Source organism: Dermacentor albipictus, chromosome 1, assembly GCF_038994185.2.
Source record: "Dermacentor albipictus isolate Rhodes 1998 colony chromosome 1, USDA_Dalb.pri_finalv2, whole genome shotgun sequence".
Taxonomy (NCBI): Eukaryota; Metazoa; Arthropoda; class Arachnida; order Ixodida; family Ixodidae; genus Dermacentor; species Dermacentor albipictus.
In genome coordinates this window covers 124,834,262-125,122,619 of record NC_091821.1, presented here as the reverse complement: position 1 = coordinate 125,122,619, position 288,358 = coordinate 124,834,262, and the positions used below count along the sequence as shown (strand labels likewise).

General features: G+C 45.6%; 6 protein-coding genes and 2 long non-coding RNA genes across 9 annotated transcripts; 5 read left to right on the top strand and 3 right to left on the bottom strand.

The window, feature by feature from the left end:
* The first annotated feature begins 22,469 nt into the window (after positions 1-22,469).
* On the top strand, positions 22,470-30,677 carry LOC139049721 (uncharacterized). The gene is made up of 3 exons (XR_011508514.1): positions 22,470-22,767; positions 24,275-24,411; positions 29,460-30,677. It is a non-coding gene; the product is annotated as an uncharacterized lncRNA (long non-coding RNA).
* Positions 30,678-65,584: 34,907 nt separating this feature from the next.
* Positions 65,585-149,381, bottom strand: LOC139049717 (dnaJ homolog subfamily B member 14). The gene is made up of 8 exons (XM_070525468.1): positions 149,169-149,381; positions 139,660-139,870; positions 133,233-133,507; positions 122,652-122,705; positions 86,658-86,740; positions 81,532-81,641; positions 78,080-78,243; positions 65,585-67,503 (listed from the first exon to the last, which is right to left on the bottom strand). The coding sequence occupies exons 1-8, from the start codon at positions 149,299-149,301 to the stop codon at positions 67,385-67,387; spliced, it is 1,149 nt and encodes a 382-aa protein (XP_070381569.1). The 5' UTR covers positions 149,302-149,381; the 3' UTR covers positions 65,585-67,384.
* Positions 149,382-149,710: 329 nt separating this feature from the next.
* On the top strand, positions 149,711-152,334 carry His2Av (Histone H2A variant). Its single transcript, XM_070525465.1, has 4 exons — positions 149,711-149,865; positions 150,010-150,087; positions 151,507-151,620; positions 151,890-152,334. The coding sequence occupies exons 1-4, from the start codon at positions 149,863-149,865 to the stop codon at positions 152,079-152,081; spliced, it is 387 nt and encodes a 128-aa protein (XP_070381566.1). The 5' UTR covers positions 149,711-149,862; the 3' UTR covers positions 152,082-152,334.
* Positions 152,335-157,643: 5,309 nt separating this feature from the next.
* On the top strand, positions 157,644-160,613 carry LOC135921129 (uncharacterized). Its single transcript, XM_065455453.2, has 4 exons — positions 157,644-157,969; positions 158,559-158,705; positions 158,973-159,047; positions 159,312-160,613. The coding sequence occupies exons 1-4, from the start codon at positions 157,768-157,770 to the stop codon at positions 160,421-160,423; spliced, it is 1,536 nt and encodes a 511-aa protein (XP_065311525.2). The 5' UTR covers positions 157,644-157,767; the 3' UTR covers positions 160,424-160,613.
* Positions 160,614-167,251: 6,638 nt separating this feature from the next.
* LOC135921130 (uncharacterized) lies at positions 167,252-173,524 on the bottom strand. 2 transcript variants are annotated; one of them, XM_070533279.1, is made up of 5 exons: positions 173,085-173,524; positions 172,112-172,227; positions 171,477-171,679; positions 169,268-169,382; positions 167,252-168,125 (listed from the first exon to the last, which is right to left on the bottom strand). In XM_070533279.1, the coding sequence occupies exons 1-5, from the start codon at positions 173,426-173,428 to the stop codon at positions 167,263-167,265; spliced, it is 1,641 nt and encodes a 546-aa protein (XP_070389380.1). In that variant the 5' UTR covers positions 173,429-173,524; the 3' UTR covers positions 167,252-167,262. The 2 variants fall into 2 exon arrangements, with proteins under 2 accessions (XP_070389380.1, XP_070389384.1); XM_070533283.1 differs by having other exon boundaries at positions 167,879-168,125; positions 169,276-169,382.
* A 201-nt stretch (positions 173,525-173,725) lies between these two features.
* On the top strand, positions 173,726-179,417 carry LOC139049711 (uncharacterized). Its single transcript, XM_070525453.1, has 2 exons — positions 173,726-174,000; positions 175,579-179,417. Exon 2 carries the CDS (start codon positions 176,208-176,210, stop codon positions 177,150-177,152), a length of 945 nt encoding a protein of 314 aa, XP_070381554.1. The 5' UTR covers positions 173,726-174,000; positions 175,579-176,207; the 3' UTR covers positions 177,153-179,417.
* A 14,422-nt stretch (positions 179,418-193,839) lies between these two features.
* On the bottom strand, positions 193,840-199,156 carry LOC139049706 (uncharacterized). The gene is made up of 4 exons (XR_011508511.1): positions 198,722-199,156; positions 198,484-198,652; positions 195,670-195,872; positions 193,840-193,880 (listed from the first exon to the last, which is right to left on the bottom strand). It is a non-coding gene; the product is annotated as an uncharacterized lncRNA (long non-coding RNA).
* A 28,005-nt stretch (positions 199,157-227,161) lies between these two features.
* Positions 227,162-272,782, top strand: Tim23 (translocase of inner mitochondrial membrane 23). The gene is made up of 8 exons (XM_065435784.2): positions 227,162-227,377; positions 228,585-228,643; positions 238,991-239,084; positions 240,071-240,158; positions 248,338-248,396; positions 262,140-262,250; positions 266,920-267,075; positions 272,498-272,782. Exons 1-7 carry the CDS (start codon positions 227,308-227,310, stop codon positions 267,033-267,035), a joined length of 597 nt encoding a protein of 198 aa, XP_065291856.1. The 5' UTR covers positions 227,162-227,307; the 3' UTR covers positions 267,036-267,075; positions 272,498-272,782.
* The last annotated feature ends 15,576 nt before the right edge of the window (positions 272,783-288,358 follow it).

Below are 288,358 nucleotides of genomic sequence, written 5' to 3'. Positions count from 1 at the left end.
TCTCCTGCGAAGGTGGCACTTCGAGAGGCAGGCATCCAGCTTCTGCTACAGTTCCTGAACGGGACGACCCCTTCGGACGGCCAAGACATACACGAAGGCAGTTGTTTCGTGCTGCCTCAAGTTTTCTCTTGCTTGTGGGAGGCAGTTTGTGCAGGATCGGTAGGTAATATCGTATTGTTCCGTCGACGTAGGCCTTGTGGAGGAGCACCATTGATCGACAGTTGCTGCCCCACTGTGATCCGGCTAAAAATCGGTATACGTGCGACGCCGAGGAAATCTTCTCACTCAGTTTTTTCACTTGGGGCGACCATGTGAGGTTCCTATCGACCGTCACTCCAAGAAACCTTCGCGTCTTGACGTATGGAAGGGCACGAGCACCCAACCCTAGTGGGTACTTTTCCATACACCTCCGCGTGAAAGCCATAGCAACGCTTTTGTCGGGGGACAATTTCAGACCCCTTGGATTTAAGTAGGCCGATATATTTGCTAGTGCTCTCTGGAGACGTTGTTGGGTGGTACCGCGGGCACGCGCCGCACTCCAAATGCAGATGTCGTCCATATACAGTGTGATTTTGACGCCGCGGGGCAGGTTTCTTCTCAGATGGATGAGGACTAAATTAAATAATACCAGGCTTAACACAGCTTCTTGTGGCACTCCCTTCTCGACGGCATAAAGCGCCGTGAGGCCATCCGGGGTACACATGAAAAGTTGGCATCTTTGAAGATAGTCTTCAATTCATGCGTAAAGGCGTCCTCCAAGACCAAGGGTTTCCAAAGCGTCAAGTATTGCTTTATGATAGACCGAATCATATGCTGCCTTAATGTCTAAAAATAATGCAGTAGGTATGTTTCCAGAGACCAATTCCTCTTCAATTGATGAGACCAAGGCAATGACATTATCAATTGCCGACCTATTTTGCCGGAAGCCATTCATTTTCTCCAGGTAAACTTTTGTAGTTTCCAAGAACCAATTTAGTCGTTTGTAGAGCATTTTTTTTCGAACAGTTTCCCTACGCAGCTAAGCAGAGATGTTGGTCTGAAGGAGGCGTAATTTGTTAGCTGCTTCCCCGGCTTCAATATAGGAATAACTATCGCAAGCTTCCATTCCGTAGGAACCTCCCCAGGCCAACCTGGGTTGCACATGACACCGCTGGCGAGTGTTCTTTTCTCACCACCCGCTACTAACTGAGCCAACCAGGGCAAATATGTCATGACAAATATGGTATAAATGACGTGGTGCAGTCGTTTCTTTTTGTTTAACTCGATATACACGTACAACGCGTCCTAAATATCATGCACCAAGATTTAAAGATATTCAAATGCGCTACGTAGCTGGACAGAACCAAAGTAATGTTGTTTGCCGTCGCTTGAAAATGTCAATTATAAAATTATTGAGCAACATGGAAGTGTTAACAGAGCGTGAAAGAAGCCCGCAAATACACGCAAAGTGCCTCGAGCGGCCAGTCGCGCGGCAATTTTGCGTGTAGTCTCGGTCTTCTTTCACGCTCCGAACAAAAATTTTATGTAGCACGTATTGAGCAACAGCAAGATGTATCGGGAGTTTTTCATGTTGCTCGGCAATTTTCTCATTGACACAGGCTTTAACACTAGGTTACTCCAGCTCGTGGCATACCCTAACACCGCACTGTTACACAGAAACTATCCAGAGATACAATCGACCAATATTTGCGAGCTATGCTCAGACGTAGCTAACTTGGAACACATGCTCTGGCGGTGCCCCGCGTTACGCGACGGCGGCGGGGTCACGTGGCCCAAATGGGAGGCTGCCCTAAGCAGCCCCGATCTTGAAGCGCAGCTATGGGGCCCGCAACGCAGCAGAGAGTCTCGGCCTTTCTGTCCCGACGTGGGAGCGGCCCGCTACGTGCTGACGCGCGTTCCGAATGACCAGAATAAAGTTTTACCATACCATACCATACTTTTCATCTGATTATACTATTTCAGAAGTTGATTAAATAATTAAGATTAATTATTTAGTTAGACGGAACGCAATACAGTAATATTTATGAATACTCATATTCTATGAGTATCTCCAAGCGACGGCAAACAGTATTACCTTGGTTCTGTCCAGCTACGTGGCATTTGCATATTCTTAAATCTTGGTGCATGATAGTTGGGACACCCTGTATATACTCCATAGTTAATTTCCCTGATGCTTTTCTTAGCTTCATTGTCGGTTGTTTTATATGGTCATGATGAACAAAATCGAGCCCCTCGGTTTCCATTCTCCTCTCGTGTGTGCGTATATATATATATATATATATATATATATATATATATATATATATATATATATATATATATATATATATATATATATATATATATATATATATCCGTGAAGCATTGAATCACAGGATACGGCAGTGAACTAGTTCAAAGAATAGGAGCACGTAGTAAAAAACGCGACTTTACCGACATTTCGAGCCACGCGACCGGCCTTCGTCGGAGTGATGTACCCACACTACGGCGGCGATATTACAAGGTAACAATGACGTATTACAGCACTGTGGCTGGCTTAAAAACAAATGGATAAAGACGCGTATGTAAGCAGGGCACGTGAAATGACAAAAACGCGCGACAACAGGAAATGCCTATGTAAGGAAAGAAAGCATGTGAACACGACACCTGATATCTCAACAAACATGCATGACAACAGCAAATAGGCGTGCACGCGTTCCGACACAAAAAAAAAAGGGGGGGGGGGGGGGGGGTAGCGGAGGCGGCAATGGACATGCGGCACCAGCAAAAAGAAATATCAAAATAAAAGAGAAAAGTAGGGAAAACATGCGACAGCAAGATATGCACGTGCGCACATTTTGACATCATACCGACCAAAAGTGATAGGGAAAAAATTTATATGTACAATAATAATAAGGCTCGACGAAAGTCACGAGGAGTTAGCCCACTACACGGGTAAAAAGGAAAGTTAGCGAGCACTTTCATTGATTCCACAAGTTACCGTTGTAAATTTATCACTCAGATACGATTCTCGAAGCTCTCTTTCGTGGTGGGAACGAAAAACAGATGTTAAGGCCATGCGTGTCATAATATGGCAATAATAAATAACCTTGTCATTCTTGTCATGTAATGCACGTCGTCACGCATATTCTGATACGTATCCGGTTAAAGAAACGACCACACACCATCACCTCATGTCATTTATGTCATACATGACAATTACGTCATGGCATGCATGTCATGTGATTCATGTGATGCACGTCATTTCATTTATGTCATGGGTATCCTGACAGATAACTTGTTCAAAATTCGTCTGACATGGATGGCAGTCATGTCATGACATAGATGGCATGCAGGTCATAACGTGAATTTCATAAATGAGGTGACATGATGTATATGGAATCAATGACATGATATGCATTTATTTAACTGGATATATTCTGGATATGCATGTCATGACATACAGGCATATGCACTCATGGCATTCATGCCAATCATGTTACGCCATGATATGTCATTCATATCACGTGTCATTATCTCACCCATGACACGAATGACAAATTTATGACATGCATGCATGGCACGACATTTTACCATAACGAGAACGCATGTCAACCCAATGAACCAAGCCTCCTTTTAACTTGAGCCGGCGGCTACATGCTCGTGCTCGCGATGCCATGGTGGTCGTTGCATCGTCATTAGAGCTCCGTAATCCGACTCTCGTTTCTGACTGTTGCGTGCTACGTACGCTAGAGCCAGGTGGCACACCAGCAAGAAAATCCAAGCATCTCGGTAGCAGAACACCAGGTGGTGCTTGCCTCTGTTCAAACAGCGATTCAAGAGCAAGTTACCCACGAACGTTCATCTTCGAACGCCGGGCAGCAACACGCCACGTCCTCGTTCCTCTCTAAGTTCGTACCGGACTTCCACGGCCTTTCTCGTCTTAATTAAACATCGAGGCCTGCTCTTTCCTGGTGCACCGAATTCCACTATGACGGTGTCACCACGGCTCGGCAAAGGCGAGCCGTGCGCCACGCCACTCATCCATTGGCTATTGAAGGGACACGGGCTTCAAGGTTGGGCTACAGTTTTGCCATCAGGTCTCCCGTCTGTGTCCTCCAAGTGACATTACGTACTGCCGTCAGCAAGCATTTACATTTCTACGTTTCTCACACATGTCGCACTTCCATGCCGCTCGTGCACTCTCCTGTTAATGCCAATTCACTGTACTCGCGTCACACACACAAATACTGGATTTACGTAAACACATTGGTCAACCTGATAACGCTTTGGGGAACCCCAAAGGATGCAGCATAGCCAACTGCCTGGAAAACGCTTCGCATAACGTCGATTCCCAAATTGCGTGGGATGGACACAATTTTCTATGTGAAAGCATCAAATGGCTCATTGAGTGAAAAGGCCGGCGTCTGTCACCTGGACAAGCGAAAAATGGCACCTAAGTTCCCATTGGCTGCGACGCCACGGAGAATGTAACGCCAAGAGTCTTGTGCTCAGTTAAAAGCTCAATTTTCTTGTCACAGTAATAAATATTATTTACAAGTATAAAATGCTTTATTTATCGCGCGGAACAGTACATCTTTTGGTTTTGTTGGAGTACTTTTAAGGCGGTTTTTCTGTGACCAGTTGTTTAAAATAAGAATTCATTGCAAGGTAATAATAATATAAATAATTAGCATCACTATTTGAAAAGAGCACGCTGTGGTTGTCAGCACAGACGACGAATTTCGCTTGAGGGTCCAGACTTACTAAGTTCATATATATATATATATATATATATATATATATAATGAATAAGGGGGGTCCTAACAAGCTTCCTTGCGGTACACGACGGGAAAGTGCCCTAACCGGGAAGATCAATGAACTCCTAAACAAATCCACTGTCTTCTGCGAAATATTGACAGCGAATACCATAGCATGAGAGTTCGTGAACGAGCATACTGCAGTCTAGTAAATCGAAAGCTTTTGTACAATATATAAAGAGACCTAATGTAAACAAGCTTTTAGATGAAGCTTTCGTAGGCCCTTCATGGTACTTTCGATGTATACGTATATGGAACCGCTGTCGACTACCTAGGCGCACACCGACGTCAAAGCCGTCACATATATATATATATATATATATATATATATATATATATATATATATATATATATATATATATATATATATATATATATATATATATATATATATATATATATATAAGGAAATGGGGCGTTCACTTTTGCTGGTTGGTTTCGAACCCGGCTCCACCAGCAGAAGAGAATGCCCGGTGCCTTAATAAATTGGCCACATACGCTTGCCTAAGAATGCGGAATAAACACCATTACGAACGAATTTTCCTTGTGCAAGCCAGCGCTTTGAGTTGGATGACGCGTTAAGGCACATTCACACTAGGCCAACACGACACCGATTTCGAGCTCCCGACTGTCGGTAGACCGAAATCGGTGTCGTTTTGGCCTATAGTGTGAATGAGCCTTCAGCCGCGTCGCAGGGCGACTACTTATAAAATGTGAGCGCGCGCATCTTCTAATTGGCAAGATACAAGCTACGGGACGCGTTCGTCGCCGAAATTCACTGTGCGTCTCTCATGGCACTGCGGTGGCGCGTTTCTACAAGGTCAAGCACGCCGTGTTTTGTGACTCAGCAGGTTTTAATGCGATATAAAACTTGTGCTTGCTCTGCAAGGTTCGCGATGGTGCCTGAGCGACGCGGTAGTCACTGAAATCTGCAGAGCGTCTCTTGTGATGCGCCATTTTGTCTTGCTCGCTCATGAAAGCTTCACGTACACCGATTCCTACAGTGCGTTGGATCTGCATAATTTTGTGAATGTTAGCTAATATACTCGCTTAAATCTAGTAATGGCTGCTTCAGTAGACTTTTTCTCTTCTTTTTGAAGCCGTACTGTGAATTGTTTAGAGCATTTGTTTGGTCAATAAACGTCATAAGCCGAGAGCATGCTATTTTTCTACTCCTTTCGAATGTACTGGTAGCCGAGAAATTGGCCGATAATTTGAATCCATATTTGTTGTCACTACCCTTGTACACCACAGAGATTCCAGCTTTTTTCCATTCTATCTGGAAACGTACCTGATTGAACAACTAAATTGAGTACATGCTCTAGCACCGGGGCTATCTACTCCATAACATATTTTGTTATGCTTGTTTGTGAGTTATCTATGTCAACTGCTTTGTCATTGGTTAAGTTTGTGGGGATTTGGGGAATTCGACGCGCCATGGCGCAGGCGCATTTCACCCATGTCTGCAATCCTAAGCCATGCCGTTCTTGCTCCGAACCAGTTTTAGCGGTGGCGCTCCACTCGCCGTGGTTCGTGGGTGAGGGCGGAGCTAGTGACGTCACGGGAGTGGTCCCTGGTGGCTACTGCCGTGACGGTACGGGCTCTCTTCTCCTTTGGGACAGCACCCGGTACGTACGATGCTCTCTCTCGTTCGCCGACACCTTTGTGACTAGGATTGAGCTCACGCACGGCGCCTTTGCCCGTGCGGGGAGCGCGTACCTCGTGTTGTTTCCTATCCCGACGCTAAGCCGAAGAACGGGTGCCTAGTGCTCGCGCGAGGTCGTACCACGCCGAGCCGCACTTATCGGAGGCCCAAGCCGAAGGAGATTGCCCGAGCTCTCGCGAGTTGGCCCATTGGTTATCGCCAGAGCTAGTAGCATAGCCGCCGGGACTTTTCCTAGCGGCGCGTCCCAGCTTGAGCCTGTGCTCTCGCAGCGACGTGCTACAGGCGCCCCTAGCTGTATTTTTCGCCCTTGGTGCGGGACCCCTTTGGTTCCCCGCCGTCCCGGGACCGGGCGTTTGTGCAGTGTTGGGTGCCGTTGGAAACAATAAACGGTTTCCTTCATTTTAGGGCAATACTGTGTTTTTGCGTGCGTCGCTCGGTAGCCCCTCGTGGCCTGAGCTCGCGCGCAGCGGCGCTAGAGGCTGACGGCTGACGCGGCCCTGTGGCTCGCTAAGCTCGAACCCGCGGTGGTCGGTACTCCTGTGAGACCCGAAGACCCCACACTGGCGCCCAACGCGGATTCAAAGGCTCATTAAGCCTTTGTCTGTGCTTAGCCGAGTTAGTACGCCTTTGCATATTATACTTGCCGCGTTATGTCTGCTAGGCCGAGTGACCTTTGTCATTTGTTAGGGGACTTTTGCCCTTTGTTACCGCGAGCAGACGCCGCGTTGCTCGATAACGGGGCCAGTGCTCCCCTTGAGCAGCGAACTTATGCACCCTCACCTGTCGCAGCCCCCTGTGGGGACGACAACACGAGGCGCTACGTATCAGCTCCCAGTGGAGCAGTAGCGTTGTTTGGGAACGGGGCCAGAGCCCTCCCCGAACAGTGCACACCAGCACATTCGTCTGCCACAGCTCCCTTTGGAATGCAAGGCAGTGCGATGTCGCAGCGCTCTCGATCGGCTCCCTGTGGAGTTTACGGAGCGCGGCACGGAAACGGGGCCTTAGCCCTCTCCGACGTTTGCCCGATGGCTGCTACTCAAATGAGCAGCCAAAACCAGTGGTCTGCCACGGCCCCCTGTGGGGATTACAATGCCGCAGCCACGAATTTCGCTCATTCGGCTCCCTTTGGAGTACATTCGGTTGTGCCCAGTGGCGCAACCTTCGAGCGCGCACCTGTTTTGTCGACGCTGGCTGCAAGCGGCCTAAGCAATTCACGTATAGCTGCCTCAAGTGGCGGCTGTGAACGACAGCAGGCGCACCCCGCTAGGAGCCCGTTTTGCTCTGGGGCTGGTGGCACCGCGGCCGGTATCCCTGTGGAAACCGCGCCGCTGATCGAGCTGGAGGACTGTTCACCCTTGCTCGACCACGCTGCTAACGCGCCAACGGTTCCCTTTGGAGCAGGCGCACAGACGCTGTTGCAAAACGCCGCCGAAATGATTCAGTCACTCTCGGGGGCAGTTAAGGCGCTTTCGGCTGTCCCGAAATGCGCGCACCCCGCTGTACGGTTGGCAGTCCCGACTTACAGCGGATACGGTGACCTGCTCAGTGCCAGGGATTATTGTGACTCCCTGGTACGCTACCAGATGGCAAATCGTTTGGAGGATCAGGAGGTGCTGGAACGCGTCGTTCCCGTAGCACTTACTGACACGGCGGCTAGGTGGTACCGGCTTTCCGGATACCGTGCAACAACCCTCGAGGAGTTCCGCGTGGCATTCCTGCGCGAATTCCTACCCGCTGACTACCAGAGTAGGCTGCGGCGAGAGCTTGAGCTACGTACACAAGCTCCTGACGAGTCGCTTCAGGAGTACGTACGCGCGATGCAAGACCTTTTCTTAATCGCCGAGCCCAATGCTTCGAACGAGGAACGCGTCGAACGGGTGATCAGGCAGGCACATCCGACCTTTTCGGCGTACCTGCGCGGCGGCCGCTTCCGAGATCTGGAAGATTTGGCCGCAGAGGCAAAGCGCATTCAAGGCGACATTCTCGCCGCGCGAGCCTATCGCCCACCGCCGCCCGCCAGTGAGGCCCTTGAGCCACGCTGCGCGTGGGGAGGGCCTGTGCCCCTCCCCCAACGGCAACAACCCGGCGAAGCTGCCTTTGCGGCTACAAGCGGGTGTGTTTGGGAGCTGAGCGCGCGCGCTCTAGATCCCTGCACGTACGGGAGGCGGGCAGCCTGTGCTGCACCACCGCCCGAAATGCATGCGCAGGGACGCACTTCGACCCAGCGTATCGCAGAGGTGGACGCTCGTGATAACCGGCCCTTTGGTCAAGCAGCGAGTCGACCCCGGCAGCGAGCTGAGGCCGCTCCGCCTCGGGAAAGGTACCGAGAAGGAGTGCGCTGTTTTCGCTGCCAACAACGAGGGCATATAGCAAGGGACTGCACCGCGCCCAGGCCTCCTGCGAGGTCGGGAAACGGAAGCGCGGGTCGCTCGTGAAGGCACGAGTGACCGAAACCTTGCTTGTCCCCTCGGCGTATCGCGCAGGTTGTGTTGCTGGGGCGCACGCGCCCTTCATTCCGGTGACCATTGTCGGCCGCGAATTTCCTGCGCTGTTGGACACGGGCGCAAGCGCTTCGTTGTTCGGCGAACAGGTGTTATCCCACTTGCAGAAGCACTCAGTGCGCTTGCGGGATTGCCGAACGACATTCAATCTTGCGAAAGGCGTGGCCCATTCGGCGGGCGCCGCAAGGCTGACTGTCAGGTGGGGAGAGCGAATGAGACGCACGCGTTTCGTTCACCTCCCCGGGCTCAGTGTTCCTGTGATCCTCGGAAGGGACTTTCTCCTTAAAACAGGAATCGTTGTGGACATTGCGAATGGCGGCTATCGCGACGGACCGTTTACGTTGCTAAAGCCGTTCATCAGCCCGCCGGCGTCCGATCTTGCCTGTGCAGATGGGGCGTCGGAAACGTGCCGCGCGCCAAGTTCGGGGGCAAGCCCTCGAGCTGTGCGCTCGCCTGCTGCGACTCCCCTTTGGGAACGAGAGGCACGGCACGAACCGCGTCGCGCGCAGAATTCGGGGGCAGGCCCTCGAGCTGTGCGCTCGTCCGGTTGCACCAACGTGGTAGCTGACGCGCTATCCCGTGCCCCATTGTGCACCAAGAGCATTCCTCCAGGTGTTACAGCCACTGCTGGTGCCTTTGCGCCAGCAAGCGTCGGGGGCGAAACGAGCGCAGAGAGAGGCGAGTCCGCAAGCGGGCAAACCTGTCATTCCGCTCTCCAGGCAAGCAGCGCGCCGCAAAACGAGCGAGCGGGGGAGCTTCTCGAAAGCGAACCTACAACGCCGTTGGCTGCAGTCCTGAGTGGGGACGAGACCAGACTCCCCTTTGGGAGAATTGGAATCGCATTCAGCAGGCAAGAGCTACTGAAGGCCCAGCAAATTGATTCGTTTTGTCGCGTAGTGAGCGACGGTCTCAGGGAGACGGAGCGCCGAGACGCTGCTGGTAGTGCGGCGGGCGCAGGGGGGCCGGAACCAGCGTGTGTCGCTGGGTCCCCCGCGGATTCATATTTGCTGGATCACGATGGGCTCCTGCTGAAATACATAGCTACCGATGACGAGGCTGTGGACCCGTTTAAGGTGGTTATCCCCAAGAGTCTGAGAAGCGCACTGTTGCGATCATCTCATGACGAACCCTTGGCCGGTCATTTGAGTGGCTCCAAAGTTTTTGCGAAACTAAGCCAAACTGTGACCTGGCCTGGCATAAAGCGTGACGTTTTTCGCTATTGCCGTTCCTGCCATGTCTGTCAAACGGTGAAATCAAGGGGTGGCAAGCCGCCCGGGTTGATGAAACCAATTGACAGTGAGCGTCCGTGGCAAGTGGCCACCTGCGATCTTATGGGGCCTTTCCCCAGGAGTAAGCAGGGGTTCACACACCTGATGGTAGTCGTCGATCATTTTTCGAAGTGGGTGGAGTTGTTTCCGCTTCGAAAAGTGACCGCGCGAGCGGTGCTGGAGAGGCTACAGGAAGTTTTTTGTCGGTTCGGCTTTCCGAAAAGACTAATTACGGACAACGCGTCTTATTTCACCGCTCGGGTGTTTGGTGCTACGTGCCGTTCCCTGGGAATTAATCACTCCACCACGTCACCCTACCATCCCCAGTCCAATTTGACGGAGAGGGTCAATAGAACCCTCAAACCAATGTTGGCGGCCTTTGCCGTGAGTCAAAAGGATTGGGCAGACCACTTGAGTGAGCTCGCGTTCGCAATCCGAACCGCCGAGAATCGCTCGACTGGTTTCTCTCCCGCTTTCCTCAATTTTGGAAGGGAGCTGGCAAATCCGGTGACCAGTGTCATTCAATGTCAGCTCGGGGATGAGGAGGCGCCGGCAGACTGCTCTGCGTATGCTTCAGCACTTCGGGACAGGCTTTGTCGGGCTCTCTGTAGAGCAAGGCAGAGTTTGACTTCGGCCAGGGCCCAGCAGAAGGCTCAATACGACCGGAAACATCGCTATCTTTCATTTAAGGTAGGTGATTTAGTCCTGAAGCGCAACCACGCTCTTAGCGACGCGAGCAAGGGGTTCTCAGCCTCGCTCGCTCCTAAGTGGCTTGGTCCGTACCGAGTAGAGAAAGTTTGGTCTCCGCTCGCGTACTTGCTGAAGGATTCTCCTTCGGGAAAACTCAGCCGTGCCCATATCGCCGACCTGAAAGCCTTTGCGTCGCGGTCCGACAAGCTCGCGCCGGTGCCCAGTGGCACCACCCGCAAGCAACAGGGCACACCCGGGGCGAAGGACCGCATTCGGACCACGCACCGGTACAACCTGAGGAGACGGTCACCTGTGTGATATCGCGCCTGACGGCGGACTTTTTCCGCCACCGAAGGCCCTCAGTAACATTGCTTAGCCTCAGTGGGTTAGCTTCTTTGCGGCCAGTGCACGAAAAGAAGCTGGCCCCAGCCCAGCTGTAGCCTTGTTGACATTGTGTTGTGCAGTGTGCATTTTTTTTTTATTTTTGGGTACGCATGCTGAGTGTAATTATTGTTTTAATGTTTTAAGTGTACAGTTGTGTAGTTCATTTTTTGTTACTTGTACATAGATTTTGACCGTTCTTGTTTTCCTCTCTTTGTGTTTTTTTCTTCTCGTTTTCGTTTTTTTTTTGCCTTGCCTTTTTTTTGCCAAGAGGGGGGTCGGTGACTGGCGTGTCCTGCAGCGCGGGGGGGTGACAGTGGTCCCCTTGACTGGTTGGTGCGGGAGAGAGGGACGCTTCGCGCCTGGATCGGCGCGGCGCGTTGTGGCCAACGGGCGGCATGGCGGACGGCGAGGAGCGCGGTGCCACGAGGAGTGTGCGCGTGTGTGTGTGCGTGCGTGCGTGGGGGCTGTTGCTCGTTGAAGCAAGCTGAAGCAGCCGCGCCAACTCCATCGGATCGCCGCGGATACCGTTGGTGGACGGGACCCTATGACATCACGCCAGGAGCTCGGCTCTGCAGTCGCCGACGCCGTGCGAACGCCCTGCAGCCGCCGCTGTGGCTGCCCATCCATCCTGCGTACGGCGGCGTGGCCAGCTGACCTGGCAGTGTCCTGCCCCGTCCACCTGGAGTTCGGGACCACCACCACCACGAAAGCGACACTCCTCGGTTTCGCCGGCAACTCCGATAGAACAACGGTGAGCCCGTTCCTGCGTTAACTGGCCTGCTATCAAGCCCACGATCGCAACTCCCGCGACTTCGGCCACCGCCCTAGCCACAGAACTTTACGCGCCGCGTTCTCTTCGCACCCCCGGACATTGTCCCGCGCTAGCAGCAGACTCTTTTGTTAATATTTCTTTCCCCCTTTGCGGCGTCATTTTCTTATATTTTAGAGTGTATTTTTTGATTATTTTTCCATTATCATTGTATGTATGTTTTCTTGTACGCATAGTGCTTGCTGGGCTGAGGTAGCAATTAGCTAGTGCATGAATGGCTCAGTTGTCTTTGGTGCATTAGCCCCTACCAGCTTCTTCGCCAGACTGGTAGGGGGGCAATTAAGGAGAGGAGGATGTGGGGATTTGGGGAATTCGACGCGCCATGGCGCAGGCGCATTTCACCCATGTCTGCAATCCTAAGCCATGCCGTTCTTGCTCCGAACCAGTTTTAGCGGTGGCGCTCCACTCGCCGTGGTTCGTGGGTGAGGGCGGAGCTAGTGACGTCACGGGAGTGGTCCCTGGTGGCTACTGCCGTGACGGTACGGGCTCTCTTCTCCTTTGGGACAGCACCCGGTACGTACGATGCTCTCTCTCGTTCGCCGACACCTTTGTGACTAGGATTGAGCTCACGCACGGCGCCTTTGCCCGTGCGGGGAGCGCGTACCTCGTGTTGTTTCCTATCCCGACGCTAAGCCGAAGAACGGGTGCCTAGTGCTCGCGCGAGGTCGTACCACGCCGAGCCGCACTTATCGGAGGCCCAAGCCGAAGGAGATTGCCCGAGCTCTCGCGAGTTGGCCCATTGGTTATCGCCAGAGCTAGTAGCATAGCCGCCGGGACTTTTCCTAGCGGCGCGTCCCAGCTTGAGCCTGTGCTCTCGCAGCGACGTGCTACAGGCGCCCCTAGCTGTATTTTTCGCCCTTGGTGCGGGACCCCTTTGGTTCCCCGCCGTCCCGGGACCGGGCGTTTGTGCAGTGTTGGGTGCCGTTGGAAACAATAAACGGTTTCCTTCATTTTAGGGCAATACTGTGTTTTTGCGTGCGTCGCTCGGTAGCCCCTTGTGGCCTGAGCTCGCGCGCAGCGGCGCTAGAGGCTGACGGCTGACGCGGCCCTGTGGCTCGCTAAGCTCGAACCCGCGGTGGTCGGTACTCCTGTGAGACCCGAAGACCCCACAAGTTCGTAAAAGTTCTAAATACTTCCACCTAATCAGCCGGCTTGAGAAAGTTGCTTGGACTACAGCGATGGAATGAGGTCAATAAGGGGAATTCTTTCAGGACGTTGGTTTAGGTGACAAGCTCTAGCCTATTTGCATCCAACACTATCGCATTTGTCTCGCCTGTACACACCATGATCATATATTTTCTTGCCATTTCTTGCATTTTTGTCCTTTTGCCGCCCTTCTTCCGGGACCTTTGTCCAGAGACAGTACGTAGGCACCTATAGATGCGCCACCAAATTTTCTGCACTTAATTAAAGAACTCTCTCTCTCTCTCTCAATTGCGGCACTAAAGTACCGTGGTTAAAAGAATATGGCTAAATTAACGCCATGTACGCATTACATTTGACATTTACAAAGCGCCATTACCCTAATAAATGTCAGATAAGCAGAGGAGCCTATTTTGATAAAGCTGAGTTTCTGTAAAATGTGTCAAGTAAAAGTGCTGCTCATTAGAGCTTTCTATTTTTTAATCGTTATTTAGGGTAAAGGCGAAGAGCAACAAATAAATAAATACGATAAAATATTTATGTTCGCTTTTGGCAACTATGCCATCAGCAATGACATGTAAAATTTGCGAGATGTAAGGAGGCTTCTATCTTAAAACCGTAGTTTCTTGGGTCCCTCGACGTCTTTGACAAAATCGTGCAGCGTGATTTGGCACACCTGCCTGGCTGCAGGAGATGGCAGTGCCCTTTCTTCGAAGCTCGTTGGTTTGTGCGGGAGATTGGACGGCGGACACGAATCGGCAGCGCGCCTTTGCATGGGTTTGGCAGTCCCATGCGATGTGGGCCGTTGTAACGACGACGGCAAATGTACGGTAGGCGCGAAGCTCCTCAACGCTTGTCAAAACACGTTGTAAAAGCGCGCTTGTCAAGGCATCTACCAATGCTTGTGTGGCAGTGGAATATTCACTTCATACGAGCATCACTTCCAAGGTTCTTCGCAGTCCCAGAATACCTTGTAGGGGCATATCTTTTCACCACACTCTTCTCGATTAGCAGGCATGTTTGCCGTGCCGTTTCCGAACCGCTTCTCGCTTTTTCTTGTCACCCAAGGCGTCTATGCTGCCGGGCACGACAGACAGCTCTCGGCAGTGGGGAATGCCCATAGCGCGTCGCCTGCGGCTGCGTGTACGTCTTCTCGGAGCCATTGCACCTTTGCGAAAAGAAGCAAAATCAGACCGTGGTGCCGCGGAGGCGCGCGCGAAATGTGCCGATCGCAGGCGCCAAAGAGGTCTGCCCAATATCCTGAATCGCGAGGCATCAATGGACGGCACGCTTTGCCGCCTCCACACAATGAGGGAAGCAATGGCCGGAGGCCCCTATCCCGCCAGCCCCGCTGAAAAAGCCACCGACCCAGATAAGGCATGGTTGGTCTGCCCCGTCCAGCTCGCTGGCCCCTTCGACGGCACAGCCAGTGCACCGTGACTGACGGTGAAACGCTCGGAAAGGTACGTAAAGCTGCTGCGCCCTGTAGCTATCCGGATCGGTACGGCCGCAACAGCTATGCCGCCCTCCTCCCTTTATGGACGACTGCTTCACTGGCAGCTCGCGCGAGCTTCTTTTTCACTTCCTCCACGATCCCAAAAACAGGCCTGTGCTGATCGCCGCCGAATGCGCGCTGTCAGGTGCGTTGCCGGCGGCTGTGCTGCCCCGCGTCTCTGCCAAATAAGCGGAGCATTTCCATGCCGCCTTACAACACTCTTACCTCGACTCGTTTATGTGTAGAGCTTCCTTATGTGTACCTTTTGTTTTGTTTTTTTCGGACTGCGAAAGTATGGAAGAGGCTGTGCTAGTGATACTATTTTCTTCCTCGACTCTCCGAGAACGACGAATAGGTCAATCCATTCCACGTCGCCAGCGTGTCGGGGAAGCGCACTTCGCAGGCTTCGCTTGGCGTCGCTACTGCATTTTGTAATACTCGTATGAGGAGAGAAATCACGCATTTATAAAGGTGAATGAATTCGATTTGCATTTATCTTTTATGGTTCATTGATATTGATTATTGCTTCTGCTCTTTGGTGCTGTTTTTATGTCGCGTTCATACACAGTGTACATACATATGTACCGCACATATGTGCGTGCGCGCGCGCGTTTGTGTGTGTGTGTGTGTGTGTGTGTGTGTGTGTGTGTGTGTGTGTGTGTGTGTGTGTGTGTGTGTGTGTGTGTGTGTGTGTGTGTGTGTGTGTGTGTGTGGTGTGTGTGTGTGTGTGTGTTTTGTTTTAGGGTCGCCTGCTTGGCCACCGTTGGTCTACGGGTAAATATATTGTAAGTATACTTGTGAATCAGCTACACCTGTAAAGGGGGTTTATTCGAGTCGTATAGCAGCAGTGACAAACGCAGCACCAGTAGGTTGGGCGCAGCCAGAGAGCGAACTGGGTATGAGCCATGCGATGTCAACGGGGCTTTTCAGCCTGCCGATCTTCTTCGTCACAATCACTCCCGGAATTGAAAAGTAGCCACACTGGCGACCTAGGAAGAGGTGAGCGGATCGTAATGCGGTTTCAGCCAGTCCATGTGCACAGTTTCTCGCCCCCGACGACGCAGATCGGGAGATGGCGATACGGGTTCAACCACATAATTAACTGGTGATGGTTGCGCAACCACGCGGTAGGGCCTGTGGTACTTCGGAAGGAGCTTAGACGAAAGGCCAGGAGCAGCAACAGGCGGGACCCAAAGCCACACTAGTGAGTCGATGGGGAAGAGTTGAGGGGGGGGGGGGGTGGACTTAGGTCATGACGCTGTTTTTGGTGGCACTGTTGAACAGACGTCAAAGAACGGGCCAGTTGTCGGCATTTCTCGGTGTATGCGACCGCAGAAACAGGTGAGCATTCAGCAGGGTCCGGTCGTTATGGGAGAACCGTATCAATGGTGCTGGAGGGATGGCGGCCGTAAAGCCGAAAGAATGGTGAGAATCCGGTAGTGGGGGCTTGAGAGGCCGTGTTATATGCGTATGTGACGAATGGAAGGACAAGATCCCAGTTGGAGTGGTCAGACGCAAGATACATTGAGAGCACGTCACCAAGAGTTCTGTTGAATCGTTCTGTTAAGCCATTGGTTTGTGGGTGATAAGCAGTAGTAGTGCGGTGAATAATTTAGCATTCAGATAGGAGTGACTGCCGGACGTCCAAGAGGAATACGCGACCCCGATCGCTCAGCAGTTCACGAGGTGTGCCATGGCGGAGAACAAAGTTGTTTAGAATGAACGAGGCGATGTCATTTGCTGATGCGCCAGGCAAGGTGGCGGTTTCAGCATATCGTGTCAAATGATCTACGGCGACAACAATCCATCGGTTGCCAGAGCCAGTAGATGGTAGACGCCCGTAGAAATCAAGGCCGACACAGTCAAATGGCTGAGCTGGGCAGGGAAGTGGTTGGAGAGGTGCGGTGGAGAGATGCGGGACACATTTGCGTCGTTGGCAGACAATGCAGGAGCGTACGTATTTGTGGACGAAGTTGTACATCCCTCGCCAATAATATCGTAGGCGAAGCCATGTGTAGGTCTTTGACACTGCGCCGTGACCACACTGCTGGTCAGAGTGAAAAGCGGAGCATAAACCTTTTCGAAGGTGGCGGGGCTCTACTAAGAGCTATGTGCGGCCGTCATTGTGGTAGTTGCGGCGGTATAAAAGTCCGTCGTGGATGGTGAAATGCTGCGCCTGTCGGCGTAACGCTCGAGGTGCCGAAGCTGCCGGAGCATTTGACAAAAAGTCGAATATCATGACGACCCATGGGTCTTTTCGCTGTTTCGAGGCCATGTCCAGGATGTCAACTGGTGAGATGTGATGTCTGTAGGTAATAGTACTGCTGTCTGAAGTACCTGGGAAGCGCGAGAGGGCATCGGCGTCAGAGTGTCTGCGTCCAGAGCGATAGACGACACGGATATCACATTCCTGGATTCGGAGGGCCCACCGAGCGAGGCGGCCCGACGTGTCTTCTAGGTTAGACAACCAGCAAAGAGGGTGATGATCTGCCACCATGTCAAAGCGTCGACCGTAGAGATATGGGCGAAATTTTTGAAGAGCCCATACGATAGCCAGGCACTCTTTTTTTGTTACTGAGTAATTGGCCTCAGGTTTCGTGAGGGCACGACTGGCATAAGCGTCCACGTATTCGGCATTAGTGTTCTTACGTTGTGTGAGCACGGCACCAAGGCCGACACCACTGGCGTCAGTGTGAAGTTCTGTTGGTGCGCTTGGATCGAAATGGCGCAAGATTGGCGGAGACGTGACTAGGCGACGAAGAGTCGTAAAGGCATCATCAGAGGCTTCCGACAAAGCAGAAAGTTCATTGTCGCCTTGGAGAAGTTGGTTTAGTGGTAGCGAAATTGCGAACGAAACGTCGAAAATAGGAGCATATGCCAATTAAGCTGCGTGGTGCTTTCAAGTTAGTGGGCTTCGGGAATTCGGATACGGCGCGAAGTTTAGCAGGATCAGGAAGAATGCCTTCTTTGGAGACAACATGGCCTATAGTCAGTTTTCGAGCTCTAAATAGAAACTTTTTAAAGTTATATATAAGCTGGAGACCAGCATTCCGGAGACAGGTCAAAATTTGATGTAAACGGCGAAGATGGGTCGGAAAATCAGGGGAGAAGACGACAACATGGTCAAGGTAGCAGAGACAAGTATGTCACTTCAGGGCGCATAGGATGCCGTCCATCATGCGTTCAAAGGTGGCGGGCGCGTTGCACAGACCGAACGGCATTAAAGTGAATTCATACAAGCCGTCTGGTGCTACAAACGCGGTTTTAGAACAGTGAGCGTCAGCCATGGGCACCTGCCAGTAGCCAGACCGGAGGTCTAAGGAGGAAAAAAACTCCGCTTCTTGCAAACAGTCAAGTGCGTCGTCGATACGTGGCAACGGGTATACATCCTTTCGGGTAATCTTGTTAAGCCTTCGATAATCAACGCAAAATCGTATGGTGCCGTCTTTTTTTTTTTTAACTAGGACGACTGGTGATGCCCAGGGACTACTAGAAGGCTGGAAGACACCGCGTTTGAGCATATCATTCACCTGGTCATTGGCAACGCGTCTTTCAGTCGCCGATACTCGGTAGGGACGCTGTCGAATTAGTGCATGGCTCCCAGTGTCGATAGTGTGCGAAACAGTCGTTGTGCGGCCGAGTGATGTTGCTTGGCAGTCAAAAGAGGAAGAGAAGCCTTGGAGAAAGCGAAGAAGTTCGTCGCGCTGCGTCGTCGTAAGGACACTGGCAATAGCTTGCGTAAAAGAACGCGGCAATGACGGAGGTGGCGATGCCTGGAAAGCGGCAAGATAAGTAGAGTCGTCCGTCGTGTCAAATATTGAAGATGAGGTCAGTGGCTCTGCTCTGCCAAGGCTTTCACGGCGGCGTAAAGTAATTGGTTCGGCAGATGGGTTTGACACGCACATGAGAGAGGCGCCAGTTTTGAACTCGAGGACGGCGAACGGCAGTGGTAGTGAACGGCGGCGAACTAAGAGCTCAGACGGAGCGAATAGTACTGTGCCGTCATCTACAGAGTCACAAGAGATACTGACAAGAGCGGAAGACCAGGCAGGTATAACGGTGTCTTCTGAAACAGCGATTTTGCTGCAACGGTTCTTCTGGTCAGTGATAATGTCGGTCGAAAACTGAAACAGCTCGATTTCGGCGCGGGCGCAGTCAATGATCGCATGATGTGTGGAGAGAAAGTCCCAACCTAATATGACGTCGTGTGAACATGATGGCAACACGATGAATTCTATGATATAAAGGACCTCCTGAATGATGACCCGAGCGGTGCAAGCGCCAGATGGCTCCACGTGCTGCGCGTTGGCCGTCCAAAGGGACAGTTCAGAAAGCGGCGTCGTCACTTTTCCTATCTTGCGGAAAATACGGGCATCTATCGCTGAAACTGCAGCTCCGGTGTCCACAAGTGCTAGCGTCAATGTTCCTTCTATTGCGAATTCAAAAATGTTTTTCGGGGAAGTGTGAGGCCTTATACATTTCGCTGGCACCGCAGTTCTCGCCTCCTGAACTGCGATTTTTAGTTTTCCTGGTGCAGAGGGCTCCGCCGACGGCACATGGGGGAAAGGGAGCGGCGGCGAGGAGAAGGTGAACGGCGAGCGGAGAATGCGATCTCGACGGCAGGAGAAGATTCAAAGGTGTCTGAAGAGTTGCGGCGTTGTTGGAAACGTAGCGCATATGGGTGCACATTGCTGGGGACATTCGGTGCAAGTACACTCTAAAAATTTTCACACCCTTATGGGTGTAATGCGGGTGTATTCATCTTTTCACCCTTGTAAACACCCTTGAAACACCCTTTTTTAACGGAAAAGGGCGTTCAACAAGAAAACACCCTTGGAACACCCCAGTCTTTCTAATTTACACCCTAATTATAAGGGCGTAAGTGAACAAGCTTACAGTATATGATAAATGAACATTGCCAGTTAAGGCGTTGATATTGGCTATACATGAAACGCGCGCTACCTGCGCTTGAATCAGGTAGTTGGAATGATTAGATCGGGGCACCTAGGCAGCAGCGCACTGGCTCCGAACAGTGGTCAAAAATGAAGTTTCCCACGAATGTTGATATCGAACGGATGACACTAACGCGCAGACTTTGCATAGCCAGATATCTGCAAAAGGCTTCATATGATCAATGGCAAAATATTTACAATGCTATCACTGAATACTTAAAGGTGTGCAACCAGTTAGACTGGGAATGGTTAGGAGTGAAGGCTAACGGTAAATAGCTCACCAACTTACGGTTTGTATATGACATTGGCATACTCAGCAACGCTGCAGCCTATTTGCAATAAACGTTTGAGGAACTTGTCGAAGAAAGTGTAAGTCTGATTGAGAGTTAGTATGCAGAAGAGAAAAGTAATGTTCCGCAGCCTGGCGAGAGAACGAACGTCATGGCTGGCAGTCAGCCTCTAGAATCTGCGCAGAAATACGTTTATTGAGGGTAATTACTGGCAGGGGCCTCTGATCAAGGAATTTAACAAAAATAAAACATTAGCTGGAGAGCTTACGGTAGGCTTTACTAAATCATGACCAGGGAGCTTACTGCTAACCATTGCTTTCTACCGTTACTAACGTATAGGGCCGAAACTTGGAAGTTACCAAAGAAGCTTGGGAAGACGTTGAGGACCGCGCAACGAGCGATGGAATGAAAATTATTAGGCATGATGACAATAGACTAGAAGACAGCGATGTGTATTAGAGAGCAAACGGGGATAGCTGATATTCTGGTTGACATTAAGAGGAAGAAGTCGTGCTGGGCAGACATTGCAATGCGTAAGGGAGAGAACTGCTGGTCTATTGGAGTTGCAGAATGGGTGCTAAGGGAAGGGAAGCACAGCCGAGGACGGCAGAAAATAATGTGGACGTGATGGAATCGGGAAACTTGAAGACACGTGGAACCCGTTAGCACAAGACAGGGGTATTGGAGATCACTGGAGAAGCTTTCGTCCTGCGATGGACGTCAAGATAAGCTGATGATGATGATGATGTGACGACATCCATTTCATTTTTTTCGACATTTCATATTATGTCATGCATGCTTGTCATGCACGTTCTGATAGCTCGATTTGCGTCTATTGCGGAGGGGGGGGAGGCTAGTAGCGGCGTAGCCAAGTGGGGCACGCCGGGCACTTGTAACGCTCACTAACAGTAAAATTTTCGCTGCTATGGCAATGGCCCCGCTCCTTTGCCCTCCACGGTCAATTGGGACCCCCCCCCCCCCTCACACGAAAAAATTTTCTGGTTACGCCACTGTGGGCAGGGGGGTGTAAGATTGCTCTAGACCCCCCCCCCCCCCTCCCTAACTTGTCCACGGAAACGGGGGACGGGAGGACAGCTGCCGCCGGGCAGCAAACCTTAGGCAGCCCAATTACCGGCTGCATTTCCCTTTGGACGTGAATACTGCTCTAATGCCATTACACTGCAGGATTTGTGGCGGTTCGAGGGCATGCAACAATAAAAAAAAACACATACAGCCATCAGCAAGTCTTAGCTTGAGCAGATCTTTGGGAGCTGGGCAAGACTCTCACAAAAAAAAAAAGCTTGGTACCCCTCTTACAGGCATTGTCAACTCTTGGTCCTACCGCTGACTGTACATTTCCGGTAAAAAAAATCACACAGGAACTCCTCTCGGATTTGTCTAAGTGTGCGTAAGCATTGTGACTCTTCCTCATCGACACGCAGTCCATGTCGTCATCAATGTTATGAGACTTGATCCGACAAGTATAAGCGACAGCGCTGCGGCGACACGAGCTGCTCTGGTCGGCGGCGCAAGCGAATTACTGCAGGTGGCGGGGCCAGGCGCGCTGGTGACGTTCCGTTCGTTTTGAGCCGTTATCGCTCTTTAGCCCTCCTCGTCCGCGACGAACCATTATCAACCGTTCTCCGGCGGCGGCTGCTTGTGGCACGGCCGCGCGAACCGTATCTTGAAAGCGAACTGCATTGTGGACAGAGTGTGCCCACTGCTGAAAACTTCACGCGCTGTGTTCTCACCGTTTACTTCGCTTTGAAAACAGACGCGCGTACACCTATCTTGTAAGTGATCTACGAAAAGCGCATAGTGCGGCAAAAGCTGAAAGCTTCGTGAGCGCAGTGTTCCCGCCGCTTCGGTCGCGTTGAAGCGAGAGCTAGCACGAAGGTGAATTCACTCGCTGCTGCGGGTTCTATTTCGAAAGATATCGTGCGGTACGGACTGACGGGCGGATGGTTTTTCTTGTTGGGGAAGTATAGCAATGCTTCCGTTATAAAAAAATATCGCAGGGTTCGCGAATTTCGCGATAAGAACCATCACCAATCTACTCCCCCGCCCCCCGCTGAGCGATGCCGTCTTGATCGCCCCCCTCCCAACCCCGGGAAAAGGGACACTACCTTTCTATCTCAGTTGAAGAAAAGATGATGAAACGTCAACAACGACAATAACGGCATTTGCTAACGAGTTGTCTTGTCTAACGAGTGGCCTCAGAGATTTGCGCGCGAAGCTGGCGCGCGCGAACCTGAGAGGCCATAATTGGCCGCTTAATAGCATAAAAAGACAAAGATAATGCCAAACAACACAGCTAAAAATTCAAACAAAGAACTGAGCTATACTGATTGGGGAAAAGAAATAAAAAAAATTAGACAACCGCAACACACGCCACTAAAGCCACCACCGCCAGCATAACGCGGAAGCAACAGTTGGCAACATTCACTCGCGCCTCATTGCTTCGTTCGCTTCGTCTCCGCAACGACAGCCGCCATCTTCTCGCGCCTAACGTTTTGTATGGTTTTGTTCTCTGCAATCCGCGCACACAGCTCATCGGTGGCTGCACGTCTGCTCGGCGTCGCAATGCGGCCTGCGTAATTTTCTGGTGCTCGCGCAATCGGTGTGAAACATGTCGCATGTGAAATGTTTGATAGAAGTGCCTCACGTCCAAGTCAAGCCGCCGTACGGGTGTATGGCTGTGCGCCCCGTTCTCGGAAGCGTCGACGGGTTTCCGGCATGCGGATTTCAGGTACGTGCAAATGCTTTTCGCCCTCCTATTGAGCTCCGGAGCAAAGCGTGCAGTATTTCATGTGAAAGATGCAGTGCCCGTCATGATGGTGTGAATTTCGAGCGGCAAACGAGAACTTTGGCACTTAGAGCACACCGCGGCTGCTGAGTCAGCGTGGAAATTGTTTTACGTTACCGTGATATGTTGCTGTCAGTCTAATCTGCGGCTTGTGGACAGCTATCCCACTGAATTTTGCTTGTGGCAGCGATAGGTATATAAATGGAAGCGGTATTAATTTTCGAGAGCAGAGAGTATTTTCGCTCGATGTTTGGTCGTGTTCATGGCGTTATGAAAGCTAGAAAACTAACTGGCTTGATCGTGCTTAGTTCCAACTCCAAGGGGCGTAACGTTGGCGCTGTATATGTTTGTTTTCGGTGTCATATGAGTACCACTTTCATGCTTTTGTTGCATGAGAGTGGTTGCTGCTACATGCCTTCTGGGCAGAACACAATAAAAGCAATTTCCTCACTCATACGTATGCAAGGTGACGTAACAAAATTTTCAGCGTTTTATTCGGAGCGTAAATATCCAGTATAGTTTGGTAAGAAACTCAAATTCTGTCTTAGCTTAGTAGGCGTGAAACAAGTGAAACTCTCATTCCTTTTCGAATTATTCGCCCGAACCGCACCGCCCGCAGATGCGTCATCGGGTAATTGACAGTAGCTTCGCTACGTGAGTTGTTTTATGCGCCAATATTGCCCGGTTAATTATCCTGTTAATTTATGCCGACGCTCGTTCGTCTTGATTTTAAGCGGTTACTATCCCCGAGTACCGAACGATGCCAAACTTGTGAGGTGTAGCAAACGCGGGAAATTCAACGTGGCGTGGCTGCAAGTTCCTGTTTTTACGTTTCTTGCATTCAACGCCAACAGACACAGTATCACTGATTTATTTTTCATTTCTGCTGTACTTGATCAATCTAATGTGACAACTGCATCTGCTCTTTAATGTTCTCCATTTACTGTGTATTCAGCTTGGCTGCCACCTTCTCTTCAGAGGATGCCGCTGTGATAGCTCTTTCGTATAGCACATGCCTCTAGGCCCTTGTGTTTCAAGGGCTCTGGCGAGGCAGCAGTGCTCCAAGTAATTTTACCATCCTATATATTTTCTATTTTGCATCATTCTTCCACGATGGATTTTAATGTTCATAGTATTCGTCATTTGTCATCACCATAATTTTATAGCACGTAGATTTTACGCACTTTACAGCAACAATTTTTAGGCCAGTTCACAGCCAAGTCACATCTTCCATAATACATCGTCAACATTACCACTTGTCACGGCGCTCTTTGGTCAAACCTGGCCCTTGCGCCATAAAACACCACGCATCATCATCATCAGCTTGGCTGCCAGAAAATGCTTGAATTTCTTTCAGTATCAAAGTGACGAAATATTTCACTGACGGCCGTGTGTGAAACACGCAAGATGACAAAACTGATAGCAAAATGATGAGATATTTCTTTTATAGCGTTTGGACTCGTCTTTTGGTGAGGATGTCGATCGACCTTGGGCCTGGTGACAGCACACCCGACATCGCCAAAGTGCAGCCTATCAGTTGAGTGCCCCCGAATGGACCATCAACATCGGAAAATGAAGCAGAGCCAGGTAGGGGCAATTTTTACTTTGGAACAGAATACTGACAGCTGCCTGTTTTTTTAAGAATTAAATAACATATTTACAAACCAATCCTTTTTCTTTGTGCAGCCTATATAGAATTGTGTTTTGCTTGTTATACAGACCTTCAGAAAGCAGTTCTTCTGAACCCTTTTTACATGCACAAATAAATAAAGAGGAGTGCGCTTTCTGAAGAAATTGATGCTCTGAAATGTGCGTTCGACACACAGTGAGATGTAAAATAACCAACTTTAAAGCGGTAAAAAAAAAGTTTGAAACATGTTCTAACATCATAACCCGCCTTGGCATACGGATCTAAATATAACAGCAACAGAAGTGCATGCAGAGAAGTGTTTGTAAATGTTTGCAAGATATGTACATTGTCTAAGAAATTGTTTTTATTTACTTGGAGCATGGTGCCATGGCAGTGCAGTAAAAGCTCAAAATGATGCCCCTGCGCCTAATAAAGCACCTTTAAATTTTAAAATTAAATTATGGGCTTTTACATTACAAAACCTAAAGTTTTGGGAACCTGGCTTCTTTAATATACACCTGAATCTAAGTGCATAAGCGTTATTGCATTTTACCCTCATTGGAGGGCAGCTGTCATGGCCTAGATTGAAGCTGGGACCAGCATGACTGAGCAGCATGGCATCATAGTAAGTGGGCTATAACACCAGGTCAAAATGAGAAATACCGCTTAGAACTACCAACTTCTTGGCTCACAAGCACTTTGCACTAAGTTAGAGGAGTATGGAGTACTGACAGCGACCGTTTATGTACCAATTTCTTTTTAGGCTGACTCCATTATTAGGGTGCGAAGCTTCAATTAGTCAAAACTAGCCTAAATTACAGAACCAGCTCAAAACACGCACCATGTATAGCTGGATTTGGATGGAGTCAATTCATGTTGCCGAAAATGGAAGTGGCAGTCACACTATTTCATGCATTTTGCCTAAAACATAGTCAATAATAATTAATCAATTTCTAAAATATTCTTTTCAAAAAGTTTTTTTCAAGCACGAAAGGAGGAGCCAAATGGTGTTCAGGTGCAGGAACGGTTAGTTGCACGGCACTTCTTGCATGTGTTCACTGGCTTCTTTCAAGCTTGAAAAAAAAAATTTGTTGCACCTACTGAGCAGTAGAAAGCTGGATTGGGAATTTTTCAGAATGCTCTACAATTTTCGCACTGACACTTTTGCTTTGAATAAAATATTTGAGCAGTTAAATAATTGTTAATAACTAATTACCTAATTAGAAAAAATGCAAGAATTGGTTTCACTTCCTCAAAACCATGGCAAACGACATTACCTTGGTGCTGTCCAGCTACGTGGCACTTGTACATATTTAAAGCTTGCACATGTCATACAGACAACCTGGTAATTACAAGGCATATATAGAAGTGGCTAAGTTGTGTGAGCCAGCCATGTCTAGCGAATCATCAGAAACAGCCATGTTTCTTTGACTTAAGGGCATGATAAGATTTACATGCTCGACACCTTGTATCAGTGTGCTCTAGGCCTGTTCGTAGTTCTGCTGATACATAAACAATATTTCTCCACGTGTAAGCTCATATGCATCTTTCAAGTATATTGCCTCATGTGTCCAAAATAAACCATCTTCGCGCTTCCTTCATTATATCTTCATATGTTGCTGTGCTAAATTTTTAACATGCAACTGCACAAATTTTCATCTAGTTTTCATATTTCCTCGTTGTTTGGCGGCTTTATTTCTGAACAAGTTGTTTTCGTTAAACCCTCTTGCACACAGCAGTACTCAGCATTTCAGCTTAGAGTAGGTTTTTTTTTTCAGATTGACATTAATACACCTTGCCTGGGCAATGTAAGGCATTCTACATAACACGGCCCTGCAATAATGTTTTATAATGCATTCCAGCATCATGCAAAACTGTTTACTTACCAGATTCGAATATTTATAAGTGTTGGAAGTAACACAACTGGAAGAAGCCAGCAGATAATGAGGCCAAGGAAAGCATACAGGAACATGTTTTAAGTTTTTTTATATGAAGTATAGAAATGATAAATTCTAGGTAAGTGAAAGTGAATTAAAAGATATCCACCTGTGGGTGGGGAACGGACCCGTAACCTTCACATACGCATGTGATATACTAACCACTGTGGTACTACGGCCGTGTTCGAGCGTCGACAATCTGAGGGGCCATTCTGGACGGTTGAATGCTGCCTCGGTGGCACAGTGGTTAGTGCATCGCATGCCTAATGCAAAGGCTGTAGGTTCGTTCTCCCCCCATGCCTGGTTGTTTTTTTTACCATTTTCATTTCCCTTTATCATTTCTACATTTAAATAGAAAATTACAAATAAGTTTCCACGTGCCTTCCCTGGCATCTTCCAGCTGTGATTCAGAAAAATTTTGACCCTCAGTATCCTTTCTTCTCGTTTGGAAGAACAGGAGCTTCATTTTAAAAATAATGAATTCACCTTGTTCAGTATCTTAATGTGGTCTCAAATCTTATCACAGCATGTGTATTACTAAGTGAAGTTTTTGGTAAGGTGATGATATAGCATGGGACCGAATTAGTAGCGTTTGTGTACAGATATATGACTAGTCTAATAAATAGGAGGATTTTATGAAGCACTTCTAACATGGTCTGAGCATGTGTTTAAAAAAACTAATCTAGCATGATTTCAGGCATAACTGTTGCCCCTGAAAAATATTTGGATCATCTGCATTGGCATTGTTTTCAGAGAGCTCCAATACTGCTTTGATAGAAGTAGCCTCGTGGAACATGAAGCATCGCTTCTTGCTGAGTCAAGGAAATATTATCTGCATATCTGAGGTGCATGTGTCATATGCTCGAATGCTGTGTAAAGGCTGCTAATAAGAAAATTACTTAACTTGCCTTCCAGAGACTTCTTCGGTACTCTATGCTACTCGATCATAAACAATTTACCATAGTGAACATTCATCACAGTTGGCTTTGCAATGTTTATGAAAAATACCACAATTGCCTACTAGACATGTGACTGCACTAAAACTTGGAATTAATGAGCAGTAAGATTTATAGGACAGCAAAACTTAGTTTATTACTCCTGTTTCTGCCATAGTTTCTTACAGTAATTACTAGAGGGAACTCTGGTGCTGGAGTCGTACCACCATGGGAATGATGGGAAGCACATGAATTTGTCTGATATTCGTGCTTGTGAATTCAGACGTTCTTTTGGCTTCGTATATTATACGCTGTATAAATCTTATTGTCGTAAATTTCAGCGCAGTCTGTACTCTTCGAAGTGCAGAAGACGGCGCCAACACGCACAATTGCTATTAATTGCAACGATTGAGCTTGTCCACGTGGCCAAATCGAAAGGCGCCAAGCGTCTCTAGGCACTGGTATGCCCGCGATAAATTTATCATGGCGTTGCACTCGCTTGTCGTTACATGCCTCCGTGGCTTAATGGTTTCAATATCAGACTTCTGTTCTAGAGTTCCTGTGTTTGAATCCTGTCGTCGGACGATTTTAATGTTTATTTATTTATTACACAGTTTATTGTTGAAAATGACTAGTTTACAAAGTCACAAAGCCGTTTGAAGCCAAACAGACGAAGTTTAGGCAAATCCATGTACTTCCCATATTTTCCATGCTGGTACAGCCGTTCTTGTTTGATCTCCTGTGGACACTAACGTCAGAGTTCCCTCTAGTAATTATTGTATGAAACTCTTATTTCTCCACTTCACTCGTGTAGAAGCGGCACCACACCTGCTGCGTAAACATGCACTACCTTTTGGCCAAGTGCAGGGAATGCTGTGAACTCGCCCTGTACAAAGCCTGCACTAAGTAAAACAAATCACAACATGCAGTTGCTGCCACGTTGAACTGGTGGAATGAGTAGTGAAATGCAGCACCTCCTGAACTAGTTCAGAAAGTGCAGGTTAATCAAGTGGAGATTATATAGTAACAGAAGGTGGTTGATTCTGCATTACATTCACGAAATATACTTCATGATACTTTTCCATTTATTTCCTCAGTTATTAAGAATCCCTTTTGCATTGTTGGACAAAACTACAGAATGCCAACATATTTTCTAGCATTGACTGGTAGCAAACACGTCAAAACTTGTTCTAGTTTCTGGATTGGCTCTTTAGCCGTTAACCCCCAAGTTAATTCCGGAAGAATGTACCAAATTTTTTACGTACTCAATTTTTCGGTGTCATTCTCATTCTAAAAATATATTACTTCATTGGTCTCTGGTTAGAAATAACACAAAAATAAGAGCTGCCCTTGAGGGTAGCTTTCCCTCAATGCCGACTGTAACTCATCTTTGACAATAAGAGCAGCATATCATCGGGCAGAAAGAGTGCGACTCGTCATTGGCGATATTGGTACGACCTCCAGTCACTAGTACAGCTTGGGCTCAATGGTTAAAGGTTGCGACTTTGTTGCTGCCTAATTTTAATTCTGCAGCTGTTACACTTGGGTGTAGCGTGTGTATGTACGTGTGCATGCATTAAAATGACTTCACGCTAGAGCAAAGCAACTGCAGTGCAGAGAGGCATTAGTCATCTTTATATATTTGCTTTGTAAAGATGCACTAAGTTTATCTTTTGCAGTATAGACTTGGCGCTCATTGGCCAAAGATGCCCTTGTGCTACTAAAACCTATCAATTATTTCGCTTTCGGTCTGTGAGTTTTAATTTGTTTTTCTTGAACTGTGCAATTCCCACTCACAGGAGTGCATGTCATCTGAGGTGTTCCTTTTTCAATCAAGAATGTTTAGGTTGTGTTTGTGAAACTTGATTTCTTGCCTCAAACGAGCTTGTGCAAACTGACCAAGCTGATAATTCTACCTGCTTATATATTAAATATGTTGCAGTTATGAACCCTCATAATGAATGACACATAGTATAAAAATTTTATCTAATAAAACAATTTAACGAAATTTTTCATGTTTTTCGTGTTCATGTTCACTTCTCTACTCTAGTGTCCTGTCTGCATGCCTCACTTCGTTTTTTTTGCATATTAAATATCGTATAAACGTAACCATGCTTTTTTACCACAATGCAGGGGGAAAAGGTTCCGGTAACACCATGCATTCAGTATGGTGGCCCAGATGTGTATGCAAGCAACCTCCTTCATCTGGACCAAGAACTACTCTGTAGTGTCTCGCAGACTTCCATGCGAAGCCCTCAACATTCTCGTCTCAGTGGAATGGCTGCTCATCTGTCTGCGTGTCCATCACCAAGACGGCCAGTTGTAAAGCTCCTGTACCCGTTTAAGAAAGCTTAATGATTTTTTTATTTAGTTTTCATGGTTGGCCGTAGAATCTTAACATTTTTGATGTTTCTAACATTTTTACCTGGCACAAAGTGGTGCAATAACTTTAAACCAGTGTAATGTATTTAAGTGATGCTCACTCTAATGCCTATCTGGTTTTGTTTGTGTTTACGAAATTTGAATGTCTAATAAGGTAACGGCATTTGAATTTGTCATCATGGCTCGTTTCAGTGAGCTGCTAGGAAATAAGACGCAAAGATTATCACACGCCAGTTGTAGCATTTTTGTTTTCATGAGTAAAGTATACACGTTTCATTAGATGGAAAGTGAGGAAAAAGCCTCAAGAACATAATCAACCTAGGATTGTCATGTCCTTAAAACTCTGCAATGACTAATGCCTCATACATCTTGGGAGCACATTGGTCGCAATGCCTACAGGTATACTTGATAAGAGAATAGCTTGCACTCAGATTTGCCACGCAGTTGATGGCTGATGGCTTTTGTTTGTTGTCGTCATGTTACTACTATGTATTGAATATTCATTTAGATGTGCTGCGGTTTTTTGCAGTCACCTATATATATGTTCTTCGTTTCAATAAACATTTAGTTGAGAGTTAGCGCTCATCCTCTCTGCTTCTAGTCTGTGTCCGTGTCACTTCGCGCTACAATCCAAGATCATGTTACTGTACCAACTCGCCCAACTTTCTATCCTTGTGTTAAAGACAGACTCAGACTTGTTCTTACTTATGTGACCGGTTATTTTTGTGCTTTATAATAAGATGCAGTGCTTTTCGAATGAAAACATGTAATAGTTCGTAATCAGGTTAATTAAAAAAACTGTTCTGCTTAAAATTTAATTGAGCAAGCCTGTGCCATTATTCGGTGCTTATGTCTTTGTATTGGTATGGTTTTACTCCTTATTTTCCTTCTTACACTTAAAATGTGCAAACATTATTATGTAACCATTTCTCTTTAATGAAATAAATACTTCTGCCATTTCGTCACAAATTATACAATGATTTTGTTCAATTACATAACCTTAGACTAGCTGATTGTTATTCTGGTAGCTTAACTTACAATGCCTGTGGAATATTCTATGCAAGCACATGGTGAAAAATAAACTAAATTATTGGGTATAAGCAGGTCACTGGCAGTAAATGGAGCATACATATATTTCAGGAAATAGTGCATGCTTATATATTGAGCAGCATGCACAGCTACACATGCTGTTTTGTTCGTAAATGCTGAAACATTATTCGGCGTGGAAGCACTTTGTTCTTTGGCTTTCAGTGCTACCTTTAAGTCATATGTGTGAAAGTACTAGTAGAAGCATCCCGTGGAGATAAATGACAACTTCGATGAATAGAGGTATAACATGTGTGCTTAAAACGCCAAAAAACTTCTTGACAGGCAAACGTATGCTTCTCTAGTACTGCACTTGTTACCGTCGCCAATCCATGCATTGCTTGCGCTCTATTGCATTCAATATGAGCTACAACAACGAGCTGTGTTCTCTTTCCCTCCTGGTCGAGCTGGTGTTGCGAAAATTTTTGACCAAGAAAAGTGGAGGTTTTTAATTATTTCTGAAATGCATGTAACCATGCTTTTGGCTGTGTGCTGTTTCCACGGGGTTATAAGTACTGGTGCACCAAGGTGCGGGAGATCCTGTGTCCTTAGTGCAGCGCGCATTGTTATTGCGCTCTGCATCCTGCCGGCAGTATACTATTACTGCAGAGGAAGATTACGAAAAGCATGGCCTGTGTGCCTTGCTGCAATGGCGAAACCTTAAATTGTTTGCCTGAAAGGGTCGCACGTTATGCTACCACATGACGGACCAGAAGCGCAATATGAGGACGCCTCACAGATTCTGGCTCATACTGAACAAGGTAGTACCATAGCTAAGGCTAGGCAGCGTTCACAACAGCTAGTCTGCCCATTAACTACATGGCTGTAGTGAACGCTAAAATACTTGCAGGGATAACACCCTTTTGGAAGGGTGTTGTCCATGCTACACCCATATTGAAAGGGGTGTGTCTGTGTTACACCCCATATAGAAAGGGTGTTTGTTTGTTTTACACCCATAGGCGAGGTGACGTCATATTAACACCCCTTCTTTTGTGGGGTGTTAATTTGCATCCCGTTGCTTGGGGTGTAGCAATACACCCAAAAAGGGTGTCACCCATGGGACAAGTCATTTACACCCTTAAGGGTGTTAGAATTTTTAGAGTGTAGGCGACAGTGACGTGCCACGTGTCCAGCACGGCCACAATAAAAACAAATCGGACGATTTTCTTCCGTGTGCCCATGGTCTTGAGGTCATGTATACTGTTCCACTGGCCGGGCTGAAGGGGATAAGTGCGGGCGCAAACGCGGGCGAAGGGGACCGTATGTCTGTGGTGCAGGCCTCGTAGCGACTTCAGCGTACGTCAGGGGAGCGGCAGTCGGAGTCAGGGAAGTCGGCAGTCAGGGGAGCTGGTCGGCTGCTGCTTGATGACATATTGGAGAGCGGGCGCCAACGGAGAACTCGACTGGCCGTGTGTAAGTGGAATCATAGAAAGCTGACGAGCCACCTCTTCATGGACGAACCCCTTGATCTGTAGCAGCAGCGAAGTGTTATCCGGGGCAACAGCCAAGCTCGACATGGAAGTGGCCTGGGGAGGAGATTGGCAGGTGGCTATGCGTTGTTTGCGTAGTTCGTCGAACCTTTGACAGAGACCGACGAGTTAAGAGACTCGCCAGATTTTTCGCCTACAGCATCTGGAAGGCATCGTCTTTAATGCCTTTTAAAATACGGTGAATCTTCTCGGCATCAGCCATTGTGACGTGAACGCGGTTACAGAGGTGAACAGCGTCTTCTATATCACTGGTAAATGTCTCCCCGCACTGTTGCGCACGGCCACGCAAACCTTGCTCGGCGCGAAGCTTGCGAATGGCGGGGCGCCCGAATACCTCCGTCACGTTAGTTTAGAAGGCCGTCCACGTCGTGAGATCACGTTCGTGGTTGCGGTGCCACACGCTGGCGACACCGCTCAAAGAAAACGACACGTAATTCAGTTTCTTGGTGTCGTTCCAGTAGCTGTCGATGCTCACCCGGTCGTATCTAGTCAGCGAGCCAGTCTTCTACATCATGGTCTTCGGTACCGCTAAAGATGGGTGGGTCCCGTTGCCGGGGCAGACCACGGTAGTCACCGGGGCAGCGGGTTGTGGTTGCGGTGGTCCTTCTTCCGGCATAATGAAGACGGGCTGCAGTGTCCGATTGCGAAGTTCCAGATCTCCTGCTGTACCCAGAAGCTCCACCAATTGTAAAGGGGTTTATGGGGGTCGTAGAGCAGCAGCGACAAACGCGGCACCATCAGGTAGGGCGCAACCAGAGAGCGAACTGGGTACGAGCCACGCGATGGCAACAGGGCTTCTCATCCTGCCGATCTTCGTCACACACCTAACATAATTTGGTGGAAGTGCAGGGTCTGCCTGTCGAATTTAATTGTGTAATCATCATCATCATCATCAGCCTGGTTACGCCCAGTGCAGGGCAAAGGCCTCTCCCATACTTCTCCAACTACCTCGGTCATGTACTAATTGTGGCCATGTCGTCCCTGCAAACTTCTTAATCTCATCCCCCCACATAACTTTCTGCCGCCCCCTGCTACGCTTCCCTTCCCTTGGAATCCAGTCCGTAACCCTTAATGACCATCGGTTATCTTCCCTCCTCATTACATGTCCTGCCCATGCCCATTTCTTTTTCTTGATTTCAACTAAGATGTCATTAACTCGCGTTTGTTCCCTCACCCAATCTGCTCTTTTCTTATCCCTTAACGTTACACCTATTATTCTTCTTTCCATAGCTCGTTGCGTCGTCCTCAATTTAAGTAGAACCCTTTTCGTAAGCCTCCAGGTTTCTGCCCCGTAGATGAGTACTGGTAAGACACAGCTGTTATATACTTTTCTCTTGAGGGATAATGGTAACCTGCTGTTCATGATTTGAGAATGCCTGCCAAACGCACCCCAGCCCATTCTTATTCTGATTATTTTAGTCTCATGATCCGGATCCGCGGTCACTACCTGCCCTAAGTAGGTGTATTTCCTTACCACTTCCAGTGCCTCGCTACCTATCGTAAATTGCTGTTGTCTTCCGAGACTGTTAAACATTACTTTAGTTTTCTGCAGATTAATTTTTAGACCCACTCTTCTGCTTTGCCTCTCCAGGTCAGTGAGCATGTATTGCAATTGGTCCCCTGAGTTACTAAGCAAGGCAATAACATCAGCGAATCGCAAGTTACTAGGGTATTCTCTATTAACTCTTATCCCCAATTCTTCCCAATCCAGGTCTCTGAATACCTCCTGTAAACACGCTATGAATAGCATTGGAGAGATCGTATCTCCCTGCCTGACGCCTTTCTTTATAGGGATTTTGTTGCTTTCTTTATGGAGGACTACGGTGGCTGTGGAGCCGCTGTAGATATCGTTCAGTATTTTTACATACGGCTCGTCTACACCCTGATTCCGCAATGCCTCCATGACTGCTGAGGTTTCGACTGAATCAAACGCTTTCTCGTAATCAATGAAAGCTATATACAAGGGTTGGTTATATTCCGCACATTTCTCTATACCTGATTGATAGTGTGAATATGGTCTGTTGTTGAGTAGCCTTTACGGAATCCTGCCTGGTCCTTTGCTTGACAGAAGTCTAAGGTGTTCCTGATTTAATTTGCGATTGCCTTAGTAACTACTTTGTAGGCAACGGACAGTAAGCTGATCGGTCTATAATTTTTCAAGTCTTTGGCGTCCCCTTTCTTATAGATTAGGATTATGTTAGCGTTTTTACAAGATTCCGGTACGCTCGAGGTCATGAGGCATTGCGTATAGAGGGTGGCCAGTTTCTCTAGAACAATCTTCCCACCATCCTTCACCAAATCTGCTTTTACCTGATCCTCCCCAGCTGCCTTCCCCCTTTGCATAGCTCCCAAGGCTTTCTTTACTTCTTCCGGCGTTACTTGTGGGATTTCGTATTCCTCTAGACTATTCTCTCTTCCATTATAATTGTGGGTGCCACTGGTACTGTATAAATCTCTACAGAACTCCTCAGCCACTTGAACTATCTCATCCATATTAGTAATGACATTGCCGGATTTGTCTCTTAACGCATACATCTGATTGTCGCCAACTCCTAGTTTCTTCTTCACTGCTTTTAGGCTTCCTCCGTTCCTTAGAGCATGTTCAATTTTATCCATATTATACTTCCTTATGTCAGTTGTCTTACGCTTGTTGATTAACTTCGAAAGTTCTGCCAGTTCTATTTTAACTATAGGGTTTGAGGCTTTCATACATTGGCGTTTCTTCATCAGATCCTTCGTCACGTCAGGATCCTTCGTCACGTCAGGATCCTGTGTAATCACGAGTTATCATAGATATGTTGGTAAGAACGAACTGGTCGAATTAGCGGAAGCATTCTAATACCATTGCAGCACTGACCTAAGCTTTTCTATCGGTATGATGTGTTCTGACGTTGTCTCTCCATTTCATTTTCAGGCTGTTTCTATAGAGAGTTACGCTAGCGCATGTTCCGTGGCAGGAGCATTAACAGCAAGGATTTCATATTTCGAGAAAAATAAGGGTTTTTGCTTTGGGCGATGCAGACGGAAAGTTAGGACTTTGTAAGTTGCTTATGTGCTTTGAATATAATTACTTAATAAATACTCGCTCTCTCCGAGTTCTTATGTGTTATACAAGGCACTTGGTTGCTTTTCCCGGTTTTTTCTGTAAACAATACGCGAAGCACGGTGTTTATAGTTCGTTGAAGTTGAAAGCATGCTCTGTGTGACGAGTGAAAAAATTTCATTCTATGTAGTTACGTTATAACGTTTGAAGAAAGTTGCTTATTTAAGCTTTCCGAGGTGTCACACTGCGGTTCCTCAAAATGTTTTGCATACTCCTAAAACAACTGCACCAGACAAGATCTTCAAGTTCGCTGCGAAACATTCAGGTTCCTGCTTTAAATGAAAGCGTCGCAGATTATTACCCACCCCCCGCTTTCCCTATTTCCGTGTGCCATTATGGAGCTCGTACATTATTTCTCCGGCACCTCTGGCAAACTATAATCTAGGCACCGTGTTCATAGGTGGGGAAAATTGGGAGCACGGTAATGGCAATGTGTAGGAAACGTCTAAACAGATAGGTTAAACGGGTATTTTTCTATACATTACGTATGAAAATGGTACGGAGCATTATTAGTGTGTTTTACGAGAGGTGTAAAACTGCCCCGGCATAAAGAGAACGAGAACCGAGGTCAAATTTTGCTAACATAGGGGAACCGCAACGCCAAATTTGTGTGCAATGTTAACCCATTGAGGGTCGATGCCGTAAATATACGGCGCCGCGAACAGGTCCAAAAATGGTCGATGCCGTATATTTACGGCGCCGTCTGTACGTTTAAAACGCGCGCTAATTTCCTAAATTTTTCTTGCCTGGCATGTGGTGCTACTATGTGGGAATACATGAAATTTTTTTCTCGCGTCTCTCTCTTTCAGTTTTCGTTGTATAGTGTTTTTCTTGCCCCGGCGCGTGTGCTACCGCTCACGCATTGGCGCGCTCGCGGGCGCGCGGCGGTTAGTTTCGGTTTTGTTCCGCACGCGGTTTCGGCTTCTTTTGCTCGCAAAACTGATGGCTATCTCGTTCTTGTCACACAAAGGGTGACCGCCTGTTACCCGCTCGGTTGTTGCTCACAGGGGTCCGCATACGAAGGATGCCGCCGTACATGCGTTTTCTTTTTTGGCACTTTATTCCGAAGTTGCCTCCCACGTCTGCTCAGGGAAGCAGTACCCAGAGGAGGTGCCATGTCTGCGCCAACACCACTCGGCAGCAAAAATATCGCGAGGACACAAGGTACATGTGCGCTGAGTGCAACAAACCACTTTGCGCGGAGCCATGCTTCAAGAACTACCACACGCTGAAGAAGTATTAGTGCAAAAGGAACATTTGAGACTTGCAAAAAATTTTCGTGTGCGCATTCTTCTTGCGTATTTTTCTCGTGTGCACATTGTGTATAACAATGCGCCAATTTTTTAAAAATCTTATAACTTTATTTGCTATTTTTTATTGTTTTTCATGAATAAACAGTCCATATATGCCAACGCCAAACATTTTTTTCTCACTTTACGGTCACCCTAGAAAAATTACAGTAATTTTTTTTCGAAATAGCTCCCTCTGAAAAATTTAAATGTGCAATAAAAAAAATCGACCCTGAGTGGTCGCATGTGGCGAAAAAAATCGACCCTCAAAGGGTTAAATAAATGTTGATCAAATACATCTTCCGAAAAAAAAAAAAAGTTCTTAAGGAAGTGTTCGAAAGGGTCGAGTTGCCGTTATCAGCTATGTTTCCCGACTTTCTAAGAGAACTCTGCGTTTCAGAAACTTTATACTTGGAAGAAATGGGCGCATCTGAAACGCAATGTGTCGCGAAGTTTTACCGTTTCCGGTTTATAAAGAAGCGTTACAAATAACTATTGAACCATCGCATTATTTTTTCATGCTCGATCTATTGGGTTCGCCTGGAGTCCTCAATGAACTAATCTAGACAGCATCCGTGTGCAAGCATCAGTGGAGTGGCATAGGAGCAGCGTCGCTCGACCCATTCGTCATGACGGCAGGCCATCTGCTGTCGGTGAAATAGTTGTACTGAAGGGCTTGAGTGCGTGTTTGTTGGACTATACATTTTGTGCACGTTTTACTTTGTCGACACGTACAGCCAAGGCTAAAGTAAAGAAAAATAGACACAGCCGTGATGTTTTATCAAATTTCAAGAGCAATGACACCAAAAGGATGCACGCACATAGTTTCTTGTTGCGTTTTGATGCACTATTACTAAGATATCGTACTGAAGAAGGTTGAAGCTCTCAACTTTATCGGAATTTTGAAGCGTAGACGGTACCATACGCTCAGTTACCTTGCTTTAGGCTCAGCTTCTGTGTGTGAAAGTTTTTGAACACCTGTATTATAGACGAGGCCCAATGTTATTAGTTTTTCCGGCGAAATGCATTTAATAATACCAGTCCTACCAGTATAGAGTATTTATTGTTAATTAAGTACGAACTGGCAATCCCTCTTGCGATGAAGAGTGCTATTAAGTTTCTTTTTTTATGAATGGTTGGTTCCTTGCCTTGCTGTTGTGTCAAAATAGCATCTTAATACTCGCAGTGCTTTTCTATATATATGAATATGACGCAAAGTATGACGACAGGCAGATTATATGCGCTTGTACGCGCTATAGAAATATGCTCCCTCACACGGCATGTAGTTCAAATAATAAGAGCAATTATAGGCTACTTCCTGTTCATGCAGATGCATGTAGCCAGTATAAGGTTCTGTGGGTTCTCACTTCTCATACTGTCAATGAAATACACGTAATATACTCTACCTTCTTTCTGTAAGCCACGAAATGTGTCGCCGTCATGACATACGTGATAGTCAAGTTCTTTGTGACCAGCCCGTGATGGTTAATCTTCTTATTGGTTTGGATCTTAAGGAATCTATGTTCGGTCATTATGTACAAAGATCAGTTGTGAATGAAAATTGCTTCTTCAGATTGACACTTTTGCACTGTGCGAAGGTCAATCTTTTTTCCATTACGGAATGTGCGAATAAAAACAAAAACATTCAACTTTTACTTGTGTTGGGTTTTGGCTAACTGAGAAATCAGCCAGCTTTAGTTGATCCACTTCACAACACAAGAACAAAATTAAGGATTGATGGTTCCAGGAAGTTATTTTCTTTATATATACTACCTCACCACTATATGTGTGGACTAGTTGAACTGTAGCCCTAAATTTAACCACAAGCTAGGAATTTCAAAGCGACTACTTTCACGAAATGACGAAACGTAATGTATTATCTGCGAATATTGGTAGTTAACGACGGTTTCCTAATAAATATTTTTCATTATGATTGCTTGGCACTCCTGTGCACGAGCGCTGTCTCAGTGCTTTAAAAAATGAATAGAAGCTTCCAAGGTAAATGCGGCAGAAAAAAAGCGCTTCGTATAAGCACGGCACACTTCAGCGGGTTCAGATTTGGCCAATGTCGCTTTATCGCTTCGGCAACGCTCGGCCAGCAGCACACATTTCCGCCGTCATGCGATAAAAGCCGCATGCCCAGATACCTACACCAGACATAACGACCTGTCGCGGGCCAGTCTCGCTGCAGCCGACCTTGTTCACCCATCGCATGCTTGAGAGGCCACACGTACGGCTCGTGTAGCAGGCGTGAGAACCTTCCTCAGTCGACGACGGAGGTTACAACTCAATATGGATACCTGGGCTCCAGTATCTATCAACGCCGTCAAAGGGACACCGTCGACGTGAACATCAAGTGAGTTCTGGTTCGTTGGGAGCGTTAATGGAGGATTTCGACACGACGAAGATAATGCAGCACTACCCCCAGGAGCTGCATGGTCTAGTTTTCCGTCTGGGATGGTCCATAAGTGGTCGGCGACGGATAACGGCGTGGCTGGGGCGACGGGGACCGACGGCGCTGAGGTGACGGCGAGGAGGCATACGGAGGCATACGGCGAGGCGAGTAACGGCGCGGGTCTGCATATGGGCGAGGAGACGGGTAAAAGAAGCTCGCATACAGCGATGTCCAGGAGGTGCTGCAGTGGCGAGCGACGTGGCCAATGCTGAGGCAACGGAAGCAAATGGGCTTGTCGTCCGAAGTTCTCCACTCGGCAGGGTTGCGGTATCTGGAAGGGGAATGCAGATCGCTGTGAGGCGTAGCTGTTGGCACCGGTCGGGCGTCAGGTCGGGAGACGGAGCAGGCAGCAGGAAAACCTAGGTTTGCAAATTCTTGCCGCACAAGTGCCTGAATGAGAGAGATCGCTGGGGCTGATTCGTCAATGGTGGGGTAAAGTGGGCGTGGATGGAACGGCACACGACTTGTAGCCTCGAGCTCGCGGCGAACGACACCTGTGACGTGCTCATTTAAGGGTGGTGAAGTGTTAAGGTCGACGCAAGACGACGTCGCAGCCGTGCTAGGGAGAACTGCGGAATGACGCGGTGGCTTTTGGCGAGCTCGAAGCGGCGGCATTCCTTGGCAGTGACGTCCATCGTGGACACATTGTTGAAGACCAACAAGTTTAACGCGTCGTCCGCGATCCCTTTGAGTACGTGGCCGACTTTGTCAACCTCGGCCATTTTCTCGTCAACTTTCCGTCAAAGAGCGAGCACGTCTTGTATGTACGAGACACGATTATGTAGAAGACTGAACTCAACTCGGGACGGCGAACGGTCTCTGGCTCTCGAGCTGTCGGCTGAACTGGACAGCACTGCAGTTATCCTTCGTAAATATACGTTGTAAATAGTCTCCAGTTCTTAATCCTTCGTTCGCGTAACAATATATACATATATATATATATATATATATATATATATATATATATATATATATATATATATATATATATATATATATATATATATAAAACCTTTAAGAACAATTGCACTCGAAGAAACTTCGTGTGACCTCGGAGAATTGTTTACTGAAGGAACGGCCTTATATGAGCATTTACAACACCTCATAGTAGTAGGCAGTTCAATTTCACAGCCTTAGTCTTCTCGCACCACCAAGAATCTGGCGTCTCTCCTTCTGTTCTTCCTTCCTTCGTGTAATTGTTGTATACTTCGATATCGCTAATATCGCTTCGCCTTTCCGGAGCAATTGCAGCATCTCTCTCTCTCCTTTTTTCCGTGAGTCCGAGTATAAATGCTGCTGCGCATGACTGCTGTTGATTTCGATTTCGAGTGAATCCGGCTTGGCCTCATTTCGGTTACCGAGTGAATTATACAGGGCCTCCCAACTATCATTCAAAATTAAATTATGGGGTTTTAATTACGAGCCAAAACCACTTTCTGATTATGAGGCCCGACGATGTAGTGGAGGACTCCGGAAATTTTGACCACCTGGGGTCCTTTAACGTGCACCTAAACCTAAACACACGGGTGTTTTCGCACTTCTGATGCAACTAGCCGAGCACCAAGTTTTATTGAAGTATATTTTTAGTCCAGTGAGCCCATCTTTTTTGGGGGGGTTTTCTCCTTCGGCGTCTCACGTCACGTCACCCTCGTTCAAATCCGTCCTTTTCAGCGCTACCATCAGTTTTAAAGAATGCTTCACCAACTAGCCCAGCACCAAGTTTTATTGAAGTATAGTTCTAGTGCATATCGTTTCCAGTAAAGTGGAGTAGCCGCCAGTAATTTTTTCGTTACTGAGATTTAATTAGGTGATTATAGTTATCTAACTCGAGAAGTATTGCCGTAATTATTAAAGTGTCAATAAGGCATTTGGAGGCATCCCCAAATGAAGTCTAACTGCGGTGTTTTCAGCGACGTACTAATTGTTTACAATTTTTTCGGACTGCTAAAAAAACAACACGAAAAATGAAAAATACCACGTATTTGAAAATACCACGTAAATGGCGTTTAATTTTACCAGTAGTTTAGAATTAATCACAGAGTCAAAAGCTTTAGAGAAGTCAATAAAAATGGCATCCACCTGATTACCTATGTCTAGATTAGAAGCGATATCATGAACAAAATCGACTAATTGCGTTACAGTGCTACAACTACGACGGAAACCATGCAGGGCAGATGTTAAAACATCATTAGAGCTAAGGAATTCGATTATATGTTTGTGAATAATGCGCTCTAACATCTTGCATGACAGAGGCGTGAGTAATCGGCCTGTAGTTAGAAGTTGTTTATCACCTGATTTATACAAAGGCACGACTTCAGCTGTTTTCCCATTTAATTGGTACTTCACCAGTCTCAGGATTTCTGGAAGATTACAGTAAGGTACTGAGCTGTCCATAGGGAGTATCTTACAAGGAAAGAATTCGGGATACCATCTGATCCGGTACACTTTTTAGTGTCGAGATTCAAGATTAGGTTTAAGATACCATCAGGACTTATTACGATATCGCCTAATTAAGTAGATTTTGCATCGTAACTAAACTTTGGAACTACATGGTTGTCGAGGGTGAAAACATACTGCAAGTACGAGTTAAAAGCACTCGAAAGTACGGTTGGTTCGTTAGTAATAGCGTCATTAATCTTGAAAGAGGTGCTGCACGTTGCAGTAGGTAAAATTGATGTCCAGAACCTGCGAGGATTTAAGTAGCAAATGGAGCTGCACTGAAAAATATAAACCTTTAGCATTTTTAGTACGAGTACGAAGTTCCTCTTTGACTTTTCCAAAAGGAACGCGAAGCGCAGGATTAGAAGCCTTTGATTTGCGTAGTCTACCTACATGGCGTGACAGGTGCAGGATATCCCGGTTAATCCTAGGAAGTTTATTATTTATCTTTTTTTTGCTTTAATGGAACGTAGTTACTGATGCAAGATTTCACTAACGACTCAAAACAATCAACAAGACTGTCAACATGACATTCGGTACTGAGTGACAAAAAATGGTCAAAGTTATCTGCCAGACTATCAGTGAGAGACGTATCGTCAGCCTTGTTGAAATCGTGAAATGTGTAATAACTAAAGCGTTCATGTGGGATAGGACAGTTAATGTGTACGAGAACTGCGTTATGATCCGAGATTCCTTCCAGGATCTCATAGTTAAAACCCAAATGACCAAGACTGCCACTAATAAACACTAAGTCAAGTATGCAGTTCTGCCGCGTATTCTTATCAACTAATCGTATCAGGTTATGGGACAAAGAAAACGTAATTAAGTCTCTACAAATAGAGGCACTCATGCAGGAATATGTAAGGGAAGGCCGGTGAATGCCGGGAACGTTAAAGCCACCAAGAACGATTAGGTTAGAACTGTACGTCGAGGCTATGGTCATATCTAGAATGCGAAATATTACCGAACAAGTCATTAAGGCTTTCGGGGGGCGATAAAGACCACAAATTGTTAAATTCTGCTTATGCACTCGTAACTTGCACCAAACCGATTCTACATTGGGGGGACCTGGTAGAGCCTTAACGTTAAAATCTGAACGTAAAAGCAGAGCAACGCTCCCGCTTTTCTTATTCTGACGGTCGTAGCGGACAGCCAGGAGGCGTGAATTCTGTGTCGTTAACAGCTTCATGACATCATGTTTCTGTGATGCATATAACATGAGGAGAACATGAAGAAACTGGCGAAAGAAATTGTGGAAATTTATTAGTTATTCTTCTGGCATTAACATTCAAAAGCACACGATCTGTGGCAGGGTGATGAGATTGTCAACCTGATGATGAAACATTCGGAAATTTTGTGCTAGAATGGAATGGAATGGAAAAACTTTATTGCTCTATATCTCAGAGAGATTGGCGGCGGGCCGGTGTCTTCATGTCTTGAGTCCTGGCCGCTTCACAAGGTCGGCGCCCCTATTCCAAGGCACCGCTGAGTCTTGCCTCGCAGGCGTGCTGCACAATTGCCCGTTGGGCTGCGAGCTCGCTGCTGGTGAGCAGACCCTCCCATTGTTCCGCCCTTGGGTTATTTACTTTAGGGAATGCGAAATTACGCTTGCATTCCCACGTGATGTGGTATAACGTGAGGGTTGCCCTGCACCATGGACATGTATCCCTGTACTGGATAGGGAACGTTTTGTGTAGTGTGTGCAGGTTGAAGAACGTACCTGCTTGCAGTCTTCGCCAGCTGAGTGCTTCGTGTTGTGTGAGCGATGTGTGGGGTGGAGGGTATTTAAGTCTCCTTCCTCTGTAGTAGTTAAGTATTTCTGCATACATCGGCTCCACCGTTAAGGGGGCCTCTAGGGTTTCCGACTGCCCTGCTCGGTGCGTGAATTCGCGAACTTGGCTGTCCACCCTTGAGTTGCCTTCTATCCCGGTGTGTGCCGGTATCCAGAAGATCCTATGTTTTATGTTTTTGTTAGGATGCTCTGTTTCGCGGAGGATTCTTAGTACTTCCTTACTAACTCTGCCTTGTATATAGTTCCTGCATGTTGCTTTGGAGTCTGTTAGAATTATCAGAGATTTGCTCCTGCGGTAACATTCAGCCGCCGCTAGAGCTATATACGGCGACTTCTTCCCCCTCCGTTACCGTGCAGTTTCTCGGGGGTCGCGCAGCTAATTGGTTCTCCCGTGTGGTCTACCACTGCTGCCGCGACTCTAGAGATTCTAGTGTTGCGGTCCCATGGGTATACGGCCGCGTCTGTGTATACTGTGTTTTCTAGTGTGGCTAGGTTTCGTTCCACGTAATCTGCTCGTGCCTGCCTTCTGGCGGCGTGGAGATTCGGGTGCATGTTTCTCGGTATAGGGGGCTAATCTCCAGTGTCTGGCGAACGCTGCCTGGGATGTGCTAGAATCAAAACCAGGAGCGCTTACTAAACTATTTGAGGTACCGTCCCAGTTGTAACGAACGTTATCTGTAAGCAAATGATCGAACCTCATTTTAATAACCTAGCCGTTATTCCGCAGCTCAAGCGAAGCGTCCCATAGCTTTTTACGTACTGCACACACTCTGGACGAAAAATCTTCGGTAAGTTTCATGCCGGAATTTTGCAGCTTATAAGCGTTTTTCAGCATCGCTAGCTTATCATTGAAATCAAGCAATTTTAAAATGATAGGGCGAGAATGCCCAGGGCGCATTCTGCCTAGCCTATGGAAGCGTTCAATACACGGACAGTCATGGGAAAGCCTGTTGAAAACGTTCGCAACCTTGGAGTGCAACAGTCACGATTCTCGATAATATCTTCTGGTACGCCATGAAGGATTATGGTATTTCTTCGTGAACGGTTTTGAAGATCGTAATATTTGGCAGTTAGTTCGGCAATAGTGCGCTTTAGGCAAGCCGCCTCAGAACGAAACTGATCAGTCTCGATCAGACAGTGCCTTTGAACAAGAGATCTGAAGTGAAGGCGCTAACACACACACACACACACACACACACACACACACACACACACACACACACACACACACACACACACACACACACACACACACACACACACGCACACGCACACGCACACACCACACATACACACACACACACACACACACCACACACACACACACACACACACACGCACACGCACACACCACACACATACACACACACACACACACACCACACACACACACACACACACACACACACAGGGCGTGTGTGTGTTCTTTCTTCGTCCACCGTCGTTTTAGCGCCTTCACTTCAGATCATGCTTAACCAACACGCCCAACTATCCATCCTAACCTCGAACAAAAGGTTTCGAGAGCCGCCACACGCAATTCCAAGTCATTGAAACGTGTATTCACAGCATTTTTGATTACAGATATGTCTTGCGCATAGTTTTTTGACAAGCAACTAAATCGGAAAGAACCTTCACAGGAGAATGGTTATCGCAACAAGACATTATCAGCTCGGCCGACGTCTCAAGAGCGTTAAGAACGCTTTCCTAGGATTCGTCTGGTTTGCTAGTTGTAGACGCCGGTCTCCTGGGCCGGGCTTAAGCTCAACGTCACCGCTCAGGATAAGACGACTAAGGTAAAAATAAAAAATAAATTATGGAGTTTTACGTGCCAAAACCACTTTCTGATTATGAGGCACGCCGTAGTGGAGGACTCCGAAAATTTCGACCACCTGGAGTTCTTTAACGTGCACCTAAATCTAAGCACAGGGGTGTTTTCGCCCCCATCGAAATGCGGCCGCCGTGGCCGGGATTCGATCCCGCGACCTCGTGCTCAGCAGCCCAACACCATAGCCTCTGAGCAACCACGGCGGGTAAGACGACTAAGGTAATCGACAACATAAATGTTGCACATGAGTCTACCAATAACTGTGTGGGCAACACAGCACCAGCAGAAATCTATTATCGGATCGCATACAGTACGAGTAGTCCAAGTAACGTACCTGTGCAAGCAAGAAGCGTTCAGACAACATGTTGAAGCTGCTGCATTGCCCACTGCCGGGGTGCTGGAGCAACGGCGCTTTTATACTGACGAAGCTTGACGTCACCGATCTGATGGCGTCACCTGTCGGAGTTTCCACCGTTGCCACGCCAGGAGCATCCACGGGAGTGCGCAGAATCACCAGAGAAGGAAGAACGTGGGCAGGAAATTCACGCCGATCATACGCCTGGACGATAGGGCTGAACCATGTCGAATTGCCGGTAATCACCACGTGTCCAACCGGTGCACGGTCAGCCATGCCCCGGGGACGAACGGCATGACCAACGAAGAAATCGATGGAGCTGTGCAAGCAAGAAGCAGCGTTTAGGCAACATGCTGAATCTGCTGCATTACCCGCTTTTCATTTCATGGTTTATGCGACAGATGGCGCTGATCGTCTCCTTGCAACTAAAGTCACTGCTCGCACATTCACTGCATTCGTTCTCCGCGTCATTACTTAACGGCAGCCTGTCATTGCTTCACGTGAATGTCTACCTGGACTGCATCGCCCATACAAATATGTCGTCAATGTAGCGCAGACAGGTATGATTTTATCAGGTTTGCTTTAAGCTGTCCCATGAAAATACTGGCATATGTGGGAGCGAGAGAGAAAGGGGGGAGAAAACTTAATTCAAAGTCCTTGCTGGGGTCAAGGTAGGCGGGGGGCCGGGAATCTAGCCCCACCGGAGCCTCGCTTCCTCAGGCGGCGGCCAGACCTTAAGTCTTGGCGGCGGCGTCGGCCACCCGGACAACCAAGATTTGATCCTCCGGGCATTCAGCACGGTCTCTCACTGCTCGGGCGTGGTGATTCTGAATGTAGCATTGGTGCTGTGTTTGATGGTGTGTGGCGCTGTGGGGCATGTCCAAATAATGCATTTGGTCGAGATCTGCGCGTGGCATGTTTTGCAGCTCGGTGTGAAGGCATCGGGTAAATGTGATGATACAGGGACGGTGTAGGAAAGGTGCGCAACTGTAAGAGTTGCCACGTGGTCGATTGATGCTTGTTGAGAGACTTGTCGGGAAAGGGGGGGGGGGGGGTATTCGAGGCGGGCCTTACGGTAGTACGTGAGGATCTCGCCATAGGTGATCATACGCTCGCGCGTGCGGCTACGCCAAGAGGCTACGGCCTCGTGATCAGGTGCTTGCGGATGGTGAGGCCGTCCGGAAAACTGCTGGACTGTGGACGCTTGCACGGGCAGCATCATGTGCGGCTTTGTTTTCGGTGAGACCTGCGTGTCTCGGGACCCAGATCAGGTGGACGCTGCGGCGACGGGAGGGGTTTGTGCCGGTGAGAATGCGGTGCACTTGGGACGACATGAGTCCTCTGGTATAGTTACATATGGCCGTCTTGGAATCAGTGATGATGCACGATGCAGTAGCCGATGGACAGGCGAGAGCTATAGAAGCCTCTTCGCCTTCTTCAGGATGACTGCTGCCTATGGAGTTGGTTATTGTGATATCCAGTTTCGAGCCCGTGACCACGGCTAGCGTCATGGCCGAGTGGGTCGGGTAGTCCGCGCGTCGACACAAGCCAAGTGCGAAGCACCCTCATACCTATTGCCGAGTCGCTGAGCACTTGCGGTACGACGTGCTGTGTTGTAGTTGGTATGCATGTTCTTCGAGAGGAGGGATCAGGAAAGTGTCGCGAACGTCCGGCGCTATGGGGAGCTTGACTCCAGCCTGCGTGAGGAAAGGGATGCTCACCTTACTGAGCACTTGGCGTCCTGTCGCGGTGTGGGAGAGGCGTTCGTAGTGAGCTGGGCGCTGAGCCCCGATGAGCTCGTCGACAGTATTTTATGGAGCCCCAACTCAGCCAGCTTTACATTGGCGATGTTGGGTGGAAGGTGGAGTGCTTGTTTGTATGCTTTCTTGATGATGATATCAATCTTGTGCAGCATGTGAGAGAGATTGAAAGGGCGCAACATATACGATGCGACTGATGATGAAGGCCTGGACTAGCTGAAGAATGATGTCCTCTTGCATACCACTATATGTCGGGTAGCGATACGTTAGATAAACCAACCTACTTGTGCAGCGTGGTTGCTGTGATGGTGTAGAGTTGCAGTATTCTTGCGGTTTTGCTGTATGCGGAGCCCGAGAACTTGGAGGAAAGGATAGGATAAGAATTTGACGCTTAAATGATGATTATATATAAATGAGCCCACGGCGCACCTCTCCCTCACGTGGGAGCGAATGGTGTTCCCATGATTGAGTCGTAAGTGTGCAGGTAGTGAACAGAATTTGATTTTAGCATCAAATTCTTAAAGAACTCGCGGAAAGAAAGGATATTGTAGTAAAACCAGCAGGCGGCATCGTAATCTGGCCTATAGAAAAGTACGAAAATGAGACATCTAAACAACTGAGCAACCACACCCATGACAGAAAACTCGACGCTAATCCAACTACAGACTACAGCAACCATTCATATTCAAAGCACAATAGCGGATTCCTGTCCAGGGAACTATTCGCCCACCCTGAATATCGTTTCATGATGTCCAAGAACAAAGAAGTAGTCCACTTTTATCTTCTTCCTAAAATACACAGGGTTCCCGTACTAGAAATATTTACAGCAGAAATCCCACGTCGGCCTATGGCGTCTAATAACAACACACCTACTGAGTCACTATCTAAATTCTTAAATCACCACTTGTCAAACATCCCGACCATCCTCCCATCTTTTGTTCAAGACACGTCCCCTTTCCTTCGAATTCGCGACTGCATTAACGCCAACCAAATCCTTTCCGACCGCGCTATATTCTCGTCAGTTTAGAGGTTTCTCCCCTTTACACTTGCGCTAGGCGGCGCGAAGAGGTAGAAGCCGTGGCCACGGTTTATTTAGGCCGGCCAGGCGTGGTGCAGCGGGATCTCGGGAGCGGCAGACACAGCGGCCGCTCAGGTCGAGCGCGCTAGTGTTCTATTCTCTAAAGCCTATATACCTGCATGCGAGCCCTCTTCTTCTTCGCCGGCTTTGGAGGCGATAGTCGCGCCGCTACACCGGGAGCTATATATTTCAATCGCACCTCCTAGTGCGAGGTGCGATTGAAATAAAGTACAATGGTAAAGTTCGAGTTAAAGAGTCCAGGTAAGGTGTGCAGATGGTGTCGTCGTTGGTAGTGTCGGGTCGCGAAATCGCGACCTGCCGCAGGTTCTCGTAGATGCCCTGGCCTGTAGAAGTCGAAGCTCCAAAAGTAGACCAACTGGCAGCTCGGGACTTGCCTGGAGATAGCGCAAGTGTTGGTCACTGACGATGCAGACGTAGAAGTGATGCGCGAGCTGAAGAAACCAGACGGCAGAGCTGGCTCCTGCAAAAATTCGGTACAGAATTCGGCACAGAACATCGGAAGGTTCGACTGCTGCTGTTTGCGGTGAAACTTCGAATGCCGATAGTATCAGGGTTGCGGTGGTCGCTGAATGCACCGCAAAAATTGTGCTTGTGAAGTGGCCGTGCCTACGAGAGTGAAATTTGCGCCTAGTGGAGCCGGTGGGAGTAAGTTGGGAGAGCCTCTTAACGATGATAAGTGAGGTGCCTCCGAATGGAAAGTGGACAGCCTGCGGGAACGTCCAAGGAAGGAGAGCGGCGGGCCGTAGAATAGCCGAAAGCGCTTACGTTTGGCCCAGTGAATTCCTTGGAAAGCGTCGTCGCGCAGCTTACTTTAAGCTGGGAAGGAGGCTCAATAACTGAGTTCAGGTCTGATGCTGGGGCCGGCGACGCAGGCAATGTGGGACGACAAGACGCGGAATAACGCGATGGTTCAAATGGCGAGAGCTGTTATGGGTGAGCGCTCGAGGTGACATATTGAGCAAAGACTGCTGCCCGCAAGTCATCGTAAAAGTCGGGGCCGGGGGGTGGCAATTGGAGTGTGGAACGCATCCGGAGCCTGGAACCTTGTTGAGAAGGAAGTGGCTGTCCAGCTGGATGAACCAGATGTCCGATACGTCGATGTAGAATTTCCGGTTACATTAGAACGACGGGACATCTCCCGCACCACGTGAGGCCACGTCGCTCACGCTTTGGTACAGTCGGTGGGCTGACGCTGGCATGGCTGCGCTCGGTTGTCCAGGTCACCACTTCGTGGGTTGACGCTGGCATGCCTAGGCTCGGTCGTTCGAGTCACCAATTTGTGGGAGGCAGTGCGAAGAGGTAGAAGCCATGGCTATGGTTTATTTAGGCCGGTCAGCCATGGTGCAGCGGGATCTCGGGAGCGGCCGACCCCGTGGCCGCTGAGATCGAGCGCGATAGCGTGTTCTATTCTCGCGCAACCTGCACGCGAGCCCTCTTCGTAGGCTTTCGAGGCGATATATAGTCGCGCCGCTACACACTATGTACCATAACCAGATAAAATCATACCCTTTAAAACTCCACACCTATATGCGCTACATTGACGACATATCTATAGTTGGGAACTGTTGCGTCTTCCAGGGTAGCGTACCCCACCGCTGCCGACAGTTGTTGCGTCGCTCGTTTCTTCAACCTCGACCGACGTTACTGTTAGGTAGCGTGGCGTTGTCGGCAGGCTGCAGGCGTCCGGTAGACCATGGCGATCAGGCCCGGACGACACAACTTTTCTAGTGCGAAACTTGCACGGTTTATTCAATGGTTGGTGAAAGATAAGAAGAGAATGAAGTGTAAAAGTACATTGCGGAACCCTTTTAAATAGGCTCACTGAAATCGTAGGCGGGATCTTGCTCACGTCAACGTCACGTGACAGTGAATGAGTGAGTGAGTGAGTGAGTGAGTGAGTGAGTGAGTGAGTGAGTGAGTGAGTGAGTGAGTGAGTGAGTGAGTGAGTGAGTGAGTGAGTGAGTGAGTGAGTGAGTGAGTGAGTGAGTGAGTGAGTGAGTGAGTGAGTGAGTGAGTGAGTGAGTGAGTGAGTGAGTGAGTGAGGAAACTTTATTGCAGGTCCGGCGAGTACGCGAACCCGTCGCGCACCCGGCTAGTCCCACGTCGGGACCGGCAGGTCTAGCCCACCGGCCCGGTCGCGGGCACTCCGGACAGCCAGGATTTGCTTGTCCAGAGCGGAGCTACGAAGAAGCGAGTCCCACTCCTCCTTGATGAACTGTGCGCTACAGTGGAGGTCTGCCCGCAGGACGGGCAGGCGTCGTAGCGATATACGTCGGGGTAAGCCTCGTGGAGAACGCGTACGAACAGACGCGGATATGTGCTGGTCTGTAGAAGTCTAAGCGAAACGGCTTGCGCCCTATTCAACTTGGTGTGAGGGGGTGGAAAGACCCTTCTAGACATGTAGAAAAATTTAATAATCTCGTTGTGAGTAACGGGAGCGTCCCTGTGGCCGTAGAGAGGAGGGGAGTCAGCGCTCCTTATAGAGGAAGTGCGGTCGGTGAGGTCACGCGCAGCCTCGTGAGCAAACTCATTGAGGTTTCGGGGAGCACCCTCTACCGACCCTACGTGAGCGGGAAATCAGTGAATTGAATGATGTGTGAGAGCATATGGACTCGAGCCGCTAAGAAGACGAGCAGCTTGTTTGGCGATGCAATCCTTCTGAAAAGCCCTAACTGCCGTTTTGGAATCACTATAGATCTCGGACGCACGACCGTTTAGCCGGGCGAGGGCGATGGCGGCTTGCTCGGCGATTACAGGGTATGAAGTGCGAATTGAGGCGCTATTGGAAATCTTGCCGCTGGAGTCGACCACAACGACGGCAAAGGTCTTCCCGTCGCTGTACTCCGCGGCGTCGACGAAGCTTGCTCTAATGTGTCGCTTGATCTGTTTGAGAATGGCTGCTGCTCTGGCCTTGCGTCTGCCCTCGTTGTGTACGGGATGGACGTTTCGGGGCGCAGGGGCCACTTCGAACTTGTCTCGAACGCACCTAGAGATCTGGGTACCATAGGGAATCCCGCAGGGTGGTAACCCAGCCCTTCGAGGATGCGTTTACCTGCCGCTATGGTGGTCAGGCGAGTAAGTTGCGCGCGTTCTTGGGCTTCGGCAATCTCCTCGGCGGTGTTATGTACCCCCAGCTTCAGGAGATCCTCGGTATGGGTCCTGATGGGTAGCCCGAGAGCCCTCTTGACTACTATGCGGAGGAGAGCGTTGAGCTTGTCTCGCTCCGCTCTAAGCCAGTTGTGCATAGAAATTGTGTACGTGAGGTGGCATAGTACGAATCCATTGATCAGCCTGAGGAGATTGTTTTCCTTCATGCCTCGGTGCCGGTCTGCGATTCTGCGAACGAGGCGGAAAGCGTTGTCCGTCTTTGCGATGATCTTGCGGAGAGCCGTTCCGTTCCTGCCGTTAAATTCGACAAACATGCCCAGGACCCGAATAACGTCGACCCTGGGTACCCTGGACCGCCCCGTCACAAGTGCGAAGACTAATGCTGCTTTCAGAGAGTGGCTTCCAATCTTTGGGTCTGCCTCCCTTCTCTTCTGTAAAGCAGAAGCTCCGACTTGGCGGGAGAGCATCGAAGTCCGGTGGGGCGGAGATACTCCTCGATCACGTCGTTCGCCTCCTGCATGGCTTCTTCAACTCTGCCCTCGCAGCCGCCGGAGCACCCACCATATGGTGATGTCATCGGCGTAGATGGTGTGCTTGACGTCCTCGACACGTGCCAACCTCTCGGAAAGACCAATCATACAGATGTTAAACAGTGTGGGGGAGATGACGGCTCCCTGAGGAGTGCCCCGCCCTCTGAGGGGCACATCTTCGGAGCGGAAGACTCCAATGCGAAGCTTGGCCTTCCTGTCAGTTAGAAAAGAGCTGACGTAACTGCGGAATCTAGAACCGGGACCCATGTCTGAAATGGTCTTGACGATGAAGGTGTGGAGCACGTTGTCGAAAGCCTTCTCGAGGTCCAGACCGAGCAGAGCCTTGCCGTCTCTGGAACAGCCATCCACAATCTGATGCTTGATTAGTTTCATGGCATCGTGCGTCGAGAGTCCGGCGAGAAAGACGATCATGTTGTACGTGTAAACCTCGTTGTCAGGCACTGAGTCTGGTTGTGGATGGGCGGCTCCCACTTTCGGTGAGCCTGTACGGGCCCGCATCCGCAGGTGGCACTCAGCAGGCGGCGTTGTAAGTCCTCGTCGTGGCTTTGCAGGTGCTCTCACTTTCGGTGAGCCTGTACGTCCGGGATGAGCGGCTTGATCCTTCCTTCTAGGCGACGTTGGTTCGCGGAAGTTCTCCTGTAGAGCTTGACAGTTCGTGGAAAGGGTCCCTCTTTGAGTCGCACAGTTTGTGAAAAGGGTTCTCACGCACACACACAAAGAGGCCTGTGAACACTGCGGGGCGCCAGCGAGAACGGCAACCCCTCGAGACAACCATAGCAAATTAGGTATCCATCCTCCGTTCCGCTTAGGCATGCACACACACGAAGGGGCCTGTAAGCACTGCGGAGCACCTGCCAGACCGGTCATCCACTCAAGACAATCATGGCAAATTAGGAATCCATCCTTCGTTCCGGTTGAGCAGGGTCCTTCGAGCGTCCTTTTTTCCCGGGGTGTTACATGCCAACCGTAACAGAACATGGCACAAGCGCGCTTACCGACCAAATTAGCCATTTCAACCACTTTCATCCGAGTATTAAATTTAGTGTTCACCACTCCCAGTCAAATCAACTTCCTCGACACGACGGTCTACATAGAAAGTGGAAAACTGAGAACGACACTTTACCGGAAGCTTGCGGATAGCCAGCAATATTCAGACTACACCAGTTATCACCCGCGACACTGCAAGCGCGGAATTTTTGTCGGGCAAGCGAAACGAATAAGAAGAATCTGTATCGAAGACAACGATTATATCCCTCACCTAAATGACCTTAAAGCAACGCTAGCAGAAAGAAACTATCCACAAGTTCTTCTCAACAAGGCTTATAACATAGCCTCGAGATTGGAGAGGCAGTTGGAACTAGCTAAGAAACAGCCTACACCAGGATCTGAAAGACATCCAGCCTTTATAACAAAATATTCTAATGCCACAGTGGAAGGCTACAGCGCGGGAACCGACGGAAACAAACGAGGCACACAAAGTACACAAACACAGCGCTGGCTTTCAACAAAAATGTTTATTTTGTCGGTGCGCAACTAGTTTTAAAGTGAACACTTGGCAAAAAACAAGATCACACGTGTGCGCAACCTGCTCGTACCGCTATCACACTCTGGCATTTGAGTCAAGGTAGGTAAGTTCTTTTTCCCACAAGGCTATTGAGGGACAACTGACACAGTTATTTCCCGCACGTGAAATTGACAGCCTCGATAATTTCTCTAGTAAGGCTCGATTTTCTCCTAGATATAATCTTGCATTTGTCGAGGACAGGTTTGCACCCACAGCCGCGACAGTACCACGCCTAGATCACATTGAGTAGTGTGCAATGTGATCAATAGTGATCAATGAATAGTGATCAATGTGTTCAATAGTGTCCCGGTGTAGACGTTACCACATGAGATAGGTATCTCATATACGACCCACTGGGCACACTGTGTGAAGCGCTATGTATGATTAGTTTTACCCTGGGCCTTCTCTTGGAAGACAGCGCAAGTTTGCTTGCTCAGTGACGCCAGTTTTCTAGACGAGGAAAAAAACATCAACATTTGCACTCCGGCCAACCTTCTGAAGGTTGTGCGAGATTCCATGAAAAATATGGAAGAACTGCCTTCTTTACGTTGTCACGACTTTGTCCTTCTGTGAACTGTGTCCTTGCGCGACCAGCTCTTTTAAATTTCTTAAGTATACCTTTCGCGACACTAACCTGCAAACATACAGCATATCCAGCTGCGCTGGGGCGGGATACCTGTGACCGAAAGCTTTATTCCGCCTTGTGCACACAGGATTTTTTCAAGGCATTTGAAAGGCAAGAGACAACAATACTTCTTTTCACGAGTTTAGAGTGTGCAGGCCCAAATGGAAGTAAAGGCTTGTTCACCCTTGGCTCAAAACATTCAGCCCACGTGTTGTGTCAAAAACTGAAGGCGCACGTCTAAAAATCAAATGTTATTTTCTTTTCTTACTTTTCTCGGGTCCTGCGCTATTGCCTTCCACTATGTTCAACCAACAGACCCAACTAGTTACGCTGCTCAAATTCTAATGCCCTCTCCCACCTCCAAACATAAACAAGATCGTACGAAAATACCACCCAATATTATGAAGTAACGAGCGTCTGAGAAAAGCATTCCCGGTGGTTTCAAGGTTGACCTATCGCTGCAACAGAAACTTCAGAGACATGGTAGTGCATGCGAAAGTCAGCCAACCTAATTCACCCGTAATAAAAGCATGTTCTCGCCCTAGGTGCAAAACCTGCAGGTACCTTCAAAGTGACATTTTCATTAGAAGCACCGCAAATAGCTATGCACACGAAGTAAAAACTAGCTTTACTTGCACTAGTTCCGATGTAATTTATATGCTTGACTGTTCCTTCTGTAAAAAACAACATATCGGTGAAACGGGACAATCAATGAACGTCTGGTTAAACGGACATCGCGCGGACACAGCTAAAAAGCTGCCCAAAGCCGTCGTCAAGCATTTCAATGAACCAGGTCATAACTTTGACGAACTTAAACTCCACATCCTACCGTCACATTTCCGTTCTGAACGAGCAAGAAAATAAGAGAGAGTCATACCTCATCCATAAGTTCAAGACATTGCAACCAATAGACATAAACGTTTCAAATTGAGCTTTGAGATCTATTTGCTATGCTAGATTTCAAACTATAGGCAATAGCATTGAGTTATTTTTCAATGGGTTGCGTAGTTTTCTTTTTTCTTTACTTCCCCTTTCTTTTATTCTTTTGTTTCTATATTTATTCCACTTTTTTCCCCACGAGCATCATTCTCTCTCATCTGCCGCTTCTTGTATTCTCTCTTGCAGAGGGACAGTGGTTCACTGAACTCCATCGGGACAGATAACACCCCGCCCTACCTCTCCCTCCTCCCCGGTCCAGTCCCCTTTCACGAAAAAAAGGAACCTACAGTGACACGCATCAACAGGCTGACACACGGCGCTACCTCGCATTCCTCCACCGACGTTGAATAGCACACCTTTCATTTCATTTCTACACTCTCGCCGCTAACACACCCTGGTCGCTTTCCTCGCCCACCCGCCCTACCCCCTCTCCACTTTAGAAGAACCCTTATGGCGCCTTGAATAAGACAAGTCCACTTGTCGAAACGTTGGTTTCTGCTTTTACCTTGTTCTCGCTTTGCTCGTCGTCTTCCATTTCCATCTCCCGTCGTCCCCGTGCTTTCCCAACAAAATACCGGGTGTTTCAGCGAACACTGTCAAATAAAGAAAAAATGTCAGTGGCAGACAGCGCAATTCTAATCCATGAGCTGATCTACTTGAAGAAGCGGACATTACTTGTAAAAAAAAAATGCATAGCCAACTAAATAACAAAAAAATACTAATTAAGTTTTTAACTAATTACCCTATGGCACATATTGCGATTTACAAATTCTAACCGGGGAGTTCGCAAGGCGGATCCACTAGGAAATAATTCTGCGTATGACACCAGTTTCGAAATATTAATTTCCGAAGTTGGCGGAGAAATGCGCTGGCGTTCCACTCTTGTGCTGAAGTGGAAGTGGAACGGCACTGCATTTTTACCGCAAGTTTGACGGCGCAAATGTCGTAAGTGATCTCATCCGCACAATTCATTTCAAGTGGATACGCCTTGCCGTCTCACCCATTGGAATTTGTAAATTGTAATGTGTGTTATAAGGTAATTCGTTAAAACTTTAATTAAAAGTTTAATTAGTGATTTCTTGTTAATTAGTCGATTACGTATTTTAGTTTTTTTTTGTGTGTGTGTGTGAAAGTAATGCACGCCTCTTCGAGTAGACCAGCTCACGGACTATAAGTTTGCTATCTGCCACAGGCAATTAAACTTTTTTTTTTTAGCGTTCGCTGAAACCCCCTGTATACCAACACAGATGTTCGCCCACCGGTCCGTAACTCGGCGTCCTCTTGTCCTTCTATTGAGAACGCGCCATAACGCAGACTACAAAAGCTTATGTCTCCAACCATCGAGCAATGCGAATCCTTTCCGCACAAAGAGCATAATACAGCTGCGAAAAAGCACATTTGTTCAACTTTTGGTTTTTCTTCATAGCGTTTTGTAGCCCCACTTGTTCTCTGTTAAGTGCCATTCCCTGCAGCGTTAAATTAATAGATTTCTTTTTAACTTTGTGCCACGGTATGCACGTGCAAATTCTAAAAATCGCCTAGGTACCTATATATCCGCGATAATTAGTTTGCTACGAATAATATCAACATGTCATGGGACGGAGATAGTATTCATGTGAGTAGTGAGGACGGGCTGAAATGTAACCAGCTTGCGCCGTAAACATTTACCAAAAGTGACAGTAGCAAGCGAGCGTCATCAAATGAGCGCCTGCAGCGGAGATTAGGAGGACGGACGGATGCGGGCTGGAGTCGTTAAACTTGATCTAATCAACACCCTTGATCTAATCCTTACAACTAGACCTGACCTTGTTTCTAGAATTTCTTATTTACTAGGTATAAGCGACCACTCGTTACTTTCCTTTTCTGTTGATGCGCACGTTCCAAAAACCAGCAAAATACGCAAAACAATTCGTGACTATGCTAGAGCTAATTTCGAGGCAATAAACAATGAATTAGCGGATTTCACTAACACATTTCTGACTAATTTTGATGAACGTTCTATTCAATATAACTGGCACATGTTTCCAAAAAAATTTTTAAAATTAATTGAAAAATACATCCCTGTTTGTATTATCACGTCCAATCCTCGAACACCATGGTATAACTCCCATATCAACGGCTTTCTAATCGAAAGAAACTGTCTGTATCGCTTGGCCGAATTATCATCCTCAAACTCGCGCTGGACGGCCTATAAATCCGCATCTGATACTTACATTGCAGCATTAAAGGAAGCTAAAGATAACTTCATGTCGAATACTTTACCCCAACTTCTGAATTCTAATGTTCGAAAGTTTTGGCGTATGATTAACCCTTGTCTTGATAACTACATCGCCTTGGTAGACACAGCTGGCAACCCCGTTCCACCTAACCAATGTGCTACTATCCTTAATGACACTTTCTCAAGAAATTTCTCCGTAGTTACAAATACTAATCTTCCAGACATTCTTCATTACAGTTACCCATTCATGCCTGCCATTATTATTGACACGGCTGGAAGTACTAAACTCATCAATAACTTAGAGCACCATTCCTCCCCTGGTTATGATTCTATTGATTGCAAATTTCTCAAAAATACTTGTGTCTACAGTTCAATCATACTAACAAAAATATTTCAGCAATCACTTGACACATCAACTCTTCCAACCCAATAGAAAATTGGGAAGGTGATTCCAATCTTCAAATCGGGCAATAACAGTTCACCATGTAATTATCGACCCATTTCCATTACTAGCACATGCTGCAAACTCTTAGAACATATTATATACTCGAACCTCGTCGCCTTTCTTGAATCTAACTCCTTTTTCTCACCCGCTCAACATGGCTTCCGGAAATCATTTTCGTGTGAAATGCAGCTCATATCATTTACTCATAAGCTGCACCGCATTCTTGATCGTTCTTCGTTAGCTGACTGTATTTACTTAGATTTTTCTAAAGCATTCGACAAGGTCTCCCACATACTTCTTTTTCATAAACTTAGTCAACTTAATGTTGATAGTAGTCTTTATTTGTGGATCATAGATTTCCTTTCAAATCGTTCCAAATTTGTTGTAGCCAACGAACTTTCCTCTAACCAATCAATGTCCTGTTCAATCTGGAGTCCCACAAGGATCCGTATTAGGCCCCCTTCTCTTTCTCATTTTCATTAACGACCTTCCCTCTTTAGTTTCTTCTAATATTCATCTTTTCGCTGACGACTGCGTTATTTTCCGTGAAATAGTTACTGATAACGATGCTAACATTCTCCAGTCAGATTTAAATTCTATATCTAACTGGTGCAATACTTGGCTAATGGAATTAAATATTAACAAGTTTAAAGTTATGCGTATCTCTCGCGCATCCAGTAGTCCTGTTCCGTATTACCTAAACAACTCTCCCTTAGCCGCGGTTTCCTCCTATAAGCATTTAGGCATTCATATACCCGCCGTGGTTGCTCAGTGGCTATGGTGTTAGGCTCCTGAGCACGAGGTCGCGGGATCGAATCCCGGCCATGGCGGCCGCATTTCGATGGGGGCGAAATCAGAAAACACCCGTGTACTTAGATTTAGGTGCACGTTAAAGAACCCCAGGTGGTCGAATTTTCCGGAGTCCAACACTACGGCGTGCCTCATAATCAGAAAGTGGTTTTGGCACATAAACCCCATAATTTTTTTTTTTAGGCATTCATATCACTTCTAATCTAAGTTGGTCTCTGCATATTGAGAAGATAATTCACAACGCTAACCGCACGTTAGGTTACTTACGCCGTAACTTTTCTGCAGCCCCTTCGTCTTTAAAGCTCTTATTATATAAAACACTCATTCGATCTAAATTAGTATGGTGCAGGATCGCTCTACGCGCTTCATCTGTTCCTGTTATAACCGCACTGCTATATAACTCCTACGAAATCTGATATAATTCTTCCATCTCTAGCATCCCGCCGAAAAAATTTTCGATTGAACTTTTTCCATCGGCTTTACTATCACCCTACCCTCCGTGACGAATTCATTCTTCAGCCACATTATATATCTAACCGTGTTGACCATCGCTTTAAGGTTGGTATCGAGCCATGTTATACTACAACCTTTCTTACTCTTTTTTACCTCGAACTTCACAAGATTGGAATCACCTTTCTTCCAACATTGTTTCCATTGATGATAATACCCGATTTAAATACGCCTTAGCTAACATTGTATAATTAGGATTTACCATACTTTACCATGCTTTGTGATATGTTTATTATGTTCATTATTACTTTGTTATTATTATGTTACTATGTGCTGAGTTTATTCTCGACCCACTCCCCTCTGTAATGCTACGGCCCTGAGGGTAAATAAATAAATAAATAAACTACATTTAAGAGAGCGCTTTAGCTCGGGCCTAACTCCGCGCGGCCTATTCAAATACATGTAAAACGCAAAAAAACCGCTTTTCCGAGATAACCACTGAACCGATTTTAATGAAACTTGTTTGTTGCATTTGAGAGAGAAAATAAAATTCTAGTGACTGTTTGAAACGGAATTTTGATTTAGTGCCTCGATTTCGTGAAAAGAATTGTCAAAAATTCGAGAACAGTGGGCGCACGAAGTTTATAAGTAGCTCTGCATCAAGAACATATATCGCGGTTCCGTAAACGGCATCCATTATATCATTGAAAGCGGACAAATTCGATATGTCAATTTATATCTTACATGAATTTTTTACGTTGTATACAAGGGTTCTGCAAAAGCTGTATTTCCATATTAGATTTTTTTTTTTTAGATTCACGTGTAACTTATCAATTTTGTGTGCTTTAGATGTACTATCAGATGCAATTCACAGAAATGCGGTATATTTCCTTGCAGAGTTAGAGAGTTGTAAATTTATAGTTTCGTGCTCTGAAATTATATAATTTTTGTCCATCTTTAATAAAAATTGACGATATAAAAAAAATTTCAAACCAACAGTCACTAGATTTTAAGTTTTCCTTTTAAATGCAACGAACCTCGTCAAATTTGGTGCAGTCGTTGCCGAGAAAAGCGACTGCTCCTTTTACGCGTATTTATATAGAAGCACCCGAGCTAAAGCTTCCTCTTAAACGTGGCGACTACACGTGGTGACACAGCAGCGAAAGAAACTTGAAGCTAGCGGCTGTGGCGCAGTACCTAGGAGTGTCACCATCTGTGCAAGTGGCGAAGCAGCCCGAAGCGAATTCATGAAGGGAACACTGATATCAGGTCGGTCGGCTCTCCGTATATTTTACCCGCTATCTCAACACGCTAAGCCGTGGGGTAAAGGGAAAAGTCAGTCGTTGCTTGTTTTCGCCAGCCCATAGCGGCAGCGCAGCTGTTGTCAGCTTCGTTCAGCTTGCAAACGGTGTGCCACACCGTTTGCAAGCTGCCAAGACATGCCCACATTGTGACGCAGCAAGCTACGTCACAATGTGGGCATGTCTTTCTCTATGAGGTGGCCTTGACGTTGTGTCGAGACCCATGCCCCTGAGTGGCCGAAATGAACTTCTTGAGTTTAAAATTGTATATCTCGGAACAGAAGCGCTCCAGGAGAATCAAAGTGAACTAGCCTTCAAATAAGATAAACATATACCACATTTGCGACGGCAAGTAAATCAATGTTTTTGTTAATTGTCTTTGGCGACTAATTTGCCTCGGAAATTGTGTCAATCAAAGCGCATACACCACCTGTGCACGCAGATCTTGCGTAGCTAGCACGGCGTTTTTATGCAATTACTGTTTTATTGAGATAGCAATTATATGGACTCTCCAGGGGCATTTCTGTCGTCGCCGTCGCCGTGAGGTTCTGTATAAAACAGGAGACGCACGGTACGATTTGACGTCCGATACGACGAGCGGCGCTGCATGCTCCGGCATCGGCATATGACGATTCGGGGCACACGGTACGTGCTTCCGAACGCGCGAGCGGAGGGTAAACTCCGCCCAGATCCAGCGCCCAAACTTTTATACGCTCAGAAGACTCATATCCACGTCGAGAAACGCAATATAAACAACTTTGCGCAACACTGCTTCATTTTACGCGAACACTGTCAATAAAACTATAAATCTGCGAGTGAAAAAAAAATGGCTGTGGCTTAGGTAAGGTTAAGCCCAGGATGCGAAGCATACTAGCCTTTATTTTAGTTGTTGAACCACTGTTTAGCCTGGTGAACTGCTGTTGCTTGGCTATATTTGGTTCGGCTAGACGAAGAAACAACTCATGCATTACTTCTTCGCCTTCAAGAGTGGAACGCGACAGCGTTCCCGTCGACCCGCCAAGGGGTGTAAGACAATGGGCTACAGGGCAGCGACTACGCGCCCCGCATTGGACGCGGTGAGCGTCGAGCAAAGCAGCGTTCGGCGCGGCAACGAAATGTGCGCCTGAGCAAGAGACGCACGCCTTAGAAACAGCGCGTTTCTAAGGCAACACCGCATTCACTAGAGGCGCTTTTGTACCGCTTTGAAGCGTTGTACTCGTGGCTCAGTGGTAGCGTCTCCGTCCCACACTCCGGAGACCCTGGTTCGATTCCCACCCAGCCCGTCTTGCAAGAGTTGAGCCAAAGCCACTTCTCCTCTGTCGTGACGTCACGGTGTCACGTGATTTCATGGTCACCGCCGCGCCTGAGGAGCTGGGTTGAGCCCTCGTAATATGCTTCGCATAAAAACACAACGGCGCGTTGTCCAGATTGTTCCGCTGACGGGCAGGCCGGTCACGACTGGCTGGTCATGGGGCCGGTAGGCCTAGCACGGCTAACGGCGCTTGCGATCCAGCCCGAGCTCGCCGAAGAGCGCTTATTTTTGCCAAAACTATGAACACTGTACGCAATCGTTGCGAAAGGCAAACATGTAAGCCAAGCAAGCAGCCTCGCTCAGACGGTCGGCGTGTGCTGTCTGCCTGCGCCCGCATCGCGGCTCCCGATCTCGCCAGTAAGCTTAGTACTAGTGTGCTAGCCGCCGCTTTACAGAGCAGGCACGCGTTCGAGATAATTTTGCTTAACTGGTAACTACCTCGTGTCGGAAACTAACTGTAGTCGACAAGAAAAAAAAAAAAAAAAAGACTGCGAGAAGTCGGCCCGCCGGCGCCGCCTCTGCGGGGGGAACGTCAGAGAACGTCACATGCCAGTCTTTGGCTGCGGCCAAACGATGCTGCGGTTGTCGGATGCGTCGGAGGATGAAAATCTGCCCGGTTTGTCGCACGCCGTGCGTCCGATCCGGCGCGGCAAAACCTCGATTCAGGCTGTCGTTGCGGCGCGTCGGACGCCGAAGCGGACCGTATGTTCCGAAGGTGGTAAAACCGTCGCCGCGAGCCGTATGCGTTTAAGTGCGAGTGAAAGCGTGCGAGGGTGAGCCGGCGATCGCAGCTTATCTAGCGTTCTACTCCGCGCGGGACGAACGGCCGCGCGCGCCCGCCCCTGTATCTCGAAAGCCATCTGCAACAGGGACAGGGCGTGCCCGTGCGCTGTTTTCACGGCTTAGTTTGCGTTCATGCGGGACGCAGTACGAAGGTCAATTCGCTCGCTGCTGCTGCCTCGCTTCCTCCAGCGTTTTGACAGCGAGTTTATGCCCACGGTCACCCAGCGAGATGCATTAACGTTTGCTTGTGCGTGCGTGACACTAAGCTCGTTTAGCAAGTATACATATGTTTACAACTTTATACGGCCGATAAAACTACTATCCTTATTTCGTATATCTGTCCACTAATTTAATATCTCAATCGATGCTTCCGACTTTTGGGCGAAACTGCGATGTTTTAAAAATTTTTGAAGACTGTACGTCTATACGCAGGCTGTCACGTAACCAGTGCCAAAATTGGAAAATGTGCGATTGCCGCGTAGCTGGCCGGAACCAAGGTAATGTTTGCCATCGCTTGAATCAAGTCAGACTATTTTTGTATTTTTCCTATTAACATAATTTAACTTCTTAAATATCGTGAGAGCAAAATTGTCAATAAGAAAATCGTAGGCAATCATAAAAAAATTTCCAATCCATCTTTCTGCTGATCATACATGCTGCATAAAAGTTTTTTTTCCCACGCCATCTGGTCGTACCGAGGCAGTGATGGTCAAGTGGAATCAGGCCTCCACAAACGGCGATTGACACGGTTGAAGCCTATCTCCAAGGGACTGGACTGCACTGTTCGCCGGCTAAATCGGAGCTTCTGCTATACAAGCCCATTCAGCGGGGTCGCCCTCCCAAACACCAGTCTGATCACCGACCCTGTGACGCCATCACCCTACAACTTCAAGATGGCAGTCCTATCCCACACGTCCCTAGTATCCGGGTTCTCGGTCTCACCATCTCTACCAACGGCTCCAACGCCTTGGCTCTCAACAAGATCTGTGCCCAATCTCAAAACACCCTACGACTTCTTAAACGTATATTTAACCGACGAGGAGGACTCAAAGAAGAAAGCCTTCTCCGACTCGTCCAATCCTTTGTCATATGCCACATTACCTACGTTGCTGCGTACCTCAACTGGTACCGGGCTGAGCAGAACAAGCTCGACACCCTCATACGAGGGGTCTACAAGCAAGCACTTGGGCTCCCGCATTGCACCAGCACTGAACTCTTCAACCAACTGGGAGTTCACAACAACCTATCCGAACTCATTGAAGCCCAACAACGCTCTCAGCTTGAACGGCTCACCCATACTGAAACGGGGCACTTTATTCTGTCCACGCTTGGCTTCACCTACCATCCGCAACAGGGCCCCAAACAACCGATCCCGACAGACATCCGTAGCTGGATCTACATAGACCCTATCCCTAGAAATATGCACCCTGAATATAACAGGGCCCGGCGCCAAGCTCGGGCCGGAGCTATCATAAAAGCCCTTGCCAACGTACCTGGCGTCACATTTGTTGATGCAGCCCAATACTCCCATGGCACACGATTTGTGGCCGTCGCCACACGCGATGGCGCCCTACACCATGCCTGCAACGTCACTACCCCCACTGCAGAGACGGCTGAAGAAGTGGCCATCGCCCTGGCCACTTTAGATCCCACCTGTCACACCATAGTGTGTGACTCTCGCTCAGCCGTTACTAACTTCAGCAAAGGGCGTATTTCTCCCCAAGCTCTTCGCATCCTCTGCCAGGCACCACACTCTAAAGACAGCATAATCTCCCTAACATGGATCCCGTCCCATGCGGGCCCTGTCCAACCACACCTCCCCAATCTCAACGAGGTCACCCACTCCATTGCGCGAGGCCTAGTCAACCGCGCCTGAGTCACTGGAGATGAGTTGGACACCAGGGACAGTCTGACAACTTATAACGATCTCGTTAAGGCCTTTTACCTGAGTCGCCGAATCTTCCCCCCGCCTCACCCAAAGTTCAGCCGGGCGCAGGCTACCACCCTGCGTCTACTACAAACAAACACGTACCCTTCACCCGCCCGCCTCCACCTTATATTTCCGGACGTCTACACTACCCCCAACTGCCGGTGCTGTGGAATTCACCCGGCTATGCTTCCGCATATGCTATGGGAGTGCCCAGCACAGTACGCACAGACTAACACCACGACTCTCTCGTCGAGGTTGCATGAGGCTCTGCAGAGCTCCGCCCTCGACGACCAAACCTGGGCGACCCAGCACGCCCGCGAGGCGGCGGCGAGGCAAGCCCTCGACGTCCCTTCGTGGGAGGCCTAGGCCCGGCCATCATAAAGTGCTGGTTCTACAATAAAAGTTTATTCCTCCTCCCTCCTCCATGCCTGAAAACAGAAAAAGAAACTGCAAGAAGAATGAAGTTCCACACTAGACAATGCAGCATTTTTTTGCTTTGCTGGCTCTCTTGCTCCAAACGAGGACATTTCTCTAATCGTCACATGCAGCAAGTCGGATACGACATGCCATACAACGGATCACACATAAAAGCACACAATGCGTCTCTCGCTTCACAAGGAACCCCACAGACTTCACCCAGGTCTCATTGGTGCCCAGCGAACAGTGAGGGAGGAAGTGTCCGCCGTCCACTTGCTCCATTTTCCCACGCGTAGGAAATCATTTGCGTATTATTGCTGCAGACACTGCGGCCACCCATACTCCAGCCTTTAGGTGGGAATACCTTCATGACATTTACAAATAGCTGGCCTGCTCAAAGTACCGTTTATGTTGCGAATGTAGTAAATTCTTTCCCTTTTTGCAGGCTATGGTCGGTCATTGTATCCTTGATCCAGAACGCGGTTGTCCAGCAGGCGTGCGGCAACCGCGGTATCGCTGTTGCCATCCCCGTATCCCTACAACCTGCAGAAGATTCACCATGCTACCCGATGTTGCATGCGGCTCCTTTTTATTTTAGAGGTCCTTTTTTGATGCAGCACTCAGAAGTTCGGTAGCGCACATTTGTAGCAGCATGCAGCCGCTTTAATGGGACACATTGATGACACATTGGCCTGCATCTAGTTCATCAAGAAGACAAACAAACAAAAAGTAAACCTTCTTCGTATGTTTATTGATCAAAAATGTGCTCGCATGCTTAACTCCTCTCAACCTATCTTCTTTTTTTTCACAAAAAGCAGGGCTTATGCTGCACATCAACTGCCGAAAAAGAAAAATACTAGAGTCAGTATCTACTCAACGCATGGCAAAGTGTGCGGTGCTGACCACTTGCCCCACTCCCTGATCAATAAAAGGAGCAAAAATGGGAAAGGGAAAAGTCAGGACAATGAGCAACTAACCAAAGGCAAATAATGGCTCTTTTGCAGTCTTTACAGCCTTAAACTTATTTCACGGTTGACTCCAAAATTTCCTCTATTTACACGCAATGCATTCTTCACAAGCTCAACAACAGCACACTTTATAAACAGTGCACCTTCTTAGCAGGATAAGAAGCTATGTCTTCCGACAATGCAGTACAAAAGGCTGCATGCAATTGCATCCACAAGCAGATTGAACATTCCAACTGCACATAAAAAGGACGAGACGGCAGTCTCCAGATAATACCACGTCAATGTTGTGGGACATTGCAGGCACGCAATTCCGCTCACTGACAATGCCGTATCTGCTCTTCGTTATCATGAGATGCAAAGTTGTACCCTCCTGATCCTCACTGGTGCCCTCCCCACAACCACGCACACACACCACTGTTTTCCACACACGGTCAAGCCAGCACAGGGTGTGGTTGAAGCAGTCATGCCTTGTGTCGTTGAGCCCTTCCATGCGACACCCCAGCACTGCACTTGGCTATGTTGCACACACTAAAAATACACTGCAAGTGGTGCAGATCTACAGTGGCACCCAGCATGTCTGAAAGTGTGGTGAGAGCAACTGCTACTACATCACATCTAAAACCAACACATTGAAAACACTAGAACAACTGCTTTTTACCAGCTTTCCCCTTCAATTTTTCTTAAAAAGGAAGAAAAGTATACTTAAATGCTCAAATAGGCAAGAAAGTCCTCTATAGAAAAAGAAGGGAGGAAGATAAAGAATGGTCAAAATGATACGCATCCAGAACTGCAAGGCTGCAGCAACACACTACTTTCATGCCTGTAAACTATGGCAGCTGCACAGTCAATGATGAAACACGAGATCATTGAATGTCCTGCTCAAGCAATCTCATGTTCTCCTCATACTAACTGATAGTGTGCCCTTGAGACCAAAGTCAAATGCCTTATTGACAAGGGTAGCACAGATCACTCAATGCACACAGCGATCGTGCACCATATAAAATTAGCAACAATCGACCTGATCAACTGTGCCACATTTGAAAACCGTCACCAAATAGGTTACAAGATAAAAACCTTGACGTAGTTGTCAATGTACACAAGCCTGCACAGTGCTCTCGGTGCAGCGAACAAAGTATGCACCTGGACAGAAGACTTACACAAGGCTCCAGCTACAGAGACAGATTGCCCTTTGCACTGTGTGCCAGCTGACGGCAAGAGAATCACAGAAAAGATGCAGGCAATCCCAAACTTAACATATTCACAAAAGTTATCTTGCAATACTCTCACCATAATCAATTTCACTATTTATGTATAGTAATGTACAGCCAGCAGTCCCCTCAAACTCCATGAACCCTTGCCGCACATCCAGCAGGGATAAAAAGGCAATGAAACAGAAACAAAAGACAAGACAATCTCTGTATGTACACAAACAAGCGTGTAGGAGGAAAAGGAACAGCTGGAGATGTAAGGTGACATAACAGAATCGTGGCGACTGCTTCTGTGTATTCCCGGGGGCCAACACAGGGAGGACCTGGCTTAGGAGTGCACCCACTGCAGCAGGGTCAGACACGCATGCGTGACAATTGGGCCAGCCGGTCACATGATGGCATCTGGTATTCCAGAGCCCGCTCCTCCAAGCTGGTATCTCGTAGGCTCTTGGCTCGCCAAAGCAGGCTCTCTTCTGCAAGCAAGGGCCAGAAACAAGACTTCAAAAAGCTTTCCATTCCAACACTGCCGTCTTCATGCTAGAACCTATGAATCGAAGGCATTCCACAGCATAATATACAGTCTAAAGCCTCTGCAACAAAGTGAAGCTAAAATGGTGGACTAGTGCTCCAAAATGCTCAAAGCATTAATGTACCCGGAACAGAGATTTTTCTAATGAAGTGTGGCTCTGTCTGACCCTCACCAACGATCAAGACATGCATCTATTGAATAGGCGTCGATTCATTCTATTGCAAGAAAGTAGAAGCCAATCAACTGCACTTTGCAGTGGCCAGGTAGCCTTTACCAAGTAGCAATAGGGCATACATATTAAGCAGACCCCTTACAGATTCTGCAAACTAATTTCCGGACAAATACACTTGGCATATAACGGGCCATCATTTTCAAGTTTTCAGGAATTTTTAGAAATTCCCTTTTGTAGATATCACAATTCTAGTTCTTGGGCTGGATATTACTTGCAAAAGAAATTGAAACATATATTCAATAATAATAATATTTGGGGTTTTACGTGCCAAAACCACTTTCTGATTATGAGGCACGCCGTAGTGGAGGACTCCGGAAATTTTGACCACCTGGGGTTCTTTAACGTGCACCTAAATCTAAGCACACGGGTGTTTTCGCATTTCGCCCCCATCGAAATGCGGCCGCCGTGGCCGGGAGAAACATATATTCAACTAATTAAAAAGAAACACGAATAAACTTCTTAAATAATTACTTTGTGCTACATATTTCAATTTACAAATTGTTGCTGGTGAGTTTGCAAGGCATATCCAGAATGACTTAAGTTTGGAGATATGCACCAGCAAACTCACTGAAAAAATGCGCTGTTGTTCCACTCGCTTTTTAAACAAAACACTTTATTCACTGAAGCACAAAAGTAACTAGAATGCCCATGCATTTCATCCGGCACATTGGAATATGATATCTTGAAACTGGTGTCATCCTGGAGATTCATTTCAAGTGAATACATTCTGCAATCTCACTGGCCACAATTTGTAAATTGCAATATGTGCTGTAAAGCAATTAATGAAGTTAACTAGTAAATTTTGGTTAATTAGTTGAATATGCGTTTAGATTTCTCATGCTAGTAAGTAATGTCTGCCTCTTCGAATAATCTAGCTAAAGGACAAGAATTATGCTTTCTGTCACAGACAATTAAAAAAAAATTCCTGAAAATTTAAACACACAATTACGGCTGTGTATTTTTTCCCTGTATTTAGTGCTCGCAGACTGTTAATGCTCCCGAACAGCGTGAAACAATTATTTTTCCTTGCAGACGTCATGAACTCAGTTTAAGGCCAGCAGCGAAGTGCTTGTATTTTTTTTATTCTTGCACAGACCGCAATGTTAGAGATAGCCGCAAGATCAATTAGGCAGGTGCTAAGAATGGCAACATGCAACAAATACAGATTCTTGAAGCCTACTTTCTCAATGAATTTGTGAAGCTGCCAATCAAGGGCATATGCCCAGGATCTCATTTTGTGATAGAACAAAAATAATGAAGCTATCGTGGAAGGAGGTTAAGCCTGTGCAAATATAAAACTGCTTTCGGAAACCTTGTATTTCATTCTGCTCAGTTGATATCTACAAAGTGTGGGATGTCATCAGCCTTGTGGACACAAGGCGCCAAACTCATGCCGACTGCGGGCAGAGTTAGTATGACTTACTGCTGATGATGTAGACATCTCAACGGACATCTCTGAAGAACTTTATTTATTTTGACCCCCTCTCTGGGGTTTCAAAGGTATGAGATCTAGATATTGTAAACGCTTCGCTTGATCTAAATGACACCTGTCGTGAACACGCCGAAGGAAACGTAACAAGTGTCTTGGGCACATTCACGCCAGGCGTCAGTTAGATCAAGTCAAGCATGGGCTTCAAGTTTAAATGCATTTCTGAATACGGGGGTGACTGTCTTGTGTTGCATAGCCTTGCTCAAACATCTTGGATATGGAAGCGGCTTGACTTACAACTACGTCCACAGCTTGTGAAACTTGAGAGTGCCATTATCAGGTTGACACTATTGAACGAGGCCTCAATCACCAATTTCTGCCAGTATAAGCACAGAGCACATTATTTTGGGGAGTAAAGCACCTCTTCTATACCTTGTTCTGTTCTTTGATGGTAGCTTTTGAGGGAAAGTCAATTGATAACGAATTTCTGATATGGCAAACACATTTTGCGCTACAAAGGTCCTGATTACATGGAAAAAGTAAGCACACAATGTGTACCTTGGTGGGAACACTTCATTTTCACGTCTCTTACGATTCTCTACAACCCCCTAATTGACATCTTGAGAATTAGAACAATTAAAAAGTTAGCCAACTGCCTTTATTTACTAATTCAATGACACCGATTAAAAATTACTCAACAACACATTAAACATACACTTGATGTTATACACATAAAATACAGCTAACATCAGATTTTTCAATCTCCCAGGGACCGCGAGAACGTCCAAAAGAACGAATATGTGCATTTAACTGTCCACAAGGGCTCGAACTGCCACAAGCATGTGGTATCCTGTGTTGGCTTCTGGTTTCGGTTTTGGGTCGTTTACGTCAGGGCGCCACTCGGCGCCAAACGCTGTAAGTTGCCTGCTGCATTTCCCCTCGCAGAAATAAAATCATTCTTTGCCTGGTCCTCGACTTGAGTAGTCTGGCTCCTTTCTTGCGGCACTGCGCGCCCCTGCCGATTAGGCCTCATGCCGTGGGTCCTCCATCCGGCCGCCCCGTCGAAGTTACAACAAACTGGTGATGAGGTAAACCGTTTACTCTTTTCCTACGTGCTCTGGCCGTTTTACTGCTGCTCTTATCCTGCTTCGGACATGCAAGATGCTACATCTACTTCTGCTCCATCCACCTCGACTGCCCTGCCTTTGTTCTTGGTACCCAGCATGGCGTTCGCAACCCCCATGCCACCTTGCCTTGCATTACCCGGTATTCCTTCGGTACCCTGGCTCACGTGGAAACATTATCTTTATTTTTTTATTTTTATCACGTTTCTCCAGGCGACCGGATGCGAAGCACTACAAGACAGGAAGAAAGCCATTTTACTAAGTAACTTGGGCTTCGAGGGGAAGCGTCTCTACTACGACCTCGAGTCGCAAACGGACCAGACAGCTACTACTTTCGAAGACATTCTTCACATTTTCGACCAGCATTACGAAGAAAGCACCAATCCCCTGGTGCATCGCATTATCTTCCGGGACAGGAAGCAACTACCCGGGGAAACCTTTCAGGACTTTGTCACCGCGCTACAAAGGCTGGCACCTGTTTGTGTGTTCGGCGCTTGGCACGACGAGTCCCTTCGCGACCAAATTCTGCAAGGCGTCGCATCAGCAAGAATACAAGAAAGGCTACTCTACGAAGAATCGTCCCTAATGCTCAATAAAGCCGAGCAAGTCGGACAAAGCATACAGCAAGTTGACAAGGAACTTCAAGTCTTCAACAGCTTGTCTGTTCAGCGCGTCTCGACACAATGCCAAGATGGCGTCACCAGCCATCACCATCACCGACTTCCTCACCCGGGCGCGCAAGATAGCGGTTCTTGCCACCCTTCTCCCTGGACCCGGCACCTTCAACGTGGCGCTCAACGGCATGGCAGACAGTCGCATCCGCGGGAGGCCGGCCAACGTGACGCTTGGCCCGAACTCCGCGAAGCTAGTCGAGCCATCGCAGTCCATTGCTACCAATGTGGTTCACCTCACCACATCGCATCCAATCCAACCTGTCCGGCAAAGCATGTTACCTGCCGTGCGTACATTACGCTTTGATTTGCCGTTCGAGGAACCGAACGCAGCGACAGTCTCCTGCTCAAACGCAGCTTGTTTTCGTTACCGCTGATACAGACTCGGCCACTACAGTCCCGTTTGCGCTTACAATTCAAGCACCGAATTTCCGTCCGGCAACAATTCACGCTGAAGTCCTCATTGCGAATACTACCCTCAAGTTGCTCGTGCACACAGGAGCTACGGTGTCGCTGATGAACAGCTCCTTATACGAAGAATATTTCAAGGTTTTTCCATTATCTCCTTCGAGTCTTCGACTCCAGAATTATTCGCAGCAAGAAATTCTGCATTCAGGACATTTCTCAGTGCTCGTCAAGTACCACAACAAGGCTGCACTAGTGACATTTCACGTCACGAACCAAGGCACTTTTCTTCTGGGCTTAGACGCCATTCAAGCTTTGGGCATTGACATTCAAGGGTCTTCACTCACATGTCAGCAAGTATCAGGACTTCCAGCTGACCCAAGCATCCAGCTTCCGTCTCTTCCTCACAACGCTCCAGGAGAGTTCGCCTATCTGTTCTCAGGACAATTGGGACTTGTACAGGGCTTCGTCCACGACGTTTGTCTCCGAGCTTGCAGTGCAACCAGTCTCTGCAAAACTGTGTCCTCTACCTCTAGTTCTCCGGGAGCAAGTCTCCGCCGAGCTGCAACACCTGGAATCAGCTGATGTCATCGAACGTCACTGCGTCCAAGTGGATTTCTCCGCTCATCGTCCTTCCGAAGAAGGACAATTCCATTTGACTTTGCGTCGATCTTCGAGACCCCAACAAGGCTATCATCATCGATGCCTTTCCGCTACCAAGGGCTGACGAACTGTTGCATCGACTCGCTGGTGCTACAGTCTTTAGTAAGTTGGACTTGAAGTCCGCCACTTATCATCAAGTTTTATTGTCAGAGAAAAGCCGCGAGCTTACTACTTTTATCACTCATGACGGTCTTTTTCGCTTCAAGTGTGTGCGTTTTGGTTTGGCATCTACGCCATCCGCTTTCCAGCAGATCACGTAATCTGTTTTAAAAGACTGTCCAGGCACCTTGTGTTACCTTGACGATGTTCTTGTATGGGGTGGTCACACTCAACGTGACCACGACAGAAATTCGCAAACTGTGCTGTCTAGAATAAGTAATGAAGGCATGCAGCTTAACCACAAGTGCGTATTCAGTGTCCCAGAATTAACTTTCTTAGGACATAAAATTTCTGCAAGCGGCATTTCGCCGATGGATAGCAAAATTCAGACAATCATGGAGGCACCACAGCCTAAGGACAAAAAGGCTCTACATCCATTTCTGGGCCTCACGGGATATTATGCTAAATTCATCCCGCAGTATGCCGACATAGTGGAACCGCTAAGGAAACTCCTAAGGCAAGGACAAGCCTTTGTCTGGGATCGGGATACTGATTACAGCTTTCAGGCGATTAAAAACGTACTTGCATCACGCCCGGTGGTACGCATGTTTCATCCGCATCTTCCTATTGTTGTGACAGTTGATGCTTCCGACGTTGGCATAGGAGACGTCCTACAGCAAAAATGCGGAAATGAGCTCTTTACAGTAGCTTTTGCTTCTCGTACATTATATTCCGCAGAACGACGATACTCCATAGGCGAACGGGAAGCATTGGCATGTCTGTTTGCATGTGAACACTGGCATGCTTACTTGTGGGGTCCACAGTTCACTCTACGAACTGATCACCAAGCCTTAGTCGCATTGCTATCTTCAAAGGGTCCTGGACAGCGACCATTAAGAATTGCAAGGTGGAATGCAAGATTGCTATATTACAATTTCACCATTGAGTACTGTAAAGGTGACCAAAATGTCATTGCGGACGCATTGTCACGCTACCTGTCCTTCCTGAATGTGAACCAGCACTAGATGAGGAAATAGTGTCTTTAGTTTCATCTTGTATTACAAAGGAGGAATTCCAAGCAGCCACACAAGCAGATCCAGTATGCGAAGCATTAAAAGACAAAATAGTAAAAGGATGGAGAACTGTGGCGGACCTTCCACCAGAGTTACAGGCATATGCTGCTGTACAGTCTGAATTGTCCTACATGGATAATCTGCTTCTCCGATGTGAACATATCGTTCCTCCTGCTTCCCAGCGTCAGACACTTTTGTCTATTGCTCATGAAGGTCACTTAGGCATCACGAAAACCAAGCTCAGATTGAGAGGCATCTACTGGTGGCCTCACATGGATAGGCAAGTTGATGAACTTGTGAGAAACTGCTTTATGTGCCAACAAGCAGATAAATCTGCCAAACCATCTTTTGCGCCATTAAAACCTGTCGAATGGCCATTAAGACCATAGAAGTTAGCCATAAGACATAATAGGCCCTCTTGATCATGCTCCACAGTATGCACGCTTTGCATTGGTCATGGTTGACTATCATTCCAAGTGGCCCGAAGTTGCTTCCGTCACATCCGAAGCCATCATGCGCAGTCTCATGTCCATATTCAGTAGAGAAGGATTTCCTGATGCTATAGTGTCCGACAATGGACCACAGTTTGTTTCTGCATAGTTCGAAAATTTTCTGAAGGAAAGAGGCATTAAGCATTTTTTGTCTTCTCTTTACTACCCACAGGCCAATGGCCATGTAGAAAGATTTAACCGTGTCCTTAAAGAGTTCATACAGATTGCTATTTTGGAAGAGCGAGACCTCAGGCTTGCGGTCTTAGAATACTTAAAATTTTACAGGTTTATTCCACGTATGACTACCAGTGTGTCTCCAGCTATGCTGCTCCATAGTTGACGAACTCATCTGGACGTCACAAACATGCCTCCAATTCATCCTGAATTTGCTTCTCCAAAGTTGCGCCAGGAAGTGCAGAGTAGAGTACGTGAAAAACAGGAAAATACTAAGAAATATGTGGATCGTCATCGCGCAACCAATGTCCTCAGTTTCAGCCAGGCGATTTGGTCAGGGTACGTACTTCACGGAAATCTGGTCCTAAATACTCCGGTCCGTTCAAGACTTATTGCAAAGTAGGTCGCAGTACCTTCCAGCTAGAAAATGGCAAGCGTTGGAATGTGTCTAAACTGGTGAAGTACTCGGTACGTCAGGGTGAAACAACAAATGAAAGGAGTCATTTCAATGGCGACACATCCTTTGATGATAGTTTTCCACCTTCCAGTTCCTAATGGTACCCGTTTTCCTGAGGCAGCCACATCTTTGCAACCGCCTGTTTCACCACTGCCATCGGGTTCACCCCGTGCAGAGAAGTCTCCTGAATGTCCGTACAACACTCCACCCCAAGACACTGCTCCTGAAAACACCTTCCAGTCCCTGTATGAGTAACACTTCCACTGTTCCTCCTCTACAACCTGAACCAGTCCTTTGCAGATCTACACGTCATAGACAACCTCCAGTACGGTTTAAGAATTATGTTTCCAAGTAGTTTTCTGCCTTGGTTTATTGTCTGCAGAGGTTTCAACCCTCCCATGCGAATTCGGCTCTTTACGCCAAAAGTTTTCCTTACATGTTTGTTAGGTAAATAGTACCCAAGTAGTATCCTTCAAATGGGGGGATTTATGGCAGCATAGAGGGTGCAATGCGCACGCTGTACTTACTGCTATACTGCAGATTTATCGGTGGGTCCTAGTGGTAGGAACACTTCTCTTGATTTCTTAGCACCTCCTAAGAGGGCATACCATACATTTCTTGTACGTTACATTTCTCGCAGCATAAGCATGTAGTATGCACATATTCACTACGGTAATAGCTGCCATACGAATTTGTCTTTCACGCCAAAAAGTTTTTGAACATTACTTAAGTCGTTAGCATCCTTATGGGGGGACTATCCCAACTTCTTGGGAGTGTAAAGTGCTGTATACGCACAATCTCCAATCCACGACAGCCACAGAGCTGTCTCGAGTCAGGCTTAGGGCAAATGAGCCACCCATCAGTGCTGTCTCAGGGGGCACACAGATGTTTGCACTGTCTACTTTTGTACTCTGTGAACTCTTTTTCATGTGTGATCTGTGTGTGCAATTCTGCATCTCATCGTCTTCCCAAGACGGGTACTGAAACTCTTCAGGACTGTAGTGCAATCGTGTTCATTTTCTGTTTTCATGTTGTATGTTTTTCTTACAATGGGGAAGTCAAAGACGTCATTTTCTATTGTATAAAGATGTCATCACCAAACACGTGTGTTACAGTGCTAACATGTATTCTTCTGTAACTCATGACTTGCTTTTGCTGCGAGGAGAGCGAGCAGCGCATTTTCCTCTCAAGGGAGAGGTGATGTGGTATCCTGTGTTGGCTTCTGGTTTCGGTTTTGGGTCGTTTACGTCAGGACGCCACTCAGCGCCAAACGCTGTAAGTTGCCTGCTGCATTTCCCCTCGCGGAAATAAAATCATTCTTTGCCTGGACCCTTGCTGCACGAGCCATTCATATCTTCAGACACGCACCTTGCTCATTTTTCCTCCATGGCATGTACTGCCCTTCAGATTCAATGCCTTGTTTGACAGCATCTGCCAAAACCGTGCCGCTTCATTGGCATGAATATTTCCAATGATGCGAGAAGTGATGGCATCCCATTAGGAGAAGCGCACTTGCCTTGGGTGTATCAAGCTGCAACATGCTCTCTAATAACTCTATGCAGCTTGAGGCAGCCAGGACACATTGATGCACAGAAATAAGCAGGTTCACAAGTACAAAGCCTAGCTATATTTTGCAATCAATCCTTGACATATCAAACCAGGGCATATCGAACAGTTATAACACCCCTTCAGAAATACCATGAAAAAGTATAGCACTGCACTAAGCACACATCGAACTCGAGGTAAGGCACAAGAAAGCATGCAGGATGACAGAGGAGACAAAGACACGGTGCTGTGTCTTTGTCTTCTCTGTCGTCTTGCGTGCTCTTTTGCGCTTACTGCAACTTATGCAGTACCAACTAGCCCACCAGACTGTTCTTTTGTATATCGAACTCCTGTTCACTGCCACATTCGAGATACAGTCGAACCCACTTGTAACGATACCGGTTTTAACAATATATCGGTCATAACAATGAGAAGCTGCTGCACAGTCAACTTTTGTATGTTTTCCATGGTGAGATAACCCACTTACTACAATGCCCCGATACAGCATTATCTGTTATAACGAGGAAGTCTAGCTGCTGGGTGTCAGTGCCAAAAGGTAGTGAAATGCGAAATCCTTGAGAAGAAAAAAAAAGAAAGACAAATTTCAGCAGCTGCACGATGGGCCGCTGCTCCAATAGCCGCCGCACGCTCATTTTCCAGCCAACTCTGCGTGCCTCTCTGCTGTCACCGTTCCACCCCTCCGAACACGAATGGGATGTGCCAACTGCGCTGCTCGCAGATTGCTCGCATGTTGCTCGCTTTCTTTTCATTCAGTGCAGTTCTGCTAACAGCTTAATCGCTCACGTACGTTATTTGTTGCTTGTGTCGAAATCGTTCCTGGCCAAGCCGTTTCACAGCCTCATTTGACAACAGCTGGTTCGAATCACCGTCGAAATGGAAGATGGCTTATGTGCCCGCTGATCATAGGCAGTGCACGACGTTGCCAATGAAAAGAAAGTGCACGGCTATACATTTGAAAACTAAGTGCTTCTAGCCGATGAGGCGATCGTTGTGAACATCCTTGCATCGGATAGCGACGGTGACGATGGTAGCAATGACGTGGATGGGCAGGCTGCCTCAACGTTATTCTCACAGGAGGCCCGGCACATGATTCGGTTTCTCCGGGGCTTTGTTTTCATGAGGAACCTTCCACAGCACTACAAGGAGCCCCTGGATGCTTTGGATAAGAATGTCGGCAAGCTTTGTGTAAAACATGCAAGGCTGAAGGACATAGGCTTTTCTCGTGCAAGCCAGTGAGAATTACATGGCGAGATGCTTGTGGCGATCTCGCCTCATCGTTTCTTCTGGATTTCTGAAGCTGACAAGCTGCCGTAGCAGCCTTTTCACAATGTTTAAAAGGCCCTTTTTGGGGCCACCAAAGTGATGCCATCCCCCCATTTTGATTTTTTCACGCAACCCGGTTATAACAATTATCGGTTATAACAATGGAATTTTCGTGGCACTTGAATATTGTTATAAGTGGTTTCAACTGTATTGAACGCTGCGCTATGGCCCTGCAAGTGTGCTTCTCCTAATGGTATCGACTGTACATTACATGGTGAGCTTTTACGATACTTCTGAGACTATATAATTCAGCTCGTCAATGTGCCCTGGCTTCCTCAAACTACGCGGAGGTATCAGAGAGCATGTTGCACCTAGATACATTTGAGGCATGTGACAAGACAAGCCATGAAGCCATGTGCGCTTATGAAAGCAATAGCATAGGAGGTATGCACAAAGTTTTTAGAATGGCACCCCTAAGAAAATATGTTAGTCGAAAAGAGTGCCGAGGACAGCACACACAGCAGTAGAACAGGTAGCTAAGCATGCATTCAATGTGAAACTGTTCTGGCACTAGAGAATTTGAAGTGCCTTGTGACTCAGTGCACAAAATTTTGAATGTTTTTGAAGTAATTCACAAGCATTTGAAGTGCCTTGTGATTCAGTGCAGAAAATTTTGAACGTAATTGAAGTAATTCACAAGCATTTGATATAAGTTATTATTCCATATATATCACTGTTCTATAGAACATGGTTAAATAGTAGGAAGTATTGGTAAAGGTTCCGCATTTCTTGTTCAAGAAGTGCAATCTACCAATCCAACTTAACATAGCATTTTCCTTAGTGCCCCTTCAAAGACAAAGGAAGAAAACTGACTGTAGTTCTTCTCCCGGAAACAGGAGCTCCGTAGATTCGCTATGTGGTCAGCTTCCACGTCCATCTCTATTCGGTAGATGTTGCTCTTGTGCTCTGCCATGAAGTTCTCTTTCACGTAGTAAGACAGTTGCAAATTCATAGTTTTTCGCTCGTACTGGTGTTTCCTGCACACATATAAAAGAAAAAAGAAAAATGGCTTGTGCAATCCAGAAGGGTGTATGCCACTATACGCAAAACCAAAATGTAGGACAGAAAAAGACTAACCACAATTCTGTAAACTTAACATTCAGAGCACTGTTTTAGCCAAACCTCAAACAGTTTTCAAAGAAAACACAAACACAATGTGATGGAACTTTCAGAAGGACTAGTAAAACCTTGACAATTATACAGCAGAATCTCAGTGATATGATCCCGCCTGATACAAATTTTTCAAAAGTCCCGACCCCAGTCCAGTAGCTTACAATGTTCAATACATATTTCTAATGTTGCGAAGCACTTTTCACGCCGCAGTGGATGATAAAAGCAATAGATGATAAAAGCAATAGAACAGTGGCACGATACCCAGCATGCTGCTAGCGGGATACCCGGCGCGCCAGTAGCACGAGACACTACAGAGTTCTAGTATGTCCTACATTCTAATTTGCGTCAGCTAATAGGAACGCTCCCTGCATGTCACTTGACTACAGTAATAAATTTCGATGCTAGTTCTCGCCGTTTCGTGTTTGCTTTTGTTGGGCTTTATTTCTGCATGGAGAAATACCACACTACAGCTATCTGAATCCCCAACCTCTCATGTTTATGGCGATACCAAGATGGCAGCACTACGTCAATGGAAAGCCGTACCTATCCGATCAGTGGTGCGATAGCATCTCCTGAATCCAGATTTTCTTCCCAATTTCGAAGACAACACAATAAAAAAATTCAATTTTTTCAAATTCTGCTGTGTTTCCAAATATTTGTTATAAAGGAAGGTCTCAGGATCACAAAAAAAAATTAACATAGAAAAATTTCAGCGAGTCGCCCATTTTATCTGCGTGCCCCCCTATTTTCTAGATCTTTTTAAACGTTTTTCAGTGATACGAATTTCGGGTAATGCGAATTTTTGTGTCGTCCTCAGATTCGTATCATCAAGAATCTTCTGTAGTTGCACTTGATATTGTTCCTATATTTCTGCATGTAGCATCAAAGGAACCAAATAAACCAGATTCAGTTGATGTCCTTAACACATCTTGAACGCTATACAATGCTTTAAAAGTATACTCATGTAGCAAGTTGGACTACTGATAAGTCAATGCCAATAACTCCATCTTGCTCAGTGTATTATGTCTCAATGGGTGCTAAGTAACCATTTACTTCATAGGAGCAAGAGTGTGAACAGTCTTTGAAGTCTTTGTGGAGACATGGAGGTATCGAGTATGGTTGTTCCCAATAAATTTGAAGCCACTTTGATAATGACAAGCAGGCCTTCTTGGCAATATCTCCTGGTGCTACAGGAATTCAAAAGAATGTCAAGGACTCATTTACATGGTTTAATACCTCTGTGATGTGCTGGACAGACCGTAAGCCAAGTAAACACCAGAAAATTACCGTACTTTTCCACGTATAACCTGCCACTGCGTATACACCGTAAATACAATTACAACAGCCCGAAAAGAAAAAAGAAAAATCTGCAAGAATAACCCAGAGAAGCAAGTGCGTACAACAATTCTAAAATCCTTGCAAAATGGCTCCGTTCACAAATACATGACTTGTCCACATTGTATCTTCGGCCAGCGGCTCTGCCACCTCCCACCCCCTCCCCATTCTTAAGCAATGCCGGTGAAGCTAGTTTCCCACAACGGACATGACCGCAGACGAATAATTCACACGACATGAATTGGATCACTTCGCAACTAACATTCGCACTATAGTGTACACTATAATTTGCACAACAAAGGATGGTAGCGCAGACGGAGCAGCCCTCGCATGGGCAACAGCGAAGGGAGCAAGTGCGACCGAGCTGTATCACGAAGCACTTCATGCAGACCGAGGGAGCACCGCGGGCACGGGTGACATACGTTTGACATGTGATACAAAACATGCAAGTCGCAATTTGCTCCGTCGTAAGAAAGCTTTAAAATCAGCTTCTGCTGCGCTAGGATGGCCGTTGAAAGCAGCTCATTGTGATCCATGTTCTATTTCACCAGCACCGTCCATGCACTATTCACTAACTACTAAACACAAAATGGCGATCTGTAAAGAGGAGGATGGGTGACAATGGAGGAGAGAGGGGAGCTTCAACACGCAAGGGTGGGGGAAGGGTGGGGCTCCCTAGGAGATAGAGATAATAAAACAGAATGGCAAAGAACCTGGCCTTCAGGTGTGAGTTCAAGGGAGCACTGCACGCGCTGCCGTGAAGCCACGTTTCAAAGTGAACTTCACAAATAACCCGCACCCCTAATTTACTGTCAATTTTTTTGCAATTCTGTTGCGGGTTATACGCACAAAAATATGGTAACTGCATTCCACCAATTTATTCATGGGAGCACATCACGTGCATGCTCAGTGCAAGCACTTGCGCACTGAAACACAAGATGGCAAGTGGAACATGTACAGCAGTGAAGAAAATTAGAAGAGGCCAAGTTGGCAAGGGCTGACAGAGTCGAGAAGAGGAGCAGAGAAGCAGTGTTGGTTGGGCATAAACTTTCAGGCGGCCAACAGGTGTCACAAACACCCCACCGTGCATCCACACCCAGAGGGGACTTCGAGGTGACTTGTCTTCCGCTCCAGTAACTCAGCAGGTGCAGTAGTCTACTAGAGCCTGCTTGCCTTCTCACCTTCAACAATCCAAGCAACACAGCCCTGCCAGCTTTGTGGAACAATGGATCACCATGAGTGCACTTTGCTATAATGCTTTATAGAGAGATTTGCCTGCCAAAGTGCTGTTTTCTCGTAGTATGTTAATTTTTTCTGCGAATATATGTTTGTGTGCTGTGTCAGCCTCCATTTTCCATTGTTCTCAGTGGCATTTGTGACAGACACCTTTAAGCCTGCTCACCAAACCAAACCATAACAGTCTTCTAAAAAGCTACAACTTATTAGGAGTATAGTGGGGCAATCAATCAATTTTGAACACTTCAGGTTTTTTAACATGCATTCAATAACTACAGCATAAGATTGCTAATTCAAACCTCATTAATCTAAAAATAGAATAATTAGAGCGTGCTCTTTGCTGTGGCAGATATATGCATTATTTTTTGGCATTAAGCACTCATTGATTTGCACACAGTTGGTTATGCGCTGTAATCCTTACAGGCGGTACAGCATATGTGGTATTGTCACAAGTGGATTACACACTACGACTACATCAATCAAGTGAAGTTGGCCAGTTTTTACACTCATGCAGGGGACAGCACAGTTGCATGGCAAAATTTAGCGAGAGAAACAAAAGAAAAAGGAAAGACAAGACTAACGCTGTTCTGACGAGGCTGTAAGGGGGGTCCTGGACAAGGAAGCTGGACATGAGAGACATTCCCACCAACACTATGATGGGCATCATCTGCAGTAGCACACTGTAACTGCTCTGTAAAGAAATAACCACATGAATTCCAATGTTATCATTTCCACCCTTCCACAATCAAAATTACAGGCTTACCCATAGTAAGCTTATGAGGAGGGCAAAAATCAATAATTGAGGCCGGCTTTTTCATCTGACACAGTACCAATTAATGTTGCTGCACAATGTCAGAATGCACTTGCTATGCACATACACTTTAGGAAGCATGTCCAGAAACCACCTCTGTTGAGCTTGGCAACTCTCCACCATCTTGGTCCAATTAGGTAGGGGTTTCACAACACACATTCTGAAGACTGGCCGATCAATCCTAGAAACATTGATGGCGATAGCAATTATAGGCACACTCTAGGTGAATTTCCTATGCTGCTGTCGTCTTCACCATGATGCTATAATGCCCTCGTGCGATAAGATCCTATTACACCTCGCGGTCCCACATGTTGTAGGTGTGAAGGAAAGTGCGAAAAGGTGAGCCGAGGAGTATTGTGGCTTGATGCACGCCGTCTTCCCGCTCGCCCAGTGTCATGCGTGAGAGGCTTGATACTGGGGGAGGGGGGAGCGAGCTCTAAGAGAGGGAGGGGAAAGAGAGGGTGGGGAGCATGTCACCAATTTAATCATGGCTGTTGCTGCACGTGGCGTAGCTGAGCATGACCGTGTGCCATATTTTGGAGGTAATCTGCAGTAGGCATAAAGGTTACACGTGCCGAGATGGTTTGTGGCTCCACGTGTGCCATGTTCTAGCACGCCCAGCATTGGAGGTTTTGGAGACCCATTACAAGACAGAGGCAGCCAAAAGCATCCGCTCATTATTGCTTCTGCTCTTCTTCATGCCAGCAATCTGACAGCAAGTGTCCAGAGTCATCGAGCAAGATCTGTTCATGTTTGCCTGTGCAGGCATGAGACCATGCTTGTGAATTTAGTTAGTAAGCGAATGTTTACTGCAATTTACACAGCCGATAAAACTACTAACCTTAATTCACACAGCTGTCCAATAATTTGCTACCGCAATCAATGTTTTGCCTTTCAGGCGAGACTGACTTTTTTCAGAAAGGTTCTTGTGGGATTTTGTGGAACCCTTCAAATGGACCTCATGTTGCTTAGTAAGGATTAAAAACTGTCTTATCTCTTAAAATATGACTTTCTACAGAAGTTCTAGATTTATTTGCAGCTGTTCTTTTGGTGTTTCAGTAGCGATTTCAGCCAAATGTCTTGATCAAAAAGTTGTCATTGACACGTTTCAGAACATGGCACTTGTATTCCTTATCTAAAACCAGAACAATTTATGGTAGTTCTCAGAGGAGATACATCACCTTCTGTGTTAGCTGGTATCCCCTGCAAATGAAGCTTGCAGAAAATTACACAGCAGGAGTATATGAGGAGTTTTTTTTCGAAATGAGCCAAATCCACATACCGAAACTAGGTCAGATAAAACGGTAGTGACAAGAAAAACTAGGCAACTTTCTCATAGAAAACCCCTTGCAACGAAATGGGTCAAATAACGCCAGGCGAACGTGTTCGCAGATCGTATTTCGTATCGAAATTGAGCCAGATCCAGCTGTTGCACGGATCAAAATGAGCCAAATCCATTTGCCCAATAGGAGACGACTTTTGGCGTGACGTCATGTAGCCATGGCAGCCTCCTTGTCAGTTCCCGCCAAGGCATTGGTTCCCGCCTGACAGCTAAGAGTGTTTCGTTCGTGTTTTCGCGAGTTCTTCGCTTTTCTGATATCGTTGTTCATGGATTCGGATGGCAATGAAGAGATCGGCGAAAATCTATCCCTAGACGTCGACGACAAAGTGAAAAGAAGCCGCATCACCACCGTAAAAGCAAGAATGCGCCGTTGCCAATTAGAGACTTTTGAGCACCACCTACTAGAATGCCGGCGTTTCTCCACCATGAGGAAAATGAGTTTAGAAATTACAGTGCGACAGCTTGGCCTGCCATTGAACACTCCGGTACTACCGTCTTTCGGAGAGTCTAAGCTTGGGCACTCACACAGGAATGTGTGCTTCGCCTTAGAAAAATTTATTATTGAATCAAACCAATTTCATTGATGACCGTATTATTCTATTCATTCCTCCTCTATTGCCTCATTGATATATTATAGACAATTATTTTTTTCCTCTACGTAGCATGACAATCTACTGAACCGTTTCGATTTTTCCTCGCCTAAATTCATGTAACAAAATTTTAGATTTTTACCTCTATTTTCTGAACACATAAGCAAAGTCTGCCCGACTCTTGGCCAATCCCCGCGAGTGGGTAAGCGCCACACTCATCAAGGACATCATCATCATCTTCATCATTATCATCAAATGCAAAATGCAGTGCCCTGCTGCCAATGTTATTATAGCTTTTCTGTCAAGATTACATGATGCCATTCTCGAAAGCCAATTTTAATAAAGTTTTCATAGCAATACTGCCTAAAATCCAGCGTTTCAATTCAATACGAGCCAAATCCAAAGTTCTCACCCTAATATTGGGCATATTTGCAGCGTAATTTTTCATTACTTGTGGTCGTAAACTTGCCCTAGCTGACATGTAAAGCATATCATATTATAGCTTTGATAGCGTTGCATTTAGGTCCGGTAACAAATTCTTGCTTTTTTCTCAACTTCTGTTTACGTGGATTTGACCCATTTCGAAAAAAAACTCCTCATATATGTGCATAAGCCCCTGTTCACTTCTATTTCTTCTATTGTACTGGCCTACATACAGAAAGTAAGCTGTGAACTGGAGAATGCTTTATTTGATATTTTACTAATGAATACAAATCTTTACCATAGCAGCAAACAAAATTCAAAAACTTCCCTCATAAATGGTTGCCAGACTACAACTAAATGCAGTCCCTGAACAGTGTATACAAATGTTAGTTAAAAATGTTAGTTACCCCACACTAGAGCATAAAATACCCTTGCACAATGGTAAGATTAACAGCCAGTACAACAGCAGGGAGCCGGCTGGCTGGCTCCCCAGTGATACAAACACTAACTACTGTTTTTCATACAAAACAGTGGTCAGTGAATTAAATGTCTTACTTTTCATCTTTTGCGACAAGCGACAACTGCTGTCAAACCTGTAGTACGAGCGAACGGTGCGGTACAAGGCAAGTTCAACGGGGTGCTCGCATCTGGCCGCCACTGCACTGCATGCGAGATGGCTCGACCACATCGTGCGCTTTGCTCTCAAGACGCCGCAAATAGCAACTAATCGTCTTTTCTGTGCAAATAGGTGCGATGAGCAATAAAGCGTTATCAAAACAATGCATTTCGCAACCGTCAGTGGTTTTTCTTGAAGCATATGCTATGGTTTTGAAGCTACGCTGGTTAGGCCTAGTGGCGCCCCTGGAGCTTGCCCGTCTTTGAGTTAACAGCAGTGGGCGGCGGCGAGTCGAGCCGAAAACTCTTTGTTGAGCATTGCACGACAGACTATTGTGGGAAGCTTGCTGTTAGCATGTTTCTTCCTTCACAATAAGTGCATTTTCGCACATTCCGTTAGTAGCCGGAAATAGTTGCATCTATGTAGTGCACTGCCACATGCAAGCATCGCCTCAGCAAAATAACCTGTACTTATACCATCTAGACAAAATGCACCCAAAAATTTGTCAGATGCACCGGATAGTCTGTTACATATGGGTCCATTAAAGTGGAATTTGGTGTAGTGATCGTACAGCAAAACTTCGTTAATATGTGACAAGACCAAAAAATATGTTCGAATTAATCGAATGTCAAATTATCGAAGGTATCAGGAAAACAATAAACAAATGCTCAATACATCAACACGCTTTTATTTATTGAATGAAGCAGTAAATCCCATTTCTATTTTGCGAAAAAGCAAAAGTGGAAGCTGCAATTCTCGTCATCTCATGACTGATTAGCACTCGCAGTGCAGCCACGGTGCACATCTTTATCTAAGACATGCTTTTCACTACTATGCACTCATCAAAACTAAACTACTGTTTACCCAAATCACTGTGGACGAAACCGCAGCTGCTATCGAAACAATCATGGATGGCAACCTTGCAGTCCTGAAGGCACACAGCCGACACATGCACTGAGTCAAAGCAGAAGTGCCGTTTGCTGCAACAGCTGTCGACAAAACCACGGTCGCTATCGACGCGATCATGGATGGTGACTGCAGTTTTGAAGGCATGTGGCTGACACACGCACCAAACCAACATGAAACTACTGTTTGCTGCAACTGCTGCAGACAAAACCGTGGTCGTTATCGATGTGATCATGGATGACGACTACGCAGCCATGAAGGCACGCAGCCGACGAGGGTGTTATGTGCGGCGATAAATGCTAGAAAAGGCTTTAAAGGCACAAGTATGGACAAAGCATTTTGGCGTTCCTTTCATCCACATACGATTTCCGCTGATGACTATGGTGACGCGAACTCTACCACTTCGTTTTGGTTGGCCGCTAGTGCTGTCTTTGCTCTTTAGCATCATACATTTGCGGTGCTTCGCGCTCGCTGAGCTCCGAGAGTTGTCCAAATTCACTGATGTATGGCCAAATACATCTAAATTAACGAGTTTGATTGAATTAATGTATACGCCTGCCGGGACCAGGGGACGAGTCCACATTATCTGATCTTCCAAATTAATGAGGGTCGTATTAACGAAGTTCTACTGCGTACACAGACCAAGCCAAGTGAGAAGAGTCATCTGTTATATCCAAAAGTACTTGTAACAGGCACAGACAGTACTGAATGAAATGGGTGATCCCATGATTATTTGTTTCCAAAAAAACCTTTATATGATACAGGAAATTGTCTGATGAGAAACGTCAACCAATCAACTAGTTTTGAGGGATATGAGGTAGCTTTCCGGGATTAAAAAGTACATCGCCTTAAGTGGAAAGTTGTGTTTCTGCAACGAAACAATTGAAATACTCATGCTATCAGTCTGGGAAGTCGAATTAGAGCAATGTCAACAACCACTGTCAAAACAGAAAGACCAAATAAAAAAAGAGCAGGTGATGAACCCTCACATCATGATGATACCTTAAAAAAAAACTTACATCTGCATGTGCCTCTGCTGATGCATGACCATGCTGCTGCCTCTGATGCTGAAATCGTGGACCTCTTCTTACGTAGACATTGCCTGTGTGGAGAAAGAACATATTAAGAATAACTTTTAAGTGGGTGAAGGGGACGGCAACTAACACAGGATGAAATAAAAATGCACGGCCAGATAGAACTCCTATTAAACATAGTTCTTCGTACAAGCAAGGGAATGAACATGATAGTGAAAACTGCAATAAAGCCATGAATGTTACACTATTAATATAGCACAGTTCAAGGTGACCAGCCGTACTTTGAATCACAAAACTGACCAACTGGCTGATTGGGATAAATTTCCCAGAGCAACTTTTGTGCAGAGAAAGCCGCTATAGTAGATGGCTACAGGTTTTGCCAACAGTGTTGTTCTTGAACATTCACCTAAACCTAAGCATGCAGTTTTTGCATTGTATCTCCAAGGAATCTGGCCACTATAGCTAGGAATCAAACCCATGTCACGCCTTCGCAGCGGAACTGCATAGTCGCTGAGCCACCATAGCAAGTGACCACAAGCCACAAAAGCTTCCACTGCAAATTGAAATTTAACTTCTGGTGCAACAGCACCACTTCATATAGCTAAAGTGATACAGCTTCATTCTGGCTAATAAACAAATGGAAACTAAGATAGAAATTTAAAAATCACTGGACTCCATTTGTGGAGTAATTTTGGCAACAGGTTCGTATTATCAGAAAGGCACTGAGAGAAACTGAAGAGAGGTTCCCAAAATGTCTAGCTTTTAAGAAATTTCACTTTAAAGGGTTCCCATTAAGGGTCCCTGAAACAATATTTGTCATACCTTCAGAGAATCATTTTGACAGGACACTGTAATAAAAGAGCTACATGTGGTTAAAAATTACCCTCCTGTCAATCCACAGCACTTCCCCTCAACTCGTCTTCCACACAGCTATGACTATATGTCCTGTCTGCTTGGGTACTACCTGAGCCTTTCTAAGACCAACTTGTTCCAACACTTTGTTCCTCATTATTATAGAGATGGTGATGGCCTCGAGTAAAGATTAAGTGCAGCACTCAAGTTTTCTACAACATGCGCTCCCTACAGTGCACTCCCTGCATGCTGCCATTGAACAGAAAGGGGAATGCTGGCAGGCGAGTGCCCTTGAAGCATGGATAAGGGTACATTTCTGCAAGACATGGTGCAGCAGGTGCACATGAGGGGCAGGCAGCTTCCACCATCACCTCAGATAATATTACAATACCCATTTCTACCCTCAAGAATTGATGCACAGCTTAATGCGAGATAACCCCCTACATGCCTTATCCATAGCTGTAGTCGCGACACTATTCTTAAATTTTGTTGAATTCTTTAACACCCTTTCCCCTAGATAAATAATTTTAACAGAGGTCAGCTTTTCTCTAACATTTTTCATCACTTCTCTGGTCACATACACACAGCAGCTACAGAAGACTGTCCACATTCTCAAGCTAGAAAAAGCACTGAATTGTTCCCATTTATTCCCTTTTCCTGAGGTAGACAAATTACTGTGTAAGCACAAACATGTATTAAGATTTGTGCAACATGCTGGAAGAATCCACAAAGCCATATGGCAAGCTAAGTAAGGCAGGGGTAAGAGAAACCATGAGAAGATACATAGCTTTGTGAAGTTATTATATTTCTAAAGGTCAGTTGTGACAAATACATATCAAGTGCTATTGCAAGTTCTAAAGTTACAAGTACTGCCAGGAGGTCCTCCTATCCTAAAGTGTGCACAACGCAACACATACAGGAGTCAGTGGCGAGCTGGTAATAGCAAATAGTACAAGCATGACAGTGCTGAATGAACTTTAAAAGAATTACACAACAGCTAAACTGCCAACAATGCACAATGTAGTTATGATGCATAAAAAATAAGATAAGATACTATTATTAAATACAAATTATGCTACGAGTGACACAGCCAATATTTTGAGTAGATAGACTTTTAGGCTACTCTTAAATAGTACAAGGAGAATGTGATACTTTTCCTTCCGTGGGTATTGTGCACCAAAATGATATAATCACGAACACAATGGTGAATTTTCACAATTAGTGCTTGCTTTAGGAAGAAAGGGATTTGGTTCACTGTGAATCTTCGGCTCTTGTTATTGATAAATGTGTAACAAATTCCATTAATGAATAAGTCTCAGCAATAGAGCCTGCAAATATAATCAGTGATAGTTTCGTTCAAGGCATATTCTATGTACTATCAGCAAAAACTGAAATGCAAATAGTGGAACATGTGCTCAAAGCATAACTGAATGTACAGTGCACACTGTCAGCCAATCATCACCATACAGGCATGCACATTTGTAGAGGGTGGGAGGGGGGGGGGGGGCGGAGATATTTTGTAAGTGTCCACCTTGTAGACATGTCCATTTCATCTGCTGCTGAAGTGCTGAATGGCTGGGAGCGCCTGTCTCCTTCTGATGTGTACCCCAGCCCAGTCAATCAGAAATTCAGCAGCAGACGAAATGGACATGTCCATTAGGTGGACACTTACAGAATACTCTCCCTGGTTTGCTTGCAGAATGTGAGGATGCTTGCGCTACTACGATAGTTTTGCTACTATTTTCTTTGATTTGAAAGATTCGAATTGAAACACAGAGCGGCAGAACACTGAAACACCAGGGTGAACACAAAATGAGCTTTGCCCCAGGCCACCTATTGCTTCGTGTGGAAATGGAACCGGCAGTTATCGTCGAATGGGAAACAGAGGTGCACAGTGCATTTCTGCTATGTCAACTGTGTAATACCACTGCAGCCAGGAATTTTGCATCGGTCTTTCTCCTTTGACCATCTCTCAAAAGAAAGGGAGTGACGCACCACACTTCATCTTCCTTGTCCTCTGTTCCTGCTTTAATTCAACAAATGATGCCTGCTGCTTATAATTCTGAGTTGGCCGAAGACATTAAGCCAAAAACTCCACATTTAAAAAACAGAAACTTGTCAAGAAAAAAATTATTATTTTGCTACCTGCAGGCAACACTTCTTCATAAAAAGTTAAACACGATTTCTTCTATGGTAATTGTAAATATTACTCAATTGTAGCACAAATGTCCTCAGTAATGCACCACTTCCCCTCGAACTCAAGCTTGCAACTCCAAATATCTGAACTCAAATTTCTGAAAGCAGCCCTGCCTGTGTTTAGGCAATTGATGTTTCCAGAATGGGCCATGAATAACTGCATGATAACCCACGCTTTGCAAAACGTAGATACTTCACCTCTACTTCACAACAGATTACTTGTACAGCAGAAGATACCACTCATTCTTGACATAGGAAAGCTACCCTCCTGCCAAAGGGTCTCAAACACATGGCTCAGAAACCCTTGTGAACAATCATTGCGTGGCCTTGCCAATTTCTCAACCCAAGACTTAATGAACACTTTCCTACTCCAAGAGAATGCGAAGGTACAAACTGCAGAGAACCATGTGGTTGTATGCAGACTAGTACAATCAACTTCTGGTGATCAGACCCTGGTGGGACCAACAAAATTGATCAAATTATCAGGTGGGTCGAATTAAACCAGATGGAAAAAACAAGTGCTGATTCTTTTGGCATTATTTGCCCAATTCTAACATGCCCCAAAAACAATTGGGCACCAACATTTTGTATGTCCAAAGTAGAAAACTCGCATAGAAATGACATTAAAGCTCTTAAACAAGTATAAATCTAACACGCAACTATTCTTTAGCAACAAAAAGGGGTGAGGGTCTAATATGTGTTGTACAATGGCTCTCTAAAGTCATCTTTGCCTCACCCTGTTTTTGAAGTCAGCTTCGCCGCAATACATTCATGTGGAGCGGTAAAACATACAAATGCCACGAAGGCAGTTTTGGTTTTGTATCTGACTGCACCGTGGAAGCAATTTCTGGCACAATCTTCTTGCAAAAAAAAAGTAAAGAAAAAAGATGCGTTCGAATCAGCTAAATACCATAATAAGACAATGTAAGTTACGATTATTGCTTGAAAATCTTCCTTAGGCAGGTAGAAAATAGGCATTTTCAACAGGAGATGACGTGTGTTAAACGCAGTCACTGTCCCCCTAAAGCTCTGCCAAAATACACACAGCCACTATAGGGGTCAGGCATGTGCATGCTGACTGACAAGTTTGAATTATCTGGTGAAGGGCAATTTTAGGATTGAAATAATGAAAGTTTGTGCCCACAGAAATGCATAGGCACTGGTCAAGACCATCAGTCAGGGAAGAATTAATAAAAAAATTGACGTAACGACCAGACTTTAATTCAAAACCCCTACTATAACAAGTTACCCTTTTATGCATCAGAACAGCCTCTTCCTTGACCAGACCAGGTGCTTTCTAGAAGACCTTTGCAGAATTTTCACTCCCAAAACCATCCCAATGTTCATGTTTAGAAATAAGCTACACAAATGAGAAACAGCCATGACAGGCTTAAACACAAAGTCATTGGCGGGATACTCACTCCATCAATGCTAATAGCACTGCAGACATATCATTACAGTCAAAACATTTAGCATAATTTATTAAAGCTACTTAAAGCGTGCCTGCTTTTCTCTAAATTCCAATTGTTCTCGACTTTTTATAGGCAACTGTAAGGATCTACGAGTGAGTCTACGCATTAGGTCCTAAAATAAGTGCTGATGAGCTGCTCCAACTTTTCTTGTGATGAATGCCACATTCAACAAACATCATTAATACATCAGAAATGAGATAAATTTTGTCTGCACAACAGTGTTAGAGAATTTGCAAGACTACTTTAAAGGCACCCTGGTTACTTCTCTCATGAAGGCTGGCAGTAACAGCAACACAGCTTAAAAAGATATGCCACAATAAGCAAAATAGTTCTGGAGGCTACTGCATAAAAAAGCAAGTGTATTTTTTATATATATAACGTGGAAGTAAAGATAAACCTTGATTAATCTACTATTGTTTTAAAAAAATTGCCCCCCCCCCCAATGTATTTGTCTTTTCATTTCCTAATCTTGGTTCCATTGAAAACCACTTTTTTATTATTATTATTTGGCAGAATAATATTGGTTGGCAGTCTTGATTTAGCGGTCCATGTTTATCCCATGCATGTACCTGGAAGTTTTATGACTAGCAAAAGAAAATTATAATACTGCCTGACACAGAATTCATCACTCGCATACGTCTTTTCAGGTACACACGTGGTCAGCAAACAGTGAAAAACCTTGAGCATCAAGCAAACCATTAAAAGCACCCCTGCACTACATGTTAGTATGGAAATCATCACTAGGAATACTCATGTATAGGCTCCCAAACGCATCAGTGGCCAGTTGAAACATGAAACAACCATAAGTATGCATATGAGCACCTAAACAAAATTATTACATTCCGGAGTTTTAAGAGCCGAAACTGATTATGAGGTAGGCCATAGTACGGCTTAATCTAGATTAATTCTGACCACCTGGCCTTCTTTAACGTGCACCTAAATCCAAGTAAATGAGCGCTTTTTGATTATTGCCCCCATCGCTGCCTTTATCACCCATTTCTCCCTCTTGCCTCCAAAAAGGCGGCCACGGTGGCCGGGATCGAACCCGCAACCTCAAGCTCGGCACTGCAACACCATAGCCATTAAGCTACCGTGGCGTGTTATGTCGGCGCCTTCAGCAACAACAAAAAAGAGTGAATTTTCTCTGGGCCACATTGTCATCGTCACTGTTACCATGAGTGAATAGTGCAAACAGCATTGCAGCGACTATGGTCTTGCAAAACCTTACCCAACTGTAAACAAACCAAATGGCTGCCAAGGAGGTCATGATGATGACCTCCTACTAGTTTGCACGGCACAACCTGACAACAGCTGCTAGCATGAGGTACAGCCCGTGCTAAAACTTTGTTTTCAATGCAATCTCTTCTGCATATACTAGTGCTTTTCATCTCATCTCGTAATTATTGCTAGACTTGTTCATAAATGCTTCTATGACAATGCTGTCCACAAGGACTGTTCTAAGAAACTTAATTTTATTTATTTTTATTTGTAAAATACCTTATAAGGCCCCTACATGGCACATTGAGTAACGGGGGCATAGAACCAAGCAAGCACATAAAAGTGGCAATCTCATGACAATATGAAGATAGAAAGAAAAAAAGCACCACTCAGGCGCACAGCCTAAAAATTACAGAAACACATTACCAACATACAGCTGTGTATCAGAACAATAAAACACAACTCGATAATTTGTGACAAACGTATTACAGCGCAAGGAAAAAGTAGAAAAATAAAACCAAACAGGAAGTATGATAGCATGGGTTGAAGGGGGTAAAGCGAGTTGGATGAGTGCCTAAATTTTTCACGGTCAGTTTCTGCAACTATGTTGTCGGGGAGGCTGTTCCAGAGACGAATGGCACATGGAATTGCAGACTGCAACTGCTGAATTGTAACTGCTGAGCCATAGAAAGGTTGGCTTAATGAAATTTGCAAGTTAAAGTTTCTTGCTACATGTATGACTGGTATATCCTACTTCAACTGTTTACGAACTCAAGCAAAACCTCATTCTTGTTGACCACAAAACTGAAGCCACATGCACAGCTTTGGTGCTGTCTTGCCAGTTCCTAAGGCAGCAGAACATTAAACTTCTACGAGGTTACCCTGATTTCCAGGGGCAGCAAGAAACCAATTTAAATAAAATTCAATTTAGGTTCAATGCTGCTGTGTGAATGGCTCGAAGAAGTGTCAGATGTGCCAGGAGCATTAATATTTAGCACACTTCTTGCTGCATTTGGAAGGGCTGCCTGGCCATTTTACTAAAATAATATAATTGACGTACAACCCAGTGACTGTATGTTACATATGACTGTTCATCAAAACTGCTAGCCAACGACCTCCAGCTCCTGAAAAATCAAACTTACATGCGTAACATTCTCTCTGTGCTGGCTTCACATTCCTTGTCCTTAACTTCACACACCTACTATGCTACAGCAATTTTTCCTGGTTGCCATCCAGAAGTGTTACAGCACAAAAGAAGCAGTCTGCTTACGTCATACAGTTTATAAGCTGTCAGGCATTCTTGAATCTGCAATGAATTTTTGTGTTCAAGGAATAAACTCAGATATAAAATTTTTAAAATGCATAACTTCACAGCTTACTCTTACAGGGTGTACAAGCACATGACGCACACAAAAGTTTACTGTCTCAGGAATGGCTAGACAACCTTTTTCAATGAGGTCCAGCTGGCTAACGGACATTGTGATGTCTTATAAAAAAAAAAACTCGAAAGCTTTAGGATACAGCACACAGCCTTCTGAGCACCGTGACAACACATCGCCAAATGACATCTCTGCATTTGTCAACATTATTTAGCCATCACCAGAGTGGGTGTGAAGTTAATTACATGACATGCCTGGGGCCCCGAGGCATGTACTTGATTTTCATGGTGCCACAGGGATAAATTAAATGGCATTACTGATGAATTACACAATTCATTGGCCTTAACTGACATGCTGTTGAATCTGCATATTATAGTACTTGAAATATTGGTCACATGATAAGTAAGTGGCATTTTCAGGGTGTCTACCAAGTGGACATTTCCAAATTCCCCGAGTTTTCCAGGTTTTCCCCGAGTGCACTTGCAAATTTCCCTGAGCGACGCAGAACTATGTTTTATGTCAAAACGGGCTGAAACCACGTCGCCCCATGCTGTCACTCTCTAGTAAGCATATGAAAAAAAATTTTAAAACGCAACTTAATTCAGTTTGAATACTAAGGAGTAGTGTTTATGTTATTCGAGAAGAGAATAGAAAGGGGGGGGGGGGGTGTAAGTAAAATGCACAGCAAATAAAATGCCTTCGAAAAAGACAGCAAATCAAGTCGGACATCCTCAAATACAAATAAAAAGGAGAGGCATACAGAAGCAAATATTTTCGAATATGAGCTATTTCTATGAATTGATAGCAAGTTCAGTGGCATGAGGCCCGAACTTTGTCACAATTGAGATTCTCTCTCAACAGCTTGTAAGTCAACCTCAACTGTCCTGACATACTCTCAGCCCGCGCACGACGCCTCATTGGTGTGTTTCACTGCTTCAAAGAGTTTATTTTGGTTTCAATGAGGGACACCTGGTTCTCGACATCAGCCAACACTTTTTTTTTTAGCTCAAGCTGCTTCAAAATGGCGGCAGCAAGCTTCCTTTCCTGCTCATTCCTCAATACCTAGGTTCTTTCTGTGCTTCCGCCACTCCTTCGCCCCGCGGACCATTTGAAGCATCTTCTTGGTTAGTTTCACAGTCCCAAGTCCGATTTTTCAAACTCCCTAGGGGCCGCAAAAACGTCCCAAAATCAGCCATGGAGTTGGAAAAAATAAATGCATGTCATTTACTGCCTTTAAGGGCTCAAACCGCCACAGGCACATTCGAAAACGCTCTGAAGGCCTGTCAGTACACGTATTAGGCATATCGGTGCTCGTACTGTAACAGGAGATACCGGATGCACGCATGTATAACTGAGGAATACATACTGTGTCCCGTGGCAATAGCCCCTTCCCACTCTTATTATGCTTCACCAAGTAACATTTCTGTAAAGAGGCGAAGCTGACTTTCAGAAACCGGCATTATACAATGCACCATGCTTTCCAAGCTTCTAAGCCAATCAAGAGGACCACAAAGGTGCAGTCGGTACCATTGCCGACAGCAGCGAATTCTTTCAATGAAAAACATGGCATCCAATGGCAAGAAGCTTAACAGCGAACGTCGAAGCAGCTAAGCTTCGCATTGCCGCGGTGGTGGCTACAGCTGCCAGCGGATCTGGGTGCGAGAGCGCCGGTTCGAGGCGGCGAGGTAATCAAAACGGCAGTGGTGGTGGCTTTGATTAATGCCGTTTCAGACCTGCATCACGGCAAAAAGTCCGGAAAATCGGATGACGAAGGGTTTTTGCGTCCGAAATTTCAGACGTTCTGATACATTGACTCTATGGGGTACATGGTGGTGCCGCGAAGCCGTTCAAATTATCGGGCATACGGAAAGTCAGTCGTTGACTGTACGCTGGCAACTCCTCCAGCCGACGACAGGGCATCAAAGACGATTCATTACGATTCCTGTCTGTTACTCGAGCCAGAATTACTGCGACTTTCAACCCTTTCAACAAAATTACCGTTAATTTTCCCTGATTGAGGCACGAATTTCCTGAGTCGCTAATTTTCCCTGATAAAGGCACAAATTCCCCGAGTTTTCCAGGTTTTCCTGGTTGGTAGACACCCTGATTTTGTTCTTTAATAAGAACAAAAATATAACATAAAAAAATTCTATTTTCATAAGCGAATGTCTCCTAGCATCTTGGGCCTTGATCACACAGCTACTTTCTGCTCTGTCCTACGACAAACACTGGAGATAATTTTCCAGTTGCTTCGTTCCAGAAAACTGGCTTCCAGTGATGCAAGCCATTGCTCTACATTTCCGCCGCTATGCCACTGAAAAAGCACTGTCCCATTAGAAACGAACCAGTCAGAAATCTTCCGCGCACTGCTGTGTGCCTCCACGAGCTCTTGCCTTACCCTTGCCCGCTTCTGACTGTAAAGTTTTTTACAATATTGCCTAGCGGGAACTCTGGCACCACCAACTACACGGGTTTCCTAACAAGCACTGTGCTGCCTCTGGAATTGCAGTATAGGATGTGCGAGGCTTTGTCTAGAAAGGGGCTCAGCCTAACAAATGGTCATGGCTGCATAAAGCTTTATGAAAATAAAATCTTTATAGAAGGATTTCATTCATCTATATTAGACCTTTCAACAAAGTTCACTAATCTACAATGTATAAGCAAATGAAAAACAAATACAGGTAACAAACTGTCGCACATCGAGCACTGACGTCATAAGTTGTGTAAGTTTAGCAGCCTGCCAGTACTTCTTACATTCATATAATTGTGAATCGAAGCGCAAGTCTATGACTGAATAAAAGATTATTGTGCGTGTATATATGTTCAAGAAACTACAGCTCTTTCCATGCTGCTTTAGCAAGGAATGAACCACTGTGACAGACGAAGTGGTGTTAGCTAGGTATAGCTTCAAGGTGTCTGGCTCTCAGATGCCCATTCGAAGCCACCACATACGGCCATTCCCATGCATACAGCAGCATCACAGTGACAGTTTTCCCTTTAGCTAATACTGCAAGAAACTATGCTTCCGACGCCTTGTGCAGACAAGCCACCAGTCAACGGTAAGTGTATTTCCAATTCAAAAATTGAAAGCTTTAGTGGCCCATTTATTCTACTAAAGTACCCATCGGCACATTCCCAAGAATGATTATTTCGACTGTGTGCTAACAAGTACGCTAAACTGATTTGGTTTCAGTTAAAAGGAGATTCAGTCAATCAACACTAAAAGCTCATTGGCTACTGGTGCAGCACAGTTGCCTAGTTAAGGACTTTTCCACTGAGTTACCAGGCATGTTTCTTTTTACCATAATGGCGACAGGATGAGTCCCAGCTGTGTGAATGAGGCCTTAAAGAGGCTCTGCAACACATTCTTTAAGGCCACCATTTTTGCTCTAGACCTTTCCTATCATGTGAAAAAAAATAAAAGCAAACGTAATCATGATAATTAAAGCGTAAAAACCAAAATCATCAGTCCATGAAACATTAAGATAGAAGCAAAACGAGAACAATCCTCAACTTAAGTTTTCACTGCTCTGGATGCGGCATTTCATTCTCCCAGAACACCATAGTGTGGCGCCCAACAGGCGTAGAGCATTGATGTTTCATTAAGGAAGTTGGCACACCATGGTCACCAAGTGTGCTCCGGTAGGTGATGGCATTCTCATGGCCTCTGCAATCGCATGCGCACAGTCCTATCTTGGAGGCCGTGGCGTCACTCCAATGGTTACAAGAGCTTCTGCCAGGCGGCTGTCGGCGCGCCATATGCTCAACATGTTGAGGCATCGTTCCCATGGTTGCAACCTTGCTCATGGCTGTGATAATTAGGCGACACTTAAAATGGTTGCAAAACGTAATGCCGTAGTTTCTTTTTGCAGTACTTGCAATATTGTGTGAACATAAACTACATGTTACATTTCTGACCAATGATCATAGTGCCACACATCGAAGCCACATTTGTTGCACAAAGAGCACGAAATTGCTGCATTGTGTTGCTGCTATTGATGCTGCCCAACAAGCTTTCTCTGGAGTGTTTGTTGGGTCCCTTAAGGAGGGACCCAGCTCCAAAAACTAAGGAAAGCAGAATTTTTCAAAGAAGACATTTCTGTATTCTTTATTCCTCAAGATATACATTCGGTAAATTTTATAAATGTTCTGACACAGGAAATGGCACTTAAATATTGTACAAAAATGTCCTGAATTTATTACCTCTGAGCAGGACTAATGTGTGCTCAGCATGGTTCCCTTAGCCATTTCAGAAAGCTGCAGAGGCTACCACCAGTGAAAAGATACGTTGCCATGTTCTCGCATTTCATTAAATTTTATGGAATGCAATCAGATGCTGGTTTGGTGACCAGCATGCATAATGTGAGCAGGTGCCACAATTTGCTATGCCATGTACTTCATCCCTCAAGCAATGACACTGCATATTATAATAGTAGAGTTTTGGAACTTGGGACCCAAGAAAACAGTGGGCTACCAGTGTACATGCACAGATCTCAAAGCAACTTGTAGCTTTTGGGTTCGTGTCAAACCAAGACCCAAAAATCGAGAATTAGTAGGAGCTCCAAGGCCACTTAGGGTCACCCCAAAAGCTTAGTGTAAACAAACATAGCAGCACCCATGCAAGCGACAGCCCTCGCCTAGCGCCAAATGCGACACTATTTCAGAGTAACTCATAGTGTTTGCAAGAAACAAATGATGCAGGCTATGACTTTCCCTCATCTCATGTCAAATAAGCAATAAATCACTGCTCTAAAGCGGGAAGGTTTTGCCTGGCATACCTTAACCTGCATAGCCTTAGCTGCTAACAGTAAAAAAAATCTCTACTTAAAAACTCGAAATGTTTGCTAGAAACCAAAGTATGAGTTTCGAAGGCTTCCCTTGTTTGTGCAGAATTGATTAAGACAACAAGCTATTCAAAGTGAAGTGCATGCCACAAACACATTTGAGGACGCTGTACAGTGGTCCTTGCTCGTGAAGAACCTCCTGGACTGCATGGGGATAAGTTATTTAATATGTGCTACACATGACTAATATGACTTATAACTTGGCAGACTTGACCATAACATGTAAGGAAGCCCTCAATCACGACATCATTGACACGACAACTTTAATTACACATGAATTCTACAAGCTGCTTCACTTCTGCCTAAGAAACATATTTTTCCTAAGGTTTTAAGATATAATGGCAGAAGCAGGGAACCAGGGGTCTGCTATAGGTACTTTGATATTAGTAAAGACTGACACTCAAGATGGAAGCCCTGGAGCAAAAAGCAGGGGCAAACTTCATGGCTGCACTCAAAGTGTTTATATGTTATGCGGATGGCTGCTTTTGCCTTCTACATAAGGACGACATAGAATTCTGCAGAGCCCCAAGGCAGTCAAGCTGGCAATACAGTTTACTGTCAGCGTGGATAAACAACTGCTCTTCCTTAATGTACTCATGTACCAATCTAATGGAGCCTCTGTTTTTCCAATTATAGAAAGAAAACACTCACCGGCCATTACCTTAACTCTGTGTTTAACAACATATGTTGTATTGACAGTGGTAACAGGAGCAATGCGCATATGCTCTGACTAAGGCGAACTTTAAGGGGAGCTACGGATGGTACGCAAAGAACTTTCAGCAAATGGTTACCCCAGTGCTTTCGTTTTGAAGATCAAAAAAGAGTATCCTCAATTCCTAAATGACAAAGAAGAGGGTATACAGGAAAGGCACTGGTATCCTATACATAACCCTGCATGGACACCCTAAAATTCTCTGCACAGACAGCAGGTACGTGAAACCAGCCAATTCTCCAGAATAAAAAAGCAAAAGTGTGACGTTGATAAGAACTATCCTCTGTCCAATGAACTGACAAAGCATGCACACAAGTGCAACCATGTCATTGACAGGTGCAACGCATAAGTGATCGCCAAAGAAAGAAATGTAACAAAGAAGCTACTGCATTTCTTGGCATATAACTCGCCACTGTGTATAACCTTCACTCCCAATTACAACCTGAAAAGAAAAAAAAATCTGCATGTATAACACACGGAAACAACTGCATACAACACCTTAATTTCTGCAAAAACAGTCTCCATCCACGGATGCACGACTCATCCATGTCGTATGTTTGGACAGCAGCTGTTTCCCCCCTCTTCAGCAATGCTGATGAAGCTGGATACACAGGATGGATGTGATCGCAGAGGAATGAGTCACGTAACAAGTGGCACGAATAGGTTCCCTTAGCAGCTAGCATTTACACAACAGAGGATAACAGGATGGACGGAGCAACCTTCGCATGGGCAACGGCGACGGAGCAACGCAACCAAGGCAAAAATCCCAACATTGATTTGGCGCTCCACCATATCGCAAAGCACTTGGTGCTGACCAAGGGAGCTCCGCAGGAATGGCCGACGTATGATAACATGATACGCAATCTACATGCTCAGATCGTGATTTGCTTTGGGTGCACTATTCGCTAACTACTAAACTTAAAATGGCACCCCGTAAAGAGGAGGAGGATGGGCAACTATGGAGGGGAGGAAGCAGCTTCAACAAGTAGGGGCAGGAAGAGGGCGAGGTTCCCTAGGAGATAACGAAACTGAATGGCTGAGAGCCTTACCTTAAGGTGTGGCTTCTCGGTAATGCATGCCATGCCGCCACGAAGCCACAGCTCAAGGCGGAATTAGCATATAACCAGCACCCCAACTTCTCTGTTATATTTTTGGTGCAGGTTATATGCGCAAAAATATGGTATTACTTGAATCTTTAAACAAGGCCAACACAGGATACCATAAACTGGACCAATGGCACCTTGCCTCATGTTTACCATAAAGACCTGAATACTAGGGGTTTCTTACGAACACGAAATGGGGAAAAAAATTCATGCAGAAACTCCTCTGGCAGTTGTCTAAGTATGCGTAAGCATTGTGCCACTTGCTCAACTCCATGCACCCAGTGTCATTATCAGTGTTATGAAACTCTATCCAGCCGGCACAAACAACAGCACTGCAGCGACATGAACTGGTGCAGACGGCAACGCCAGCTGCGCTGATGACATTCAGATCATCATAAGCCATTATCGCTCTTTAGATCCTTATCCATCGATGTCGGACTATTACCAACTGCGATCAAAGGTACTCCAGTGGCTGCAAGGACCGATCAAATGTACTCTGGCACAGCAGCGCGGCCTGCACCTTGAAAGCAATCTGCAATCCAGACAGAGTGGCGACTGCTCATAGCTCTGCGTGCTGCGTTTTCGCCGCTTTGCGTCGAAGAGAAACGCGCGGGCCCATATCTTGAAAGCAATCTGCGAAAAGGGCAGGGTATGGTGGGTGCCGAGACCATCATGAGCACTGTGTTTTTGCTGCTTCGTTGGCAGTGAAGTGACAGGCAGCACGAAGGCAGAACTGCTCATTGATGCGGGCTCTACCTTGAAAGCGATTGTCTCACGTCACAGACAAACAGGCTGTTTTTCTTGTTGGATAAACATACAACTGCTTACGCATTTGAAAAGTTTTATCCACATCTAATATGTACCATGAACATTTACCTGACTGACAATACTGCTTTATTAAAGCCGTGCTGCTTGCTCGTTAGTGCACACCTTCCTTATACAACACTTGCTGCAGAGGTCCCTGGAGGTATCCTTGTTGTAATACTTAAGCATTGTTGTCGTTGATGATCCGTACGGAAGGCACTACCGTATGATGTATAACCTGTCGTTCATTCTTCAACTTAGTTATACAAGTAAGAGCACTTCCTTTAACCTGTTTATATCTCGTCAGAGGTGCCATTATACAATGCTTGCACATCAGCTCCTCCAAGTTGTCCTGCCTCCATCCACTCTTCCAGCTTTCCACTGCACAGCCTCTTCCCCAAGACGTCCCTCCCAGCAAGCCCAACCAAAGTAGTCTTTTTGAGGAGAGTCTCGGGGTACGGGTAAGCCGTCAGCGGAGGGAAGAGTCCTTCCGTTCTTCGGGCAAAGCATCTGGAGTATCTCAATTCACGATACAAAGGGAGGAACCAAACAAAACAAAAGGACACCAGAGAGTACAAATGTCTCAACATTGCACTGTCGAATGAGCTCACTCATTCTATGGTTCACAAATCTCCAGCAGGTACAAATGCTCAACTGGGCGCCTCAAAAGTTTGCCGTGCGGCATCCTGACAACACGAGCACACATTCCCGTCTCGTCCGGGAAAAAGACAGCAAATGACCCCGCGCTTCCATAGATGGCGCAGAATATTTTCCTGTATCAAGACTACGCCTCCGATTCTGAGCCCCTCAGTTCTAGTTTGTTTAGACGCATAGGCCGAGCACAGCTGTCATAGATACTCATGTTTCCAGGCTTGCCAGAACGCATGAAGCATCTGTTTTCACTTCTTCCAAAACATTCGAAGGGAAGGAGCATTCAGTGCCTCAGGGTGCCGCAGGAGTTTCCAAAGAAGTGCAAGCTCCTTTGAAGTGCGGTTAAACGTAAGTACAGTCGAACCCACTTATAATGATATCGGTTTTAACAATATATTGGTTAATGAGAAGCTGCTGCACTGTCAACTTTTATGTTTTCCATGGTGAAATAACCCACTTACTACAATGCCCTGATGCCGCATTATCAGTAATAACAATCAATTCAGGATACTGGGTGGCCGTGCTGAAAGGTAGTGAAATGCGAAATCCTTGAAAAGAAAAAAAAAAGAGAAATTCAAGTCACTGAACGATGGCCTGCTGCCGCAACAGCTACTGCAAGCTCATTTTCAAGCCTTCTAAGTGCGCACCTCTCCCGTTGCCTTTCCACCCCTCCAAACACCAATAGGCTGCGCCCATAGCTCTACACCGCCCCACCCTCCGAAACAAAAATGGACCACGCCAATTGCGCTGCTCCCAGATTGCTGGCTGGCTCCCCCTTAAGCACAGTTCTGCAAACAGCTTAATCGCTTGCGTTCGTCTTTGTTGGTTGCGTCAAAATTGTTCCTGGCCATGTGTTTTCTCAGTCTCGTTTGACTTGCTGCCGAAACGGAAGATGGCTGATCCACCCGCTGGTCAGCAATGCACAACGTTGCCAGTGAAAAGAAAGCACACGGCTTTTTTTGGAAACTAAGTGCTTCTAACCGATGAGCCAATTGTGAACGTGCTTGCATCGGATAGCGACCACGACGACGGCAGCGATGGCGCGGTAGGGCAGGCTGCCTCAACGCTGTCCTCGCAGGAGGCCTGGCAGATGATTCAGGCACTCTGGTGCTTCGTTTTCACGAGGAACCTTCTGCTGCAGCACTCCATGGAGCACCTGGGATACCTTGGAGAAGTATGTCGGCAAGCTTTGCATGAAGCATTCAAGGCTGACGGACACACGGTTTTCTCATGCAAGCCAGTGAGAAGTATGTGGCGATATGCTTGTTGCAATCTCGCCTCACCGTTTCTTCTGGATTTCTCACGCTGACAGGCTGCTGTGGCAGCCTTCTCGTAATTTTTAAAAGGCCCCTTTTGGGGGCACCAAAGCGATGCCTCGCCGGTGCTCGCATATCGCTTTCCACCCATGACCCCTCTTTGCAGTTGTTATAGCAATGCCGTTCTTTAACGCCGACAGCTGTGGCTTGTTACACGTGATCGGAGCACCCAGGAAGCAGTTTAAACGAGTGAACACAATCAGCAGATGGATGGAGGAAGGTAATAGGAGAGGGGCACTGGCCTTCCCGCCATTACAGTTTTCTCACTACAGCTCTGCCATCCCCCTATTTTGAGTTTTTCATGCAACCCCATTGTAACAATTATCTGTTATACCAATGAAATTTTCGTGGCACTTGAATATTGTTATAAGTGGGTCCAACTGTACGTTCTCCAAGGAAATGATTTTGCCCAACCCCCTATGTGACACAGAACGACCGAAGGTCTGCAAGAAGTTCTCAGTAGTCATGTCATTATCGAGTTTGAGATGCACTGCCCTTGTTACTGCGCACGTAAAATGTACAATTTACGATTTCGCTTGCATGCTTTTCTCCTTTACAAAAAGGGCATCGGTGAGTCAATACCAACCACCTCAAAAAGGTCCACCTCGGTGGTCCAATCAGGTGGGAGCAGTCCTGTCACAGCATGAATACTCTTGGCACTGATACGCTTACACACCACATATGACTGCACAAAACTTTTCACCAACTAGCATCCACTCACAATCCAGTACTTTCTGCACAATTGCACGTGTGTGTCTCTGGCACCAGCATGGAGTTGTTGGTGGGTCCACTGCACAAGTAGCACAGTGTACCGACGTTGCTTGGGCAGTACAACAGGGTGTTGCTCGTTGTGTGTCAAATTCGATGAACAAAAACATCCTATGTGAAGGAGGCCATTGTCGTCAGTCCAAAGCATGAAATCCCTAAGCGTGGAGTCACCTGGTAACTTGTTTCCACTTGTAGTGTGTTCGAGCTCCACAGAGGATGAGCTTTGCGATTTTTTTAGCCAAAGGACGTGGGCATGTCTGATCTCTGCCACAGTTAACAGACCAGACCTCTTGACATATCCACGGAGGTTGTTCACGAATCGGAGAATTCATGCAGTAACCCAATCTGCCCTGGAAGCAGAACTAAATCTGGCAAGGTCGAACAGTTCGCTTCCATCGTCCACATTATTGTGCAGTACCTTTATCTCCCTTTTATGTTCCAATTGGTCTGATGTGAAGTCCCCATGTTGCTGCTCGATAGGCTATCTCTCTTCTGCCTGCATCATCTCCATTGGCCCATTCCACCAGAACTGGCTTGACTTATGATGGTTTGCTGTCACGTCCCCCCCCCCCCCCACCCCCAAGTCATGAGGTCTGCCGGATTCATTTTTCCAGAGAAGTGTTGCCTTGCCAGACTCCCCTGGGACATTCAAGTACTTGCCTGATGATGAAAGCACTCATCAGTTAAATTCTGCCACTAGTATTCAACCACTCGTTGCAAAAAACGTCCTTGTATTGTATTATAAGACAAAATAAAATGCTACTTGTCCAGTTCTATTTCGATTTTAGAAAACAAAACTCATTGAAATTACCCTTGACAACGACATGGGCAGTCGAAGGGTTTCGTTTTCGCTTGACTCTGCGCCACCCATGCTTTCGCGTTTCAGTAATTTTGTTATCGCCTAGTGCTGCACTGGTTTTGCTGGCTCACGAAACTCACACAAATTGCAAGTAGCAGAGAATTCAACTTCCATGTGATGTTGCGAGATGGCCGAATGGTCTACGCCATTTGACCAAAAAGCAGCTGTAGCGGCGAATCCACCTCTCCGACTTAGCTCGGTGCCGCCGTCTGTTGAGCGCCGTCTTACTCACCGACATGGATGCTCAACGACGGCAGCAAAAAGTGGTGATGGCGTATGCAACCTCACCACTCCTTTGGTTGGGTGGGGGGAGATAGGAATTTTGAAAAAGGTATTCGAACCCTCCAGATGCAATTTTCTTGCAAACTAAGTCTTTTCTTGGCACGAAACAAGCGTTGCGAGGTTTCTGGAATGGTATCTGACCAGTCCACATCACCTAAGTATTTGCCTTTAGTGTCCCTTTAATGCGTCCCCTTAGATCCAGCTTAGTGCAATCACACAGTGCAAATTCAAATTCAACTGCACAAATTGGTGGAGTCTGGAAGCTAGCAACGCTGCCATCAGCTCCAGTCTAGCAAGTGTGATCATTTTCAGCGGCGCTACACGACATTTAGCCAGGGCAAGCATTGAGCGGTGTACCAGTTTCAAGTCTCTGTGCAGAGATAGACCACAGCACCGAAGTTTTGGGGCTGGCGTCAGCAAATATATGTAACATTTGACGCACCTGTTTCCCTTCAGCGCCAGCGTCGTATGTCCTAAAGACCTCGATTTCACGAAGACAGGTGAGCTCTTCACACCATTTGATCCAGTCGTTTTGGAGGTGGTCTGGTAGCAGCTAGTCTCACGACAAATTTTCTTTCCATATTTCTTGGAAAAGAGCCTTGGCTCTCACCATATATAGGGACCCTCGGCTAACCCCTTTCATCTCGTTCATATATGGGGAAAGGAGTCCCAGAGGGTCATACAGAGGCACAGTCTTCTGTAGAACAAAACATTTCGTGTTCACTTGTGCCTTAGCAAAGCTGATCAGTGTGTCCGAAAAAATGGTTAAAGAATCCGCTCTCAGGTCCCATGCAAGGCCAAGCATCCTTGGCAGGTTTGCCGCTTGGCTTAAAGGGCCCCTCACCAGGCCCCATAGCAAATCTTGGTTATACGCTGGAAGTTGTTATGTGTCCTCTAGGGAGCGTTCTGCTGGAAACATTTTTTAAATCGGCTCATTAATAGCCGAAATAGAAATATTTCAGTTACGCAAACCCATGATTTCAGCAGGCGGGCTCCACTGCATAGTGAGACTGCCTCTCCACTCGCCCCATCTAGCCTTCGCAAGCGAAATTCCTTCCCTGCGTTCTTCCATGCCAGACCTCGAGATCACGTGACACATACGTCACGGACCCCACCTTCATTTTGTTTTTCTTTTTCTCTTCTTTCTTTTTTTTTCTTTCGGCGATGCGCACTTTGGCTGGTTTATCCGCTGCCGGCGTTGAGCGCGAGCCGTTATCATTTCACGTAGAGCATGATTTTGCGCACTGTGCACAAGGAAACATGACTAGCAGTATAATTCAGTGCTACACAAATACCGAGGCAGAACAAGCGGATCGCAGAGCATGATCACGCGCTGAAACACAGTAAAATAAGGCAAAGTTTTGATACCTGCGCACGTGACTGCACGACCGCGGGAACAAGCAGACGAAATTGAAGTACATCGCTCTTGCTTTGATGCAAAGTAAAACAAAAACCTTCAGACATTCCGTTTGTGTGTTTTATTATTTCTCTAAACCTCAATTCGTCAATTCAAGCAACAGATCACACAAATAACAGATGTTGCCTTGCATAATTCTTGATGTCACGTGTCACCACGAGCTACGTCACACTGCGGACACAATTACGTAGGCGCAGGAGCCCTACTACGTTACCGTCCCTCTCTGGGCGGATTCGCTACGCGTAAAGAGGGAAACGGCCTTCCGATTGAAATTTCAGGCCTTTCTGCGGCACGTAGCAATGTAATTCTTCGCAAACACAATCGTTGGCGCGCATTGTATGCTCTGCACTTGTCAGCTCAAAATGGCCAGACCTGGTAAGGGGCGCTTTTAACGACTCCCCATCAGGGTTTTCACGAGCTAACAGCTTTCTCATTTTATCACTACTTGACCCCCATTTGTGGAGGCGCGTCAACGCTGCTTCAAAGATGCAATTGGCCTCTTCGTAGATTTTCGTCGCCTCTTCTTCGTTAGCGGCGCCGCAAAGCAAGTCGTCTACATAGATGCACTGTTGCAAAATGATAAGTGTTGCTGCCAGAAGAAAAGTCCTCGATGTGGTTCCAAATGGGACTCTTGCCATCCTAAAGACTGCGAGCTCAGAAAGTGGCCTGCCATTATCAGGTGTTTCCGCAATTTACAGCAACCTCAGTGCATCTCAGTCCTCATGCTGAATGCCAATCTGAAGAAATGCCTCTTTCACATAGCTAATGAGTGCCACTTTATGACGTCTGGATTTAGGTTAGGTCCATTGTCCAGATTTTCATTAAGGGGCTTGGCACCTGCGCCATGTGACGACGGACCAAAAATGATGCGCAGCTTGGTCGTTTTCCTGCTCTCACGGTGTACTGGCTGATGAGGCACGGAATAAATGTGATGGCATTCAGATGGGTACTGTCAAGTGCACTTTTGGCTACACTGTCAGTCAATAATCGCCTCGTTTTGTTATTGTATTCGTGCAGTAGGTTCGACGGTCTCAACAGCCACTTGGTCAATTGGTGGAACCGTTTCCCTGCAACAATGCAGTTGTCTGCAAGTTCGAATTCTTTTTTCTACGGTAGTCTGACTTCATAGCGCTCGTTCAAACTTTTGATGTTGTCGAAGAATTGCTTGACTGAGTGCTAATCAGAGTTGGTTTCCAACGAGTGGCGGAGAGAGAGAGAGAGAACCCTTTAATGAAAAGCAGAGATTTTAGCCGGCGTATAGACATCGTTGACGTGCTACTTAAAATCGGCGCCATTTCTCGGTCTGCAACAGTCGTCCTCCAAACAAATGCATCGCTGCAGTTAATTTGTAAGCATCTGCTAAAGGCTTTTCCTTGAACTGTCAGTCCAAACCCAGTCTCCAGTGCTGTCAAAGCGCTGTTTGGCCTCTTTACTTTCCTCATTAGGAAATCCCAAAAATGATCTGATCTAACTAACACCAAGGGACGTATTCTGAAACGTTCGCCGCGGCGAACTTTTCGCACTGGCCACGCCTCCGCCGTTGCGGCGCGCGCTGAATGGCTGCTTTGACAAAACCGGAAATTCACTTGCGCCACCTGAATTTCCGGTTTTGTCAAAGCAGCCATTCAGCGCGCGCCGCTACGGCGGAGGCGTGGCCAGTGCGAAAAGTTCGCCGCGGCGAACGTTTCAGAATACGTCCCCAACTAACACCTCAGTACTGGGACACTCGCCCTGAGGGGAGTCGTCACCTCGAGGTAGCAAAAGCTCAAGAAGGCTTGCCTTGATTTCTTCAGGAGGACAAGGAATGACCTGCTCGCATATCGAAGATGTTTCTAGCACCTTGATCTTTTGCACTTTGTCACTGTCTGCACTGACAAGGCATACTTCAACCTCACGGAACCTTCATTGGCTGTATGTTCTGCCAAGAACTCCAATTGACAGTGCTTCAGTGCCGACTAATTTGCATTCGAGCGTTCTGGAGTGTGCTTCGGTTATGAACGTCCGTTGGCTACCGCTGTGGACCAGTATCCTTGAAACCTCTTTTTTATTCATTCCTTTGGCCACTGCCGTGATGGTTGGCATCAGGACTGTTCAAGTTGAGGGATTTTCCTCAGTTTCCAAGGCATGCAAAGTGACCTGTTCTGCGTTCTTTTCTATGGTGACTTGTGCCTGTGCGGCACCGCTGAAAGCAGGATTGCACATTGTAGTTGAATGTCTCCGTTGAAATTTCTCACAGATAGCCTTGACTCCGCAAGCCTTTGAAAGATGACCATGCTTTGTGCAGTGAAAACAACTTTCCTTTTCCGTAAGAATGGCTTTTTTTCTCCTTTAAATCTAATTTAGCATTGCAAGCTTGGCTTGTGCGGGCCTTTGAGTCACAGAGATTGCACTCCATGCCTGATGCAGTGCCATGCAATGCAGCTGTAGACGAGGTGCGGGCATTCCCTTGTTGTGGCATTTTCATGTTATATTTGGAAGGTGGCTTACCACTGGTGTCGTCCGGCCGGTCCTCCAGGGTTCGTTCTCGGCTCTCCAGCTCCAGCTCGAAGAACCAGAGTAGATGAAGTGGCACTCGCCGAGATGATTTTGACAAATATGAAGTCATTAACAAAGCGGCGCCATTCTCGACCAAGGTCTCGCGCTGTTCCTGTTTTTTCTCTGCCCGTGATCAATGGTAGTTCAACATAACTCTTGTGAAAGTGCGCGGAGTAGCACAGGGTACAGCATTTCTTCGTAGGATTCCTCTCTAACGCCCAGAGCTTGCAGACATCTCACGTGCACTTGTATGCAATAGAATGTACACCACAGAGAGCACATATTTGTTGCAGAAGTGACAGGTTTTATGTTGATCAGACGTTGCATGTGCCCTGTATCAAAGCGGAAGGAAGCATTTCTGGAGGAGGTCGATGGCATCAGCGTAGCACTCTAATGTCGCCTGTAGTCCAGCAATCACTGCAGCAGCTTCTCCAGTGAGCAGCAATCTTAATTAGTTGAATCTGTCAATGCAGCTCAGCTCCAAGTTCTTATGAATAGCGACTGCAAACTGCTCCCAGAAAGGTTGACAGTTCTTTCTTCTTCTGTCACACTTTAGTAGCTCCAACTTCTGGAGTTTCGTTCTTTGAATTCGTGTGGCTGGAACCTCTTGGATCATTGGTTCGTTTTGACTGGCACTTTTCGTTTCCATGTGTTGGAAGGACAACTTCATTATATATTCTAGTTTGCCTATATGAGTTGTGATCTTGTCACTATATTCTAAAAGGGTTTCTGATTTACTTTCTGCATCCTCCTCTCTCAGATGAGGCTCTATCGCTGTGTCTACATCCTTTAGTTGCTGCTCAACAAGCTGTAAACGTTTTATAAGAGCACTCACCTCTTACAAGCTGACAGCAGCAGTGGCACACAGAAGTGTGTCCACTCCTTTCACAAAGCGTGTGACCTGAGCTCAAATGACTTTGCTTTTTTTTTTTTCTGTATATGCATCCACGATCAGTGAATTATTGTCGGGTCCAGTCGATGGTTCTCTATGGCCTTGTTTAATACGTTCCCAAGGTTTCGGCACCAATAATTTTGTTGTAATACTTAATCGTTGTTGTCGTTGATGATCATTCAGGAAGGCACTGCCGTTTGATGTTTATTCTTCAAGTTACAGTCATACAAGAGCACTTCCTTTAACATATTAAGATCTCCTCAAAGCAGCCGTTATAAGATGCACACCGGCTCCTCAGTCATTCTGCCTCCGTCCACTCTTCCAGCTACCCACTGCTCCGCCTCCTCCCTGAGAAAGGAAAGGAAACTGAGGGGCCCAATTTTTATTAGTTATATCATAAGAAGCCAACAAACAGTGACACTAAGGACAGTATAGGGGCAATTATTTGCAGTTCTCAAATGAAAAAAAGAAATGATAAATAAATGGAAATGAAAGTAAAAAAAACAATTGGCCACAGGTGGGATACGAGCCCACATCTTCACATTACGCATGCGTTGCTCTTACCAATTGAGCTACCATGGCGCCGTTTTCCCATCCATTTCCTGGGGGGTCTATGCTTTATCAACTATAGGTAACCCTGGGTGTGTTAGCCAGCACCACCACTCGCGGCTTTGGTGGCTGATGTGGAACATCCTTTCTGCCACAGGCATCACAGCTACGTGAACTTTTTGGGTGAAGGCAACTGGTCAATAAGCCCACATATGCTACCTGAAGGCATCAAAGGTGCCGGATTCAAGACCCTCACTATGTGGTAAATGAGAAGAAAGGGAAACGAAGGGCCAGATTTTAATTAGTCACATCATAAGAAGCCAAGAAACAAGGACGCCAAGGAGAGCACAGTGGTAATTAACTGCAGTTTTTATATGAAAATAAAGAAATGATAAATAAAAGGAAATGAAGGTGGATGAAAAACAACTGGCCGCAGGTGGCATATGAGCCAATGTCTTTGCATTATGCGTGCAATGCTCTTACCATAGGGTTTCCTACAATAATAACTAGAGGGAACTCTGGTGCTAGTGTCTATGCGAGCTGCAATGGGGGCGGTTCAGCCAGTTGGGAATTATGGGAAGTACAGGGATTTGCCTAAACTTCGTCCTTCTAGCTTCAAACGGTTTCATGACTTTGTAAACTCATCATTTTCAAGAAAGTGTTGCATAATAAATAACTAAAGAAACGTTATTAAAATTGTCCAACACCACGATTCGAACACGGGACCTCTAGCACCGAAGTCCGACCCTGAAACCATTGTCACGGATGCACGCGTGGGCAAGCAACATAAAACATGCTTACGTAATTTATAACAGGCAAGCCAGTGCCTTGAGAGGCTTGGCACGTTTCGATTTGGTCACCTCGACAAGATGAACAGTTGCACTCAGTAGCAATTGTGCGTGTTCACAGCATCTTCTGCACTTTGAAAAAGTATATATTGCTCTGAAATTTACGACAACGAAGGCATTTAATGCATAATAAACAAAGCCAGAAGAACGTCTGAATCCATGAGCACAAAGATTAAATCCATCATTCCCATGGTGGCTGAACAATTACAGTGCTTGAGTTCCCTCTAGTAATTATTGTAGGAACTCTACGGCTCTTACCAACTGAGCTACCATGGCGCTGTTTTCCCATCCAATTTCTGGGGTATTTATGTGTTATCTACTAGAACTAACCCTAGGTGTGCTAGCCAGTGCCATTACACACACACACACACACACACACACACACACACACACACACACACACACACACACACACACACACACACATTTTTGCAATGCTAAGCACTGCACCTCCACCCCTATTTCCATAAAAAATTTTGGAAAGTTTGCATGTGAATCTAAGCACCGCCTTTTTAGCAAGGAAGAGCACGTAGCAAGGTTGCCAAGTGCGCTTTCTCACGCTGTCGTACAGCAGGAGCCACTGGAGAGCCATGGTAACGGAAGACTACCTGCTGTGGGATACTGAGAGCGGCAGCTCAAGCGGGGCGACGGACTCGAATGGCAGTGAGCGTGAGTATCAGGCAGAAGTGGCGAGTTCACCGTCCGCACCTAGGCATTTTTCTTTCGAATATTTGCCAAATAAAATGTTATTTCTCGTGCCCGTGTTGTCAAATATCGCCACAACAAGAAGGGGGAGGGGGGAGGTCATTTTAGATTTTTCAAATCTACGCACCTCCCCTCACTTTGGGTAGCACGATTGGGAAAAAAAGTGGGTACTCAGAATCGTGTACGCACTCTGAACTTGCTGCCGTGAAGTAGGAGACGCGGTACGATTCGGAGTCTGATATGGCGTCCTGCGGGTGCGATTGTGTCTGACGCGATGTCGGACGCCGAATCGTACCGTGTCTCCCACTTTTATTGCGATAGCAATTATATGGACGCTCCAGGCGCATTTTTGCCGCTGCCGCCGTTGCCACCGCACGCCGCATGGTGTAGTGAGTGAAAGCGCACGAGGGCAGCAGACAATCGCGGGCTCAATCTCGCATGTTGTCTTTCATCGCGCAAAAAGCCCGGAAGGGGGGGGGGGGGGGGGGGGTTGTACTATGGCAGCAACTGCGTATTGCACAACTGCGCCCTAGGGGTGCCGACGATCGCGGCTCAATCTCCCGCGTACAAGCAAGGAAAGCGGGATGGAAACATGCAGTCTTCCATCGCGCACGTGGCGCTGGGAGGGTGGGGAAGAAGGGAGTAGTTGGCTGGTGCGGCGTTTTACTCCAGCAACAACTGCGCATTGCGTGGCCATGGCGCGCCCTATCTTCAAAGCGATCTGTGTCAGATGCCGAGTTGATGGCGGCTCATACCTTTGTGCATTCTGAATTTTCGCCGCTCAGTTTGCGTTGAAGTGAATGTTCACAAGTTTATACGGCCGATGAAACTACTATCCATACTTCGTGTAGCTGTCTACATATTTGCTACCGCAATCGATGGTACGCATTTCGGGCGAAAGTGACTTTTTTAGAGGTGGCCGTGCAAAAAGGAAAACGCTCAAAATTTTACCCCGCACAATTTTACCCCCCACTTTGCACATATATTTCGAGAAAAAATAAGTGTGTTCATTATGCGAGTAAATACGGTATACATATGTATATATATAGAAGCTCTGTACTTTTGCAGTGTTATAATGCATTCCCAATCATTACATCACATTGCTGCTTGCTTAAAATGGATGAAAGCCTCATGTTTTTCAGGGGTGGGACTGCCCAAAGACAGATTGGAGCAATTTTTGGAGTAAGTTGAGTTATGGGACAGTTTCTAGCAGACAGAATTGTATTTTGGAGCAGCTTGAAGCCGACTAAATTTCATTTTGGAGCAATTTAGAGTAGAGAAAGTTTTATTTGGAAGTAGCTTGGAGCAGGCCAATCTCAATTTTGGCGGAGTAATGGAATAGGGTAGTGCACTTCGAAACAACGATGAGTGTTGTTTTGCGATTGTCTTAAGCAACGTCTTAAAGGGACCCTCACCAGGTCCCACAGAAAATTTTGGTTATACAATGGGAGTTGTTACGTGTCCTCTAGGGAGCGTTCCACCACAAAAATTTTTCAAATCAGCAGAGATAGAAATACAGTCAAACCTCGATATACCGAAAACAGATATATCGAATTATTGCATAAATCAAACACTTTCTATATCACCTGGAAAATTGGATGCATTTTAATTTTTTATTTCGAAAGGGGTCGGAGGTAAAATGGATATATCAAACTCCGCCACTTTGGACCACATGCGCTCGACAGGCAGTGAGCTTTCCTGCGACACTCTCGAAGATAGTGGTGGTGCCATGGGCGTTCTAGACTGCGGCGCACTATAGCTGCACACATCGAGGGCGCCATTTGAACGTAGCGGCGTACACACGCGGCGGCTTGGCTAGTTCGACGTCAACGACGCATTACATTTGGCGCACCGACTCCACCTTGGTGCTGCGCTGTGCGCCTGCCACGCCGCCTCGCGAGGACTGGTGGTTTGCATCCACAATGATGCGCAACAGCACGCGCTCACTGGGCTCACTTACAGACGCCTTGGCAGATGCCACTTAATACTTTAGTTATTGACAGTGTTTCAAGAGGCTTCGATTGACAGACGTGGCGATCGCAGCAGGAGTAGCGGCCAAACGAAGGCGCTGCCAAGGTTGATCCCGTAAGCGCTGGTGTTGCCCCTCTCCCGACTTCAACTGAGGCTGTAGCTGCTTTGGCCCTGCTACGCCGCTACTGCGGCGCAATAGAAGGCACCAGCCTATCGCTTGCGGATCGTTTAGACTATGTTGAGGACTCCGTGTTTAAACGCTGCTACCAATAAGAAGCAGGCTACACTGCAGCAGTATTTTCTGCCAAATAAATAAATACTTTGTGGGAAACTTCAAGTGAGTCTACTGCGCCACAAATGGGGCGCGATCGGAGAACGTTGTTCAGAGCGCGCATTCGGTTGCGCAGCGTACGATTGGCCTAGGCTGCGCCGACTTCGCATGGCTGACTAAGTCGGTGCGACCTAGGTTAACGCCTCCTATAGTTAGAGGAGGCATTGCCTAGGCTAATTGCTTGCGGCACGATCTACCACGCGCTCCCAGCTGACGAAGCCAGCGCGGCCTAGGCAACCAAACCCATGCTTCCAACAATGATCCCCGATTGCGCCCTTGGTTCATTGATTGATTTCCAGAAGTTTTTTGTGCGTTTTTTACGTGATTTTTTATATTGAATTCTGGCTATACCGAAATATTCCGCGGTCACTGCGCTGTTCGATATAGCGAGCATGGCGGCTGCAAGGGGATGGGAAAACGGCAATGGGTTTGGAATTTCAGATCTTTCCATGGCGTGCAGCGATGTAATACTTTGCAGGCACGACCATTATCCCACAATGTATGCTCTGCCCTTGTCAGCTCAAGATGGCCAGACATTGTGAGGGGCCCTTTAAGTTGAATTTTGAAGCAGATTGATACTCAAACCGTCTAGCACATGCAAATTTTGGTAATAGTGCCTGTGGATTTTGAATAGTGATGGCAATCACAAGAACATGCATTCTGCAATATTGAATTCAAAATTTCCAATAGTAACCCAAAACATTTTTTAAAAATGCATTTTTCTTTTGATGTCTCGACGGAGTCGGTGAAGTGCCTGGGAATGCAGTTCACCAAGAGACCATACAGAGAAACCAGAGTTATGAACAGCTGTGGTTTACTAAATGCCATTTCCAAATAGAAATAGTTTCGCCTTGCCGCAAGCCAATTAGAAAGCGGGGCGGTAGAAGCGCGCTTTGCAGCTGCAGCGTACCAGAATGTGGAAGAGTGGGTCGAACGGCGGCACGGTGCATGGTTTCCTGTAAAGCCGAAAACATCGGTGGCACTACATTCCAACTACATACCCCCGCGCTAACGCTCATGACGACACCGCAAAATGTTCTCAAATTATGCAATCCAGTTGACGCGATAACAATTTCTTGGTCACCCTGTGTCACCACAGACCAGCCGCAATCGACCCTGGGCTGGTATAACATACAACTATTCCAATCTGTTTGCATTCCAAATCCTCCATTAGCCCTTCAAGATAGGTTAAAATGGCTCAGGCCTCTCCCTTACGGGCCCAAAAACAGACTGGAATAGTTTTGCTTTATACCAGCCCTGGAGACGGAGATGCCCGCCTGCTGAACCCGCTGAGCGCACGCCTCGCTAACGCAGGATTCTTTCACATTCCATGAAATCAAAGCTTTGGCAAGCACTTCATCTACATAATGTAATTACTGCTACACCTTTGTATGTAAGCAGATGTATCATCACAAACAAATGAAATGCAAACAAAAAATCCTAAGTTAGAACACCTTTCTTAAGTAATAACTCACTAGCATGATCTCACACTGCGACTTATCTGGTTGACGACAAAGGTGGCATAGGGTACTAAGCTTGAAGCCAAAATTATGCCAACATAACATATCGGCAAAAACATGAAAGAAAGCATTGTAGTTAGCCCTAACTTGTTTAACTACTGTATAGCCACATACTTTATCATTCCCTTTCTAGGTATAGGTTTATGAGGTGGTTCCACTCTACACAGGAAATACTCACATGAAGGCACCATCAGCACAAATTCAAACAAACCATTCCAAGACTACTCCAATGCGTTAGTTCATTTCCAGTTTAGGTGACGCTGAGAATGTTTGTAACAATGGCTGAATTCAGACTTTGAAACGTAGACATCGTAATACTCCATGCTCAAAAACTAGCTAAAAGTCGTCCAATTTTTTCGGGCCCCCCTGGAAGCCGTGCAAACACTGAAAAAATGAATGCATGCACTTTACTGCCCCAAAAGCTTACAACGTCACAGGCACGCCCGAAATAGCTCTGAAGGCCTGCCAGTACACTTATTAGGCAGGCGCATTGTAGCTCGAACTTCAACAGAAGATGGCAGGTGCCAGGGTGTATAATTGAAGAATACATACCGAGTGCCTACCAACCAGGAAAACCGAAAATTCTCAGGGATTTTGAGTACTCTGGAAATACTCGGGGAAAGCTCGGGGAATCTGCGCTTCTATCAGGAAAAATTAACTAACTTCATTGAGAGGGAGCTAAAGCCATGGTAATGCTGGCACACGTAACAGAGAGGAATTGTAACGAATGGTCCTTGACACCGCGTCGTCAGCTGGAGGAGTTGCCAGTGTACAGTCAACGACAGACTTTCCGGACACTTTGTAAGAGCTTGAGTTTTTTTTTAACTTGTCTTTTTTTAATTATTTTTTAGCATGATTACTAGAGAGTGACAGCATCGGGCGACATGGTAACAGCCCGTCTTGACATAACACAAAGTTCTGTGTCACTCAGGGAATTTGGAAATGTCAACTTGGTAGACACCCTGACGTACCATGTCTCGCAACAGTTGCCCCTTTACACTCTTAGTATGCTTCACCGCAGTACATTGCGCATGCTTGACCGCGTAACACTGCTGTATTGCGGTGAAGCTGACTTTCGGAAATTGGCATTATGCGACATGGCATGCTTTCTGCGCTTCGAAGCCATCGGTCAGTATTACAAATGTGGAGTCGGTGCCATTGCGGACAGCGGCAAATTTTTAAAATGAAAATAAGGGCACCGAACAATGAAAAGCTTGGCAGCGAATGTCTGAAGCAGCTGGGCCTAGTGTTCCCACAGTGGTGGCTGCCAGCGAATCGGTGTGTGAGAGAGCCGGTTCGAGGCTGTGCTACAATACAAATAGGAGTGGCTTCGATTAATGCTGTTTCTGACCTGCAATCACAGCGAAAACGTCTGGTAAATCAGACGGCAAAAAGTTTTGCGTATGAAATTCCAGACGTTCTCACACATTTGACTCTCACGGCAGTTCCACGGGGGTCCGAATTATTGGGCATGTCCAAAAAATCAGTCGACTGTAATTACACAAAGAAGGTGTTCGTTATGGCACGCATTTCTATTCATGCCAATGGTACACGAGCAAAACTAGAGGGCACAGTGGCAACAAGAGTGGACGTGAGGGCAAAACAGTTAAAAAAAGGTTCTAGTTCATTCGCAGCGCACTCACGTCTACGTTTCTTTGTTTTGCGTCTCAGCTAGGGAGCACTACACCGCTCAGCCCACTCAACCGTATTCCAGCACACACAAAATACAGCTGCCCTGGCCATTCCGACAGCAGTGACGACAGCCGAAAGAGGCTAAGCACACGCCAGCCACTTGGTGGAAGTGTCGAAAGGTTGTGTTATAAGCGCAAAAATTACGAGAAACTGTGCAGGAAAAGCGCCATTGCGCAGTGTGCGGAATGTCAATGGCTGCACTCTTTTTCAGAGAACGAATTCGCTCACTATTCGCTGCCACTGCCGGAGCACACATGCCGAAGCCATTCTGGTGCAGTGTGGCATTATATCGGTCAATTTTCTATATATGGGGCAGTTTGGCGCACGAAATTGCATTTGTAAAGAAATGGCGCAATTGGTACAAGAGTCCCACCCCTGGTTTTTTTTCACTTTGAAGAAAGAACCCAAACGTCAACTTTCAACTTGGCCTGTGACTAAGAGCCTTTGTGTTTTTTATAGTATACTACCTAACCAGAAGAGTTTTTGTTGAACTCTTCACCATATCATAATGAGCAAACTGCTCCATCTGATCTCTCAATCACTTTCCTCAGTGCATAGCTTTAGCTGGTGCAAACATAGCCTTTTGCAGGCCTTCAAGGGCCCCTAAACCACCCCAAGCTCAAAAATTAAGTTACATAGTGGCTGACATATACTAGTCTGCAATGAACATAGAGCCGCAATAAATTTTTTGGAATGATGCAGTAATACGAAAGTTACAGGCGTCGGATGAACGAGTATGCATCTGCCACAGTTTCTCACTTTCCTTCGCTACCCTCCCCACTCGTGCCCTCTATTTGCCACATTCGCTCAAGAACTCCATGCAGTATAGCGAAAGCTACGGGTCACATCAGCACCCAAGAAAAAGGCTTGGCGGCGCACGACTGGCAAGCCCCTCTCCATTCCCGGAACACATAATCGTTTCTGTTCACACTGGTACTCTCGTCCCTCAACAACGGACCAATCGACAGCTTTTACCCTGCTAACGGCACTTGGAGCAAGTGCCCTCTTGACATCACAATGTGCGAAGGAGGCCCCAGAAATGCCAGGAAAGGAGCCCGAGACTATTTTTTTTTAATTTGTGGCGTTCCCGTGGCGTGTAGCACTACTATCTTCACCAAAGATGGTCACCCTATTCCCTACACAATATGCTTTGTTTGAAATGTGCAAAAAAAATTTTGAAGGTTGTTTACGGGCCCTTTCAGGAAGATGCAATTTTGTTGAAGCCCTTTGTAATGAACACTATTTTGTACGTACAGTAAAACCTCCTTAATTCGAATTTCACAGGACCGAAAAAGATGTCTGGAATAACCGAATGTCAAATTATCGAGGGTATCAAGAAAAACAAATGCTTACTATGACAACGCGCTTTTATTTGCTGAATGAATCAGCAAATCCTGTTTCTATTTGGCACAAGAGCAGTGCAGAACCTGTAATTCTCGTCATCTTGTGACTGATTAGTGCTTATAGTGGCAAAGGCCTTGCGACTTCCTTCAGAGCACGCGCCTGCATCTGAGACAGTTTTCAGCAGTGTTACCAAATTTCCGCCCATTGCGATGAAGGCGGTTCTCTTCATCCTCGACACCTTTGCACTGAGTAAAAACGAAACTACTGTTTGCCACAACCCCTGTGGAAAAAACCGCAGTCGCTGTCGGTGCGATCATGGACGGCTACCTTGCAGTTCTGAAGGCGTGCGGCCCAAGCACGCACCGAGTCGAAACAAAATTACAACAACTGTGGACGAAACGGCAGTAGCTATCGACACAATCATGGATGGCAACTACGCAGTTATGAAGGCACGCAGCCGATGAGCGTACCCATTTGAAACAAAACTGCTGTTTGCTGCAACCAGCTGTTGCGGACGAAACCATGGCCGCTATCAACGCGATCATGGACAATGACTACGCAGTCATGAAGGCATGCGGCCAACGCGGTGTTATGCATGGCACTAAACGCAACAATAAAGGCGTTAAAGGCACAAATAAGAATGAAGGATTCTGGCATTGCTGTCATTCACTTAAGATTTCCACTGATGACCATGGTGACTCGAATTCCACTGCTTCGTTTCGGTAGATGCTAACGCCGTTATTGCTCTTTTGCGTATTACGTTTGCTGCGCTCTGCACTTGCTGAGCTCCGCGAGTTGTCCGAATTAACCAATGTGTGGCCAAATACGTCCAAATTAACAAGAGTTTCGTTGCATACATCTGCCGGGACCAAAGGATGAGTCCGAATTATCAAGGTTTTACTGCACTACTGGTAAGGTTACACTTCCCCGCACCATAACAGAGGTTGTATTTTCTCTATTGCCCCTTTCAGCGATATCACTTTCAATGCACAGTGATTGGCTGTAATGGAAAGAGTGGATGTGATGAAAGGTATGGTACATTTCCCATTGGTGTTATTTTCACATTGCACAGTTCTCGAGCACATTGGCAAGATGCCTGTCATTCTAGTGAGGCATTTGAACACTGGACGTTAAATCACAGAAATGTGAAAATATTTCGGAGTGATCGAGAATACAACTTTTAATTTGTGTGTTATGTCTGATGCAGAGCTCAGCTGTTCGCAAACAATGAAGGCACATTTTTGCAGGCAATGTGCTATTCATGATGCCCTTGGCTGTGGCAACAACAACAAAAAAAGAGATGGCGCCACAGCAAGAGAAAGCGACAATGCCTGGCTTTGCATGAGGTTTTGAGCTCTTTGTACAAAGGGCACTACAGACAAGAGGACAGAGGGCGAGGTGTGGAAAAATTAAGGAAGTAGGAAAAGAAAAAAGACTGTTTGGCTGCTAATTTATTTGCCCATGTAGGCAACCTCTTCCTGTCGCACCTTCCTCTTCCTGTCGAATCATGTAGGCCTCGACTATCTCACGTGTGTGCTGGTCTTTATGTCAAAAAAGAAAAAAAAAGAGTCTGGCTAAACTAGGGGATGGCATCCACCAGAGCAACACTGTAAGGCATAGTTGCTGCTTTAGGTAGCCTTCAGGAAGCATGCGTGCTCCCCGAGAAGGGTCACTGAAGCACCGTTCCATCAGCTCTATGTATGAGTGATTGCAAGACAGTAGTTTCCGACACACCACTTTCATGCAGCACAGGACAAAAAACAGTCGCATGCGTCGCATCGCAGGCTACCTTGACCTTTCGCTCCCCTCCCTGCCCAGGTGTCCCAAATAGTGTGGTGCTAAGAAGACAATGGCGTGCTCCAACCTTTCCAGTGAATAGTTCAAACAAATGTAATGCCCTGTGAACACAAGGCCTCACAACAATACTGCTGTTATCCTTGTTCTCCTTGGGACTGTGGCCTCCACTTAGCAGGCACACGGTGAGTAGCTTTTCAGCAGCACGGTGCAGGATGTGGTTCGGAAAGCCTGGTGCCACCAAGCTCTGGACAAAGCTTGCCTAGATTTTGTGGCAACAAGACCTAAAGATCACATTCCCTAAGGCTGTAGCCACAATTCTCCACTTCACGAGCTTTGAGTGCAAGGATGTGCATGGAAGGAAGGCTTTTTGCACTTGAGAGGCAAAGTACGAACACAGACCCCCACTGCACCATCCCAGAAAACACACAAGCTTCGTCCATAAGTTAGTGGCATGGTTGCAACCCAAGCAGCAACTTTGCCTTACACTGTGGCCCTTTGAAAGTTCAGCAAGGCCCATTTTCCTTCTGGACACAAAGACCAGCCTACATGATTCAGTGCAAGATGAACATGTGATCGAGCAAACATTCGGTATTTTTTTTTCGCACGAACAAGTTACCCACATGGTCAATTAAATTAGCAAGAAAACAGCTTTTTGCTTTCCTACTTTATTCATTTTTCTGCCCTGCTTTTTGACCTTGTCTGTCACACCCTTTGTTTTGTGAACATTGTTTTTTTTGTTTTTTTTTTTTTGCTTGTTATCCTGTCATCCTTGGTCCTAACTGCCGATCTTTCTCTGTATATATTTTGATGCATGCAAAATAAATCTTCAGTTGCAAGTCAGCACTGTCTATCTTTCTTGTCTCGTTATTCGCACAGTTTCCATTCTAAAGACACTAAGAAAGCCTTCTCAGTTTACATATCCATTTTCATGCTATACCTATTTTGCTTTGCTTAAAAAAATTTTTACAGCCACTAACGGTAAGAAGCAAGGTTTATAACCATATTTATTCTAATGCAAGCTTTTTCCTTAACCTCATATTACTTATAAATCATGAACCCCAATGTCAAACCCCACCTCCTGTCTTATGTGAAAGGTTCGGTTATTACAATATGGCCAAAGCTGTGCCATATCTTCAGAGATCTAGTTTTGCATGACCACTGCAAGTCACAGCAATTAACTTTTGCAAATGGGAAAATATTGTTAAAACTGGCCAATACAAAGGGAATGCCTTTGATCACCATCATCAATGGGTCCTCAAGAGAATGAAGTGACTTGCCGACAGTTGGTGGAAAGAAGTTATGGAACGTGCCAGAAAGTAAACAATTCACCAAATATAATTTTAGTTTTAAATGTTTATTTTATATTTATTTTAGTTTTTAATTTTACGAGGCTTTTTTTTTAAGGTTAAGACACCTACATAGCAAGCCTGTATGGTTGATTACACCATTTGATACAACGGGATTACCTGAAGCCCTAAAGATCAAATGATTCAAAACAAGTTGAAATATATTTCCCTGCTGCTGGCAACTTAGCATGTCACAAGAGCAACAAATAAAATACTGAGGTATAAGAGACTAGTTCATGAATGTTGCCTCGATGTACATAATAAGAAGGTGCCTTTGTGCAGTTGCCTTCTTTCCGGAAATGCAACGAATGAACTAGACTTTCTGAGTCAGTTGTACCACCTTATATTACTGTTCATACTCCGTTTTCATTTATTGGAGTGCACCAACTACATGCTTGCTTTATAACTGTGCCTGCCTTATAATTGAATAAGTATTTTATATTGGGCAAGATACATTACAAATTTCAAAAGCAAATAGAGTTTGGATACCAATTACATGGTGTTACAGTTACAAAAATATCACAAAAGCAAAATAATCACTCACTCACAAAAAAACATCACAAAAAAATAACTCACTTGAAAAGGCATTTCCGAAGAACATGTTGAAAAGCTCCTCTGGAGATATGTCTCCTGGTAAGAAAATAAATACGCATGTAGTTAGCACTGCAGCAGTAGAAGCAATGATGGTTCATACAGAGCAACTTTTTCAATGTGAAAGAAAAAAAGACGTAGCTGCAGCCTCAAATACAAATTACATGGCCGACATTTTAACAAGACTGTAATATGTGAATAAAACTAACCTGCTGGCTTAATACATGCTAAGCCTGACAAAAAAATGGCATCCCAGGAAAAAAAAAGGAAATATATACATACCGTATTTTCTTGCGTATAACCTGCCACCGTGAATAACTCATATCCTCAATTACTACAGCCCAGAAGCAAAAAAAAAATTACAAAATAGGCACATATAATCTGTGGAAATAACCACATGTAACAACACTCCATCCAATCTTTGCAAAAACGGTCTCCATTCACGGAATGTGTAACTCATCCATGTCGTATTTTCAGCCAGCAGCTCTGTTCCTCCATTCTTCGGTGATGCTGACAAAGCTGGATTCACAGAATGGACGTTATTGGCAACTACAACTAATTGACTGCCCCCTAGCAACCATGCTGAGAAAGAGACCATCAAGGTTCAAGCTTGAAGCAAAAGAGCACCCCCAATCACGGCACACACCGAATGCCTCGTACTTCTAAGATCATCTTGATGCCGTCACATACAACCCCAAAAATGAAAATATATGGATGTAAATCAAATAAATTACGCGGTTTTACGCGCCAAAACCACTTTCTGATTCCGAGGCGCGCCGTAGTGGAGGACTCCAGAAATTTTGACCACCTGGGGTTCTTTAACGTGCACCTAAATCTAAGCACACGGGTGTTTTTCGCATTTCGCCCCCATCGATATGCGGCCGCCATGGCCGGGATTCGATCCCGCGACCTCGTGCTCAGCAGCCCAACACCATAGCCATTGAGCAACCACGGCGGGTAAAATACATGGATGTCAAAAGATTTGTTGTGTATCATTATGTGTGTCATCACAGTGGGAAGAGAGCAATGTATGATTTCATCTTTTCGTGAAAAAAGCAGACAATGCGCATTGGAGAGCAACTTGGATAAGAAACTTTGCATTGGGATAGGGTGATGACTGACACTACAGTCAAGCCCACTTATAACAATTTTCAAGTGCCACAAAAATTCCATCGTTATAACCGATAATTGTTATAACGGGGTTGCATGAAAACGCAAAATAGGGGGATGGCAGAGCTGTTATGAGAAAACTACAATGACAGGGAGGCCAGCGCCCCTCTTCACCGCGTTCCTCCATCCTGCTGCCGATTGTGTTCACTCTAACTGCTTCCTGGGTGCTCCAATCATGTATAAAGGGTCACGACTGTTGGCGTTAAAGAACGGCACTGCTTTACCAACTGCAAAGAGGGATCATGGGTGGCAAGCAATATGCAAGCACCGCCGAGGCATCACTTTGGTGGCCCCAAAAGGGGCCTTTTAAAAAATGCGAGAAGGTTGCCACAGCAGCCTGTCAGCTCGAGAAATCCATAAGAAACGCTGAGGCAAGATCGCCACAAGCATCTAGCCACGTACTTCACACTGGCTTGCATGAGAAAACCCTGTCCGTCAGCCTTGCACGCTTTACGTGAAGCTTGCCGACTTCCTCCTCCAAGGCATCTAGGCGCTCCCCGTAGTGCTGTCGCAGAAGGTTCCTCGTGACAACGAAGCCCCGAAGGGACTGAACGATCTGCCAGGCCTCCTGTGAGGGCAACGTTCAGGCAGCCTGCCCTACCAGATCATCGCTGCCATCGTCGCCGTCACTATCTGATGCAAGCACGTTCGCAACGATCGCCTCATCGGTTAGAAGCTCTTAGTTTCCAAACCTATAGCCGTGCACTTTCTTTTCACTGGCAACATCATGCATTGCCGATGATCAGCAGGCTGATCAGCCATCTTCCGTTTCGTCGGAGAGTCAAACGAGGCTGAAAAGCTGCATTGCCAGGTACCATTTCGACGCAACCAACAAAAACGAACGCAAATGATTCAGCTGTTTGTAGAACTGTGCTGAGTGAGGAGCCGGCAAAGCGACATGTGAGCAACCTGCGAGCAGCGCAGCTGGTGCAGTCCATTAGTGTTTAGGAGGGCGGGGCAGCGTAGAGCTATGGGCGCAGCCCATTCGTGTACAGAGGGGTGGAAGGGTGACAGGAGAGAGGCGCGCCAAGATGGCTGGAAAATGAGCATGCGGTGGCTGTTGGAGCAGCAGCCCATCGTGCAGTGGCTCGAATTTCTTGTTTTCGGTTTTTTTCTTTGCATGGATTTCACTTTTCCCTACCTTTTGGCTCGGACACCCAGCAGCTGAATTCATCCGATAATGCGGCACTGGGGCATTGTAACAAGCAGGTTATTTCACTATGGAAACCATAAAAAATTTACGGTGATTGACGGCACAGCAGCTTCTTACTGTTATAACTGACATATTGTTAAAACAAAGTGCAGTGGTGGCGTAGAGGTAGAGCATCCGCCTCACATGCAAGAGGACCGTGGTTTGAATCCTGGTGCCGCGCAATTTTCCACCGGATTCAAAAACGAAAAAATCCGCATGTTGATAAAATTGCACAAACAGGCCTGGAGTGCGGTCTGATCCCGGTGACAAGAACCGGTAACGCACTCCCTCACCAGAGCAGGATTGGCCACCCTGGTGCAGTACTTGGCCACAACCTCCCATATGAACACAACAATCAAACCCCGGCCCTCAGTCCCCAGCAGCTGCGAAGCAGCTGACCACGGCGGCGGTCAGACCTGCAACGCAGCAGAGGGTGCTAAGAATCCCTGGATCTGGACAGGCCGCCATTGGAATCAGAACCTGGCAACGTTTAACATTAGAATGTTATCTAGTGAGGCGAGTCTAGCTGTAGTAAATGTAGTAAATGTGATGTAGCTGTAGTAAATGTGATATATTAGCGCTCAGTGAGGATAGGAGGACAAAAGAAGCATATACAGTGCTAAAAAGCGGGCACGTCCTGTGCTATCGGGGCTTAGCGGAGAGGCGAGAACTAGGAGTCGGATTCCTGATTAATAAGAATATAGCTGGTAACGTACAGGAATTCTATAGCATTAACGAGAGGGTGGCAGGTCTTGTTGTGAAACTTAAGAGGTACAAATTGAAGGTCGTACAAGTGTACGCCCCTACATCCAGTCATGATGACCAGGAAGTCGAAAGCTTCTATGAAGACGTGGAAGCGGCGATGGGCAAAGTCAAAACAAAATACACTGTACTGATGGGCGACTTCAATGCCAAGGTAGGCAAGAAGCAGGCTGGAGACAAGGCAGTGGGGGAATATGGCATAGGCACTAGGAATAGTAGGGGAGAGTTATTAGTAGACTTTGCAGAACAGAATAATATGTGGATAATGAATACCTTCTTCTGCAAGCAGGATAGGTGAAAGTGGACGTGGAGGAGCCCGAATGACCAGACAAGAAATGAAATAGACCTTTTACTCTGCGCCAACCCTGGCATCATACAAGATGTGGACGTGCTCGGCAAGGCGCGCTGCAGTGACCATAGGATGGTAAGAACTCGAATTAGCCTAGACCTGAGGAGGGAACGGAAGAAACTGGTACATAAGAAGCCGATCAATGAGTTAGCGGTAAGAGGGCAAATAGAGGAATTCCAGATCAAGCTACAGAGCAGGTATTCGGCTTTGACACAGGAAGAGGACCTTAGTGTTGAAGCAATGAACGACAATCTTATGGGCATCATTAAGGAGTCTGCAATAGAAGTCGGTGGCAACTCTGTTAGACAGGTTACCAGTAAGCTATCGCAGGAGACAAAAGATATGATAAAGAAATGCCAATGTATGAAAACCTCTAACCTTACAGCTAGAATAGAACTGGCAGAACTTTCGAAGTTAATCAACAAGCGTAAGACAGCTGACATAAGGAAGTACAATATGGATAAAATTGAACATGCTCTCAGGAATGGAGGAAGCCTAAAAGCAGTGAAAAAGAAACTAGGAATAGGCAAAAATCAGATGTATGCATTAAGAGACAAAGCCAGCAATATCATTACTAATATGGGTGAGATCGTTCAAGTGGCTGAGGAGTTCTATAGAGATTTATACAGTACCAGTGGCACCCACAATGATAATGGTAGAGAGAATAATGTAGAGGAATTTGAAATCCCACAAGTAACGCCAGAAAAAGTAAAGAAAGCCTTGGGAGCTATGCAAAGGGGGAAGGCAGCTGGGAAGGATCAGGTAACAGCAGATTTGTTGAAGGATGGTGGGCAGATTGTTCTAGAAAACTGGCCACCCTGTATACGCAATGCCTCATGACTTCGAGCGTACCGGAATCTTGGAAAAACGCTAACATAATCCTAATCCATAAGAAAGGAGATGCCAAAGACTTGAAAAATTATAGACCGATCAGCTTACTGTCTGTTGCCTACAAAGTATTTACTAAGGTAATCGCAAATAGAATCAGGAACACCTTAGACTTCTGTCAACCAAAGGACCAGGCAGGATTCCGTAAAGGCTACTCAACAACAGACCATATTCACACTATCAATCAGGTGATAGAGAAATGTGCAGAATATAACTGACCCTTATTTATAGCTTTAATTGATTACGAGAAAGTGTTTGATTCAGTAGAAACCTCAGCAGTCATGGAGGCATTACGGAATCAGGGTGTAGATGAGCCGTATGTAAAATACTGAAAGATATCTATAGCGACTCCACAGCCACCATAGTCCTCCATAAAGAAAGCAACAAAATCCCAATAAAGGCGTCAGGCAGGGAGACACGAGCTCTCCAATGCTATTCACAGCGTGTTTACAGGAGGTATTTAGAGACCTGGATTGGGAAGAATTGGGGATAAGAATTAATGGAGAATACTTTAGTAACTTGCGATCTGCTGATGATATTGCCTTGCTCAATAACTCAGGGGAGCAATTGCAATGCATGCTCACTGACCTGGAGAGACAAAGCTGAAGGGTGGGTCTAAAAATTAATCTGCAGAATACTAAAGTAATGTTTAACAGTCTCGGAAGAGAACAGCAGTTTACGATAGGTAGCACGGCACTGGAAGTGGTAAGGGAATACATCTACTTAGGGCAGGTAGTGACCGCGAATCCGGATCATGAGACTGAAATAATCAGAAGAATAAGAATGGGCTGGGGTGCGTTTGGCAGGCATTCTCAGATCATGAACAGCAGGTTGCCATTATCCCTCAAGGTGAAAGTGTATAACAGCTGTGTCTTACCAGTACTCACGTACGTACGGGGCAGAAACCTGGAGGCTTACGAAAAGGGTTCTACTTAACACTTTCGAGACCGGCCCATAGGCCATCGATCATATATGATTGACGGTTTTGCGCGCACTGCCACGTTCAAATTTCCGCGCGCTTGGACATGTAGCTCCATCTAGGAGGTTGTCAGGAACTAGACTCTCGGTTTCGGCATAGTTTCTTTCGTTTTCCAGCAGGTGGCGATACGCGAGAGAGAATTTTCTAGATTGCGGCGGCGGCGGACGCAGTGGAAAATGGCGTCGTGCTCGCGTCCGGTCGCTCGAAAAGAACGCCGTCAATCGCGCGATTCCGCTGCTTCGGCAACGGATTTTTTTGATGAACCGAGCAGCGAAGAGTCTGAAGACGACTTCGGCAGCTCCGATTTTATTTCGGACTCCAATTCGGATGATGATGAGCCACGGACTTCATCTAGTAGCCGAAGGTGAGCATAGTTCCACATTCAGTTCTCTCTGGAGTAGGTGAACGGGCTCGCTATATGTTCTCATTATTTTATCTTTACATGATAGGGTCTCAACAAGCTACGGTAATGATCTGCTGCCGCCAGCGCAGAAGCGGATTCAGTTTTCGCCGAGACGGGAACCTGGCGTGTACTTGGACGCAGAAGTGGGCATGGCGCTCAGAAGCGGATCAAAGAAATTCTTGACTGCTCTGGACTTCTTCTTTTTTTCTCAATGAATGTGATCGAAACCATTTGTGACAACACGAACAAGTATGCTTGGACTCACATTTTGGAAAAACCAACGCATGCTTGTTCCGACGGATCTTGGGAAGAAGTCACCCCAAGTGAAATGCTAAAGTTTATCGGACTCGTAATTTACATGGGCGTTGTGAAGGTTCCTCGGCTGAAGCTGTATTGGAATGTAGGAGATCTGTACAGCGGTCTGCTCCCACCACAGATCATGCGGCGACGCCGGTTCATAGCTCTACTCGCAATGTTGCAAGTTGCAGACTTGGACAATGTCACTCAAAATTCAAGAGGAAAGCTCCGATACATGTGGTGGCTCCTGCAGCACATGAACGAAGTGTCAGCGAATCTTTTCCAGCCACATCGCGATCTTTCCGTGGATGAGCGCATGGTGAAATCGAAAGGGCGCTCAGGCATCCGACAGTATATCAAAGATAAACTAACAAAATGGGGCTACAAGCTGTGGGTCCTAGCTGACCCTGGCACCGGATATACTGTGCAGTTTAGTGTGTATACCGATAAGCGTGAGCAGCCAGTGCCCCATGGGTTGGCTTTCGACGTAGTTTGCCAGCTGTGTCACAGATATCTTGATCAGGGCTACAGGATCTATATGGACAATTTTTACACTTCTACAAGCCTGTTCAGTCATCTTCTCAGCCGAAAAACATTGGCTTGCAGAACCACATGCAAGGATCGCCGAGGATTTCCTGCCGAACTGAAGGATGCACGGTGGGAAAAAAAAAGCTCGACGTGGCGACATTCGATGGTTGCGCGATCAGAACATCCTGTACCTTCAGTGGAAAGACCGGCGTGTTGTCAACATGATGAGCACGATTCATACTGCAAATGCCACGGTCACCGCAAAAAGAAGGGAAAGAAGGCAAAACTCCTGGACTCGGATATCTGTAACAAAGCCTCTGCTGATCCATGATTATAATGCTGGCATGCTAGGCGTAGATAAATCGGATCAAATGATTGGATATTATAATGTTCTCATGAGAAGCGTACGGTGGTGGAAGACTCTGTTCTTCCGCTGCGTCAATATTGCATGTGTGAACAGTTTCATACTCTTCCAAGCTCACCACACATTGCACCCAGATTCCTGAGCTGGCACGCACTGCCAGGTTTGACCACCTAGCTTTTAGAGAAGAGCTCATTCGGCAGCTTCTGACTCTTGACGGTGCCAAGCAAGCACACACGCCTCCACCACCCGTCGCAAAACATGCACTCCACAAGCCGGAAAAAGTGGCAAAACGCAGAAACTGCAAGCTGTGCTATGAGCAGAAGAAAATCGAGCTCAAAACGAATGTCTTTTGCAGCACATGCCAAGTTCACTTGTGTTTTACGACTGCCCGGAACTGCTTCGTCGAGCGGCACAAGAACCGTGGGACCTGAGTGGCTGACCACTGGTGCAAGCTAGATTTCACACAAAAAAAAGACAGTTGTAGATACGCGTGCCAAATTTTCACAAGCAAGAAACGAGGCATTGTAGCACATTTTGTATATCTTGAATTTTTTTTATTATGTTTTTCCACTTGTATATCCATGACTTTTCCAACTTTTTTATGTTGTTCTTTCAGCAAATCTTGAATTTGAGATTTTTTAAAAAATATTATATATCACTTTTAAGTCTAACCTTTCTTTATGCATGAAAGACCATCTAATTAGCTACATTTTGATAAACATTACAGCAATATAGCGCAATGACTATTTGTAATAAAAAATAATTTTTGACACCCATCAGAATTGCCTGTTTTTTCCTCGGTCCCGAAAAAGTTAAATTGAGGACGCCGCAACGAGCAATGGAACGAATAACGATTGGTGTAACGTTAAGGGATAAGAAAAGAGCAGATTGGGTGAGGGAACAAACGCGAGTTAATGACATCTTAGTTGAAATCAAGAAAAAGAAATGGGCATGGGCAGGACATCTAATGAGGAGGCGAGATAACCGATGGTCATTAAGGGTTACGGACTGGATTCCAAGGGAAGGGAAGCGCAGCAGGGGGCGGCAGAAAGTTAGGTGGGCGGATGAGATTAAGAAGTTTGCAGGGATGGCATGGCCAGAATTAGTACATGATCGGAGTAGTTGGAGAAGTATGGGAGAAGCTTTTGCCCTGCAGTGGGCGTAACCAGGCTGATGATGAGGCTAAGCTTGTGGCGTACGTCGCTGATATGCACGATCAGTCCCTGCCAGTGAAGTGCGACATGGTCATGAAACAAGCCCGGATCTTCGCCTTTTAAGGACCTGCTCCGCCGTGAGTACAACGAGTGGCTGGCGGCAGAAGACTGGGAAATTACACCAACCGGACATGTCATAAGAGCCTCCCTGACGGCTGTGTGTGGTTGGGTGCATTCAGCGTGGGCTGCTGTTCCACAAGATGTCGTGGTGTGATCGTTTGCCAAATGTGAAATTTCGCTGGACAACGACGCGCTGTGGGACCGTAGCAACGATGATGATGGCAGCACCAGTGAAGACAAGTAGTCTAGTGACCATGTCAGCTACTAATAAAATTTCATTATCGAATGCGGCCTCGGCTATTCTCTCCTTTTTTCTTTTTTCCTGTCACGCGATATGCGGGGGTTGACTTACATACGAGTCGACTTACAGTCGTGTAAATACGGTGTCACTAATGCTTTTAGCAGCAGGAATATTCTTGCTAATGTACTTTTGTCTGCAGGCACGGTAGCAGGAATGATAACTGCCTCGGAAGGTCTGAAGTTGGCATGACACATGCCACGAGGCGACGTATTGTTTTCATAGCATGCTTTAGTTTAGCAGTGCAAGCAGAAGATGCTGTTACAGTCGAACCTGGCTATATCAAACTCGCAAAAAAACGCCTATCAGTTCGATATAGAGCATAATTCGATATAAGCCTGCTAAATAATTGGATGTCATAAAAGCACATACCATTTATGAAATCACTCTATTGATGAAACTAGCTTCGTTTCGCACGAAATAGTCCTGCATTTTCTTCTGCTTGGGCAATTTCGCTGCGTGCGAGGCACGCACTTCCCCACGTTGTCTAAGGAGTCGGAGCAGCTGAGGCCGCAACTAGTGCGAGCGCACCAATCACTTCGGAGGACGTGGGCCAAAGACGGTCGTTGCTTTCCTCGCTGTGGCCATTTTCACTTGTGCTAGGCACGATGTCGGCAATGTGGTCTTCGTTTCCGGGCTTTCCCGTGGTCGCCACACCATCATTTGCGCTCACAAACTCGTCCACCATTGATTCGTCAACAGCTTCCAGCTCGCTCCAAACTTCGGCAACAACAACAACGGCTTCGTCGCATTAATCAGAATTTACAGTCATCACCAAGCACGCGGAAGTCGGTACGGCTGAAGCTATTTTGGATGAACCACTCGCACATGGCCGTGCGTACGCATCGGGCACCACGGGCACTACGGGCACCGGGTCGAGAGTTAGGCCACTTTAGCCCTAATTTCCCCCTTCAAGATCGTGCCGAGAGTGCACCTCGGATCTTGTACGTTGCGGGGACATCCGATTTGTCACCACGTTCGACCCGGTTTATGATTTCGAGCTTCACGACGAAAAGCGAATTCTGCCATTTCATCACGCCAACACTGCGGGAGAATGCGCACACAATGAATCAGATAAGCAGCGGTCAAGCCACCGGCCAATAAACCCACACATGCTACCTGAAGGTAGCATGTGGGTTTATTGACTGGTTGCCTTCACGCGAAAAAGATCACATTCTCATAACGCCTGCGGTAGAAAGGATGTTCTACATCCGCCGCCAAGGTCTGTAAGTGGTGGCGCTGGCTAACACTCCCAAGGTTAGTTCTAGTAGCAACACAAATACCCAAGAAAGTGGATGGGGAAACAGTGCCGCGGTAGCTCAATTGGTAGAGCATCGCACGCGAAATGCGAAGGTTGTGGGATCACTCCCCACCTGCAGCAAGTTGTTTTTTTTATCCACTTTCATTTCCATTAATTTATAGCTTATCTCATTTATTAAGCATACATGATTTCCCCTATGTTGTCCTTGGTGTCAGTGTTTGTTGGCTTCTTGTGATATTACTAATAAAAAAATCGGGCCCCTCAGTTAACCCCCTTTCTTCTAGTTTATGCCTCTTTATCCAGATAGATGTACCTTTCACTACCATTTGCACCCTCCAATTATTTCATCACCAGTGTGATGTAGCAAGCGAGTTTGATGCAAGCACATCGGCAGCAGTTCTTTAGTCTCCTTATATCTGCCAGCAATGTGTCACACATTGCACACCTTGCACTGAATCGAAATTAAAACAAAATCTCTGCTTGTGACTGCCACACAAGCATAACGCCAACCCATTTCATGTGCAACGAACTAAAACGAAACAGTGCAAAACATTCCCACAATATTTATGTCTTTCAAGCTGGAGTGACGATTGTGGGGTTGCATACTCCGCTGCTGCTGCATGTCAACTGGACGCTAGCACCTCTCTCTCTTGCCTCATTGTGGCATTCTGGACTTGTCTGAATAAACTGATGCATACAGCCAACTACCAGAGCAGCTTACTCATACTTAATAAACAACTATTTTCTAGAGATGCAATGCAGGCTCAGAAACATTTAGTTGCTGATAGCCGAGATGCCTACCTTCAAAGCCCCGGCTGTAGTCATAGCTGTCACCAGTATAGCTCTGCTGCTGAGGTGGTCGGTTGCCATTCATGTCGTACAGCTTCCGCTTCTCAGGGTCACTGAGCACAGCATAGGCATTTCCAATCGCCTTAAAGGCATCTCCTGCTCCAGGAGCCTTGTTTTTGTCGGGGTGCACCTGTAGTGCCAGCTTACGGTACTGCTTCTTGAGCAACTCATCATCTGCATCCCGGTTCACACAGAGCACCTCGTAGTAGTCTTTGCACAACTTCGTTCTGCAAAAGTAAAACATCCAAGAACCTCAGGGAATAGGCTTACAAACAGGAGAGTTTGATGCATCACACCAGTTGAAGTTACTGCTACAAGCAGAAAAGCACTTCGAAATGAAAAGCGTACAAGCAGAACATGGCATATTAAATTAAATGGCATGTTTAATGCTGGGGTATTATGTGCCAAAATAACAATCTAATTATGAGGCACGTTGCAGTGAGGGACTCCAGATTATTTTGGCCACTTGAGGTTCTTTAATGTGCACCTGTATCTAAGTACACAAGCGTTTCTGCATTTCACTCTCACTAAGATGCAGCTGAAGCAGCTGGGATCAAACCCACGACCCCAGTAGTGCAACACCACAGCCAATGGGCTACTGTGGTGGGTCATTTCAGAATGATCTGATTAATGACACATATGTGATGTTTTGGTGAAGCCAGCACGTTCCCTGGGTTGACTGAATTCAAATGTTGCCAGATTCTATTCAAAAGTACCTTGGTCACAGCAGGACCATTAAAAGATACCACAAGAATGTGCAATGCTGTACAAAACAGAAAGCAGACTAAAAACTGACTAGAATATATAATTACTGCTTTCAGCAATCAGTTTGAAACAGGCAGATTAAAAACTAACAAGCATAAACACTGCCATATGATGAGGCTGTAGCATACATACAAATGTCGACCAATTTTCGAAAACCGAGGAGACAGCAAGAATGTCCATAAATTTGATGTCAAAAAAAAAAGGGGGGGGGGGGCAATGTCAACGCTTGCTAACAAGCAAACAGTTGACAGTTGCCGGCTGCTTGTTCACAGATACAAAAGCTGCCATCAGTGAGCTCGACTTCAAGTTCTGATCGTCATTGACGAAAGCACCAACCTTTTCACGGTGGCTTGATGCCCGCCATCACACCAGCCAGAGATTAATTCTGGTTATGATCACACTACATTGCTAGGTTAATAATGTGCATTCTTTTATCGGAAGTTGGCAACCAAAATTATGGTTTGGTACTGAGTCAATAAACCATCTTTTCACAGCAGCTAAACAGCATGCTAAAGGCAGAGAAATCTGCCTAATGACTAGCATAAGAGCAATAACTTGAATAGTGAAGAATTTGCTCCTGGCTACCATTCTTGTGATATCAAGTGTGCAGATCATGTCGCAAACATTTAGCGAAACACTCTACGGCTTCCGCAATTTCTATTACCCTTACACATGATTAGAGAGAGTAGGTGGCGGTGCTGCTGGGTTGCCCAAATAATTGAGCAGGTTGAAAAATCAGGTATTCAAAGGATCAGTCTGAGGGTAGTGATAATGCACAAATTCCATGGCAGCAATAATGAACAACACTAACATTTATCACTAAAGTGACAGACAAAATACAACACATAAATCAGTATGTACATAACTGCATTTATAAACATACATGTCAACTGCAACCCTTCAGCTTATAGATGGCAAGAAGAGATACAACGACAACATACTTTGCCACATCCTCCCGCTACCTGCACTGACTGCAGCTCCTCATGGTGCAGTTTCATTTGCAGCATAGCTGTAGCAATGAAATGGGCAGGCTGGCACTAAAGGCACAGCATTCCCGCTACTGTAAACTTTAATATTCTCCCCAGACATCTAGACTAATCTGGGAACTACAGGAAACCAGGATATTCGTACTAAATCTCTAAATGTGATTCAATGAGTAAAGAACCCGAAAGATTGCTAAATTAAACCTTGGTCAGAGCACAAGTTCTTGTATGCAACAGTAATTACCGTTAACTTATTATGACCAATCATAACACTGCCGGTGCAATTTTCATCAAAACTTGCAAATAATGAAACAATAAAACAAGTATCACATCTTCAAAAAATAGAGAAATATTTATTGGTTGTCCAGTTACAATGGTGTATTACATCTAGCACACTGGGCACATGGGGTTTCAATGGCCAAGGCACTTGTCGGTGCACTCCTAGCTCCTCGTACGAAATTTTTGAAAGCACCCTTTTTCAAGCCACAAAGTGGCCATGCATTGCTCTCATCTCCATGATGCTCGGCCGTGACAAAATCAGCATCACAGCTGCTTTCCGATTTTTTCGGGGTAGTGACCGTGACCATGCGCCGCGGGCGTCCAAACACATACAAAGATACTCAGCAAGCACGGTGACGACACGCCAACACCGCAAGTGTGGCTAAGGTGTCCTCAATAATATTGCGATGAAACCATTTTGGTGGAATATTGTTGCAGACTTTGCTAACCTACAATAACTGCAGACAATGCTCACGGCAAAAGAATCAGTGTTGCCGTCGCCTTCCTCCTCATACATTTTTTTCAGTTGGTTCAGCTATCACAATCACAATATCAATGTCCTCTTCTATGTTTTCTGCACTCACAACTGCATCCAAAGCATCGCGCAAGCGACAAAATGGCTTTCTTCTGAAGAAAAACTCTGCATTCGTGCGGAAACACAAGTGAAAAAGAAAGCACCGAATTGCCACTGCTAACACCCCAGTGTACTATGTAAAGTACACCAAACTTTAACTGTGTTTCATTCTTTGAAATAAAGCCATAGATTCGACCGTTTGTTTTTAACACTCTTAACATATGTACTGAACACCATAAAAACATAATGCAAATACATAAAGCAGGCGAGCAGAAATAAAAAGTGAGTACTCATCTCAATTCGTAGTAAGACCATAGTTATGCTGGAATTCACGCGAAATTATTACCTATGGATGAAACAGTAGATTCTACTTGGTGCTAAAGTGTGTGTGTACCCCCTGGGTACAAGAAACGGAAATAGCTAAAAGCAAATATTCAGCTGTTCAAGAGGTAGGGATGCAAAACCAAGTGTACTACCGTATTTACTCGCATAATGATCGCACTTTTTTGTCAGAAAAATTTACGCAAAATCAGAGGTGCGATCATTACGCGGGTTAAATTTCCCGCGAAAAGAACACAAATTTTTTTCATCCCGCGTTTTCTGCGGGACACCAAAACGAAAATGGCGGCCGCCGGAGCAAGCCGAATGCGATTTTTTTTTTCTTCTCGTGAGTACATTACGTGCATTGAAACAGTTTCTTCCGTATCAGTAATGAATAATATCGTTAATATCGGCAAGTTTACGGCAATAACGTAGCCATGTCAACTTTGAGGGGACAGAAAAAGATGGGCGCGCTTAGCTGCCAGTGACAGAAACACATGGCCGGCGTGCTGCGGAAACTGCGGCATCTGTCTTCACTACTATCCGAATACGGCACGTTTCCGCTAAGGGTGGGTCAATATCTTAGCTGTGTTACAAGAGTTGGCATATGAATAGGCTACACTTTTAACGTATCAGTGTAAACGTGGCTACTATCGTTGCCCCTCATGACTTGTTGCGTGCCCACATGTGCAGATGAGAAGAATCGAAAGGCGCCTTTTTTGTTGTTGTTGACCACAACCATTATAAAGCCTACACAAAATAAAGGCAAGTTTGGTTGCAGCTTTTTTTTAGTCATGGAAGTGCAGAAAGTGATGAAAGTAATGAAATGAGGCATCTACTTAAGAATATTTGGTGCGTGCAGACCGCTTGGTTTGTCTTGAAGGGTCGTTCGCGTAGCATTCGACAGATGGTAAGCACGATCATCATTAGCTAGACTTGGCACACGACATGTCACTGCGGCAAGTTCGGGGTGCGATCATTACACGGGAAATAAAAAAATTTGAATTTTGACGACAAAATTCAGGGATGCGATCATTACGTGAGTGCCATCATTATGCGAGTAAATACAGTAGTTCTATTACAGTGGGTGCTAATGGGTTAAGACACCAGCATACAGGTGTTCAGCACAAACACATCCTTTGTAATGTGGGAAGTATCAAAGAAACTTTCTTGTAACCAAAGCATATCCTATTATAATGAAATGAGCAGTGTGCTGCCAGCAAAAGCCATACAGCTCCTCTCAATGTCAGTCACACAGCTGAGTAAACAAAGCTATTTTTATTTGCCCTCACCCTGTGCGTACAGCTAAGTTGTTGGCACTGCACTAAAACCTGCTTTGCACAAGCATAATCAAACATACAGTACACAGTGAAGGCACTTCTTAAAGGGAAATTAAAGGCAAACACAAAATTAAGTTAAAGGGACAAATTTCAACTCTACCTACCATTATACTAACCAAAATTTTTCAACAGTCACTTGACACAGGTTCTAACACTGCGGAATGGAAGATAGAAAAGGTGATTCCACTTCATAAAACAGGTAGCAGGCACTCTCCACTTGACTATCGTACCATTTCGCTCATTAGTATCCCATGCAAACTTCTTGAGCATACCTTATTTTCTAATCTTGCAAACTTTCTCGAATCTAATTCCTTCTTCACGCACTCGCACCATGGCTTTCGCAAAACTTATTCACGTGAAACACAGCTAATATTGTTTACACATAAGTTGCACGCCATTCTTGATCATTCTCCTCTTGCGAACTGTATATTTTTAGATTTTTCAAAAGTGCTTAATAAAATATGTCATAATCTACTAATGCATAAATTGCATATGCTTAATCTTGATCCCCAAATACTTATTTGGCTTGAGTGTTTCCTGTCGAGTCGTTCTCAGTTCGTTTCTGCTAACAGCACTGACTCTCCCTCTAACCTGGTTTCCTCGAGCGTACCGCAAGGCTCTGTCCTTGGATCACTGCTATTTCTCATTTATATTAATGACTTACCTTCTTGTATAACATCTCATATTCAGCTCTTTGCTGACTGCGTAATATTTCAAGAAGTAACTACTAACCATGATACAGCCACTCTTCAATCTGATCTTGATGCTATCAGTGCATGGTGCAAAACATGGCGCATGGAATTAAACATAAGCAAATGTAAGTCAATGTGAGTATCCAGATGTAGTAACACTCCACCAGCCTATCACATCGTCAACATCCCACTCGATTGCATTTCATCCTATAGATACCTCGGTGTTCATGTCTCATTCGATCGTACCTGGAAGACACGTTCCACACGTAATAAGCAACGCTAATAGATCATTAGGTTACCTCCGACGCAATTTTCACGTGCGCCACAGTCTCTCAAACTAAACTCTATAATGATGCTCTATAAAACACTTATCCGGCCTAAACTCGAATATGCCGCCTCAGTTTGCGATCCTAGTCAAAATAACGTAATTTATTCAGTTGAAATGAGGCAGAACAATTCCACACTATACATATAATCCAACTATAACAGGACAGCCAGCATCACCACAATGAAGTCTAACTTACAATTAGCACCCTTAGCATTGCGGCGTAGACACTTGAGGCTCTCTCTCTTTCACAAGACATATCATCCCGCATTACAACACGAGCTTCTTTCGGCACCACATTACATATAATCTCAGTTTCATCACCAACACAAAGTTGGTATTCCATCTTGTAGATCCTCCTCTTCCTTACACTCATTTCTCCGGCACACAGCTGATGAGTGGTTTCACCTTCCTGTAACTGTTGCCTTCATAAGCGATGCTAACCATTTTAAAGAAACCTTACGCTACATTTCGTTTTGAGTATTCTTGTTTTCTCTGTGTTTATTATAACTATGGTTTGAATGCTCTTCTCACACTGAATTATGCACTCTGTTTATTAACGCCCCCTATGCACTTTGGTTTTTGTAAGCCATGTACGTTGACATATGTAGTTTGAATAATTAGAAACAATATTTATCTACTTTGGTTAACCACTAATATTGCATAATTATACTAGTGTATTTTCGTTGTTTGCTGATTTATGTTGAACTTATTCCCCACTCCTCTCTGTAATGCCATTGGCCCTGAGGGTATAATAAATAAATAAATAAACACCTGTATTTGTACAAGAAGACAACTGTAACCTGAAGATTGAGCTTGCTTTTTCAAATGCAACACCTACAACATAGTGATGTGTGAACTTACAAATTCCACATTTATCAAATTTGCAAAAGGAATGTACACATCTACATTTATTTTTTAATGTGAAACAATGCTCAAAAGGAACCAATGTGACTTGACCACATGTTGCCAAGACACATGCTGCAAGTCTGCAAATCTACTTTTGGCAATATTTCCTTTGTGTCTCTTCAAATGTTACTAACCTAGCAAGCTTCTCCTTGACAGGAAGCCTTCCAGTATGTCAAGAGTGGGTGACCCACCTTCGAACTGCCTCCAGCTGCTCCTTGGTATATTCTATTGCTCGACGCTCTTCAGAACTGTCACGTCCCACAGGCCGAGCTCGATGCCGTGCCCCTGGTGAACCAGGCGGCCCCTGAGGAGACGCACTGCGCGAATTGTGGTGGTTGTTTCCTTGTGTGCTGCTATCGCAGCTTGTTGTGCCGTTTAGCTTTTGGAGCTGTTCTATGAGGTCTGTTACAGAGGGACACAGAGGGAAAAAAGGGGGGAGGGGAAAACATTGTTTCAATCTGTTGCCAATCAGAGGAATGTAACAGGAGATATAACAGGAAAACTTGTTGCTCTATAATGACTTAGATACTAAACTGCATGCATTTCACTTTAAACTCTCTGCAAGTTTCATATGCATAATATTTCTGTCAAAGTATGTCCATGCATGCACACAGACTTTGCTCGGTTGGATTGGTATAACCTTCAAAGCACCATGTGGGCTACAAGGCCTGCCAAAGTGGAGGGCTTTCCATTAATTTCACCTGCCTGGAGTTTTTAAATGTGCACCTAAAGCACAGCACAACAGAGTTTTTCAATTCCACCCCAAATGAAATGCACCCACCATAGCTGGGAATCTGATATGCAACCTTGCGCATAGCAGCAGAATGCCATAGCCACTAAGCCATCACGATGGGTGCAGACATTCTTCATGGACACTGCTTATAAGCAATAAGCCAACTCGTAATTCTAAAATACCACATTAAACGATAAACACCGCCAGAATTTTCATCTTGCCTTTCATACTGGTATATGAATACGCAAGCACAAAGCTGCAGTTGCTAAAATTTTGAAGGTATTGGTACGTATTGGGAACACTAAGGCAGTTTCTCAATTTCGGATTATGAAATAGCAGCACTATTTGCACTAACTGCTGACAGCACAATTTTGCATTGAAAATCAAGGCACCTCATGTGCGTCAGCAAAATGTACCATATAGAGTTCACACTTTGTGCATGACATGATTTGACAGTGGCTAGATTAAAGGGACACTAAATCAGTTTAGACTGACGAAATATTCTTTAAAAACTCCCCTTTTCTTAATTTCGTGGTAAGATATCAGATGCTTGAAGAGAAAGTGAAGGCCAAACTTCCATTTTCTTAAATTTCATGCAAATATGCTAATGCTGGTGCATCAGCGACATCATGAATTCCAAAGCGTTTAGTCTTGTTTGAACTGTCTTGGTGCAGTGAAAATTCACGAAACTTGCCAAGTTCAATCTTTGGCCCCTTTAGAATACAACAAAGTTCATAACTTTATCAATAAGAAGTTAACTAGGCCCAAGCAAGCAACAAAATCCATGATGTCACAGTGTGCTGGTGTGGGAACTTCCAAGGCAGTGTCGCCAATTATCTTTTGTTTGTGTCTTTTCTGACTTACCAAAGATCTCCACATGGCAAGAGTGGATTTTCTGGTATTGTAAAAGGGTAATTTACTGATATGGCTGGACTTTATTAAACTGACAGGGTAACACTGAATTGTTTTAATAAAGCATGTGTGCATGCCGATCATAACATGGAAGGAGGTGTCAAGAACGTAAAATAGCATACATGCATAATATTTTGTGCAGTATGCGAGTCTTGGAAGACCAGCACAGTAGCATCAAAAAGCAGTACACACCCACAGTACAAACAGGGTGTTTCACAGAACTAAATTTAGAAACAAAAATAAAAAGGAAATTGTAGGAATTCAACCCATAGTGTTCACTGTATGAGCTACACAGAATATCTTTCCACTAGCCGTAGTTAATTCAAAAAAAAAAAATTGTGAGATTTAACATCCTGATAGTGCGCAAGGGGTTATGAGGGATGCTGTAATGGATAGTTGCAGATTAATTTTGACCACCTTGAGTTCTTTACCTGCATCTAAATCCAAGTACGAAAGCATTTTTGCATTACACCCCCATCAAAATGCCACCACCACGGCCTGAAATAGAACCCACGACCTTGTGCTCAGCAGCACATAGCAGCCACTGAGCCACCATGACAACTCTCCATTCAGGTCAATTATGCAAAGGTTAAAGCAAAGCTTTCTTTGCCTACTTTGCCAGGTTTGGCATGGCTGCTGCCAAGTCAGATGGTATATTGGGAGATATATTTGTTGATATATATAGATACGAATCTTAGCGCGCTGAATGCTAGTACCAGCAAACAGGATTATACAGCCCCTGTATGCTGACCCAACAAAGATGTGTAATTGCACCTCTTTTCAAAGTATTAAAAAAATTCCTACATAAAACCTGAACATATGTCAGCTGATAGGCACGTATAAAGCAGGCCAACCTCCTAATGGAAAAGTGCCTTATATTCAATTGATTCTTTGATTTAGCCATTTCGTATGTGCCACTCAGTGAGCCTATTCTTGGCCAATCCTCCAGAATGGATGTGTCACTGAAGCACAAGAGGTAGAGAATCCTTAAGTGTAGCAAGGCATGCATCGTACGTCTCTGTGTATACAACTGCCATCACTAATCTCCCCCCAACAATAATACATTTTCTTCATCCGCATGACATTGATGCACAGACGACTCACACTATGCATCCATCTGACTTGTTTTCATTTCAGCATAGTTTGAGAGCAGTGTAGTGCATAGTCAAATATTGCACGAGATTAAAGTGGTGACCTTTATGGCGGATAAACAAACATTTCATGAGGTTGCACGCTGCATAGGATGTAAGTAAACAGAACTGTACAAATTGTCATCAGTTGTGCAGTATTTAATTCACACCGCTTGAATGAAGTAAACAGAACTGTATATGTTGTCGTTAGTTGTATACTATTCAATACACACCGCTTGAATGAAGCTTCACTTCACGTAGATTTCTACTTCTGTGTTGGATCCACATAATCTTTTGAGTACTTGTAGTGCTTCATCGTATTTAAAGAGTTGTAGAGTATGTTCAAGAACCACCCATTTAGCTGTTTCCATGAGCTTATCTTAATTATGGTCCTTTTTTCCCAGCTCTGAAAAAAGCTATAATGGATATAGTGATGCCATTTGAGTTTTTATTAAGGCAGAATTTGTAAAAAGCCTGATTAAGCGAACTGGCCAGGACAAGGCAAGATTACGTTAAAAGGTGCATAAGTCTGGCAGCTGTTGTTGCAATGTACCCGGAAAAGCTGATGTAAGCACTGTCTCATGCAATGAACCACTGAGCCTAATTAATAGGTACAAGGCCCAAAATTTTAAATGAATTTGGGGCGTTTTACGTGGCAAATTTGATTATGAGGCACGTTGTAGTGGGGGACTCCAGATTAATTTTGACCACCAGGAGATCTTTTAAAGGGCCCGTCACCAGGTCTGGCCATTGTGAGCTGACAAGTGCAGAGCATACAATGCGCGATAACGATCGTGTCCGCGAAGTGTTAGATCGCTATGAGCTGCAGAAAGGACTGAAATTTCAAACCGAACGTCATTTTCCCTTCTTTTAGCTGCCGCTGCGCTCAAAGCCGGAATGTGACGTGCACGTGCTAGTGCGCCTATGTACACGTGTTTGTGCTGTGACGTCACTTGTGGCGACACGTGACATTGAGAATTATTCAAGGCAACATCTGTTATTTGTGTTAATATATTGCTAGAATAGACGAATTAAAGCATAGAGAAATAACAAAACACTCAAACCAAATGTCTGCATGTTTTTGTTTTACTTTGCACCGCAGCAAGAGATGTACTTCCATTTCGTCTGTCTGTCCCCACGTCGTGCAGTCGCACACGCAGACACCAAAACTGTCATTTTCTATCGTGTTCCAGCGCAGGATCATGTTCTGTGATCCACTTGAGTCTGCCTCAGTAGCAGAGACTTATACCACTAGTCAGGTGCCCTCCTGCACAGTGCGCAAGATCGTTCGCTGCGCGAAATGAGACAATCACGACAGCTTACGGGCGACGCCGTCAGCGGAAGTGCACTGCACCGTAAAAAAGTGAGGAGAAAAAAAAAAGTGAAGGCAGGGCCTGTGATGTATGCATCCTGCAATCGTCAAGGTCTGGTATGGGAGAACCCAGGGTAGGAATTTCGCTTGTGGAGCCTAGACAAGGCAAGTGGAGAGAGTGTCTCACTTGGCAGTGGTGCTTGCCTCCCGAAATCATGGGTTTGCGGCACTGAAATATTTATATCTCGGCTATTAATGAGCAGATTTGAAAAATTTCTGCGGCAGAACAGTTTCTAGAAGACACGTAACAATTTCCAGCATATAACCAAAGTTTGCTGTGTGGCCTGGTGAGGGGTCCTTTAATGTACCCCCAATGCACGGGCCACGGGCTTTTTTTGCATTTGACCCCCATCAAAATGCGGCCGCCGCAGCCAGGTTTGTGTGTGTTTTAACTTGCGGCAAAAACATGTCTTTTAGCAAGCACCAACTAGGCCTACAAGCAGTTCTGTTGCACTGCTCAGCTCTGGCCCGGATGACCAGCGACAGCTAGTGAACCGGGCTCAACGGAAGCCAAGGCAACAGGAGCCTTGGACTTAGGGGCCCTCCTGCTGGGAGAAGAGTCACTTCAATCACGTTAAATAAAGTTTATTTCTACTACTTCCCTCCTGCCATCAGTAGCATGCACAGTTCATGGGCAGGATGTGTCCAATGATACAAATATAATTACTATTGTGTTACGGTATAAGGCTGGGCTTAACACAGAGCAGTCTCATATTTTTCTGGATTTTAAAACTAAGGCATTAAGAAGTATAGCATGCACTCAAATCCACCCAAATACCTCTTCTTTATTTTATTTATAAATACTCCAACCCTGAGTTTTTTAGCAGAGTGGAATTACATTTGTTGGGTTTTGCAAATTGGCAAACAACTAACAATAAAAGAAATACACAGAAAGGAAGTATATAATTTGGCAATGTAAACACAATGACGTACCGGAACCAAGCACAAGAGCATATAAGCTTAGCGTGACATGCGAGACAAGTCACTGATGTAGGTGTACAGCAAGAAGGTTTAAGGATCGTTGTGAAAGGACTTCATCAGTAAGTTTATTCCATTCGGTTATTGTCCTAGGAAAAAACGAATACTTAAAAGTTATTTCGAGTGGAAAAGGGAGCTATGGTCAAGGCATGTCTGCCTTGTGGCACATCCTGTAGAAAAGAAAGTATCTCGCTATGTCTACCTTTTTATAACCTTTAACTGAAACAAACATTTCAAATGTGCAATTTTGTGCACACTCTTTCAATAAATGGAATGTTTTTACTCTTCACAAAGCGGTCTCTTGCAACTGGTTTAGTTTTTCAAAAGTACATTGAACAAAAACAAATCACACATCCTACTAATGCAAATTAAAATTAGCTTCTGCAATTAAATGTAATGAGACATTTATCAAAAAGATAGTCTAATGTGTGCTTTACGATTGCAAGCCATGATAAATCTCAGTGCTTCTACCACTTGAGAGTAACTGCTTCTCAGTGATTTTTTTTAAATTTTTTGTGTGCACAATAAACTAATATAGTACGAATTAGCGGAATTATAGTAAAATGTATATGTTACATTTAATTAAACACTTCCACTAGTTGGCACAGAATTCTGTGACTGAGCTGCAAGATCATGCTTAGGTAGCCACGAGATTGCAGATGGCTCCTTGGCCACAACAACAATGGCTTTACGGAAGGCATTTAAAGATAAGACCTTTGTTGGCCTAATAACTCCCGACTTTTATTATATATATATATATATATATATGGTGACCCAACTATTATGCACCAATATTTTAAAATATGCAAATGCCACATAGCTGGACAGAACCAAGGTAATGTTGTTTGCCGTCGCTTGGAGATACTCATTTCTTGCATTCCCTTGAACATATTTTTAATCTTCGTGCATGATTGTTGGGACACCCTGGGTGTGTGTATATGTGTCTGTCTCTCTGTCTGTGTGTGTGTAAACTAACTTTAGAGCATGATGCTACCCATGTTTGCATAGATAGCAGGAGCAAACAAATAAAAATTCGGCAATTCTCCATGCAATATAGCAGACAACATAGGCAAGTGTGCTTGCTGAAATTCCCGAAGCGCTACTTGCAGTGCCGCCATTGGTCATGCATGAGGTCAATAGCCTGTACATAGTTCAATCACAGGCGCTATGTATTACTCCAACTGCATGATTTAACGTACGCTGAAATTCCAGCCCATGAAAGCTGCCGCATTATGCCACCATGAAATTTAGCCACCAGGTGTGTGAATTCATCCCACTCGGCAATGAAATAAAAGCAGCTGTCAGCTAAAACAAGTACTAGCAAATATCCCCATTAGTGGATCAGAGCAACAGTTAGACCAGGCCCCAAACACTGAGGCCAGTTTTTCTGGTGCCACAATTGAAAACTGCCTTTCACATTTGCCACAAAGTGCACGTTTGGTTATATATATACTGCTGCCTACATCAAAAGCCCTATAAGTTTCTGTTGCAGCAATTTGAAACCAAATATGAAACAAAATAACCAGGCTCGTGCAGTTTAAGACGTAGGAAATTTCGATCCACATAAAGTGGTGGCTGCAAGCACAAAGAAGTCTCTGGCCAAGTCAGTTTTAGCTATGTTCTGGTTATGTGCAGTTTCGCATCCTCTTTTTTCGTTGTTTGAATACAAGGACTAAGTAGATGTGCCTTTCTCGTTCTTTTATAGCTTCACAAGAGGAATGCATGCAAAAGAAACGTTGCAGCTACTGCATATGCGACTGAATACAAGAGCATTTCACAGGAACATAAGATTGTGATCGTTCGAATCTGAAGTTGAGTAGCTTGCGAATTGTAGCATATTTTATTTTTTCAGTATCTACGCCACTACTGCATCTTAAAAAGAAAGTAATCATAAACAAGCACTTGTGATACGCTAATGGCTACAGCAATGCTTGTTTTATGCCGACATGCGTTAATATGCAACAACTGCTCCAAAACAGCAATTAACATGTAGAAAACACTCATATCAAAACATCTACACATACTTTCTCAATGGTATATGTGAACCATCATTAATGACATACAAAATGGTACCTACCATTAAAAAAAATTGTGGGGTTTTACATGCCAAAACCACTTTCTGATTATGAGGCACGCTGTAGTGGGGGACTTCGGAAATTTGGACCACCTGAGGTTCTTTAACGTGCACCTAAATCTAAGTACACGGGTGTTTTCACATTTCGCCCCCATCGAAATGCGGCCACCGTGGCCAGGATTCGATCCCGTGACCTCATGTTTAGCAGCCCAACACCATAGCCACTTAGCAACCACGGCGGGTAGGGGCCTGCCATTAGTGAAGGAACATATGTGCTCCAAATATTGCACGAAACGGCCATTATTTGACCTTCTGTATATTCAGCTTTTTCTGAACACATGTATAAATGAACCCTCATTTCAAATTCCCATGTAGGTGGACTCTGTTGCTTTATTTACATAAAATGCATATATAATTTTTTACACCACAACTTGTGCAACACTTCTGGCATTTGCATGACACATTTTGCTAAAATAACGAAACTAAATATGTGCGTGATGCCAGTATTCCACACTGCTGGTGCCTGTGCACAACCCCGTTGATTGTTGTTAGAGAATGTCAAATATAATTGTGACTATGCAAACCAAAGCCAAAGACAATTCTTTTTATATGGGCAAAACGTACTGTATCACAAGGCACCGGTAGGATTCAAAATATAACAGTGCGACTTTGGAAATAACACAAAGAGCAGACAAGGACAAGCGTGTGTCGTAGTCTGCTCTTCGTTTTATGTCCTCTTTGTCCCTGTTACACTTTAAATGAAGCAGAAGCAGCTAGCCCAATCAGTGATGTGTTACAAGAATGGGTAGCTTGGCCCAAGGAATGGTTGAAGTGTAACATGCATGTAGGTGTTTCACCACAAAACATATGTCAGTGTACCTCAAAAGTGAAACTAGAAGGAGGCCACCTACTGCAGCGATTGTGAATGCCACATCACGACTGCTGCACATTAGCACCCCACTCACATTGAACACCAGCTTTTAGTAGTAGTGTTCTGCATCCCTCACGAGCTTTACAGGAGTTTTCATTATTTGGTATAGCTATAGTGTTGCTTGTTTAGACACCTGACAATTCAGTGACTTGTCAAGGGAATTTCAGTGAGAAACATTACTGACAAGATGACTTTGTTGCAGCAAACTTGGGTGCTTCACTACAAACGAAAAGGGATTAGAGCTTGAAATAATGTAAGTGTGGGCATGTTGGTGTTTCATTACTGCATCTAGTGCACAACACAAGGACACTCGTCGGTTTTCACTCTGTCCTCGTCTTGAGTTGCGCACTAGATGCAGTAACAGATTAGAGCAGTAGAGGGACCTTCACGTCACTAGTACCAATTGTTTGTAGCGCAGTTTGCGGAGCAAACTAGTGCATTGTTGAAGCAGATGTGTCATTCTGTTGTTTCAGAAGTTATAAGAGTAGATTAAATGTAACAGGCACATGCATATCGATGTCAGCTTATTGCTTTCGACTAGCTTTTGTTTCCATTCTCTAGTCTTTACAGCCCATGTTCCAGTAAGCCAAATTGTTTCGCACTTGACACTACCGTGCATGCAACGACACTTCTAAGTCAATAATAGTTGATGATGACCACTGCAACGCCACATTAGATAGCAGATCATAATTCATTAAGCAGCCCTGCTCGCACATACGGTAAGATTAAAGCACACTAACTTTCAGTACCAAATAGAAAAACGTCCTTGGAACAAGGAAGCACGAACATGCAGGAAAGTAACTTCACTGTCGGTGTTGTCTGCACACCGGATGCTATCGCCAGGTCAGAAGATGCCACAGAACCCAAACCACAGTGCTCTCCAATGCCCGGCAGGCAGCTCGTTAGTCACCGTTTACTATACCACACACAAACGAAAGCGATTGGCAAGAACTGGTAACGTATAGTACAACTGGCCCTCCTCCAAAGCACTCCAGGCGATAACCTTGGTTTTGAAAGCCAGGTTTAAAAACCCTGTAGCACATAAACCGCCGAACTTGCTCCAAAGGCTACACCCACATGCAGACACGCCAGAGGAGACTAAAACGCTTAGCACTGCCGGTTTCACAAGCAAGGTATCCAAGACCTTCAAATTGTGTTCGTGAGCAAACGTAGCTCTTGCAGTTTTACGTGTCAATTAAAACACTTTTCACCGTGGCCCCAAGCGAACTGGCTTTGAACGAGTTGCGAGTGATCAGGCAGACCTTTGCAAGTGGATGTCTGGTGCTGTCAGTAGAGCAACGGAAACAACGTTTACTATTAGTTTCGGCAAGGTAATCGCTGGCACAAACCGCAGTAGGCCTATTCCGTTAGTCGTCCGCAGTGCTAATGTGAGTCACCTCACACAATCTAAACTAGACTCATCCCGAAACGAAAGAAACAACTGTGCACTGGTGGATATTTTGATAACGTTCTTTACGGGTCGGTAAGCGCGGCACGGACGTCTGAAATTACGTCCGGACCGTAGGCTTACGTGGATCCCAGTGTCTTGTTTACAGCAGCCATAGCTCACCTTTAGCGAGTTTTGATGGGTACAGGTGTTCTGCTTTTCGAAGAAACTTGAGCGCCTTTTCTTTGTGTCCCTGTGCAATGTACGTTTGTGCCAGTTGAATACAACGCTTGCTTTCTTCTTTATTTCCTTCCATAACGGAGCTGTATCCCCCCTACATACTTCGCCTGGTCGGCACAGATATGGCACACACAAGATCCCGTTGGCCGACGACGCAAGTACGCACTTTACGCATGTTTTACGCTACTACTCAGAAACATTCGAAACGTTTTGTTTTAACATTTTAGCTATATAACATTTTTTAGAAATGTAAATAATACATTTTTCGTGGTTATTTATTAACAAATAACGAGTTTCAGTTGGTATTATTTTGTTGTGATACGAAATTGAAACTTAGAAGCCATGCGTAATGTCCGTCACTTTTATTCTTAAAATGCAAAATAAACATTATTTGCAAAGCATTTATTGTTATACTTTACTGCATTCCATTTACAGTTTAAAATCACAAATTTCTTGCGAAACTTCTGGAAAATTACGTCCTCGTACTATTTGTGCTTCGATTGGTGCATTGTGGTCACGTGGGTTAAGTTTTGTATTGGCCGTTTCCAGCTCGTTTTTGGCGGGTAGTGATATTGGCGGTACGCTACGGTGTTCGTTGGTCGTTCGTTGTCTCTACGTCCGAGTTCTTCCGTTAAGAATGGTAAATCCGCGCAATCCTTTGTTACTTTCCAATCTTCTGCCTCGCATCTTGAGCTGCGTTCATCCTGAATGCATGATTATTGTTTCTTGGGGGATATTTCGTCGCTTAGTATTGGTATTCATTATATTTTTTCTCGATTTGTAGGCTGGCGGTAAAGCCGGGAAAGACTCTGGAAAGGCGAAAGCCAAAGCGGTCTCTAGGTCGGCCAGGGCTGGACTTCAGGCAAGTTTGAATGTGTATTGCCCTTGTAATGTTGTGTATAATTGCGTATGTAATGTTACTCGCTTGTCCGTTTTGCTATTTAGAACTCGAAAATCAGGCGCGTTGTTAGGCCTATCTGCAGAAACTTCACTGCTACGGAAACCACAGTTTGAGTTGTATTGCTTGCGCGTATTTTTGGCCAGTACGAGCAAGCAATGCAAGTCTAACATGCGTTTGTTTTGCGTCATGAAGTCGCAATTATGTCGTTTGTTTTGTTTGTGTTGTGTGTCGACCAACTCAATTTAGGCTGCGTCTGTTGGCGGGAGCGAGGGAGGGGGTTGCATTGTTGACTCGCGACATTGCGTTGGCGGGAGCCTGAGACGCGCTTGTGCAAGGACACTAAATGTAACTAATTTAGTGTTGCATATTAGTTTTTAGTGGTATTGACGTCACGTTGTGGTGATGCAGTAATTTGTATTGCAATAGATATAATATTGGCGTCTGTTTTTCTTGCCATGTTTCGCTGTGCATTCCTGCTTTTTCGTAGTCGATTGTGTGCTACTGCCTATATGGAATCGCTCTTCGACACCGTAGTGACATTTCGAAGAGTCTGGTCGAAGCGTTTGGTTTTAACGTGTGCCGGAACCGCCGAGTGATCCCCGCTGGTTCGTCGTCTGCTCCGTCCTTGAGCGTTGTATCATGCACCTCCTCACCCCTCCCGACATTTTATTTTATTTCGTTTCTTCAATGCTGTGTGACGCGCGATCAAACGCGAGTAAACTTAAGTGCATGTGCTTGCCAGTGTTGCATAACTAATCTGCGCCCTTTTTGACAGCGGCGGCAGTTCAGTTGCTCGTCTTGCATTGCTGTTAGCCAGGTTTATGTTATGCGAGCGGTTTTCCCTGCATTGATAAACGTTAAAACTTGTTGCGCTGACATTCATATTGTTCGGACGTTTACAGCAGCTGTCACATAAGGTAGCTACACGTTTTCTGTTCAAAGGGTCGTGGCAGTGCTTTACCGTTCCTAGAAGCATCGTACGCCTGCAGAGTTGCTTCTGCTACCTTATGTCCCTCTATAGCTTTGCATTACTGCAAGTGAATGTTAGAAGCGAGGTGATACCCGTCACGCTGGCTTAGCGGCCATGGTGTTGCGCTGCTGAACACGTCGCGGGATCAAATCCCGGCCGCATTTCGATGGGGGCGAAATGCAAAAACGCCCGTGTCTCGTGCATTTAAAATATGCCCTGGTGGTCCCAATCAATCCGGAGTCCCAGACTACGACCTGCATCAGTCAAATTGTGGTTTCGACACTTAAAACCCAGAATTCAAGCGAGTTGAGACGTGGTGTGCTTTTTCCAGTATGTTATTACTGGTTACAGCTCATCCTTGTGACTGGCATATTGTCGCCTTTTTATTCATTGCTTTTTTGTGGTTGCAGTTTCCTGTAGGACGTATCCATCGGCACCTGAAGAACCGTACTACCAGTCATGGTCGTGTGGGGGCCACTGCAGCTGTTTACAGTGCAGCCATTTTGGAGTACCTGACTGCTGAGGCACGTTTTATGCTCGTGTAGTATCCACTCTTCTGATGCTTTGCTGTGTTTTGTACTGCTTTGAACCAGTTCTTTAAGTTGAGCTGATCGTATACAGCTGTTAAATCCGAATTGGTTTACTTCAAACATCCTTACTCCATCTTTGGCCTGTGATCTTGGCTGGTTGCCTTTTAACGTATGCACGTGTTTGTAATGTTTGTGGTAGCGAACTTCGTATTTCTTATTTTATTTGTGCTGAAGCAGTGCTCACAAACTTTGGGGCCTTACAGGTGTTGGAGTTGGCTGGCAATGCTAGCAAGGACTTGAAGGTGAAGCGTATCACTCCTCGCCATCTTCAGCTAGCCATCCGTGGCGACGAGGAGCTTGACTCCCTCATCAAGGCAACCATCGCAGGTGGTGGTGTGATCCCTCACATCCACAAGTCGCTGATCGGCAAGAAGGGATCCCAGAAGACGCCTTAAGTCTATACGTCATTATGCGAGCACTCACACACAAAAAATAAGGCTGCAAGCATTGCTCCTTTTTCGACCAGGTGTCCACATTTCTTTCATATATATATTCAGCTCATTTGAATACTACATCCACATATATTTCGTGCAGTTTGGTATTAGTATGTGAAGTGTCACGTAGCATGACTTCACATGTCTGCAACACCACCATCATGTTGTGTATCATATGTTCTGCTTCGTTGTGAATAAAAGTTCTGTAAGGAAATTTGTTGAATGTTTGTTTCAACACTTGAATGCACAATTAAGAATTAGCACAAGGTCCCATTTGTAATGCCTGTTCAACTGGATTATATTAATTTATGCACCTTGTTGGAATAGTTCTGCTACAGAAGAGCTCGCTTCTGTGCATGTACTTGACATGTGACCATAGTAGATAAGCCTAGCCATATGGGCTTGTTGGTATGGCTTGGGTTTTTGTGCTGTCAGATAAACTGGCTTACAAAGGGAAATGGTTGTGTATAATGTGAATGCTTGTTGTATGATAGACTATAAAGATTGGAATGGGTTGGCTGAATGAACGCTATGAATGTCTCGTTCTTGTGCTGCAGAGGCCACATTTTTGTCATTGGCGCGAACATAGCACACGCACAGCTACGGTTGGTCGCGCCGCGATTCAGGGCAAATTGCGAAACAAATGCCAGTGTTGATGCGGTATTCGCAAGTGGATTGAATGCGTATGCCACTGAGCGCCATCCAGTAGGAATTTTCAGGTAGAGATGGCTTCAAGCATGGGATGAAGAATTTGCTATAATTGTGTACTCAGCTGACCCATGCTGTTGATTTCGAATAGCCTATTGACCTCGAGCTCCACCACTGGAAAAGCTGGCGCCACCGTCCGCGTGACGTCCTATTAGGGATCACGTGGACATAGCGGCCGCGTCGGCTGCTTCGGGAGCGTCGAAGCGAGCTGAAAACGAGAGTTTAAATTCCCTCGTACGCTGCGGTCCTAATTTAGTGGCGAGATTTTCCCGCTTAAAGTGTCTCCTTTACAACGCTTGAAAGCACTACAGTAGGTAGTGGCTGCCTTTGAAAGCGCGCAACATGGTAGACTACTGCTCGGTGCCGCAGTGCCGGACGTACGCAACGGAGCCCGGTGTCAGCCTTACTCACACGTAGCCGCAGGACAAGGTGCTGCGTGAAGCTTGGCTCGCAAACATAAAACCGACAAACAGTCGTCGGCTACAACTCATGCAGCAAGCACAGACGCGAGGAAGATTTCTGCTACGGCGCCGGGTCTGCGATGTTCGGAAAACGCGCATTGAGAAGCTCGCTGGAGTCCACTGCCCGACTAATGTCATGACGGTTCGGTCTATGAACTTGTCGATGCTATAGATACTAGCAAGTTCACTGGAGTGGAAAGGAAGCGGTAAGAAGCACATAAAAAAAAAGCATAACATATGGTCGTGTTTGTGTTACGAAATAATGCACTGGATTACAAAAAAGCAGCAGCGCGACATCGCACGCTGAGAACACCGATAAACATATAGTGCGACGCAACTCGAGAAATAATATTGAAGCGTCCAAGAATTTAGAAAAAAAAACAAAAGATTGAATCCTCGCGACGGCACATCACAGGCGTCGAAGTCTACAATGAAATTATTTTTGAACAGCTCTGGTAGCGCCCACGCAACATTGGTTGCTTGTATACTGTCAAATGCTCATATTCTGCGGCCTAAAGCTCATGGCACGGTGCGAAAACGCGCACGCGGCAAAAGCGAAACAGTGCGCGGACAATTAAGCATGCAGACGCGCAGTTGGTCGCTGCGAATCTGTGCGACCGCTGCAATGAGGCTTCATTCTATTACGCTCCATTTAGTTATACAAACACTATAAGAACGTATTTCACATAGTTTGCTCTCAGCGTTTACCTACCTTTCACGCAAGAAGCCGGTTCGGTAGACTCCATCGCGGCGACCGCGCGCAGTGGCGTTCACTGTACGTAATCGTTAAAGAGATAGCGTCTGTAAACGATTGTGTGCTTTCAGTTTGCCCAAGATTATTATTTAGACAATTTGAAAGTACGTACAGACAATTTTGAAAGTACGTACAGAAATGTCCGAGAGAGCTCGTGCGTGGTGTTTTCAGTGAGCGCTGACGGCAAATCTATGAGGAGCGCGCCACGTGATCCCTCATACTACGCCAGCGAGGCGCTTCCGATAGATGGCGACTCCGTAACTCCTCGCCGCCAATTGGCGGCGAGGAGTTAGTCAGTCAAAAATAATTTCATTTTAGAGACTTCGACGCTTACGGGAACTGTGATGTGCCGTCGCGACGATTCAATCTTTTTTTTTCTTCTAAATTCTTTGATCTTTCAATATTATTTGTCGAGTTGTGTCGCACTGAATGTTTATCGGTGTTCTCAGCGTGCGATTTCCCGCTGCTCCTTTTTTGTAATCCACTGCATTAATTCATAACATAAACATGACCATATGTCGTACTTTTTATAATGTTCTTCTTACCGCTCCCTTTCCACTCCAGTGAACTTGCCAGCGGACTCGGGCGAGCGTCTCAGTGCGCGTTTTCCTAAGATCGCAGACCTGGCGCCGTAGCAGACATCTTCCTCGCGTCTGTGCCTGCTGCATACCCGAGTTGTAGCCGATGTTTGCCGGTTTTATGTTTCGCGAGCCAAGCTTTAATTCACGCAGCTTGTCCTGCGGCTACGTGTGAATAAGGCCAGCTGACTCCGCGCTCCGTTGCGTACATCCGGCATTGCGGCACCGAGCAGTAGCCTACCATGTTGCGCGCGTTCAAAGGCAGCCACTACCTATTGTAGTGCTTTGAAACGTTGTGAAGAAGACACTCGAAGCGGGAAAATTTCGCCACTAAATGGGGACCGCAGCGTACGAGGGAATTGAAACTCGTTTTCAGCTCGCTTCGGCGCTCTCGAAGCAGCCGACGCGGCCGCTATGTTCACGTGATCCCTCCTATCACGTCACGCCGACGGTGGCGCCAGCTTTTCCAGTGGTGGAGCTCGAGGCCAATATAAAGCGAGGTCATTGTCACACATTTTGCGATATGTATTCCACGGAGATGCAGTTTTTCCTCCTGTATTCTGCCAATATGCCAAACAAGATACGAAAACTCACGTGTGACCTGTGTCCCAATTATTTGCAACTCGACCTGAGACAACACGAGCGCATCTTTACAGCGTGTTCATTGTACATGCCATTTCACGCGCCCGGTCAAGGGCTTTGTTTCGCGTTTACAACTTCATGTTTGACACACACAGGGGTTAGGAAATTGCTGTAATGCCTTACTCTACGTGAAACAATTGATGTGCCAACTCACTGTACCATTTGCGCTTGCTATTTGTTGAAGTAAGGAATGTTGTTGGGCTAGTCATTTCACAGGTTCAGCAAAATTCTAAACTTCGCGATGAAGACAGGATGTGGAAACACACGCACACTAAGCGCGTGCATCTGTTTCTGCTCGCGTCCTGTGTTCCTCGCGCAGTTAAAAAATTTTGCTGAATCTTTTTGCTGTACATGATGCGAACGTGGTTTTTGTTTGTCTAACGTAGTACATTACATGCAGGTAGTCAATACTGCGGGCAAAACGAGCAGAATGGGCCAACTTGTGTTTGCCTGCAACGAATCCTTAACGCGTTTCCCCATGTTGGTACGGGAAGACGTGTCTCCGGCTCGTTCTTTGTTATAGGTGCAGCATAAATGCACGCCGCAGCTTAAGAGAGAGGGAGATAAATCTTTATTATTGCACAGCCGGTTAATGAGCTGGTGGCCTCAGTCGAGTTCCTCAGAGAGCCTCCTCTGTTAGCTAAGATGTACGCTGCCAGGTAGTACGTGCTCTTGCTCGACGGCCAACACGGAACGTTTACCACACTAAGGGGCCCGCGACGCAGGTTAAGTATAATTTTTTTATTATTGGTGAAGTTTGAATCGTGGCAACGCCTAACTGGCCTAGTTGTCTACAAGTGGTCAGCAATGAGCTCGCTACAATAATCAGCAAGAGACGATTGGTGGGGAAAAGGCAGCGACGGGGTGGTCACAGACACAGTTAAATAGGCAGAATGCTACATTTTTATTATAAATATAACGCGCAGTCAGCTCCGGCAGGCTGGATGACTGTTTTAGGCAAGACAGGAACCACAACATTTCTGTAGGAAACGCTATGCCACCAACCATCATCATCGAGGCCAATGTTCGAAGCTAAATATACTGCCTTTGAAATCGAAAACGCCGCGTCGCAATTTCGGAGGCCATGCACGTTCAATGCCTTCTTGTGAGGTTGGACAGCGTTTGATAAAAAAATAATCATGAACAATTCCACTCTATGAAAGTGAATGATCAGCGAAGCTGTGTAGCACACGATAAAGAGGTGAGACGGAATTTTGAACAAAGGTGCGAACACATTTATTTTGATCGGTGGTCATCGTGATCGTGAAGATACGCACACACATTTTTTAATATGTCCGCGTTCATTCGTGTTTTCATTTCGCGATATATTGAGGCAAAGAATTTGACACCGAAATCACTGCACTGACTGGCAGCGGGCCAGTTCCGTGCGTACAGCGTCAGCGCCTTTGCAGAGGGAAGGCATCGAATAAAGAACCAAGGGGAAGGGCAGCTGCGGAAGAAGACGGACGCGCGAGATTAGCAGTGGCACGAGCCATTGCTGATGATGATAGTTTTTTCTCACACAGATCTGTTGACAGACATGAAAAATGCACGGAACTCTAGCCATAGACAGCTTCGCTGTAAAAATAATGCTTGGATATAATTTTATTACCTGGAGCAAGCAATGGCGTCCCACTGGCGTCAGCATATCCATCTGTCAGTCCATTCTCAATTGTAATAATAGCGTATGGATAACATATATATAGTGTTTCAAATGTGAGGCTAGGTGTGAGGGAGCAACATGCTGATAGCCGTTGCTGGGGTTATCAACATAGAGTTTCTAAATAAATATACTAATATGAAACTCTATGGTTATCAAGGACTATACTGGGATGATACTGGGGGAGCCAGGGCTGCGGGCTACAAAGAGAAAGGGTACACATGTGGAGAAGTACTTTAAAAGTGTACTATTCATAAAATATAAATAATTTTTAAGCTTTTATTTAGTTTTTTATGTCCTATAGTAATAAAAATGCGTGTCCATAAAGTTTCTCTATAAAGAAAAACTCTATGTTCGTGCCCTTGCAGAGATTCCATTTCATGGTGGGCTAGTGCAATCATAGTGAGATGCCTGCCACGTGAGCCGAGACGCTGGTTCCTGCCCCTCTCCTCTTTACTCTTCGCCACCCGGGTTAACCCGGGTCGGCTGCGAGTGCTAGCTGCGGTGGCCGCTGCAAACCTAAATCACGTAGCTTAGCCTCCGAGATTTCAGCGGCGTCTGTTGCGATTCCGGAAGCAGGACTCGCGGTCTCTCTTCAAGCGATTAGTCGAGCGCGAGCCAGACTCACTTTCCCCGCAACAGGACATTCGTTTCCCCGCAGGCCGGCTGAGGCCGGTGAACAATAGAAGGCAGCATCCACGTGACCCTGCGTTCCCGGATGTTGGTTCCCTAAGTTGGTTTGCTAGAGCAGACGGCGGACGGCCGGGGCATTCTCAGCTGCGCTATTCTCGCTGCCGCGCGCACGGCAGGCCTTCCTAACATATTGACATCGAAATTTGGCGCGATGCCAATGTCGTGTGTCGCGTACGGCTGCAGTTCACGTGACAGTCCCAGCAGGACAGTGCGGTTTTTCCGATTTCCGTCGGTAAAACGAGATCGACAGCGCCGTGAAGCCTGGATTAGGGCTGTGAAGCGGCAAGATGCGCAAGGGCGTCCATGGCAGCCGTCAGCAGCATCTCGACTCTGCGGGAAGCACTTTGTGACAGGTATGCATCCACATACGTAGTTCTCTGTTTTTGTCGTTACTGACTCATACGAATAATCTCGAGAAAGACGCAAATGTGTTTGAGCTAGCGAAACAAACGATCTCTTGCTCGCGCGAGCCGGCCGAGTGAAACGCGGTGCTTTATTTTTTTTTATTCTTTTTTGTCGTCATCTCTGTGCGGCCGCCGCGTTGTGCTTTACTTTGTTTTTTTGCTGTCACCTCTGTGCGGCCGCCGCTAGAACGCAGTCTTTAGCAACTTTACACCGTGCACACTTTTACTACTTCATAAGCGTTCAGCGAGTGCTCGTGATGTCGGCGTAGTTATCCGTTGGAGCCAAGCGCGCCTGCACTGCCGGGCAGATTTGGAAACGGCGTGCACTGTTTAAGTAGCTGATGGTGCTAGTTAGCAATCGCTGCTATTTGTCGTTTCATCATTCTTGTCGACACCGAGTATAGTAATATTTCTTGAAGAAAGCTTATGTTCGTTTAGCGAATAGCGATGTTGTACGGTTTGTACTATGGCTCATTTTCCCGTGCTGCGCTTTCTGGAGTCGAGTGGCGCGTCTTATTGTGTAACGGACACATTCCAGGGGCACCTTCACTGTCACCCAGACATCCGGACTTCATACCGACGCTGTTCGTGTATACAGACCAGTTCAGAAAGAAGGACGCGGTCGACCGCCATGTTCGTACCGCGGCGCGTTCCAAGAGGAAAAAAGGCGCTCCACCAACAGCAGGTATCACCGGTTCTGGGCATACTGGCCATTTTCTGGCATTTTTGTAGGTGTACATATACTTTATGTGGGTAAAACACGTATGCAAACTGACATTCTGTTGGCCTCCCCATTACCTGTGTATGTACGCCAAGCACTATGGCACACTATAAAGGAATATATGCAGTGGTGAAACGTGATATTTGCCCTAAGAACTACACTTCATGCCCTATCCGAGTCATGCGTTTTTGTGTGTACTCATACTATTTTATTACTCACTTTACGTCACAGGTACAGAGGTTTCAGGTCAAGGAGGAACTTGTAAAGGCCACAGTGATGGGGAACCAGACACGTCCTGTGTTCAGGGTGAGCAGTGGCTTTTGAACTAATGGCAAGCACACTGTCACATTATGCAGCTGGAAATGTTTTCTGAGGCTCACCTTATGTTGCTCATTGCGAGTCTTGCACGTTTGCGACATATGAATTATCCATAATTTGCTTTCAGGTGACCAGGTCATTAGAGTAGTGCACTCCGCACAAAGTGCGAATGCTCAGAGTAAATGTCAGTGTTCAATGAATTGTGTCTAAAGCAATAGCGTCACTTTATTGCATTTGTTGATGCAAATGCAGGTGCAGACTCTTCATTCGACGAGGAAGGAGCAGCTGATGCACTCTTGCTGCTTGCAACATCCCCAATGCTCACTGAGCCACAGGAGGTCCTAGAGCCAACGCCCTTAAGCAGAGAGGAGAACACTGACCACCTATTAACTGAAAATGTGGCATTACAACGGAAAGTCAGGGACCTAGAACTGCAATGCAGAAAGCTAAAACGCTGCACGTTTTCTGTGGATACTATTCACAAATCGTCTTTTAAGTTTTATACAGGACTGCAAAGTAAGGAACAGTTTGAAGCACTCTTTAAGCACATTGAAAAAAATGCAGAACGCATGGTTTATTGGGATGGAGGAAAAACACAAGCAAAGGAAAGACAGCTCTCCAAGCGCGAAGAACTTTTCATGGTGCTGTATAGGCTCAGGACTGGTGTTTGTGCCAAGGAAGTGGCTCGAATCTTTGGAATTTCTCAGTCATGCCTTAGTCGCATCTTTTGTACATGGGTAATTTTTCTTGATAAAGAGCTCTCAGCATTGACAAGGTTTCCCACATTAGCAGAGATCAAAAGGCACATGCCAATGGCATTCAGCGACTTCTCAAACACTAGAGTCATCCTTGATTGCACAGAGGTGAGAATCCAAAGACCTTCAAAACTACAGGCACAGAGGCATACTTTCTCCTCGTACAAGCATTATAACACGTTCAAAGCACTTGTTGGGGTAACACCAGATGGCTACGTTTCATTTGTGCCAGATTTGTGGGGTGGGCATGTTAGTGATAGCGAAGTTGTCGAAAAATCGGGCCTACTGGGTTTATTAGATGCGGGGGACGGTGTGATGGTCGACAAAGGCTTTAGGTTGGAGGGCGTTTTTCCACCATCTATTCAAATCCACATGCCACCATTTAAAATGGGGAACCAATTGTCAGCTAGTGACGTGATTGCCACCCGAAAAATAGCTGGCGCTAGGATCCATGTTGAGCGAGTCATAAGACGTATCAAAGAATTTCATTTTTTAGACAAACCACTGCCAATCAACATGCTCGACATTATTGACAGCATTTTTAGGACTTGCGCCTTTTTGTGCAATTTTCTACAGCCAATCATTTCAATCAATAATGAGAACAAGTAGCCAGCTCGCACATCTCTACTTCAAATGAGCCTCCTTTACCATGCTTATGACCAGAAGAGACCAGACTGTAACAACAGTGTACTCTCATACTATATCACGTGTACTTACGACGACACTGTCTACTGTGCTACCTTCTGAGGAAATTTGTATTTTCCATCTCTGAATAAATGATACTGCTTTTTCAGTTATCTTCCATGTACACTGCACATTTATTTTGTTATGTCTATAGACGTAACGGCTATAGTTATCACCAATGCTACACAATTTGCTTAGGCCATGCTATTTCTTTTCATTTTGCCATAGAAAACAAAATACTTCGAAACAGTTTAGCCGAGCTACGAGCCGAGTTTGAAGCTTTTAAGCGCACGGCAAACAACAGCACATCACAGCAACCCATACAAATTGCGGACCACACTTCCAAATCACCACCACAAACATCACACAAATTGCGGACCACACTTCCAAATCACCACCACAAACATCACTGCAACAAAGTACCGTCTCCAGCACTCATTCGTTAACGCTGCAACAGTTAGCACAAAACATGCAACTAATGTTCGCAGAGCTACACAAACTCAAACGAATGGTAGAAGATGTGCAAACAAAAGCCGCAGCCGTCCCCCGAAAGAGGGTCAGTCAAAGTCCGGGAGCTCCTACCAGGACTCCGAAAGCTATAGAGCACACTGATAGCGACAGTAATATCCATGGATAATATGGCAAGCAACACAAAGAGCGGACACATTGAAATCTGGCAATGGAATTGCTGCACGCTATGCACTAAATTGGCTAATTTCACGCACTACATAGAATCGGCGCCAATCCCTCCCGACGTTATCTGTATTCAGGAAATAGGGAAACAAAATCAAAAACTCAAAGGCTACGAGCTTTATGCTCACCCTGACTACCCTCAAGTAGCCACCTTTGCCAAGAAGGATGTCGCGATTAGCGTAAATTATTTTTTCCGGGAACCTATTCAGCACCAGATAATCACGATTTGGCCGCAGAAAAGGGGCAAACCTAAAACAATTATTGTCAGCGTTTATAGTTCTCCCAGAGAACAACAGGCGGATTTTGGAAACGTGGTGGCCACCCAGTGCGACTCGCTCAAGGTAGGGACAAATTAATATTGTTAGGCGACTTTAACGCGCTACGGACTTTTTCAGCTAACTCAACCGGATCTCTCAACGCGAATCGGGAACAGCGTGTCCCAGGACACTTCCCCCGACCTCACGTTCACCAACAACGAAAGTGAGACGCGATGGACGAACCTAGGTGAAAACCTAGGAAGTGATCACTATATCTTAAGCATATCGGTTAATGCAGCCAGGATTCGAAGAGCTATTGGCAAGGCAAGGCTATCCGACTGGACCAAATTTCGTGAAAAACAGAAAACAATCGGCAGCATAACAGACGTAGGAGAATGGGCCGAGCAGATCCGAGTTATTCACTCTAGGGTCACCAAAACAATTGAAACGACAACGGAGGCTCCAGCCGTGGATCATCACCTGTTGCATCTCTGGGAAGCCCGGAGAGGCCTCACAAAAAGGTGGAAAAGGCAGAAGCTTAATCGTAAACTCAGGATACGGATAGCTCAGCTAGCGCAGGAAGCTAACGAATACGCACAAAAGCTAAGCGACAGCAATTGGTGTCAGTTCAGCGACTCGCTTCGGGGCACGTTGACTACAAAGAAAACATGGCGCATTCTTCGAAGTATGATTGACCCGGGAGGAACAAAAACAGTCGCGAATCGCACACTTAAGCTGCTTGAAAACGAGTTTGAAGGTCGGGAAGCTGACATCATAGACAAAATTAAAGAGATATACGTAGGTACTGTACCGACCGGGCAATCCACCAAACCCGTTTACGAAGGTCAGGACCAACCGGAACTGGACGCCCCCGTAACCTTTGAAGGTTTACGCAGCGGCACACTCCTTCAAGAAAAACACAACCCCAGGGGTAGATCAGGTCACGAACGCAATGATTCGCAATCTAAGTGATGACACGCTAAAGAGCTTGACCAAATTCTTTAACGACACGGTCTGGACAGAGGACGGCGTCCTTCCAAAAGAATGGAAGGAAGCAAAAATTATTCTTATTCCACAACCAGGTAAGCCTCGTAACATCAACAACCTTCGACCCATCTCCCTAACGTCGTGCGCGGGGAAACTCTTTGAAAAGGTTGTGCAGGTCCGGCTCTCGAACCACATAGAGCTAAACAACATGTTCCCCTCCAACATGTTCGGTTTCCGAGCCCACGTGTCAGCACAGGACATTTTTCTACTACTAAAGCACGAGGTCCTGCACCCCAACAGAGGGTCGGAAGATAAATTTGTACTGGCATTGGACATCAAAAAGGCCTTCGACAGCATCTCCCACCACGCTATTCGCGGTGAACTGTGGATCGCGAATTTATAACTACGTGCGCTCGTTCCTCAGCCACCGCACGGCCACAATCGGATTAGGCTCCACGAGGTCCGACACCTTCAACTGTCCCGACAGAGGTCCCCCCAGGGAGCTATACTCTCTCCACTGCTATTCAATGTAGGGATGAGAAAGCTAGCCCTGGAGCTAGATAAGCACCCGAATCTCGGTTGTGCGATATATGCCGATGATATCACGTTCTGGGCTCACCAGGGGTCCTACGGGGACAAGCAAGAAACCCTTCAAAAGGCCATAGACGCAGTCGTGGAATACGCGAGGGCGGCGGACATGGCATGCGCACCCGAAAAATCGGAATTCATTCGGGTGCGTGCGAAGTACGCAAGAAAGAAGGACTGGGTGCCGCTCACTTTGACTCTCGACGGGGTGCCTATTCGTGAAGTGGAGACACTCAGAATATTGGGGATGTGGATACAGCAGAATGCTGGAACATCTCACACCCTACAAAAACTAAAGGCGGTCACAGGAAACGTGGCCAGAATGATAAGGAGAGTGGCAAGAAGCAGAGACGGCCTAACTAAGGGAGAGACCATCAGCCTGGTTCACGCATTCGTAATTAGCCGACTCACATACGCCCTTCCGTATCAGGCCATTGTTTTGTCCCACCTCCTTGACAATGACTTCATTCTCTTTGTGGTGTACATATTGTTACGTAGGAAGACACCGACGAAAAGCTATTTACAAGTATATTTACAAGGCAATACGCCGCAGTTGACCAAGAGGCAACAGCCCGCGCTAGCTTCCAATCGTCGTCTTCGTCTTCTTCCTGCGCGGCTCTTCGTCAGTGGGAATACTACCCCGTAGCATTACCCCCGGCGGCAAAAGCGCCGCCCCGGAGCGACTAAAGGCTGGACTCGGAAGCAGTGTAGTAGCTCTTGAGCCTACTGACGTGCACGACATCACTGGACGCCAGAGTAGATCACGAGGTTGAGCTCAGAGGAGCAATTTCATAAGTCACAGGCGTCACCTGGCGAAGCACGCGGTAGGGCCCTGTGTATCGCGAAAGGAGCTTTTCGGAAAGTCCAACGTGACGACAGGGCGACCACAGGAGCACGAGTGCACCAGGCGAAAACTGTACGTCACGGTGGCGGGCGTTGTACTGACGCTGCTGCGTGGTTTGCGAGTCCGTCAGTCGAGCACGGGCAAGCTGGCGTGCATGATCGGCGAGGGCGATGGCGTCGCGCGCATACTCGGTTGTTGAGGTCGCAGCAGGAGGAAGTACCGTGTCAAGGGGCAAGGTCGGTTCGCGACCGTAGAGTAGATAAAATGGAGAAAATCCGGCGGTGTCGTGCCGGGAAGAATTGTAAGCAAAGGTGACGTAAGGAAGGGCAACGTCCCAGTCGTGGTGGTCCTTCGAAACGTACTTGGACAGCATGTCGGTAAGGGTACGGTTTAAGCGCTCTGTCAGGCCATTGGTTTGAGGATGGTATGAGGTAGTCAGCTTGTGTTGAATAGAGCAGGAACGCACAATGTCGGCGACAACTTTCGAGAGGAAGTTACGACCGTGGTCAGTAAGCAGCTGTCGCGGGGCGCCATGCACTAAGATAATGTCAGGCAAGAGAAAGTCCGCGACGTCAGTGGCGCAACTGGTAGGTAGAGCTCGCGTGATAGCGTATCGGGTGGCGTAATCAGTTGCGACGGCTACCCATTTGTTCTCAGAGGATGACGTGGGAAAGGGACCGAGGAGGTCTAATCCAACACGAAAAAACGGTTCCGCAGGGACGGCGATCGGCTGGAGATGACCGGAAGGTAGCACCTGAGGCGTTTTCCGACGCTGGCAGGGATCACAGGCAGCAACATAGCGTCGGACGGAGCGAGCAAGACCAGGCCAATAGAAGCGGCGGCGGACGCGGTCGTACGTGCGGGTTACGCCAAGATGTCCTGCAGTGGGTGCGTCATGCATCTGAAAGAGCACAGTCTGTCGTAGATGTTGTGGCACGACAAGAAGAAGATCAGGGCCGTCAGGGAGGAAGCTCCTTCGGTACAGAATGCCGCCCTGGAGGACATATCGGCGAACGGATGCGTCGGTAGGTGCAGAGCGCAGACGCTCGATGAGTACTCGCAGCGATATGTCTCGGAGGCGGAGAGTACTGGCGGAGCAATCGATGAGAGCAGAATGTGCGGAGAGGAAGCCGAGGATGATGTCGTGGGGACAGTGAGCGATGACTGTGAATAGCACGGTAGTGGAGCGATCGGCGAAGGAGACTCGGGCGGCACACATACCAATTACGGGGGCTGTTCCGCCATCGGCGATACGGACAACAGGCGTCGTGGCGGGCGTGATTATTTTCCTCAGCCGGTTACGAAGATCCGCGCTCATTACCGACAAATGCGCCCCAGTGTCTATGAGAGCTGATACAGGAACACCGTCGACTTGCACGTCAAGAAGGTTCAGATGGGTGGGCAACGTCAGGAGAGGATTTGGCGGCGTAGGGAGCAATGCAGCGTCACCTCGAGGCGCTGCATCGTCTAGTTTTCCGGCTGGGAGCGGCGTCCGAAGAGAGTCGGCGAATAGGAACGACGGGGCTGGGGAGAGCGAGATTGTCGTCGTTGGGGCGAAGGCGAACGAGAATAGGGTCGGTTCGGCGCAGGAGAATCGGTGGCGGCATTATCTGAGCGGGCAGCATAGGGACGAGAAAGGCCACCTGAGGGGCGAGAGTAGGCAGTATATGTAGACTGAAGAAGTAAAACGAAGGACACCGACCAACATAGAAGTGCTAAAAAATGAAAAAATCTAAAAGACGTTTCGGCTTCGCTACGGAAGCCTTGTTCACAATGGTATGACGGAAGGTTCATGGAAGCTTATGTATGCTTTAGAACGTGACGTAAGCAGCGCGTGTATGACGGGGGGAGGGTCCCCTCATTTTGATTAAGCGTGTGACGTGTTTTTTGGCAACGGGCCACAATATCGACTGGGATCGCTCGAGAATTATCGGCCAAGAAAGAAACCACAAATCGCGTCTGTATCTGGAGTCACTGGAGATACAAAAAACACGTCACACGCTTAATCGAAATGAGGGGACCCTCCCCCCGTCATACACGCGCTGCTTACGTCACGTTCTAAAGCATACATAAGCTTCCATGAACCTTCCGTCATACCATTGTGAACAAGGCTTCCGTAGCAAAGCCGAAACGTCTTTTAGATTTTTTCATTTTTTAGCACTTCTATGTTGGTCGGTGTCCTTCGTTTTACTTCTTCAATGCTTCATCCCGACCAGACGGGCTTCCGTCGAACCCTCGATTTATATGTAGACTGGTTCAGGGAACTCCAGCGACTGCGGCAGTGCCGAGAAATGTGTCCAATTCGATGGCAGTGAAAACAAATTGGCTTGTCGTCTGCAGTGCGCCATTCAGAGGGGTTGCGGAAACGTGGAGGGTAAGAAGGTGCGGGACGGGGTGGAATCGAAGATGCCGGGTGGGGATCAGGGCGATGGGCCGAGCAGATTGTGTGAATACCCATGTTGGCGAACTCCTGGCGGACAACTGCCTGGATCAGGGAAACAGTGACTGCAGGTGCATTGGAGGGGCTGGAGTCGAACGCAGCCGGATAGGCGGCCTCGATCTCACGCCGGACAATCCTGGTAACATCGCCAGTGTTGTTGGGACGAGGAGCGTCGGCACAGGAAGATGTCGCTGGGGTGTTGGGCAGACGGGCAAACTGTTGGTCGATACGGCGGCTTTTAGCGAATTCCAGGCGGCGGCACTCTTTTATAACTGCATCCACCGTCGCGACGTTGTTAAACACGAGCAAGTTGAAGGCGTCATCGGCAATGCCTTTGAGGATGTGGGAGACCTTGTCTGACTCAGTCATGTGTGCGTCAACTTTGCGGCATAGAGCCAAGACGTCCTGAATGTACGTGACGTAGGGCTCCGTTGACGTCTGCACACGACCGGAAAGCGCCTTCTGCGCGGCAAGTTGGTGACCGTAGGGGTTGCCGAACAAGTCTCGAAGCTTTTGCTTAAGCGAATCCCAACTGGTCAGCTCATCTTCGTGCGTCCGATACCAAACTCGAGGTGTGCCACCGAGGTAAAAGACGACGTTGGCGAGCATGATAGTTGGGTCCCACCGGTTATTGCGGCTGACGTGCTCGTAAAGGCTGATCCAGTCCTCGACGTCTTCCCCATCTTTTGCCGAGAATACGCCAGGATCACGGGGAGCGGAGAGGGTGATGTAGGTCGTCGAAGTGGCAGCAGGTGTCGGAGCCGGTGGAGTCGGGTTGGCGTCGCCGGGAGCCATGAAGGTAGGCTCGACGGACCGTCCACTGCGAAGCTCCGTGACGAGGTACAGGGAACGTCCACCTCCACCAAATATGTTACGTAGGAAGACACCGACGAAAAGCTATTTACAAGTATATTTACAAGGCAATACGCCGCAGTTGACCAAGAGGCAACAGCCCGCGCTAGCTTCCAATCGTCGTCTTCGTCTTCTTCCTGCGCGGCTCTTCGTCAGTGGGAATACTACCCCGTAGCATTATTTTTGCAGTAGGGGGCTCCTGCTTTCTGCAGGTTTTCAGATTCCTTTTGGCAGTGCCAACATACCTGGCAGAACTATACAGGGGAAGCCCTCTTCTAATTCGCTGGGTCAGCTCCTCAGCTAGCACAGCATTCCTATAGAAATTCAGTAGTGCTGGCAATATTTCCTGAGACCACATGGCCTCATCAAAGAAAATCCTTTCGACGTGTAAGGAGGATGCAATGGATGCTGCATTAGTCCACACAACGAAGTCGCACCAGCTAAGTCCTGTCACTGCCATTTGGCCCTGCAACTGGTAATAGTATTCGTGCTCCCTTTTCAATGTAATTTCATTACCTGTTGCCCTACAACAAAACTTTGGAGAAGCTGCAGCTTCTTCGATACTTTTTCCTTTGAAAGAAAACGGGCATTTAACTTCTAGCAGCCCCATGTCACTGCCCTCAAATACCAGTCTATCTGGGGATGCAGCAATAAAGGGATGCTCAGCATGCACGTGCAGGCCTGTATATCCCACAGTTATGGACTTATCCATGCAGGCCATTAGCTGTTCATATGCCTGAACGGCATCTGGCTCGTGCACATTTCCATAGTGCATGGCTTCAGTTTTATAGCTCCGCGGGTAAAGTATTTCTTTAACAATGCTGTCAGGTTTCCGGCACCGCACAATTCTTTTAAACATTGAGGCAGTTAGCCGACCAATCCGCTCCATGTGCCAGGTTGGATTTGCAGCCTGTCCAATCGTCGACTCGAGAATAACTGCTCTGCTGTCCACCGAGAGGGCCTGTATAGCTGCAAAAAAAACAGTATTGTTAATTTATAGGTTTAGAATCCGTTTTACAAGTCGTACAGCAAGCATTACATTGTATTAAAGCAATGAGAAGTAGCATGACGTCAACAAAGCATCACTTGTCATGGCAATGTTGAGCTATTTGGTGGGGATTCATCGTGGAAGGAAGTAAGGGGTGCAAACATGGACACAAGAGAACCAGACAACACAAACGCTGCAGATAGGAGCTAAGTGTACTAGAAATGAAGCTTAAAATGAGAGAAAGTTCAGCTAGTTGGTAGCAAATCGCACTAAAAGAAAGTAACGCATGCAAACATGGATACAAGAGAACCAAACTAAGTAAATGCCATGTTGTCTAGTTCTCTTGTTGGTGTTTGCACGCCTTACTTTCTTTTATGTTGAATCACTTGTCAGAAACTTAATACCATTAGGTTAGCTCTTATTTACTCCTACAAAGAAACCCCTACAGGCCTACTCAAAGAGGCTAAAGTACTTAGGTTGTGTCAAATGACACAACTGCATATTGCAACGATTAAAATGTAGGTAGATACTAATCTCCTACAAAATTGTACAGCTTACTTTCACAGTGACATAAGAATTTTTCTGCAGCTTGTAACTTGCATGTGCTCATTATGTTTTATTTTTTTTTCGCTAATTATGCTGGTCAACATAGCTAAATCGTAGAGTTGGTTCAGTATTGCAAGTATTTAAACATGCCTAAAAACAAGAAGAGCAAGACAAATGTGCATGCTTTCAATTCCATGCTCGGCTAAAACACAGTCAACACATATATATGACAAATGCCGTGCATGAATCCAGGTGATGGACTCATGCTAAAGGAACATCCATTATACATTCACACAGTGCTTCACAAACATGCCATAGATGAAGCAGATATGTTTGAGGACCCTGTGGGTGCTCACACACATCGAGTTATGCGACAGCCCTGTAAAAGTTAAGAAATGACAAGACACTAAGTCTAAAACTGACTGCTGCATTATCTGCTGCTCAGTGGGATACTTGTGAAGGTGATGCCCAGAGACATAGGTGGGCATTCTTATATAAATGAGACAGCCTCAGAATGACACGTGCCAAGACAAAAAGTTGCGAAAAAAGTAATAAACAAGGAAGTGGACTTTCTTACCATCAAACCTCTCTTGTATGAGTCTTTGACAGGTCTCACTGTGGATGTCTTCAATGTCTGGGACCAGTGGAGTGTCTGAAGCTTCTGGTGCCACTTCACTGGGACTGTGTTCATCCTGGAATATAGTGCTTTACATTAGACAGCGCAGATAACATGCAAATGTTAGCTTAGTGACTACCTTGAATAGTAGTGCAGCTTGAAATATACGAAGCAGCATAGTAAAGATTTGAGGATTTTGTAAACAGGTCTTTGACAGCATCATATTGCGCCAGTGGTGAGAAGCGCAACAAAATAGGTTCAGATTGTGGTCTCATACCTGGCATGCCTTATTGCGCATGGTTGTTAAACAAGCAAACTAAGTATTGTACTTCTGAATCATTTTTCACATTTTATTTATTCGTACTCTAAATGCCTTCTTTCAGGGTGAGCAAAGAACAGTTTTGAAAGTAAGCAAACTACAAGCTTACTAGCATTAGGAAATTAAAAAAAAACATTCAGATGCAGTGACATGAACTCGTGCTAACATGTGCTGTAAATCAAGAGCAAATGTAAATATGAAAGTGCAATAATGTGCATGTTGCAGAAGGGGATAGAAAAAACTCAAGCCATACGTAGAGGTAAACAGTAATCAATGCACATCAGATATGCCAACGCAAGATTTAAAATTCTTTAAAATTAGGTTCAGCAGCTCTGTGTAGAGAAGTTATTCCATTCAGCTATAAAGCATGGTATGAGAAATCAAGGGACACTTAATACACGTAACTAAGGAAACTATGTACAGATAATTTAATAAGACTTGCCCAGCATGCTATACTCACATGCTTTGCTGCATAAGTTGCAGGTGATTGGACAGTCTCGCATGATAATTATGTGAATCACATGTGGCTATAAGAAGTTATGAAGCAGGCACTGGGGAGTTCATCACCGACTTGATACCTACAGTATTACAGGAGGCGTCAAAGGTCTTGTCTTTTGTAAAGGCACACAGCATTTGAAAGCCCTTAAATGTATCACACTTTGGAATTCACAGTCCCTTACTGCTGTCATGGACAAGACACGCTATAGAATGGAAGTTGAACAGATGTTTGTGTCAGTTTAACAGTGTGTATGTGCATGAATGCTCTCGCATTATTTCAGTCATCACGAGATAGGTTCTGCCAGAATTTTTAAAATAACTTTGGCTTTAAAGAGGTTTAGTTGCCTCAATTAACCAAGACTTACATCACAGGTTTGCTGCATCATCTCATTGCTAAGCTTGCAGATTGTTTAGTGAGATAAAAAAATGGCTGTGGCTTAGCTAAGGTTAAGCCCAGGATGCGAAGCATACTAGCCTTTATTTTAGTTGTTGAACCACTGTTTAGCCTGGTGAACTGCTGTTGCTTGGCTATATTTGGTTCGGCTAGACGAAGAAACAACTCATGCGTTACTCTGCTTTGCCTTCAAGAGTGGAACGCGACAGCGTTCCCGTCGACCCGCCAAGGGATGTAAGACAATGGGCTACGGAGCAGCGACTACGCGCCCCGCATTGAACGCGGTGAGCGTCGAGCAACGCAGCGTTCGGCGCGGCAACGAAATGTGCGCCTGAGCAAGCGACGCACGCCTGAGCCTTAGAAACAGCTCGTTTCTAAGGCAACACCGCATTCACTAGAGGCGCTTTTGTACCGCTTTCAAGCATCGTACTCGTGGCTCAGTGGCAGCGTCTCCGTCTCACACTCCGGAGACCCTGGTTCGATTCCCACCCAGCCCACCTTGCAAGAGTTGAGCAAATCCACCTAGAAAATCAGTTTCTGTAGCACGCCGCAACCTTCGCTTCTCATTCCAACGAGCAGCTCTGCCTCCAGGAAGCATCTCACCTCGTGAGTGTCTAGCACAGGCAAGCGCAGCTGCTTATATACCGCCGCGAGCGACGGCGCGAGTTGGAGCCCCGTTTCTCCTCTGTCGTGACGTCACGGTGTCACGTGGTATTGAAGGCGACACCGCCGCGCCTGAGGAGCTGGGTTGAGCTCTCGTAATATGCTTCGCATAAAAGAAAGTCACCATATATAAACACTACTGACATTAGTGTTATACTGATGCAAACTGTACTTCGCATAAAAGCACAGTAAAAGGGGCTCTCAAACTGTTCCTGTCTGTCGTCACATGCTGATGGAACACTGCTAACTCTTATTTTAACAGATCACAAGCATGCAGAGTTAAGTGTAGCACTTACAAGTGATTCTCCTGAGTTTTCTTTGCTCATATAACGGAGAAGCAGGCAGTTTGCTGCCACCTTTTCGAGATCGGCAGCAAGCAGAGATGGGTCACTTGGTGAGAGCCCTGGCAGTGGATCAAACCGCCGCCTTTTCGCACCTTCATGTTTCCTTGTGTGAAAAGTGATGTCTTGCAGAGGCAGAGGTGGCTCATGCTTTTTGACTGAAAAAAAAAAGTTTTGTTTGTACAAGTACAATAACGAAATTTTAAGTGCTTCCTGTGATGTTTAGCCAACGACCACATCCATTGTAAGAAAATTAAATGTTGCAGTTTGGGATTATTTTTTCTCTATGCAGGTCTTGTAGTTAAGAATTTTTGAAGCGACACCAATATGTGTTCTTAATTAAAACCAGTAGCCTATATTTGTCCACATACCAATACTCATGTACGCTGTAAACAATGTAGCTGTGTGAATGAGTTGATATTCAACAGCTGCTACCACGAATGCAAACAATTTTACAACACGTTAAATGGTCAACACGGTGCCACAAAGAACCGTTTGCAGAAAGGGGCCGGAAGTGTGATCACAGATTTTTTAGGCACCTTTGCCGCCTCTTATGTTAACTAATGCTTGCTAAGTAGTAGCATTCTTACCTTGGGCAGGAACAATCCAAGCACATGGAACTTCCGTGCACGTTGCCGCATCCTTTTGCGCCAAGTGAATGGCATGAAGGATTAATCCAACAAAATGTTGGCATGTGCCGCTCAGGCTGCAAGAATAAAATGGAAGAAGAGATGAGTTTTCATGCTCAACAGGTATTCATCAAGGAAAAGATGGGATCAAGTGTTTATGAATTCGAAAGAACGGGTTTAAGTTCACGTCACTCAACGTGAAATACATGCGCCAATCTCAGACATGAGCCGCACACCACCACTCGCGCGTTGGCCTTGTAACACCATGTGCACACATTAACAGCACCATTGAACGATGCGATGCGGCTTGTCAGACAGCTATGCCGGCACGAAGTTAGGTACAACTAGCGGTTTTATAGTAAACAGCCAAACTTGGAAGTCATTCTCGTTATATGCCTCTAAATAGTGTACAGTCGCCCAAATCTTTAAATGGTGTGCGGGAGCGGCGACTTTTCCGTGCGTCAGCGCCGTTTGACGGGGCGAGGCTGGAAACAGCCTAGTAGACGATGGGCCCAGCTGAGCGCGCTTTGTCCGCATGCGCTTAGCCTCAGACTGTTTCCAGCCTCGCCCCGTCAAACGGCGCTGACGCACGGAAAAGTCGCCGCTCCCGCACACCAGTTAAAGATTTGGGCGACTGTACTGTGTGATACCGGCAATCCAAGGCTGTGTGCGGTCGCAGACAAGTATGCTGCACGACCGTGTTGATCGGTATACATGCAAATGCGCAAAAACAAGAACTCCCCGCTTTCTTCATTTACAGTATGTGTATTTGTTCAACATTTAAGCAACCGTACCTTTATATAAGCAAACAGCTAGCCCAAAACGGCAGGGCCGGTATAGTTATGAATTCCAAAATTTAACCCATCAGACTTAAATGTCCTGCACGCGGTTCATGCAGGTCGCGCTCCAGATGTAGAATAGAAAGCTTGCTCACCCTGCGGGGCAGAGGCAATGACCAGCCAGGATGGAGCCCGACGCCTTGGAAATCGCGGCGTGCACGATGTAATAGCCGCCTTTCATTGACGGTAGGCAGATACTACGCAAAAGTCCGCACGTGGATTCTGCTGACACGTCGTTGTACATGACGTTGCGCACGTATCCTTCTTCTTGGAACATCGTTCCTTTCATTTGCTGTCGCGCGAAGCGCGCTCCGCTCGACACCATGTGTTCTTCGAGCTGCGCTTCCGTGGGTATTTTCACGTTGCCGAAGCGCTTTTTCCAGCCGTTCGTCACGCTGAAGAAACCTCCAGGTACAAAGCAGTCACCAGCGGGCTCCATGGCTAGCGGACGGCGACAAACTGTGCGCACACGTTGTTGCGGTTTTCACCAAACCTTGTTTTCACTCGCACGCTGCTTGCTAGCACACGTGTCTCGCGTGCGGCGGCTGTCTGTCGCGGCGAGAGCGGCGCCTGCCAAATCGTTTCTCGTGGCCACCGCACAGTGGCGCCACAATGCATCGCAAAAGGCGGATTGTCCCTATGGGGCCACTGAATACCTAGTGTGTCACGTGATTGGGGAGGTTTCTTCCCTGTATTATTGTACAACCCTAGTGCGTGCAATGACGCAAAACCACGTGCATCCAAATACCGCCTCTCCGCTTCGGAATGGCGCACGCTGCCATCGGCGATGACTATCGTCGCTGCGAATTTTGCAGCATACTATTCATACAGCGGAAGAACATGCTGCAACACATCAGGAACGTTCACAGAATGGCCGTGGATGTCAAGAAATTGATGAAATGCGACGTATGTGGCACTTCCCTGCCTACAATGGAGAAGTATTCGGTGCACCAGATCACTGCGCACAACTTCGAGGCTGACTACGTGCACCTGTGTTCCGGAACAATAAGGGTGAGGAACAGTTTTATTAAGTTTATTCTCAGTCATCGTGAGCAAATGACGTTTAAACGCAATATTATATGTCGGACTTTTTTTAATTTCTTGTGCGCAGTGTGCCTCCAAAAGCAACTAGTTGTTTATACCTTGCGGGCCTTTGTTTTTTCTTTCTGCATCTGTTTCGCGAAGAGCAGCTTTTGCGCAGGTGCCTAATTTAATTCCTTGGGGTATGTTGAAGTTTGCATCCTCATTAAATATAATTTGTTTGTTTTGTATGGTCATGTGTGCGCGCTCCCAGCGATGCGCTACATGACATACGTTTGGCATGGTGTGCTTTCCTGCACAGCAAGTGGAGTGAAATTTGACGTTTGTACATCTTTTTTCTTTTTTTTAAGCGACAGGAGTAAGCTGTTCTGCGTTCTGACGTTGCTCTGTGCCACATGCGTGCGTGGCCTAGTCTTCGCCTCAATGCACGTTGCAATGCGGCAGAGACGCAGAACCGGGACCATACTTGAATTTGCGGATGTCGCCGGGATGGTTTCCCAGCGTATTGTTGGCAAACTCTTTAGTAGTACATTTCATAGAATAGAGCGAAATGTGACGCTCGCGCACCCCCCCCCCCCCTTCTTCTTTTTTTTTCTTGAACGAGAGGAGGGATTTGCTCTGCGTTCTGACGTACGTTGCTCTGCGCTACTTGCGTGTGTGGTGCAGTCTTCGCCTCAGTGCAGGCCGCAATAGGTCCGAATGCAGACGACGTATGTCCAGGACCACACTTACAATTGCGGCTGTCAGCGGCTTGGTCTCCCGGCGTACTTTGGGAAAATTCTTTAGTAGTACCACAGTCCTTCAATTGAAGGACTCTGGTTGTAGATTTCATAAAATAGAGCCAAATTTGACGCACGCGCAATCGTTTTTTCTTTAAGAAGAGTGTGTTAGGAGGCTACTTGGTAAGACATCTTTTTGTGAACTTAAACCGCGCTTGGCAAAAGACACCAATGTAGAAGAAGACGGGATGAACGCAGACTAGCAACTGGTTTATTGAAATCACACATAATGCTGCCTCCTCGAACCAGGCGCATGCCCAAGCCAGATCATAACCGCGTGACGATGGAACACTCCCTCGCCAAGCCCCTATCTACAGTAAAAAATCAAACTCTTCTTGAAAAGAAGGAGCTTTTCAAGAAGAAACTGAGAGAAGGGATTCACACTGCTCTGGGGCGTAGCTTGCACCACGTGTTCTCAGTTCGTCTTTGTCTTATCGTAACAGCATTGCTGTGAATGTACAGTCTGATTCAATATTGAGGAAGGAGTGAGCATAGATCATGCTTAAGTTTCATATTTGTTTCTTATTAAAACAAAACTAATATGATAAATTTTTTGAAGTTATGGTGCATTGCATATTTGAAATTCAATTTTGACAGAAATTTGAGCAATATCAAGGGTGACCTCATGACACAGTCGAGTTGAAGGTGAGGGAGTAAAATAAATGCTACATTACCCGTGTTCAAAGCCTTCAAAGTGATTATTTTTGTTTGCATCTCTCTCCACAAAGTACTTGTCACCATCTAATGCTATTTTGTGCTTTTATTACAGAATTTCATGAATGGAAAGCAGAAGAAGAGGGTAGCAAAAACTGCTGGTTCATTTTGCCCAGGGACTCCAAAAAGCTGGCCAGTGGAGAGACAAGGATCCACTATTACTGTAATAGATCAGGCGAGGCAAGGAAAAAGGAAGGTCATAGTGACCGTCGGGAGAAAAGTCAGGGGAGCTGTAGGTCTGGTAAGATATGTCTTTCATTTATTACCATCACAATGGACAACACTCAGTCCGAAACCTGAAGGCACCACCATAAAAGTCAGGTATCAAAGAAACCATTATGGTCATAAACCAGAAATTCAGCACTTGGGAATGAGTGACAAGGAAAAGGCCAGCGTAGCAGATAACCTAGAAAGGGGTGTGCCCATGAAAACCATTCTAAAGCGAATAAGAACATCTGTGGCATCCAAGCTGAGGCCAGTGCACTTGGCAGAGTGCTCAACCCTGCATAACATCAAACGGCAGTTTAACATTGCTGCTCCTGAACGTTGTCACACTAATGACGCTGTCAGTGTAGACACGTGGGTGCTTGTAATGAAAGAAAAAGGTGAAACACTTGTCCGCCTGTACAAGGTGCAGTGGACCCAAGTGGTACATTTTCTTCAGCAGACTTTGCTCTTGTTCTGATGACAGAGCCTCAGAAGGAGCTACTGGAAAAACTGGGCCCTGCAGGGACTCTGTGTCTTGACTCCGCACATGGAACTACAGAGTACCAGTTTGAGCTGACCACTCTTCTGGTGCTGGATAAAGTAGGATCAGGTGTAGCTATAGCTTATTTCATCTGCAACCAGATGAACGAGCAAACTTTGACAGCATTCTTCAAATCTCTGGAGTCGGCCATGGCCAAAAAAGTGGCCACTAAGACATTGATATCTGATGATGCCTCGCAATTCTACAAATCATGGTCCAGGGCCATGGGTGCCGCAAAACAGAAACTTCTCTGTGCCTGGCATGTGGATAACAATTGGCGTAAGAAGACACTCGAGTGTGTAGAGAGACAGCTAAGGCCACATGTTTACCATAGTGTGTGGCTACTCTTAGAGTTCCTCGTGGAAAAGGCATTTGAAGATTATTTTAAGCAATTCCTTTCTAGTGAGGAAGAAAAACTGAGGGACTTCCTGAAGTACTTCAAAGACCACTATGCAGTTAGGCCGCAAGAGTGGGCCTATCGCTTTAGGACTAGAGCAGCTGTCAACACTAACATGCACCTTGAGAGCAAGCACAGGACGTTAAAGCATACTATGCTGGAGAGAAAACAGAATAAGCATGGTGACAAACTAATTTCTGCCCTCATGGACTTGACAAATCATTTTTTAATGAAAAGGGCTAGCCAGATGATGAAAGGGGCAAAGGGTAAGGAGCTGAGAACAATTCAGAAGAACCACAGGTCTGGCAGTGAAATGGCAGCTTGTGCCAAAATAAATGAAGATGGCATATGGACTGTGCCATCTCAGTCTATTAAAGGGCTCTCATATAAAGTGTCAAAAGTGAAAGATGGTGCTTGCTGTCCTTTGAGATGCAAGGAATGCGCAGTGTGTGTGCAAGCACAGTCACTGTGTGGTCATCGCTAATCCAACTAACAGCAACAAGGCCCATGAGAGCTCACCCAAAGAAGCATGTGAGGCAAGTCGGGCATTGCACATTGTACGGAGTATAACAAAGCTGGAAGCAGCCAAAGCAGTGTCAAGCTCAGCACTCTTAAGAGCAAAAATGGACTCAGTCAGACAGGCAATATCAGATGGTGAAGTCTCTGAGGGTGTGGCTGAGAAGGCAAACAATTTGTTTGAGCCAGTTTTCATGCTTGTGGAAAGTGAAAGTGGCCCAAAAAGAAAGATGCCAGACCATTCAAATGAACCAGCCAACAAAAAAGTTGTGCACCTGTTAAGATTTCACTCTACAAAAAACCCTAGATTGTCGCAGCCATCATCTAGCCTTTCAAGGCCCACTGAAGCTCAAAAGGAAGTCCTTAAGTAACAGCTTAGGGACAGCAACATAGAAACTGAAGAGATAACCACGTCAGCAGGGCACGATTACTGGTAACAAGCCTCCAGTGCAGTTAGGAAGAGAGAAGTGGTGCAGTAGTGCTGTGCTGTCATGCCTTATAGAAGCAGGTTGAGGGCTCGCATATAAACAAATCATGACATGTGGTCTCTGATGATTAGCCCGTCTGTTTTTGTCTGTGGTGTGCAGCCATATGTCACAGCTGGATGGTATGTGTGTTAGAGAACGAGAGATGCCTCCATGCTTGTTGTATGAGCTGCTGGTAAGTGTTCTGTGAAAATAGGTACAGACCCAGTGGTTATCTCTGGTATGTGGCAGCTGTTGGATAGTAGTGTGTTAGAGCACGCCTCCATGCTTGTCATGTGAGCCGCTGGTAAGTATGTCTGTACATAGGAAGCGCATTGGACGGTGTGTAGTGTTTCTGTGTGCAAAAGCCTCCAATGTGTTTTGCTACTTATAAATTTGTGTAAACACTCAGTAGTGCAGTAGTCATGATGTTGCACTGCTGAGCTCAAGCCTGCGGGTTCAATCCCAGCAAAGGTGGCTGCATTTCAGTGGTGGTGAAAAAAAAAAAAAAAGCATGTAGTTGAATTCAAGTGCACATCACAGAACCCAAGGTGGTCAAAATAATACTGAGTCCCGCACTGTGGCATGCCTCATAATTCGATCTAGATGTTGTGTTCCATGTGATGTTCTTTATTGCCCATTTGAATAAACTTTTATTTTTCAGATTACCAAAATAGAGGGTATATGCAGTGGTGTTGTGTGCAGTCTGGATAAGTTGCTCTGGTCATGAGCACTCAATGAAAACTTCTGCATATTTGGCTGCAGCAGACAGTGTCATAATGATAGTAAAGACTATGCAGAAAGCTTTAGGCCACTCTACATATCAGATCAGTTTTATATTGCATCCCTTATGGTGCTTATGGTGGCAGAATAATAATTGGCAATGCTTCCTTACACATTTAATATTTTTCTTTTTTTTCTTTTGGAAGAGCAACCTTGGAAGAATAATCTACAACGATGATCCTACCTTCTCTTTCACTGTCTCCCCATTTCTTTTCTACACTTCAACTTCATTCTACGCACTATCTTATTCTCCTCTTCATCCTACATTGACGGTGTGGGAAAGTGAGCTAAGCGTGCATAAAGATTGCTGTGCAGAACTTAATTGCAGCACTGACGAAGACAAATCTTTGTCAAAAGGTTCATTACAGCTACATTCCCCCTCCAAACACTGTTTATCACTTCAAGCCTTCATATTCCTGTGAGCTTTTGTCTTGTTTAACAGTTGTAACAGTCATACTATTTATTACTATCAATAGCCAGCATACATTTAGCATTGCAAAGTGCTGTTTAGAAGACGTGTGAGTTTCTACTTCCCTTATGATAAATACTCCAGACATTCAGTCTCTAATTTATGAAAATCTTTCAAACATTGCCAGTGATGACCACCATATGGGTTAATGTCGGCATGGGACTGAGGCTTTCCCGCAAAAAGAACAGTTATGTTTTGCTCATATCATGTGACTGACAGTTTCTGCTGTAATTTTTGCACTTGTCAACTGCACTGTGAAGAGTTCGTTTCTATGAATATGTGCTGGCCTGATTCTTCTTAATCACGCATTTCAGATCTTGTGCTGTGAGATGAGGAGGTGCAAAATAAAAACACCGTGTAGATTTCACAATGCCTTTAAGAAACCACGCAAAGCTTGGAGATGAAGCATTACATGCAACTTGAACCAAGTGTCTGGACACAGCAAGTGAAAGTTGTTTTGTCATGAGTGAGGGTGTCAGCGTTACTTGTAACTGCCTTTAAATAAAAGTTTGTTTCAAAACAGTGGCTCAACTCCGTGTTCCCCGGTAAAAAACAAAACCATTGGGATTTGCAATTCTCTTTTTAAACATAATTGACCAATATGAATAAAAAAAAACTTCATGAATCAAGATATAAGCTTGCCATACCATGGAAACACTTGAAACTCCTTTTGAGAAGCTTACTCATACGCGAACACATTATAGCAATTATTTTCAATCGTATACCCACAATTTGCCTCGTCACCATGTCAAGTTTCAAGGCAGATTTTTTTTTTAGACTCCAGGAAGCCGTATGCTTAATTCTATCCATTGTTTACTGCATTGCATTTGATTTTCTATAACAAATAAAATCGAATTCTCCATTGATTGCACCGACGCTCACGTCATAATTATATGCTATTATTATTGACTAGTCTTTTATATATATTCTTGGAGTGTGGGGGCTGCACTGGTGGCGTTCTACGAATTTGCGCCGCGTGTTTGTGCGGGTAAACTTAAGCGCAGAATTTTTTTTTTTGCGCGTTATGAAAACAATGCACTGCAGGTATTTTAATTAATGCAACGAGCTGTATGAAATATCAGTCAAGGGGTTGGAAACGTCGCTATAGAGAATCCCGACTATTTTCTTTTGTGTGTGTGTATTTGGAGTTGATGCACAGTTTTCTTTATTTACTTATTTTGGCTACATTGCGCCAATTGCGCTTCCATAGAATAAAGAAACGCGCTTCCGCGCGCTTGCCGACTCGATCGCAAGGGGACAGCCTGATCAACATCAATATCAGCAGCAATGGCGGATTTGCGCTTGTCGTGGCGCTTGCGAAGTTTTCAATAGTTTTCGCCTTTTAAGTGATTCTTTTGCTATTTTAACGTGTGGAGGTTCATTGTACGTCTGTTTTTTCAAGTTTGGCATGTGTTTTAACACATGTGAAGGTGTAGTCTTTTCTACAAACTAAAAAGAGTCCCATAACATTAACGCAGTGGAATAGTCGAGGCTTGAAATCGAGGACTAAGAGAGCGGATCTTAGGATGCACCTGTCTACGTACGAGCATACTCCGGCAGTGGTGGCCGTACAGGAACCTGGCGGGAACGTGAGCCTCACAAACTACAAAACGTTCCAACTCGACCCCCTAACGTGCATCTTTGTGCACAAAAACTACACTGCAAATTTGGTAGATCTGGAATTACAAACCAGCTTTTCGCACGTGATGGTGACTCTTCTGCCACTGAAAAAGGAGGATTCGCCGCTACACATCCTGAACGTGTACTGCCCACCTAAAGCAAAAAACGTAACCTTCTCCACACTCCTGAGCAGAGCTATCAGGGAAGCAGGACGAGACCCGTTACTAGTAATGGGAGATTTCAACGCGCAGAGTCCCTCATGGGGCTATCATCGAGAAGACATACGAGGACGGAAGCTAGCGGAGGCGGCGTCCGCGTTAGGTCTAACCCTACACACTGACCCGGCGTGCCCCACGCGGATAGGGAACTCGGTGCAGAGGGACACGTGTCCCGACTTAACCTTCACGAAAAACGCGAGGCAAGTGGAGTGGACGAATACGGAGGAAACTCTCGGTAGTGACCACTGCCTGATCACCATAACGATCCGTACGAAACCCCTTACCAGGCCTACGGGGCACACTATGCTGCCGGACTGGACGAAATTTAGAAAGGAATACGAGGTAAGCTCCATCCAGGAGCAGGGATATCAAGCCTGGACAAAACAGCTGCTGATCCACCTGCGTTCGACGGAAACGCAGGTAAAGCTCTCAGAGGCGGTGACGGACGTGGACACCCACCTCCTCCACCTCTGGGCAGCCAGACGCAGCATGGTCAAAAGATGGCGTAGACAGAAGCATAACCGAAAGCTAAGAGCTCGGATCGCGGCAATCACTAAAGAAGCGGCGGAGTACGCGGCGCAACTCGCGGACGCGAACTGGGTAGATAGGTGCAACGCGGCCGCTGGGCAGATGTCTAGCAAGAACACATGGCGCCTCTTCCGGGCACTCATAGATCCCAACCAGACGCGCACCGAGACGCACAAGCACCTGCAGAGAGCGGTACATGCATTTCAAGGAAATACGGCCCAGCTTGCACTGAAGCTTCGGGACCAGTACCTGACCACAACCCAAGATCCAAGGGGAGACGCTTACAGATACAATGGAGCCCAAAATGCTGAGCTGGACGAACCTTTCAAAATATACGAACTCAAGGCCGCTCTAGCGAGGATGAAACGCGGGACCGCGCCAGGAAGGGACGGGATCTCGGTAAAACTCCTAGCCAATCTGCCGGACCGCACATACGAATCCCTCCTACAACACTTTAATTCGATTTGGGTGGGCGAAGCTCCATTTCCCACGGAGTGGAAGACGGCGCTGATAACTTTCATCCCCAAGGCGGGCAAGGCCATAAATACGGATAACCTAAGACCTATTTCTCTCACCTCGTGCGTGGGCAAACTGATGGAAGCTATGGTCAGAGACAGACTATCTGAGTACCTAGAAAACAAGCGAGTCTTCGCCGACTCGATGTACGGCTTCAGGCCAAATAAATCGGCTCAGGACATCCTGCTGCAGCTCAGCAGGGAGGTACTAAACCCGATCGAACATCCGAACGGGGATAAGATAGTGCTGGCCCTAGATCTGAAAGGAGCCTTCGATAATGTGACACACGAGGCGATCCTCACACACCTATCAGAGACGGGATGCGGCAGGAACGCTTTCGAGTATATAAAACGCTTCCTCACGGACAGACAGGCCTACGTGAGGATCCAGAACGCGGAACACGGCCCCTTTCTATTAGGCACGAGAGGGACGCCACAGGGAGCGGTGCTATCCCCCTTGCTTTTCAACTTGGCAATGAAGAACCTGCCGGTCCACTTGGAGAAAGTCCCGGGTGTGCAACACGCGCTGTACGCGGACGACATCTCCATTTGGGCCACGCAGGGCTCTCTCGGTGAAATGGAGGCCAGCCTGCAGGAGGCGGCCACCGCGGCGAACGAGTACGCGAAAAGATGTGGCCTTCATTGCTCCCCTCAAAAATCCGAATTCGTGCACATTCGCCCCAACAAAAAATGCACAAACAAGATAGAATTGAGACTTGGATCGGAACCGATACCCGAAAGAAAAGAAATTAGAGTCCTAGGTCTTTTCATCCACCAGCGTCGGCTGGCGACGACCACGCTCGACAAACTAAAGAAGGTGGGAGATCAGGTGGGCCGAATGGTCCGCAGAGTCTCGAACAAGAAAGGGGGACTGCGAAGCAAAGACGCCTTGCGGCTGGCCAATGCCTTTGTAACAAGCAGAATCCTGTACTCGACCCCCTATCTCCGCCTCAACAAACACGACCAGAACATCATCGAGGTGATAATACGCAAAATGGCGAAGAAGGCCCTCGACCTCCCGATAACCACGTCTAACCTGAGACTCCAAGGTCTGGGTATGACGAACTCCTTCGATGAACTTAGAGAAGCCCACCTCACAGGTCAATACACGCGATTATCGCAGACGCCGTCAGGACGCCGCCTTTTGGCCCGTCTGCACATAGAACACACGACTCTAACCGAGGAAAGAGTAAGACTCTCTCAGGAATGGCGTTACGCCCTGCACGTAAGACCACTCCCAATTAAGATGTCCAGGGACGACCACGAGGGTAGACGCAGGGCCAGGGCAGAGGCCTTAGCTCACCACTACGGAAGGAAACCCGGGGTATACTACGTGGACGCATCCGGCCCGCACCATGGCGGGTGGTACACGGCGGCAGTGATCCACGAGTCCAAAACGGTGAACGGGCTCACCTTCAAAGCCCGAAGCGTCACTCAAGCAGAGGAAGTCGCCATCGCTTTAGCGGCAACACACTCCGATTCCAAGACAATCATAACCGACTCGCGAGGGGCGTATCGGAACGTCCAACAGGGCTGGGTCCCGTACCTGGCCTACCGGCTACTGCAAAATAGCTCGTACGTAGGAGGTCCATCCCACCGCTTCATAGTCTGGGCTCCGGCCCACTCGGGGCTAGGAGGAAACGAGGCAGCAGATGCAGCCGCCCGCGCGCTCTCTAACCGGGCAACCTCGTCCCCCGCCACCTCTGAAGAAGCAGCGGAAGCCACGCCGACCTACACTTACAAGGAAATAATACAATTATACAAAGATAGACATAAACTGTACCCCTACCCGTGTAAAGGATTAACGAGAGCGGAGGAACGCCTGTTCCTCCGCCTTGTCACGAACACCATGATGTGCCCGGCCTCGCTAAAGCACTTTGACCCTGCCTTCTCCGGGGAGTGCCCGCACTGTGGGGAGAGGTCCTCGGACCTCTACCACATGGTGTGGGCGTGCCCCTCCAACCCTGCTTTTACTCCACACCCAAACCCCACCCGGGAGGACTGGGAGGCGACCCTACTCGCCTGTTGCGACCTGAAAGCCCAAAAGGCGATGGTCGAACGAGCTATGGCGGCAGCGGAAGCCACTGGGGTCCCGTACTAGGGACTCCACCTAGTGTTTGTGAGGGGAAAGGCACTAAGCCTGACTCCAGAGCACCCTCCATGTAACTCCCTCTTTTCAGAGGAAATAAACGTTTTCACCACCACCACCTTCAGCGGATATATGTACAAGACCCCGTTCACCGTCTATCAGGTAAGATGTGTACGTATGCTACACGCAAGGGTAGTGCTTCATTAAGCCACAGTGCACTACAAAGTTAAGCATGAACGGTACACAAAATTCACAAGTTCTAAGTATTGCCAAGAACAACCATTGATTGGCGAAGTTCTTACAGGCGTTGCAGAAGTTGTTGGGCGCGGCAATGCTGAACGTAGCGTTAGCGGCTTAAATCGTGTTTTTTTACTAGTAACAACGTGTCACTCAGGCCACCAAATCGGTAACGGGGACACCAGAGCTAGAACCCGGACTGGTCCATGGGTTGGGGCTCGCCGAGGCCTGCGCGTGCTAGTAGTATATCTATGATGCCCGTAGGCTGTGTGTAAGTCGTACTTCCCAAATTTTCTGACGCATTTTAAGATGAGCTGTCCGCTTTCGCGGACAAAAAAGCAGGAGTCAGGGTGGTCCGTGGGTTGGGGCAACATAACCTGCTTCCAGTTTTGATCCCTCCGCTACCCCTTGGGTACCCTGCCGCCTCCTTGATTATAATCTAATGCTCTCCTGAGGCCTCTGTTTGCCGGTTACATGTGCCCTCCTGGAGCAGTACTTGTAAATGAATCCGATCTATCGTCGCAACGAAAAAAGCGCCCCGCGACTTCTACAACACCAGTCAGAACCTTGCCCATTGGTTTACCTATGTGTGGCCGCAAATACCTGAAACTCGATGCCAGTTCAACATATTTGTTGGCAAGGGTGTCAGGTCGTTGCTTTGTGTGGAATCGGCCTTTTCTCAATTCTTAAGAATTTAACTGGAATGCACCTGACCAGTGCTGCTCTGTGGTGCTTGCCACCAATCCCTTGGACAGGGAAGACATGAGTATCCCTGTGCATACACTTTATACGCAGTGGTGTGACCGCTTCCTTTGGGAAACTACCACGTTAGCGATATTGTGAGCGCAATGTGGCTTTCCTTCATCTTCCTCATCCGTATGTAGTGTGTCGCTTCTTCCGCGCCATAGCCCTAGCTCGGCAAGAATAAAGCGGTTCCTTAGAAGTGGTGAAGGTGCTGGGGTTCTGCATACCAAGGGCATATAAGGTAACAGTGCTTGTGCCTTTAATATGTTGCATTCGATCATTTTGAGACGTGGTGGTGTTCATGCGTTAGCACAATTCCAGGACATCCACAATGTAAGAGGTACATGATTCTCTAATTGTATACTCTCTCCAGGCCTTTCTCACAACCTCAGCACAAGTAGTGGGAGCATAAAAAAACTGACAAAGCTGGTGCATGAATGTTGCCCAGTCAGAAAGATCTGGCTCTTGGATCAAAGCCAATTTTTTTTTTACATTGTAGAGGCAGACGGGCATGCTGTGAAGTTTCTAAGAACTGTCCCACCATTGCTGACTCTGTTGTACATTTATCAAACCACTTGATTCTCACCAAGCTCAAGCTATGGTGACAAAGACGCGCCACATGCTTTACAGTCACATATTGCACTCGCAATACATCTGTTATGCCAGTTTGCCAAAATGAGCATGCACAGTAGTGACGAATTCACTATGCGTGCACAGGGATTTGCCTTTCCTGTCCTATGGGCTGTTGGCAAGCATCACAATGCTACACTCGTCAGGTACACCTCAGCTTTCAGTATGTTTACATTCGGTTGCATGAACATGGAGGGAGTGCGTTCACTGTAATCAGTACCACACATTTTGCTAATGTAGGCTTGAGTGGCTTTCCCATGCCTCCACTAAATAGACGGAATACTTCCATGTATGATAGAATGATGAGCATTTACCCTCCAGACATGCAGCAGTCTTTACACCACTGCAAGGCAGAAGCAGCCTTCTCACCATGTTTACGCTCAAATCCATTATTAAGGCATTTTATGGGCCTCCCAAACCGCCTGCACCACCTGAATGATGTCACTTGTTGTTGCACCTGGCTGTTCATTTCATTTGGCATCCTCTGTTCGCACATATTCGTTTCCAATAATTCAAGAAAATTGCAGGGCTGGTTTGCAATCTTTTCTGTTTTCCTTATTTTTTTTTTATGGCCTTGTAAAACTGAGAAACGATAATGAAAAAAAGAAACAAAGGCTGCCTTCCTGTTCACCAGTGAAAGCATTGTTGCTTAGAAATAGGCGCAGAAAAAGATGTATATGCATGTCGGACAGCCTGCACAAGGTTTTATCTTTGTCTCTCCAAACATCGCGTACCTGCGTCAGTGGACTCGCTGTTCTGTAGCATTAACCCTGGCAGCGGAAGCACTGTCCCAGAGCTCTAAAGAGTCATCGGAAGCACAGTGCTAAACCTTCATCCTTGAAATGTGAAGAATGTCACTGGACAGGACGAGAGATACAAGGTGAGACTGATTGGGGCAATGTTGTGGTGATGGGTGCCACCTGGTTGAGCGCACAGTATGGTCCCCTGTCCTGAGAAAAGCTTTTCTGGAAGCTCTACACAGTGGAAAGGGGACCAGAGAAGTACAAACGCACCAGGGGAGAAATGAAAGTCGCATTGTGAAGCATGGTACTGTCATTTCTGGTTGCTTCATGATGCAGTAATGATAGTCGCAGCACAATATTTTCAATTTATTCTGGCAACTCGCGATATGCAAGTGAATGCTGCTTACTCTGATCATGTGGCTGCGTTTCAGTGCTTGGATATTTAAGGCCACGTTGCAAAATGCACAAGAGATTTATGATCGACTTCGTATACACAGAAAATACAAGAACAGTTCAAATAGCACTGAAAAGACAGAGCATTCATGGCGTCGTTCAAGCTCAGTGTCCTTGAGCGTGCACAAGAACTAGTCTAACTGATGTTATGACTGGCCTGTGTGGTCAACGATTTGTGTCGCGCCACCAAAGCAACAGCGAAAGGCTGGACCCTTTAGATATGCCGAGCCGCCTGCAACCGTTGGAAAACGCCTAGGAGGCCCCAATAGCAATAAGACCTTATCATTTGTGCAGGCATTTTCACCAGCTTACCCACGGCTTTCACAACACCCTGATGTCTGCTTAGTCTCCACAGTGTTGTCTCCCTTCAGCAAGTCGGACGATTAAGCTTTGTGTGTGCATTCGTTCTTTCTCTGCGTCCTCGGCAGGGAAGATGCCAGCGTTGTGTGCGTGTGCGCATGTCAGTGCCTTTCCTTCTACTGAGCCAGTGGGGGTTAGAAAATTCGTTGAACACTTGCATGTATCGAGCGGCAGCTGCCAGCGTGCAGAGTGTTTTCTCTCTCTTTTTCTTGAGCGAGGGTATTCCAAACACTATAAAGGATGTCTTCGCTAATGGACTTCAGCCTTCAGTTTTTGAGCAAACTAGCATGTCTGTCGCTCACCATCGGGAAACTTGCAGAGTTGACCACTCCGTAACAATGTGAAGTAAACATTCATTGCTACTCGTTGAATTGTTGCCGTATCTCCTGCCTGGCCCCCTCGGCACTCATGAGCCACTGCAAAATGCAGTCAGCGGCACGATCCGACAACCAATGGTAAGCTCCAGACCACCAAGCCCACGCTACTTCCACAGTCTTGGGTTCCCATCTTTAATACGGAGCAGCAGCAAAAAAAGAATTGACATCTGTGAATAAGGTATGCGGATGTGGGCTGCTTCCCTTGAACATAGGAGGCAAATGCCTTCAGGAAGTTCAGTTGCACTTTGTTATATGAAAAGGCGTCTCACCAAGATTGGAAGTTGCAAACCGACAACTGCAGTGCATAGATCACACACTAACAATCCTGTCTCCAAATTATCAAAATGATGCACAGTGGGAAAACAACTGAAATTTTAAACAAAAGCCATCATGGTCTCAACAAAGCCCTGCTTCAGCCAGAGTCAAGGTTACATGCACAAATGTCTCTATGTAAAACGTGCTGCCTGCAATATCACCAACCATGGCACGTGACTTTTGTAAGCCAACCAATGTTAAATGCCATCCCTGGATGTGTGCCCCACAGCAAAAAAGGAAGAGAAGAAAAAAAAGGAAAGAAAAGACAGCTCGTCATGCGAGTGTGACGTGAACCCTTGGCTCCGTCATGGGGGAAGATGAAGAAGGAAGATCACTTGGAGGCAAAGGGGTTGAGTGCCGTCACTTTTAGCACTCGCCTCCTGGCAGCGTGAAAATGCAACATTTCAATTTCTTCCATTTCCTTTAATAATGAACTAATTAGAAATATTTGTTTGAGGAAATGCTCCCTTGACGGCATCTTACAACTTCCAATGTACCTATAACTAAAATTTGCCATGGTGCTTAATGAGAGGGGCTTTTCAGCCCAAATTAGGTCCTGCAGACTATAATACTGTATGGAAAATATGGTACATGGAACTGTAAAATTTAATTTTCCACAGCAATTTCTACCTGTGCAGTTGGAGTTGGCTTTGTCATAGCATAGATATGAGGACCGTGAAACAACCTTTATTCCCTAAAGATCCTGTCCTGTAGTATATTTGAGCATTTACATAAAGGCATGGAGACCCTCAGTGTGTTGCAATCTAAGTGGCAGCATATAGGTGGTGTGTGCTGCCTGTAGAGATGCCACTGTAAGCCATCTATGTATTGGCGGATTTCTGAATTGTGGATGGGAGAAGGCTCATGGCTGTTCTGCCTTTGCACCAAGCACTGCAGAACACAGTGCTACAATTTTTTGTTTGTGCAGTTCGAAGAAAATTATTCCTGCAGTGGCAGTGACTACACAGAAAATGCACTCACGAGAGTGGACAGAGTTCCAATGTGACTGTGGTTTGAAATGGTCCAGCCCCTGTGTATACAAGCACCGATTTTCCCAGACAAGTGTGACAGTGCCTGGCTTTGAATGCAGTGTGCTGCTTCATAAATATTGCAGTTGCCCAGCACTAAGCTGCCTGGATTATGTGGTTGCCATAATGACTTCTCTGTACCCGTGGGACAAATATTTGCACTCGAAATAGCGACAGCAGCCATGCATTTCCTGCTGACATAGAATTAGGTTCCACAATGTCATCTGATGTATGCACATGCTGTGATGTGGTTGGTGTGGCCATGCTCTTTTTTCCTCCCTTCAAGTATGCTGGTAAACTGCCACTAGTTACAGATGTCTGCAAGGAGTGCACACTGTGTGAGTGCTGCACATGAATTGAAATTACGATCACCACAGTGATGATAAAGGACACATTGAAAGGTAATCTGATAATACTTATCAAGACTGTCTACAAGTTTTCTGTGAGAGATTTCCTCAGGGTTGACAAAAACCATCTTAGGGACCATTTAATGGGGTGTTACCGCCCACATTATGAGATGGAAGAAAAGGAAGCCATTAGGATTTCTCTGGTGGTGCAAGGTGCTCAAATAGATGGCTTTGAATTGCAGTAGACATAAATATTATCATTCTTTCTGTCTGGGCACATAACTTCTTTGCCAACCTCTCTGTCATCTCTGTAGCACATTAATTTAGGATAGTAACTCCACTCTGACGCAGGAGATGAAAGTGCATGCCAGACATGCTGACCACACTGACTTGAAGAGTGCCACTTTCTTAAATGTAGCAAAAGTCTGTGTTTTGGGCGAAATAAGAGCTCATAGGCAATTTTTATCTGTGATAAACAGAAATATGTGCTGCCAGTGGTCAGACGTCATTGAGGTCGAGCTTCTCAAGCAAGTAGATGCCATCGAGAAGACCAAAGAAGCCAGTGATTAGCCATTGTGCGCAGCAGCTTCAGATGGCAAAGTCCAGCTGGGGTTTCTCTGCACAAGGTCACCAAGTGGCATTCCTAAGTAACAGATATTTTTTACCCTAAACTGCTACCCTAGAGTGGCTGGAACATGCACCGTTCGTTCCAAGCATGCAGCTGTTATCAAAGCTTAGTTTAGCCAATTATTGAGGCTTAAGATGGTTTTAATGAATGTACATTAGGAAACAATTGTAAAAGAATGTAAAAAAAAAATTTGAACTGTGTTGACTCTTTGGTGGCATACTGTTGCTATTCCTGAAGTTACGTCCTCAAATGACTTATGCTCCAGGTATTTGAGTAAAAACTATGGGTGTGGAAATATCAATTTTTTAATTTCAAAGCTAATTCGAATAATGAAACCTAAGTGCGAAGCGAATATTTTTCGAATATGAATACTATTGGTATTGCAAAAATCCATTTCTTTTCACCAACCAGAGGTGCAAAATAGTTATACTACATAGACTGCATAGCAAATAATGTACAGGGATATTATGCTTCGTGGTTAACAAAATTCTCTAATACAACACTTTTGTTTGACAATGTCATAATTGTAGTTACTTAATGTTTCATGAAGCAAGGACAACAGCTCAACATGTTCGAAGAGCAGTGACACCTAGTGCATGTCACCATCGATTCAGACATCAAAAAGAGCTGCTTAAGTGTCTGGTATCAGCAGGTCGCTCTTCACAAGCCGAGCCAACAGTGGGCACCACGCTTACACCATCGCTCAAACGGATCTTCTTTTTGGACCAAAATGTCATCATGCAAATATCTTTGAACCTGCGATTGTGGTAGTGAAAATTTCTGCCACGAGTGAAAATTTCTGCTGGTTGATAAGCTCATCAGTCTTTCCACAGTGCTGATGTGGAAGTGGCCCGTTCAGAAGCTTTTGTTGTTGAATACATACTTCGGTTCCTTGGTGATGAAATTACCCTTCCTTTCTCTAAATCCAAGGGCGAGATCTCGCATTCTGAATGTTTGCTTGTGCTCTCATTATTCGCCTTCACTGTGCTTTCGTCAGCGGTCGTCTGCTTGGTGAAGCGGGAGCGCCAATTGAACACTGCCTACTCACTGATGTAGGAGGTGAAGCAAACATTCAGAAAGTTAGAAGCTGGCACAATTTCATCCCAGGTTGTTAATCCAGTTTGACATTAAAGCATCCTGGTAGTATTAAAGTACTTTAGTATGAGGTTCCAGAAGCATTGCCAAGTTTGCCACTTGGTGAAATTTGTAGTTTGGAACAATTTAGGCTCTTGGCGAGATTAGCAGTGAACACAGAGGTTTTCACATGGCGATTGGTGTTGTCCAAATGCATGAAGAGGTCACAGTATAGGTACTTAAGCTAGTGTCGGGTAACCATAAGCACCCGCAGGGGCCCCGTGACAGTGTCTCCTTTAACTTCAGATATGCTTCACTGCATGATGATAAATATGCTTCGCCGCATAACACGACTCTGCTGCAGCAAAGGTGACTTAAACCGACAACAGCCGAGAAGGTGCAAATAGCACTGCGCTGCCTGGTTCTTGCTGTTGGCCTTATTTTTTCTTCTTTTCACAGTGTCATTACTGTAAGTGCACTCCAGAGTTACAATGCAGGAATATGCATGTGTGCACAAGCTTTCTTTCAAGAGTAACTCACGATCATGTTACGTCATCATGGTTTCGTACTATGTTACGGCATCACAAGCGAGACATAATAAAGGGGGCCTCAAATGCTGCGGGAGAGACTAATCTTTTGTGCGAGATTGTGCTATCCTTGCTGCACGCAGTGCAAAATTATATGACTCATGTCTATGGTGGCATTGTCAATTATGAATGTTTCCTTACTGCGTTAAAAAAATGTAGTGCATCTTTCAGATAATAATGGCATTATAGCTTCAGAGTTGTTCCAAGTTTTGGGGACTTGTTCACTAAAAGTACATTATTAGAAAAGCTTTAGAATGTCTAGGTCATAATTGCATTTGAAGAACTGTAAGTCTTCCTACACATAGCAATTAGTAGCTTACTGTGCGATGTTGAAGGTGGTTTTTATTCATAGGCCCTACGCAGAGAGCAGCAACACAATGCCTGGCATGTGACCAGGGTTCGTAACAGTGTTTGCATTTCCAGTGCTCGTAACTGATTCCAGTATTAATGCATAAATTTGCTTTATGAATTCTTTGTAGACAGAAGGTGCTTGAATATTGGTTGCATGAAATGCTCCAATGCACACTGTATATGTATAGGGTGTCTTTTATTACCATACAGATTTTCTTGTTTTCAAGTTATGAGCGCGGAAAATGTAGCATTCTTGCAGAGGAATTCCTCTAATGCACTCTCATTTCTTACAAATCTTGAAAGTTGCACCTAATTCAAGATATTCATCATTGAATTTCACTGGTAAATCGAGGCAATATTGGAACTGAGTGTGCTGGGAGTGCAGAAAAGAAGGTCCCGCTATCTCATCAGATGGAAACATCTTGGCCAGTCATTGTAGCTGCTGATACGACACACTTTGCCTGGCAAGCATGTGCGTCAGGCTATCATTTAAGCTTTGTCCCACACTTCTTGACAGGGCACTGCCACCTGATGTGGAGGAGGATGCACCAAGTTTTGACTGTACTCAATTGAACGCGATAATGAATATCTCAAAATAAGTGCAATTTTCGAGATTTAGAAAAAGAAAGGGTGTGCGTTCACATGCGACTGCCTCCAAATATGCCATTTAGAAGGCTGCCGCCAAGTTACTAATGAAAAAGTGACTGAATTTTTCAAAATTAATTTTCTGAAACTCGCATTATTAGCAGCATAGTGTGTCCACCTCACCTAGAAACTCCTTTGCAAAAACGCCGGGCTCTCCATGCTCAAAACTTTTTGCTAAATATCTGCATGGTTAAAAAAAAAGTAGATATGCATGAAAGTCGTACACTATCACTTTTCAAGATTTTTGCCCTTCTATGCAACACCAGAAAAATTGGAAATAGAAGCTTCAGGTGACCTATCTGATTTGTTGCAAGTTGCATGGCCATATTATTGTTTTAATTTTTTGCTATTACCTTTTACTGTGATGTCGCCACTGCAGCAGCTCGATCTCGATGGCTGTGGCTTTTCATTCCAGGTCACAAAGCTGCACCCAGGTAGAGGCAGATTCCAAAAATGCTTGTGTACTTAAGTATAGCTGCACATTACAGAATCCGAGGCCCTCAACAATCATCCGTAGCCCTCTTGTAGCCCATGAGTTCCTTATATTTTATTGGGATTGAAGAGCAACGTTTGTGCTATATCCCTCTATTTCAGACGAAATAATGTGCATGCAAAATTATATCTTCATTACTTTACACCATAGTACCAATATCTGTCGTGCGTTGATTTTTGATGTCTTTGCATTTGCTATAGCAAGGATTTTTAAACATCAGCCACAAAAGAAAAAATAAATGGTCAAAGAACCAAGAAATGGTGTGTAGCAGCTCCCTTCTTTTTTTAATTGGCGGCAAGTTTCTAACTCGTGTACTTCAAAAGAAGTGTTACCTTCCTGCTTTGGAACTTTTGTGGTTTTGTTCTGCCAGCTGCTTGACCAAAACAAGCAAAATGTACTTCGGATATTCCACAATTCTGTATGCATTTGGTGCAATAAAATTTGTTTCAAGAATGGACAAATGCAGTGATGGTTGTATTGAAAACTGCAACATGCCGATTTTAGTTTCATGCTTCATTAATTTTCTCAGAGCCCCAAAGAAAGCATGCGAGGTTTGAAAATATATCATGCGACGAAGTGCTGGCCTGCCATGACATTAGTACACTCGGTCTAGAGAACTGATTGATGCTGCACATACATTGAATGTGGTGGCCATGACCATCCCTCATGAATTGGCATTCCCTGCCTAAACCACCTCACCAACACAGCCTGTTAACAGCAAGAAAGCTGACGAGGCTTCCAAGAATTTCTATGCACTATTAGTATCGCCCTACTGAAATTACTCCATTTGTTTGCTGACAATTGTCTTGACAAAAGTGGAAGCCAAATCGGTTGTGTTCGATCAGTTTTATTTACATACAACCTATTATAATGTGGACCTTTCTTCGCCTCTTCAACTGTTCCACAGCTGCTGTTGCCATCTTGCATGCCACATCGAGGAGGGGTGGGCAATGTACATGGCAGGTGCATGGGAGGATTTTCCAAGGAACTCTGGAAAGCTGTAATCAAATTGTGGGCAAAGTTTAAAAAGTCTTAAATACAAAAAGGGTGAAAAGTATTGTAACCTTGTACATGTTGATCACACCACATGTTTCAGCTGCAGCTGTAAGTGCCTTGTCTCAACCAAGCTACAGTTCTTGCAATGTTCCACTTTGTGATACTCAGTATGAATTGATAAGACTAGCTGCTATTCTAGAGGTTGTGCAGGCCACAAGGGAACAGTGCCTGGCCTTTGTGCTCGTATGTGTAAATTTCTCTCTGTCGGTCTCGCCCAAGCCACACCAAAATGTTATCCACAAGTGTCGTGCCAAAAAGGCCTGGCAACATCTTGTATTAAGCCGTTTGACCCATTTTATTGCACTGATGCACACGGTGCAACCAAATGTAGGAAATGACATCGCCTAGGTGATTAGTAAATTACCCTTCTAAAATACCACAAGAGCAACTTTGCTGTGGCAAGAGCCTTAGCAAAAACATAAGAGACACAAAAATGAAGGAAAAGCGACACCTTCAAGTTCCCGCACCAACTCACCGTGACAAGCACAGATTTTGACAGTGTCTGCTTGAGCTTAGTTATTTGGAGATACATGCAGTTGAATGCTTTTACGAGCATTGAGATGCCCCACTATGCTAGCTTGCCTTTTATGGCTATAGAAAGTTGTATAGTGCCACAAGTCTGCCTATTCCGATTAGAATCTATATTGAAGCTGCTTTGAGCAACAGGTGGTATTCTATTTCAGCGCTAATGATACATTGAGAGTAGTGTGCCTGGAAGGAATAGACAAAAGCATTGCAGAAGCTGCAGTACTATGTGCTCGCTGAATGATCACACGAGAAGGTAAAGATGCCATCAGAAAGCATCTTTCGTATGGAGTCTCTTTAAAAGAAAAACACTACAACTAGACATGGTGACAGTTGTGGGCAAACTGAAAATATAATGATAGTTCAAGGTGTGGTATGGCATGTTTATGCTATTTCTGAAAAAATAAACACGGCAAGTGTGTCCATGCCAACAATTGACACAGGATGTGCAGATGCAAAACTGCAATACAGCACCACGCCGTCAAAACGACAGTATGCAAGTGGTGGTCCAGCATCAAAACTTCAATGTCCCTACACTGCAACACTGGGAGGCCATGCTGCGTGACAGAAGCCTGGGTGGCCAGCAGGCACTGCTCTGTCGGGCACAGGACGTGGCAGCAACTATTTCTCCTAAGGATTCAATAAACGGATTTCTCTACCTCACCCGCCATGCGATGCGCCATGTGAGGGAATGACAGTGCCACTACTCTCACAGGATATGGATGGCGCACAACACCACCTTGAGCATCGGAGCGCACGTCTGTCTGTGAGCTCTGTGTACTACAAACACAAGTGGTGCATGCAAGGTAACATTTAACACATCACTGCCAAATGCCATCAACGAACAGAAGCAGCAAAGAAAGCTGCTTACATAATTTTCACAGGGTGTCGGAACTGCATATTTTTTACATCCTGTCTGCATGCCGCATTGTTCACCACTGCTAAAAAGTGCATAGTTGCATGGTACTTTTTTTCGATTTTGTACACTTTCTTTTGTCTTGAAAAAATAAAGCAGATGTCTCTCAATGAGCCGTAAGTACTAAAGTTGCTCAAAAGGGTAGTTTACTGAATTGATTGCATTTGAGTACTGCAGGCCTAGTTTCTTTCGGTCTTTCTCTTTTAAAGCCTCGGCACAAGTTAGCTGAAACACCCTGTATACTGGACAGCTTGCCTGGCTGCCCGCACCGCCGAGGCGGAGTATCTTACGTTTTTGTGGTGCACTAGTCGCCGTCTCGTGGCACCGGTCGTCCATCCTCATCGCGCACATGCCAGCGTCGTCTGGTGTTCCAATTGGCTGCAGCAAAGCGGACAGCTCTGGCGGGCAGGAAAAAAAGTGGTCCGCGAGCGATCGGGCTGCCTGGCCAAGAGCTTTGCCCGGTTTAGCCGCTCCGTCTTCAGTGTGAACGTGCCTTTAGAGTAAAAAATCAACAGCTTACGCTTCCACATTTTTTGCTTGGTAGCTACATTCAATTTGCTTGCTCTTCGTCTTTTAGATGTCTAGGCTCCTCACATTTTAACGTGGCTGAATAGTGCACAAATCAGAAATGAGAGTTTCTGTGGCCTAGCCTTCTCACACTTGCAAGGATACCATCCAAAATTGACCTATTTTTCTTATGGGGTGCCCACTGATTATGAGGATGCTGACATCGAAGGATCTCGAGTGGTTCTCTAGCATTTTGGTGACAAACGGAATACAGTAAATGCCGAGCTACAACTGACTTTATATCTGTCAGCACCAATGAACGCAGTAGTTAGTATTCTCACTAAATTGAGAATCCAGCCCAACAGCAGATGGACACCAGTGGTTTGAATCCCCCGTGCTGGCAAATTTAACTGGCTGAAATCAAGCATTTAAAAGACGCACTTAGTTCCATCCCTTCAATCTGTGAGCATAATGAAGATCAAAGGTCAGGTTATGTGGCTGCAGCACCTTCTGTTCATGCAGCACACCTTGTGTGCAAGCCACATCTATTTACAACAGAAACAGCGCTTTCCACCCGTGAGCTAATGTTTGGAGTTAAAATATGGTAGAATTTTTTATCCAGCCAACGCGTGCACGCTGAAATCCAAGTGGTACAGCCAATATGTGCCTGTTTAATCACTGCAATGCATTGAGACACTTCCGACAACGCACGGCTGTACCAGAAAAGGTTTTAATTTTTTTCACTAATGCCATGTACTTATGAACTTTTATGAATGTACAGGGTCGTCCTTTTTGAAAGGGAACACGCGAGCGCGTGGCCTGTGCTCTGCGGCGGCTGCGTAGAGCGCTGGTCAGTGGCAGCGAGAGGAAGCACGTCCGCTTTTGGCGTCATCTATTGACGGTCAGAATTACTAGGCATGGCCGATTGGAAGCGCCTACTGGACTCCCTTCCCCGTATTACTGATGCGCAAGGAGCGGGACCTGCAGCGCGAGCGCGATTTGCTAGCTGCAGGCCCCGCTCCTTGCGCATCAGTAATACGGGTAAGGGAGTCCAGTAGGCACTTCCAATCAGCCATGCCTAGTAATTCTGACCGTCAATAGATGACGCCAAAAGCGGACGTGCTTCCTCTCGCTGCCACTGACCGGCGCTCTACGCAGCCGCCGCAGAGCACAGGCCACGCGCTCGCGTGTTCCCTTTCAAAAAGGACGACCCTGTACCTGCAGCTTTCGCAGGCTTTCGAGTAGCTCGAGCGTAAAGTGGCCTGTGTGTTATTGCTATTCAGCCGGAGTGCAATAGGAGCCAGTCAAATGAGTAAAACATGAAGTCAATGTGCACACAAAGACTGCATGTACCCTAGCATGACTTCGTGCCACAGGTAGCCAACAGCTTCCAATTCACAGTTCTTGTAATATGCTTGTGGCAGCCGTCTACAGTGATCTATTTGATTTAACGGGGATGTGTATGTTGGCTGAAAAAGAGAAAATATGCTAGGAAATATATTAACACCGATGGATGCAATATATCCTTTCCGGTAGAGTTTTGCACAGAAAAGTTAGCAGATTCCATGCATATGTGAAAATCGGTTATAAGTGAAGCCTTTGTAATGTTCAGTAAAATGCAACCACTCGTTCACTTCTATAACTCTGCACACAATGCATGTCCTGGTCTCGTTTAGTTCATTTTTGTCCATACTCGGTTGCTTTCGATGCTGACTTCTCTGTGGCTGACTTCTTAAATTTCCTGTTGTATACTTAATTTCTTGCCTCTTGTTCTACGTGTCTACCCAGTGGTACATGTTGAGCTGCACTTAACAGGTAATCCAAGTTGCCATTTGGACACATGCCAAGCAGCACATATCCAGTGCCATACACAGTGACCAATATTGGCAGGACTGCAGCAGCCACCACCCACTGAGCAAGGAAGAGGCAAAGAGGGTTTCGTTTTAAGAACCGCTCATTAAAGTTATTCAATCAATCAATCAAAAATATGTAGCAGCTTGCATATGTAGGAATGCGATTTATTCGCGATGCTAATAATTTGATCACCTGTTTTGGTAGCTGTGGGCACGAGAAATTTAGACACCTAACCGCACCAACATTCAGCTATTATGAAAACGCGGAATTTCGATCAAAAGAGTCCATTTGCCGCTGTGGTGGTTTGAAGGACGGCGACAGAATAAACCAAACATTGTAGAAAGGGAAGTACACAATCTGCGTAACCGCTCTATCGCGTGTTTGACAAAGAAATTGACGAAAAAATGTGCTTAACGTGATTCAGAAACATGTCTACACAGGAACGTTCAATGGTAGAAATTACACTTCACCGCTACAGAGTGGCGAAGCTGCCCTGAATAGTGGGACCAATATTTTCCGACCGCCCAACAAAAGGTGAAGTGCGCACAGTATGTACGGCAACACTTGCTTTGTTCACCGCAGTAATGCCACCCTGTAATGGAGACAACTACGACAAACGGTCCGCATTTCTTCAGCAGCGAGCAGCGAGAAAAAGTGAAACATTTTTTTACCGAGTTAGAAATAAGCCAAGCGTTTTCCTGACGGTATGTAACGGCATGCCGCTGGAAAAAAGGGGTACATACCTCGGGGTTCAAATTCCGCAGACACGGCATGCGCTTCAGCGTAGCCGTCAATTTGCGGTTGAGCAAGCGACGTTTTTGCATTTTCTGTTCCGCATCAGCATCTTCTAGCCAGCGAGAGAGCACCTTGAAAACCAGCACGACGGGCGCCGTCTCGCTGAACAATCAAGGCCTAAAATTTAAAAGAAAACACAACTATTAGCGCTTATTGTTTCAAATTTTGTGATTTCAGTAGACTTACCTTGATGTTGTTGCATATTTCTTGTAGATCCATGTTGCTTTCGCGGTCATTTCCGCCAACATAAAGAACGGCGAAATCGACACGCTCGAAGCGCATCGTGGAGACAGCCCACGCCAGCCACACTGAATTGTAGCCAGCAAAACTGAATGTGCAGTCTTTAATAGACTCAATTAGGCGCAGGCGCGACCTATTAAAGAATTTAACCTGACTCGCCGACAATGGCGCCGCGCAAGGACGGCATGACTGAACACGATCCAGCGAGGCGTAACAAGACCACGCGAACGAACCTACGTGAGCCGGCAGAAACCACAGGGATTTAGCAGCAGCACCTAGCAGCGTCTTTCCCTAGGCGTACAAGTACCTATCTGGGGGCAGGGAGTACGGCACTGGCTCACGTCACATCCGGTTTGCCTCTAAACCGGGTACAGCCGGCCTGCGGGGATACGCTTCTGATACGCTTCTTGCAACACGAGGATGGATGGATGGATGGATGGATGATTGTGGCTCAACCCTTTGAATCGGGTGGCGGCGACGCGCGCCACCTAGCCTTTAATCGTTCTATATGCATGCATACCTATGTATTTACGGCGTAAACTGCTGACACGCACGTGGTAGGAGCGAAATGCCATACTAAAACGCTGCTGCCACGCACGGAAGGGACGTCACAGTTATGATGACGTTGTTTAAACAAGTATGGCGTGTTCCGGTTTATAGTTTTGCGCGCGCTGCTGGAGCTGCTTCAGCTTTTCAGCTTAGCTAAAACAGAATTTTACGGTTTCTTACTGTGTTGTGTGATGGAATGTTGTTCTAGTTAGTTGCGCTGGAAGAACCGGAGGGTGTTCGAGCTTGCGATCTCGAGCCACACTTGGGCGCAACGCTGGAGCAGCTCGTTTCTTTATGCCTTGGAGTGCGTTTATGGTTGGTAGTGTGGTCTTGTGCAGCTCCTGTTACGTTTTTCAGTGCTGTTGCTCTTGTTTGTTGAATTTACTGATGTGAATGGAGCATATGTGGGCTCTCAGTTTGGCAGAACTTTTTGCTCTTATGGTAAAAAACGTTTAAACTCGTTCCAAATGCTTGTTGCTGCAGTTGCCGCTTAGTGTTGTGCATCGATCGCGAAAAAAAAAAAAAGTTTCATCCTTCGTAGGATTGCTGTTGCAGATATTGCCTAAGTAAGTGAGCTGTTGCAATTTTTATATGGCACTCGATGTCGCATTTACCTGTACTGTTTCTTGTCTTGCATGTTCATACTGTTCCCTTGTTTATCGGATTTTGGCGGCTAGCGAATCGCGACTTGCTTAAGCACCTGCTCGCCACAGTTCTAAAGGAACATGTTGAGCAACCCCAATGTAAACTATGAAGACAAATATTGCAGAACGTGGCCCAGCCGCTCATAGTTCTACTTTGGCTCAATTTTGTTCTAAAGCTTGGCTGTCTTGAAGACCAAGAAATTTTCTTAAATTTCTTCCAGCTAGTTTGCTAAGCTGCTATTTAGTATTGCTTCTTGTGATGGCGCTATGCGAGGTACCAGGTTTGCGCAAATGTTCCTCGCAACTTGTTTACAAACATGATGTAGGTTCATTGCAGGAACCTGCATTAGGTTATAGATGTGAGATGCACGCTAATATGACCGGTGTGGGTTTGCGGGTCCCTGCATGCCACTCTCAAGCAAATGCCAAGTTTCCATTGTATGAATCTTCCTTGACTTCGCAGGGCTTGTTTGGTTAATCCCTTCATCTGTGCAATAGAATGCTCATTAGTCATGAGCCTTACCCTGATCCTCTTGTCCAACAAAAAAAAATCTTTTAGGCATTGCATTAGGGAATATATCTGAGTGCCAATGTGACAATTTTTGCCTCTGTAACCTTTTTTTTCTCCCATCTTATCAGTGAAGGCCTTGTTCGAACAGAGTGCCATGCAGTGACAGAAATTCTCATCACAGTAAGAAAATCTCTGAAGGAGATTTTTGAGTCTGACTAGGACTTCGTCTTGGGCAAATTGGTGAAGTCTGCTGCACATTGTTTTTGTATGCGAAAATCTATTTACAGAGGAAGGACACATGAAAGTGCGAACTACTAACTGATTTAATGATTCAAAGGATGAAACATAGTGTACAAATTTTGTGCACAGGCAAGAGGTGAATGTTGTGACAGTGCTAGTTTGTCTTTTAATGCTACAAATAGCCATTAAGCAAGTGCACCTCTGGGGAATTAAGGCAATTGAAGTGCTACTAACATGTGCACTCTCTGATAAAATATACCTTCGTGAGCTCATGCGATGTTTTGTTGCTACTCCTGCACAGGATCATAATGTGCGAAAGCACGGCTCATATGAGCAGGCCTTGCAATGTGTGCTGCACCATCCGGTTTATTTAAATTGTTTGAATGCTCCCTCAAATAGTCATTCAGGCATTGGGCCGTTTGGTCCACGTAGAACTTGCCACAGCTGAGAGATATCTTATGACCAAACCACAGCACAATGCTCAATATGGTTGGCGTGATTTTTCATACACCCTTGTCTTTAGGTACGAGAACACAATTGGGCTAATTTGACAGGCGTATAAAGGAACAAATGGGACATTGTATCTAGCAGGCATGTTCTTGAAGCTGTGGGTAAATTTGTGCGCATATTTGTACATGAGGTGTACAATTTGTACACCTCAGGCCTAGTGGCGTCTGTTCCGCTTACATTTGATTAGCAAGTCCTTGTCGAGCTGCTCTTCAGCTTTTGGGAAATGAATTCGGCCATGGCACGCATGACCTAATTCCCCCACCTGTTCGCTAGTTGCGCTTCTGCTGTGACGGGTGTTGCGACGCTCGCCACCAAGGTGCTTTGTCAGGAGCATATACTAGATTGACAAGTAACCTTATTTCCGCATTTCTTGTCAGCAATTTGGGCACACTTAGCTAAAACTTTCATGTTTAGTGCACTAGTGAGTAGTTACTCTAAGCACCTTTATGACAAGTTGACTGTCTTTGCTATGCGCTTAGCTGAAAACCTTCTATGTTTTTAAAGCTGATTCTGAACAGTATCCACAATTGCTGACCAAGTCACTTCCTTTGGCCTCCTCGGATGTTCTTATCTTCCAAGCTGAATTAGCCTTTATCGAGCTGAGCCATAATTATTTGACCAGATGATGAAAATAGGTAATGAACTCGGAGAAAGCATAGGGTAAATTAAATATGCATTTTTGGAATTTATAAATAGTATGGATAAGGGAAATGAAAGTGGACGAAAAGGTAGTTTGCTGTAGGTAGGAGCTGAATCCACACCACCTTCATTAGGCATGTAGTGCCTTACCAATTCAGCTACTGTGGCACTCACCCTCCCATCCCCTTGGCATAAGCCACTACCACTCACAGCCACAGCAGCAGACGTCTTAACTGCAGGCATCATAAAATACATCAGCAGGCAACTGTTCAAGGGCTCTGACTTCGGCTGCCCCTTGATGCCCTAAGACAGGGTATGATGGTTTATTGGCCATTTGCCCAATTGGGGCAAGTGGCCTGTTGATGTGATTTGATCAAATGAACAGGCATTTGAAATCCCACTTACTCAATTGGTTGTACATGCCGTTACCAAATCTGTTCTTTGAAAGGTGAAGCGTTCCTCACTAGGACACACCATCGGACATAAGAACAGATATCACTAGATATGACTTCGTGCCATATGTGCTCAGAATTAGCCACAAATTGAAAAACTTGACTAGTAGATATGGTGCCCCAATGGTTTCTCCCGCACCGAAGTGATTAGCCCAATTGTGTCTTTGTAACACGAGTACTGAGAGACAAGGATGTACAAAGAACCATGCCAAGCACTTTGTGTGTTGTGCTGTGGGGGTTATCAGCGCAATACCTCTCTGCTGTGGCAAGTCCTATGCAGGTCAGAGGGACTAGTGTCTAAAGGGACACTAAAGGCAATTATTAAGTCAAGCTAAAGTAATAGATTAGTGCTCGAGAATGTCGAAGGCATCACTGTTATTGCGAACAGAGCTTCAGTAATTGATGAACGGAAGTAACTGCAATACACAATTAGAGGCTGCCCCAGCACATTAAAGTACCAGCCCGATGATGAAGGCACTCCTCATTAAAGTTCTGTCGCTAGGACTTATCTACTAGTAATAAAAAGGTTGCTGCATTGCATTATAAGATGAAAGAAAATGCTATTCGTCTAGTTCTATTTGATATTTAGAAAAAAGAACCCATTGAGGTTACCCTTGAAAGCATCGCCCACGCTTACATGTTTTAGTAGTTTCGTTATCACATAGTGCTGAGCTGGATTTTCTGGCTCGCGAAACTCGCACAAACTGCAAGTTACAGAGAATTCGATGTTTATGTGATGTTGCGGGATTCCCGAACAGTCCGTGCTACTTGATCAAGAGCAGTTGCAGCGGCGAGTCCAACGTTCTGTCTTGGCTCGGTTGCTACATGGCCGGGCTTACGCATTTTGCACAGAAAACTGTAGCACCGTCTGTAGGGTACTGTTTTACTCACCAATGGAAGTGAAGGGCAGTGATAGCACAACGTCGCCACTCTGTCCTCAGGAGCAGGCGAATTGAATTGCTCTCTAGGTATGCGAACCCTTCAGATGCAATTTTCTCGTAAACTATCTCTTCTTGGCATGGAAGAAGCACTGTGAGGTTTATGGAATGCTACTTTAATAGGCAACATCTACTTAGTATTTGCCTTTAGTGTCCCATTAAATGGCCATAATAGGAAGCACTCAAACAATTCAAATAAATTTCATGGTGTGCATCTTGGCACGCTTTGGAAGGCCTACTAATGTGAACTGTGCCTTTTGCGTGTTATGATCTTGGGCAGTGCATAAGTTCATGGAGGCATATGTTATTAAAACAATCCTGCATGTGTTAGTTAATATAATTCATTTTAATTGCATGTGACCTTAGAAGCAGGCTAGTAGCCAATAAACTGTTGTATGCTACCCCAAGGCATTTAGGCGGTCAAAGTTAGGGCCGTCGACCATTTGCCTGCTCCTAAGACCGATTAGTGGCAAATCAGTTCTGTGGAAGCCCGCAAAATCAAGGAGGGTTCACGAAAAGGAAAATTCTCATCAACCTGACTTTAGCACAATGTCCTGGGTTCCATCCCAGGACCTGGAGAAAATTTTTTTTCAGCTATGAAGCTTTTTTTTTTCGAAGAAATCCCTTATGGTTTTTAAAAAAACTGCTTTGGGCTGAGAAACCTATGAAGCCATCATTGTTTTAACATACATCACATGACATAGCCATAGGTACGTACGATTGTATAACACATAATCACTGATAACTTGACAATCCATGCTTCTCTTTCATATGCTCGACCAGTACACATGTAGAACGCAAAAGTCTGCATGTTGTAAGCTGACTTCAAATGGCCGGAGTAGAAATCATGCTGTCAGTGCCACACAATCATAGTCACTGACGTCTTTTTGCTTTTGTTACACACATAGTTCATTTTACACAAACATGTTGGTCCGCCTAGCAACACTTCACGTTAATCATAACAATGTTGGGTTACCAGCAAAATGTTACCATAACATTGGTTCCCATAATGCATGGGAGTCGCTCCATTTTGATTTCCGACTTGTGTAGTTGTTTAACCCTTTTGCTGGAATTCAAATTAACAAGTCCTCATTGTTAATTACATGAATGCAATAATGACTTGCAGGCTAAGGCAGTGTTTTCAGACTTGCGACGGAAGCACTGTGAGCAGAGGTGTATGTACAAAGAAGTTGTGCGAAGGCTAGGTTTGGTCGTCCTGGTCACCAATTTATGGGAGGCAGCATGAAGAGGTAACTAGGCTTATTCAAGCCAGCCAGCCATGGTGTCACGGGATCTTGGGAGCAGCCGTTCAGGTCGCGTGCACTAGCATGTTCTATTCTTGCTCTGCCTGTGCGTGAGCCCATCTTCTTTGCCTATGTTGGAAGTGACAGCCGTGCGGCTACAGAGCCCATCTCCTAGTGCGAAGTGCAATTGAAATAAAGTCCAATGGTAAAGCCCCCAAGTAAAGTGTGCAGACGGTGTCGTCATTGGTAGTGTCGGGTTCTCGCAATCTGAGAGATATACACCAGGCAGCACCGGCAGCATAGGTTGTGAGTGAAGCGCAGCCACATATGATACCAAAGTGAGAAATCACAACCTGCCACAGGCACTCGTAGATGCATGGGCCTGTAGAAGTCGGAGCTCCAAAAGTAGACCATCTGGCAGCTTGGGACTTGCGTAGAGATAGCGCAATTGTTGGTCACTCATGTTGTTGACTTAGAAGTGATTCTCGAGCTGAAGAAACCAGATGGCAAAGTTGCTCCTGCAAAATTTCGGTAGGCCATGCATCTGCGGAAGATGTGAGCACAAAATCGGAAAGCTTGCCTGCTGCTGCTTTCAGTGGAATCTCGAATGCCGATAGCATCAGGGTTGCAGTGGTCACTCAATGCATCACGAAGGTTGTGCTTGTGGCAACGCCAAGCCAGCGAGAGTGAAATTTGCACCTTGTTGAGTCGGTGGCTGAGCCTCTGAATTGGCGATGAGTGAGTTGCCCCGAGTGGAAAGCGGGCAGCTTGTGGGGACGTCTAAGGAAGAACAGCGACGAGCTGTAAAGTAGCCGAAGGCGCTTGCGTTTAGCCCAGTGTATTTCTTGGAAAGAATCGTCGAGCAGCTGCCTTTGAGCTGGGGGAGGAAGCTCATGGACCACGTAGAGGTTTGATGCTGGGGTCGGCGCATGCCGACGACCGGCACGGGTGGAAGCAGGTGATGTGGGACGACCATATTCAGAATGACACGATAGATGGCGAGAGCTGTTGTGATGGAGCACCAGCTGGAGGAGAGTGAGTGCTCGAGGTGACATAGTGAGCAAGGACGGCTGCCCACAAGTCCTTGTACAAGTCAGAGCAGGGGCTGAGAGCCGGAGCCTGGAACCTTGTTAAGAAGGAAATGGTTGTTTAGCGGGATGAACCAGATGTCCAGCATGTCAATGTAGAATTCCCATGCCCCCTACAATCGCAAGACTTCTGCCAAACCGTGCGAGGTCACATCACTATTTGCCTTGGTAAAGTCGGTGCGCTGATGCTGGCATGGCAGGGCTCAGTCGTCCTGGTCACCAAGTTGTGGGAAGGCTGGGCTCGGTCAGCTGTGTCATCACTTTGAGGGAGGCAGAGCGAAGAAGTAGCTGCCGTAGCCACTGTTTGTTTAAGCCAGCCATGGTGCCACGGGATCTGGGGGCAGGCTGACACCGCGGCCGCTTTGGTCAAGTGCGCTAGCGTGATCTATTCTCGCACTACCTGCATGTGAGCTCATCTTTTTCGCCTGCGTTAGAGGTGACAGTCATGCCGCTACGAGGTACTAAACATGTTTACTGTTTGAGCATCTCTGAATTGCATGAGCTATTAAATACACCCATCACACAAGTGCAGAGCCCTTCCGCTAAGTCTATCTGGCAGGAGTCTTTTGTCCTGTAAATATTCACGTTTTCCCTGTCCATTGTACAGCTGTATCCTGCTACGTCTACTTGGTTAGATGCCGACGCCAAACTTGGAGGAAAAAGCGAAGCTAGATCCTTATTAAACGACTTCAATGTGATAGAATTTTTACAATTATCAGCATTCAAAATTAGCTCTCATTACAAACCACATTTAAATTTGCAAGAAACTCTCACTAAAAGGCAAAGCTTATACTTTCTGATGAGCCTACCTTGTGCATTTTCATTCCTTAAGAATTTGTGTACTTTTCCTTATAGCTTTTATCTTCAACATTAAGTGAACAGGGTTTTTCAACTTATGGTCAAAAGACATTTACACAAGAACTAAAATTCGTGCTATCTTGTGCTGTCAGGCCAAATTTAAGCTTTTCTGTGTTGTATGTCATCTCGCTTTTGTGTTCTACTTGGTGCTTAATAGACAATTTACGCACAAACAAACCATTTGTATTACAGACTCTTCAACTTTATATGCAAAAAGTATTGCCATTGCAGACAGAAAACACTGAAATATAGCAATTCTGAGAATTGTTTTCTGCGCAAGAAATTTGGTTGGCTTTGGGCAAGGGTCTAAAAATGTTGCATAATTTGGTTTCCTAAAGTCAGTTTTTCCGTAATACAGCTGTAGTCACAGGACATGTGTGTTCCTTAATTACAGACGTGCGCACCACATGTGCTTACACATGTGCTTAAGATACCCCGATAGACATTTTACACACAAACAAACCATTTGTATTACAGACTCTTCAACTTTAAATCCAAAAAGTACTACCATTGCAGACATAAAATACTAAAATATGGTAAAAAATTCTGGGAATTGTTTTCTGCACAAGAAATTCGGTTGACTTTGGGCAAGGGTCCAAAAATGTTGTGTAAGTCGGTTTCCTAAAGTCAGATTTTCTGTAATACAGCTGTGTTACGCGGTGAAGCATGTCAAAAATGAAAAGAGGCTGTTGTCACAGGACATGCGTGTTCCTTAATTACACATGCACGCACCTGCTGTCTCCTGTCATACTACAAATACCGACACATGTAATAACTACTGGCAGCCATTCAAAGCTGTTTGTGTGGAGATTTAAGGCCCATGTTCTGGGGTGAAAAGTGCAGCCCTAGCTGTAAGAAAGTAACGTTTTGTTTATCAAGCCAAAGTTTATAGTGTTCATGTTTTTTAAGTGTTTAATATTTCTAGAATAATAGCTACATCCTTGCAAGGTACTTGAAATAACAGCTCACATTGCCCCAGCCATGTCCAAAGTAGCTCTGATGGCCTGCTAGTACAATAAATAGGTGTATTGGTGCTTTTACTGACAGGAGACGGAGGGTGCACAGATGTATCATTAAGGGGACACTAAAGCAAAACAATAAATCAGTTTAGACTAATAAAGCATTGTTTTAGAACCCTGCAGACAGTCATTTTAAAACAATAGTTTGGTTATTAGATGTGAAAATGAAGTTCGAAGTATCAGTATTTGAAATTCACGCCAAAACCTCGACACAGCTGCGTCAGTGTGACGTCAGGGATTTCAAAGTATATTTTTGCATTTGGGCAGCGTTGGCTGAGTAAAAATTCCAGAAACTTCATATTTGGTTCCTTTAGAACACAATGTAGACAGTCTGTACCGCTATGTACTTAAGTAGGCCCTAGAAGATACCATCCAAATCCATGACGTCACAGCGACCAGGTCTGGGAACTTCAAGGAGGCGTCGCCACCCGTCTTTTGTTTTTGCACTTTTTCTGGTCTACCAAGCATCTTATACTGGTAAGAGTGGTGTTTTTGGTGTTGTAGAAAGGTAATTTACTAATGCAGAAGAAATAATTTTTCTCTTTATTGTCACTTTAAGGAACACATTATATGTCCCTGACAGTGGCCCCTTTCCACTTTTATAATATGCTTCGCCGTCGTACATTGCATATGCTTCACTGCATAACAAGACCGTATTGTGGCAAAGCTGATTTTAGGAAACTGAATTATGCAACATTTCTGGGAACCTTACATGGCTTCATTCTGTAGAGGCTCTAGGAAAAGGCACGCTGCTCTATATTCGCAGCAAACATAATCTGCGTCATAGAAAAAGAAATGTTTGTGATGTTTATTCGCAAAATATTCATGTAATGTCAGCCAAAATATTACCTGCCGTTTTATTGTGGCAGTGCTGCCAGTAAGCCTGAATACCTGAGTGGGTCTGAGTAGTCTGGCTCTGAAAATTGCCCATTGATAATATTTGCATTCCGTTAAGATCAGTTTTTGCCTTTACTAAGATGCAAATGAAAAAATGTTACTGTGATGTAGCATTTAGCATGACCTTTAATACGTCCCGAAGACATGGTGGACCGATCACACTGAAGGCGCAGTTCAATCTTAAGCTGGGTCCCCACAAGAGATGAAGAACACGATGTGATGATGGTCATGTGCAGATGATGAAGTGCCTAAGAAATGCCCACATTATAATTATTTGTGTCAATAGAAGAATTATAAGCAACCTCTAAAAATCTGACTTGTTGTGATGAAATTGAAAAAGTTGGCAGGTATTTATTATGACATTGATGCAGAAAACATTCATTTTGTCATTAAAGAAAGTCATGTATGCATTCACTTTTTCATCTTCCCTCTTGTGCTTGGGCCTTCATTGGTCTGCATTGTGCAACAGGTAAAATGATGAGAAATATAACTAAAGACAAATAAAATCCTAGCCTGCTAACATACGCCTGCTCAGTACACTATTGACACGCTCTGGTTTATTAAGCGTGCTCACCTGTCAATTCAGGCACAGAAGCAGGTCCTGTTCTTGAGCTGAAACATACAGCCATGCTTACATAGGAAACAACTTTCAGGAGGCCAATTATTGACACGCATTGCAGATAGTACTATGGATCAAGCATGAAGCTGACCACAATGCCCTCGAACTCTTCCCAACATACATATATTTTCTAGCATCCTGGGCCAACCTTCTGGCCATGCTTTGAAGCTGCTGTCAGGTTTCGAACCAAGCCCAATTTTTCTGGCTTTGTTGTCCTCCTCGTCGTACCATTTCCCCCCTCATTTATGTTTGTCTTATTGAGATAGATATTATGTGATGATTTTTCATTTGTGTGTAGTTTGGGCAAAATCAATTTCGAATAAAACAAGCCACCCAGCTATTTTTATGGCCTAATTGTTTTTGCGCTCATTGATCATGGAGACCTACCTGCACGGCTGCATGTATATGGCAACTAAGTTCTCGTCAGATGTTATGTGAATATTTAATTAATAAACTTCATTTACATTTCTGCGCAGCACAGACCCATTGCGGCTGAAACTATACTGAGCTGCATGGCTGTTCGCAGCATCATTACGGAATAAAATCTGCCAGTCTTTATTTAATAAACAGTCAACATAGTGAATAACCGAATACTATTTTGTATATTCTAAATTTAAGTACTGTATGGCTTGCACTGTCGTGTTCTTATAACTTTGGCAGGCCTAAAAATCTCAACAGACCATCTAACTATGTGGAGTGATTTTTTAGCCATTACATATTCATTGCGTTTGCCGGTTTCCACATGGCTACCAATAATCAGTAGATATCGTGTCGGTTATTTATATTTGGAATTGGTGACTTTCCAAAAACCTCGTAGTACCCCCCCCCCCCCCTCCCCTCAAAAAAAAAAATCCATCGCATACATGCAATAAAAGTTTAATGCACCCATGGAAGGGGAAGTAAATCGTAAAGATTTTTAAGTTAGAAGCTGAGAGTAAGATGGTATTTCGACGTGAACAGCAGACTACAACAAATAAAGCAGTGGCACAAAACAAAGCGAATGAAAAAAGTATTGTTCAGCCAATAAAAACATTTCACTGTTGCTGCAAGGTGAGAAGAGGGAAGCAGCCCTGCACTCACCCCAGCAACTACAGGCTTGACCGAAGGGTCCAAGACATCTCGAACATAATGTCCACACTTGGCCAAAGAAGCGGGAACCATATCGAGAAGCTTGTGTTCTGGCCACAGAAGCGGGAGCTCACAGGCCTTGTGTTAGAATTCTGTAGCCTGGTGAAGTTACAAACCGTACTCTTGTAGCGATGTGTTGGCCAGGTTTTGACTGGTTGCCCTGGTCCAGTGAAGTCTTGACTGCATGTCTTCAGCACAATCCATGGGGCAACCTTCCTATGTGGCTTTCATCCATGTTCCAGCTATTCCCTTCATTTTTGTCACCCGGGGCTTCATGGTCCGCAGTGATTAGTCCCTTACTTAATATGTACAAATAGGTCCTTTAATTTTCCTGTTTTCTTGCCTTGAATGCCCTCATACCTATTGCAAACAGAAAAGGAAGATAGCACCACTCTTCTATCATGATCGTTCACATTAGAGTTCCATTAAAGGAGCAAGATCAGGGTATCCATGGCATCTGTCTCGATTCTTTACATTTTGTGCCATAATACCCAGGACTCGTACTGTGGCTGCAGGCGTCATCTGTAAGTTTGGGAGGTGGGAGCACCTTCTGCTTGCTTCAGCTCCTGTCTGACCTTGCCCTTCAGCACAACAGTCTAAAGTTCACAAAGCCAGGATGCCCCCGGAGGTGAATGACACAACCTGTCAGCCCAGCCCGTGGAGCAGCCACTGACCTGCCTATCGATGCGAAGGACAACTGCAATGACAACTGCAAAGCTTACAAGGCTGGGACGATAAATTTCTTCAGTGACATCCATCTTGACGGCCTAGTCCTTGAAGTGAATGGCGCATAGAGTGCAGACTTATCTTGCCACCATAACGATGACTGCTCCATAGCTCACAAGGCTGGGATAGCAAGTCTCATCGGAAGGCTGATCGTGCAGGCCTAGCCCTTGAAACCACCAGCTGTGTGTCTGCCAATAATCTGTGCCTTCATCGTGATGGGCTCTCCAAGGTCTGCAAGGCTGGAATGCTGAGGTCATCCCATCTGAAATTTGGAAGCTTTGCCCTTCAAGCATCCAGTACCACCATGGCAGTATTAAAGATGGGATGAACTGCAAGGATCACTAGTGTTTACTAACAATTATGTAGCATCCTTGTCTGTGCACTCACAAGTGCCCTAGGGACCTAAAAGACTGAAATATGGGACATTGAGTGGCTGAGAATTATGGGAATATTCTTGCACACTGACATCAAAGAAAAGTAATAGAATACTTACATCTATGTCACAAATAGTTGTTAAGTTCAACTTAGTTTGCTTTCAACGAGAGTGACGTAGAGGCTTGTGAATACTTTGAATTGGACATCTGCTGCAGTAAAGTGAAGCTCGAGGTCCGATTGACCAAATTAGACAAAAAAGCGCGTTACACATCCGCCAAGCCAACAAGGATTTTAATAAGCAGGCCATAGAGCTGGGTTTGTTCACATGACTAGAGGATGCCCATTGATAAAGCTAAGTAACTCGGTCTAAAGAATGCTGCAAGAATTTAACACTACTTGAGTAGCGATATTCTCACAGCAAATAAATGCGTTGCGGAAGCTACAGTCATAGCTCCAGAAGCACAGAAACTCGGAGGCGATTCTGAATTTGTGCCACAAAAGCCATTCTGTTCTCTGTCAGCAGGTCTGCTATGCTGTGTCGGTCAATGGGTGCTGTGTCTGCCCTGAAGACGGCGACAGCTTACCTTTAACTGGGACTGATAGCCCATCTAGCCCCACTGCTAAAGTAATGTTAAACATTTATCCTAAAGACAAAAACGCAAAACAAAGCAAGAGGGAGGGGGGGGTGAAGCTTGCAGAAAAACGAGACAAGGATTCTTTGAGATAAGGTGTGGCAGTCATGATCAGAACCAGAACGATAAGTCAAAGGAGAGTTTTTGCACTTTCGTGTGTGATCAAACGGACAGGCATCATACTGAAGGCGTCAAGAGGAGCACAAGGATGAAGCAAAGGCACTTGGCAGCTTGGAAAGACAGTCACGCAATTGAATGCAGAAAAATTGCGGGAAACAACTCAAGCACCCGAATGCAAGAAAAGAGTGAAAATAATACGTTATGTTAAAGAAAAAGGATTTCCTTTTGAACACAATATTAATATAACACTGCCCCACTGTACGATACATCAAACATTATACACAGCTTCAAAATTGCATAACTGTGCAAACTCAGCCTGAAATAGATGGAATAGAATTTGTTCCTTGTGAGCAAATCGGGATTGTGGCTTGTATAAGCTGAATGTGTGCAGTTTTTGCTTAGCAGAAAGGTTATTAATTAGTCAAACTTCTATAGTGGTGAACAAAATAGGAGTTCGGCAATGGGAAAGAAAAGAACATTAACATTTGTGTGCAGTAGTGTGAGAGTTAACGTGGGCAGAAGTGCAATGTGTAAATAGGGTCTATTTTGGGCAGATATACCGAGATATAAATTGCACTGGTATTGTACTGAATCAAGTTATCTTGACATGAAGCAATAGCCTGCCCTTTAATTTGCATAGATTTTGCCATACAGTCTTGCATGGCTGTTAGACTACTGCATACTTTGGCAAAGCCAAATAGCTGTCATGCTAAATGTCATGTATAAGGCAGCCATGTATGTCTATCCACGAGAAGGCATATCTGTATTTTATGACTGTGCGCAAGTTTATTGTTGACAGATACCGTATGTTGTGCATAACATAAAGTATGTCCTTGCATTCATAATGGACGGCAATATTTTTCCATTCTACCCTGCCCCCTCACTCTAGGTCTTTGTCCAGAGAAGGAATGCCCACTGCTTGAGTGCCCGTGACACAGTCGATGCTGCTTCAAGCTTCAACAATTGTGTCAGTTACAGCTATGCAAGCCAATATTTGCACCAAAAAGATGTTACTTAGCTCCTTCAGGTTTTTTAAATAAAGTACTTTACCAACAAAACTATGCCCGGGGGCTGTCCCCCTTCGACTTTTCTTTGGCATTTACAACACATCCTAAGACCATAAATGCTTATTCAAAGCACCCAATACACTTTAGGCCGAACATTGTCTGCAAAGTTCCATTTGAAGAGGTACTGACATGATATCTTCAATTATTCCTTTTTTTCTCTCATTAAATTAAGGCTTCAGAGCTCTAAAAATATAATAACAAGCCTTGGAGTGGCGTGATTTAGTATAATAGCTTTCCTGGAGCCGGTTTCAGTTTTGTTTTCTGGGAGGATACTATGTAGTGACATCACAACACAGTATGTGGTCATGTGAGAAAAGGACATTGCAATGTTTTGACACTCTCTTGAGGCCTCCGGCTAGCTCAGTCGACTTGTGCACTGCAAATTTTGAAGGTCAATGTAGCAGCACAGTGGACGACTGAATGAGCTAGAGCGAGTGTCATAACATCGTAATGTCTTGCTCCCACATGACCATATACTGTGTCCTGACATCAAGGCATAGTATCCTCCTGGAAAACAAAAGTGGCTGTAAAGAAGCTACTATATTGAATTATTTACGGTGTTTTGAGGCTTCACCCCTCAAACGCTGTCTGTCGTCTTCTCTCCGCCACTCTTCAGCACTGGTAAATTCAATTATAAACGTGCACTAACCAGCTCAGTTAAGCACACTCGTGCAGTATGTACTACCAAGCGCTTTTTTATCCCCTTCCATGTCGCACTGTTACCCCGATGGAGGCGAAATGAAAAGGCACCCATGTATTGTGCATTTGGCGCATATTAAGGAAACCCAGATGGTCATAATTAATGCGGAATCCCCCACTACGTTGTGCCTCGTAATCATATCATGGTTTTGGCATGTAAAACCCCATAATTCATTTCATTCTGATGAGAAGTGGCTAATGTATTTTTAAAACCTCAGTTGACAACGTGTTTTACCTGCTCAGAAAGAATAAATTTGCTTCTTGTGCTGTCCCATGGATTATGCATTGCCTTCGATCAAAAGCCTGACTAAGCATTGAGACACATCTTGGCTTGTCCATGGCAATGCTAGAGAATGCGAAATACTGTTTATGAGCTGAGCTTGTTTTTGGCCGTTTTTAGCAAAAAGCCACGGACGAACCTAGCTCGTCGAAGGCACGGAAAATGTTAAACATACCACTATGTGTACAAGTATTTCATTTCAGAATCAAGTAGGGGAACACAAGCTGCACACCTGGCAAGTATTGCTTGTACAATTGACGGAAAGCTAAGTCTCCCAATCTTGCTAGAAAGCACGCCTGAAATGATGCACGTCAGCAATTCCAAAACTAGACAGCAAGGACAAAAGTCTAAGAATGCAAGGCATGCGGTGAAAGATGTTGGGTAGCTTTTGCAAAGAAACTGCGGGTAAATTATTAGGCTACTATGAAAATGCCTTTGGCAGACCAGTTCTTTTTAATAAGCTTGATGACACAAATTTGCATTGCTTAGACAAAGGAATACTGTTAAGAGCTTGGGGTCATATGGCTTTCAGTGAAAGGCAATAATGAAGAACAAGTCTTAGCACAGCCACCTACATGCTCTTTTTGTTTGGACAATGATTTAAAGCAAGGGGCCCGGCCCGGGTGGGGGGCTCAGAAGCAGATTAAGAATGATGTGTGTAGGACATGCCCACACATCATTAACAATGGCAGATGAGATAGGTGATATTTCTGGCTCCTGTTCCAGACATTAAAATATGAACCAGATTCTCTCTACAATGACTGCTTTATCATCAGGTTTATAATATTACCCTTTTTTATACACCTAAACTTATAAAAAGGAGCTGCAGACAGGCTTCACACAAATCAGGTAGCAATGTCTTTTGACAAATTGGCTTAATAGCATCAGCATTAGGCATATACTTCCACAATCCTGTTCATTAAGTACTACTTGGAACATATGCAGAGGAAAGGTCACTTATATTGATATTAATTAGAGCTGCATGAATCTCGGAACTTTCAAGCAACCAGAGGGGCTCCATGTTGTAACGTCTTCCTAGTTGTATTAGTATGTATGGAATACAGGTTTAGTCAGATAAGTACATTAAAGGCAAAACATTTTTCTTAGTGACCATGGTTCTTTCTTTTGTGTTTCTTTTTCAACTTGGAAGGAGAGAAATGAGTGCAAGATGATGGTTGTCAGTACATTTAGATTGCCACAACAGAGTGATTAATAAAAATGGAGTTGCCGTGAACCCGTTAAACGCATATCCAATATATAAAGAAGGGAACCTTAGCAAAGCTGCACAACCATTAGTCAAATCAGTTCAAGAGCATATACTAGTTAAAAAAACAAGCTTAAAATATAATGTACCAAATATTAATTTAGCCGTCATGTATACCACTCATAGGTGCTAGCGTGGCTGAGTTAGTGATCAGAAATGATCCTACAAAAAAACCATTGTTGTAGAAAAAACAAAATCCGTGTTCCTGCTAGGGTTTGAGTTCATGACTTAATTTATAAGCCAGGTGTTCCATACATGACATGGCAGCAGTTTCATTCTTTTCTTTCTAATGTAGACACAATCCAATAATTGTAACCCAGTGTACTTGACCACATTTGAATGTTTCAACAATTCAAATGCTGAACTCTTAAGAGTACTAAAAGTGAAATATTTTTATGTGGGTAGTTCCATCAGTCAATACAGTCATCCTTAGTCCACTATAACTGCTGTTGTCTTAAATATTAAATGGTGGGCAATATTGGGAGATGTTGAACAAGTAAGCACCATCGGAAGATAAATAATTTTTGTACACCACAGGTCTTAGAACACTTACCCATTGACAAAAAGCTAATAAAATTGACATTGTGCTTAAGAAGCCCGAGTATGTGAAAGTGAGCAAAGGCTTTGCAAGTTTAAGAGCTGTCCATCAAGAAAGATGTGTTTTCAGGTAACACTATATCATAGTAAATACAAAGGGCAAGTGGAACAGTAGGAGCTCCAGATTATATTTGGTCATGGCCAGGACATAACGTGAAATAATTATGAGACTTTCAGCTGTCCACAGAGTTGACAGTGCAAGCCTTACCTTAATTAGGTTTCCCTAAAAGGCTGCCACAGTAGGTTGACGCCTACAATTGTATGTAATGGTTCATTTGAAGTTTTGTGGGTTGTTTTCGTCACTCCACTTGGAAGAACACTTAGCACACCCCTTTTACTATTGCAAACTAATCCTTGCCTTCAAAGCCTTCCACTTCCCCTTTCCACAGCCTTCATTTTACTCTTACGCACCTGATATCCTCCTCGACCCTTGCGAGCGATGAGCTATGTGGAAATCAGTTTTTAATAAGGCAAGTCCCTTTGTCCAAACATTGACTCCAGGCAGAAGATTCTTTTGTTCAGTGACTGTCAGTAATTTAACTTATTGTGTGGTGATCTACTTTCTCTACACAAAACCTTGCACAATAAGGTGTAATTTAAAACCACAATTAATTTCTGGCAAAGTGGTACCTTAGTTGGCCAGGCCATTGCCTGACCAAGTGTGCTGACCAACTAGCTATCCCTAGTTAAGTACAAGGGCATCTCAGTCATTCAAGTGAGTATGGGAAAGAACATTTCAACAATAACTTTGGTTTATTCTCACATAAGAATAAATTATTCTGACAGGGCTGCCTTTGTGGAATTGCTGGATCAAAAATGCACACATGCATGAATCACGTGCATGCATACTTTCATATGAAAAGCTGACATTTCTATTGCGTCATTCTTTCACGCTACAAGTAAATGATATATTTCATTAATGTGGAAAGCTGGGCTAGTTGCTGATTAATCATCATACCTTGCAGCTAGTGTCATAAATTCTCAGGTGTCTTCGCCTTGTCCTTGTCAGTGCACTGCTTCACCTCCAAGATATGATAATCTATTTCATGTTTTGCAAAGGCTAACTATGAAGCTTTCGATGACAGTAGATACAGAACTATCAACTGACAACCCTGACTACCTAAAAGATAGACCATCAGAACACCAACATGATTGGGCAAAAAGGAAGCAGAGCAGTTCCTGACTGCCACCTTTGTTTCCTATACTAGCGAACGTGCCACAAATGTCGGACACGTAAATTGGGCAGCCACAACACAACGGCTCCTGAATTTCACAGGTGCAAACACCTCGCCAAAAATTCTAATGTGTAGTGCGGAAAGACATTTTTATAGTGTATTCTGTATGTATTGGTAGTGCGCTATCAAAGAACTGCGGCGCAAAAAAATCGTGAAGCTATTACGAAATCAGCTATATTTATACATCCTTCACTGCAACCAAGAACGTTATACCAGAAAGGAGTTCCTGCCGTTTACACATATAACCGAAGACAAATTCAAAACCATGCATGTTTAGAGTGTTCAAAAAACAGAGCTATCTTAATAAATTTACAAGTACCACATCGTTAGCCTGCACAATGCCTTGTATTGCAATGGAAATAAGAAAGGAAAAAATTAAAAAATGTAAATACAACACATAAAAATGAGTAAATCATTGCATATTGTCCCAGTTTCTAAGTACTAACACATACAGCTTTAATGGACGACTGCAAACAGCAGACAGAATGAATCACTGATTGGTAGCGCGCACCAAAAGACACGTAGTATGAGCTGAATGAGTACTGATTTGCAGGAACTGTGAGATCACTGTGACCATTGTGAATATGGACAGCAGTTCATGGCAAGAACCACTAATTTGTTAGTCACTGTGCAACGAGTAAAGAATATGTGCTTCTGACATGCAGCTTCTTTGCAGTACAACGTAATAATGAACCTCACTGACAAAAAACTAGAAAGTTGGAAACATCTCACTCGCACGAAGACATTAAACGAAATTCAAGCTAAACAGCTATTGGCTTAATTTTGTGGATGGTTTATTGTACCAGTGCAGTCGGATATGTATGGTACACGTCGAATACATTTTTACTGCAGCAAAAATTTTATGCGATGAAGCCGATAGATTTTGGTGTAAAAGCTAGTTCGTCGCAGCCACTGCAACTGCTGAGAACATATCGTAAAAACTTGATTTGCACACACACACACACACACTTATATATATATATATATGTGTGTGTGTGTGTGTGTGTGTGTGTGCAAATCAAGTTTTTACGATATGTTCTCAGCAGTTGCAGTGGCTGCGATGAACTATATATATATATATATATATATATATATATATATATACTGGCTGCCTGCGAGACACTGAACATTGCGAAAACATGATGAAGCGCAATGTGTTTACCGGAGTTAAAAATTTTTACGATAGCGCTTCACTGCATAATACTTAATGCTGCTGCAAAGCCCATTTGCAGACAACAATTATGCATTGCAGCGAATAGCTGGGTTTATTAGTTGGCTTTATTGTTGTTCGCGAGCGGTTGTGTAAAGAGGGCGCAAACAGAGAGGAATCCTGAGGGCAAAAAAACGGTTTAAAACACCACACCAGAAACACCTCTGAATGCATGTCGGTACACATATAAGATGGTTCTGTGCTCATACTGTGACCGGAGACGACGTGTACGCACGTGTGTAATTAGGGACTCTTATTATAGTCCCCGTGAGAGTTGAACTGAGCCCCCTTTCAATCTCAGTATGCTTCACAGCAATGCAGTTAGTTTGTATAACTCACCACATAACTTGTCTGTATTGTGGTGAAGATAAAGCAAAAAAACAACCATTAAGAAACACATACAAGACCTTTGCCCACGTGTGTGTGTGTGTGTGTGTGTGTGTGTGTGTGTGTGTATATATATATATATATATATATATATATATATATATATATATATATATATATATATATATATATATATATATATATATATATATATATATATATATATATATATATATATATATATTAGCACATATGCTCCTCTGCACTGCATTTTGTACAATTTAGCCCACAAGATGTCTATGTTGCGGTCAAGTTTGCCCCTGTGGGTTGTATTTTGTCCCCAAACAATAATCGTAATTTATGTTGCCCACACTTCCTTTCTTTAATGCTGCGAAGCCGGTACTTCCTAGTCACGAACGGCTTGTGCGTAATCAGCTTGACACAGCAGTCTCAACAGTAAAGTATCGAGCACTGAGTTTTCAAGAAAGGAAATATGCAAGTAAGGCAGATATGACGATTATCGCTGTAGGACAAGACAAGCCCTAAAGGATGTAAACTTTTTTAGAGTGTACTGTGGACTGTCAGTGGCTGTGAAATCTTCAACGTCTAGCTCTTCTCTCTCTTTCAAGATAAAATTTAATTGCATCTAGAGAAGCCCCAGGCTTGGAAAACTATTCTCCATGTTAGACGGCAAGGGACTAAAGAAAGGAAGTGAGCAAAAAAAGAAAAAAAGCACACTGACTTACACTTACATCCGTGCGAAATGCACTATCGCAAAAGTGATTTTCTCATAGTCTTTGTGGAGCACAGCTCACATATATTTTTGGTTGCACCACAAATCGTGTATTGTGTGGCTACTGAATTCCTAAAGACAGCCCTCACTGTTACAAAGCCTCTGCAAATATAAATCAATGGTCCCTGTCCTAGTTAACACAACAGAGGGGTACATGTATGGCATATGCTAGACAAATAATTCTAAATAAATCCCTCTTGAGCACATGGCCGTTAACGAGACCTTTAGCATTTTGAAATGCAAGTTTAGCTCTGAAGTGGTTAAATTGGTGATACAGCCATGGTGCGTCTCGAGGTAGCATTTTCTTGAATCTACTGTGTGTAAAACACACTCATGATTGTTGACAGTTGAATCGTTACAATTGCAATCAGCAGAGAGGCCTAATCTCGGCCTATATAGCTATACATACTAAAGGGCTCAGAGCACATATTCAACATTCCACCATCTTGCTTGAGTACCATCTCGTTTGCTTGAAAGTGGTGAGCTCTCAGGCTACATTTTCAAGAACCATTGTTACTCACTAGCCTCCACTTTCAAAGATGTTTGCACGTGCTGCAACATCACCATTTCTCCTTCGGGGTGAGAGAAAGCTCTATTAGAACTGTTTATGACATCTGGGCCTTCTTTGTAACCCCTGGTAATTAGAGGCATACTTGATCAAGTGCCTTTACAAATTCACTGTCCTTCGTTATTAAATGTGACCACTGTAACTGCAAAAAGACCATTGAACACCTCCCCTGTCAGTCTTTGATATCCAATGTCAGCCCTTTTAGAGTTTACCCACACAACTGGATAGTCGACCTTTCACAGAGGCTAGGATCCTGGGTGCTTGGCCATATTAATGAAGAAAGCTATGCATACATGCTCTTATGACTTTCTAAAATAAACGAATCTGAAAAGATACTTATAGACACAATCTGTCTTTTGTGCGAGTGAACTGTCTCGACTTGCCTCCTTTTTTTCTTTTAAACCCTCATACCCTCACCCCCATGCAGGGTAGCCAACTGGATGTACGTCTGGTTAACTTACCCGGCCTTCCTTGTTCCTTTCTTTCTCTCTCAGATGTAAACCCCATGCAGAAAAACCAAAAACCACACAATATCTAGTCAGCCATACCTGTTGAAACTAAGATGTGACATGCTTAAACAATTTCAGACATGTAAATGCACCTAAAATACAAGTACAAAAGAAAGGACAACACACATGTAGCACATGCACTACTGATTCTTGTGCTTTCTTTTAATTGTTCTTGTATCTTATATACATTTACAAGCCTGCAATGCTGAACCAACTCGCCCAACTACCTACATTGCTTAAACCAATTCAATTAATATTTTGGTTAATGTATACCCAAGAATTCGTGCGATGACTGGCAGATTCTTCTCTTGCAGAACTTCATCCGACCAAACACCAGAGAAAAGAGTGATGCTGATACAGACACACAAGTTTTTTTGGCAGTGGAATATGTTAACTGCACAAACTGCTGCAAGCGTTGCATAGCAACATGCATTGAAGCTGGTGAGCAAGTTGAAGTGCATGATCTGCAAATTTTCTGCCAATAATTTGCATTGTCAGACATCTCTGACGAAGGTGCAGAAAGGATTGCTGGCATCTGGACCAGGTTCTTGCTAAGTTCGTAGCAACTGCTATTACACTGGAGGACAAAATAAAGCAACCACTGGGCCACATGAAGTAGTATTCTCGCTTGTTGCTTAATCCAGCAAGGACAGAAAAAGAGTGGAGAATGCTGCCTTCCAAGCTTAATTACAAGCAATGCAAAAGCAACCTTGGAAATCGAATCAACTGCATCATTCTGGGCAGAAATGGGAGAAGTAAAAAGATAGGATGACATGCAAGAGTACAGAAATATCTGTACATTGGCCCAGCACATATTAATTTTATATTATTGCTGCAGCTGAAGGAAGCTATGCTTAAAAAAAAGAGCAGCAGCTGGGCTTGGAGTTTAAAAACTGCATGCCATAATCACAATAATATCAGCTTTTGCCATGACTGGCAGGAGCTATGTCAACGTGTACAAGCATCAATGACCAGCAAATTAAAGTCCGCCAAACAGGAAGTGGACTAAACGAGACATTTGCTTGAGCTTTGGCAAGTGTTATCACCTGGCATTTCTACTTTCATGGCCTCATCAATAAAGTAATACGCATAAGTAATACAATATTGCTTTTGCTGTAATGGACTGTTTATTGTGTATTTGCTTATGTTAGTATACGTTTTTTTGATGTAGTTTTATAGGTGCAACAAAGCACAAAATTTTTTGTTATAGTTTGTATTGAAAGATTTCAATAATGGGGTTGTTACTCTTACATGTTTTTATGCCAACCCAGTAGCCCAAGTTGTATATTAGCTTGTGCCACTAGATGTGTGGATGTGTTATGTTTGTGATGCCATCGTGTTCGCTGCGTTGTCGTCATTCCAGCTTTGTCATGCGACTCTCACGCTACCTGCGTTGGAACCAGATGGCTCACATGAAAAGATTCAGGTGTCTCAGCAGCAGCACACCCACCCGTTGTTGGTCACCTCCATTTGAAATTCAAAAGGAAGTTTCACACGAGTGTTCATTTCGAATCACCGATAGCAATACCTCACCTTGGCATAGCCAACTACCTGTAAAATACTTCACATAACATCAATTTTCACATTGCGTGGGATTTACGCAAGTTTATCTCATAGTTTTCATGTAGAGCCTTTTGGACCTTTATGTGGGGGATAATAAAATGGCTTTTCAAATCTAGCTCCTCTGAAATATATATAATTCGACACCTTGCATGCTAAGCTGCAGCTTCTTAAGTTCGAAACTGGCATCAAGAAAGCCAGGACTGTAAAATGATACTGGGCTGGACAAATCAGTTTCCAAAGATTTATGTTGCGTTCTTGACCTCCTTTCCAGAGTTCCTGTGATAAGTTTGTGTGAAAAGACATTCTCAAAGCTAACATATGTAGAGACCAGGCTGAGAAGCTTTATGTCAAGAATGGCTTAGCTGGCTGATGGTGCCTTTGGTGGAGCAATGAATTGCAATTTTTTTTATGATGTTATGAAGATAAATAACACCATAGCATGCAGACTTATGCTGCAGAAAGAAAGCAGGAAGCGAATGAGTAATTGCAAAGTGATCTGCATATTGTATCCCAGCTGTATTGTGCATGCCACATTACCAGAGAATCCTGCTGACCTTTAATTAACCTTTCCAGCACAACATGTCTTTATCAAGCCATACCTTTACATTGGGTTGATATATGCAGGGATGCCCTTTCACCTTCATGTAAGCTTAGCTCTGTCAACAGCAGATGCACTAAAGCTGAACACTCTTGCTACCTACTTCACATACTGCAACTGAAATGAAGGAAACACAAGTCTTAACAGTAAACTTTTAAACAGTGCATTTAAATACTTGTGCAACCTTCTTTTTGGAAAGACCATGTGGTGCCTAGAGATGTAACTTGACAAATAAGAAACTGATGTGCTTTTATCTAAAAATAGAATTGATTGATGTTTTGTGGGACAGGGTGCCTGGTGTCTCAATGAGCACACTTTATGGCTGAGAATATTTTTGCCATTGTGTCAGCTTTGAAAACTTGTCAGAATCTTTAATCTTGGTGCATTAGAAAACACCTTGACACAAAATGAATGTAACCCTTGATGTCATTGAAAGAACAGTGCTGAAAACAATTCGATAAATACAGCAGAATGAAATGCAGAGAACTTAGGTGGGAAATAGGTAAGCAATTTACCAACCACATTATCAATGCAAGCAGCTGACACTTAATAAAATAAGAAAGCCCTGGAGCAAGTCTCTGGCTTGCAGTGCAAGACCTGTGCACACTTATGATGATATTGCAGTATTCATGGCAGGGACGGGACCATTCAAGCTTACGCACTGTAACACTCTGTATATCTCTCTGAAATCTTCTTGTACCAACATGTACAAACTGCATGTTGCAAACAACAAAATCATTGCTATTGTCCTACAGACAGTTTCCATGTTTATTGGATTCTCATTTTAACAGCTGACTTTAAGCTTCCATACTGAGAGCTGGACGAGTTAGTGCGTTTTTGAAAGAGTAGAAACAGTGCACAAAGTATGAAGGACAGTGAAAACGCAACAGGAGCACTGACTTGCAACTGAATTTTTTATTCAGGTATACATACAAGAATAATATGCACACACCATGCAATGTGAAAAAAAGCAAGCAAATGAAGTGCAAACTATTAATCATGATTGACACTGCTAGAAAACACAAGCATGAGTGACGTCGTGAGTTAACTGCGACATCATACTAAATCCATGCAAAAAACCATGTTAGAACTTACATGGGCATTATGCGATTCAATGAATTCAACAGTATGCTTATAACCTATGTATTCTAACATTTTACTTGAATAAGGTGCTAAGAAGATCAATCTATATATAGCTACAAATGCCTTAGTCACCAGATTTGAAAAGCGGGAGGACTTTCGTTTGTTTCAGAGATGAAAGAATACCTGTTGTGGGAGAATGCTGAGAAATAACAGCGATACTGAGGAGTCCATTGGGAATAATATAATGTACCAACATGCATTAGGAATTACGTCAGGATCTCCAAATTTATTAAATTTGCAGACATACTTCTATATTTTAACAATATTATTAAGGCATACAAATTTTAAAAAGAAATGCCACTACGTTAGTATTTGCCATAGCAAATGATTTCCTAGGGGTGCATGTACAATGGCACCCAATTGAATATTGTACAACTAAAGCTCTACCACATGTGTTTGACCCCTGTTGATTGCAAGTCGCACAAGCCTGTTCCCTTAGTGAGTGAAACTCAGTGAAAGAAACTTTGCCTTCTTTGTGGAGCAAAGACAGTTGGCAAAAATGAAGCACACAAAGGTAGAGAGGTTTTGGTATAGCCTGCACAGTGAAAGATCCACTCAAGATCCAGGTGCTGTACCGTATCTTCAGAAGATAAAGCATTCATCTAAACACAAGCACAGGGTGTAAATGATCGCACTCCGATGCATGTGATACATAATGACAATCACCACGAAAGCCTATCGCATTACTATTACTTCCACAGGTAATTTTCATGGCTGCTATGGAATGGCTGTCTCGCTGCACCACAATCTATAGCAACTAATACACTGGGCATTTCAAATGGTTCATGAACGCGGGTTGGGCCCTGGCCAGACTGAAGCAGCGGCACTCGAGAGACACTTTTCAACGCCCAGCCTCGTGTGAGTCACTTGACACTCGTCACGGACACTTGCTGACATTGCCTTCAGGCGGGAACAGGCCTTTCTGTTAGATTCACGTTTCACGTCCAGGCTTTCGTTACTAGGCTTCTGCGTGCGTAAGGCAACGCGAAATGTTTGAACGCACTTTGCTCATCGACAAAAGGAGCCCTTACTTTGCACAGCGATTTGGAAATGTGTATGCACCCTACATCGACGTCAATGCCGACGCGCACCACTTCTGCGTTTTCGAGCTCGAGAGCAGTGTGTCGACGTGGTGTCCAAGGACAAATAGGCATCCGACTTTGCCAGAAGGCGTACACACAAGTTAAAGAATCGCTACATACGACACACCCTGCAATATGCATGATCCGTGTCGGCACCATATGCAGTCGGCGCTGTGCTACCACGACTCTTCGAAACCGACAGTCCAAATGAGGCGACATGTCGTGCTGTTTCGTGGATGCAGCACAGTTCGTTCGAAGCTTCTGTAGCTTCGTAACGGCAGCGTTATTCGTACTCGCCGATATTACACAGTGACCCAATATGCAGTCGGCGCTGTGCTACCACGACTCTTCGAAACCAACAGTCCAAATGATGCGACATGTCGTGCTGTTTCGTGGATGCAGCACAGTTCGTTCGAAGCTTCTGTAGCTTCGTAACGGCAACGTTATTCGTACTCGCCGATATTACACAGTGATTTGTACACACCACACAGCCACAAGGAATCGCAACGGTCCTCCCACTGCGTGCACGCGTGTAGGCGCCGACAGTCATTTTCGATTTTAAAACGCTGCACAAAATAAATGCTTTATTTATTTAGGCGTAGTGTATTTAACAACAAAACGATAACGTTAGCATTTCATGTATTTTTTTCTAAGTTTTCTTTTTGTGACGTCATCATGCGTGGCAGCAGCGGACTCCACTTGGGGTCGTCTGCTGCCACGTGCGTGCACCCAGCGCCGGCCATGTATTTACTCCTTTACTTTTGCGTTGATATTGTCCACCAATCAGATAGCCTCCGTTTAGTTATTTCTACCTGTTCAAAGTCTATTCTACTTTCACTGTCTTTGAAACCCAAGGCTTTGAATAGTTCCCCGTTAGAGTGAACTGCAGGGTGAAGTTGTTTACAAGCAAGTATCAGGTGTTCCGCCGTTTCCTCCTCCTCTCTACGCGCCTCGCATACCAAATCTATCTCCTGGTATCTGGCTCGGTACGTTTTAGTCCTCAGTACACCTGTCCTGGCTTCGAACAACAATGAGCTTCCCTTAGAGTTATCGTAAATATTTTCTTTGGCTATTTCTTGCTTAAACGTCCTGTATTTCTCCAATGCCGATTTGGTTTGCATCTCTGTACTCCTCATACCCCTCTCTGCCTCCTTAACCTTTTTCTTGACAGATGATTCCTTACTTGTTCCCCCGCTACTGCCCAAGTATTTGCTTGTCAATTTTCTAGTTCGCTTCCTCCACCTCGTGTCAACATTCCTCGTGTATAAGTAACTGAAAACCTTCCTAGCCCACCGAATTTCCCCCATTTTTCTCAATCGCTCCTCAAAGGCTATCTTGCTACTAGCCTCTCTGCCCTCGAAAGAAGACCATCCCAGATCCCCCTGCACTCCAAGATTTGGTGTCTTGCCACGTGCTCCCAGAGCGAGCCTACCCACCCCACGTTGCCCAATTTCCAACTGTTGCCGGGTCTCTGTTCTAATACATAGAACCGCATTGGCAAAAGTCAGCCCTGGTACCATTACCCCCTTCCATATCCCTCGTACTACCTCGTACCTATTGTAGTTCCACAGTGCCCTACTCTTCATAATCGCTGCGCAGCGATTATGTAAGGTAACAGAAGTGCGCACTTCTGTTACCTTTAGTCGTTAGATATTTTTCGTACTCTGTCAGATACTCAATGCCATTATTTATCCACACCCCAAGGTACTTGTATTTATCGACTATCTCCAGCGTGGCCTCCTGTATCTTATGCTCGCCGCAACTGTTATCATTAAAAATCATGACTGCTGATTTTTCTTTGCTAAACTTCAAGCCTAATCTGTCTCCTTCTGTACCACATATGTCCATTAATTCCTGCAGATCTTCTGCATTGTCAGCCATTAATACAATATCATCCGCGTACATCAGTCCTGGTATAATGACTGTTCAATCAATTTTCCTTGCTTGAGAAATGATAGGTTGAAGCCGAGTCCGCTTTGCTGTATTTTGGCCTCTAGACCTTGTAGGTACAGCATAAACATCAGAGGCGACAATGGGCACCCCTGCCTAAGCCCCCGCCGAATCATTACAGGCTCCGAAACCTGCTTTTCCCATTGTATAATCACCCGGTTACCTTTATAGAAATCTTTTAAGAAATTGGTTAAGGTGAGTCGGCTGCGAGCGCCGTCTGTTCGCAACTACCCTGAACTACGTGAACCTCCGCTGCATAACTCCGCTCCAACGGGAAGACTAGCGACGCGGCAGGCATCTCGCTAATGATGTCTATGACGCATTTCCTTTTCCGTCGCCCCGTCGTTCCCACGCGGTTCTGCGCCATTCATCGCCCCGTGATGTCTTTAGCGCTGTAAGAATAAACTCAGTGTAACAAGCTTTTAAAAGCACTTTTCTGAACCACGGAAACTCCTTCTATGGACCGTCAAAGCGCTGGTTATTTCGGGGCCGCGTATCCGGCGATCGATCCGAGCTTCCAGGTACCAGGTATGTGAAATCGTCTCCTGTGCCTCGCGGGTTAGCGACCTTGCGCCGTTTTGGCAACGGCTAAGTGCTTAATGGGCCGTTCTTGCCATTATGATGGTCTCTTGCATCACTTTAGCTTCGTTTTCATGAGCCGTAAACCTAAAGCATCACTTTTTTCCAAACGCGACGGCCATGACGCTACGGGTCTGCAAGATTCAAGTTCAGAAACTTTGTGGTGTAACGGTACTTTGTACAATGCGTTACACGGTGTCCTTAGCCGCAAGAATATTGTTGCTAGTTTTAGGAGCTCTAGTATTGCAGATGCTAGTTCTTTACACAAATGATTACAGCATAATTGAGCTGGAGGGGTTCAGCTTGTGCACTGTATTCTGTCATGCACTTAATCATAATAAATTTACACGCTTTCTCGCTAGTTTCCGCGCTTCTCGCTTGTCAAACCGTTTGATACGTGCACATGGTAAAATGTGTTTTACATCGCTGCACAGCCATGCAGTGAGTGACATCTCGCAAATAACTTTCGGCGTACTATAACGATGCACTGCACGCAGCCATGGTAAGGATACAAAATGTGAAGTGTGAAGTTATAAATGCGTTGACTATTTGTCCCCCTCTTCTTCCTTCTACTACTACTACTACTACTACTACTACTACTACTACTACTACTACTACCAAGAAAACAAACAACATTCGTTGTCATTACATTTACACTGTTGCACAAATTTAATATGTTAACGGTTAACTTGCAAAGCCTATTGACGTTCCTTAGGGATCGGTTTTTGACGTTTAATAGCACCTTGTTCATTGTCATTAACAGCTGTTCAAAGTGAAGGGATAAAAGCCGATGACATGAATATGAACTTTACTGGGAGTAAATTTGATTGGGAAGCCTGGGTGCACCATTGCCCTCTCATACAAATAGTTATATTACTGGAGGTAGAACGTTCTTTCTCGGTTTTATGTAATGTGAAGCTGCGGTGATCTAAGATAGTGACATTAAAATGCTACAGTGTGCGTAGCAGCTTGTTTCCCAAATGTATACTTTCCATCTTGTGCTTTTAGTGAACAAAGTCATTTGCAGTGGATGTGGAAGAGCTGTTATCTGCATTAATGCAATTTAAATTTTTGATGACTGTTTTTAGTGATGCTATGCCTCTGTTTTTTGCTAGTTTTCTCCTTGTGTTTCATTACACTTAAATTGTTTGTTTAGGTGGGCAGAATGCACCAGTGTCACCGTACCTAAACTTCGACCCAGCTTACATCAATGCGGTAAGCATGCATTATGATTTATTCTGATATTGTCAAAAGCCAGAAGCTTCACTTGGCATGCAACTATGCATAATATTGTTATGGTAATTTGGTACGTGCAGAGGGTTCTGTGAGCAGTTACTATCAGAGCTGCCATCTTGTAAACTAGCAAGTGGCCAAAACACTGGAACCTATCCACCAACAATAGTCTCTTTCACTAGCACCCATGTGATTGCTGTCACCTTTTGTTGCAACCCGCCATGGTGGTGTAGGGACAGTGGCATTGTGCTACTAAGCCTGAGGGTGTGAGACCTAATCCTGGCCGCAGTGGCCACATTTTGATGGGAGTGAAATGCAAAACTGCCCGTGTACCGTGCATTGGGTGCACATTAAAGAACCCCAGGTGGTCAAAATTAATTTGGAGTCCCTATTACACCATGCTTCATAATCAAACGTGGTTTTAGCATGTAAAACCCCAGAATTTTTTTTTAACCTTTTGTCGCAGTGTAAAAGGCTGTCCAGCATATCACAAGTAATGTCATTTTAAGTTTTTGTTTCAAATTCATAGGTTGTGTTAGTTAGCCACCTCCAATTTATGAAAGAAAATTAATGGTAACATGTCTCACTGTAGCACAGTAAAACATGTTGGGCAAATTTGTGCATGAACTTGCAAATGTAGAAAGAGCACGTAAGACAGGGAAGCGAATGCATAAATAGCAGGGGGGCTGTTTTCTTTTTGTCCTCTGATTTTGCACCGTTTGCATTTTTCCAAGACTCTAACATGACAAGGCATTCCAAAATAAATTTGCTTGGTTAGCTGTGCTACATTTGTGACATCTGTGATGTCACTTAAGGGCAAACCAAGTGATGCAATGAAATTTCTGAAAAATTTGTGCACTGCCACTGAACTTTTTCTTTGCAATATAGTGGAATGTTTGACACTTAGATACAAATGTGCCACTTCCCCCCCCTCTACACAGGCACACATTTAAAAATATAAACACATACTTTGGTGAAAATAGGGTCTCTTTAAAAAAAAAACATGGTAGCTCTCTTAAAAGTCACTTCTAAAAGCTTCAGTCACTGATAGAAGTAAATTTAATGTTTAAAAGTAGTGCAGGCTGAAAGGAATCGAAATTTTGAGAAAATAATGCAGTTATATAAAAAAGGATGTGTATTGCTGTATGTTTAGGCACAGCAACGCACTGAAGCGTTCCTGAGGAAAATAGAAATTGCAGTGCACTTGCTATTGTGATTGTAGGTAAGGAAGTTGTCGCTGTGTTTCATTTTTTTTTGGTTTAAGCTGGCCACTTTGACTGTCACTCAGTTGAATTCTGTATAAGATTGATGCACAAGGGCCTTCAAGTTTAAGTTGTAATGATGCGACGGGTTGGTAGACTTATGCACATTTTTTTGAAAGTTTAGCATTATTGTTTTTTTTTTTCCGATTCTCACTTACAGTTATTGCTTTTGTGGTGGAGGGCACCTCGTAACGTTTGCATTTTGTAACTCAGCTTATCTCATGAGTGTTTTATCACCAAAAATTTTCTTTGTAAGTGCAAGCAGACTGTCTGCTGAAAATGCTATCACAAAGAGCTCTGTGAGGAAAGCTTTGACAGCTACTCAGACATTGTTCGAAAGCACAGCTTGGAATGGCCGAATGTAGGGGAGTTCGAATAGTGAACTTTCAGAAGCGAATCGAATATGAATGTTGGAGAAGATTGACCACCGAACACCATAATGAATACAGAATATTTTGTTATATCTGAAACGACATGAAATGTTAAGTTTGCATATAGTCTTATTGCTAAAAAAAAAAAAAAAGAAAGCAAGAAAGGCTTGTATTCATTGAACATGCCTGTAATACTGTTGACAATTAGATGTCTGGACGACTGAGGAGATTGTAAATAATAAACAACTGCTTTCAATTATCTGGGGAACAATGGTAATGACATTAACCAATTCGCTTCCACAGTGGGTGATCCTCTTGCTATGATGGCGAAGGTCAAAGTCTGGGTGACCGGTGATTTGATGGCCGCTCAAAGAACGACGGCTTCTGGTTATTTTTCGTAGATGGCAGCACATGGCAGGCTATTTTATATTTGTTTTGGGTTTTGCGCACTAGGTATACATATTTGTATACATTTTCAGCTGGAGTTTGTAAAACAGTGGAAAGCTTCCCGTTCGCCAGGCTCTGCTCTTTTGTTGTAGCCACTACAACAGAGAACCTGGCTTGTAAAAAAGCATGTAGGCTCCCAAGTGTGCTCATTTATTTTAGCACGTACCTCCAAAAACTGTGAAGCAGAACCATTCAATGCTGTGCTTAGCTTTCGAGGGCCAAGTTGAAAAGTCCAAGAGGCGTTCCGAGTGCAAAAAATTTTAAAATGTACTCCTCATTCCTGCATGTTTCAACTTTTTTATGCTTACTTTCTAGTTCTTTTTGCTGTGTCTGACGTGGCAGCCTTTTGAGAACAAAATACATAGTTTTGTAAATGCGATGTCTGTAGCATGTCTGTAGCAGATTTTACAGCAACTTTCTTACAGTGCGGAACACGCTCAATGAAGCAGAGAAGTGAGGTGCGCAACACCAGGCAAGCGGAAGTGAAAGGCTTAATGAAACAAGGAAACAGCATGTTACGAGATGAACATACAGTATTGTGTTTGCTGATGGAGAGAAGTGATACTGCAGCGCCACACAATGTTTCGAAGGGATGCAAATGAAGTCAGACTGGTCAAATAATAAATCAAATCAAATTCGTGTATAGGCAGCCTCAAAACGAGCCATTCTTATTGCATGACTGGGAATAATTGAGCAGAAGTTATCTGCCCTGTGTGTTTGCTCAGGAACTGGCACCCCCATACAAAAAACGCAGCTGTCGTGTAGTAGACTCGGAGCGGTCCTTGCATTCATCGTTCTGTTTCCCTCGAGTTCTCTAAATTTATTTTATCCCATGTACTTCGCATATTCGAAACAAATATTCAACAACTTCAAATACGAATCAAATAGCAGGGACTATGCAGTATGTATTTGAAATGTTGAATATTTGCATACCCCTAGCAGATGTTATGATCTACACCAGAGGTCGTAAACGGATGATCTGCGGATAGCATTTGGCCCACGTAGGTCTTGTGATCAGCTCACATGACCCTTTTCTCCTGCTCTAGTGTAGGTTGGCCCCAGAAAACTCTCGTCCTCAGCCAAACACGTTACAGGGAATTTTGTGAGGAGCCATGTGCCATGCATGCGACCCAGTGCCTGGCATGAGACTCTTACTCTAGGCCGTCATAGCATCATTCTTATCTTTCCTTCATGTAGACAGTTTAACGCTATTTGTGCAGTTTCTGGTGCAGTCTGTATAAAGACAACCTGAAAGATACTCATTTTGGTGATATTATCTTTTTTGTTTTATCACAACATATACTATGATGATACTGTGATAATATGGATGAGATAGTTCAAGTGGCTCAAAAGTTCTATAGAGATTTATACAGTACCAGTGGCACCCACGACGATAATCAAAGAGAGAACAGTCTCAAGGAATTTGAAATCCCACAAGTAACGCTGGAAGAAGTAAAGAAAGCCTTGGGAGCTATGCAAAGGGGGAAGTTTGCTGGGGAGGATCAGGTAACAGCAAATTTGTTGAAGGATCGAGGGCACATTGTTCTAGAAAAACGGGCCACCCTGTATACGCAATGCCTCATGACCTCGAGCGTACGGGAATATTGGAAGAACACTAACATAATCCTAATCCATAAGAAAGGGGACGCCAAAGACTTGAAAAATTATAGACTGATCAGCTCAGTGTCCCTTGCCTACAAAGTATTTACTAAGGTAATCACAAATAGAATCAGGAACACCTTAGACTTCTGTCAACCAAAGGACCAGGCAGGATTTCGTAAAGGCTACTCAACAATAGACCATATTCACACTATCAATCAGGTGATAGAGAAATGTGCGGAATATAACCAACCCTTATATATAGCTTTCATTGATTACGAGAAAGCGTTTGATTCAGTCGAAACCTCAGCAGTCATGAAGGCATTACGGAATCAGGGTGTAGACGAGCCGTATGTAAAAATACTGCAAGATATCTATAGCGGCTCCACAGCAACCGTATTCCATCGTAAAGAAAGCAACAAAATCCCAATAAAGAAAGGCGTCAGGCAGGGAGATACGAGCTCTCCAATGCTATTCACAGAGTGTTTACGGGAAGTATTCAGAGACCTGGATTGGGAAGAATTGGGGATAAGAGTTAATGGAGAATACCTTAGTAACTTGCGATTCGCTGATGATATTGCCTTGCTTAGTAACTCAGGGGACCAATTGCATTGCATGCTCACTGACCTGGAAAGGCAAAGCAGAAGGGTTGGTCTAAAAATTAATCTGCAGAAAACTAAAGTAATGTTTAACAGTCTCGGAAGAGAACAGCAGTTTACGATAGGTAGCGAGGCACTGGAAGTGGTAAGGGAATACATCTATTTAGGCCAGGTAGTCACCACGGATCCGGATCATGAGACTGAAATAATCGGAAGAATAAGAATGGGCTGGGGTGCGTTTGGCAGGCATTCTGAGATCATGAACAGCAAGTTACCATTATCCCTCAAGAGAAAAGTGTATAACAGCTGTGTTTTACCAGTACTCACCTACGGGGCAGAAACCTGGAGTCATACGAAAAGGGTTCTACTTAAATTGAGGACGACGCAACAAGCTATGGAAACAGAAACAAGAATGATGGGTGTAATGTTAAGGAAGAAGAAAAGAGCAGATTGGGTGAGGGAACAAACACGAGTTAATGACATCTTAGCTAAAATCAAGAAAAAGAAATCGGCATGGGCAGGACTTGTAATGAGGAGGGAAAATAACTGATGGTTATTAAGGGTTACAGACTGGATTCGAAGGGAAGGGAAGCATAGCAGGGGGCGGCAGAAGGCTAGGTGTGCAGATGAGATCAAGAAGTTTGCAGGGACAACATGGCCAGAATTAGTACATGACCGGGGTAGTTGGAGAAGTATGGGAGAGGCCTTTGCCCTGCAGTGGGTGTAACCAAGCTGATGATGATGATGATACTATGATACATAAAATTGTAGGTTGAGTGTTGGTGTTTGAAGTGGAAGTAAAGCATAAATAATTGCTCAGAATGTTTCTCAGAATTGTGTGAAATTTCTAAGAAACACCTCAAGAAGACTGAAGAAAAGAATAATTTGTGATTTTGCTGAAAGTATTATGATAAAAAAAACGCAATATTCATAATATGTACCTTGCTTCTGGTTTCCAAGTTTTCTAACTTTAGACCACGCTAAAAAATTTATACAGATTAGTTGGCATAAGTATTATTAGCAATAGTGATGCCCATGCTATGTGGAAAAACTGTGGCTGCATAAATGTGAAAATAAGTGTATGCTATTGCTTATTGTGCAGGGAGCATTTGTTTTGACTTATTGCTGCAAGTGCCTGTTTCCTTTCTTCCTGCATTTCTTCTGCCAAAACTGTCTCAAAAGTAAATCTGCAGTCTTCATTTCATACAGCACATTGTGCTGCTTGTAGGTGATGTAATGTTTAAGATTGTATTGAACAGCTGTTGATCAAATTGATTTCCTTTGGCCCTGCAAGAAAACAGCTAACAGCTATAGTATCCTGTTGACGTTGGGAATGAGGCAGCAGTATAAATTACGTGCTGCTTTCCACTATTTGTTTATACCAACTCGCGTGGCTTGCGGATATGTTGTGTATATATGCTTGACAACTTCACATATGAGAGAGTAGTGGGGCACTAAAATGCTAAAAGTAAAAAATGCTAAAAGTATGAAATTTTCTGAAACTGTTGCAGTGTCTTGTGCACTGTTTCAGGGTGCTAACAGCCTCCTGTTTACGTAATGTAAATACAGAAAAAATTTACTTCGAATCTGGGACTTGTAAGAGTTGGGGTCGGGCATGTCAAAAGGGGTAGCTGGCCCATGCCGTCGCCCGACTCATCCACGCTAAGGATGTTGTTGAAGGGAGGAACATGCTCTCATCTAGAACGAGGTGTATTGGGTTTATTTCCAAGATCTACATGAAGAGTGGAGAATGTTACGTCTCATCAGTCTAGCATGACTGAATTGAAGCACCCCTAGGAGCCGAAAAAGTCCGCCTAAAAACCCCCCTCTGTCCTCCCTAGATCCCTAGGCCAGGGAAATCTGTTTTCCTACCGTCGTCTACTCGGAGCGTCCAAAGTCGTTAAGGACCCACGTTAAGGGTGAGGGTTCACACAATCACTCCCACACCTTTGTTCACTGAACACAGAGAAAGGAGGGGAGCTTTGTAGACAGGGGTTGTCACGCTTGACTGAAGCTGGCGTGTCGTGGTTCCTGGGATGACCCAGCAGTTAGCTGGAGTGTCTGTCAAACTAGCGTAGCTGTTACCGGAGTCCTTGAGGAAATGCCATAGAACGCCCTTTTCCAGGAGTTCCTTGCTGCCATCGTCCATGACGGTGACAATGAACCAACAAGCAACACTCGATCTGCCAAACGTGTCTCGCCTTGCCGTCGCCGCAGGTCTGTCCGAGAGGGACGTGTTGTTAGCTTCACAAAGCGATTTGTTGCAGTGGTGCAGGAGAGGCTAGTAGGTCACTACCCAGCTGGCCAATTGTAACAGACGGTACACTGCGTTAAGTGCCTCCTAGAAGCCATAAGAAGGCTTGAAACATAATCTTCTTGGCCTTGGGCTCGCTTATTTCCCAAAAAATGACATCCTCCTTTAAACACTGAATTGCTGGAAAAGCAGTTTGTCTGCCCGAGCTGTCTTTGAAGTGGAGAGGCTTGTTTCAACAAAGGGATCATTGATTCGTAGCAGGCAATTTGCAGTGAAGGTTAAGTGTAAGTCTTCTGCATAACTGAACATATTGTAGCATAAAGGCTCAGTCACAAAGAAAAAGGCTCAGGCTCAAAAAGGAACATATTGTAGCAAAGGCTCAGTCACATCACAGGCGGGACTAACAACTTTATTCAAAAGACAGCGAGATATAGTCTATACACTGTTCCCAGTGTGCAGGCACACCAGCCCCCTCCGGCAGACTATGGAGGGCAATTATTCGATGCAAAGGCCTGTTTTTTACCTTTGAACTCCCCGTTGACATAATCCTACAGTTCTTAGATTTAAGCCTCATGTTTTCAAGGGATGTTCAAAGGCTATTAACTGTTAGCAAAGAAAGGACTTTTGCCGTATGGCTCCACACACTTTAAACTTGTGAAAAAAGCTATTGCTACAATTTGCTTGGGGTCAGCACTTAAAGAGGTCTTGTGAACATAAGGTGCAGTTCAATTTTGACGAGCAGTTATTAGGCTTTCAGAAGCAGTCTACCCTCGTTTGATCCTGACCTCAGTGGCCGAATTGCAACAGAAGCTAAGCGTGGGCACACCAGCGAGTGAGGTAAGAGCCGGTGAACAAAGCAGCCAAAGGCCGGAAGTCATGTCATATGTGCACAAGATGATCCACAGTTTTAAAAGAGTGGCGACAGGTACAATTTGCCTGTCATATTCTTCGCTCCCAACAGGCTGGCCCAACTGTGTGCCCCCATAATGGGCAGCTCTAAGACAGGATGCCAAGTAATGCAAGTGAAACGTTACGTGTGATGCACCACTAGGGTGGTTTATGAAATCCCCCTGTCAAGTGGAAAGTCCTATATAGGACAAACTGGCCATTGTGTCAATGATTGAATGAGGGAGCACACTAATGACTTGGAAGAAAGGCTTGATTGCCTGTCTTTCAGTGCACTGTAAAGTCTGTTCTTGTCAGCTGAGATTTCATGATGCAAAGATCCTGGGCAGAAGCAAAAACAAAACAGCAAATGAGCATTTGAGCAGCAAATGAGCATTTTATGTAACAGAAAATAAAGTAGTGATTGTGTAAGTCAGACTTCTGTTTTGTACAATGCAGAGCATACTTTCTTTAGATCTTTCAAATGATTTTGCTATTTCTAATAGTCACCCTCTGTAGTCTGCCCGAGGTGGCTGGTATGGCTGGGGTGCCTGGACATTGAAAACAGTACATCTTGTCATGTTGTACTGATGTGGACGAACACATTAGTGAAAACTGTTAATGACGAAAGTAACTCTTTATTGTACCTTATATTGTAACCTTATATTTCCCGCGGGATCAGTTATAGCCCGAAAAGAAACTTCACGTCTCCTCATTGAGTTCTTAAGAGAGACTGGTTTGATGGACACATGGTGAAACCCTTCAGCGGTATTGTGCGAGACGCTCGGGCGGAGCAATTGCCGGCCTTGTTCGCCAGGCTAAACCCGCCTGTTGCTACAATTCACTACCACCACCACCATCTTTATTGTACGAACCTGAGCCCAGAAACAAGCAGCAGTCAAGCACTATCATAGCAGCGAGCACAGTCAGCAGTCGTAAATCTGATCTGCTTGTCAAGCGCGTCTGCTTTTATACATGACTCGTCGAAGGTTCCAGGGTAACCGCTAGGGCCTGCGTGCCTTCCAGAAAGTATTACACAATTCATGTTGCACATGCAGTCTTGTTACACACTGCTCAGCAAGAACATACACAACAGATAGAATCAAGGATAACATCGAAGCTCCGAATCATGTAAGTGCATTTGGCGCTTAGTGGTAATCTTAAGTTCTTAGCGGGTGAAATGCAGTCCCTGAGAAAAGGATAAATAAACACACGAGTCGATATACTGTATTGAACTGTCTTTTGAATGAAGTTGTTAGTAGCGCCTGTGACGCGAGTCTCTGCCTGCTTTGTTATTGTGCCTTCGCTCCACAATATGTTAAGTAAGCACGAACTAGCCCAACAAAAAGTCATCCTGGAGAATATTTCTGTATGACTGATACCGCTTAAACGAAGTGTTCTTGCTAAAGCAAGAACATTTTCGTGATTATGTAGTCGTTGTGTGTCATGATGAATGGCAGCAAATTTTAAACACAAAAATTCAGGATTAAGTCTGTTTTTTCAAAGTTTTTCTCCTTGTACTTATAGTTGTAAATATTTAGATATAAGCCCTTTCACAGAGCAGTTTGCTCTAGAGGAACGAGATAGCACCATTCAGTGGCGCGCTGCACGTTGCCTCAGCGAAAGTGCATGACTGACCACTTCTGCCCTGCTACTGTGTGATCAAGTATCAGAAATGCATCTGGGTGTCCCTAGTGCACTGAGCTCCATTCATGCTGGAAAATGTGGAACAATAGACGGAAGACGTGTGCTAATTAGCCGTAAAAAAAGTGACTGGCGTTTTAAGGAAAGGAATTAATCTTTGTGGTGAAGCTCACAAACCACTGCCATGCCTGTTTTGCCGGCCCTTTGCGATGCACGGCTTTCCTCGAGGATAAAAAAAGTCACTCATTTGCCGGCGTTGTATCGCTACCCTCCAAAGAAAGAACTTCAGCCCTGGATCATTGGCAATAGTGAGCACCGCTCGTTACACAGTAACAAAGCTAGTAGCACTGCCTCCTGGCATCGTAAGTTTTTCCCACTTTATCTACACACATCCACACCAACTCACACGCAAACTTATAATGTATAAGAATAAGTATAAGTATAATAAGTATAATAAGTATAAGTATAAGAATGTCAAGAATAAGTGAACGGGCGCACACTTGGATCACTGTGCCGAAGTGTGGTTAGTGGCAACTTCGCCAACAACAGATTGTTCGAAGCCGAACCTTTTGTTGTGATCCACAGGAGTGAGCAAGGCATTAGTGATAATACATCTTTGCTACAAGCTATTACAAAGTACAGGACATCTACGCTGCAAGCCTCGTGCGCAGCAAGAACAGATCTATCGCAAGGTGAGCACACCTGCGAGTGATTGGGCAGAAAGTAACGAGTCAGAAATACGACAAGCCGCTGCTTCAAGGTGTTAGCCAAACAAAGAATGAAGAGCAAAACACACTGACCCTGATTTAATTCACAAATGCAAATTTCGGACAGCTTAGAATAAATTCCTAGCCCCACTTCCAGTACAAGCACTGTACGTGCTGCTCGGACAAGGCATAATGAATTCTGAAAGCGCTTGCATGTCCTTTGAAGTGGTGGCCAAAGCTTCGTGTCCGTCCACCCAGTCACCGTCTACAATATCTGCTGAAACAGGTTTGCTGAGTCGCACCGGGATGCCATTCATATTTATTGTAAACACTGAGGCAATGGAGGCAGCTGATGCAAGCAATGGACGCATCACCACGTGATCAAACATGGTGGTGCCCATAGGATCACCGTGAAAAGGGTCTATAAGTAGTGGTAGCATATGTGACAGATAAGTAGTGGTAGTATATGTGACAGTGGAGACGGACTGACGAATTTTGCTTGTGTCATGTACCTAAGAACTGCTTGTTTATTTATTTGTTTGTTTGTTTATTGTGATGCAGGGTGGACCAGAATGGATTTTTCCAGAAGGTGCATCACGGCAACGGGGGCGCTTCGAATTGGCCTTCTCACAAATCGGTGGTTCAGTAATGGTTGGTGAGTGCAGTTTAACATTGATTTCACTCTGGCACTTTTCAGTGCATCTGAGCCTTGAGAGATATGTGAAGCATGAGTAACCATGTATGACTGGTGGTAAGTTCAAATGGCTTGTGAAATTCCAGGAACTCCAAGGTAGGCACAATAACAATGCAACATAAGGCATTGTTTTTTGTAAAATTAATGCAGTCAGAAAAGTGATGACTTGCTGAGCAACAACAGGGCCGTGTCAGGAATTGGATGAATTCTTGTATTGTGACTTCAGATGCTAGATTGCACTGCACATACTGAAATCCATGAATCAAGACGGCTAATTGGGCTAGTTGGAATGTTGGATGCACGGTTGTGAAAATTCAACGCAAACACAAGGGACAAAGAAGGAAATGCTTGACACGAGCGCCATCTCACAGCTGAATGTTTATTGGGATCTGCCCTGAATATATATGCATACAAAAGGAAGTAAAGAGAACAGAGCAAAGACTGCAGAAAAAACCATAACCAAACCACCACGCAGCATCCTAGGAAGATACAAAAATAGCAGGTTTGATGCTTTCTCGATCGACACAAGCAATCTAAAACAACTTATCAATGTAGTAATATTCCATGTCGTGTAAGTTAGTCATTCCTGGCTGACGCGTGCATCTTTGTGTTTCCTAATGAAGAACGCCTCTGTTAGTTCACGGGTTGCAGGTCCTTGATGCGTTAACACAATATTAAGGGAATCATTCATGTCTTTAAGAAGCACTTCTAATTTGTTTGTGGTTTCGCATTGCAACAAATGCAGCTGCACATCAGAATTCAGCAGGTGCTCGATATTGTCTGCAATGTGAAGTCTTGAAGCTACAAGATTCACCATAAAAATGCATGTGAATTTTTTTGTTGAGGCTGCTGAGTTGTTTCTCTTGTGTTTTGAGGGAGCAAGAGTAATGACATTTATTTCTTGTGTTTTGAGCACTGTTTTGATTGCCGCAATATCCTTGGTACAGGGGCAGCCTTTGGTGGAGTAGCAGGATTCTACAGAGGCCTACGAGAAACAAGCCTTGCAGGGCACACTGGCAGTGTGCGACGCACTCAGTGGGTTGATCTGCTTTTTTTTTCTTTTCACTCCGAGTGGTTCTACCAAATGTTCCCCCCCCCCTTTTTTTACCCTTCCATCAAGTTTTTTTCTTTTCTTCTGCATTTTTCCTGCATCACTGTTGGGCGCCTTTGATGAGGGGTTCAAGATGTTTTGGGTTTAAGCTAGTGCTGCTGTGCTCTGCATATTTTTTTTTTCTTTATTCAAATAGCTATAATACAACATGGTTTCCATGATACTATTGAAACTGGGTAAGTTTGTGACAGATCGTATTAAAGGCAAATCTCATCAGCTATGATGTGAAAAGCATACTTCAGGTAAATGTGCAGAAAAGTCAATACTAAAAGTCAATAACAAAGTACAGCACGACCTTGGTAATGGCATTCTGTCTAAATAAATGCTAAAGCATGCAGTTTTAGCAGTTTCATAATCTGTCATGCGGATACAGTAGAATCTTGACATGAATCTCATGGGCCTGCATCAAATGTTCATATCACCTTAAACACATACAGTGGAATCTCGTTAATTCGGATCCACCTAATTCAAACTTCCGGTTTATTCGAACGGACATCGTGGTCCTGTCAAAATTAAGTGTATTGTAAGGAACCGCTTTATTCCAGCCGAGCTCGTGCTACTACTATGAGGATCAAGCTGTGCTGCTGGTGATGATATATACAGATGAAGAAGATGTACAATGGACGATTATATGTGGAGATGATGAAGTTGAAAGTCAGGCAGGCATGTGTTGCGCTCACACTAAGTCCCTCTTGCTGTGGAAGCGGCCGCCTGGCCGCGCAGAATTATTATGAAATGCATCGAGTATATGGTTTTAAGTGAGAAACGTGCACTGTCTCTGTCCTATGGCAATGAGAATCGGACGGCATTCTAAGGGGTGAGACGCGGTAGTTGACAGGTGATGTCTGCTCAGTGACTGTGTAAGGTCCAATAAAACGTGTGAGAAATTTTTCACATTATCCGGGAATGCGCACAGGAGTCAAAGAAGACTTTCATCACCAGGAGAAAAAGTAACAGCACGGTGGGTCGACTCGTAACAAAACTTGCGAGCGTCCTGGGAGATGCAGGTGTTAAGGCGGGCGAGGCAATGGCAGTCGGCGAGGAGAGACAGAAACTGTTCCGAGAAAGGAGCTGCTTGGGATACAGGAGTCAAAAGGAGCGATACATCAAGAACGAAACTTGGTGAATGGCCATAGATGAGGAAAAAAAAGGTGAAAAGCCGGTGGTACGTTGTGTAGCCGTGTTATAGGCGAATGTCACGAGCGGCAGGATTGCATCCCAGTTTGGCGGTTGGGGCGGATGTAGAACGCAATCATGTCGGAGAGTGTACAATGAAAACGCTCCATGAAGCCATTGGTCTGTGGATGGTAACAGGAAATCGTCTTGTGAATTGTATTAGAGGCGCGCAGAACTTCGGTAAGGATAGAAGAGAGGAAGATGCTGCCCATTCGCTGAGGAGAACGTACAGAATGCCATGGCGTAAAAAAATGTTGTGTAGAACGAAATCGGCGACTTCAGCAGCAGTCCCGGATGGTAGAGATGCTGTCTCCGCGTAGCGTGTTATACGGTCTACGGCCGTTACAATCCAACGATTGCCATGTGAGGCCGTGGGAAGAGGACCGTACAAGTCTATTCCAACTACTTCGAAAGGCGAAGCGGGACAAGGCGGAGGTTGTTAAGAGCTAGAAGGAGCTGTTGTTGGTCGTTTGCGGCTTTGACAACGAACGCAGGATGCAATGTACTTCGCCACGGCTGAAGACAGGCCAGGAGCAGCAACTTTGTATTCTGTTGTAAGTCTTGTGGTAGCCTAGATGACCGGCTGTCAGATGATCGTGAAAGGCTTCGAGCACCTCACGTTGCAGAGAACGTGGTATGACCAGTACCAATTTGTTGCCATCGATGTGATAAATGTAGTGGTGTGAAGCCCCCTTGTGCAGCTTGAATTAAGTTGTCGACAAAGTCAGACGTTCGGAGGTGATGAAGAACCTTCCATGTGTTGGAGAATAGTTTGGTAGTATGGGTCGATATGTTGGTGGGACACAAGGACAGATGTGCTGTTGGGTCTTAGCCAGCCGAGGGTTGTGATTGGTAAAGCCGATGAAGAGGACTCGGGACATACGCTAGTACGGAGAGGCGATGGTGAATCGTCATGATTTGGCAGAGGGTAGCGAGATAGGGCATCGGCGTCTTGATGCTTCTTCCTAGGTATGTAGGCGACATTGAAATCGTAGTCCTGTAGGCGAAGCACCCAGCAACCCAGGTGACCTGATAAATTCTTTAGCGATGAAAGTCAGCACAGTGCATTATGGTCGGTAATGACTGTGAATGGTGGCCGTGAAAATATGGGCGAAATTTTGGCACTGCCCAAACAACACCAAGGCACTCCTGCTCGGTTATAGTGTAATTCTTCTCTGCAGTGGTTAGTGTACTACTAGTGTAAGCAATTACTCGTTCGCGGAAGGTGTTGTCACATTGTAGTAGAATGGCACCGAGACCATGACTGCTAGCATCAGTGGGAAGGATGGTGGGCACGCTCAGATCAAAGTGGCCTAGTACTGGGTCTGACGTCAGTGAATGTTTCAAAGCCAGGAAAGCACGTTCACATTCGTCGGACCAAGCGAAGGGTGCATTACTGGCGAGGAGTTAATGGAGCAGGGCCGCAAGAGCAGCAAAGTTGCGTATGAAGCACCGGAAGTAAGAAGCAAGTCCGAGAAAACAGCGCAGGTCTTTTTGATGCGGCGGACGGCAAAATTCGAATACGGCAGCGAGCATCTCAGGGTCCGGTCGAACACCTTCTTTGCTGACCATGTGCCCCAGAACTTTGATGGTCTTGTTGGTGAAACTGCATTTTTTTGTGTTGAGCTGCAGGCCAGCGTTTTCAAGACAGGCAAGGACTTCATCAAGACGTTGCAAATGTGAGAATGTGGTTGAAAACACTACATTGTCATCAAGATAGCACAGACAGGTTTTCCATTTCAAACCACGCAAGACATTGTTGATCATGCGTTCGAAGGTGGCAGGCGCGTTGCAGAGTCCAAAAGGCATCACATTGAACTCTAGAAGAGCCCATCAGGGGTAGCAGACAGCGTTTTTTCTTTGTTGGATTCGGACATCGGTATTTGCCCGTAGCCTGGTTTAAGGTCAAGGCTAGAAAAATGTTCGGCACCATGGAGCGAATCTAGTGCATCATCGATCCGTGGCAGGGGGTAAACATCTTGGCGCGTTTCCGTGCAGCGCACGGTAATCGACGCAAGAACGCGCTGAGCCGTCTTTTTTCTGCACTAGGACAACTGGGGAGGACCAGGGACTCTAGGAAGGACGTGTATGATATTTCGTCTAAGCATGTCTGATACGTTTTCATCAATGATCTTGCGCTCTGTAAGAGACTTATGATATGGCCGCCGCTGAACAATGCGGGAGCCATCAGTCTGTATGCGGTGAGTAGCGGCGGTAGTCATGCCGAGGACGGATGAATTGATGTTGAACAAGGAACGGTGTTTATTAATAGTGGTCAGGGCTCATGGTTGGCAACAAGGGGGAAGAGGCATTACTTGGCGGCGATCTTGACTCGGGTGGCATGTCGAAAGTGTGACATATGCAGTGGGATGAGTGTCAACAGCGCAAGTGACAGTTGATCCATGAGGCAACAGTGGGGGTTCGGGAGTTTGGTTTAAGGCAGTAAGCAATGCAGACCCTTGCGAGAAGTGAATAAGGCCAGGGGTAATCGAGTCCCTCAAGATAGGGTATGGCCGTAGGGTGGAATGAGTACGTCGCCATCCACAATGTTGCAGGAGTTGACACTTATAATCTCTTCTCTAGATGGCCAAAGAATGTAATCGGAGGAGGTGACGAGGCGAATGCGTTCTTCATGGTTAGGAAGAGAATTGCCGGTGGCATCCAGTTGTATGAGGTGCTGACGACAAGAGATAGAAGCGGACATGGAAGATCAGAAGTCCCACTCCAAGATGAGTTTGTGGGTACACTCACGAAATACTGCAAAAACAATGTGGTGACGAATTCCGCCTATGGACACCTGAACAGTACACTGCGCGATTGGCCGAATAATAGTGTTGGTCGCTGCATGAAGAGAAGGGCCGAAGTAAGGCATGGTCACTTTTCGGAGGCGGGAACAAAAGTCGGCATGAATAATCGAAATGGCAGCTCCTGTATCAAAGAGAGCCCCGCACCTTCACCACTTGTAAGGAAGTGCATTATTCCAGCTGAGCTCATGCTACTACCACGAGGATCAAGCTGTGCTGCTGGTGATGATATATACAGATGAAGAACATGTACACTGAATGATGGTATGTGGAGATGATGAAGTTGAAAGTCAGGCATGTTTTGCGCTCACACTATTTCAATATGAGAGGCGCCTTAAAATAGACATGAAGTAGCATAAACACTAGCAGAAAAATGCATGTGAAGCACCGGTGGTGGCAAATACAGCTGCTGCAGAGCGTCCAGACCAACTGGTGGCGTGCCGCTCTGGCAGTCACGTGGCAGCATAAAAATCTTGCCACCTTTCTTTTGCACTGCGTGTAGGTGCAAGATGTCGTGCGCTTTTTCCTTTGTCTGGTGACAGATTGGCGTCTTGTTTACGTTCTTTGTTCTTCATTCTTATTGCGAGTTATGTCTTATGAAGATGACGGCGTAGTTGCCACTAATCATAATCATGTTGGTGTACTCCCTTTTGTTGCGGCGTCACTGCATTCAAAAGACAAGGAGAATGAGGTACCGGGTGTCGCCTCCGCGTCCTTGTATTCAGGGTCTGTCTTGTCGTACAATATGGGATATGGTGTACTGTCTCCTAAAACCTTTCCACCGGGATGTCTCGGTTTAGATTCATCATTGTAACAAACAATCGCAAACCATGACAATCAAAACAAGCACAAACGAGACCAAACCAAGCAAACCCAAAAAATCGCAAGCAAGAGCTGACATGGACAGACAATAGCGCAAAGTGAGCGGTCTGGTTGATACCAAATACGAGTACAAATCAAGCGGTCAGGCAGGTCAGCACTGCACCAGTCTCCCCCACGCATGTTAATGAAGGGGCCACTCTCCTTGGCCTCCAGTGTTCATGGCTCGCTTGTCACCGCTGAAAAGTCGGTCCAGGACCGGTCCTTCCCGTGGCATGAAAAAGGTGGCGCCACTGGTGCGCCGCGCGCATTTTTTCACTAGTGGTTTTGCACCTTAACAGTTTCGCTGTGAAATTAGGCTGGCGGGCCTTCCCAAATAAACGGCCACCACGTGCAGCATATCAGCTGTTGGCCATTTCCACTCTTTGCTGCTGAACCACTCAACATCGCTGGTGTCAACTTCCACAATCTGATGCTTGTGAACCGGACCTGCAGAATTGCACATGCATTTGTTCACACTGGTGCAAGAGCCTATCTGGGAGGCTTCTGCAGCTTGATGTTTGCAGGATGCAGATAGCATGAATGCTGATCATAGCATTGGCAATGCATGGTCACGTGGAAGCATGGTGGAGGACTGAGAGCACACACAGAATGGCATGCAAATCACTCAGCTGAAAAGTAGGCCATGCGGTGAAGGCACCAATGGGTGGTGCTATAGCTAGATGGCAAGAGCCTCAACAGCGCTGAAGGGACTGGCAGACTACTCAACTAAACATGCCTTCTCACTGCAACAGCTAGTAAATTTAAAGGGCCCCTGAAACGGTTCGGACAAAATTTGTAGACGCGTAGGGTACAGCTTAAGTAGAACATTCGCACCACAATTTAAGTGAAGCGTTACGTATTAATGGAGCTACAAGCGATTAGAAGTTACCCTCCTCCCTAGCCATGCTTTTCCTCCTCAACTCGTTCGCCGAGCGAGCGGGGCTAAGCTCCGCTTTCACTGGTTCTGCGTCACGATGCGACGTCACATCGTCCACTTCCGGTTGTTTTGGAGCCCGCCCCCGCCCGCGCGAGACCACTCCGCTAGCCGCTTGGCCGTCGACCCCAAGCGAGAGCTATCGAAGCAGTGTGCGTTGCGAGCATTCTGTCGTAGCGCCGAACGTGTCTGGTATTTTGGTAACCACACGCAAGCTGATCATTTCGGCAAATGATTGGAGGCATAAAGTCAAGCTGGGGCGCTATTCTGGACATTCCGCCATTTTCTTCGATGCATGACGTAGGCGCGACGCAAACATAATGGCGCTGGTGGCCCCGTTTTGCTTACATAACGCGACGCCAACTTGACGTTTCGCCTAATAAATTGAAATGAAGGCACTGAATATAGCGTTATTGGTAAAGCAAAGCAGTTTTCCTCCGCAGTAAAAATAAAGCAGCTATCTCAAAGCGTATGATTATTCCGTCGAAAACTCTTCTCGCTTCCGTCGTCTGCTGCGTACAAGCCGTCGTCTGCTTCAATAGCTAGGATGCGTGTCCCTGGAAAATGGAATGAGTCATCGTATGTTGGCGCCAACGCGCTTGTTTTCTTGCTTGAGACAACATACGCGACCTACCAGTGGTGATGCGTGCACGTTCTAGGCAACGTTATCGCTATCTCGTGAAACGCAAGTGACTCAGCCCGACTCGGCTGGCTGAGAAACGGCCGAATATCACCGATAGCGTTGCGCGTGCCAGAGATATCCACTAGCGCGACACAAGCCCCGGCGCTACCATCTCTTGTTCATTTCGCTGGTTACTCGCACCGCGGGAGAAAACTTCAAGGCGCCGCCTTGCGTACATTTCTTTTTATAAATTAGAAAGAGGCCGTTGTCATAACTTCTGATTGTGCGAAAAGGCATTAATCTTGATTACAATAGAAATGCAGCAGGGAAAAGTGGACAACATTGCCGAAAGTTTGCTATGTTCAACCAATATTATTTCGTATAAACGCGTTCTTTTAAAAAATGATGGCCCCAAACACAAATGCCAACACCACCCGAGAGCGATGCAAATACTATGAGCACGCGTTATGAACAAAAGATTTTCGTGGCGCCAAACGACGGGGAAAATGTGGCGATACGCATTCCTCTCGGCTGCCATTGCACATGGCTGCTCATTAGCATAATTCGCGCGGCTCGTCGCAGCAAAAATTATGGCGGAAAATCTCAGCAATGGCGGCCCAGCGCAACGTCACGCATCGTCAAAATGACGTTTACGAAACAGCCCTTCCTGTGACGCTTCTTTGCTTCTTTGACTTTGACTTCTTTGACGCTTCATAGCTTCCTTGCCCCTTGTCTGACTGTTGGCAGTCGTGGCTCGTGAATTTGGATTGCTCCTAATGGTGCTAAAATGTGCCCAGATCACATGACAAACTTAAAGTTTGGCCCATTGGGCTTCAGCTGGGAAATTTCGTGAATTTGTGTCATCCTGGCATTCGTATTGGCTGGACGTATCACTGAGATCCAACCATGGTGCTTTTATCAACAAACTGTGCGAAGCTGCATAATTTATTCAGTGACTTGACGATGGCTTCTGAGCTATTTTAAAGTCTAGATACAATCAAACCAGATAATATCAAATCTAGCTATATCTAAAGATTCCTTATATTGAACAATAACTGAATGTTGTGAAGCTGCAGTGACAATACACAGCAAACTGTACAGTTACATTGAATGCAAATCTTTCCACATCCAGTGAATTGAACCCCTGCAGCTCCAAAAAGCTCCATAAGCTGGCTTTCTTCAGTAAACCTGGAAGACACCTGCTATAGGTATCGCCATGGTCTTCCCATTACAGCTTTTAAAAGAACACCACATGCCTTGTGGGTGGCCTACACATTGGTAAAATACTGAGAAGTGCTTTATAAGTAGCATTGTCTGGGCTTTGTGTTTAGTGCAAAATGCAGCTGTGTGTTAAGAGTGAAGAACTGTATGTGTAGATGACAGTTCATGGTTCAGTTTAGGACTACATATGAAAATGATACCGAAGGCATAGTCATGTGGCCAGTTGCTGCAATCTAATTGGCTACCTGTCTGCACCTCTATATTTTGCATCTTGTCACGTTAAGATGAGAGGAACGTGACAAGCTTTAGAGTTGTAGAGTACCATATGCTGGTCTGTCACAAGGGCCAGCAGTAGGTTTGGTCACGAGTGATCTGAATTTTTTTTATGTAAGAGTGTGTACCGCATGCTCTCTTATTTTATAAGAAACTATTGACACATTTTGAGGTATAGCTGCTAACACGTGTTGGTATTCTTTTTGTTTTAGAATGCTCAACTTCATAACCAAGGGAGGTGCTGGGTCGGCAAATGTTCTGGGTGTCATAGGTGAGAATTTATAATGATGTGCATACTGGGCTTGACTTATGTCACGGGTACCTTACTAATAGTACATGCTTTATTTGATTAGCACATGGTTCATTGTACCACAGCCCTTTATGCTGGGGCGTAAAAACAAGCCTTCATGCTGCAATTCTCAACTGTGATATGGTGCATGCAAATCTCAGTTTTTTTTTTTTAATGCGACTACTCCGCCATTCTTGATTTTCAACAATATTGCATTTTGAAGGCAACAAAATAAATGTGAGCCCGTGAAGCTAAGTGGGCAGAGGGGGGTGTTACACATGCAAACAAGCTTTTATTTCTCTTTTTATTTTGTACTACGCCAATTTGAATGGCACATTCAAAATTTTGCATTTTTAACACAATAACGAAAAAAGTGAGAGCCAGCGATGCAGCCTGCCGCGGTCACCACATGTTGCTGGGATAAAGAAATGCACCACTTGCTGCTGTGAAAAGGCGGGGAACGTGTGTCAGTGTTTTATATTATCTGCGTCAGCCAGTGGGAGCAGTTCCTGTGCGCACACGGCAGTAGTGAAGAATCGAGTTGCCAGTTCTCTTTTTGGTTGCTTCTCTGCCTTTCAGTTTTGTGCAGCGAAATACGTTGCTGTGGCTACCTGAAGCTTCAATCTCTCCTATTTAGAACTGTACCAAGATGGCGGAGTTGTGTCAATGGAAAGCCGCAGGATCTACGGTGCGATGGCACTTCATGAAGCTCGATTTTCTTGCTGGTTTTTCTCAGCAGCACTAGAAAGGTTCAATTTCCTCGATTTCTTCTTGAGATTTCTTTCTTGTATTACATCACGTGATAATGGGAATCTCGAAACAAAAAAGAAAAAAGGGATAGGTAAATTTGACCAAATCGATCGTTGTGATCGCTGCGTTCCTCCTCAAAAGCGTGTGGGCAGTAAAACGGAACAGTGGGCGGCGCCTTACCCCGCCGCCTTCCACGTGGAATACTTTGCATGAGGAGGAAATTAAGACAACGGCAATACAACTACTTGATGTTTGAGTTGGAGCTCATGTCCTCGCTTTGGTACACCACCTGCCACCCCAGGCCGCCTCAGTTCGCACTGTCTATGGCACCGGCCAATTGTACATGACAGTAGCCAGCAACTAGCGCCAGAAAAGTGGAGGAAGAGGCTAAGAAAGCTTCACATTAACCCCATAGTTGTTGATGATGACTTAACTCGTCATGTCAAAAGTTGCACTACCTTGTAATTTTGACACAAATAAATAATGCACAATGGCTTTTGCTGGTTTTTAAACGACAGCAATAAAAAGAAGTGAAGTATTTAATTCCTGGTCTTATATTTTTATAGATCTATGGCAAGGTAAATGCTGGTAAAAAGAAATCTGTACTTTTCGTAAAATGAACAAAAATTATGATAGTGAAAAGGTCAAAGAATAAAAAATTGAGCAGCATATTTACACTGTACCAAAAAAGAAAAAAGCTGCTGCAATAAATAATTGAGCAGAATATTTGCACTGTAGCAAAAATAAAATAAAATAAGAAAGCTGCTGCATAGAGCTTTTCACAATACCCGGCGTGGTATCTCTATGGTGTTCGGTTGTTGAGCATGAGGTTGTAGGTTCAATCCTGGCAGTGGTGGCCATATTCCGATTGGGATAGAAAGAAAAAATTATCATTTACTTAGCATTTGGTGAACAGTAAAGAACCCCAGGTGGTCAAAATTAATCCCGAGTGCCCCATACAGTGTGCCTCATTAATCAGATCATGTTTTTGGCACACAAAATCCGAGAATAAATCTTTTTTAAAAATTTGCATTAGAAATGTGGAGTCAAGCAATTTGATAATGTCACTTTTCAGATGGCCGTGTTGGCTCTGTCCATGGTAGAGCAGCGTTCTCAGCTTTGTAAATTCTCTGCAGAGAACGGCACAGACTCCCACACAGCACTAACGCAGGTGGAAAGCGTGGTGGGACAAGCCAAGGGCCAATGGGATGCAAATTTCATGATGCCACTGTTTTAAGTCAATGAGGTTACTGCTGACTTACCTCCAATTGTAAAAGCAGTGGTGTGATCGAAGAGGATGCCTATATGCCTGTGTGCACCACACCGATGCCATACATAGATAGTGCAGTGCATCATGCTGGGCAGCTGTGGCCACAGAGTGAGATGGACAGTAGCGCTGACTTTACTCTCTTGCAACGCATTTGGTGCAACCAACTTGTGTCTAAACAATAGAAGGCGCATAGTATTCCACCATGCTCTCTCTCTCTTCGCTTGGGTCCTCCCTTTTGTGGATTTCAAAGGCACTCTCCTCCCTTCCTTTCTTCCCTAGTGGTTGGTGCCAAATGTGTGCGCCATGCTGCAAACAAGTTAGGAAGCGAACATGTTGAGAACCCTTTCAGTGACCGAAATATTAAGTGACCAGGGGCTTCGCTTTTCCGTTGTTGCCACTTGAAATGGAGTAGTGTTGCCAACTGTTATTCAATTGCGACTGCAACTGGTAAAGATGAGATTGGACTATTTCCAAGAGTGTGGAAGTCTTGGGTCCCTAAAGTTACCCATTGCAGTTCTGTTGTTATATTGGTTTTATTGGCGTAAGGGCCAAAACCATTGCAGTTCTACTAACGGAAATAAAGGTGATAGCCATGCACCGTCTGATTGGAGCAGCAGTAGTACATTGGCTCATGATGGTGTTTTTGTTTGTCTTTAGAGGTATTTCAGAACGGTTGATTGACGTGGTGAGAGCAGACCTCGAAGTCACGAAAGTTTGGTGCCTGGCCTGAGGCAGAAAAATGATTCGCAGCCACCATTTGATGGGAAGCAGAGTTTGTGGCTTTGGCCACAGCAGCAAATGCACTACGAATCCCCAAGATGAAAAAGCGAAGCACGCTCGAAAATTTGGCTAAGCATGAGCTGGGGGTAGTTGCATAATAAAGCTTTAAAGCACCAAAACTGTAATAAGCACAGTTATCTCCCATTAGTTTTTAAACTGCAATTATTATATTTGGACATTCTTTCTCCAGGCATTCATGGCAAATTATTTAACAAAACTTGGCCCAAACAATTGTCCATGAAAGTAGCAATAAATGAACAATGTATCGATGCATATAAGATGAAACCAATACATTATTTAATGGTGCATACCTGCGAATGGCGTATTTTACGGCAAACTGCAGGCTGTGGGCAGCGCAGCCAAATCGAAATTGCTCCAACTGGAGGAACATGTTAAAAGTATATTAAGTGTTCCGGGCAGTCGAAATTGCCATCGTCATCGTCCTCTTCAGTCTCCCGCCCGGTAAATGCAAATGCCTTTATTATTGAGGAAGCATTATCTCACCATGCAAAGGACCTGGGAAATGAAATAAAAGCAGTCAACGAAGGCGAAATTGTATGAAATACATATTTCACCTTGTCAGTGATGTTCCACTGCAGCAATGCTGCATCATACTCGGAGCGGATCTGAGCAGCTGTGTGGCCTTCCTTCAGGCGAGTGAAATTGAGTAGGTACATGTTAGCCGTGAAGTCGCTGTCCACAAATGTTGCTTCGACAACCAGGAAGCTCTCCGTAGACCGCGTCCACTCGTCTAGTGCGATATAGACATACTCTGCTCCCGCCAAAGACGGTGATATTTTGGTCTGCAGTCCTGATACTTTCCCGGGCAGGAACTCGCCGAGGTCATCCCGCGATGGCAACTTGTAGCCCAGGGTGGTGACCTGAATTTGAAAGAATACAAAGCAGTTACTTTGATGAAAATGGCTTATAATGTCAAACTTGCTGTTACGAATTGTTTGAATTCCTTCCTCTCGACAGCACGAAACGGCTCCATGTCAGTGCAAATAATGTTGATTATGGCATCGTCAAAAGCAGCCTTTCGATGAACAGGCACAGAGCTGCATCCAGCAGTGAAGGCCGACGTTATCCGCCAGCCCTTTCTCTTGCTGTGTGTACTCACGTTTGTGCTTTCTTTTTAGGTGCTGAATCAAATTAGATGAAACTCCGACTACAGCGTGTATAGTTTCGGAGCAAAGCTTGCAGTGTGCAGCTTGTTTGTTTTCTTCGCAGGTAATTTCAAAAAATTGTTTCCAGTGTGTAATGTTGGCAGACTTACTGCGTGCACGGGCCACTGGGCGTAGAGCCAATGTGGCAGTTCTTTATAGAAGATATTTTTATTTGCAATAGAGGGCTGGAAAGGAGGGTGGGGTTGGTAGCACAGAAAGCCGAGGGGCATGCTTTGAAGCATTGTCTAGCATTCACAGTATGAGCGAGCTTCTAAATGAACCGTTGGGCTTCTCTAAGCCACCAACAGGCACCAGCAGTGCCACCTGGACCCCCTCCCCCCATCCCTCCTCTCACGTTAGAGCAGAGCTCCCTAGAGAGAGAGAGTAAAACATCTTTATTAATAATATTTGAATGGCGAGAGCAGTGTGGGAGGAACCCTCAGTCCAGGGTCCCTAAGATGATTTCGGCGATGTTTCGAGCCCCTTGTATCACAGCTCGGAGGACCTCGGGAGGTCCGTCGTCGAGTGCATCGTCTCACAGCTCTTTGTTGCGTAGGGGGTAAAGGAGAGTTGGCAAGGGAGGAAAGAGGTTTGCAGTGCACTCAATCGTGACGTAGAAGATTGTGGGCGAGCTGCCACAGCCAGGGCAACGATCTGCATAACAGTGTGGGTAGAATTTATTGAGAGAGACAAGATTTGGAAAAGTTGCTGTTTGTAACTGGCGTAATGCCACTGCTTCCTCCCGCGAGAAGGACGGCGGTGGTGCGGCGTGGGTGCGACGAATGCGTGTATAATGACGGAGTATGTCTTTGTAACGGAGCAAGGGATCCCCCCACTCTGAACTAGTCGCCTCACCGCGCCGAGTCGCCCGGAGGGAAATTTCTCGGACAACCGCATGTGCGCATTCGTTACCCGGCAGCGAGGTATGACCAGGGGTCCAGAGTAGGTAGATGTGGGGAGGTGTGGTTGGTGTATTTTGCGGGATCTGTTTGAGAATTTGGTGCGCCGCTATCGGGATACCATGTCCTGATAGGAACGCCCGGCATGCCTGTTGCGAGTCCGTCAATATAGTATACACTTCCTCAGGAATACGGATGGCATATCGAATTGCAAGAGCAACACCGAGAGTTTCTCCGTAAGCGGCATTTGTTCCGTGCATTGCAGCAGAGTCTCTCAGGGATTCGGTGCCATCCAAAACTACTGAGGTATAGCCCTCTTGAGTGCGTGATGTGTCCGTGTATAAAGTATCTGTTTCCGGGATGTTTGCAAGCATGCGGCCAATGTATCGTACACGGGCTTTGCGCCGCCCTTTGTCATGCTCGGGGGGCATATTACATGGCAATGGATGAATACTTAGTGCTTGGCATATCGCTGACGACAAGATCGTTGGACGGGTTTCAGACTCAAGGGGTGGGACAGAGTATCCTAGCTGTGTGAGAAGATGGCGGCCAGTAGGAGTGAGTAGGAGGCGCTGGCGATGGCTGACCCAGTGTGCCTCTAGCAGCTCGCCTAGTGTGTTATGTGTCCCTATAAGTTAACGAGACGGCGTGTGGAAGTATAATTCGGGAGGCCATGGGCCAGCTTCGTCGCTTTGCGAATCATTGCGTCTATGCGAAGTTGTTGCACTTGGGTCAACCGCTGAAATGGGAGATGGTATCTAAGGCGGCTGATCACGCATGCCTCCACTAAGTGCAGCAGGTCCTCTTCTCGAAGGCCCGAGCGCCTGTTGGAGACCCTCCGGATCATGGCCAGAATTTGCTCAATCTGTCTGGATAGAAGGGAAACAGTGTAGTTTGACCTGCCATCCGCTTGGACGTGTAGGCCGAGGATACGAGCACGATTAACCTGTGGTATCGGTGTGCCATCCACGTGCACAGTGATAGGGGGAGTAGAGGAACGGCTCCGGGGGCGAATGATTATGAGCTCCGACTTTTCCGGAGCACATCTTAAGCCGCATTTTCTCGCATACTCGGAAACTGTATCGACTGCTTGCTGCAGTCGGTCCTGGATGACTCCGTCGGAACCCCGTGTCGACCAGATAGTAATGTCGTCCGCATAAATAGCGTGGGCGACAACAGGGATCTGGTCGAGTAGCCAAGGGAGCCCTGCGAGCGCGATATTGAATAGAGTAGGGGAAAGAACTGAGCCCTGAGGTGTCCCTCGTCCTACAAGGCGAATCGTACCGGATTGATGCGGTTCCCATTTCTATGGTGGCTGTGCGATCTTGAAGAAATGCGTGGATATACAGTAAAAGCTCGTTAATTCGAACTTCAGTAATTCGAATTTCGGGATAATTCGAACATTACGATTTGGTCCGGCCAAGCTCCATAGAAGTCCATGTATAAAAAAGCCGTTAATTCGGACGTGAGTTGGTTCTGCACGGTTAATTCGAACTACGCGCCGCCGCGCCTGGGCGGCGTGCCGCTTGGCACATGGCCAGAGCAGGCCTTGTCGCGAGGCTGCAGCGGCTGAGTTGCCTCCAAAATGGGGAGAGAAGGAAAAAGGGGGTAAAACCGGTGCCAGCACCCGGCACAGAGGCTGGAGGGCAAGGGGTGACAGCTGTGGCAACAGCTACGCCCTCTCTCTACCTCCGAGAACTGCGGTTTCCGGTTTTGAGCCGCCAATCTCAGAGGCCTAAGAATCTTGTCGTATAGCTGCAGTTGTTAACCGATGGATGGCGCAACCAGCACAAAAAAATACAGCGAATCCAGTACGTCGCAGCGCCGCTAGCGCTCAAGAATTGAACGAATAGGAGGAGCCTTCGTCAACGTCTTTGTCCTGAACTCGCGGTGGTCTCGGCCGCTTTCGGCAGCCTCGAGTTTTCTGGTTTTCGGCGCGCTTACGACCTTTGTTGTGCGGATCGCTTGAAAAGTTAGGCCGCGGTGGTGTGCTTCGCCGTGCTGACGTGCGGTTTCAGAATGGCGTGCGCCCGCGGTAAATACTGCGCCAAAACACTGAAGGATAAATGCGACATCTTACGGGAAGTGGACGCCGGAGTCTTGTCGAAACAAGAAATCGCCAAGAAGCATGGGATACCGAAGAGCACGCTGTCCACTTATATAAAAAATAAGAGGGCGATTGAAGACGCCTTAGAGGCAGAAGTTGCCAGGGAAAGGAAGAGGATGCGGCTGGCAAAGTACCCCGACCTCGAAAAAGCGCTTCTCCTCTGGATTAAGGAGATGCGTGCTCAGGGCATACCGCTGAGTGGCCCCGTCATATTGGCGAAGGCAGCGGACTTCGCCCTGCGGCTGGGCTACGACGACTTCGCAGCTTCAGATGGGTGCCCTGCTGCTTCCTGGTCGCGGTGTCCTGTTTTTCTTCATTGCTTTCGTTAGTTCGAACTTCGTTTAATTCGAACTGAGATGGCATCCCCTTGCGGTTCGAATTAACGAGCTTTTACTGTAGTTGTACATACGAATTCCACAGTGTGAATGTGCAACATTGCGAAGGATGAGGTCATGTTCAACATTATCGAATGCCCCTTTTAGGTCTAAGGCGATGAGTGCTCTCGTTTGGACGGACGACGGAGGTCCTATGACTTCCTCCTGCAATTGTAAAAGCACATCTTTGGCAGACAGATGAGCCCGATATCCGAATTGAGAGTTAGCAAAGAATGATTTTTCTTCGAGGAAGGGCTGCAGACGCCGCAAGAGTACATGCTCCATGAGCTTACCAATGCAGGATTTAGGGAGATGGGTCGTAAGTTTTCAACCTTAACAGGCTTGCCCGGTTTTGGGATCAGTGTGATGTCGGCGTGTCTCCATGCTTGGGGAAGCATGCCCTTGCGCCAGCAATCATTGAAGATTTGGGTGAGGTCGTTAATATCTGCGTCACTGAGGTTATGAAGGGTGGCGAATCGGATGTGGTCGGCTCCCGGTGCCGTGTTGCGGCGTAGATCTTGTAGGACCACCCGCACCTCGTCAGCTGTGATGTCTGCATCGAGCAATTCGTTCGCCTCGCCTACATAAGGATAGTCAGGGTACTGCGGCGGCAGGCCTGTGGGTATGAAATGCTTCTCTAGCTCTCTGAGGAGTGTCGAGACATCGTCCCTGTACTCGTGCATTAGGATGTGCAGCTGTTGAAATGTTTTTCCCTTTGTTGTGGTGGGATCTGTGAGTGAACGAAGAATCGACGTTTTTGCTGTGCTCAATGTGCCTGAGAGGCGATCGCAAAATCCTCGCCAGTTATTCCTCGTAAGGATCTCTGCATACTCCTGAGATTCCTGTGTAATTTGATCTTTACGTTTCCTAAGTTTTCGGTTGAGGCGTTGTTGTTTCCTTCGCCGTGTCAACCCTCTGCGGGCGTTCCAAAGATGAAGTAAATGTGGGTCTATGTCTGGTGTCTCGGTTGTGGTGCGCAGTGTGATCGTGGTGGCCTCTAGATCTTGTGCGAGAGAGTCAAGCCAGCCAGCGTTGTTTCGAAACTAAGGCTCCCACAAGAGGAGAGACACCCGAGAGCGTGCTGTAGCCGGATAAAGGGGTGCAGTTGACTTCCTGTAAGAGGATGACATCGGGAGGGTTCATGGATGTGGCGATATACTGCTGTAGGGAACCTCTTTTTCGGCGGAATCCCCTACAATTCCACTGCCACACCACTAGTTGCTCCGCGTTACAGGGCGCCATCATCATCGCGAGAGGAAGCAGGCGGTCGTGCATAGGGATGCGGGTGCCGCTTCCCCACATTTGAAGGTTGCGGCCGAGAGCCTTGGTCGGAAAGCGCGCTTTCGTTGTTACCGCTAAGCTCAGAAACTTGCATGCGTGTGAAAGTGCACTCTATACATGATTTCACTTGCTCCGTAATCCCTACTTGAAGGGCCTCCATTTGGCGTTCTATCCTGTCCAGAGCCGCCTGCATACTAGGGCTCATGTCTGCCACCAGCGCGTCCATTTGTTTTTGCTGGCACTCACAGCGCGCCTCCATGTCACGACGTAGGCTGGCTATTTCTATTAGAGGATCGGGATTTGATAATGAATTGGTAACAGGGGAAGGGGTAGGGAGAGATTTACGGGGCGGAGCGAGCTGTGGGGGACCCTCCGCCCGTCCTACCTCCCGAGGCGCCTCCATTGCTGTTTTCTCCTCTGGGGTCCGCTGCACCCCTGAAGGGACCAGGGTCACCTTGGCTGGGGCGTTGGTCTGCAGGGCCTACTTGTAGGTTTGTTGGTAAGATGGGGAATGAGGGCGCTTCTCTGGGAGGCGCACCGATGCCTCGTGGGATTGGGACCGAGACTTGGAGCGGATCCGGAACTTGCGATGGGATCTCGAATGGGTCTCCGACTGGTCTTGTCTGGTCTCCTTCATTGGGGCGCGCGAAGTTCGGGTCTACGCCGTATCTGTGGTAATGGTCGGGTCGCTGGAGGGTTGGAGTTCACGCTGCTCTTTCTCGAGAGCTTTTTGCACCCAAGCTTTGTTCAGTGTCTGCCTGGCACGCCGCGGGCAGTTTGGATCCGCTGCAGGGTGGGTCCTGTCACAGGATCTGCACGGATGTGATGGGGTGGGTTTGTCAGTCCCGCACGTCGTGCAAATGACCACGTGCGGCGTAGGACAGTAATCAGCCCAATAGCCGAGCTTGTGACATATCTTGCAGACCAGTTGGCGGGGTCGATGAGGGTAGCAGCTGAGTATTGAAAAAGGGTTGGAGGGGGGAGGTGTACGAGGTGACACAGCATGTGAGCTGCCATGCGAAAGCTTGCAGTGAACACAAGCATCGCGCCAGTGTCGATGCACATCACAACTTAGAGAAGTGCTTTTTTGAATATGTGTCCGAGTCGTCGACGGTGACAGAAGCAAAAACAGAATGAAGGGTGGGGAGACAGCAGGCGGCTGGGGCTAAGGCGCTGCCAAGGTAAAAAAAAAATCGCAAGGTGTTAGGGGAGTGGGGGGAGTATGCCACCGTAGTAGTTCCGCACGGTGGATACCAATGGCAGAGAGGCACGGTCACGCGAAGAATCGAGACACACTTAGGAGCAACTCAGTGTATAAGGACAGAATTGTAGTAGGCGCGTTGCTTATAAATGTACTGTGCTTCTAATCAGCCAAGCCATTTTAAAAATACTGCTTTTTTTGTTAAATTCAAGGCTCTGACATACTAATGTTTGAATGTGGTCTGGTTGGTGCTTCAGCATATTTTCACAAAAAACAGCACGTAGATGAAAAAGTGCTCTATTTTTGGAAAAAGATGTAATTCCATTCCCATTCCATTTCAGGCAAAATGCACTTAATTCCATTCCCATTCCATTCCTCTAAGCATTGTCACCATTCCTTTCCGGGGTCGCGAAAATGTGGAATGATTCCAGAGTCATTCCAATTGCGGAGTGGCAGCTCCGCAACACTGGTTGAAAGCACTTTTTACATTTGCCTCATAATTTTATTTATTTGGGGCTACATAATTAGTTAGAGCTTCTGCCTGTGACAAAAGTTTTACTGATAAGCACTCTCAAACAGTAGTTGTACCATGCTTTGTCTTCTTTTGAAGACGTCTGGCATGCTTTACACTTCTTGAAAGTGAATCTCACGAACTTTTCAGTGTGAAAATTTAATGTAAATTTAGGCTAGCATGATTAGACCAGTTCTGTTCTGGCAAAGAAAGAGGTCTGCATAAGAGTTAGCATGTTCACAGTGAGTCGACTAACCTGTAGGTGCGGCGCTGAGTCATGGTGGAAGTAAGGTTAATTTTCTTGTTTAGTTTAGCAGTGCAGCACATGACTAGGTAACTTTGTCTGCTTTGTCCACTATTTTTGTCTGCCCTTTAACCCTTTGAGGGTCGATTTTTTTCGCCGTATGTGACCACCCAGGGTCGATTTTTTTATTGCAGATTCCAATTCTTCTTAGGGACTTATTTCGAAAAAAATTTACTGTCATTTTTTTAGGATGATCGTAAAGTGAGAAAAATATATTTCGCATTGTTATATATGCACTCGTCATTCATGAATAACAACAATAAAAAAGGAAATAAACTTATAAGAATTGAAAATTTGATGCATTGTTATAGTTCAAGGCTTTCAAAATGCGCACACAAGAATATTTCGCCACACTCAAATGTTCCTGCTCTTACACTAATATGTACATCCATAGCGTAATCGAACTGCGTAGGTGCGCACACTTAAGAAAACTGTGTGGTTGTGTGCCTGTCGAAAAAGCAAAACGTATGACAAACATCTGCTAGTCTTCATCGTGCCGCCAACCAGAGGCAGTTAGTTTTCGCGAGTCTCCAAATAAAAAGAAACAAAGGGCAACGGAAACCCATGCATGGGGGCATCCTTCCTACGCGCACCCCCGTGAGCACTAAACGAGCGAGAAACAAGCGATCACCCTTTGAGCGATTAGTAACGAGATAGCCATCAGTTTTGCAAGTGCAAGAAGCCGAAACTGCCCGCGGAACAAAACCCAAACCGCCACCCGTCTGCGCGGTGTTATATAGGCGCGCAGGAGCGAACTAGTGCTAAAACAAACCATTTTGATAAAACAAACCATTGTAACAAAAATCGAGAGAGGGAGGCACGTAAAAAAATTCCCTGTATTCCCAAATAGTGGCAGCACATGACAGAAAAGAAAAAGGGAGGAAATTGGTGCTCTTTTTAAACATTTTAATCATTGACCCTCAAAGGGTTAAACAAAAGTTCCGGACATTTTACAGCTGCTAAAGACCTGTGCATGCTCCGTCGGCGGCAGGCGTTGAAATGCAGGCAACGGCACTTCGATGTGAGCTTGGATGTTCTGGTATCGAAACCCTCTGATTGCAGTAAATTGATAACATGTTCTCCTCGAACATAACTGTTTTTTATGAAAAAGTGAAGTCTGTTCCTATTGTTAAGTCAAAGAGCCGAAAATTTGAGGCGAACCTCGGACTTAACGCTCAGTCACATAATTTCTGTTTTAGAATTTTCTTCATGCTTTCTGAGCATGTTTGTCTTAACTCTGTTTATCCGTCACTTAATGCCACATTTTGCTGCAAAGCCGCTAGAGCACCTCATGCATTCACACACTGGAGCAACCACCTATGTTTTCCGAACGGCATCTAACTTCTTTCGTAGTATGAGCCACAACAAAATGTTGCGTTGAGCAACAACAAAATCAAAGTACATGTGGCCAACTTATAGGACCAATGTATATTAGCAACTGAATAGTCAACAGGTATTACATGAATATTTCTTAAATAAACCTCACTAAAATTTCTTTTTGTCTATATTGTTGCCGCAGCTATAGAGCACAGTGCATGTTCATAGCACCCCTGCGGAACAATGTCTGTGAACCTTTGATAAGAAGTGAACATATAAATTAACCAAACAATTTTTTGTATTTTCGCTAAACTTTTTTTTTTTTTTCGTCGTAGTGTTTTTCAAATTTTAAGGTTGACAGGTCTGTCACTGCTGGCATTCATGACCGGAAGATACTGCATTGAACATTACAGAACGGTACGGCATAGCTACCGACTTTCACAATTTTATCATAAAATGCCTGGATTTGAGAGCCTCTTCACGATTGTTGTAAACATGTTAATGTTAACCAATTTCAGAGTCAGATTATTTTGACTCGTTCGATTATTTGGAAGCACACATGCAACAGGGCCACCGCTCCACTGAACCCGTTTCTAACGGCATCCATATTTGCGGTCACTGTTAAGTGAATATTTCATCAATAAAATTCATGAATGTTTTCTTGATTATTCTAACTGTGAATAGAGGAGTGTTCCTGTTTACAGCGTTCCTAGAGAACAAATGCTGGTAATTATTTTCATAAATGGTCCACATTTTGAGTATTAAAACAAATTTTGGTATTTCCAACCAAAATTTAGTATTATTGTGCTTTGGCTGTGGCATGTTTCAAACCTTGAAGTTTGCAGGCCTGCAAATGGGGTAGAAACATTAATGAATGCTTGAACGAAGTGGTTCACTTTGGATATCTACAGGATGCTATGGGTGTTCTAACAGATGCACCAAGCACGGTGTCTGCTATGAACATGCTGAACGCCAAAGTTAGGAAAAGCCATGACCTCTTTTGATGTGCGCCACAGCTGCCAATCACAGCTGTTGGTGTTGTTATCGGGAGAAGGAAGATGGGTATCATTGCCCTTTCTTTGAGGCTGAGAATTTGGGATGACTGGACAGGCATAGTAAGCGTAACAGAGGCTGTGTTTGGGCTTGGCAATCACTATGGCCGATAAAAATAAACGCATGTGCTCACATTACGTTTTTCACATTGATTGTTCACTTGTCTTTACAAGTGGGCTGCTACACATTTGGCTTGATTTCGCGTCATAATCGTGTGTCAACCAGCTTAATGTCTATTTAGACTTAAATATTCCAAGTCAAGGTTTGTATAGGGATAAAACAAATCAGCTGTGATAAGATTAGACTAAGTAAAAGCCTATTGGCACTGTTTAATGCAAAAGACAGTTAGAGATCAACAGCATATTTGTTGCATAGTGGTGAATTTCGCTTCGTGAGGTGTTACCATGTTTCTTGCAAGCTTTGCTCACTAAATCAATCTTGGTGCTAATCCTGAGGTTTATAACCTGTGAAGTAGTGAGGTGGTATATGTTAAGGGCACATATAAGCTTCACAGCAATTGACCTAAAACTGTCTAATGTTGCATTACTGACTTGTACATAAAGCTTTGGTTGTCTGTTTAATGCTCTTAATATTGCTGTGCATATGTGTTGAGCTTGACTGAATGATAGTAAAGTAGTAGCGTGGATTGTGTATTGAGCAGGGATAAATCAGAATGATGATGACTGGCTTTGGTGCTTTTTTTGCATTTCAGCGGTGATGTACAGTGGATTTGGAGTGCTGCTGTCATTTGCACGAGGTGCAGATGATGAGCTCAACACCCTAGCTGCAGGAACACTTACAGGGCTTCTCTACAAGTCAAGCAGTGAGTTTTTTTTAGTTGATTCTTGTACTTTCACGAGATCTTTGCTACAAGTTTTTTCATTTTTAATGCTGATTTAATTCTTGTTGTGGCGCCAATAGAAATCAGTCAATTTGATCAACAGTTTTTTTATGCATGGTTAGACATTTTCGTTGGAGTTCTTTTACTAGCAACATCATGCACCGTCTGAAGTGACTGAACTTTTAACTATTTGTTAGGCTTGACAACTTTCGGAAGATTGCCTAGTCTGGAAAAATAAAACTTTGACTGGAGGTATAATTGAAACTAGCCTTCTATGCTTCTCTTAGCACTTCAATAAAAAGATTCAAAATTTGTGCTTCGGTTGGCTCGGCAACATAATTTTTAAATGACAGCAGCAGTGAAGACACAGAAGCTTCTCTCAGGTTGTCAATTTTTCAATCCAACATTAGGCTGTTTTAATAATTTCTCGAACAGTGGTGGATGCTCATGAGTGTGTGTTATTTTCGTAATTGTGTTCAACTAATATCAAGTGCAACTTTATTTTTTCCACCAAGGGTTGCTTTTATCCATCGGTGCTTCGATAGCATGTACAGTTGACGACCGATAATTCGGACTCCACGAGGAACGTAAATAAGTCCGAACTGTCGAATGTCTGCAAAAAGAATGTATCAAAGATCATTTTATGAACATCCTAAGACCCCTCAAGCAAAGCCTCAGGGATTACCATCTAATGTGTAATCTCTGAGGCCATACTTGATGTCTTTTCGAGGTTGCCAGAGGAGATAATGGCATCAGAGTCCACGGACGGAGTCCGAGTAATCGAATGCTGAGCTGGCGGCTGCCCTAAATATTGGTCGTCTTTACACATGAAGTCTATGAGGCCATTGACGGTGCTGCAAAGCTGTCAAAATTACCGAACATGTCCGGATTATCAGTGTCTGTTTTATCAGTTGGCGACTGTACACAAATGATGAGCAATCCTTCCCGTAATGTCGAGTTTTCACCCACAAAAGAGCATGCAGTCGATTTCAGACCAACGTTGGACTGAAGCGTGACTAGTTGTCCAATCTCTTACGTTTTAAACATCGCCTATTAAGTGTCCTTGTTCATTACTGTACAATATTGTGAAAAACTCCACATTACTGTACAGCACTGTACAGGAGCTGAACAATCCATGTAGAGGCCCCAATGCCAGTTGAATGCACACTAAACCACCTTGCTTGTACAGAAAAGCTGATTGAATGCAATGATCAAGTATTGCGAAGCTTCTGCAAGCTCCCTGACCTGACAACAATTGCTTTGTGAGCCTAAATAATGCAGTAAAAAACAAACCAGCTAGGTACCTGCTGCAACGAGTAAAGAACAAATGCTCCCTGTGCAATAGGAACTTGACTGTTTTCACATCTGCGAAGGTATTGCTTTCTCGCATAACATGATCACTATGCCTAGTATTGATGCCAACAAATCTTCGTACTATTTTTCACGTGATCTGACTCACAGTAGTTGGGAACTAGGAACCAAGTGCATATTTTGCACACTTCAGGTTTTTTTACCCTTAGTAGGTATACTAAAAATAGCGAAATATTTCTATCAGTTGTGTTCCTTGAACAGCTTCTTTGAAGGTTCACATAAGAATTCTAAAAAATTCTCTTAGCAATTGTTACTACTATACATACATTCAAGACGGCAATGCTGAGGCTATAATTTATGTTTCGCAGTATATGCTGTGACTTTACGCTTGAAATAAAATGTCAAAACATGAAAGCCCCGTAATTAAGCGCATTTGTAGCGGTAACGAAAAAGTTAGGGTGCCCTATGTACTTTTTAATTCACTGCAATATTTGTCAATCTAGACCCAGCTGGACGGATGCAGTCACTGGTGTGCACTCTTTGTCATAATTATTTAGTGCACTGTATGCATGCTTGTAGCTCTAGGCTGGGTATTGAGATTCCAATGCATCTAAAGTGCCCCAATGCTCTGGAGAAAGTGTCCTCATCTTTTTGAGCATTGGAGCATGAACAGTATGGCTCAATCCTTGCGCAACCTGTAGTCGCCTGGGTAATTATTGTGACGAGTATATGTGGTCCATTGCAACAGTGGTTAACCTGCAGATTCTGTCGTAGTGCTTCATAGTGGTGCTCAATTTCAACTGAAAGGTCTTGTTCCAACACTGCTGTTTTCACATAAGTCACTACCGTGTGAGAACTCTTTCTGTGGTTTTCCAAAGCATGTATGTCATTTGCAGAGGCTTAATTAACAAATTCAGTGAAGGTGTTCTGAAGTCCCAATTACTGTGCATCATGAACTACTGGTAGGCCACGTGCTATAAGCCTCAAGTACGCCATGTCTCGTTGGTGGGTCATATACAGTTTCTTCATTAAACTGCAGGAAGATGGCGCCATTGTCCTTGCACCTGGTGCTTGGTGAGAACATCTTAAACATACAGAACTATTTGAGGCCCTCGTTGTTTATGCACCAGGGATCTTAGTGGACTGTGCTGGATCATACTGTATGTATATATGTATTTCTTTTTATGCAGAGCGCTTTATAATAATATACACTGTCGTGCCTAGGCCCCTGCCATTTCTGAAGATAGGCTACATGGCTAGATGGACATAAGCAGGAATAAAAATGTCAGTAATAATTTTGCTAATTATCTTAAATATACTAATGACATTTTTAAAGTGTCACTTTAGGGCACATTATGAAATCAAAGCTGACGAAGAGTGAAGTCATGTCTGCTTAGTAGAAATTCCAAGACTAGTGCCACTTTCGAGATATGCTGTGAATGAGCTACGAAACACACTGGCGTTGCAGTTAAAGGGCCCCTCACCAGGCCCCATAGCAAATTTTGGTTATATGCTGGAAGTTATTACGTGTCCTCTAGGGAGCGTTCTGCTGCAAAAATTTTTCAAATTGGCTTATTAATAGCCGAGATAAAAATATTGCAGTGCCGCAAACCCATAAATGCAGCAGGTGGGCTCCACTGCCAAGCAAGATGCTCTCTCCACTTGGCCCGTCTAGCCTTCGCAAGCGAAATTCCTTCCCTGTGTTCTCCCATACCATACCTCGAGGATCGCATGACACATGTCACAGGGCCCCGCCTTCATTTTTTTTGTCCTTGCTTTCTTTTTTTTGTCGGCGCTACGCACTTCCGCTGACAGTGCCGCGCGCGAGCTGGTGTCTCGTTCACGCAGCGCACGATCTTGTTCGCTGTGCACAAGGAAAGATGGCTAGCGGTATGATTCAGTGCTACATGAATACATAGGCAGAACAAGCGGATCGCAGAGCATGATCACGCGCTGGAGCACCGTAGAAAATGGCATAGTTTTGGTACCTATGCACTTAACCGCATGACTGTGGGAACAAGCAGACGAAGCGGAAGTAGTACACATTTCTCTTGCATCGGTGCGGAGTGAAACAAAAAAACATGCAGACATTCCGTTTATGTTTTATTGTTTCTCTAAACTTAAATTTGTCAATTCAAGCAACAGATTGCACAGATAACACATGTATTGAATAATTCTCGAAGTCGCCTGTCACCATGAGCGACGTCGCACTGCGGACTCAAGTACGTAGGCGCAGGGATGCAAGTACGTCATCCTCTGGCTTGGAGCACGGTGGCCGCAAGGAGAAGGAAAAACTGCGTTCGGTTTGAAAGTTCAGATCTTTTCACGGCGCGTAGCGATGTAATACTTTGCAGACACGATCGTTATCACTCAATGTATGCTCTGCGCTTGTCAGCTCAAGGTGGCCAGACCTGGTGAGGGGCCCTGTAAGTTTCCAAAAGCATACTTTTAACAGTTTGGGACAACTGGAACACTAGGGCATTTTTTTTTTTGCTGATTTTGGGAGCAGATGTCTCGGAAGTGGTGCTAATACTAGGATTTCTGCTAAGCAGACATGACTTCATTGCCCCGTGGCTTCAGTGTCACAATTGCAACATGTGCCCTTAGGGTAATAATAATAAAGTTAATGAGAACATTTTTGGTAAAGCAAAATTATCGCTGAAAGTTTTCTTGCCACTAGTGTCCACCTATCTGCAAACCTATCTGCAAACCTATCTGCAGAACCAAAGGGGGCTAGATATGGTAGTCATCTTCTGATAAAAATTACCTGCTGCAGTGGCTTAGCGGCTATAGTGTTATGCTGCATAAACACGAGGTTGCGTGATCAACTCCTGACCGCGGTGGTCGCATTTTGATGGGGGCAAAATGCAAAGCCACCCATGTCCCATGCGTTGGGGGCACATTAAAGATCCTGTGGTGGTCAAAATTAATGCGGAATCCCCCACTATGGCATGCCTCATAAACAAATTGTGGTTTTGGCATGTAAAACCCCAGAATTCAATTCAATACTTCTGATAAAAGAAAATTGTTCTGCATAAAAAGAAACACCAGGCAGACAGGCTTTGAGGTTTCACTTGAGCCATTTAAGCTTTCACTTCATTTATGCGAGCAAAGATATCTTGTGTTCACAAAAGTATCATGACTGCGGCATCTAGAATATTAGTAAAACAATGACATATTGAGCCCTGGTGGTCTATGAAGAACTTGTCGTAATTTCTGCTCTTGGCATTTTTATTAAGCTTCCACAGTACAGCAATAGCCTTTAATGTCCCATTTGGTGTCTTTTGAGTGTCTGTGATGCTGCGATGTAGTCAACGAGAGGATGGATGATCCTTGGCAGGTGGCCTGCGGAGATGCATGATGGGTGGAGGAGTGGGCCTGGGTCTGGCTGCCCTGTGTTGCCTCTGGACAAGCAAGGACCGCATGAAGCAGATGTTCCTCACGCATCCTGCTTGACTGCTGGCTAACCTTCTAGGTTTGCAAGACAGCGTGTGTCGTAAGGATGGCCAATATTGAAATAATACAGTAAATTTTTCCCTTGCAGCCCTAACATATATATATATATATATATATATATATATATATATATATATATATATATATATATATATATATATATATATATATATATATATATATATAGAGAGAGAGAGAGAGAGAGAGAGAGAGAGAGAGAGAGAGAGGTAGGTGATATGGTAAATATTTGGCTCCTGCTAAGTTGTTAGTAAAAAGATGCGATTCTTGAGATGGCTGATCATTAATGTGATAGCATTAAGTAGCTCGTGTAACAGAAAATGCGGTGTCAATTTCGGACATTGTTTCGGCAAAAAGATTTTAGAACCACCCATGCCCAGGCCCTCCATGTGGCGCAAGGAACTTAGTGAACTAATTGTATTTCTCAAGCTAAAATACGTAGAAAAATTGTAAAGTATGAGTTGCACACAACCTACAGACATGATAGCTCTCGGATTGTAATTTGAATATACGCGAAAACATAATTCTGTTCCGCGAGAACTCAAACAAACCCCTTTTCCAGCATTTCTACAATTCATAGACCACTGACGGCGTCCACCATTTTCGCGTGCCGGCGTGTGAATATCTTGGAGTCTACATAGCAGCGCACCCGCTTCCTTGAAGCACTTCCAGATGCTGCTTGCCTCTGCCGCATTGCGGCCCACGCAGGAGGCCGCATTTCTACGAGAAAGCCCGCCTTCGTGCCTAACGTTCGCTGCGAGTGTTTCCCGGTAAACATTACGGTTACGGTTACATATGCTCCAGTTGCTGGGAAGCGTGAGAAGCAGTCGGGCATGTTTGAATGCTATCACGTCCCACTCTTAAAGATGAAGCTTTAGCATCCTCCAAATTTTTATGTTGAAGATTTAGCTGAAGCCAATCCTTCCTCAAAACTTTCCTTATTTTGTCTTGAAAAATCCCAGGCGCCAGCTGAAGCATTGACATAACAGTTATCATTTTAATAGGCATATCTACTTTTCACATATATACAGTAACCCCTCGGGAACTCTTGATGTATTGAAGTAACAGTTACAACGAAATTTTTTTCATGCTGTGATATCAATTTCATGCGTTTTTCACCTCTTTTCTGTAGACAGTTTTGTACTAGATTTTGGATATCTTGAAATTTAAACTGCAGAAATACCAGGGTAGAGCCACTACACTACCCAAAGGGTTGCCATGCTTTGTCTGCAGCTGCAATAATACCAAAAAGTAAAAACAGAATCCTGTGGCCATGGTGACCTATTGATGGCATCAACCAACCTCATTGCACGTCTTGTGGTTGCGCTGGGTTGCACAGTCTTTTGCAGGAGAGGCCCTGATGTCCTTTCTGGTGAAGTGTGCCGACCACAAACATTGTGGTGTGTCAGAGAGGGAAGCCAGTGCCCCTAGCAACTGTTACAATATGCCCCATAAACTAAGAAATAATGTGCGACTTCTGCCAAACTTATTGCAATGCATGTGGGATTGTAGGGCTCCCTTTTGCATGGAGAGATAATAAGTAGTACCGTATTTACTAGCATAATGATCGCACTTTTTTGTCAAAAAAATTTACACAAATTCAAGGGTGCGATCATTACGCGTGTTAAATTTTCTGCGAAAAGAGCAAAAAAATTTTTCATTACGCGTTTGCTGCGGGAGGACAACAGGTCAACAAATAGGCGGCTGCCGCTGTATGTAGTGTGGGACACACACAAAAAAAAAAATGTCGGCCGGCGAAGCAAGGTGAACTTGCCGAACGTGATTTTTTTTCTTCTCGTGAGTACATTACGTTTATTGAAACAATTTCTTCCGTATCAGTAATAAATAATATCGTTAATATCAGCAAGTTTGCAGCAATAATGTAGCCATGTCCACTTTGAGGGGACAGAAACAGATGGGCGCGCTTAGCTGCCAGTGACATAGAAACACATGGCAGGCATGCTGTGAAATCTGCGGCATTTGTCTTAACTACTATCCTAATACAGCACATTTCCGCTAAGGGTGGGTGAATATCTTGGCTGTGTTACAAGCGTACACTTCTAACGTATCAGTGTAAACGTGGCCACTATTGTTGCTGCTCGCGATTTGTTGCGTGCCCACGAGTGCAGACGAGAAGAATCGAAAGGCGCCTTTTTTGCTATTGTTGACCACAACCATTATAAAGCCTACACGTAATAAAGGCAAGTTCGGTTGTAGCTTTTTTTTTTTTGTCATGGAAGTGCAGAAAGTGATGAAAGGAATGAAATCGGGCATCTGCTTAAGAATGTTTGATGCATGTTGTCCGCCTGGTTTGTCTTGAAGAGTCGTTCGCGTAGCATTTGACAGGTAGTAAGCGCGATCATTATTAGCTAGACTTGGTACACGACATATCGCTGCGGCAAGTTTGTGGTGCGATCATTACACGGGAAATTTAAAACAAAATTGAATTTTGACGACAAAATTCAGGGGTGCGATCATTACGCGAGTGCGGTCATTATGCAAGTAAATACAGTATGTTCTGCTATACTCTAGCTCGATGTGCGTTGGTTTCCTAGCAATGGAGCATCACGGCTTACAGTACTTTTCATCTGGCAGCACACAATCATACTGCGCCGAGCTCACTAGCTGAGCCAGATGCTGCTACCATAATGCCCCGCTCCCTGCTTATTATTTCCCCCTTTCTGTAGATTGTGCGTGTTTGCTTGCTGTCACAATTTGCTGTGGATCTTGCGTAAGAGTGGTGAGCTTGGATTTGAGCCTTTCTTCCTTTTTCATTTAGGACGCTGTCAGTGACACACCAATGAGATTACACGGTATTAATCGTGACCTTGAGCAAGATAATTAGTGCTCTTGAGCAGGTGTGATGAGACCATGCACTGCACCCAAACCAGGTGGGCATGTGAGCCCACGGTGTTGTATCAGTTTCAGTGATATTGCGGCTTGATGAGGATACATACTTCATGTTCGCATTGCGTAAACAGTTGCATCATTCATGCGTATCTGCTAAAGGTCTGACATTTGTGCTCTTCTGCAGTTTTGTTTCAGTTTGTTAAGTGAAATTATGCGGAATCCGTTATGCTGCAGAAATTAGCAGCATCAGTTTTTTGCATGTCGTTAACCGGTTCTGAATGTCTTGGATGTGGGCTTGAAGTCTTGCATTATGAGCGAAATTTTAATTTTTTCATTACCAAGCATGCTGTCTTGCTGCAATGCCACGAAGGCTGTTGGCCGTAAACTCCTACTTGTCTAGTACAGAGTCGCACGAAGTATCGCGAAAGTTATTGTATCACTGAAAGTGATTGACCAAGAATGCGGCTCCTGGTATACCAAGCTTTTGTCAAGAAGTTAGTGGATACTGGCACCATTGAAAATTTATGTGATCTACGCGTGGCCAGTGGACGCATATTTTTGCGATTTTGTTTATCTTGATACTCCGCATATCACAAAATTTTTCGTGCTTTTACGACTTCGAATCAACAAGGTTTCACTCACACACACACGCGCATGTGTGTACGTACTATAAACTGGTTGAAGTGTTACGTATTCTTCTCTGTCAAAGTGGTCATTCATCGTGTGGAACAGAACTGCAACCTTGGTCAGATCCTATTTAAAGAATTAGTCAAGTGACTTTGAACTTGCCCCTTATGGAGTTTTGTACAAGGAAGCTGTTGCTGTTGGAGAAATGTGGACTACGTAACATTTTTAAGTGAGAGTTCTATTTTCTGTGCCACCAATATAAATTTGATTGTAAACTAGTCAAAATAAACTGGCACGTGTCTTTGCATTTTCACCATTGCATTTTACATTGGCATAGTTTATTGTCATGTGCGTTTCAGGGCTGCAACATGCATCTGTTCTTGTTGCTTACCATATTTACTTGCATAATGATTGCACTCGCGTAATGATCGTACCCCTGAATGTTGTCAAAATTTGATTTTTTTTCTTTCCCGTGTGATGATCGCACCCTGAACTTATCGCAGTGGTATGTCGTGTGCCAAGTCTAGCTAATGATGATTGTGCTTACCATCTGTCGAATGCTACGCAAATGACTCTTGAAGACATATCAAGTGGTCTGCACGCACCCAACATTTTTAAGCAGATGCCCCATTTCATTCATCACTTTCCACACTTCTACAAAAAAGACTACAACCAAACTTGCCTCCGCTTTATTATTTGTAGGCTTCATAATGGTTTTGGTCAACAACAACATAAAGGGCACCTTTCGATTCTTCTCGTCTGCATTTGTGGGCACGCAACAAATCGCGAGTGGCAATGATAGCGGCCACGTTTACACTGATACGTTAGAAGTGCACCCTATTCATACGCCGACGCTTGTAAAGCAGCTAACATATTCGCCCACCCATATTGGAAATGTGCCGTATTAGGATAGCAGTGAAGACAAATGTCGCAGTTGCCGCAGCATGCCCGCCATGTGTTTCTATGTCACTGGCAGCTAAGTGCGCCCATCTCTGTTTCTATCCCCTCAAAGTGGACACGGCTACATTATTGTTGCAAACTTGCCGATATTAACAATATTATTCATTACTGATATGGAAAAAACGGTTTCAATGCGTGTAATGTACTCACGAGAAGAAAAATAATCGCGTTCGGCGCGTTCGGCTTGCTCCGCCGGCCGCCATTTTTGTTTTGGTGTCCTGCACTGACAGCGGCAGCCGCCTGCTTGTCATCCCGCAGCAAATGCAGAATGAAAAAAGAAAATGTTCCTTTTGTGGGAAATTTAACCAGCATAATGATCGCACCCCTGAATTTGCATCAATTTTTTTGACAAGTAAGTGCGATCATTATGCGAGTAAATACAATAGTTCACGTTGAAATGAGAGGCAGCATGAAGGGCAAATTGGTGGCTGCTGCTGCTGCCCTTCCTCACGCCAGCGTTCTGACAGGGAGTGCCGCGGTCATCAAGGGAGGTGTGTTCATGTTTGCCTGTGGACGCGTGAAAACATGCATGTTAATTTAGTGACTATGCAAGTGTCTACAAGTTTATATGGCCAATGAAACTACTATCCTTACTTCATATAGCTGTCTAAGAATTTGCTGTCATAATCAATGCGATGCTTTGCCTTTCGTATGAAACTGCAACATTTTGTGTGTGTGTGTGTGTGTTTGTGTGTGTGTGTTTGTGTGTGTGTGTGTGTGTGTGTGTGTGTGTGCGTGCGCGCGCGCGCTAATGTTTTCTCTCCACAGTTTAGTGGCTGCAGATGCCTTGCACCCTACTGTTAATCTTTGTGTCAGATTGCAGAGTGCTGTTTAATAATAGTGTTGAAAATGCCTGTAAAAGGGGTGTCTACTAGTTGTACGTATCAGAGACCCAGAGCATTGTTCAATCCGCACCTTATGCTCTCTCCTGGGTCCTAGTTTCATTCTGTATTGATGTTTTAACAGTGCTGTGCCATCTTAGTTTTGCCTTTCTTTTTTTTTTCCAGCATTTCAGGTGTGCCGCCAGCTTGCATTGGATTGTTCTTCCAGCAAAAAAGTGTAGCTGGTCTCTTAGGTGTGGACACTGATACAAAAGCATTAATAAATAAGGTGCATAGTTGTACATAGCAACACATTCCCCATTTGCCTCTCACTCCAGCAGCGGAGACATTCTTTGACTTTATTTGATTATTTAGGCCCATGGGCATTATGGTTGAAATGTAAGCAGTGGTGGTACAACCAAGCACTGTTGTTCTGAAGTAGAAAAACTAATAAAAGAAAGGAATATACAATCTTATTGTGTAGAACTGGAGCCATTCAAAGATGGGGAAAAATTGCTTTGGATGGCAGCCCATCTTTGAACACATCAGTCAACTTTCTTTAGCAAAATTTATGATAGTAATGCATTGCAGCAAACCATCTAGATTTATGCCTGACATTTGGGTGGAGTCTTTTGCAGTGGCTGTGGTAGTAGTGTTACTGCTATTACTGCTGCTAGTCTGGCTGTTATTGTAATTTGGTGGACCGATTGTTTGCAGTTCATATTGGTCTCATTGACATTTGGCAGGCAGTTTAAGATCCAGAAAGGACTAGGTGTACTGTTGTGCATTAAGTTTAAATGTATGTTGATCAAATGCAGGCAGCTAAATAGGCTGAGGTGGCCTAGCATATATCCCACTAGAAAGCGAACAAGTGGTTGGCTGTATGAGGCGATGTGTTCAGTGGTGCTGTGAGCAATACTGGACAAAATTACTGCGTCAGATATTGACAGGTGCTGATGGCAGTGCCATTAGTTAGCACCAAAGCATGGTAGATGTTGTAGATGAGTTAGCACCAAAGCATGATTAGCGCCATGCATGGTAAATACTGGTTCTCTCATTTTCACCATTGCAACTGGCATGTCACTGTCTGCGTTGTTGTGTGGCTTAGTTAGCCTGCAGCTGTTCAATGAAAGGAGTTTAATCCGGGTTACCATCCTTATGCTTAAAAATATTGTAATAGTCCTGTGAACACTGAGGGAATGCAACTATGTAAGAAAAGCTATGCGGAAGTCGCATGTTTTTGCAAAGGATTGCTGGAACCGGTGGGCCAGACAGCAACGTCTTACTAGTAACCGTGCCATAACCATGCCAGTCGCCTTGCCCAGTTGTGCAGGGCAAGTGCATGTGGGCTTCATTGACAAATATTGGGCAGCTGTCGGTGCGTTTGTGGCCACATGTGTAGCAGATCAAGCATTGAGTTCCATGCAGCAGTGCTTGAACGGCAAACTTTCGTTTTGTTTCTGTGTCATTAAATGCTGGCATTTCAGCACATGCATGCTCAGCACAGCACTGGAATTGCAAGACTCAAGTCTGAATGTCGCGGAGCCTTCATATTTGGTTTCAGAAGTTGCATGTCAGAGCCTCTCTTAATGTTGGTTTCTTTCCTACACGACTGTGAATGAGACAGTTGTACAGAGCACAGATGTGCATCTCTTTTGATCTAATTACTGTTAAGGTGCGGATATAGTCTGGTGTAACGCTGGTGAAAAGTGTGCGCCTCGCAGCCAGCGTGACTGGCGGCGATCGGGGTGCTTTGGCATGTACAGTTTGGGAATAGAGCAGGTCCTGTCTCACACTGGAGCTGCTAGACTACAGTGCATTGTACGCTATCTTGACTGGCTGACAGCTTGCTGGCCTACATTTCGGGTGCACTGAAGAGATAGCGCTAAGTTTGCGCCGTTGCCAGACGGAAAAAAAAAAAGGAAAAATGCATGCTAGCCATGCTGTTGCGGGCCACGTTCAACATGCCGAAGTAAACGGCGCAAATTTTTGGCGATCCTGGCATTGGTGGTGTAAGGCCGTCGCCGGCTGCTTCCTGGCACGCTGGAAGTGCTGGACTTTATCCTTGCCTTTAGAACATGTTCTACAGCTGTTGCTTCTTGCACATAGCTTGGCATACGTTTGTGCTTGTCTGGAATCTATTGCATGCTTATTGCAGTATTCATAGGTGGTTTGAGTTGCCATAATGATCTCTTAAAAAAGTTGTAGCTGTATGCCAAGAGGGATTGAATGGGGAACAATACAAAACTTGTTATATATAGGGGAGATGGCCAAGGACCAGCCAGCCAAAAGTTGGGCTTCAACAGGATCCAAGCGGCAAGTGTTCGGCAAACAGTGTTGCCCAGAAAAAATGTTTACAGGCGATAGATGGAGACTGTGTTGCTCCTTCCATTAATGTCAATTGTGAACATGTTGGTGCCTTGTCTGATCACATAAGGGCCATTGTAGGAATGCTGCAATGAGTTTCGCACTAGACCTCAACAAACATATATGTGAGTTGAGGTCATAAAGTAGGGCTTTGTCATGGAGGGCTGCAAGTGAATGAACATGCATTGGTGTGCATGAGATAAAAAGCTGTGGAGGCAACAGCAGATGCTGCGCACTGGAACAACAGTCTGCGGAATCAAAGCATGGCTTTGTCACAGTCGTCTCCTGGCAAACCAAAAAGTAGTTCTGCCAGTGTTCACTGTAGGCCCTACTTGAATGTAGCCTGGAAGCTAATTAAGAAGATTGGCAGAGAAGTTGTCCAATGGGTGACATTGGATTGAACCTTAATGTCTTCAAGGAATGGTAAAATCATTCCACCATGCCATTGATGATGGGATAGTATGCCGTTGTGCCAAGAAGCACCATGACGTTGAAAAGCGGACTGGAACTGCCGGCCATGTCATACCGGGACACCCAGTAGCAACAAATGCACGGGCGATGGTCTCAGCCCTGGGAACACGAAATGCGATTGGCTGAAACAGTTTACGAAGATGAGCAAGAATGTGTTGGCATATGATGGAAGCCACGGTCCAAGAATGTCCATGCACTTTGTAAACTGCTCTGATGATGGAATGAAGGAGCCAAAAGGTGATGCTGTGTGGCAGTGGACTGTGGAATACTCGAAGGGCAGGAGTGTGTCCTGCATACATGTCCTTGTTCATCCTAGGCCAGGTTAAATTCTGGCTAAACAATTGCCGTGTAGCATGAATATGAAGGTGAAATGAATATGAATGAAGGTGAAAGAAGTTGTGAAGTGAGTTGACAAAATGTAGAGGGTCTAGACAGCACCTCCCCGATGAGGTTTTGCAGATTACAGGAGCAGCACAGGGTGGAAGTGTGAGTTCAGGCAGGTGAATTTGGGGAGGAAGGCTGAAGAGTCGAAAAGTTCCGTAATCTGCGTGCCTTCCCGTTTAGCGGCAGTGAGTAATGAGAAGTCAATGTTACCGGGGCTCACAGCGCAGGCAACTGACAATGTTATGCGAGCAAATGCATCTGGTGCTGTGTTGGCACGTCCCAATATGTCTTATGTCCGCAGTGAACTCTGCGACGTAGTACAGATTATTACTCTTACTGAGTGAGAACTTAGCACTGGCTTACTGCATGGCAGACATCGGAGGCTTACGATTCATGAAGATGTGAAAATTGTGACCTTCAGGGGAATGAATATACTTTTAGAAGTGCCGAAAAACCATACATGGTCAACAGTTTGCGATCACAATTACTGTAGTGACTCTGTGGGTGACAGCATGCAGGGGAAAAAAAATAAATAATCAAGAGGTCTCTAAACTACTACAGAACTGTCGCCATAATGGCATCGTCCAATGCATCTGTCATGTAAGAGAGGGGAACTTTGGGTCTTGGGTGTGAGAGCATAGCTGTTTCAAAGGGTTGTCTTGATCACTTCAAAAGACTTTGAAGCGTCTAGAAACTGTGGCAAGGGAGACAAGTTGGTTTTGATTCTCTTGGACATGTTGGTGAGTGGGTGAAGGAGGCCTTTTGGGATAAAGTGCTGGTAGATATTAGCAAATTCAAGAAATTCCTGCAGCTTGTGGATGAACGATGGTTGCGTAAAATCGTTGATCATGGTGACTTTTGTGTGCGTACAGCATTGTTCCCGATGCTTGAAGCTGTGCCACTGCATTCTAATGGACAAATGCCCGTAAAGCTTTGCCAATCATCGCACAGCACAGAGCTTTCGTATCAGCATGAATTTGAAATAGGTCACGCGACAATTTTTTGTTGTACCATTGGATCTGGGAGATTTTGGTACCAGCAGAGCGGTTTCATCCTCTGCAACTATGTGGTGCCGAGTGATGCGATTTCTCTCAGCATTTGGTTCTGCCAGAGGCACTGTTTGCTTGTGATGTCTGAAGAATGTTGGCCCTTCACACTCACGTTTTTAAGTGCATGGGAGGAAATATACATGGGAAGTGCCGCATGCTTCAGGAATTTGAATTCCCTTTGGTCCTTTAAAACTTGAATCTTTGATGGGAGTACAGCTGTAAAATGTTAGCTTGGATGTTCTTGACAGCATTATGTAGCTACTAGGCAAGTATATTTACCATGTTGAGTGTTGCAGGGCACATTTGAATTTTTTGAGAATCATTTACACATTTATCACATTGCTTTTCAGTCACAATCGTCACATTTTAGATTGCTGCTTACATACAGTTTTATTCACTTGTGGAACTGAACTTGAAACGTACTGGGTAGATTTGCAATAGCCACACTAATATAGTAACCATTTTGCCAGCCTAGGAAGAAAAATGAAAAGATTTTTATATTTTGCCAGTTATGAATGTTGCAGTCAACGATTATTAAGATTATTATATATTATTATTTTGTTTGCACACATACAAACAATAGAAAGCTAGCTGGCAAGTGCCACCAGGAGGGGCGCAACGCCTGCTTGCCCTAGAGTTACTGTATAACTTTAGCCGGCTCTAGAGTCACTAGAAAAACTAGATTTAGAGTATTGCATTCCTTTTCCTCGTGCTGTCTGCCCTCATTGTCTTGCACTGATATCATAGTTTTTCGCCGGAATTGGGCGTCCAAGCGCCGTCTGGCAGACGGTGCAGTGCACACGTATGCTGTGTTTATTTGTTGTCGAGCTGACTCAACCAAACTCCCACTGCTTAAACTCCGTCTTAATGCCGGCAGCTGCGCATGTGGCTGCTGTAACCGAAGACCAAGAAATTCAAAACTTTTTAATTTTTTTCTTTCCTTTGTGGTCTGGAGTTACGGGATATGGCGTGGTTACGGGATACGGTGTGCCTTGTGGCTCCATTGAATTGGGCAAAATAACTTCGTCCCCATGTCGAAATACCCACTTGTGAAACTTTTTGTTGCCGTTTCCGGCCTCCCTATAGGTATACTCTATCTCGCTAGTTACTTGCAACTGGAAGCTGCTGGACTCTTTAGCCAATAAGGAGGCCGAATGGCCTTCAAGATGTGTTCTTTCGTACCGCGTCGTCTGCTATTGCAGGATTTGATCCTGAGACCTCGTGCTTAGCAGCACAACACTATATCTGCCAAGCCACCACGGCAGGTGTGAAGAATTTCGAAATGGTTCTTAGCCGGGCTTGTTGGTGTGATGACATACCATTCTCAACAGTGCGAGAAAAATGTGGTGACAAACTATACAACAAACTTAAAGCCAATGCGAAATTGGACAGGTGGGATCAGTGTGAGAGCGGCAGCAGAGGCGGCTTGGACGCCCCATGGAAGTCGCCGCTCCCTGTTGCTAGTTGAGGGGCCACCTCTGCGCTACTTTGAAAACTAATTTGAATGTGTAAGCATTCTAAGGCTACTTTCCTCAAGGATCTACACACACTCACACACATGCACGCAGGGAGTTTCTGCAGTAATCTTCTAGTAACTAGCCAGCTCTACAATAGATAAGGCGTGAGATGGGATGAATAGAAAAAGGAGTTCCAAAAGATAACTGCTGTGCTCCCTTTTTCGTAGAAACTTCTAGTATCTATCATCTGAAGGCATGAATTTTAATCATGCTATTATGTTTGGTAGTTTTTTTTTAATGGCATATTACATCCATGTGAGGTCGCAAGGATGTGTGACCCATTAGCATGTATATTCCAATTGACACCTCGACGCCGTCGATGCAAAGAGCAAGCTTGCAAGCCAAGCGAACAGCCTCGCTCAGATGATCGGTGTGTGCTGTCTACTATTGAAACATGGCTAAAGCGGGGTAGGCCATTCAGTTTGGTTTTCACCACGGCCCTACTAGCTAAAACGGTGGAAAACTGGAATATGCATAGTCTGCTGACGGCGGTACGTAAATTGCCGACGCTGCTCTGTTTGGTCCAGTGGTTCTAACATCAAGAAGGAGCCATTCGTTCACAAGAGCTTCTGTTCCTAGTAAATTGTGCATCTTAGCCTCTACAGGTGTGACAGCTCCGGAGCTTCAGCACCGAAGGTGAAAACGTGGATTTGTCATTTTGCTGTCTCCTTGGCTGCTCAGGTTTTTTTCCCTTTGGGGTATATTTTCGTTCTTGGCGCTCCCCTGCTCTGGCTGCAGCTGGTACGTGACTTTGTCCGATCTTCACCGATGGCGAACGTCAATGCAGTTTACAATTGCCGTTGATGACGGCCTTGCACGTTCACCGGCCTCTGCCGCCACTTCTTGTCGCGTCAAGCTGTGTGAAATATACCGAGGCTGTAGTATTTGCAAGTACATTAATATTGGAGAAGCACCGCAAAAAAAGTAAGGTGAACGTACAGAGGATGGGAACGCATAGACATCTAAGATTGGCAAAGCAGCTTGAGAAACAAAGTGAGACATACATCTTCCTTTGTCTGTGTTATAGGTGCTGCTGCAACAATCTGCATGCATAGGTGTATCTACCAGGGGAAGGGGTGGCAAGCGGGGCACTTGCCTCCCCACTGTCAAAAGTGGGGGGGGGGACGAAGTATGTCATTTGACCCCCTCCCCCCACTTTTGAAAGCGGTCTGTGGCACTTTTGGCTGCACGCTGGAAAGTCAATTAAAACTACAGCTCAAGCTACGTTGTCTTTCATAGTGGAGTGGCAAAATAAGTAATGCTTTTCTTTACTGCTCATATCCCTGCTTCCCTGCTCGGACAACGACGATTGTCTTTTGTGCCTTCTCGGGACGCCCTGTAGCGGTCTCCTTGTAGCTGACTACTTTTGGGATTCGCCGCACGCTCGTGTTGCAGATAACGCCTGTCGCTGCAGTTCCCACCCTAACAGATTGTTAGCTTGCGCAACTTGCGTCATACCCAGTTTTTTGTTACCGCTACACCCGTATTCTAAAACACAATCGGCTTGTTACACTTATATTCCAGTGCGAATATTGCGGAGGCAAACATCCCTCTGCTTCTTGAGCGCCACATTTGCATAGCCAGAGGGCTTCTTCAAGTGCGCAACAAATGTTCAGTCGTCTTGCTAACAAACTTTAGCAACGAATATCGGCATGTACCGCGAGACACGACAATCGCACTTCGCGAAATGATTGATGTTACTGGCATTGCCACATTGGAAATCGCATCGTCTCGGCAATCTGAGTTACCCAGCCTAAAAGAACGGGTTCACGTTAACGCTGCTCTGCCAGACCATCAGAAAGACCGTCTACTGAGTCTCGTGAATGAATTTGCGGACTGTTTTTCAACGTCGTCCAAAGTACGGCGCGCGTCAATCACGAAGCACCGCATTGTAACGGACGAGTCCGCACGTCCTGTTCGCCAGCATCCTTACAGAGTGTCTCGAAAGGAAGGCGATCAAGCATCAGGTGAAAGAGATGCTCCAAGACGACGTGATCCAGCCGTCTACAAGCCCGTGGGCCTCCCCTGTAGTGTTAGTCAGAAAGAAAAAACAACGCACTACGCTTCTGTGTAGATTATAGAAAGTTGAACCGTGTCACCAAGCGCGATGTTTATCCATTGCCACGCATCGACGACGCATTGGATCGTCTATAGCATGCCAATTTTTTTTTCTTTGGATCTTAAATCGGGGTATTGGCAAATCGAAGTCTATGAACAGGATCGTGAAAAAACAGCGTTTGTGACACCTGACGGGCTCTATGAGTTCAAAGTTCTCCCCTTCGGTCTCTGTTCCGCACCTGCCACCTTTCAGCGGATGATGGATACCGTGCTTGCTGAACTCAAATGGCAAACTTGCCTCGTATACTTGGACGACGTCGTCGTGTTCTCGAGCACGTTTGGCGAACATTTCGCACGACTCGAGAGTGTCTTCGCGGCGATCCGTACTGCCGGCCTCACCACCAAGTCTGAAAAATGCTACTTCGGGTTCCAAGAGCTCAAATTTCTTGGCCGTGTCGTTGGTCCTAGAGGCGTCCGACCAGACCCCGACAAGTTAGCTGCCGTAGCCGAGTTTTCGCCACCCACAGACAAGAAGGCTGTCCAGCGCCTCCGTGGTTTGTGCGCATATTATAGGCGCTTCGTCGAGGGATTCTCGAGAATTGCTGAGCCTCTGACACGGCTCACACGCGACGATGTGCCTTTCATTTGGTCGGACGAGCAGCAGCAGTCGTTCAATGAATTGCGCAAGCGCTTGCAAGCGGCCCCAATACTTGCTCATTTCGACGAAGACGCTGACACTGAAATTCATACTGACGCCAGCAAGCAATACCGGTCTCGGCGCAGTTCTTGTGCAGTGGCAAGCTGGTGCGGAACGCCCCATTGCTTATGCAAGCCGCAGTCTCACCAAGGCTGAGAAAAACTACTCAACCACTGAAAAAGAATGCTTGGCGGTTGTGTGGGCAATTGGTAAATTCTGACCCTACTCCTACGGTAGACCCTTTAAGGCTGTCAGCGATCAACCATGCCCTGTGCTGGCTCGCCAACCTAAAAGATCCTTCAGGAAGACTAGCCCGTTGGAGCCTGCGCTTACAAGAGTACTACATTGCAGTTTTCTACCGATTTGGAAGGAAGCACAGCGACGCCGACTGTTTGTCATGCGCACCACTCCCTACGACCTCCTCGGACCCTGACCATGACTTGCCATTTCTCGCGTTATCGACGCCATAAAGATGGCTGAGAACCAGTGCGCTGACCCTGCGCTGCTGCCGCTGATCGAGCACCTTCAATGAGCTGAAGCTGTCTTTTACTTCGGTCGCTCGTGCGCGGCTTATCATCGTACTCTTTGCACAACAACGTCCTTGAAAAACTGCGGAAGCGGTCCAAATACGTACCTCCTTGTCGTGCCGTCGGCGCTGCGCCAAGACATTTTGCACCTGCCATGATGAGCCATGTGCGGGACACCTGGGATTCGCTTAGACATTACAAGGATACGCCAGTAGTATTACTGGCCCCGGCTTTTTCTGTGCAACGGTACGTGAAGACGTGCCGTGATTGTCAGCGCCGTAAGAAACCACCAATTAAACCAGCTGGCTTTCTGCACCCTGTGGACCCTCCTCAAGCACCGTTCCAATAAATATGAATGGATCTACTTGGACCATTACCAGTGACCTCCTCGCGCAACAAATGGATAGTCGTCGCTACCGACTACTTAACCCGGTACGCCGAAACCGAAGCTATTCCGCTAGCAAACTCGTATTAAGTGGCCAAGTTCTTTGTACGCCACATCGTCCTACGACATGGTGCACCGTCTGTTCTCATCAGCGACCGCGGTGCAGCATTTACAGCCGAACTTATGGAGGACGTTGTCCAGCTGACTCATTGCTCTCACCGCAAAAGCACTGCGTATCACCCAGTGGCGTAGCTAGGTCGTCTGGCACCCGGGTCCCATAGGTCTTCTGCCACCCCCCCCCCTCCCCCTCCCTGCCGGGGTGTAGTCGAGGATATCGACAATTTCCGGGTTTCAGCACCAGTACAGCCGCCTTGGATACCGCGCACGTCTCCCGGGTCCCCCTCTCCTTCGCTTTCTTTCCCAGAGATCGCGAATGCAGCAGATATTGGCGGCGAGGAGTAAGCGAGGAGTTACGGAGTTGCCATCTATCGGAAGCGCCTCGCTGGAGTAGTATGAGGGATCACGCAGCGCGCTCCTCATAGGTTTTGCTGTCAGCGCTCACTGAAAACACCACGCGGGAGCTCTCCCGGAAATTTCTGTAAGTACTTTCGAAACGAGAGAAGTTTTTTACTGTCTAAATAATAATCTTGGGCAAACTGAAAGCACAGAATCGTTTACAGACGCTATCTCTTTACCGAATACGTACCGTGAACGCCACTGCGCAGTCGCCGCGATTTAGTCTCCCGAGCCGGCTTGCATGAAAGGTAGGCAAAAGCCGAGACCAAACTATGTGAAATATGTTCTTATAGTGTTTGTATATCTAAATGGAGCGTAATAGAACGAAACCTCAATGCAGCGATCGCACAGCTTCGCGTCTGCATGCTTGTTCGCGCACTGTTTCGCTATCGCCGCGTGCGCGTTTTCGCACCGTGCCATGAGCTTTAGGCCGCAGAATATGAGCATTTGACGGTATACAAGCAACCAATGTTGCGTGGGCGCGATCAGAGCGGTTCAAAAATAATTTCATTGTAGAGACTTCGATGCCTACGAGGACTGATGTGCCGGACGTCGCGACGATTCAATATTTTTTTTTTCTAAATTCTTGAACGTCTCAATATTATTTCACGAGTTGCGTCGCACTATACGTTTATCGGTGTTCTCAGCGTGCGATTTCCCGCTGCTTGTTTTTTTTGTAATCCAGTGCATTAATTCATAACACAAACATGACCATATATGCCAACGTTTTTTTTAATGTGCTTGCCGCTCCCTGCCCACTCCAGTGAACTTGCCAGTATCTATAGCATCGACAAGTTAATAGAGCAAACCGTCATGACATTACTCGGGCAGCGGACTCGGGCGAGCGCCTGAGTGCGCGTTTTTCGAACATTTCAGAGCCGGCGCCGAAGCAGAAATCTTCCTCGCGTCTGTGCTTGCTGCATACCCGAGTTGTAGCCGATGACTGTTGGCGGTTTTATGTTTCGCGAGCCAAGCTTCACGCAGCTTCTTGTCCTGCGGCTACGTATGAATAAGGCTGACACCGGGCTCCGTTGCGTACGTCCGGCACTGCGGCACCGAGCAGTAGCCTACCGCCTACCATGTTGCGCACCTTCAATGGCTACCTCTACCTATTCTAGTGCTTTCAATCGTTGTAAAGGAGACGCTCGAAGCGGGAAAATCTCGCCACTAAATGAGGACCGCAGCGTACGAGGGAAACTCCTTTTCAGCTCGCTTCAGCGCTCCCGAAGCAGCCTACGCGGCCGCTATGTCCACGTGTTCCCTAATAGCACGTCACGCCGACGGTGGCGCCAGCTTTTCCAGTGGTGGAGCTCGAGGCCAATACACGCTGTTTTTTCTGCGCCAAATAACACAGTGCGCTGCACTGATAACTTGTGATAAGCGCATGTGCACATCTTCTGTCAGACTGTAAGGCTTGGCAACCAATACAAATGCGGCATCGTGGCAAATACGGCTCACGTCACAAGTAAAAAAAAATTTTTTATGAAGTTTTATGACCACATTTGTGGACGCGGCCCAGTACGGCAATACATCAACTTTCGCGATAGCAGTTGTGGACGGCAACGGAACGTTACGGTCATCGGCATCGGTTAAATCGACCACCAGCGCTAAAGCCGAACAGATAGCCGCAGCCATCGCCATGGCAGACCCCACATTTACCCATGTCCTCACGGATTCGCGTGCTGCAATTCGGGCTTACGAAAGCGGCAACGTATCGAAAGAGGTAGCGCATATACTACTAGCAAGCTCAAAAGAGTGCAAACGATGCCTCTCCTGGTTCCCCGCTCACATGGGGAAAGACATCCACCCGCAAAAACCCAACCTCAATGAAACGGCCCACGACCGTGCGCGAGAACTTGCCCGCCGCGATGGTCCCACGGCCTCCGAGGGGCTGGACATTCAGTTTAATGACCCGCTACTCACTTACCAAGAAATCACCTCACACTATCGAAAAGGCAGAATGAAATACCCGCTCCCGCACGCCAAACTCGAGCGCGCGCAGGCGGCCGCGTTTCGAATGCTGCAAACGGACTTGTATCCGTCACGAGGCCTATTAAGTCACTACAGTTCAGAAATCCCGGCAAATTGCCCAGACTGCCCAGAACCCTATTGCTCACTCTCGCACGTGCTTTGGCAATGTACCGCGTTACCAGAGGGCCCTCTCTCCAGTGAGCCCGAGTGGGAAGAAGCCCTCAAAAGCCCGGACCTCAAACTCCAACTCAAAGCCGTCCAGAGGGCCCAAGAACTGGCGGAGCGTCACCACGTTCCCGTCCCGACTTGGGCGTCGCCTACGGTTTCGGCCCAAGGAGCTCCCCGCGTGCGGTCTCCAAAGGCTTAGACCCCTCAGGACCTCAATAAAGATCTTGACTGACTGACTGATGAAGTTTTAATTACCAATTTTAGCGGCAACATTGCATTTGCAAAATTGAAGGCCGACATTCATATCTTGCCCAACAACTTCACAAAAATCGTCGTAGGTACTATGGCCCGCAGTATTTTGGCTGTGGGCAGCCCTGAACGAAAACGAAAATTAAATTGTGTCTCTTACTCGCCGAGCTGAGCAAAGAGTGACTTCCATCGGTCAGGAGAACGCGGAGGAGGAAATCTGGAGAGAAAAAGATATAACAAGATTTAGTGATATTACCAAATTCTATCAAAATCGGAGGCGAGTATTACCACCGCCTCACACTAAACTGAACAGAGCTGAGTCCGTTACTTGGAGGCGACTACAAACAGAAACTTATACGAGTCCCGTGCAACTAAAAACTTTCTACCCCGATATATACGAGAGCGATATGTGCAAGCTATGCAGGTCTGTTGAAGCCACCCTTCAACACATGTTGTGGGGATGTGAAATATACCAAAATAAAATGGCAGTCTCCCCAGAAAATCTACGGGCGCGGTGGTCGGCCGTGCTGCTCAGCTCAGAACTCCAAGACCAACTTTGGGCCGTCCAGCGAGCCAAGGAAGCCGCACGGGAGCAGCAGCTCCCAGTGGCCATCTAGGCGGCCCCAGGCCCGGGCCTCCCAATCGCCGGATTCCAAATAAAGTTATCACATCACATCAGTGACGCTGATCTCCCCACCACATTGACACAATGATGGCACAATGATATATTGACACATGATGTGGGGCTCCCGCACCGCGGGACGGCGCGCGCAGAGGTCGGCGCCCTGAAAGACGATGAAGCGCGTGAGCTGCACGTTCTTCTCCTGGCCCGCCATTAAACAGAAGCGTCTATTTTGTAAGACTCCGTCTTCAACCTACGTTACAATATATATATATATACACACACACACACACGCTCACGAAGATGTCAGCTTGGTCGGAAGAAGACGCTCTGACTTCGCGCGCTGTCTACAATCTTGTCAGCCGCTACGATTATTGTAAATATCCTGTAAATATACGTCTCACTGTTTCTAACCCAGTAACATTTTTGGTGGAGGTGCGGGATCATTATCAAGACGGATTTACGCAGCGGGCGCTCCTTGGCTGCATCTACAATGCCAGCACAAGGCGAGGATGCTTCGGGCCCGTCGGCACCCGCGCCCACCGTCATTCTAGGACAACCCCCCGCAAAAAGCAGACCAGCAACCACTGGGATCAGACCATCATGCTCGCTAATTTGATATTTTACCTCGCGGGCACGGCACGCATCTGGTTTCAGACCCACGAGGAGGAACTTACCAGCTGGGACATTTGTAAATAGAAGCTGAAATATTTGTTTGGCAAGCCTGTTGGACGTCAGTGCGCCGCCCAAAAGGACCTCGCTTCGCGTGTCCAGACGTGCAGTGAATCCTACCTCACGTACATCCAGGACGTGCTCGCTCTGTGCCGCAAAGTGGATCCGAAGTTGTCCGAACCTGATAAAGTTGCACACGTCATTAAGGACATAGCAGATGATGCCTTCCACTTCCTTGTTTTCAAGAATTCTTCCACTGTGCAAGCCATTATTACTGAATGCCGGCGGTTTGAAGAAGCCAAGAGTCGCCGCATTTCCCAGCCATTTACCTGCCTTCGCAACACGGCTGCTACGTCCACCTGCAAATACCTCCGCAGTCCGGCCACGCCCGATCGCTCTGATGACGTCCTACATATCATGCGACGTGAAATAGAAGCCGTATCTCATGTCACAAGCCCAACCCATGGCCGCGACAATTGCCAGGCGACCGTCTCACTGATACAGCTGTCCGTCGTGCGCCAGGAATTGACCAACATTGGCTTGACCAACGTCTGCTCAGTTAATCGACCTGACTACACTCCGTCTAGCATTGTCATACGCGCCCGCAGCCTGAATGCCCCAACGCGGTATCGCAATCCGGCCGAATGGCGCACTCCAGACGACAAGCCTAAATGCTTCACTTGTGGCCGTATCGGCCATACTTCACGTCACTGCCGGTCTTCGTGGATTTCGACCCCCTGGCCCTACCTCCCATCCCACGGCCCTCATGGTGCTCCTCGGTTCCCCCCCGCAAACGCAGCCAGTACATTCTGGCTACACTTCTCTGCCTATCCGCTCTAGCAGCTCTCCTTCGCCACGTCGCCGCTTCTCCCGATCGCCCCCATCTCGCCGATCACCGTCCCCTAGCTCCTTCCGGCGCACCCTTCCGGAAAACTAACGGGTGCAGCACCTAGAGGTGATGCTGCCAAACCGACCCGACGCAAAAATCCTCTTCTGACCTTGCCCACTCATCGGAACCTCATTAAAGTGAACGTGGATGGTGTACCTGTTACGGCTCTGATTGACACTGGCGCGCACGTATGTGTGATGAATGCTCAGCTTCGGAATCGTCTCAAGAAAGTCCTTACTCCTGCCCCGTTGCCTGTGGTCCAAGTCGCCGACGGTGGAACACCAGCCATTATTGTCATATGTCCGGTCAGCCACCTATGACAGTTTTCCTTCGGGACGGAAAACATGGGTACTTACGGCTCGTTGAGGTAGTTTTCACGGCACCCTGGCACACACTTAAATGACATGGCTAGTTGCCCCTGTCATGTTTACCCGAGCAGTAGCACAGCCACCGCAACGTCGACTGCACACATCACACGCCGAATTAGCACTGGCACAACATGCCACGATCACAAAAAAATGTGTTCCCGCGCCGGCGTGTCCTCGCCTACTGCCGGAATACGAAAAGTGTGTCGTCACGCGGCAAGCGACCAGGCCGTTGGTTCGGCTCGGTCTCTTCCTCCTCGTTGTCGAGCCGTTGCGAAGGTCTGTTGGCGTTGCCTTTGATGGTGACCTCGAGATTTTCTAGAAACGGCGTACGCGCACCACTTATCCAGTACGTCTTCGGTTAGGGCAACGATGGTCCTGGTGTTGTGTACCAAGACTTGCGCCCCCTGAGAAAGCTCCTTGGCCGAAGGGTCAGCATTGTATGGCACATTCGCCTTCAGCTCCCGTTGTACTTGCACTTTGAGTCGCTTGCATTTCTGTTCTTGGTCCAGGTGCACTTGAATGAGAGGGACCGGGTCCAGAGGAAATGAGCGGGAAAGTAACAGCTCGCTCTCTGCACTGTGAGCTGCACCATTGCCGATGCTGCCCGAGTGCCCTGGGAGCCAGTCTACCCGCACCACCGTGTCGTTACCTCGGCGTAAAGATGCGCATGCGACATCGATATCATGCGCCCACTTACAGACTCATGGTGTCATGGTGTCGCCGTCAGCGGCTCTAGGGCGCCCTAAGAGTCGCTGAAAATGTGAACTTATTGCATCCTTTGTCTTCTGTACCGTTTTTCGCCTCTTCCCTCAGCCTCTCTATGGCATATAGGATGGCTTGGAGTTCAAGTGCTTTAATGGTCAGTTGTTGCTGATGTTGGTGGATCTGGTCATCTCGCTTCTCACCACTGACGATAGCCACCGCCGCTCGGAAGGTATTTGGATCGCATGTCACGCCTGTGAATGTGGCATTTTGGAAATACGTCTCGATCGGAGGGATCGTTGAAGTCTGCAGGTTTCTCAGGATTCATGAAAATTGTAAAGCATTTTGAAAAGATCAGCATCAAGCAACATATTATATAGGTAGAAGCGATCCATACCTTTAGAAATGAAGGACCGTTTGCTACATTCCTTCTTT

What these genes read in the sequence shown, in the direction of transcription:
- LOC139049717 (XM_070525468.1), bottom strand. Translation starts at nt 149,301, where the DNA reads ATGGAAGGAAATAAAGAAGAAAGCAAGCGTTGTATTCAACTGGCACAA. An exon ending in CAGCTGGAGGCAGTTCGAAG is followed by an intron (nt 133,508 to 139,659) that starts GTGGGTCACCCA and finishes TTACTTTTGCAG; the next exon opens with AACGAAGTTGTGCAAAGACT. An exon ending in CTTCGGAAATGCCTTTTCAA is followed by an intron (nt 86,741 to 122,651) that starts GTGAGTTATTTT and finishes TTCTCCACACAG; the next exon opens with GCAATGTCTACGTAAGAAGA.
- His2Av (XM_070525465.1), top strand. An exon ending in CGGCCAGGGCTGGACTTCAG is followed by an intron (nt 150,088 to 151,506) that starts GCAAGTTTGAAT and finishes TTGTGGTTGCAG; the next exon opens with TTTCCTGTAGGACGTATCCA. An exon ending in TGGAGTACCTGACTGCTGAG is followed by an intron (nt 151,621 to 151,889) that starts GCACGTTTTATG and finishes GGGGCCTTACAG; the next exon opens with GTGTTGGAGTTGGCTGGCAA.
- LOC135921129 (XM_065455453.2), top strand. Translation starts at nt 157,768, where the DNA reads ATGCCAATGTCGTGTGTCGCGTACGGCTGCAGTTCACGTGACAGTCCC. An exon ending in AGGCGCTCCACCAACAGCAG is followed by an intron (nt 158,706 to 158,972) that starts GTATCACCGGTT and finishes TTTACGTCACAG; the next exon opens with GTACAGAGGTTTCAGGTCAA. An exon ending in AGACACGTCCTGTGTTCAGG is followed by an intron (nt 159,048 to 159,311) that starts GTGAGCAGTGGC and finishes ATGCAAATGCAG; the next exon opens with GTGCAGACTCTTCATTCGAC.
- LOC135921130 (XM_070533279.1), bottom strand. Translation starts at nt 173,428, where the DNA reads ATGGAGCCCGCTGGTGACTGCTTTGTACCTGGAGGTTTCTTCAGCGTG. An exon ending in CATTGCCTCTGCCCCGCAGG is followed by an intron (nt 172,228 to 173,084) that starts GTGAGCAAGCTT and finishes TTATTCTTGCAG; the next exon opens with CCTGAGCGGCACATGCCAAC. An exon ending in CATACAAGAGAGGTTTGATG is followed by an intron (nt 168,126 to 169,267) that starts GTAAGAAAGTCC and finishes TTTTTTTTGCAG; the next exon opens with CTATACAGGCCCTCTCGGTG.
- LOC139049711 (XM_070525453.1), top strand. Translation starts at nt 176,208, where the DNA reads ATGACAGAGCCTCAGAAGGAGCTACTGGAAAAACTGGGCCCTGCAGGG.
- Tim23 (XM_065435784.2), top strand. Translation starts at nt 227,308, where the DNA reads ATGGACCGTCAAAGCGCTGGTTATTTCGGGGCCGCGTATCCGGCGATC. An exon ending in AAATGTTCTGGGTGTCATAG is followed by an intron (nt 248,397 to 262,139) that starts GTGAGAATTTAT and finishes TTTGCATTTCAG; the next exon opens with CGGTGATGTACAGTGGATTT. An exon ending in GCTTCTCTACAAGTCAAGCA is followed by an intron (nt 262,251 to 266,919) that starts GTGAGTTTTTTT and finishes GATCCTTGGCAG; the next exon opens with GTGGCCTGCGGAGATGCATG.